Source organism: Camarhynchus parvulus, chromosome 3 (genome assembly GCF_901933205.1).
Source record: "Camarhynchus parvulus chromosome 3, STF_HiC, whole genome shotgun sequence".
Classification (NCBI taxonomy): Eukaryota; Metazoa; Chordata; class Aves; order Passeriformes; family Thraupidae; genus Camarhynchus; species Camarhynchus parvulus.
The window spans coordinates 23,422,828-23,711,185 of record NC_044573.1 but is presented as its reverse complement, the minus strand read 5'-3'; the positions used below and the strand labels follow the sequence as shown (position 1 = coordinate 23,711,185).

At 39.8% G+C, this 288,358-nt stretch overlaps 1 protein-coding gene across 5 annotated transcripts; it reads right to left on the bottom strand.

Annotated features, from left to right (window-relative positions):
• Positions 1-88,062: 88,062 nt before the first annotated feature.
• On the bottom strand, positions 88,063-235,909 carry EML4 (EMAP like 4). Of its 5 annotated transcripts, none has more exons than XM_030944913.1 (24): positions 235,551-235,909; positions 157,235-157,417; positions 146,559-146,688; positions 141,399-141,572; positions 139,153-139,281; positions 136,002-136,027; positions 135,516-135,548; positions 124,546-124,669; positions 119,008-119,157; positions 117,507-117,576; positions 116,188-116,298; positions 113,753-113,848; positions 111,452-111,586; positions 111,094-111,229; positions 109,127-109,278; positions 107,490-107,615; positions 107,244-107,375; positions 106,574-106,641; positions 102,565-102,653; positions 101,295-101,392; positions 97,199-97,286; positions 95,841-95,939; positions 91,362-91,492; positions 88,063-90,891 (listed from the first exon to the last, which is right to left on the bottom strand). In XM_030944913.1, exons 1-24 carry the CDS (start codon positions 235,573-235,575, stop codon positions 90,427-90,429), a joined length of 2,970 nt encoding a protein of 989 aa, XP_030800773.1. In that variant the 5' UTR covers positions 235,576-235,909; the 3' UTR covers positions 88,063-90,426. The 5 variants fall into 5 exon arrangements, with proteins under 5 accessions (XP_030800773.1, XP_030800771.1, XP_030800774.1 ...); XM_030944911.1 differs by lacking the exon at positions 235,551-235,909 and adding an exon at positions 175,473-176,215; XM_030944914.1 differs by lacking the exons at positions 141,399-141,572; positions 235,551-235,909 and adding an exon at positions 175,473-176,218.
• Positions 235,910-288,358: the final 52,449 nt, after the last annotated feature.

The following is a 288,358-nucleotide window of genomic DNA, read 5'->3' as shown; positions in this document are numbered from 1 at the left end:
AGGCAGTCAGTGTGCCTCAACCCGACCTGCCAGACAGACCTGCGGCAGGTTGGAGAAAGAATTTTATAGACAAGAAACAATAAACAACCTTGATGCCGAGAACAGAAGAATCCTGACTCCTTCTTCAACTGCCAGGCTGGGAAAAAGAGATTTGCACCTATCTCAGTCACTCTTACCAGCAGAGATTCTGAGATTTACCAAGAGTGATTTGTTTATTAGACTCTGCTGATGGTTGTTTGGACTGATTGACTAATTAGGTCAAAGCTGTGTCATGACTGGAAAGGGTCACAAGTTTTTCTTTAGTATTAGTAGTAGTATCTCTTTAGTATAGTTTTACTATATAGTATTAGTGTAATATAGTATAGCTCAATAAAGCAATTGTTCAGCCTTCTGAAACCATGGAATCAGAGCACATTACTGTCACCGTTAGGTCGGACGTGACACACACAGAGATCAGGGTCCAAGAAAAAAGTTTTTTATTCTGAGTGTTCTCTGGCTTATATACTCTTAACAGAGCGTGATCATAAGTCATTAACTACATCAAAATAACTTATTATATTCATTGGTGCAAAGCAATTAGCGTCAATATAATTGGCAAAATTTTACAGAAATTGTAAAAGGCACATATAGACATCTACTTATGCACGCAGTCTAGCTTACAAAAATTTTCCTATATCTTTTCTAATAGGTTTCCATGCTGATGGCCTTGTCTTCTTCCTTGCTATGGATACACTCGAAAATCATCAATTATTATTTCTTCTATTAACTCAGCTTTGCTTGCAAGTCAGCTGCCAAGCCCCTCCATACATTATTCCCTATGTTGGGGTTGCCTTGCATCAATACCTACCCACCTGAAGAAGAAACAGCATCATTAGACACACCATAAATTGTGTTATGTGTGCCGCAGGTGGTGTGAACATCTCCGTTTATGAGGTGCTGAACTTAGAATTTTAAGATGAAAGATTTGATTAGGAGTTATTTGCTTATTTAAAATTGTATTAAGTAGAAAAAAAAAGTAATTTTCCAGGGACTTTATTTGTCATGTTGTCATATTATTCTTTCATTTAATAATTTAAATGTTTAGTAAAATAATAGCCTGTGTCAAAAGTTTAAGCCTGACAACAATAGATGGTAACCTCAAGTCTGCCTTGGTAATGAATCAGAATGGCTTCTATGCATATAAATAAGAATAATGTCTGCATGTGTTGCAAACACTGATTAAACCCATAATTAAAGCTAGCTGGAAAAGCTGAGATGGACTAATTTTAATCTTGAGATAGCATGAACACATCATAATAATAAAATGGGGGGAAAAAAGGACAAGGAAGAGAGCAGGACAAAGAAAATCACCTTCTCCTTCCTCCTTTTGTTAACACCAAAGGAAAGAGAGGGTCTCCTAGTCTATAAAGGCTGCTTCCAAACTGCATAAAGATATATTTAGGAAAAATCCTTACTGTGAGAATGAAGACAGAACAGATTGAAACAGATTTTCTTAGGTGAACACTGCTAGACTTGAGAGCCACCCCTAAGGCGTGTTCAGCCTGTCTGTCCTTCTGCAGGGCTTCACAGCCATCACAGTTGTAGGCAGCAAGGACAAGCTGAGGAGCTGATCTCTGCAGGTCCTCTCAGGAAATAGCAAGGGAGAGTTTTGGCCTCCCCTCTTATGACAGAAGAAATTTCAGCAGTCTGACTTCTAACTCATCTGCAGATCCTGGCAGGAATCACTGCCTGTCATGGGGTAAAGGGAATTTTTTCATCCTACCTTCTGCTTTTTCATCTTGACTCCCCTAAGACCAGATGACCCATTTTTGATAAGTAAAAAGCTGAAAATCTGCAGTACAACGTAACGGAAATGGAGGGAGAAGTACTAAGGCAAGGAATTACAAGTCATTCAGTCAGAGCATTCTCTGAATGTGAGCCAAGACCTGTCTTTGCACCTAAAACCTGAGCATCCCAACTTCAGCCCCACAAGATTCTAAGGCTGAGCAGAAGTCAGTGCCTACTCACAGTATTTCTTAGAAATCCAGTGACCTTCAAGGGAATGGATTGAAAGAAGCAACCCCACACTCAGCAACTGCTTCTATGAACTTTATATGTGGGCTGAAAAAAGATAAAACCTGCAACCTTCCCAGTGAGACAAAAGCTTCTGTGGAGGAGGCAAGTTTAGTGTTGCTTAAGGAGCACAGCAACTCTGCTTTCAGCCTGGTTTCAGTGTGTCTGAGGAGAAGTGTCTGATCTGAGCCCAGCAGTGCCTTTCAGGGAGAGAGGAAGTGTGGCTTCTGGCTCTTGCTTAGATTAGATTTCTGTTGTTACAAGGAGGAAATTTGCTGCTAATGATTTGATAGCAATCCCTGCTGTAATTGAGTCTTTGTGAAAGTAAGGAGCTAATGACATGCCTAGCTCAGGCAGAGTGTGGCACCACTCCTCACATCTGTGCGCCAGCCTGCACAGGGTGAGGAGCAGCTTCATGCCAAGGGCAGCCACTTCACCACTGCCACCCAGCCCCTGTGCCTGGCCAAACACTCACATCTCATGGCAGAGCAGTTCCCACCAAAACCCACCCCACTCTATCCACCTGCCCAGGGGAAAGCCAATAGCCCTGACTGTGCTGAGCCAAGGACATTCTCCTTCCAGAAGCTGGTAGAAGAACCTTCAGCCACTAGTTCTCGTAGTTTGGATAGTCATTGGTAAAATATTTCCTGCAGAAGACTAACATCAAGGAGAACAGAAGTAGGAAGCAGCTTTATTTCCTTGGGAACACATAAAAATGACTAGAAAAATACTCCATTGTGTTATCTCATTTTATGAGGCCACAAATTTCAGTAAACACAGAGACACTTGAGTGATACCATTGATCTCCAAGTGTCTTGGCACACAGGGATATCTTTTTTTTTCCCCAGAGATGAAAATTCTGCATCATTTGCCTTTGCACACAACAAGATGAAGCTTGAAGTGACTTTCCACACTGTAGCATGCAGATATTTGTCATTTCATTTTTACCTCTTTAACAAGAAAAATAATGCAATCTGAAACATGTGGGAGCTATCATGAGTAGAGTAATAGTAGTTCTTTGCCAATCACAATTATTATCTTGGAGAAAAAGGATGACTGAATAGGACTCTGAAGGACAATGCACGGTTTAAGCTAAGATGTTTTTTAACCCTATATAAAGCCTCTCATAAAGAATCCTTCCTAGTATTTTTACTCCAACATTAAGCACATCAAACCAGCTTTTCCTTAATAGTGCTCACCTGTAAAAGCACACAAGAATTTGGTCTACTGATGAGTATCTGTTGCTGTGTTCTTCTGAATTTGAACCTAGAGCTTGGAGCACACACCAAAGCTTTATAAACTTATGCAAAAATCACAGAATATTCTTACATCTTTTAAAATTGTGAATATTTTGTTAATCCCACCTTCTCATATTTTAGACATCTAGGTCATCTTTTTATTATTAATCTAACCTGGATCTAGGTTATTTTATTCACATCTCAGATTCTTTAATACATGGTTTAGCTGAGACTTTTAACCTAACAAGTAGATGTGTTACAAGGCTAGTAGTGGGAGTCACTACAGTTGGGTGATCTCAAAAAAGGTGCTATGTTCAGTTGTGTATGTTTATAGCATTTCATCTTAAAACATCCCTTATTTAAGAACTTCCATTTCTTGTCTTCCTTAGTTCCTCATTAGTTCCTTCCATACTCCTTAAATGAATATGAGATAAATATGTTCATCCCATAAAATGTGAGCCAAGCCCTGAGGCTGGCTCCTGGTCAGTGGAACTGCTGTAAAGTGATGTTGAAGCCAATGCTATGCTGGCTGAAAGCAGCAGTCTTCACCAGGCTACGGAGATCAGCTTTTACTACCCATGATTTAATAACTGCTGGTTTTGCCATCGTTCACCACTGAAAACCAAGAGACAATGAAGTGATTTCTGCAATAGATTGGACATTTATGAAATATGAAAATTGTCATAGAATGTAATGACTGACAAAGGCCCTTGTCCTAGAATGATTAAAGCACCACACCAGCCAATTCCCATGCTGAGATCAGAATCAGAGCCAACATGAATGTGTTAAGCATGCTTCTAAAAGCTATTTTAGGAAGAAATACTGTGTATGCAGAACACTTAGTTGTATCTTGGTACTTTTTTTTTGCTTGTTTGCTTATTTTTAGTTGTTTGGGGAAGTTGGGTGTTTGAAGCTTTTTAGTAGTAGAAATTATCATGCAGATTTATTCTTTTTGCCAAGGTTCAAATTTTTAAAACAATTTTTTTTTTTTAAAGACAAACTAATAAAACTTCAGTATGAAGTCATTGTGCTCGTTCCTGGGTCAAAAATGTCTGTCTGACATCTTCAGATTATGAGTGTCCAGAGATGTATGGTGCTACACAATGGTTTAACTATTTGACCTCAAGTTCATAAAAAATTTTCCAAACACATTTTAAACTCTCTTTATAAAGAGATTCCAGGATTAAATAATCCAATAACACTTTGCTAAGATAGAGAAATTACATGTCACATTACTGGTAGAACTTGAACTCCCCAAGGTTGCACAAATTTCTCTGAAATATGGCATAGCAAAATTCATGAGGACATGTCACTTTATCAACGCTTACTTAGAATTGTTTGCCCAACATAACAATGCCCTTGATACCTATGAATAATGTGAATATTCCTCACCCACAATAATAAGATCTTTGTCTAATAATGTATAATGAGCTGTCATCAGCTTGTTAATATTATAATGCTGTTATGTGAAGTGCAGACTTAAAGGTGATAGCAAAAATGTCCAATTACATTTTTTTGGGGCCAAACTCCAGGGAAACAGAACTTCAAAAAGACTAGTATAGCATTAGTATTTCTGGGAGACATCTGCCAGCTTCAGCAAAACCCAAGATTTACAAATCTCAGAGAGGTCTTATGAAGACCTTCAATTCATTTATGAGGAGACAGATGTCTCCTCATATATGTGCACATGTTGTCCTGGCAAAGGCACATCCATCTGCCCTTTCCAGCTCCCTGTCCATCCAGCTCCCATATGCTCTACCCTTTTTCCTATTTTCAGACTAGTTTCCTTGCTAGATTACTCTCTACAGATTTTGTTTCAATTGTGATCTAGCCCCTTTCCTTTCATTTTCCATGCATCTCTTTTCCTTTCCCTGAATTACTTCTTATTTTTCCGTTTGAATTTTATTGCTCAAGAGTCAGAAAAACTGTCTTCTGAAATTCTTCTTGAGGTCTCCTGGATCTCAGCCCTCTTTTTCAAACTGTTCTTTCCTTTTCAGTTTCTATCCTGTCCTTTCTCTTTGCTTTTCTCCCCTCTTTTCTCTGTCATCCTCTGACATTGGTTATCGTCACATATTTCCTAATGGGAAAGAGTTTTGGTACATTACCACTGGACATCTGTTGATTTTCCAGGAAACACATTTAAATCCTGTGCAGGAAAGGTTAGAAAAAGGAAAAATTTCTGTTTCAGAAAGGCTGTTTCTCAAGCTTGTCCTGCAGACCTGGACACTTTTGAGAGGAGCATTGACTCATAAGAAGAGTGGCAGAGGATCTGGTCAGCCTGATGGACAAACACACAAATTCCTGTACCACCGCAGCTGAAAGACCACAAATAATTCATTCGTAAGTTCCCTTTTTTATCTACCTGTCTCTGTTCAGTTCAGCAGCTGGCATCTTTATCAGGAAGTAGTTCCATAATACCATGGAAAGAAGGTGCTTCTCACCCTTACATTCCTCCTTTCCCTTTTTCCTGTGGTGGCACCTGCCAGATTGGTGGGTAACCCCAATCTGACACACAGACACATACCCTTTCCCTCTCCGAACAAATCTAAGATTTTATAATCTCACTCTGTGTGATAACTCTGTCTTGCAGCTCAGCAAGATCCATCCCAATTATTCACTGCTGGATTTCCCTTTACCAGGAGAAAGGTATAAATTAAACGATAGGAGTGTTATAGATGGTTCTCACCAAAAGTAGAAAAATTTAAACAGCCTCTACAGTCTCTTTATGGAGGTGGAGGTTGTCAGCAATTTCAAAATGATGTCTGGTATAGATGTAAAGAGACTATAAAAATGCAAACAGAAGAAAAATAATATTTTATCTAGACAGATGTTACAATGACTATGAATTATTAGATTACTCTTGGAGGGTGTTTTTGGTATTCAACATAATTTTCACTGTGAGTCTTGCCCCACCCACTCAAGTAGTAAACTGTCACCAGAGAAGTAACTTGTTTAATTTCTACAAAAAGAGGACTTTTAAAGATTGTCCATCATGGACAATTGTCCCTTGTAAGAGGCCATACATTTTTTCAAACTTTTTTTCTTGTAACCTCCAGTGTCCCATTTTGTCTCATGATTAGCCTATTCTATTCGGAGATCTTCTAGGTTATCCTGTGCTTTTCCAGGTAATAGCCATGAAGGGGAGTATCCCTTCCATGGAAGCACTTGGCATCAGTCATTGCTTTTGAGAACCAGATATTTCTCCTGAGGTTACCTTCCAGGTCTCCTTAAAAACTATAACAAAAATATCTGCTTGTATGTAGAAAGATTTTTAAACGGTATCTGCACTTAAAGCATCAAGTGTTCCCTTCAGCAGTTTTCCTCCTCTTATCTAAATCAAATACTTATCACTAAAGATTAAAGAATAAGGCTCTGACTGTTTTACAAAATTGCCATTGTTCATATTCACTGCCATGGAAGATGAAAATTCCTGCAGAAAACAAATTTTTAAACACCTATAATTTTTCACCTGTTATTATATTTTTTACAGTGTTAACAGACTTCAGGAAATACTTGTACTTTCACTCTGGGCAAATAACAATAATTTAAAAACTCTATCCATTTCATGCTTTTATTCTACTAACACAGAATAGAATAAAAAACTGTTAGCAGTAGGGTTTTAGAAACAAGTTATAGAATTCAATTGGAAATTCAAACCCAGAAAGAGGTATCTGTGGGTAATTAAATATTAAAAAAATATAACTCCATACTCTGCTGGAATAGGTCTGTTTCAGCTTCAGGTCCTTGTGGAAGACATTTACACTTCATGTTCACCCAAAAAAATGTGTGCATTGGATAGTTTTCTGTTAAGTTTTCAATCATCAAGTTTCCCTTGCAGCAAAACATTGTTGAAACACTGTCCCTGTCATGGCATTTCACAACACCAAACCAAATGATTTATGAGTATCCAACAGTGATCTGATGCTTCTAATTTGTCAATCAAATATGCAAGCTGTGACAAAAATCAGACATCTCTTGAAAACTAGAAACACACCTGGAGAAGCTCAGTCATATTTAGCTACTTTGCATAACCAGTGATGCACCTACAAAAATTGTAAGGAGAGTAGAAAGATCTTTTCCTGACAGCCTATAAATTTATCTGAAGTCCTTCTACATGGCTTCTGGAAGTCCCTGCTCCATGGAAACTTCACAAAACTGGGGCTCTTCATTCCCAGCCTCAGGCTGAGAAGTTTAACACTGGTACCCCTTTACAAAGCAAAAACATTGTTACCTTCTTCAGTCAGGAAATCTATGCGCTGATTTTCTCTTACATATCTAGAAAATTCTTTTTCCTCTCCATCCTGTTTTCAGAAAGAGCAAGGAAGATGGTAAAACTGATTCTTTGCCTCCATCCTCTGTTTTTCAGTCCTTTTCCTGTCCTCCATGTGACTTTGTGCCAGTATAGTATCAATATGGCGCATGGCTTAAGCCAGACTTTATTGATTTTTCAATAATTTCTTTCTCTTAATGAGAGAAATTTAGCCATTGTTGACCATAAGTCAAGCCTTATTATTATGTGGCAATGTTTGCTCAGTGTCCCCTAACAGCTACCAGCAGTAATAACACATATTCTTGGGGGAATCATGACACTTTGCTATTAAAGAAAATGCCATTTTTCTGAAGTACTCTTATTTACAAGGTAATTTCCTTTCAGCATGTTGTCTGTACTACTGCAAAAGACCAAGGAAGGCTCAAAATCCACACAACTCCCCTTTCATTCACAACTCCAAAAATTAGGAGAAGAAAAACCAAAGAAAGTCCACATGGAAGGCAATGTCTTTAAAGGTCCACCCTGGAGCAATCATAGTTTAAACTAGAAAAAAAGTTCTGAAGAAGCACCAGGAACAGAAAAAGAATGACTGGCATGATGGCCTTCCCCACTTCCTGAAAAGTGTGGCTCCTTGATAATTCTGACTAGGTCCTCTCCTCACAGCCATCTCTGCACTGGGCATGGAACTCTCTTTGTGCTAGTGCAAATTTATTGTGTGAAGGGCTGCCTGTATTCAAAATGCCTGTGTCTGAAGATTCCATCTCTGTATCTTCTCAAGAGTTTATTTTCCAGAGGTGTTTCAATGGCAGAGGGTACTTTGTCTGAAAGTTAGAAGCTAGAATTTCATAAGCAAATTTGATTTTCTACTTCCAAATGAATGTGGAATTAAGACCTCTGCACTTGATGCCCAGTAGGAAATCATGAAGAACCCATTAGAAAGATGGGTTTCTAATATGCAATCCTCATGACCATTCACAGTTTTCATGGGATTTTTATCTCACACAGGGCGGTAATTTCACAAAACACTTAGTGATACCTCGCCACACTGCTGAGATAAACTGTTGCAAGTGGTACTAAAATTATAGTTCTATAATTTACAGTGGGAAAGGAGAACAGATACTAAAGCAGTTTTACAGTGTCTGAAGGCAAAATTGTGGCTTATTTCTGGTATTCTGAGTAGCAGACTCAGCATAATCACAGTCTTGCTTAAACCCCAAAACTAAGTGGACTTTCCCTTGGCACTTCCCAAGTCATGGGCTCACTAATACGCAGAAATATGCATAAAGCACTACGCAATCCAATTTCCTTTCAGACCAGCTTGTTGTAGAGATACAAATGCATACAAAGAATTTTCACCACTTCAGAATCAAGTTGACTTTAAGCCAGGTTGACTAATGTTTTGTAAGAAAAAATACTTAGGTTCCTAATTATTTTATGTCATAGACTTAAACTTTTGTACCCTAAGCTTGCATTATTATCATGAGTCTTATGGTAGTGCATTCTTTAAAGATGCAATATATCTAAAATTCTCAAATTTTATTTCAGAGAAACAGAAATTCTAGTGCTTATATAAATACTACAATGGCTAAGAAAAGAGCCTTTTAAAGAAAAACTATCCCTTTTTTTTTTCAGTTTTATGATTTGGAAGATGACAAGTCAGAGTCATGATTTCTGAAGAGCAGCAACTCATCCATTGCAATAAGTTACAGGGAAGACCACTAAAACTTTCAGATAAGCAAAGAATTCCTTCAGTACCTGGATTCCAAGTCTAATAGCAGTAATTCCACATTTCTTTTGTTTGTTTTTAAAAAACAGAAACACACCAGCTACCTAACAATGGCTTGTGCAGGGATTTAAGTTTTTTGAGGAATAACTGGAACAGGAAAAGACAAAGTTGCAAGGACACATTGGTTCAAACACTAAGCAGAAGGCAGGCTCCTCTTGAAAGGTAAGCACCAGAAGGTTTCTTGACACCTTCTGTGGGCACACACACACATGCTGCTGATAATATCTCTGTAAATCTGTCATCAGATCTTGCACTTTCTGCTCCAAGATCTTGCCTTAAGTTTATATATGTTCAGAAGGCTGCTACCACCTCCAGTCCTTCCTACTGCTTGGGCCAGAATCTCTAGCCCTGAGGGATCATCCTGTACTTGCTTCTTCCCCATGCCAAGGAACTTCACACCTGCCCTCTTCTGTTCTCTGGACCTTTTCTATGTTAGTTCAAGAGCCTTTACATATTCTCCTTTATAGCAGCACTCACAGCAGCTTTCCACTTACTGCTTTTTTTCCCATTGCTGAGTCTCTTCCCCTCAGCCCAGCTTCTTAGAGCTTTTCAACACTTTCTCCCCAAAAAATTTACTAGGGCATGTATGTACTCTTTTGGGACATATAAGCTTAAAATAATTGTAGTATCCCTAGCACCCTACTTGCAGCAATATAGAGCCCTCCACATAGAATAATTGCCTATATATTAACTGACTTCCCAGGCATCTGATCATCCTGGGCAGTGTTGTCCCTGCGGTACAACATGTCCTGGAGGCAGCCCAATGTGCGCGGGGCCACCAAACCCACACTGGGGCTGGGGTAAGCAAAGGAGGCATAGCAGCAGCCACAGTGCAGGCAGATCTTCAGGACTTGATCATAATTTCACTGCCCAATAATCAGATAATTGTAAAACACTGCAGTCATCACATCCTACATTGGTTCTCATGGCTAATGAGCCAAGGAGTGCAGCTGAGGTCAGCCTGCAAGCCTGAGCCAAACCCAGCCATTGCTCAATCCTTGCCATACGGGAGCCAAAAACTGGAGTCTTTCACCAGTGCAAATTGCAGACACTTGTACTTTCTGGATATTCCCCCTCTCTCCACACATAACTCCAGACAGCACTGCATGGATTCTGAACTGCTTTTCCTATTTTTAACAGTGTGAAGCACTTGACTGGGAACTCTCCATGCTCTAATAGGTGTTTGATCAAAAATTTAACTACTTCCTATCATTTAATTGTAAAATGAACACTTCCCACTCCCACAAATGATATTTCCATGGAAACTGTTCAGTACTCTTGCTACAAAATGAAAGGGGGCTTACTAATGGGTCTTTTTATTTTTTTCTGAATTAAAAAGAGTATAACTCAGAAAAACACATTTGGAGAATGAGGCGTACAAACCAATCCATAGTACTACAATTTAGTAGCCTAAATTCTTGGTTCCACAGAGATTAATTTGAGAAGAGGTAGCTGAGGTGGATTTTTTAAAAAATTGTTCATACAGTCTGATAAAAGATATCTATTATGGGATGATATACTTGTGATTTCAGAGATAATTGCAGGTTGTGCCAACTTGGAACATTTTGAATACAGTTGAAGGCACCTGAAAAACCAAGTACTTTATTTCAAAATCATGAATATAATCCTTATTGTAGGAAAAGCTACCCTGGACCCACCTCACAGGATCTATCAGCAAGAGGGAAGCATCCAAGATAGCATCCTAGCCTTCTGATTTAGATAGTAAACTGTTATGCTTGACACTTCCAGGAACTGGTGGAAATTAGGCAGCAGATAGACCCTTTTCAGTTTTCCCTGAGGCAAGAGATATGGCATTTGGTCTCTGAGGAATTAGGAAAATTCTAAAGCAAAGTCTCTCTCTACTGTCTGGTAACATGTAAAGAATTGTTGTGGTGTTGCTCAGGGTAGTTCAGAGCCGAGAAGCCTGACATGTCTCCTCTGTCCACTGATTTCTACTATGTAAGGGAGACCTTATTAATCACCTGAAAGCACCTCTCTCTCTCTCAGATCCACACAAGGTGGTTTCAGCTGTGGGTAATGCTTCACACCTGAAGGTCACCTGCAGTGGAAGGTGATAGGTAAGCATATGCTTATCCTTAAACTAGTCTAAGGTTTATTTTCTTCAATGAAAGACATGTTTTCTTTAGTTGGAATGCCATGAAAGGGCAGAAGTTATACAGCGCCCATGATCACCTTGAAATCTACATAGATGTCTAGTCAGTAGGTCCTGGATGATGAGTGAAGAAAACCATGTGTAAAACCAGTTTTGTTGATAGAATTTCACATCCAAAGGAGAGAGAGCAAGGCCTCACTCAGAAGTTAAATAAGGATTTAAACCAGAACTTTATCTATGCCACTGAATGCAGACATGACAAGTTTACTTACTTTTCTCTTACTGAATGCAAAAGTCTCCCACTTCCTTTGCATTTTTGCTGCTAATTAGCAAGCTTAGAGAAGAGAGCGCATATTCAAAGGAGTCAAAAGTGGGCAACTTTCTGATGATATAAAAAGATGCCATGGCAGTTGTTAAAGAAATCCCAACACAACTCAGCTAATTATATCTAGAGGTCTCAATTTGTTACTTTTGATCTAGGATTATATAGCTTGTTTTCCTCTTGTTAATTGACTAGTTCAGAATTTTCTGAACATTATATCATCTTTGATGTTCCTGCCCTTATTCCCTTTCATCTATTGGCAGAACTCCATTTAACATACTAGAAATAGTTGATGACATCTGAAGTCCCAATATTTGTGAGTGTCAAAGTCTTCTTTGACAATGGCTATCAGTCACAGCAGCTTCTGCTGAGACTTAAGGCTTCCTCACTTGGTCTTTATGTATTTCAGAAAATGCTGGGGATAAGGTATCTCATGTTTTCTTGATCTTGATATCTGAATTTTACCAGGTAGCAAATAGCTTACAGTGAAAAAACAACCCATAGTGTGCTGTCAGGATGAGTCTAAGGTTGTTAATACAGTGGTCAGTACAAATCACTGGTGTCACTCAAATTGGATGATGTGGAAAGAGCACCTTAAGATGCCTTTGTTCTTATCTTCCAGTATGTTATCATCACCTTTTCCAAGGCCTTTCCTCTTAGTTTCTCTCCTGCATGATGACGCGAGTATTTCCCATGCAACTCAGTTTTGGGTTAATTTGTATTCTGAGAATCTTGAGGTTTATAGCACCTGTATACTTTGCTGCATATGAGAAAGTGTTGCTTGACTACTGTCAAACAGAGTCAAAAAGTATTCCAAAATTTCAGGCAAGAGTTTTTTTTACTTTCTTGCAATGATTTCATTTTATGGGACAGTTATTTCAGCTTACCCTGCTGATTTAGAAATGAGGAGAGTTAGCAGCACTTTGCCAATATCCCAGACTTTATTAATACACTTGCTAGATGAGGAGTTCAAATAGCTTTCCTTTGTGCTCTGACTTTTACAGCTTTCATGCCCGAAGAAAAATCCACACCTGTCTGAAAAAGCTATTTCTGTAACCCCGTTCAACCCACATAGAAGAACTGGGATTTATAGCCCAGCAAGGAGAGCATTAAAGTTGGCCTCCCCTGCTGCTCAGATATTCACTTCTACTTCAATAAAGCTCTGCTCCTCTGGCCATACAATCCCTCCCCTGGCAGGATGTAAAGACAGAACTTGTATTCACCATCTCTAGGTATTGCCAGTCACTTGTTAAATTAAAAATTGTTGGACAGTAAGTATGTCCTAAATGCACTCCTTTTGCCTTGTCCATTCCCATGCTTCTCCCTCCGTGGTGGCAGTGAAGAAAGGATTAAACACTCAGGTGGGTCTGGTGCTGAAAATGAGCCTTTATCTGCACCAGACATGGTTTGATAGGCCACCTGCCAGCTATGGCACCACAGGGGTTCCTTTCCGTGACCACTTATTACAAAACAAAAAACCACTACTGCCAGTGCATAGAAAATAATATTGAGAGACAGGTACAAGGATTTGATGGATGCCCCATTAATTTAGGACCTCTAATTATTCTAGGAGTCTTTTGGGGAATCAGACTGCAAGACCCACGCTTTTTTGTGTTATTTCTCTTGTTATCTAAATGTAAAATGTAATAACTTAGAGACTGACTGAAAGCCATTTCATAATGAACAAAAGAAAGAAAAGTTTGTAATTCTATTTTACCTTATCTGGACAACAAAATTCAATTCTTAGTTTCAGAATTTGTGTATACTTTTGTCACTATCATAGTTCAGAAAAATCCTCTTTGCCCAGGATTCTTCTCCTGGGAAGCTGAGAGGCCTCAGGGAAAAAAGGAAAACATTATCTCATTTGCTTCTCCTGTGTTTTGCTGCTTTGGAATGTGGTTTGGGGATTGTTTATCCAACAGGTGGTTGTTTGATTGGTTTCACGTGAATTATTTTAACTTAATGAAGAATCACAGTCAGGCTGTGTTGGACTCTGGAGAGAGAGTCATGAGATTCATTATCATTCTTTGTAGCCTTCTGTAAGTATCCTTTCTCTATTCTTTAGTACAGTTTAGTATAGTATTCTTTAATATAATATAATATAATAAAATAATAAATTAGCCTTCTAAGAACATGGAGTCAGATTCATTCCTTCCTGCCACAGGGGACCCCAGCAAATACCACATAGTATCATTGACCCATACATCTCAGCTTGGTTCTTTTCAGTCCTGAAGGACATTAAAAACTGCCCTCCTCACACTCCCTGCACCGATTCCACTATAGACTGCAAATACAGTATTAAAATAAGCAAAGGATTAATGCTTTCAGAGCATATTAGGGTCTGGATGCTCTGGCTAATTTCAGTGGCAATGCCAAAGGTAATTGTGAGAAACCAGGGAACAAAGGGTCAACTCCTCCTGAGCCAGCAGAAGCAGCCCCTGTGCCATTCCTTTAAGATCAGGACAAAACCAAACAATTTTTTGTTTGAATCTCTGACTCTGTTAATCCTTTTTACTCCTGCAGAATGACTGTTTTGTTCAGTCCTTTATTGCCCTTCCCTTTAGTAATTATCCTGTTACTTGCCTTGCTCTTTTCAACTTAACATCCTTATCTTCTTTGTATTGGATTTGGATAAGGCATTAGGCAGATGTCATCCAAACCTGGAGATAAAAATATATTTAGGTATTACCCAGTGTTGCTTACACTTTGTTCACTGTTAGGAATTTCCTTTTCTTTTGACACTGTAATCATAATTAGCAACTCCATAAATGTTGCCTACAGCCTCTGACATCTCAAAAGATTTCAAGATTAACAACAAGGCCTGTAATACATGCACAAATATAGTCCTCACATGTAGAACAGAAGCTGAAAATGAGGATAGAGACACTGCACACACAGGCAGAGCCTCCTGGCTTTGGAGTCCATTAGGAGAAGTGCTTTTGGCAGCAGCAATTGCTATCAGCGGTCTTACCCCTAAGTATTTTGTGATATACAGACCATGTTTGGCTCTTAAAATGGCACCATGGATCTTCTTCAAAAAGCCAGTCTCTGATGACATTCCAGTGAGACCTTTTTTACTTAAAGCCTTGCTGTAATGAATTTTAAAGCATACAAATGAGGAGTTACCCTGTTTTGTCGAATGCCAGAATGATGTGAATCAGCTCTGCTGGCAGTTACTTCCTTCTGAAGACTGCGTCAATTTACATCTTCAAAAAGAGCAACTGATAATGACCAATGTGTATAAATTGTTTCCTGTATTTTATTGATCAGTGTGTATGAATAGTGACCTCTCACTGTTTCCCAGTTCCAATGACTAATAGCTTGAGAGTGTTTAAATATTCAACGTAGCTGGAAAATCTGTTTTCCACAAGCAAGGGAATCCCATTGTTTTAGCCTTGCATGGTTATTGTATTATGAATTATTGAAGAAGCTGAATTGCAAGGTTAAGGCTCCAACTTTCACAGAGATCTGACAAAAGCTGGCTAAAAATTAATGGGAAAAAACCCCCAAACAACCAAAATTTGGCTGTTTGTTTCATTAACATTCAATAATTATTATCCTCATAACCAAATTACAGCATGAAAGCAGGCACCCCATGTACTGATGCCATCAATATTTCCAATAGTCTGTTTAGTTTTCTTGGCACAAAATCTAGGAACAAAAGCATTTCTGAATATAAAGGGCAGAGGCATGGGCATGGGTGGATTGCTAAAGCAAGGTTTCATAAGGACACCAAAAGCACTTCAGAGAAAGTCAGCTTTTCTAACACAAACACTGAAATCAACTTAGTTAGAAATAGAGACTTCCAAACATTTCCTGATTAATTTATAGCTGTTGACTAGATGCTTGAGTGTGTTTTCCCCAGTCTCAAACACAAGTCTGTGCTCAGAATTGTTCCACTGTAAACAAGGATGTGTTTACAATACCTTTTAGGAAATGGGTCCCATGTTTATCTGAAGATAAACATATTTATCTGAAGAAACTTTTTCTTCAAGGAGATGTCTGACTCTGAAATACCAAAACACAACGGTAAGGTGCCATCTCTGTTGCATCATGTGTAAGTGTTAAGAGGAGACCACTGGTGCTTTGAGCTTAGCAGTTGTTTATTTCCAGCACTAAAATGGCCAAAAATCCTCTCCTTCCTACACCATAGACCAAGGAGTTTCAAACTTTGAATCAGTGCTAAGAAAGCAAACACTTTTTGTTTAACTACCATGAAGCAAAGCAGACCGGGCTTAATTTCACTGTAAACAAATTTTGTTCACCAGAATCATGTTTCCTTTCTTCCAGCCAAGCTTCATTACTCACTAGAACAAGAAAACAGCATTGACATACCAGCCAGTTCTTTAAAATAGAGACACATTAAAAACATATTAAAGAAACCTAACACTCACAGGCAAGTCATCTTCTTTAAGGAACAAAAAGTCAAGTATCTAAAGTATCTTGTTTGTCCTGTTAGTGCTGAATTTTAATAGTAAGATGAGTTGTAAACTACAAAGTACCATACACACCAAACCAGGTTCCAGGTATAAGGCACCACAGCCATCACAAGGAAATTTTGTAGTTCAGAGCGTGAAAGGTACAGGAAGCTCCTTTCTGGAAGAAACCATGGGGGCTCAGATTACATAGGTGTGCTTTTTTCTATGGAATTTTTTGGTTTTGTCTTTTGGTGCACAAATGAAGCGTTCACATAAATAATAGTTGCCATCGTCACCTCATGCTAGGTCCTGAAGTCTCAACTTGCTTTTGGATTCAGCTTAAGGGTCTCCCAGTCCTCTTCAGAGTGTTGAGACCAAAGATTCACCCACAAAAATTAAATTATATTGCTCTGATCATTTACAAACCAACTTTGCTTCTTTCTACAAATATAAACTTCTATGTAAAAATGCAAAGACTCTTCCCATGATGTTCTCCACGTCAGAAAATTCTTGTATTACTCACTGTTGGATATGGAGATTTCAAATGAATACAACTCTTGCTAAAATTCAGCAACCTATGGAGGAATTAGACTAGACTATGACACACAAACTGCATGGAAATTTTAAACATGCAAATAATTAAATAACTTTTTTTTTAACTTAATAAAGAATAATGTTTTTGTAGAAGACCCTTTCTGCCCATGGAGGATTTAAAAGCAGCATTGTGATTGCTGATGACTAAACCAGATTGCCCTTTCTGGTTTTGTGGAATAATCAGAAGGAATACATAGAGAAATTAATACAATCTCAAACAGAATAATTCATCCACCAGTTCTGCCTTGTGGGCCAGTTTGTGCAGTTACTTTTCTGTCTTGGAGCAGGGCTTGTTTGCTTTGCACAATGACCATGTATCTCATGGAACATCCTGCTCTGCTTGGCTTTCCCACTCCCACAGAATCACAAGATGGGTCAGGCTAGAAGGGACCACATTGTGCCATCTGGTCCAACCCTCCTGCACAAGCCGGGTCATCCCAGGGCCCATGGCACAGGATTGCATCCAGATGGCGCTTATCTCCAGTGAGGGAGTCTCCACCACCTCTCTGGACAACCTGTTCCAGTGTTTTGTCATCTTCACAGTAAAGAAGTTCTTCCTCATGTCCAGGTGGAATTTCCTGTACATCAGTTTCTGCCTGTTGCCTCTTGTCCTATTGCTTGTTATCACCCCCCATCTGAAGTTCCCCTTCTGATGACAGACATGATGATGTTCCCTCTCAGTCATCTCTTCTTGAGGCTGAACAGGCCCAGCTCCCTCAGCCTTTCCTCCTAAGAGAGATGCTCCAGCTGGACCTGCTCCATGTCTCCCTGTGCTGAGGAGCCCAGAACTGGACAGAACACCCCACATGGGCCTCCCCAGGGCTGAGTTCCCTGAATTTGATTGTCCCTATACATTTGGGGGTGGAGGGAAGCAGATGGGCTGCGTGTACAGAGCACCTCTGTATTAATCCCCAGACTACTTCAGAGACTGAATGTACAACATCAGAGGAACAACCTGGGGCCATGAGCATTGGGAATGAGCATTACTGAATGTGAGTCTATCCATTTCAGTTAATATACTCGACTCATACAAATAATTTGCTGTGATGCTATGAGAAACAGCAAGTAGCTTAAGCAGGGAACAGTTCTGTTTGAATAACAACTGTGTTCTTTTCATCTTAATCTCTTGAAAAAAATTATGAAGTAGGCCCTGCAGGCAAACCATGGATGATAGGATGCCATTAAGCTAATTCTTTGCATTAATGTTTAAAAAGCCAATAAATCTGTTGTTTTGTTAGCTCTATGAACTGTTTTGCAGATCACAGCTGCTGGATACTGAGATTAATTAATATATTATTATGTGTCCTCACAGTTTCAAACTATTAACCTTCAGTAGCATTTTACAGTTAATCTCATCTGAAAAGGAATATTGCACAAAAAATTCTGAGGACTTTTTTTCTGTCTTCATTTATCAGACACTGAATTAGAAAATATCTATGTTTAAAAGAAATTTTAGTGGAGTGACAAACTTTTCTTCATTTAAATTCTTCATATGTTTATAGATGACCATGTTCTGGCTAGCTTAATTTTATCAAGAGAGATATTTTTGGAAATACAGCAACTGTAAAACATAGACTAAGCATCCAGATATACTGCCTAAATACTGGCACACCCTGATTTTTTTCCACATGTTGGTCCCTGGAATGAGAATACAGTAAGGTCACAGAGAGCCCCACACAGAAACAGACACAGATATTCAGCTTCTTTTGCTTTGTGGATCACCACAGTGTCATAAACAGCAAACAAGTAACCTAAGTATTGTCCCCACCCATCAGAGGAAGAGGGAAGACCAAAGAAAATAATTTACCACTTTTGTGGGCTTACTGGTCTCCTCTTGTCCAGCATTTTTACTCAAATAGGTATTATGGGAAGGAAAGGCTTCAGGAACTCCAGCTTGGTGCAATTTTCATTTGTTTTGATAAAGGGAACGAGCTATTTTAATATTTCTAGTGACCATTTTCCTATGAGTTCTGCTAACAGAGTCTTAGAGTCTATAAAAATACCCTGGGTGTGCTTGCTGTAGGTCTTGGGTGTTCCCCACCTGAGAGCCAGGAGACTGAGTGCTGCTAGAAACAGGAACAAATCCCATCCAGCACTGCACTGTGGGGGCCTCCCTTGTTATATTCTACTGCCAGGCTGGCATTTTCTTCTGTGTCTTCTTTCTGTGCCCTGCTGTGGCTTCACCTTTGTATCAGGCCCTGTAAAATTATCAGGGAAAGCCTTGCTTTCTCCCTTTCTGTCTACCATGATCATAAGTATACCCATTACATTACCTGTAATGTGATTTGGACAGGAGAACTGAAGAGTGTTCTTTTAAAGTGCTTAAGGCAGATAGTCTGCTCAGAGCTTGCTCCTGGCTTAATTTCTCAAAGTTAAAAAACACCTGTTCCTTACTATAATCAGACAGAAATTTCACTTACATAGGAAAAAGGATTCTCCAAGACAGCCTGCATTCCTTTTATAGCTTCCTTCCAGCTGTGCATGGGATTCTTCACAACCCCTCCTTTTTCCCCATGTGCTCCCTGCAAGCATAGTCCCTTCCTTCAGTCAGGTATTTCTTTTCTGTATGTGATCACTTCCTGTGAACTCCATGAAACTCTTTAGAGTCTCCTCATGCTTTATAGTGTCTTTCTCAAACCAGTAGAATTACAAGTTCAAAAAAACATTACAAATATATCCTTCTTTTGAAATGCTGCGTTGAAATGCCAGCACATAATTTCTAAATGTGTGACTACTGCAATAAACGTGGTGTATTTTTCGGTTTTGTTTCCTTCTTGTTTGTTTTTGTATAAAATACAAATCTTGCTTGACTTTCAGTGCCTTGGAAGGGCAATAGACATAGCTATCAGGACATAGCTATCAAATATGGGCCGGTACAGATCCATTTGTGGCTTTCTTGCTATTCAAGACTGTGCCCTTTTTTCCCTGGAAGCTGTTTTCAGCTGAAAATCCATTGTGCAGAACAAATAATAGTTGAGGCAAACATTTTTATTGCCTGATAACCTTCCCTAGCACCCTTCAAGAACTAAAAGAGAAGATCTTCATAAAAACCTGGATGTAAGTTATGTGACAACCATGGAGGAAAGGGCATAAAGAGGTGATTTAGCTACAGCCTCTTCTCCCTTGGGATTGCCAGGCCTTGATGAAGAGACACAAGTACTGTCTCTGAGCTGCAGAGCAAGAGAAGACAAAGTATGTTGTCCACAATCTCCTAAGTCAGTGATGAAAACATAAACAGACATAAACATTTAGGAATGCTTTCCTTGAGAAAGAGCCAGAGGACCGCATGCTGTTGTCTCTAGGGGCTCTCCTGTGTTTGCCTCCATACCTTAGAACTACACCTTTATCTTCTGCTTGGACCTCAGTGTTTCCTGCAAGTTTATTTTATTTAAAAATATTTTCTATTGTTTAGTGCTTTATAGATGGGTGTGAGGGATCCTCAGTGTCTATCCTTCTTTACCTATGAATGCAGTGGCAAATTTAATGCATGTGAATCACTGGGACAGTTTTGAAAAGTAGAAAAATTAATATCTCTTTATTAGGAGCTGTATTTCCTTTGATCTATTAGCAAAGAGAAAAATATGTCTCTAAACTGATTGTGATAGAGAAACAGCTCCCACACTGTATCCAAACTGGCTTAGAAACAAATTTATAAAAAGCTGATGACACTTCACCTGAACACTGAATACCCCATGTGTTAAAAGTCCCACTACATAATGCAAGAGAAATACATATAGTGTCAGCACAATTCTGAGGACTCTGTTAAAGATTTAAGAGTTTGTCTCTGCAGGAGCTGAGAGAGCACAAAAGTTATTGACCAAGAAATTACATCAGAATGCACTTAAAGAAGAAGATAGATTGGTCTGCAGTCTCCTTTTTACTGACTGGAGAAAGCTGATGGCACCTTTAACTGCTGTAGTATGAATAATATAAATACAGTAAAGAAATATATTTACCTTGCTTAATAAGTTCCAGAGATAATTCCAGGGCCTCTTTCTTCACATAGCCAGTTACCATCTCAAAGTTGTCGTAACACTTTTTAATGGAGTTCCTTTAATTTATGTGGATAAGGTGACAGAGCAGGATGCACTGAACTCAAGAATCTGGTAATTGAGCACAACTTCTTGTTTGTAATCACTTGGGCCATCAATATCCTTTGTGCCCAGCCAGAATAGAGAGGAGGTAGCTGTCTGCTCACACAGGCTTGGGTACTTCCATTTGCCACTTGGAGTCCCTGGAATAGTTCCGTTTTCACAGCACCATCTGCACTGAAACATTTCTAGGAACGGATGGCATTTTGGGACTACTTGGCATCCCTTTGTCCTCCCCCGTTCAAAAAGCTAATGCTATTTTAGGAGGAGAAGCACAGTTACTGAAGGCTTTCCCATCCTGCTACACAAAAGCATCTCTCTTCATCCTTTTGAGCTGTAAATAAGTTAAATCAAGCATTCCTGGGTGCTGGTCAACTGCATGGCTTGAACTCGTAGAAGAGGAGCTTTCAGAGACCCTGACAGCTCTTTCAGTCTTCCTGGAATGTGGAAGGCTGCTCGAATTCAGAAGGTCAGGGGCAGAGCTTTCTGTCCTGCAGTTTTTATTGAAGTATTCTGCTTCTGTTAAAGTGTGGAAAATGCATCCTAAGGACATGGTCCTCAGCAGTACATCAGCACTTCTCTTTCTTTTCTGCCATAAAAGCATCCTCAGAAGGTGTACAACATCCTTTTCCACAATTACCAGAGAGTTGGAAGCAGCTTGGAGAAGCAAAATGGCCTGGGCCAATATGTCCCCATGCCCTTATTGTATCAGGCAACATCCAGCTGGGGAATAGAATCCTTGACTCCATGACTGCAGAAGGCTGAACAAATGCTTTGTTAAGCTATACTGTATTATACTGCATACTACACTAATACTGCACTATACTAATACTAAGCTAAAGAAAAACCCATGGCCCTTTCAGGCAGTCATGACACAGCTTTGACCTAACTGGTCAATCAATCCAAACACCATCACCAGTGTCCAATTAAGAAATCCCCCTTTGGTAAACAATCTCCATAACACATTCCATCCACATGTGCCAAACAACAGACACAGCAAGTAGAGATAAGGCTTGTTTTTCTCTTTCTCTGAGTTTTCTCACAGCCTTCTCCAGGATTTTTCCTGGGAAAGTTGTGCCTGCTGCTGTCTGTGAAGGGAGCTGCAGCCACAATTCTTAAGCTGGGAGCCCCCTGGGCACTGTCAGCAAGGTGGTGGGCAGCTCTTTGCCCTGGATGGAAGCATCTTGGTGGCTTCCTAACCTGGTCTGAGGTGCTGCTGATCACAGGCTGACCAGAATAACACATGAAATTGTGTTTCTTCTATCTGGCCAGCTGGTTATTTGTTTTAATTTTTGGTGTACCTGTTCATGTGCCATTTTTAAAATGCAAAATACCTATGTATAAGCTTTTCATAACAAGGCACCTGTGTGCCATTGGTTTATAAACAATTTGAAGCTGTGTAAAGAGAGAAGAAATAAAAGCCTTTCTACATGACTGTGGATTGTAATGCCCTTATATTTTGCTTTAAATCAGGAAAACACATGCTGAAGAGGTATGCATAAATTATAGGTGAAATCTACACACCTTGGTTTAATCAGCATCTCTTTTATTCCCTTGATGGATATCATAGTGTTGACACTTCTATCTGCATAATGTACAAAGGAGAATGCGAAATATTTCAACACAGGGAAATTAATAAGATTTCTAGATGGGAGTATGAAGTCTATTGAACAGGCTGCTAATGTAGTTGGATTTATTTCAGAGATATTCATTATCACTGGGCAGACAATACTAAACTACATTTAAACTGATTCTTATTTCACAAGCAGTAAAATATTGTGAAAAGATAATAAAATGCCATCATTTAGACTAATACTTCAGATAAGTCCCACAAAGGCTATGAGTATTTGTAAAACATTTTCTTTTGGAAAGATATTAATTTTAAGTTAAATTAATTTACTTGAGTGCCTGAAAGGCAGACAGATGAGGCAATCAGGAGGAGATCCAAGATGAGCAATTGCTATTCACACAAAGAGCCCACAAATCATGACTGCTAAGGTACAGGTTTGGATGAAGTGGAAGAGGGAAGGAACACCTGTGAAGCACACAGGAGCTCACCGCACTCTCAAAGGATTGGAGGAGATGAGTGGCAGGTTTTTCCTATCTTCTCATCCATTCTTTTACTATATTCCTGTCTGTCACACAATCACAGTTCAGCAGTAAAAAAAGGCAATAACACATGAATTTGCCAAGCACTTGCACCCAATGAGGCCTATGGTTTGAATTTATTTTTTATATTCTGCTCACCCTCCATCATTCTAAATACCCGATGTGTGTTTTGGTGTCTCCTGACATAAATGTAATTAAAAAATGAACAAGAAGCTACTGTGGCTTAGAGAAGTTCTGCATTTGATCTGAAGCTGAACCAATAGTATAACAGGTGGACTTGGGCTGTTTCTGACAGGAAAGAAGAAAACCAGCTGTCAAAGGCACAAGAAAATTTCTCAAAGCTTCAGAAAACAGTGACTGAAATCTATCCTGATTAGCACTAGAATACATTATTAAATGCAGCGTTGATTTTGATTGCACATCCCTTCTTAAAGATGTTTCTTTCAGAATACCAGCTTCAGAATTTAAATAGATTCCATTTTATCACTTCTCCACAGAAGTGGAAAAAACTCCAAAAATTTTTTACAGCATCTGAAAAATCATTATGACCACTATTCAAACAAAGTGGTTGCTTTTGCTTTATCTGTCTGAAATCAGGGAATTTACTTGCATTGTCTTAGTGGGTTGTTGATTTCTGTAATGATCAAACCATCTGGGTTTTGCAATATCTTTCTGAAAGCTCTGCCTTCTGAAGACAACTTGTTTAAAAATTTCATTTCTCTTCTAGGAGAATAATCTTGCATTTGCCTTTATATTAACTTCAAGGCAGTCTATTCAAAATGTTGAACCTGAGAGGACATAAATCTAACTTCACTTTTTCAATATTTATTGTCACTTTTCTAACAGGCAACAGAACAATCAAGGGCAGGTTTCCTTAACAAACTTGGTAATAAAGGCTATGGCTGACTTGAGAGCTACAGGGAATGTAACACAGCAGGACACAGATGTCCTCAGATTTACTACTTTATTTATGTATTTGAAGTTCCAACAAACAATTAGGTGGGCATTTTTTCATTCAGTGCTGACAAATAGGCAGGGAGTGCCTGAGATCCTCAAGGCAGAATGCTTCACTTCGGATGAGACACTTCGTGAGCAACAGGACTCAATGCCAGGACAGGGAATCCTGGTGGGTGAGGATTTCAGGGGTGGCCCTCCTGCACAGGTGTGGGACAGGAGAGCAGAAGCCATGGAATGCTGCAGGGAGAGGAATCCCTTCAGCAGCCTGAGGACCTGCCACCCTGAGGGAGCAGGCAGTGAGCACATTATGGGATGGCAAAGACAAGGCTGAATTGTCACCAATTCTGTGCATGCTAATGCAAAAGGGCAGGCACTTAACACAATTAATATTAGCAGGTAGGTACAGAGCAGGGCAGAACAGTTAAAGGGCACAGCAGAGAATGGATAATTTGACTCTATTAAAGCCAATGGGGCATGCTTAAATGTACCCTAAAGCCAAAGAAATCTCTGAATCATTACCCTTGAGAAGTCACAGAGAGCTGGTAGATGGCAAGCACTGTGCTTTCCTTAGCATAGAAAGAGCCCAGGGAATCATGTATCAGCTTGCTTCACACCCTGGAAGATGCCGGAGCAAATGTTAAATGATCAATTTGTAAGTACATGAAGGGTGGAAAGGTGGTTAGTAGTCACAGCAGTTCTCATGTATCCCAAAATTGTTTAAAGAGGTATAGAGGTTAACTATTCTCCAAGGTTGTAAAGAGTGAAACAAAAAAATAATTGTCTTGTTTCACAGCAGGAAAAGGTTAGAGGCTAGACTGGAGCTTAAAGCAACTTCCTACTTTGTCACAAGGACAGCAAAGTTCTACAGGAATGCCTATGAAGGTTATGAAAATTAAGCTGGAGGTTTTCAATAACATACACAGTAAATATTTGCTAAACAACACTTCAATGTAACCTCAGAGCAAGAAGGCAAAAGTGCAAAAAAATATATTCCAGGTCTCTGTTTGTCAAACTCTGTGTTTCATGTTTTGAGGGCTTTTTCTTCACAGTTTTCAAAACATCTATATTTTTCTTATAGATTTTCTCATATTGTTTTCAAAGGCAGTCCCAGATATCTATCATAACTCCTGCCAGCTCAGAATTTTATGAGGACCTTCAATGTATTCCAGGACTTGAAGGCCTAAGGTCATCATCCATAAAATTTTATGAGAATAACACTTCTCACTTTAAATAAATAAATAAGGGGTGGGTACAGTTCCCCTTTATAACTTTGTGATCCTAAAATAGAGAAAACCTTTGCAATGTGACCAAATTGCAATCTGACCCAGAAAAAAAGAGAGCAAGAATTGCTTTTTTGTAACACTGATATTCAAAAGCTTAATGAATTATCTTTAAATTTAGGACTGATCATAAGACAAAGAATGATAGATATTTTCTTCTAGTATCAAAAGCAACTTGAATTAAAAATGCTGTTGAAATTTATTTCGTTGGGTTTTAGAATATCTTGTTCTTATTTCGCATTAAGGAATTTTGCATGATTTACATCAGAAAGAATACATGTAACAAACTAACAGGAATTTCTCAACCGTGCAACTCAAGTCTTTGGCTCCTGATTTTTGTTTTACTGAAAGACAAGAATAAATGCAAAAACTTTTAATTAGGCTTCATCTTCCATGCCTTCCTGGACTACCTTTTGTCACTTTGAAGAGACCTACATAAGAACATGTAGCTTAACTCCAGCCTATTGCTAAAACAAGCAATCATTTCTGTAAACCCATTACACCCATTAATAAACCCAGAATAGCTGTAAATCAGGCCAGAATGCATTGTATTGATTTACAACAGCATGACTGGAAAAGTCTGTGATCCATGATTATGACAGAGCTTGGGTAAGTTTTAGGTGTTTCCTCACACCTTGGCAGTCTTGTTTCATATCTCACACATGACAGGAGAATGCTGTCATCACGCTGCTGCCGCAGTTGTATTACTACATGCTAGATTTTAGCGTCAGATATGTCTTTTCTCCATTCAGTAAATTGAAAAATCTTTAAAAATCTAAAGCAATTTCACATTTTCATTCTTTCTCCTATACTAATTTTAATTATTTTTTCACAGTGATAAGTGCTCATGATGGGGTTTTTTCCTTTTTTCCCATTTAAATTGTGAGCACTTGAGTTTCAGTCTTTCATTACCTAACCCAGATTTACAAAACAACCTCAGTCTCTCACTCCACTGACCTTGTTTTGCATCTACACCTACACATTAAATTTTATTCATCTAAGTCAAGATTCCCTAAACATCATTTGGCTAATCTCTTATCTAGGCATGTATCCTTATCACAAATACAGATTATGAAGACTCTGACTTTGTACATAACTGATGTAACAAAACATTTGGGTTCATAACCATCCTCTGCACTGCACACCTAACATCCAGTGTTTTGCAGGACTATGACCCAGTGAGTTACACAAACTATAAGGTTTGTGTTTGCAATTAACTGTTGCCACTGAGAAATAACCCATGCATGTATTAAAACATCAAAAGTAGATGGGTAGAAATATTTTGAAAGAATAAGGCTCATTTCTGCTTATATTTGTAAAGTGTGCCGTGTCAGAACCCATGGGACTTACCATTTGTAAAATTGTTTTGGTCCTAAATCAACTCTTAATCTGGAGAACTTGAACTATGGAGCAGGTTCCAACTTAAAATCCATCTCACAGTGTGTGTTAGGTCCACAGAAGCACAGTAAATACAATTTTTCATATGCATAGAATCTGTAATTCATGTGGTGCTTTTTACACAGCTTGATTATCACTTGCTGAGGTATTCCTATAAAAATGTCAATCTGAAAAATAAACTTAATGGTGCACAGCAAAAGGGAATGGTCAGACTGCATTATTTTCCCTTTTAATCTCAACAGACTATGTGACAATGTTGTTTTAAACCTGGTATTGTGGGAGAGATTGTTCTTATTCTACATGTGGGTGAATTAAAGGGCTGTTCTCTTACAGTTATACAATATGGGAAAAGATTAATTAAGATCTTTTATTTTGAACCATAGCAGTACTTCAGAAATAATAACATTGTATTAATTCTGTGAGTACGGTAAAATTCTATCATCATCTTTTTAATTTCAAACATTAGGTTTTCCCTTCAGACGAGGAATACAGACAAGGTATCTTGGCCGCATGTTCTGCACTCAATTTACTCCATGCTCTCTTCCTCCTAATCTTCTTTTTAAGAGTATTATCTTCATCAGCTCTTCATCAAATGAAATAGAAAGAGTATTTGACTTCAGTAAAGGAAGTGATGAAAACAGATGCTTTTACCTCTTAAAAACAGTATTTTTAGGTGTTCTAACCATTTTGGAAAAGTAGGGCTCCTACAGCAAAATACTAGTACCTGAGAAGTGCCATGCAGAATGAGGGGAAGCGTGCTGCTGAAATCTTATTTAATTCTCCAGCTTTCATGACACCACAGTGCCATAGCAGGACCACTGACCTAATCAATTACTGCATGTAGCTGTCTCACAGGAACAGCTGCACAAATAGATTGAACACTGCAGAGATCACAGGTGCTGGGGTTTAAAGTCAATCATCTGTGCAAGCACAAATATTTGAGGCCAGCATCTCACATAACACCCTCTCAGACGCGTGGAAACAGGCTTAGCACAGCCACTTTAGACATTTCTTACACTCACAACCTACACCTTCCAAAAGTCTTATCTGCAGAGCCAAAGTGTAATGCTAACAAATCTCTCTAAAAATCAATTTAGGCTACAGCCCAATACTGGAAGAATTATTTGTGTAGGAAAGCAACAACTGAAAAAACAGGAAGCAACCTCATATTGAATACCTTCTCCTTGCTCTCCATTTTTTTAACCATCAAAGTACCCTGTATTTCTGTAATGAAACTGTAAAAAACCAACATGGCTGGTAAATACTACGTAATACGAGATTTCTACTATGTGACACAGAAAAGCAAACAAGATCTTTTACATTTATCATCAGTGAACATCTTGTGTTAAATGATGAAACTAATTAAGGAATTATTACTCCTTACTCTAAGTGGAAAAGCAGAAAAACCCCATCTCTCAGAAGAAGGAAGAGCTGCAAAGCGGTCATAAGACATTTGCTCCTCAAACCCTCAGTTCAGAGGAAGAAGTCAGCCTGGGTCTCCAACCCTGCATATTTTATGCTATATTCCACAAAAGTTGTAGTCTTTTGCATTGAAAAGCATTATGATGGAATGTATAAAACAAGAGAGAATAACATTTGAAACAGCCAGTGCTGATTGTGACAGGACACATCGATACCTGCAAAGCAATTGATACACACCAAGGATCAAACCATCATCCCACCATCTGTCATAACACAGACAAGAGGGGAAATTTCTGCAAGAAAACAATGAAATAAAGAAAAGAACACCAAATGCCAGCATGTTTGCCTGACCTCACTGCAGACATATAGAGAGGGTGAAGGAACACAGACTAAGCCCTAAGCAACTCACTCTAAAATCTAGTGAAATTGATGGGTTTTTACCTGTGCCTACAGAAGCAGGCAGTGAAATCTTGGGTGCTAGTCCTTCTGAACACACCCCAATGTATTCCCTGTGACCTTCACAAGTAAATTGAGTTGTACTAAAATTTTGGAATTTGATGAACTCTTCCCAAAGACCTGAACTGCATTTACTCATAATTTATAAAACACAGTTGAAATACAGGGGATGTGTCATATAATTTCACAAGACTGCCTAATCTGGGACTAAACTGGAGCCAGGTTTTAACACTGCTGAAGTCCAAGACTATAATCTTATACCCTTCAGAATAGGCTTCATTTGCCTGGCTGTACACAACAGGAGGCTGCTAGAAAAGCCACAGCACATCCTGAGAGGAGGAAACTAAACTGGGATCATTCATGGTTCTGCTTCAAGGCCAAAGTGCAGCCAGGCTCTCCAGAGGCATGACAGGTATCTGAGGAAAATGTGCTGCAAGACAGTCACCAGGGTTGCTCTGATTGAATCTGAGTCCACATGGGTCTGACCTTAGGTTTAGCTTTCTTATGAATAATTAGCTAATAAGTACCATAAATGAAGGCAGTAGGGCAAAGGTTGTAAAAGACAAGTCCTAAAAGCATTGCACTGAGAGAAAATGGAGAGTTTTAGAAAGTAAGTCAAATATTGTGTTCTCATGCAGTCTCTTTTCATTAAACCTGTTGTGATTCATCAGCATCACAACCCTGAATTTAAACTTCATTTTTATTAGGAATAAGGATGACTTGTTCTCTCCCCCACAACCACCAGTGTTTGTTGATTGTTAGAGGAGAAAACAAAACAATTTTGTCATCTCTGTCCTGAGGCTGAGCCCAAATGTTCAGCAGCTGTCTCCCCCCTCCTCCCTCTTATCTGCTGAATTGGAGCAAGTGCTTCAGCAGTTACACTGCAAGACAGATACGTGTGGAAAAAAGGATTCCTTGAGCAAATCATGGGGTTTTTCATTACTCCGTCTCTTGCCAGCACAAGGTAGGATCTATGACTGGACTGGAAGGCCTAACAGGGGACAGGAACAAAGTGACAGCTGCCTAACCCACTTTGCAGCAAAAGTTATTTGTAATAGTGATGTGAATCACCAAAAGGCAATGAGGTAGAGACTGAGCTAGATTAGGTAAGTGGAATGACATTACTGAAGGTGGATTTAGCTGGTCCATCTGAGAGCACTCAGCTCATCACATATAACCCAGAGCAACCTGCAGGTTGCCCCAGATTTTAATGTCAGTACACTTGGATACCTTTTCAAATACCCGTGAAATAGAGCTCAGGGAAGCTTTTTCTTCCAAAGTTCCCCAGCAACTCCCAACCCTCAAAGCAGAGGAGATGAGGTGTTGGTGGAGGGGTTCTTCATATCCTATAGGAATCATTCTTGGGCAAAAGTGATTGGGATAGGACAATAAAGCCAAATCTCTTGTCATTTTTCAATTTTACTGCAACAACAAAATTGCCAAACCACATGAGAGGATGAAGGCTTACATGCTTTCAGGAAGAGTGAAGTAAAACCACAGTAAATGCTTCTCTGACAGTAAATTGTTGAAAATATTGAGTCATCATACCGGATGAGGAGCTGTACTTTTCCTTTAGTGCTGCTTGAATTCACATTCTCCCTGGATTGTTGTGGCAGTCTATTTGTACTGCAAATTAAAAAACATCCAGTATCTACAGGATTAGAAGTCACAAGATTAGAAGGGAGGAATTGCTATGTACCTAAAAGCAAAGAGCTCTAGTTAATATGGCAGGTAAGCTTTGACCAGTTTCTCTGTGACCTGCCTGTATAGTTAGAGATTTTAAGAAACTAGAAAAACCCCACCTTAAGCCTGAAAATATCTAGATTAAGATTTTTCTTACTGATATTCACTGAAATCTGAATTTCTCTTTGCTATGAGCAGTGAAAGGTTACACCAGATGAGCTGGTGGATCTTCCTGCTCAAATTGATGATCACTCATCAACTGAGATGTGGTAGCTCTCCAAACATTAGTGTCACTTAACCTCAGAGAGTAACACCTGAGCTCATCATGAAGATGCTGTTCAGTCTCAGTGCAGCAGGACTCACACAGAGTTTGGAACAGGTACCCCAAGAGAAATCCAAGGGCACTGCAGGTTGCACCTGCTCCTTTCCACTGACTTTAGCATGAACTTAGACAACCAGCTCAGACACAGAGCTCTCTGACAGAGAGATCTAAATTTAGAGCAGTGAAACCCTCCTGATGTGCACTCCTAACCCACTGCACGCTGGGAGTAATTTGATGTAATGAGTTAAATAACATTACTTGGTATTTTACATGTCAGGCATACAAATGAACAATTGCCACATCTCAGCTGACACACAGTGACTATTTTACTTGCTAACTGTGAGAGTGAGCTGGTAATTAAACAATATCCTCCAGCCCCTTGGTTACACAGGAGGATTAAGGGAGACAAAATCCTTGGACCTCAGTTTGGGTTTTGTGGGGTTTTTAGCACCCTAACATTGTCATAGATTTGGCAGGAGAAAATATGATACATTGGTCATAAAGTAAACAACATTTCACAACATCTTGTTATCTCTTCTGGTTTTTCCCCCCAAACACATCTGAGCAGCTCAAGCTATCCAGAGTCTCAGAACTTCTTAATTTCTGTCCTATGGGTGCGTGGGAGTCAAGACCAGATCAGACTGATGGTGATTATGGCTGAGCAGATGAGGTTTGGATTCCCAGCCAAGAGCAAGGTATCATATGCCTGTCTGTTTCCATCTCTCTGTTTCTCTGTGGATTTTTCACATGGCATTTTGCAGCTGTCTTCTTGTATCAGCTTTAAGTATTCTGTTATTCGTATTGCACCCTTGTACGTACTGTTGTCAAAGTATTTTCTTGACATCAATTTTTTCTGAGCTATACAATGACAAATGGTATCCAGAGCCTTCCTTTACCTGGCATTCTAACAGCTGGACTTACTTGGTGCTGTCTACAACCATCCTTCAGGGCTCAGCAGAGAATGTTGAGTAAAACTACCATGCAAAAAACATGCACTTCCCAGTCTTAAAAGCCATTCCAAAATAATCTAATTGATTTTCCTTATGAATCCTCACTTCTCCTTTCAATTATTTTTTACCCTTCTGTACTCATCTATTTAATCCAATCCAAAACCTGTGTAACTAAGCAGATAAAGGTATAGCATCTTCACACATAGACACATATATATCTACATACACATATTGGTCCTCCATGTGCCCAAGGTGATTTTTAATATGTCCTCACATAAAAGCACATAAATGGCCAGTTTGGGTCTGAACACCAGTTGTTATAAATGAACAAGGTGACTGATAGAATTTTCTTTATTAGTTTTTGCTGGACCAGAACTACAGATGGTGGAGACTGAAGCAAGCCTGGCATAAAATGAAAAAATTGCTCTTATGCCACAGGAGCTATGTGAGTTTTAAGTCTGAAGTCTCCATAACACTTTTTTCGTCAGTACCTGAAGAGCCTTCAAGGGTTGTTCATGCTGAGAGAGACAGTCATAACTTCTCAGGAGTCATAAATCCAAAGTGGGCTTGATCATTCAAGATTCACAGCAAGGTACTATTCCTAGAAATATTTAACCCCTCTGGAGCTTGCCTGCTCCTTGCAGGATTTGCATGGAGATAATGAGTTCACAGACTGGTTAAATGGGCAGAGCCCTGCTGGGATCATTGGAACTGGGTCTGGAATCACTGCTGCTGGTGGTTACTGGTGCCAGTATAAAGGACCTTAACAAGCTGTCAGGAAATGTTTGCAGTCAGCAGTCATGAGGTCTTTGCAGGAGCTCACATTGCCTGTGCACTCTGGTGGGAGCAGCCTGAGGCATTCTCCTTGGGAAGGAGGGCACATCCCAGGTATGGATGGGGACTGGGATAATGAGCCAGCAGCCCTCAGCTGTGGCACTGTGCTCTTGAGCAGCTCCAAGGCAGCTGCTGTTCCCTACCAGTGCAAGGACACTGTGAGTGCACCTAGCAGGGATGTGAGGGAGGTCATGACCTGTTCCTCCCCAGGAAATCCATCCAAGAGATGAGCAAAACATGTCAGGCATCTTCAGAAAAGTGAAAACTTGCCTCACACAGCAAGGGAAAAAACCAAACCCTCTCCATTTGTTGGAGTCAGCAGCTGTCTAAAGAGCCCCAGGGTGAATTTCCCAGCGTAGCCATTATGCAAAGTGCTCACTTCTGAGCATCAGATGAAAAGTTCGGCAACTTTCATCCAAAAATCTGCTTCCCCAGGGCACATCCCACGTCTTCTGACATGTAAGCAAAATGGGCTTCTTTTACCAGCTCTCTGTGTGTGTTCATCACTTTGTGCAGCTCTGCTGTCCTCCCACCACCCCTCATGCTCCCTCTCAGGGAAAGCTGTCTGTCACAGTAAAAGCGCAAAAGGGATGTGGCAAAACCACAATTTCCCAGGTTCATGAACATCGTCTTCTGCTGCAGGACACATAAAAAGGAACAAAGTAATATGACTGCCAAAGCTTTAGGTACTGTAAATGATCAACATGGAGATATTTACTTTGTCATTTTCACCAAGATGCCATCAAGATTCCATCTTGATTCAGACTGAAATAGGAAATTTTAAGGACTGAAACTCCAAGAACAAATAAACCCCATCATTTTGAGATAACAGATCCCAACTTTAGTTTCTCTCAAAGAACACTTCTTTTATAACATCCCGGCAGTGAAACATTTAGAGAAATGTACTTTAAAGGTACTCAAGGGCACTACTAGATCATCCTTCTCTTGCTGAAACAGCCAGAAATAAATTTTCAAATGTCATGTATCAGAAAAAGTGTAGTTAACAGGGCAAAAGACATAACTTGTTTTGAAGATGCTGCTGCTGAATTCAAAAATCCTCTGACCTGTGCTCAAAACTGTGTATGACATTTCAGCTTAGTACTGAGAAGCCAAATAAAAGAGGTAGTGTTTGGAATAATAGGAAGTTTTGAAAATGCTCCTCCAGGGGCTTCAAGGAAATAAGCTTTTTTGTCCTGTACTTAGCTGTCAAGACAAATTACAGTGGAACAATCTCAGTACTAATGGTACTCCTACTGCACAAATCTTGGTTAAGAAGTCCGTGACCTGCAATTTGGGCCTATCAGGGACTGCATTTAAATTTTATTTTATTAAACTATTTTAAAGTTCTCTAAGAATGCAAAAATTTTTTGTAGTCATGCATCACATGATTTGAAGCTGTGGGCAGATAATGATTACTGAATGATAATCTTAGCACTTGAGTTTTCCTGAAGCTGGATGGTTAAATATTTTAGTGTTGTAACTGAGTAATGCCAGGTTAGGTTTATGTCTCTATTTGAGTCACAAGCAAAGATATGAAGGTATATAGATATATATGTAGTATCTTAATATATTGATTACTGCTACTCACTTTTTGATGTTCTTGGTCCACACATGAGCAGCGTTGTGCTGAAACCTTAGGTGAAATTTCTTTTCTTTTCTTGATGCAGTTGCAGCAGAAGTGTGGCAAAAAAAGGTGCATTTGAGCATGATTAAAATCATAATAATCGGTGACACTTGGTAGAAGATGAGAGATCTTTGCAAGTATAATGGAAGCATTTAAATTCAAATATTAGGTAAATACTTGCTGAGAACAAAACATAGCAATCAGCATAGATAATGTCACACTTAATAGTTTCTAAGAGTTTGTGCAATAAAATTGCTTTCTAGATTGAAAACCCACTACCTGTATGCTAGAGCCAAAAAAGAGCATCTGAGGGCAAGGACCTCATTACTGAGGTCCTGAGACAAGAGAAATCAATAAATAGTGCTATTATATTTATAAAAATAAGGTAATTCAATATCCAGAAAAAAATTGCAAGGAGTGAATATGCTGCTTGCAGAAAAGGTAATAAATAAAATCATGGTAAAGCAACTTAACAGCAATATCTCTACAACAATCAGCATGGAGAGCACCCCACATCTGGAGGTAGCAAATAAGGGCAGTAGTAAGTGTAGCTGGGGTAAATAGTTTTAACACCAGAGAGCCATGCTAAAGCCATTTGAGACTTTCAAGGTTTATGTTAAGACAGATTGTTAAAAAAAAATCGTTTTACTGCATTTTCAGCTTAGTAGAAGGCTTACAAAGATTTCCAATCAGTTTCTGTAATTTAAAAAACACTCCACAATAACACAGTCTTCCTGTCCAGATTATGCTGTGACTGTGGAAAAGCAATTGTTCATGCACGTTTTCTGTTTGATAGCACTTGTAGAATCACAGGAATCATTCAGGTCAGAAAAGGCATTTAACTTCATCAAGTCCAAGTGTTAACCCAGCAACACCATGTCCACCACTAAACCATGTCCCTAAGTGCTGCATTTACATATTTTTTAAATACCCACGTGGATGGTAAATTTGTCATAGAGTTAAAAACATTATTCTTGCATAATTTTTTTTCATATACAATAATTGTCTTTTTCAGCAGGTTTGCAGAAGTTATGTGGGTAAAGCTGTAAATATGCATTTCTACAACATGAAAATTTACCATCTATTGACTGACCTCTAGTGGAAATAAGGGAAATTTTGGAAAAAAATTTTAATTGTTGTTGGATAGTATGATGATTATGGGATTTGGGGGTGCTAAAATTTTATTTTGTTTGTATTATATGTTTGCCTGTATAAAATAATAAACAAGTCTGGATACATATAACTTTTCCTCTCAATTTCTACCCAAATACAGAATAGGAGGAGGAAAGCTGCTGCAGATTCAGAAACCAGGTCTTTAGTTTGATTTAAACCAGGTAGTTCTAAAGTGGCAATGTATGAAATGCACCAACACAGACCCTGGAAAACAATGCTCTGCAACAGGAGACAGACCCTGCTACTTTCTCTGCATTGATCAAAACCACTTGATCATTATAAACAACCACAAATTCTTACAACATTTTCATCTTTATGCATCAGTTTTTCCATCCACAGATGACACCTGGTCCACTGCAATTCCATTCTTGGACAGATGTTGGTTCCTCCCAAAATCAGTGTTAAGGCATCACCCAACTGTAGTGATATGTGGGTTTTTTCATATTTTATTTTCTTCCCTAATTTCACCTCTCCTGTAAGAATTCCTGGCTGGTATTTAAAGAAATAAGGGCTAAATGCATACATGTACATCAGACACCAATTTCATTCCCCTATTTGTAGGATCTGGAAGTATTGAGAACTTGATCAATAGAGAGAATGCTGAGCATATTTCTTCATTACTTATTCATCATGCCTGTGTTTCTTTGCCTGATTGCTAATGAAATTCCCTTTCCTCTCCCCTGACTCAGTTGAATTCCAGATACAGCTTTGCAATTAAGCCTTTGGTTCTGTAGCATATGGTTGTTGATATTTTTGAATGAGGAGAGCACAGTAGCATCTGGAGGGCTCTGATTAAAAAATACATTAAATATAAAGTAAGCCAAAACTCATTTTGTAAAGACACCTCGATCAATCAAAAATCCCTGCTGGAGAAGAGATTAATGCATTATGTGTGGGGCAGCAGCACCTGAAAATGTTGGGCTTGCTGTCTGCTCAGCTCAGCCAGACTTGTTCCTTTATTTGCCATCTTTCTGAAACTTGGAGAAGAAGCCTTGCATTGCTGTGTGATGGGATTAGAGGAAATGTGAGTAGTCTGTGCACTTGAATCCTCTAGGAATAACAGGACAAGTCTGCAGCATGTAAGCATTTGACTTACAAATGAGGAGATATTTTGACTTCATACACGTGGATTCCTCCAGTACCATTAAAAATACATAACAACTTTCAGTTCAGCTGTATTTCTTGGTCTGGGCTTACCTTTCTAGGGAGTACCCTGAGCTATTCCCCATCCTTACACTCCCCATATGCCTCTCAAACATCCTCCATCCTAAACTGAGCCAGAAGTCTCTTCTCCTCCTATGGCTTTTATTTACTGGGGAGGCCCTCTCTGATTCCCATTAGTCCAAGTCAGCCTCACCATCCTGACATCATAACTTGCATTTCCACTTCTGTTCCCCAGCTCCCACTAATACATTTACACAAAAATTTCCTTGACTGATTGATTTTACCAGGCTTTAGAAATACATACATGAAGGGTGGAAAACAAAGATAGCTTCTACATTGGAGCTGGATGGGATACACTTTATCACTTAATGTTCTTCACATATTTCTTTCCAACCTTTTTGATTACATTTCCTTTGTAAATGAAGTCGACAAAGTTGTTTTGGTTGATATGTGATAATAGAAGGAGAATGAAATGGCTTTGTTTTGTTGAGTTTATTAAAGAGATTTTATACCATTCCTGGAGCTATGATCACATTTCTGATAATTTCTTCTTTTTTTTTTTTTTTTAAATACTGGACATTCTTCCCATTAGCAATAGGGTGAAACTGTAAAAACTAGAACATCCCCATTTTCAGTATAGCTTTTTACAATTAAAAGAGAAAAAAGAAAGTACTGCTTTAATCCTGACTGGAGTACTGTTTTATACAATGCAATTCCACACCAATTGTTATTCACAAAATAAAGGAAGATTCTGAGGATGAATATTCATTTAATTACTTTACCTTTTTAGCTCTGATTTAAAACTTGACCCAAAATTAGACTTGCCACAGGGTTTTATCTCAACTTTTTTTGGTCTTTTTGCCCTGCTCTCATGATAGTTTTTCCTCTCTCTATAAGAGGAGAGGAGAGGAGAGGAGAGGAGAGGAGAGGAGAGGAGAGGAGAGGAGAGGAGAGGAGAGGAGAGGAGAGGAGAGGAGAGGAGAGGAGAGGAGAGGGAGAGGAGAGGAGGAGGAGAGGAGAGGGAGAGGAGAGGAGAGGAGAGGAGAGGAGAGGAGAGAGGAGAGGAGAGGAGAGGAGAGGAGAGGGAGAGGAGAGGAGAGGAGAGGAGAGGGAGAGGAGAGGAGAGGAGAGGAGAGGAGAGGAGAGGAGAGGAGAGGAGAGGTTCTTCCATTGAAATGAGTAGCACTGTTTTTAATGAAAGAGGAGATTTGTGAGATTTTAGTTTTCCACTAAAGCCTTTTCACATACAGTTTTTTTTTTTAAGTTCCTAATCTGAGCTTTATATAGACAGTTTAATCACTCCTGATAGAAAACCTGGTCTCCAATCCTATTTGGCTGAAAACCCAAAGCTTTACTGGCTGCAAGATTAGCTCTCCAGAGACCATCCTTTCTTATGCTTATATATCTGTCTTGAAAGCTGTTCAACAGATTGTAGGCAATTTTAAGCTTCAGATTAACTACATTTTTTAAAAAAATGAAAATGTGTCATGGTCTTTTTAGAGCCATTCAGGTTTAGAAATGTGAACTCTGTTATTTTCTACAGACAGAAAGTATTAGACTACTCTGGACCTACATATAAAGAAGGTTTTGGGAGAAAAAAAAATAGGGATTTTTTTTTCTTTCAACCTTGCAAATGTGGTTCCCAAAAGGTCTTTGATAAACACGTACCTCAGGAATGTTTTAAATAGTGATGTCACAAATAGAGTGTGTTCCTTCATTTGTTTACTTTGCATTTGTAACCATTAGATGCAGATTAAAGCAGGGATAATGCCAGACACAGTTTCAGATCTAATGGAAATTCTAAATTCTATAAAAAATGAGAATTTCTAAGTTTAAAACCCAGTAAAAGGGGTACCTCCCATCCTTCCCCAATAAAGCATGTACACAGTTAAATTATAAACCTCATTGTGTCAGAATTTCTAAGTTCAAAGAGAATCTAACATTAAACTGATAAGAAAAATACCAAATGTTATAATGATAAAATGACATTATGAGTTATATTAAATATAATGCATATTTCATATAATATGAAGGGTATAATAAATGATAACGAAGGACTGAATAGAGACTGTCTGCTATGAAGGGGCCCACTACAACCACAAGGATTGCTGGATTCATTGTCCTCCTTCGATTTTCTGCTGTACATGTTGCACCTTCCTCACGTGCTCAAAGCTAGCTCTGATGAGAAGTGAGGTGTTAAACCAGACAAATTCCTGGCCTGAGCCAATCTGGCCATCCTCTCACAGGTTTCTCCCTGGGAATCATCACACTGCCTACAACAGCTCAATTTTATCATCCAAGTGATATTATATATTCATATTTCATATTTCATGACCCCTGAGGTGTTCTCAGGGGACAGGGAGATAAGACAGAAAGAGGGCCCATGGAGTCTCTTGGATGGGATATAGCCCTGTTCAACCAAACCAGCTGTTAAAATTGAGTTTACCTCCTGGACTGCTCATTGCAAAATTTCTTTTGAACATCACCCGTTTTCTTTTGCTCCTGTCCTCTCTGTACACCACTTAGTCTCTGTTTGGGAGGTGGTGCCTCATCTTCCCTCTCATCTTATCCACAAGCTCATGAGGAACAAGGGAGCCACCGATGTGTCCCAGACAAGCTGGCTAGAATTTTCTGCTGGTCACCATCTTCTGAGCTGGGTCATATTAAAGGTCCATTACACCTCTGGATTTGCATACATGCTGCTACATTCACGTGCATAAAAAAATAAATAGGTTTTATAGCAGCCTTTTAAATAGAGGAGGAGATTCTTAAAAAAAACCCAACCTTTTCTGAAGGTGCTTAAAATATTCTGAACAGAAGTATGACAGAATAAAAAAATATAAAAACATATATAGATATAGCTCATTGTATTTTGCCTTTTAGAATGAATATTTTTACCCTTTACGGCAACAGAGAAATTTTTGGCACCTGGCTCTTCCCATGTCACATGTATATGTCTGGAATTGTTTCACTGTACAAGAGGGGCTCATTAATTTCAAAGACTGTGATTGCACTTTGTGTCTATCACAGGCTGAGCTGTGCAGGAATCCAACGGATTCAGTGAGTCTCTTCCTCAAGAAGAATCAGACACTCCCAGAGAGTGAAAAACTTTGTCACCTGGCTCCTGCTCACACGCTCATCCTCTGCATGTGTCCCAGCCATGGATATAGTGCAGGTTGTGCGACAACAAGGTCTAGAAAAGAAAAGGAAGAACAGAATTGGCTTTCTTTTCTCTCCAAGTACAAACATGAGAATGTGCATCAGCCAGCTGCTGCATGATCTGTCTCAGATCTCAGGAGACACACCAAGAGCACAGTTATCAACACAGCAACTGGGTAGCTAAAGAGCAGCTCAAAACTGATTCATCAGCCACAGGGTCTCAATATTTCCAAATCTGCCTTGAATAAATACAAGACTTCTTTTCAGTTTGTGACAATTAAAATCTATATTTTCAAACAGAACAGATTTCCAGGCTCTGTTAAAAGCAAGAAGTGAAAAGCACAGACCAGCTGAAAAACACTTGGTTTGACTCAAAGCCTTATCCTGTGTCTGTTATATGCCAGGAGTATTTACAAGAGCAGTGTTAATTCATGAGTAAGGCCAGAAAAAAAATGGACATGGTCCCTTTCAATTAAATCTATTTATATTAGCCTATAACAGGAAGGGAAATTCTGATACTAATCTATAAGCTCCCAGTAATCTGCTATTACATTAAGTATGATTAATTCAGTTATCTCTTCTTTAATAATTCATCCAACTACATTAATCAACTTTTCATTAATAGAAAAGGCAATCAGGATTTTTTTATCAAGAAAAAAGTCATCTAGACTAGAAGCATAATTATCTTTACTAAGAAATTCTTTTGTTTGACAAAATATTTGGCTAGTTCAATCAAAATGCAAATTATACCCCCATGGAGAAAAAAAAAAAGACAGTACTTAACAGCTAAATGTTCCAGGATTGCACAGACCTTGCTGGTAACGATTTATTTTGGAAGATCTCACTCTCAAAGTTCAATCTCATGCGTCATGGATTAAATTGCTGTGTATTTTTCACAACAGCATCTTAAGTCTGGGAGGAAGTCTTCCCAAAAATTCTGTGCTTGGCTTGCTGAAAGCATAGTTCTCATATTTTTGCTGCGCCCACTATCTATGCCTGTATATCTTATACCTACCAAACACTAATTCTCTTGGAATTCCTCTGTCTGGTCATGGCCACAGCACAAAAAATGCTGTATAAATGTTTAAATATTAGCAGCCTCCTCACCCAGAAGCTGCCAGTTGTTTTCCACAAGGGGGTGAAGGCAGTGAAGGTACCCCTCACATTTCTTGGTGATGCTAGGACACCACCTTGCAGCTGCACCTCACCTCTCTACTTGGGTTATTCACTGCATGAGGCTTTGATTTTGTCTTCAGGCTGGTGTTTATGTGCCCAGTGTAATGGCACAACTCAACCCTGTACATCTCACAGCCCATGTCATTTCTTGTCATGCAGGTTCCTGTACATGAGCGCATCACAGCAGCATCTGTGTTGCATCTGTCAGCATTTCCTGAGTTTCCCCAGCTATCTCATGGTGTCTCCTGCAGAAATCAGTTCCACATGATTAATTTCAACATAGTTGTCTTTTTTTTTCTGTATACTTCTTACCAAAATAAATAAAGAGATCAGGGAAAAATACATATTTCCATGAAAGTTAGATACCCTCCTTCATTTTCTCTCCAAGCCCTTCAGGCTTTCAAATGCTTAGGAGGTGAGATTACACTTGACAGCACAGCAAGGTCTTTCTGCATTCTGGGCTTTTTAATTTAAAAACTGAACTTTGGCATCTTAAAGCAGTACAGATTTTTTTTCCCACAATCTATATGGATAGTTCAAAAGAGAGGGAACATATTAGAAAGAAAATTTGCCTGCCACATTTACAATAATAATTAGGCTAACTGCTGAGCCAAGAATCAAAGAGTAAAATTTCATTCCTCAAGCCCCTTGTTCCTTTTCCTGTGGCATTTGTAGAGCAAAGCTCTGGAGAGGAAGGGAAAGGAAAGGATTTTCTTCTGGGCATCCACAAGCTGACAAGCCAGAGCAGCACAGCTTCCAGCTTGATCTTAAACCCTGCTGGGAGCTATGAACTTGTTACTGCTCTGGCTCTTCTGTGAAGCCTGATCTGATGGGAATTCTCAAAGCACATCTGCTGGCTTGGGCCCTGCAAGGAAGAGGAGCAGAGTAGTCTGTTTTTATAGGCTGACTTCATTGCCAGCTTCTGCATCTGCTTGCCTCTCCATTTCTCTTCCTTCATCCTTGCCATCTCCTTCTTCTCCCTCCTGATTTACCACCTCAAGTACCAGCCCCAGCATGCCTGTGCTGAGCCACACCTGTAACTGCTTTACTACATTTCTTAGTGTCTTTGGAAAGAGTTCAACTTCAACAGATTATTTAAATTTGCCTTTTGACAGAGCCTAATCTTGGGCACCATTAAAAAGTGAGAGAATTTTCCTTCAGCAGGAACCTGTCTCCCTGCACCTGTTTAGGTGTTTTCTTAAGCATTCATTGGAAAAGGAGCTGAACTCCAGTCCTTCCTCCACAGGCCACAAGTTACCAGTCTGCAATGACTCCTCCTAAGTCAGTCCATGCTACAGGAACTATGTAAGTGAAGTTTATGATGCTCCATCTCAAAAATACAAACAATCTAGTACTTATTTCAGTCTGGACTATAGGATATGAATCTACTCAGGCAGAATTCCAGTTAGAAAGTCACTGGTGACCAATTTCTGAGCTATGCAGTTGGGAAACACTTTGCAATTAATTCAGCCTCTATTGAATTACATTATGACCCTTTGAAATCAAGAAATCTGAGACAGAAGGAGGCAGAGATGCTCTTTTATGCAAAGAAATTTTAGTTTGTATAAGGACTCTAGATGATATAGGAACACTGGCTTTATTGTTCATCACATGCTTGGGGACATACATTTTCACTGATCACACACCAAATGTCACCATGATCAGGAAAAAATAATCACACCTAAAACAGCAGTGTGCAAGGCAACATCACTGACACGAGGTGAGACTCAGCAACTACAGCCATCAAAACCAGTGTGTGGATGTGAGCTGACGCACTGGATGGTGGGAGGGGACCCGTGGACTAAGCCCAGTGCAGTCTGCAAATATTTAAGCATACCTAGGGAATGAAAATGCAACCTACATTTAGGCGCTCATGTAAAACATTTTAAAAATTTACAGTTTGATGATGTATAACATTCACTTTGGCAATTTAGCAAAACTGTTGGGGCTTTAGGGATAAAGACAGATCTTTGCAGTCAATACAGGATGCATTATCCTACCACACACCATTTTCTCCTCCTGATTTGCTGCTCTTTTATTAGAGCAAAACACCCATCTTTGCATTAGCTATTGTTTATAGACCTGTAAGGGACAGGAAATGACCTCTTCTATAAATATCCTGTTACTAATAACTCTCGATTTAGTTTTAAGATTTGCTTCCCTGGCAGATATAGCTCAATTCAGTTTAAAAAAGAGGGAAGTTGAAAATCAGCCCTAAATAAGGAGTGACAGAGCAGAGTTGTAGGAAATATGGACTGAACATGATCCTGGAAAAGACATTGGCAAATGAAACAGGTTTGCCGAGGCTCCTCACTGAAATATCACCTTTATTAAGGATTATTTGTGACAAAATTGTGTTTGCTGAAACTCTCCTTTGCAACATAAATCCAGGAAGACAAGTTAGTCAGACACAGAAATTTGTAGTACATTCAATTCTGGAATTGAATGTATTCAATACTTTCTGTATTCTGAATTTACTTTATTCTCCCATACGTAAATCTTGGCTCATGCAAATTAACAAATAGAAGATTTTTCATTTGATTGATATGATAAACAGGTGATTTCTTATGTTAAGCAGTTGTGGTTTTACCCACCCCCCCCTTTTTTTTTCCTTTTTTTAAGAAACAAACTCTAGTTTTAATTCTTTCCACAACAGAAAGGGGATTTTTGAGAAACTTTGCTTGAAGATTATAAGAATCTAGGAAGTATTTCTGTCTGTGCTGGAAAGAAGAGCTACATGTATCAGTGCTTCTTCCTTCTGTGGTTGGACATAGGATAAAGTAATATTTATCTAGCCTTTTGGACACAACTTTTTTATAACTTATAACTTTTTATAACTTATTCCTAATGCTTTACATCACCACACCTTCTTCAGTGCTGCTCCATCTCACTGGCCCAAGAGGGGTTTAAGAGGACTCCAGCAGGGATGAGAAGCAAAAGGAAAAAATCTGTCCCAGATGATGTTAAAGGCAAAATTCCTTCTCTCTTCCAGAGGGAGCCAAGATCTCACTGGCATTATTTTGCCAAGCTCCCCTGAGTTGTTCAGCGGAATTCATCTGTTTTGAGTTGGTCTAAACCAACACACAGGTTGGTCTAAAGTCTCACAGTCCTGAGGAAAACAAAGAGTACCACCTCAAGGCATAATATGTAACCATAAATCAGGCCCCAGTTTTCCCCTGATTTCTGCAAATTTAATTCAGGCTGCTTGATATTAACTGTGCTGGGAAACCCAGCAACACAGGTCTGCTCTGCATTTGGGTTGATTGAACTAATATTGCATTTTGCTACCTTGAAAAGCAGAAGGACTCCAAAGAAAAGCATGTTGGCAATTCAAAGCAAACATTTAAAAGGCACACCAGGATTTCCAGCAAGACATATTAATAATTCTTTTTCCACCATAAGAGGATAGTTATTGGTAGAACTTTTAAGTTAAGCAAAGATTTTTTTTAAATGGACACTTCTCCTGTTTTGTTTAGAGTTTTGTAACAGACAAAGTGCTGTTATACCTCAGAGTTATGAACCCATATAAAATGGTTAGCGTGAAACAGTCTCTGTCTACCTTTGAAAAATTGCTGGTGATGCTGTGATGTTTCCTGATCACAAGTCAGAGGACATTCAGGGTTATTTTTTATTTTAAGGTGACATTGTTAAATAAAATGTGCCACCAGCTATCTCAAAAACTGCATGCTGATGGCAGAAACAGGTCAGATTATTTGCTGGCAGTAATGGTCATTGAGTTCTATCTCCCTGTAATCCAGTCTTTCAACAGCTTTGACTTGTGCATGTCTGATTGTTTAATGTAACACTTGGCAAACCTAATTTAAAACCACAGACTTCTTATAAACCCAGTATTGTTCAGATGTTACTGAATAAGCAGATGATCAAATCTTGTATTTAACACTGTATTCTGTATGAAAGAATGTTATTGTAAAAATCAGAAGGAAAAAAATCTGTAATTTCATTTGCATTAAAAATTAAAACATTAATGCTGCAATGTTGCCACCATTTCTCATAGTAGTTTCATTTATGAATTGCATTTGTGTTTTCTTCTATGCAGCTCCCTTGGATAAACCACACCACAGATTCTTGCTTATCCTATTTAAACATTGGTTTTACTCTGGTAGATGCAACTTTAGTCATTGTAACTTTTGGACCAAGTGAATGCTTGGAGATAGTAATGCCCATGTTCATCTCTCAGTCTCGCCATATTTTGGGCAAAACCATTTGGGTAATACTCCTTTAACATATTTGTGATGGAAAAAAAAAACAAAGAAGAGATCCTTCCAGTAATCCAAGTTCAGAGGGTAAAAAATCACTCCAAATTCCTAAATCAAAGTTGTTTGCAGTGCTGCATTTCCTGTGCGCTCTGCAGCATCCCAAGCTTCAGAATGGATGCACGTCAGGCCTCCCGAGGGCAGCCAAAGGGCCACTGCCTGGGCAGTTAGAAATCAAGGTCAGGCTTTCATTCCAACTTCATTTAGCAGGCTTTTGGTCACTCAGATTACTGTTTTTTCCTCATTTTTACTAAGAAATTTACACTACTTATATGTAAGTGTAGCTTCTATTTTTTTATGTTAATTGTGAAATAAACGCAGAAAATACGAAAACTTCACTCATGGCACTTTTCTGAGGACAAAGGTAGTCTTAGAACATCTATGTTTATGTAGATTATAATCCAGTCCTTTTTCCCTTCAAATTTTGCAAAGATGTAGCCTCTTGAAAGCAATTTTCTATTGCTAGACTGTTCTGAATTAAAGTTCCCCCCAAAACTTAACAACTTATTTTCATACTGCTTTCACACTTTCTGATTCATTAAAATACAAATTCAATCCTCAAAATAGAAACCAGAGCTTTCCAAAGAAAATGTGTGAAGAGCCTTAAATTATGAATGTAAAAAACATACATTCATAGTGCCACTGGCATGATTCATTTTCTGTTCCCAAATGCTTTCTTTAATCCAGAACTTTCGAGTTGAGAAAGTTCTGTTGGTATGAAACAAAATCTCTCCAAAACAGTGTATTCCATGACTAAAACTATGAAACAACAGATTTATGGAGAGCATGGGTCAAAATACACACCTTTGTTTATTCAGTGTATCTTCTTCAATATTTATATGAACATGGAAAACAGGAATGGACACGGCCCATTCCTGTGATGTGACCTGCTGGGAGGTTCAGACCACACCTGGGCAGTGCATGGTGACACTGTCAGTGCCTCAGGCTCACCCACAGCATCCTGAGAGGGCTCCTGCAGGCTGGTTTGTGGTGCAGCCATCCCTCCTCCCCACAGCACAGCTGCAAACTGCTCCAGCTCACAGAGAACAGGTCATGGTCTGCTCCAGGCAAGGCCTAAGGCTGGTGTCCTTGCCCTTGTTTACTTTCCTAAAACACCAAACATAATAATAATAATAAAGCACCATTTATCCTGAACATTCCAAAACCATGGAGTCATCAGTTATGAAGAATGAATATTTTTTTAAATAAAGGTATCTCTTTTACTTTGTTTTAAGCAGCCTTGCAGAACCCAGCATAAAAAGAAAACATACACAGAATGCAGCTATTTCTCTGAGGACACAGTTAAGTGCAAATAAATTATCTTTGTGTTTGTGCATGTGTTTGCAAGCACACTGAGAGTCAACTTTTCAGTATGAACTTTCAGTTCTGTCTGTTGTAAATTAAAAGATCAACAAGACCTTGTAGCCATATTTTATAAACTGTATTACTAATGTCAATAAGAAATACTTAAGAACAAGCTCAGCTAACTGCATCTATCTCAACATGAAACTCAGTTTTACAATTCAGTGAAAAAGAAAAGAACCAGACTGCCACAATAATAAATTCTTCTTATAACCCCTACCATCTTCCCGCGGATCCATAACATTTTCCTACATATACTTTATGGCAGTAGCTAGTAGTCTCTTTTACCATGTAAATCTAGACTCATGGCAGGCATTAAGATTTCTTTCCAGGGAGCTGATGCATTGTTTCCTTCCAGGGCCAGCATGTTGCTGAATTAACTTGTCCCCAGGAGATGCTGCTTCGTGCTCTGAGCTGAACCACAGATCCTCGAGCGCTGGCGCTACCAAATCTGAAACAAGAATTCTGTGGGAGAGAGAGAAAGGCACCATGCCTTAGCAAAGAGCTTTGGCAGACAGATTCTGAGCCCAACCACACAAGTGACAACGAGTGTGCTGCCCCTCGCAATCAGAACAAGCCACGGAGCAGTTTCCCAAAGCACCACTGCAGCTGGAGTAGCAGCTCCCAGACAGTGCCTGGGAAGGGGCACTGTGGTGGGAGAGGGGCATCACCACCCCACACCACTCTTGCTCTGGCACATCCACCACAGGCTAGGGAGGGAGGGAGGGAGGGACCTCAGGGAGCTCAGTGCAAGGTTGAAGGCAGCTCCCACAGGCTGACATGATGATTGATGCCTGTGCTGGCCACAACGGATTCACACTTAATTTACACCTGTGTAAACAACTGGAGATGCAGCCCGAAGGATCTGATCCTACTGGAGAGTAACTTTGGCAGGTTTGCACTGATGTCAGTGGGAGCGTGCAGCAGTCAGGTCCTGCCTGTTCTAATAAGTGTCTCTAAGTCCCTGGAAAACTTGTTTTAAAAATAATTTTAAAAAAGCAAGCTGTCTATCATTTATTGACACTGTGAGATTCTCTTAGCTACTCACACAGTGGCTAAAGCTATATTTCAGCTTGGAGAGAGTGTTTTTCCAAAATCCTTGCCATTTTATTCAGCATTGTATTAATAGATAATCTACAGGAGTCTGTTGTAATCTCACTGTTTTTAAAACAAATCCAAGGACCCAAACTTCAACAGCATGTGTTGTGATTTACACCCCCTCCAAGGTATGACCTGTGCTTCAGACCCCTCTCCTTGGTCCCTCTGGGCAAACAGAGCTGAGGTCTCAGCCCTGCCCCACCCCCCTGGCTGAATTCACACCTATCATCCACCTTCAGTCTCCTACCACTGGCAATGGCAAAGCAACTGGAAAATTTTGTGCCTCTGACTTTCAAACATTCACCTCTGTGTTTTCCCTTGAAGCTGTGGTACTGCTTTTGTGCTGCTTCTGCCTTGGCCCTGGTCTGTCAGATCAATGCATTCATTAAGAAAAGCTTCACTGCCCAGATGATGAACAGACATCATAAAATTGTTATATTTGACAATCTTTATTACAGGCTTTATATGGTGGCTACATTTCTGCCACAAAAATTACTCAGAAGACTTTCCCTGATGTATAACCTTTCCAACAAGAGGAGGAATGTAATTAAAGTCTATTTTCTAGAAGTCTGCTTTGTTCAAAGACGAATCCAGACCTCATTCCTCACATTCCCTTAGTTTTATGGTAATTGTGAATAAAGTGAAGGGAGCTGCAAATATCTTTACAATTGTTTTATATTACTTGGATAGATAATTATTTGGTTGTGCCAACAAATGCATACTCAGCCTTCAACCAGTGAAAGAAATTATAGGCATTTCTAGACATAATTGTGTGCAGATGAAAGAGCAATAATAAATTCTGAGACCCAAACTGAGATCCCTTTGAAAAATCAAGAATTTAAATCTTCTCACACCCCAAAAATTGAGATTAAATTTTAGGATAAAAGGCTTTAGATTTTCATTTTCAGTGTGATTCAAGGAAATTTTGAGGCTGAGAATTGGTGGGGAGGGAAAAAATTCCCCTTTCTAGCAAACAACCCTTAGGACTGTATCTTAGCCCCTTGGAAACACCATAATTTGCCCTTGGCATAGTACAAAGAATATTGTTCTTCTTCCCAAGAGCAGGTGGAATACTTTCTGTCTACCTCCCAGTAATCATTGAGGTATTTTGGAATGAGAATTCAGCACACTGTTAAACACAAGTATTCTCATCTTAGTTTTCTGTACTTTCCAATAATTATCTCTCAGGAATTCAGGGGAGGGTGAAGGAGGTAAAAAATTCACAGTCTCTGATGCATGAAATGCCCCCACATAGTTAAAGTATTTCCCCAGGTGCTCCTAGTTTACAGATTTGGAAATATCCCCTACGGACACCACAGAGGCAGCACAACAGGAAAATCCTCAGTGCTGTTCATCCCTGAGCCAGGGTGGCACTGAGTGACATCTCCCTGCTTTATTTGGGAAAAACTGCTCCTCCAAGTACGAGGGACTTAAAACCACGATTCAGTCACTAAAAAATATGTGACCCAGATGTCTCTATCACTGCAGCAAAATGCACCAAATGTCTTGAAATGTTAGTGGAAAAGGGCACACCCTTCCTTTTTCTATTTGAATGATCATCATCCTATCCACATGCTCATCTACAGTATAAGCCATCAATAAAAGGCACTTTTTAGGGAGTTCCTTACAAATTTTTTTTCATATCATGTTCCTAATGAGAGAGAAAATAATCTCCTGCATTGTTATGACACATCCTTTGTCTGGAAAGACAACTAAATGAAGCAGCAGAAAACAAAACTTGGCTTAAAATAATTTCAGTGACCAAATCAAACCTTAGGCAAAAAACTCTTCTGTGTAATGACATATGGATTTTCCCTCTAGTGATATTGATACTTCAATGTGCTAGGTGCTGGATGAACAGAAAAATTCATACTAAAATCCTATTTCTTGACCTGTTACCCTAAGAAAAAACGTGTAATGCAAAACTTTCATTATACTCAAAATGCAGTCTCCTAGGTGGAGAGAAGGATGAAAAAACTCCAGCCCATGGCTTATGACATTCCCTGAGCAGCGCTGGGTAATGAGTTATTCTGTGTGACTCAGCAGGGTGGGAAAAGCCAGGGCTCACCGCAAGGCAGGGCTGCTGCATTATCTCCTCTCACCTGTCACAGTCACCACCTGGAGATTTGACATCCCCAAACCCATTAACGCACAATCCTCCCCCATGGCCCTTCTAGCAGCCACGGAGCACCTGTTTCCCTGCCAGCTCAGGTAAAGTGCAGATTTTCTGCGTCATTTAGTCACTTCTTGTCCCCCAAGGCCAGTGGTACACGTGTTTTGGAGAGCAGCATTCCTGCTAGATACAGGGAGGATTTATGACAAAAATTGGGCTGCTGTGCTCCCAAGTGGGGGAAACAAGCCTAAGCTTGTTTCCTAGCTCACCTAAGCTACAGAGCAGCAAAGACAGCTCCTAGGCAGCAGGAGAGAGATAAGAATTACGTGTAGGAGCACCTTTTCCAGTTTATGGAGGTCTTGCAGGATGTCTTCCCATCTTCATATTTAACACATAAGTTACCACATACCTGTTGCTAATCTGAAATAAAATTACTTAACACATAATTTAAGAATATCTAATTCAGCCTAATATTTGTGGGGTGGGTTGTTTTTTTTTTGCAGTGAACATCCAAAAAAGCATGATCATCCAAACAGGAGGTTTCTCACCTATCACTGTGTGCTTTCAGTTTAAACAGGATGAGATAGCAGGAAACCACCAGAGATTGCTCAGTCCAGACAGTTCTGCTCCCTACCAAGAGTTTCACAACGTGCTACAGCTGCAGACTGGCACATGTGCGCATCCCTCACCCTGCTTCAGTCACTCCACTGAATTATGGCAAGGATGAATTTAGGCTGATATGTCTAATGAAAGAGAAAGCCCAAAGCAGTGGAAAAAATTAAGAATGTCCATTTAGGGACAGTATTGTTTTACTTATTAAATTATCTCTGTTAAAGCAGTATCACTGACATAGTAAAATGCTAGAGTTCAGGAGCCTTTCAGGATCTCCTAATTCCTAATCATTACCCTCAGCAACTGTGTATAATATATCAATTTTAGCCCATGTGGAGAATCATTACCCTTTGACTCTGAATTTGCAGAAGAGAATTTAAGAACTGCATTCTGTTTCCCACAGACTAAATATTTCCATTAAGATTGCCTAGTCTGAGTGATATTTTTTGTCACTGCATTATATAAATATTAAAATATTGGGAACTTTTAATGTTCCACAGTGCTGAAACCATTCCTTCTGGATTTACTGAGGCATCCCAGAACCTTTCAAAATCTTCCAGTCTCACAACACAGAATAGCTGGTCTTCCTGTGCATATCTTAAAACATTATTCACAGCTGTGTTTGGACACACATTTTGAGACTGCTATAGACAGGGCTGGCTGTAGCTGCCTGTGGCTGCAATGTGGGTGGGAGACTGCAGAGACATTTATCTCAAGAGGAAATTCTCCCACTTTTTTTTTCATTCCACTATTTTTCCTTAAATGTATGTAGGATGCATGAAAGGTGCTGTAGTTGAAGCATTTTAATTGCTCAAAATCCCAGCAGTACCAAGCACCTCCCCACCTGAGAGGCTCAGACACAGCCCCAGCTCCCCTGCTCAGGCTGTATTGTGGAGCTCAACCAATAGCAGTTTCCTTGTCTCCAAGTCCTTGGGTTATGGGACCTAGAGATCCTCTTAAATACTTGGGAAAAATAAAAATAACAAGAGTAACAAACTGTAAAAGGTCTAAGAGTAAACTAGTTTACTGCTAGACCTCTGTATTGCTAACTTTTGAAGACTTCATGTGGTCAGTACCAAAACCTTGGAGGATGTTCTCTACACCCTCAGGGAGACCCCTGGGACAAAACCTGTGTGGCATCCTGTACCTCTTTATAAAGCAAGTAATCCATAACCTAAGCTAGAATCCACCTCAAGAGGACAATTTCATTATATCAGTCATGGCACCTTATCAAGTCCTATCCAGCTCTACTGAATTTCACACAGCAGTGAATTTACACAAGGATTATTTAGCATTTGCTCACACTGGCATGTTTCCCAATAGTTGTAACTTAGTTGCTGGAAGCAAACAGCTGTGGGGTTTGGAGATCTTTTACAAGCACACTAAAATCACCCTTCCTCAAGAGAGATTCAGGCCATAGGTACACTCCTGGTGGCTAAATGGGAAACTCCATCTGGAACATCCCAAGATGTAACTATCACACCACTTGTAACAATGGCTGAAAAAACCTCCATAAATTAAGCACCTGCAAAGAGCAGCTTTTTGTCATATACACATCATTAGGAAATAAAATATGGAGGCTATCTGGTATCAGTTATGACTGGCCAACCAGCTGGATTTCTACCCCATCAAATTTCTTGCCTGTTTTGCTTCTATGGAGACAACTGGGAAAAAACACACTGAGGTCCTGAGGAACAGCTGGGTACTCTCCAGACAGGTCTGTTTATACATTTCAACCTTGATCTGCAGAGAAAAAGAGCACCTGAAAATTGAAATGTTAACCAGACATTCACTGTTAGGACCTTTTCTCTACTTTTTTGTTAAACAGCTCTGCAAAGCTCAAACAAAGGCAGAGGAAGCAGCCCTTTCTCTCTCTCTGCCTGCCCAGCAGCAAGTCCTTGGGGACCTGCACCACAAAGGTGTCCCCAGCTGCAGCCTGGTTCCTCCTGGATCCTCCTGACACCCTCCATCTCCCACAGCCTCTTTGCACTTAAATACCAAGTGAGGTGCTTCATATGAGTGGTAAACCTCCCTTTTCCATGAGGAAAAACTGTGAGATGTAAAATGACCTGGAACTTGCCTGAAACAAACAAACAAAAAAATCATAAATGGCTAATTGTGCTTGCACTGAAAAGGAAGCAATTAATCAATTCCAGCATGGGCAGTTATTTACAGTAGTACATTATGAAGGCAAAGCAATCTGTTAGGCTGTGCCTTCTTACTGTCTGTGGGTATTTGCCTTCAGACTCACCTGTGTGTATTCCAAAACCTTGCAGCTGGAATAATGGAAATGGCAAGTAAGCAACGAGAGAAAATGGTGCCACAGGAGCACTCTTTATGAAGGAAGCACACGGATGGAGTTGTGGTTTACCCTGCACCTAGCATGTGAGCTTTTTGTGCAAATTCTTCCTCTCACATTGTTTTCAGCCTCCCTTGAACTCAGCACATGCTGAGCAGCAGGACCTGAGCCAAAGCAGAGGCTCAGCTCCCTGCAGACACCCTGGGGTCCCCAGCCCCTCACCCATCAGGCTGCATGAGATAATCACCATGAAGGGGTTTAAAGCCCAGGGCAGATGTGATTTTCCACTGTCAGGCATAACTGTGTTCAGAAAGTATTTTAGGTTTTGCATAAATGTGGGCTGGTGACAAGGTTCCAAAGAAATGAAAGGTTATGAAATTCACATCATTTTTGCAAGTGACTTTTGTGAGTCATTACTATTAAGTAAGCAAAAAGTACTCAGTGTGTGTCCAACTAACTTTCAATAGCTATGGAAAATTGTTTATCACAATTAAGGTTATCTGTGAACTTCTTCCTTCTGACAGAAGTAAACCATGCAGAGTTCAGACTTCCCAGAATTCAGATCAGCACAGAAGCTCCTTGCCAAATCCACATCTGAGACAATGCAAGATGATCTGTTCCAAAGCATCCAGCTGTGTGAAAATGCAAGGTACAATACAATATGAAGGCAGTTTTTGATTTAAAGACAAAAAATGTGGGCTATGTACAATTCTAACTGCCCTTTACATTGATTTTATGCTCTTGTAGCCTCTCTCTTTCAAAAGGTAAATGTCTTTAAAACACAAAAAATGCACTTGTAAGAGCAATGAGTTTTTAAAGGGTAACATGGCATTAACCTAATCTTTCCTGTTTAATCAGCAGACAGAGCAAATGGGATATAACATGACTGTCCACATCCTCTGTGGCTTGAGCTCAGAGAGAAAGCTGATATGGAACACATTGATGGAGGGGGAAAAAGGGAAACAGGAGTTTCTATGCACAAAGCACAGCTCTGTTATCAGGATGATTAAAGCCATTTACTGTAAAACAACAGCCTTCCAGATCCTCCCAACATCCTGAACTCATTCTGCTGTTCTGGGGTAATTAGATGGGTTTCAAATGTTGTAAAATGTAAGCCTGCTTGTGGAAAAATGTTCTGCTAATCAAGCTGCCTCACTATATCTGGTACAAGTTTTCATTTCTGTTCTAACATCTGTAACATAAGGGAGCCAATGGAGTTTTGCAAAAACATAACTAGAAACCTCTGCAACTCCAACTTGCCACAGGTTAAACCAAAATATCTGAGGAGAGAAAATTCTATAAGAAACACAAAGATAGGATGGCTGTCAGGGATGTAAGGAAAATAAGAGATTTTTTTGTTTGAATTCTCACTTTAGGGAGTGAGAACATGCCTCTGTGTGTGTGTGTATGTGTGCACACATATCTGGGGTCAAGTCTTCAAGAACAGTTTTGAGGGGGGAGCACAAATCTCCTGTAGCCCTGAAAAGAGTTCTGACATTTAAAAAAAACTTTGGAAAAGAGGAGATAGCAGAGCTTGCAGCAGCACTGTCTTAGATTCTCTATTTATTTTGTTTTTCTTTACAAATCAGAGTTTCCAAGTAAAATTTTCTGGTGGCCATCCAGTTTCCCTTACCAACTTTCTTTTCCAGGTTTTCCTTGTCCTTTGAGGCACCAAATTGCTGGCCAATGGCTATTGATTACGGTCTCATTTTGCCTATTCCATCACTAATTTCACTGTCCCAAGCCTCTTTGCAAACACAGTCTGTGTCTCCCTGTGGCAGGGTAAGGAGAGGAGACCTCCCCTCCCCAGCTCTCCTGGTGAGCTGTGCTCTCACACCCCATGGCAGGGCCATACATCATGGAAACTGCTCACCAGGGGAGAAGATTTAGGAACTAGAATACATCTTTTGAAGTAGGCAAGACTTGATTAGCAGGGCTTACAGGCAGAAACCTTGCCAGAGGGATTTTAACAACACAATACAGATGAACCTACCTCTGTGTACACAAGTTTCAAGGAAGCGTGGATTTCTCTAAACCCAGCTGAGGGATCAATCTTTTCCCTGGTAATTACACAGGATTTTCTCCAAGCCAGTAGCATGATATAACCTGCCAGGATTAAGTGGCAGCCACCTGCTCCCTAACCAAGCCTGGGTGTAGTGAGCTTCCAGGCAAGATTGAATTACCTGGATCACTAGAGCCCAAAGAAACTGCAGCTCAGAGCCTGCAGTGAACTGCACAGTGCAGCAGCTCTCTCCCCACACCCAGCCACTGACTGATAAGGGCAGCATCCCATCACAGACAGCTCAAGGAAGACAGCAGTCCAAGTGCCCCTGGAAGCTTTGAGCCCAGTTAAAATGGATATTTTATGAGTGGACATGACAGTTCAAATATCCACACTTCATCCCAGAGATTGAAAAGTAGAATCAGTCACTGTGACCGTTTCTCTCCAGACTGAGCAAATAACAGCTGCACTGTGGTAATTCCTTCCTCTTCAGAATGTTTCTAACAAATAAAATGACACAAGGGAAAAAGTGGATGCAGAGACATCAAGAGACTATTCAAACAACATTTTTCACACTCTAAATCATACATACCAATAGAAGATATTTAGTAAATTTAGATCACAGTCTCAGGTTTCTGATTTACATACAATTTGGTTTCAAAGTAAATTCAGTCCATATTAATAATAATTGACAATAATCTTAGGCTCCAGTGCCTTTTCCTACCATTATAAAGGCAAATCCTGACTGCGTCTGAACATCAGAATTGTTTGGAATAGATGTGCCAGACCTTTACTGTTTTCTTTTGGTAATACTAAAAATGCTGTTTCTCATAAAAAAAAAACTGAGCCAAATTCTGCAAACTTCCAGTTTTGGTACATCTACTGGGAACTTACATGAAATCCTTGTTTGCTATAATTTCAGGAAGTTACCAGCCAGATTTTCCAGGCTGAAGGCTTGGTATGCTTATCTCTCTCTGCCTCCCTTGTTCTTATACCTTTCCCTAAGTATTAGCTGCCATTTGCATCAAAGGCTACTGGATTAGATGGACCTTTCCAGGACACATCTACTCCAGGGTTTGAGTAATTGAAGGAAACCTGAAACATTCATTATTCATTCAGAAGTACAGAATTTTAAACATAAATTCTGTTCATGTGGAAAGCTCACTTTTTTTCCCTTGTCTTTCATTCAGAAGATTACTTACCTTGATGCTTTCACTAGAACAAGTGTTTTGAACATTTCTGCATCAATTCTTGTAAATCTTTGACTTGAGACTACTTACTTTAGACTAAGTTTGAATATATTTATCAGTAGATTAAAAGCAGCAATCTTAGTAATCATATAGAAGTGGGCCAGAAAAGAACATCGTAGAGGAGTGTAACAATTTTTTTTCCAAAGGAAAGAGGGGACTGGGGGCACTGAGCTACAGCTCCATATAGCAGTGTCAACAATACTGATATTGGCAACAATTTCCCTGTATGTTGCATTGTGGGGGGAAATGTCATAGGCTGAACTAATGAACGGTTCCTGCTGATTTAGACAGAGGGGTTTGTTAGACTCTTGGCAAAAGCAAGATTAACTTACACTAATATTTGGTCATTAACAGAAGTTCAGTGGATGCACAGTTTGGAGTTTCAGCAGGTACACACAGGTAGTATTTCACTGAGAGGGAACTCAAGCACAAGGAACAGTCAGAGGGAAAGTGACATCATGAAACAGCTCACAGCAATGCTTGCTGAATTTTTGATGCCAAGACACTCTCTCTGCAACTTTACTATGGCTCATCTGGATAATTTCCCCTTTGTGATCAAAACCAGTTCAAAGTGAAGAGAGGCAGCCAAATCCAGGCAGCACACAGTGGATCTGCACCAAGAGCATCAACAGGTCCATGCCATTTATAAGTGACACAAATGACCCTGTCTTGTTTATACAAGAAAAACCTGCCAGTTAAAAAATCTATTTATATTTGAATGAAATGACTTCTTCCTTATCTACAATTATCTACATTTACAAGAGATGAGCAGTGATCAGAACACTTTCTGTCTGCATGAGATTCGTGAAAATTCTCCACTGTTTTGTAGATGCTCTTGTAACTTCAAATGGTTAATGGAAAAGACATTAGGTTACTTTGACCTTTTGTCAGACTGATTTGGAACATCCATAAGTCTTTTTATTTGATTAAAAAGATGCCTTCCTTTTTTTCTTTTTCTCCTTTATCTGGTACATTGGGGTTCTGGAATGAGGAGCATAACAGTCTTTTATTTGTTCTATCACATATCTCAGCTCTCTGTTCTTATATTACTTTAATTCACGCATCAGCACAAAATGTTTGATTAAAATAGACACAGGTGGGTGTGTGGTATAAATTGCACTTGAAACAGCAATCTGAAATGGGGTTAAGGAAAATTATGTCCTTATGATTAATTGCAGTACTTTTTAATTTGATGTGAGGTACATGTTAATGACTGCTTTTAAAATATTCCTGTTGCTTCTTCTTTATTTATCTGTCCACAAAGGCATTTGATTAACTTCTGTGAGTGGGGCTTTATATAAGCATGCTTTACAAAACAGAGGAATAGGATTACAATAAATTTCTTAAAGTGGTAGATTCTGGCATTGTCAATCCAGAAAAAGAATGAAATTGAGTATATCAGCCTTTACTTTTTCTGCCCTTTAATTTTTCTGATATTGGCACAGAAGCCCCATCCTGCAGATATGGGACTTTAAATTACGGGAGGAGAGGGTTCAGTCCATACTGTACACAAAAATATTCAAGCAAGCCATTAACAAGATCTTCCATCACCTCTTTCCATCCCCTGACACTTTAAAACTCTTCATTCTACTGACTGATTTGGTCACTCTCATCAATTCAAAGGCTGCCACAACCTACCAGGGATGTCACTGGAAGCAAAGATCTGCTACCCCCATTGCTCCCACATGCACAAAGAAGGCAAAACACAATAAACACAATATATTTTAACTCTTAAGAAAAACAAAAGTCATATGAATAATAGGTAGACAAATGAAGTTGACCCAAGTGGTTCATACAAGTCTGAAGCCTGTTTGAGCTCAGTTCAATATCATATGGCTGTATTATAAAGTTTCTGTCATTATCTGCCCTTTTGAGCAACACCACTGTCTTTCAGGGAGTCCTTTGTTCAGCATCTCCTGCTACACAGAATTCACACACTTCACCACCCTTCTTGTAAACATCTCATGGAGAGAAGTACAAGGACCTATATCCACAGTTTTAAAATAAATAAAAGCACTTGACCATAATCAAACATATCATGGTGTGTATCTCCTCTACATTTACCACTCATCAGTTTTCAGGAAAATTTCTTTAGTAAAAATTTGCCATAACAATCCTCAGCTCTTGTGATCTCCATGTTGCAGTCGTTTGCTAAAATCTGCCCTTTGCCAGCATTTTAAGCCACAACCTTCTGTTCATTATTAAATCACTCTAAAAAATATTACCAGCAAAAATTAATGTTTAGGAAACAGGAGAAATAGCTGCAAGACTCCATATGTTATCAGTCTTAATTTTATTCCCTCCAAGTCTCATAATCCTGCTTCCATTTGTTCCAATAGTTTACTTACCACCTCCCTGAGGGTACCTCAGACAAGTCACTCCTCATCTCTTGACCACAAATGTGACATTACTTAAAGCACAGGTTGGACAATGATATCAGCCCCTGTGTTTTCCTCTCCCTTTCTTTGTTGGAGCATGGGACTAATGCCACCCACTCTCTTGCACTTGATATTCAGAGAATTAAACACTTAACAAATACAAGCTGTTTTTTGGTTTTTTAAATAACCATAAGTGTCTCTCAATAGATCACAATGAATTTGAAGTAATTTGACTGTGTAAGGTAAGTTAATTTAAATATTTGTTTAGCACGTTTCATGGTGAAACAGCTTTTTACCAACAAGCTTGAGAGTAAAGGATGACAGCTGGGCTGATGGCAGAGTAACCTCTTATCCTATGGGATTATTTCCAGGGCTGTTGACAAAAAAGTTAGAAAACATTCCCACATTGAATATTTATTCCAGGATTCTAAATCAGAATACTTACTCCTGAAAATAATGCTTTTTGCTCAGATTAGGCAAGATTAATTCAATTTGCAGGGTCAGCTTTCTAAGGCATAATCAGCAAAGGGCTACAGCAACATGACTTCAAGGACCAGATGGCAAACTAGAGAAAAATATGGAATACCAGGATTATTTAACAGCAAAAATTATGCATAAGCATTTATATAATGCCTTTATATAATTTATATACATGCCTTTTGAATAAAAAACATTTACTCTACAGCTGGCAAGTAAAAGGAGAGGGTGGTTCACTAAGAGCAGCTGTGAATGAAGAGCAAGTTGAGCCAGAGCCACTCATCAGAGAAGGCACAAGAAAAGGTGAAGTTGTCCAAGAGAAGAGTAGATCAAGAAGCACCAGTGGCTAAAAGAAAAACTGGTGAGGAACAGGAGGGAAATTAGTAAAGCTTGGATCTTTGTGGAGGCAGGAGAAGAGGAACAGGAAAATACTGGTATGGTCAAGCTGTAGGGTTGGAAATTGGCTTTACCAGCAGAACAAACTCCAGTTACCAATGTAATGCACCCAAATGGAACAGCACAGTGGGGGTGGTTTGTGGGTGGTTTTCCCCTCTCCCCCCTCATAAAATGTCTTTCAGAAAATCCACAATAATAAAAATTTAAACTTCTTTCTCATCCTTTGCCAGCAGCTGTCTTTACAAGTCTTATATGATTTGGTGGCCAGACACTAGCAAAATTAATTTCTATTTGCTACCAGTTCAACACTCAGCTGCTTTATCTGCAGATCCCTAGAAAATTTGATTTGCCCAGTCAAAGTACTTTGAGTCATATGCTGAGAAGGCAAGTAGAAACAGCCAATTCTTTACAAATCAGGTCTTTGTGACTTCACCAGTGTTTGCAGAGCACCTGCAGAAAAATAATTACATTCCTTCAGAGATCCTGGTGAAACAAGTCCCATATCTCTGGGAGTCAGGCCTTGGTTTAAGTGCACTCCTGGAGCAAAGATTGGAAAACATGTGGAAACCAAGATTTTGCAGTTCTGTTTGCACAAGAGCACATCACAGTGTTTATGGAGAATAGCAAATTTTATGTTGACACTTTGGATCCTCAGCTCCACGCGTCAGGGACAGCACCTCCTCTCTCTGTGGGTGTAGCAATCAACAAGCAAGGTAGCTGCCATCCAAATTGGCTTTGAGAGCACTAACGTAAGTAAATATTCCCTTTTATTGAGAAGCCTGGAAAATACAGCCACAAAACAATAAAATGCAATTACTGGGAGAACAAGGGAGAAATTGCCTGCCTGCAATCACTTATAATACACTTCAGAAATATTCTAATTTTTATTTCATTTTGGAATGCCACTTAAAAACAAGAGTTATCAGCTCAGACAAAGGCTTCAGCATGCCCTGGTGGTCCTTGTCCAAGGCTGGTGGCCTCAGGGGTGCTGGCTGCACCCTGTTCTTACAAAACACAAAGATAAATGAGCCCAGTGGTGAAAATGAAGGCCAATGACAAACCTGGGGAGGTTCTAAAATTTAGATCTCCATGAGCTGCCTAAATTGGTCTAGGAACTCTTCCAGCTTTGAATATGACCAGAAATCAGGATATAAAACACATGGGCTGTGTTTTGCAGCATAGATCTGCAGGAGGCTGAGTGCAGAATTTTACCCTGGATGTAATATCTGAGTCCCCTTTTCCACATTTTCCTGAGTGCCACCAGAGATTTGTGTTCCCTGTCAGGGCCACACACCTCCTTACAGCACACACAGTTTCTGACAGCTTGATTCATGACCTGGAATGGTTTCACTCCCACTGTGGAAAGCAAGAGAAGGGCTTCTCTGGCTCAGCGCGTCCTCTATGCCCCCCTCTTAAACCATGATTGGCTGTTTCAGCTCTGATTGAGACACTTTCTGCCAAATCTGGACTTTAGATAACCTGATTTTATGCCACAAAATCTCTCCAGCCAAATGGATTCTGTATTTCAGTCAAACATTTAGGGTATATTATGTAGGCTATTAAAAAAAAAATTAGGTCTGTTTTGTGAATGTATGGAGTAGTATTTTTTGTTTTCTTTTAATGCCAATGCTAATAATTGTTAAATACAACTTTAATGTAGAGTTTAATTTTAAAGGTATACACTAAATATTTCATTTAAATACTTCAAAGTATTATTTTTAACTCTAAGGGAGTTTAGAATGATGCAAATTACTGGCAGCTTACTGATACAGAACAAGTAACTACCTAAGTTTGCTGTTTAAATTTAGTCACCAGGATCATAACTGGCTAGGCTAAGCCCTAGCTACAGTTCTCATGTGATCAATGAGGCATGCATGTCCCTGCAGCTCAGTGAGCTGCCTACACTTAAACCTGATTGAAGCTTAAGTAGATCAGAAAGATGGTCAGGCTGTGACGTGTTCGCTAAGGCCAAATCTCCACAGGAGGAACAGAATCCCTCAAATATCAGTAATTTCTTTTCAAATTACTTGGTTAGTCAGTCAAAACCAAAGGAAGAGTATGTTCTAATTAAGCAATCAAAAAATGCTCTCAGATCTATCATCTGGTAACTTGGATAAAATTACATCCTTATGTTTCTTTAGGATGGTTTAATGCCTTTAATCCTTGATTATGTAACAGTGCTTTAATCTAAGATAAATTACAAAAGAGCAACGAGGGCCTCAAGGGTTTTGATTTTCAGATTCAGTTTGGCCTAAAGGCACCTTATGCTCTTCGAATACCCCAGCAGAAAGCTTTAGATCCCAGCAGAAGCCATGGCTGTTTTGGGGATTGTGTCAGGTCCAGAAGAGATGCTGGGGTTTAACTGTTACGTTCTGCACAGTTATGGTTTAATCAGCCTTTGGTGTGCATGCATGAGTGCTGCAGCACCTGAGCACCATTCAGTGTCTTTGTGCTCATCTGTGAGACCATTTTTAATCCTTTCCTCTGTCTGTGGTGTCTGCTGCCCCTTCAAAATAGATTCCTTCTACTTATTTACACAACCAAACAAAGCAGCTTTTGTCAACTGTTAATTATTCATACTTCAAACACCAAATATCCCAGCTGTAGGTACTCTAACTCCTACAGCTGACATAAATAATACTTAAAAACCCAAAATCTGTACCTCTAGAGATAGACAGAAAATATAGCTGTAGAATACACTCAGTTCTTCTTTCAAAAAGTTAGTTAGATAAGGACATTGCTGTCATATTACAGGTATAAAGACAATGATACACTTCAGATATGTTTTATTTTCTTGATATTTTTTATAGCAGAGGGGAGCAATGACTTATTCAAAGTCACAAAAATAACAATATTTGGTAAGGTTAGTGCTCTACCTAGCAGTGAGGTTTCAGCCCAAGAAAATAAAAAAATTAAAAGCCAAAGAGCACAGGTACCTAGCAGACACCAGAAATGCAAGATTTGGTTGGGGATGTACTTCCCTCAAACTGGGCAAGACAACCTCAGAAATAAAGAAAACTGCTCCTTGCAATTCAGTTTGCCTCAGCTGAGAGAGCAGAAAAAAATGACAAGGAAGTGTCGCACACAGCAGTGTTTTTTGTCACTGCTCCTATTCAAAACAAAATGGGGACCATCGCACCACTGCTTTGTAATGAGACCTCCAATCAATCATTATTATGAGGACAAATGCAAGGTGCTATTCACCTGAGCTGAACGTAAATTAGAGACTTCACTATAATAAATCCTGGCTAAAATATTAAACTCAATGAAATTACATTCATTAATTCAAAAAATAGATTTTTTGACATGTGAAAAGCTCTATACTGTTATGTGAGAGCAACTGAAGTCTTTGGGGATGTTTAATGGAGAAGAATAGAATTTCTTTGTGGAAAGAAGTGAGGAAAGGCTGCCAAATATTTTAGAGAATATTCTTCTCTTGATACACTTAAAAATATGAATAAAAACTTTTATATTCATAATTTTACTGGAAGGTCTTAAATAAAAATAGATTTTGTGAAGTTCTATCTCCTCATAAAGAGGGGAGAGGTATTTATTGAAAAAGTTGAAATGTTGACTCCCAGAGGATATTAACGCTGTTCCCAGTAAAGACCACAGCCCATTGGGAGGTCACCTTTAGCATGGGTTCTTCTACACAATCTCCTCCCATCTGAGGAGGGGAAAAGAGATTTCCTCCTGCTTCCCATCAACTTCTGGCCTTGCAACCACTCAAGAAACATCACACTAGATGTAAAACTGGTAAACAGTTTCCCTCTCCTTTTCTTAGTCTCCAGTTTCCCCCTGCAGCCCCAGGATTTGTGTCAGGTGGGAGTGCCAGCAGATTATTTCAATAAACTTCTGGAGGTTATGGCCCTGCTTGCAGAACAGCACCTGCCTGCCAGCTGCTGAGGTTACACATGGCAGCGTGTCCAGCCTTGACTTCCACTCCTGAAACTCACCTGTGTTTTCCAGAAGGAGGCACAGATGCAGTGTTATATGGATGGAAATCCGTGGCTTGCTGCTCCTAAGCACGAGCCACTGGGCTGCTGAGTCAGGTCCAAGCTTACTGGTACACTCTTGAATTCTGCACCAGCCACTGCTGAGCTTGAGGAGACAGAGGATGTGCCTCCCACCTACCTTGCTCTGGCCATTTTCTGCCACCTGAAGAAAAAAATGGAAAAAAAAGTGTGTGGATTCATTCCAGCCTTAATGCTTAGTGTCTGAGTGTGCCCACAGGGCTGTTACTTGCCAAATTTCTTTGGACAGGTTTTTTTTACTGACCTGATCACCTGACCTGATTGCAGAGAGCCCAGAAGAATTTTGGTAAAATATGAGAAATGAGAAGAGCAGTATGAGCAGCTGATAGAAGTCAAGGCAGAGGCAATAATGACATTTGTCATTAGTTGCCATTTAGAAGGCTGTTATGAAAAGAGATGTAAGTGCTTTGCTCTCTGTAAGAACAAAAACTTGTTACAGAGGTAGGAAATTGAGTATTAGGAGATAATTCTAATAATTATCCCCTAATTATCTAATAACAGGTGGAGAAACACAGGCACAGGTTACCAAAAAGTCATTTGCACTGGGACATGAAGCACAGCACAGCTGAGCACAGAGCAGAGAAAGAGAGTGGCTGTAACAATCACATGCTACCACTTCTTGTTTTTTCATAAAAAGGCACAGTCAAGCAGCTGAATGTAACACCTATATTAAAAACATTCAAAGTTAAGGCCACTGCACCCAGTTTGGCAGGTTTTAAGTACTGCATGCCCAATATTTGTGGTGGTGTTCGCAGGGGTCTTAGGATGAGGGAAGAGACGAGGAACTGACTCCATGTTTCAGAAGGCTGATTTATTAATTTTGATATATATTATATCAAAACTATACTAAAAGAATAGAAGAAAGGATTTCACCAAAAAGCTAGCTAAGAATAGAAAAGGAATGATAACAAAAGCTTGTGACTGACCGAGACAGTCTGGACAGCCGGACTGTGATTGGCCATTAAGTAGAAACAACCACATAAGACCAATCACAGATTCACCTGTTGCATTCCACAGCAGCAGATAACCATTGTTTACACTTTTTTCCTGAGGCCTCTCAGCATCTTGGGAAAAAAAAATCCTAAGGAAAGGATTTTTCATAAAACATGTCTGTGACAAATATTTACTACAGAGAGTGGAGCCTCTAAACAACATTGTGCTGCCCCCTTAAAGTCCACCACAAAACCTTCTCTTCCCTGTGACCCTGCACATCTCCAGGGCTCAGGAAGGTCTGTCCACCAGCAGCTCCCAGGTGCCTCACCATAGCCATCTGTAGCACACATCTCATGGAACAGATGATTTACCAGAAACCCAGAGCTGTGGGTTTCTGTGGATTTTCATTTCCTATTTCATAACACTGCTAGTTATCCACACTGGAATGCATGATGAATACATCTATACAAGCCTAGTGGAAAAAACATACTGGGCATTATCCATTTTGTATTTTTCAAAGGCTCAGAAAGTTGGCCAAATCAGAACCAATTTCCACTGAAACTCTCTAAAGTCCTTCCCAATGAAAGCTGTAACCATGGCCAAATGTCAGTTCTCAAATGAGCTATTCAAATATTAATTTTCAAGTGTTTTCAAGAAGGGAAAAAATATTGAGTATTTTTTTTCTTATTTTTACATTTACAAACAGAACACAGGCATCACATAGACATTTATTAAACTACGAAAAAGGGTTGCCTTTCTCAAGCAACATTTTAGCTTCAGAAGAGAAAGGTTGTGCCAGATTGAAAAGAGGAAATTTTGATGTCTACCTCCGTCATGCAGTGTCTGTTTTTGCAAGATCACTGCAGTAAGTTCATAATCAATTATATTAATATGGATTCCTTGCCAGATTGAGGACACTGCCACATCATACCCTGACCAGGGCACCTCTCTGAGTGGGGGAAGCAGCAGCACTGACATCCCACGTGCTCAGCCCACACCTGCCCTCACACCTACTCAGCTCAAAGGGTTTTATCACTCAAAGCAATAAACTGCCAAGTCACATAAAAAAATCAGTGTTAAATCATTCAGAAGAGAAAGTAAGCCAGCAAGTACATCATGACTCATTCTCATCTATATGTTTGTTTTTACAGACTCCCAAAAGCCTACCAATGCTTTGCTGCTTATAGGAGTGTAATAAACTACCCTCAAAAGGTATGCTCACACCAAAATATAAATAATATTTTTCACTGGTATGCTGAACAAAATTTTATTAAGGCAGCAAAATGAACTTTTCACTTCATAATTTTATTTTTAAAAAATTACAAGTATTTGGTATGTTTATGTGGACTTTGTTGCAGTGAGGTACAAGTGTCATGTTATCCATTTAAACTAAGCTCAGGCTTTAGATCAAAAGAGAAAACACAGCTGACTAAATTTTACTCAGAAAACGTTTATAACTATCTCAGAGTACATTTTCTTTAATATTCTGGTTCACCTCTAGCTTTCACCTGTTGTTTGCAGCATCTGGTATCATTAGCCTGTGGGAGGAACAAGATTAACATCTGATATTCTGGGGGAGGAAAGGGAAAATGATCATATTTTTGTACCTTCTTTAAAAATGCCCTGTTATTATTTGCTATTTTTACAGCCTTCATTAGAACATACAGCGAGGGAACTTCCAATCCAACTTGTTTCATTGTTTAGTGTTTTATACCCAAGAGCAAATCCAATAGAGGAAGGGAGACAGAACTCCCAGCAGAGAACTTGGAGTGAGCCCTTCCTTGGTGGCAAGGCTCCCAGCTGTCCTGCTGCACTGCTGGGAGCAGCTGCTTCTCTGGGATGCTGGCATCTCCAGGAGCCACAGGCACACCATGAGCCTGGCTTTGCCAGCCCTCTGCTCACACTGGAATACCATGGCCTGGAGGGTGAATCTTCAGCCTCAGAAAGCAATCTGGAGAAGATGAAAACACCATGCAAGCAAATATAGCTAATTCTATTCTCCTCTCCTAATTTTTTTTGCATTATGAGTAGACAATACATTAGTGGTCAGACTCCATTGTCATCTTGTGACCGAGTTTGAAGTGTCCCTGGCAAAAGCCCTTATATCTGTCTTTTACTTGGTTTCCACCCTGACATGACATTTCCAAATTAGTCAATCCTAAAAACCAGGGAAAGCTGATGTTCTATCTCAAATACAACTATAGTCAGGAAAGTCCAACACAGCTAGCTATTTAATCATGGGATTATGGCCAATCCTTAAGATATATTTGTGTAGCTTGGGCTGGAAAAGACTGGAGCTGGCATCTGGCATAGCTCACAGGAGATGCTCTCCAAACCTGCCACTGCAAACATGCAAACTTCCAAACCTGCACTGGCATCTCAGCGGGTCTGTGGTCTCTAAAAGAGCTGACAAACTTGCTGCAGATGGAAGGAGCAGCTGCTGAAAAGCACCTTATAAAAGATAGATTTTTTTTAAAATTAATTCACTCCTTGCAACAAAGGAAAGCAGAAGCTAGGGAAGCTAGGAAATAATGTCTGCACCTAACTGAACCTCCTACCAGGAGAAAGTGCCCCTTAAAGAAAGCATATCCTCCTCAAAAGCCTTCATACCATCCCCTTTCCCCATTCTGCTCAGCAATCTGACACCCTGGATAGGAAATCCTTTAAGCTTGGAGAGACAATTCTCCTTACCTGAGCCTCCAACACCTGCAATACATATTTCCAGCACGTTAGAAATACCTCTAGCCTAGGAATTGCTGGACTACCTAGTGCTCAGTTCAGAGTTTTAAAGTAGTCTGTACTGTAAAACAACATTTGATCTGTGTTGCTCCTCTTCCAAAACCTCAGTAGATTTAGCTGACTGTTATCCTGTTTCAAGGTATTGCTCTCCTCTATCATTTTCACAGCAGACCAAAGTCCAGGGTTCACACTGGTCGCAAAAAGGAGAGCTCTAGGACTGAATTCCCATCTCCTAATAATGATTCCTCTTTTGAACAAAAGTCTCTGCTGTTTACTGAGGCATCTGACAAAATTCAGTCCTGCATCAAGATTATTTTTGGCTGCTGCAGAAAGTGTCAAAATAAATCCAGAATCCATTTTAATGCTAATTTATTTAAACTAATTGGATAGACATGCATATTAATTGTATTTTCAAATTCCTTTCAGATATTTTTGGGGAACAGTTAAAGTGAGAGGGAAAACATCTGTTCCAGGTGAATGACATACATAAAAGCCATCAGCTGGAATATAATACCAAGGGTGGACGAGCCACTAACATTTCTCCACAATCAGTGTCTTAAGCATCTTAACAGGCTGAACCTAAAAATCATAGGAGAGCCTTTGTTTCTGAGCAGTTATGCTAATCAGGTGTAAATATACATAATTAGATATGGAAGATACACTGAGCTAACAGAAAACCAAATGGATTAAAGATCTGAAATTCTAATATTGTACATAAAAAAAAAAAGGCCAAGTTCAACTTCCAGCTCTCTTGGTGCACTGTTCCAGTGCTATTACTCCAGATTTACATAGCAAAGACCTGAACCTCAGTATAGGCTGAGAATTAAATGAAATCCCAGCAAAGAATGCATGCTGTATCTGTATCTTACTTTTATGAATGCTACCATTTTTTCCTCACCAGGTCTAGAATTATTACAGTTCAGTCAAAAACTTGATGTAATTTGTAAGATAATTAAATACAGAGCCAATTAATATTTTTCAGAAGCATATATGATAGAAAACAAAAGGAAGAAAGACAAGTATATTACTTAAAAAGCAGCTACTTTTGAAAACTGTTCTAGTTAGCCAGGATGACAAGATAGTTAAATGACTTTTTAAATTAAAAAATTTTGTTACCCACATAAAGATTAATTCAACCCACGCACAGGTGACGTGTTCACATCATGCTTAAAAAATTAAAGGATGCCTGAGCATCTCTTGCACACTGAAAGTCACATGATCCTTTCAAAGGGCTTCTTTATACCCCCAGTGCTTTCCTAGGAGTGAAATCCTGTTAAAAGGAGAGCATGCACAGTAAACACTTCAAGTCTTATCAGCAAGCAAAGCACTTTCTTTGATTTATTCCATAAAGCTTTGCTTTCTATTCCAGCTTTCACTGTTTCTGTTAGGTCAGATCTAAAGGCCCATGATAGATAGAGGAATATATGTGGAGTTAATTACAGGCCCTGGAGAGCAGCCAAGAAGATACACAGCTATGAAACATTTACTCACATTCTGTAGGTCATGTGAACAATGCTAATGGGATTCCCAGTTTCAGCACTGCATGGAAATGAAAGTGGGGAGCCTCCTCCCGCAGGAATAGAAAAAATCTAAGCTGAAAATGGAAATTCAGACAATAGGGAAGGCAGTTTTAGGACTTACTAACAGGGAACCATACTGTGATGAAGTGAACACACAGTTTTTTCTAATGATATGAAAAAAGCAGATTTTTTAGATCCTGCATAGGAGTTTTCAGCATTAAAATATAGGGACAAACATGCTGTTAGCAGGTGAGCCTTCCCTCTCCAGCCTCCAGGCTTTCAGAGGAATGCTGGAGCAGTAAATAGCAAACATCAAGCAGATTTGATCTGATCTTCCTTTCTGATTCCCTTTGTGCTGATTTGATACTTAAAACGGAGCAGCCAGGACCCAGAAGGTCCTGCTTTGGACTGCCTGGGATGGAATCCTACTTGGAGAAATCCCTCATTCTGTACAATCAAGCTGTGGACAGCAGAGGTGTTTGGCCATGCTTCCCAAAGCCTCCTGCAGGACAGACTGACACATGAGCAGACATGAGGAGGCACAGTTCCCCCAAAAGAGGGAGAGGGGATAAATTGTGTGATCTGGAGTGACCCCGTGCTCACTGGGGATATTTCTGGGATGCAAACCAAAAATGAAGTGAGTGGGATCAACCAAGAGATTTTTGTTAGGATTGTGCTCCTGACCCGGAGGGCACAATTAATTCCTCATAAGTTAAATTCAACAGGGTGATGTGCTCCAGGAGTGCACACATTGCGCTAGTGGGCAGCAAGTCAACAGGATCAGATTAGAGCTATTCAAAAATAAATTTCCCCTCGGCATTTGCTGCAGACATCAGACTCCCCAGCACTGTTTTGCCACACAGATCTCTCTATGCAGAGCATTTCTTGTTAACATCAGCATCAGAGGAATAATTAGCTCATCCAAATCAATCTGAAAAGGAATCAGGTGAGAGGCGAAAAGATGTATTCTACCTTGTGTTGTCTATTCACAGACATATTTTTATTCCTAATTCACCTTCTTTTGACTTTTCCATGTGCAACATCCCAGCTACAAATACACCTCTCTCAAAATAAACCTCCTTTCCATATCTGCTGCTGTCCCAGCCAGCCCCACCATTGCTGCTGGGAGAGGCGGGGCTGTCAGCCTCTCTAGGTGTACAACTTCATCCCAGGAAATCCTTTCTAACTCACGTCCTCATCAAGGTGCTGTCAAAGGCATGGGAGTGCTGCAGAATTCCCTACCAAGGCTCCTAAGGATGAAATCACCTACCCACACGTTCACACACCTCCTTATGCTCAGCAACTGTTTTACCAAAAAACAATCAGCATATAACCAACACAGACAACTCAAAGGCTTCTCAGCAGTCTGAAAACATTCAGGTTGGCTGAGACAACCACAATTCACATTCCTCACAGCAACTAAGAGAGAAATTCTGTATCAAAAAGAAAAGTCACATCCACAGCACCAACCAGCATATGATTCCTTAATTCTTTATGGAGGTGTCGGAAAAATATTTAAGTGCCACAAAATATTAAGTTGCTATAAAAGTTCACATTTGCAGGGTATGATTGGATCCACTTCACCTAACTCAAGCAGACTGATGCTTTCTCTAATCCTTCAAAGAAAAAGAGGTATCAGGAAGTGATGCACTACTTACCCACCACGTAGAATATGCTCTCCTCTGCTCAGCAAAATTCTGATGCACAGGATCACAGTTTAAACATTCCCCTTTCCAGGTGTTTTTGCTCTATCACTGTTTTCCAGGAAATTGTTATTCCTGCTCAAATTGCTCAAATTGTCATAATTTACTCTCTGCTCATTTTGTTCATGCTTTAGCTTCTACACAATATTTTTTTTAAAATATAAAAATAAGGAGAGCCTTTATTTTTTTCTCTTCTTGAAGTCCCATCAATGGCCTCTGAATATTGGTGTTATCTTTGTTGGTATTTTCCTCAAGCCTCTTTAGGAATCAGCAGCTTTTGGAGATATGCTCTCTTTAATCTGTAGGCTACATTTTGCTTGTCTTTTAAAAGTTTTGAGTCCTAGGAGCCATTATTGTGCAATCCAAGAGCATAATTTCATTTTGTGAGCCAGAAAAAAATTAAAAAATAAGAAAAAGCCAAAGTATTTAATATAAAAATAAATTCTTCTCACTGTGGTTTAACTGGGGAAGGGAGGCAGGGAGAGAAGAGAATAATGTTTAAGCTGTGAATACTTGTGGCTGACAACCCTTTCATCCATCCCACATGCCAACACAGCCCCATTACAGTATTTGGAAACATCTGAGGCTTTGTACATGCAAACCAGAAAGCCCTTTCTAACTGCAAATAACTCTGAAGGTGACCAGGTATCTTTTCAACCCCCCCAAAAGCCTGACTGGAGGTGTCTGGAAGCCTCTTCCCTTTTCCAACACCATGGGCTGCAGAGCAGCAGTGCATTTGTCATCAGCTGCTGCAAGAATTCTGGATAAGATGAATTCTCCTGCATAAAAACTAACAGCAGCTGGCAAGTGCCTCCTGAGGAGGTTCACAGCTCCATGTACCAAATATCAAAGTGACATAAAAGCAGGAATGTGCTTTGGTTCAGATAATGAATAATGCACAATCTCTTCACATGCATTAGAGAACAGTAACACCACTGCCTTCAGCAAAGTCACTGCTGCTTTCATATGTGAAAAATCTGAATCTGGCCTCTGATCTTGAAAGGTCTGCATACTTCTTCTGTCATTCCTCCAGCAGTACTTTAAATCTGTCTTGCTGACATCCCCTAGCCACAATGCACATCCATGCCATATCCCACTGTCCAATCAGACTTGTGCACACGTGGGAGGCAACTACATCCCTAATGCAGGCCTCCAGGAGAAATGCAGACTATTAAAAGCATTCCTTCCAATGTTGAACAGGATTCTGCCAAAATCCTTGAGCATAGCAGGTCAGCAGCCTGCACAGTGGTTTCTGTGGTGCAGCGAGGCACCGGCTCCGGCTCTGCCTGCACCACGAGGGGAGCCAGGCTGGCAGCTGCTCAGGGGCACAGGCTGCAGGGCTCATCTCTTGGTACAAGACAAACCCAGTCAGATCTGCTGCCACCAACAGACTATCCAAACGTGACTGTGGCCCTAGGAAAGCACTGAGGGGGTGTGCACTGTTCAGATTCAGAAGCGAAGGAGAAGAAATTGTCTAGGCTTGTTTCTCCTCTCGTTTAAGGCCAAAGTTTTAAAGGTGAAAAAATGCAAAGCTGCATCCCAGCATGACTTTGCAAACTGAGACAAGGTGAGTTTTCCTTCAAAGAGTTGGACGGATTGCTTTCCTGTCTCTGGTTACTACTCTCCTCTCCTTTTGCTCACAAAGCTGATGCAAAAATATCCCTAAAACAACACAAGGGCCAAACAACAAATAAAGCTTTCCATCACATTGCACTGACATTATCAAGCCGTGGGTGGATTCACTGACACAGTAGTGGAAGTAAGAATTCAGCATGCATTGGTTCCATTCTTTAGAGATGCAGTGCTGCTGGCACCCATACAGAAACGCCTACAAGTCTTGAGAGAATATGATAGTTGACCTAAAATATTTGTATTCGCTAGGTTATTTAAACAGTTTTCAAAATATTTCTCAGAGTGAGCCTTATTTCAGTTTGATCTCTGGCTCCGTGCTCAAGAAACATCTTGCACTTAATTGAGAATTTGCTGGGAATCTAGATTTTATCCCAGCACTGAATGCTTGGCCAAGGAGATCCAGGGTCTCTGCCAGCAGAAATATACACTGGAAGACAGACTGTGTGTTTTACCAGTGCTCCACCACATGTTGGACTGATTTGAAACCACCAACTGCAGTTGTATTCCTCCACAAAAACAGTTCAATAGGGCACATTTCATCATGAAGCACCTCAGAAGGATTGGAATTTATATGGAAAATTCTGTCATGTAATCTTTACAGAGAGGGAAGCAACAGCTCCCAAAAAGACTGGAGAAAAGCCCTCAGCCTGTACACAAGTGTGTATGGATAGCCATTTGCTCTCATTTGGCTGTATCTTTTTTTGCACACATGCCTCCAGATGGAAACACAGACGTCTTGATCTTTCTCTCTTATCCCTTAGAAAATAAGACAACCAAAAAAATTGTCCCTTTTTGCCATTAAAACAACCAAAGATGTGCTGTGGAACAAAAACATAATTATTTGCAAGCATTTGAAGGGGAACAAACAATAACGGCATTCCAAAATATCAGAGCTGCCTTACAGGACAAAACAAGGGCTGGGCTAAAATTCAGGGAAAAAGAAAACAATCCAGGAAATTGGCTGTTGGAAGAAAACTGTTAAACAGATGATATGCCCAGATAGCCAAGGAAAATGGCACCAATCACTTGGGGTGATAAGAACTGGTCTACACAGAGAACAAGAAAAGGTATTTGGGGAGGGAGCCTTTAATACTGGGGACAGAACCCAAACCACAAAGGTCACAGACTAGCATTAAGTCAGTGTTTGCCAGCAAGAAACATGCAGACACATAGAGGCACAAACATTTCATATGAAACACATCTGGTGTTTTGACAAAGCCTGGCATTTGGAGGTATTTAAAGCCCGCTCGTCTCTCCCAGGTAAATGCCCAGAGCACGCAGCTGGGCCAGGCTCTCTCCCTTCTCCTGCTGTCCTGAGCTCCTGCAGAGGTGGAAGCCCTGCAGGTGCCCTGGAGCTCTCTCCTGGCAAACAGCACATCCCCAAATCTAATACCTAAATTAGATCAGAAAAACCTGTGCCCTTCCCCTCCCCTGCCAGCCTCATTTTCTAGGATAACAGGGAGTTCAGGTCAGCTTTCCCAGAAAATGCCTTCAGCTGCCTCCCTGCTGGCACACCCTCAGCCTCTGGCTCCCAAGGGGACAGGGGCCTGCAGCAGCCTCAGACATGCTTTGAGCTCTGCTGGGCACACAGAATTCCCCCCACACCTCAGCTTTACCAACAGCTCTCTCTCTTCTCAGCACCAGAGAGGCTGAATTCTCATCCTGCACCAGCTGCAGAGTCTCTGCCAGCTGGAGGATGAAGGAGGCTGTAGCAGATGAGCCTTTTTTCCTGAATCCATCCTTTGCATTCACAGTCCCATAGGAAGTCTGGATTGTCAGACTTCCATTGCAAGAGCAGCAATCCCAGGGCTGGGTTTGTGTCCCAAGCCATGGGTCACCCTTCCTCAGAAGAGCCCAGAAACAGCACTGACAGATCAGTGGCTGATTTTCCAAGTCATTTATTTTTCTTAACAGCATTGACAACTTGAGTTTTTCTAAGACTATCAATTTCTTCTGGATGAGGAGAAATCATCATATAAATATACATATGTATACAAATTCAATACTCACACATACAAATATACATATTCATCCAGAATACAGCTTGGATGAACTGCAGTGCAACTCCAAGGTTTCTGGGTCATTCTTTACTGCTAGAAACTGGGTTCCAGCCCTGCACCCCCCAATTCCATTTCCTCCCCTAGGGATGCACTCTGCAAACATGCCCCCATCATGACCCAGCTCCAGAACCCTATCCTCCCCTCGGATAAAGAGTTGGTCCTACACCCACTCAGGCAATATTTGACCCAGAAACCACCTGTCTATTAAATCTTCACACACTCCATGAATTCAGTCCATTAAAATAAATTTTAAAAACTTTACCAGTGCAAACCAATGAAAACTATGAACAGTGCAGTTTTCACTGTCCTGGCCTCCATGATACAAAATGTACCAAGAACAAGTGTGGCAGAACAGCTGCTCCTTTAGGAGGTGTTCCACAATTCCCTCTCCACTCTCTACTGACAAGGCTGTGGATTATGCACCTCCATGCCACTTCCTCAGAGGGCACCATATTATTAACCCCACCAAACACCACACTGATTTCTCAATAGCAAGGGCAGAGACTGGCACTGTTAGAAGTGCATGGATCTCATTTCCACCCTGCCCTCTCATCCAGTGGACATTAGAGAGGCTTTACAATCTGGTTAAAATTCCCCTGCTTTCACAACACGGGTGCCTATCCTGGAAACTTGCTGATGAATTAAATCTCTTTTTGTTGTTGTGATTGCTAAAATGTTTACCAAACTCCAAAACTAAAGCAAACTAATTTAGATTATAGCAGAGTGCCACCTAGTGCTAAGCAGGTTTGATTTCAAAAGGCCTGCTCTTATCTATAAGAAAATACTGAAGTAATTAATTCTTCAGTTGTACTGGCAGGGTAAGAATGATATATTAGATCATAATGAATTATAAGAGAGTCTGTACTAATTATGTTCTTTGCAAAGTTGACAAGGCTCTGCCACTAGCAACTCTCTGCAGTTCTAGGTGAGTGCATTTTCTCAGTCACATGTGCCCTCCATTGATTGACTTTCTGTCCCACCAAGAGACAATCTAAACCCCCTGGCTGAAGTGAGCACATCACACAAGCCAGGAATATTTTCTGTATTACAGATGAAAGGCATTTACTGACCACACCAAACACCAACCAAAATATTTCTATGTCCCACAACTCCCTGAGGAGACATGAGGTGAAAACTCTGCCTGTGGGCTCTCAAAATGGTGAAGGACATGAACAGAAATGAGGGAGACCAAGGTTTTCACTCCTTAAATGCATTTACTGGTGTTCCAAAGGGATGTATTAGGCTGGCAGATTGTGAGAGCAGGAAGAAATTTCCTGATAGCTCCAACAGAGATTAGGCATTTCCTACTGTTAAGCTAGAGAAAGTATTTCCCTGGCTAGGATGATGTTCCCATGCTGTAGATTTTCTTCTCTGAGACCAACAAAGGAAAAATTACGTGGGCTTTTTTTTTTTTTTTTTTAAATTTCCTAACACACCCAACAACAGGTGTTTTGTAAAATGAGATTTCCCAGAAAACGATACCCAGAGTACAGAAACTTCAGTCCCTTCTCTGGTGAGTGCTACATGTGGTAATGAACAACTGGCTCAGACAGACGTGGGGTGGAGCTCAGATATTCCCAGGAAAACACAGTCTGAGGTAAAGTCTATTTGCTGCTCAGTTCTGTCTTCTTCCTTGGGCGTATTTGAGAAAAAGTTGAGATTAACTGACATTTATTACCAAAACCACAGCCTATATTTAGGCTAATAGAAATGGGCAGAATGGAGCAAGAAATAATTCAACGAATTATTCTGAATTACCATTCCAGTTCTTGTCTCACCCTGTTCAATGCTTTCTGACTCCAGCAAAGTCACAAAACACCACTGTCACTGTTGGCCTTTGGAGCCCATCATAATTTACAAGTATGGACCGTGGCATAAAAGTTATCAAATCTTTCTGTTTTACAGGACAAACAAGACTTCATGGCTGCTGAGTAAATATTTCTAAATATGAAAAATACACCCTTGCAGAACATGAGTTCATGGGGTTTTTTTTGTTTTTTTTTTTTTAAATTGGTTTTGTTGTTAAAAGCAGTTGAGTTTGAGAGGAATGAAACACAGCAGTGTAGCGATTTGAACCCTTTCTCTGCTGTGCAACTAGTGTAGGAACAAACAGAACTGCTTTCCTTGTGTGACAACCAGAAGCCATCTGCTCTGACCCAAAAGCCTCAAAATATGATAAGTGCCACTGCCCTGAGGCAATTCCCATTTTTAACCTGTGGAAGAACTTGGTGCAAGCCCAGCAGAACATTGGAAGGGTGTGGGGATACCCTGAGGCCAGTGGCCTTGGGAAGACTTGCTCATAATCACACTTTTGATGCTGGAAGCTGGTCTCACTGCTCCCTTTCCCACCACACAAAGCTCAGGACAGGAGGCTCCAGCCAGCAAAACTCTTGTGCACTTGCCCACCCTTTCATACTGCAGTCTGTGTGACAGAGCTCCTACCCCATGGATAAATGGAAGTACCCTACCTTTTACATCTTAAAAATCAGAAGTCCTTGTCACTGTCATGTTTTCTGAAAAATCCCTTCACCAGGATTTCTCCTCCCGGGAAGCTGAGAAGCCTCAGAAAAGAATGAAAACAATAATTATCTGATTGCTTCTCCTGTGTTTGCTGCTTTGGAATGTGGTCTGGAGATCTTTTACCAACAGGTGCATGTTTGATTGGCTTCCTGTGAATTGTTTTTACTTAATGACCAATCACCATCAGCTGTGTCAGACTGAGGAGTCAGTCACAAGTTTTTCATTCTCATTCTTGTCAAGCCTTCTGTCCATATCCTTTCTCTTTCTTTAGTACAGTTTTAGTATAGCATATATAATATAATATAATATAATATAATATAATATAATATAATATAATATAATATAATATAATATAATATAATATAATATAATATAATATAATATAATATAATATATCATAATAAATCAGCCTTCTGAGAACATTCCTCATCTCTCACCTTGTCCTGGGGACCCTCACAAACACCATAAGTCCCCTCACTCAAAACCTAAAACAATAATTAAGACAAAAAATGAACTGTGGCTGATTCTAATATATATACATATATAAATAAAAGGCAAGGATGCACTCCCCCAGCTTTTCAGGATTATCCCAGCCTGTATCTGTCACTAACCTCAGCAGTCCATAATCTCCAGCACGCTGCAAGAAATGAAACCTCCACAGCTGGTTCAGCTCTCTGGCCCTGCAAACCTTGCTTGAGGCTGAGAGAGGATTAACTCCATCCTCATTAAAGTAATGCTCAAAAAGCTCCCTTTCCTCTTACAGGGTGCCCAGACAGAGGCAAAGTGAAGTGCTGCTGTTCCCACATTCCTTGTTTTTCTGGGAATGAACCCACATCAGCCCAAGTGCAACAGGTGCCACGTGCTCTTTTCACCGTGTGAGATTCCATCCCATGTGTTGATGTGCCACAGAGAAATGTGTGCATATTCCCAAGTGTGCAAAGATCACCACAAAACCTATTTTGATATGTTTCAAAGTACATCAGATAACATTTACCTATATATATAGGGTCTGGCAAGGCAGCATACTTGTGGAATTTTCTTCACTCGGGGTCACCCAATGCGGTGGTGTTCACAGGGGTCTTAGGATGAGGGAAGAGACTCTTGACTCTGTGTTTCAGAAGACTGATTCATTATTTTATGATATATATTATACTAAAAGAAAATATATAGTACTTAATATTATATATTAAAACTATACTAAAAAATAGAAGAAAAAATGTCATCAAAAAGCCAGCAAAGAATAGAAAAGAATGATAACAAAAGCTCATGACTCTCAGAGTCCGAGCCAGCTGACTGTGATTAGCCATTAATTAAAAACAGCCAACATAAACCAATTAAAAATGCACCTGTTGCATTCCACAGCAACAGATAATTATTGTTTTTCTTTTCCTCTGAAGCTTCTCAAGAGAAAAATCCTAGCAAAGGGATTTTTCAGAAAGTACCGTAGTGACACACACCTGTTGCACAGAAGTGAGATGCCCTCATGCTGCGCACAGGGAAACACACAAGGGTGAAGCCCTTTTTTCCTGCTGAGGGAAGCTGCCCACGGGGAGCAGCACTCTGGCATCTCCAGCCTCCATCCAAGCTGCCTCCCCCAGCACAGCACTGCCCATGGGCTCTCCGGAGGCGCCATTTCACAAGGTCTGACTCCTTGTGTGAGCTGTGACTCGGGTTTAACACAAGCTCAGCTGCCTGCCCAGGGCTCTGGTTTAAGAAACCACTCTCCATCAGGAAGCTTCTGTTCTAACCAAGGGCCTTTTAAAACCAATTCAGCAAACATCAAGGAGTCCCATATCACAAAACTGCCCAGACTGGCCCAAATTCCCTGCCTGCTACCCACCGATGGGATCCTCCTCCATGGGATATTGCATTTGAGCTGCTCCGAGCGAAACACAGCGCTCAGCTGTAAAATATTTTCTTTTTGGCAGCTCCCAATCTTGTTCCAAAGGCACATGTGAAATACATTCCTGGGTAATCTTGGAGTGAAGTGGGCCAGATGGTAGCAGTCAGATGTGACCCAATTCTTCTTAAGCTCTCATATTTTCATAAATGTGTGCTTAAACCCCTCTCCCACCACATAGATGTATTTCAGACCTTTTTTTGAGGCAGCTGCAGGCACACACAGAGCTGTCACCTTCTGGCAGCCTGTGCCTTGGGGGTGAAGGAGCTGTGCACATCTGTAATGGAACAAACCATCCCATTCCAGTTTTCATCCCGCTTCCCATGGATCAAGGGGATATCAGGCAGCCTCCTGCTTGAAGGAGGGTGGGGGAGCGGAAATACTTTCTTCAGACTTTACTGAAAGGAAACAGATAAAAGAGGGATGGGGGTGGAAACTGGTTCCATTTGTTATATGAGCTGGAGGGGAGGGAATGGCTGTCCAAATGGCTGAGGGAAAGGCTGTAGAGCATTTTAGCTGAAGGCTTAGGCTTGTTTTTCTCAGCAAGACTTTAAAATGCGTGATTTTTGTCCAATTAAACTTGCGTGCAGGCCCTCCCCTCCTTCCGGAGGGTTTCCTTTTGCTTCTTATTTTATTTTTGCTTATCTAGCACAGGCATCTGAGTCATATCCCTGGTGTCTAAATGTTTCGACACTGACTGCAGTGTGGCAGAGCTCAGGGTGAGCCATGTGGCTCTCACTAAAACGCACTGTCACAGGAGGATCACCTCCGAGGGCTGGGCAAGGGAAAGCCCTGCCAGCCCAGATGGCAGCTGCCAAACAGGGCTAGGATGGTCCTGGCTCTGCTCTCTGCAGGACTCCTCACTCATCCTAACAGCAGTTTTAGGAAGGCAGGTCTGATTTTACATGTGCATGCAGACAGACCCCTCCATAAACCTTTTTCCCACAAAATTAGAGTTTTTCAGGGCTCTTCTCTCTGACAAGAAGCTTGTTAGTACTCAGTCATTACTCCCTCACATAGCCACGGTCTCTACAGAAAAATAAATCAGTTAATTCACTATCAAGTCTGTCTTTCTCAGCCGAGGAGAAGCAGAGTGAAAGCTGTCTGTTAAAGTGGCTTTTCTGCCCATCAGAAGACTTCTGCAAAGGAACAGATACAAGCCTCCCTCCTTTAGCCTTAGCTAAACATTTTATAGATGCAGTGCATTAAGAAGAAAACAATCTATGTTCAGCAGGTATCTACAGCTTGCCCTGGCAAGGAGGCCAGTGGAAGGTCTGTGCCTGGATTTTGTATTTGATAGGAAATGGGATGTCAGCCAAGAGAGCCCATGCACACCTCCCCTGTGCCCTGCAGCCTGGCACCAGCATGGTCCTCCCTCCTGGGACACCCCTGCACAGCCAGCAGCACCTGCCTGGCTGGACAGCCACAGCCACAGGCACATCTCACTGAATTTACAAGGTGTAGCCTTTCTCCTTCAGCGGAAAAGCTGAATGGAGGCAACTTGTTGAGCAGAAGCATATTGCACAGAGGAAATTCCCAAAATGACACAAACATTTCATCCCACACAGTGGAGGATCAGTCTGAGCAGCTGAATTTAGGTTCCAAGGCAGAGCTCAGGCTCCATGGTGGTGGCTGGGAGCAGCTGCTCCCTGTGGCAGGGCTCACACTGCACACACAGAAGCCAACTCTGGCAGTGAGAAGCACGGCCTGCATCTCACCAGTGCAATGGGTTTGCATTGCCTGCAAGGAACAGCAACTGGAGCTGTGGGGTTTGGAGGAAAGAAAGCTCAGTGAGCACCTTATCACTCTCTATAATCACTCTCTCCTGCCCTAAAGGAGGTTGTAGTGAGGTGAGGTTTGGACTCTTCTCCCAGGCAACCAGTGACAGGACAAGAGAAGCAGGCCTTGAGTTGTGCCAGGGAAGGTTTAGATTGGATATTAGGAAAAATTCCTTCACTGAAAGAACTGTCAGGCATTGGAACAGGCTGCCCAGAGAGGTGGTGGAGTCACCATCCCTAGAGGTATTTAAAAGATGCCTAGATGAGGCACTCAGAGACATGGTTTAGTGGTGGACTTGCAGTGCTGTGATAATGGTTGGACTCAATGATCTTAGAGATCTTCTCCAACCTAAATGATTCCATAGTTCTAGGATTTAATACATTGCTGAAGGTAGTTTTTGAAATTTCTCTTGTCCTTTGCAGTTTCTTGGCAAAGCTGGTTGCAATGCAGAGATTGAGCTGGAGAGAAGTGCTCGCTCAGAAGCCAGTGTGGCAACAAGACCTTGCCAGTGCTAGCAGGATACCCATGGCATTCCTTCCCAGAAAATGAGCAGCTTAAACCTGAGAGACCAGCTACATCAAAATACAACTTGCTAATTTAGAAAAAATCCAATAACAAAAACCCAAGCCAATACCACCACCACCACAAACAGCATTGCCAAAACTCCCTCTCTAAATGTTCTTGAAAGGCAAAATCCTATTTTCACACAGTCACTGTTTACTCTGGTGAAAAAGAGAAACACCTTTTTGGCCACTGTCCAAAGCAGAGATCCTGATAACTGATACCATTCACCATGGAGTCAAAGTTTTGGCAGAGAGATTATATAATCAGTTTGTACCTGCAGCAAATTAAAATGCCAGATGTTCTGCAAGTGAATGAGAAATAAAATATACAAAATTACATGCAGAACACCATGTGTTTTTGGAAAATGTTTCCCAAGTTAAAACGTAACTGTGCAGCACTGCTTGGTTTCAGTGTTAGTGGAAGCCTACAGAGCCAACTTAGGTAATCATGGGTGTGACAAAGGCAATGTAAATTAATCCAAGTATTTCACCAAGAATGGGGAAAATCTGATTTAAAAATTTTCTGAAATGATTTTGTATAAATTTCTGCAAAGCTGTAACGTTTTCCAAGCTATCCATTAGCTCCAACATGAGGCAGAAAATTGTCTTAGTGCATTTCCTCCTGCCATCAGTGGGTACAGGTGCTTCCTAGATCTAAGCTGGGAGGTGTGAACTTCTTTCCACCCAGGGAGATTTTCACCTTCTGGTAAGACAGCAGCACAGCCAGCCATCAGCACAGCTCCAGTTTGTACCAAGCTGGTGCTCAGAGATGAATGAGGGACACTGGAACACAGCTGGAAAACCAGGACTGGCCACACACAGAATGTCCAGGATCTCGCGGGTGAAGGCAACCTGCATAGCCTGTATCACAGATGGGATGTTCAGGGGAACACTGGATGCACAAGTTGAAAAGCTTGAGTATGTGTTTCCTTTAAGGGCAGTGGTCAAATTAACCACTATTAGTTTCTGTATGTTAAAGAAAGTGCTATTGCAGAGCCACAGGATACGTGAGGGAGGGGAGATATTTGAAACCTTGGACAGAAAAGGAAAATAATGAAATCCAAGCCTCCCACAGGGTGCAGGGAATGGTGAGGGTATAATTTCTGAGAAACAGAGGGCTCGTATCCACAGAGTGACCCCACAAGTTTTTTTAATATAATATATTCCTGGATAGATATAAGGAAAACCCTTTAGGAAAGTCTGCCTTGTAACAGGTTTTGACAAAACATTGCCCTGCATTCTTCCTATTGTCTCTTCTCTTCTAGAAGAAAACCTTTTGAAAGGTCATATTCTTGTAGTTTAGAGAATGAGAATCACAAACCCACCATCTAGTCTGCAATGCACTGTACTGCTGAGCACACTTCTTTGCCATGAGGAGTAGAACATGCAAATCTCTCCCCTTTTACAGCTTTCTCCCTCCTTTCAGTTTTCAAATTATTATGCTTTTAAAGAAACATGAAATTATTTCCTAGAACATATTCACTAGAACCAACCCCACTCCCTATGCCAGTGTTTGGAAACCACTGGTCTGTTATGATTAAGAAAACCAGTGGCGCATTCCCCTCTTCCTTTGTGTCCGTCCTATTTCCTTCCTGTAATCAACTCTTGGAGTCACCTTTCCACTTCAAACTTAGGTTTGTGCCCACGGCTATTTTTTAATGCTAGATTAGAATTTGCCTGGTGTGAAATTTCCATATTCATGATAAGAAGGGGAGGCTCTTTTTCCAAATGAATGTCAAGAAAAAGCTGCAAGTTCCCATGCAGCACTACAGGTCAGGGGGTAAACACTGTAATTATATTAATTTATATATATATATATATATATATACATGGGCAGTGGTTGGTGCATGTGAATCAAAGAGAAGCAAGCATCAGCATTACTCAGCCAAAGGAAGTACTTAAGGGGAACAAGTCTAATCATCTCACCTAAATACTTGCAGCAGAAAGGGTGTGCCTGTACTGCACTGGGCTTTTAGTTGGCACCACAGTTTTGATGGGCTTTTTCTCACAACCACATCCAGTAACTGTGGAGCCTCACTCCTGCAATGTTTCATCTCCTGCTCCATCACCTGTAGCTGTCTGATTCTGGATCACAGGACAGAACAATGGTGTGCTTTACTGCTGTTAAAATGGGGCTCTGCCCTGAAAATCACTCTGAGCAGAAACTCCTTGAGAACTACTGGGAACAAACTTCATGAAGGGCCCTTGAAAATGTGGAGGAACAAGGCAAAACAAATCAGGATAAGGGTGACAAAAGGGTCGCATGTTGGGCTGATCAAAACCTTGCTTATTACTTTGCACACATGATACTCATTCCCTCTGTTCCATGGACATTCCGTTCAATTTTACATATTTTACAGCAACGTGGCACATCAGATATGCAGCAGGACCATGTGCACAGAGCACAGCACCCCCAGGCCAAGCTCTTTGCACACACAGCCCGATGCAGATGCATCCAGCCTGAAACTCATAAGCTGATTCCCATGATTTCCAGAGAGACAAGTTTTCAATTCAGCAAAAAGCTGGACTGTCAGCTAAGCCATTTATGGCAGCTCTCCCCATCTGCAGCCCTTCCCCCTGTGCACAAACCCTCTTTCTGCTCGTTGCTGCAGAGTTATGATCTGTTCCCACAGGGTGATTCTGGGGAGACAGAGCTTGCAGCGGGAGATATTATAATTGGCAATAATTCAGGACCCAAAAATGGGACACAGGCCATAGTTCCCCTTGATCTTTCCTTACAGCACAGCTAAGCCAGAGCTTCTATCACGCTATCTGTGATATTAAAATCTCTGATATTGGTCAGGCTCCAAAGTGATGGGGGGAACTTAAGAATAAACTTTCCAGTCAAATCTGCGTCAGTCTTTGTGTCAAAGTGTTCCTTCACTCATTTCCAGTCAAACAGATTTAAATCTGTGGAAGAATGAAGGCAAAAAAATAAAATCAAAGCAGTAAATGAGAAGGCTGCATACCAAATGCTCTCCTTTCCCTTTCTGAGAAATTTATGGATTGCAATAGCCTGCATACTGTGGCTAAACTGCAAATACTCCAGGAGAAAGCCATCCAAGGAAGTGAAACTGCTGCAGGAACACCACCTGGGTTGGCAATGATGATGGCAAAGCTCACCAAAACACATGACCTTGTCAGCATTCCATGGAGTGGTGGGTTGAAGAGTTTGCACAGCTACCTCCTGCCGCTCCCAAAGGGGTACAGAGGAGTCCATGGACACAGCCAGCCCTTGGGGCCTCCATAAGGATACACAGCAGCCCATGGACACAGCCATCCCCTGGAGCCTCCAAGGCTTCAGCTGTCCAGGTGACATTTCCCTGTGCAGCATCAGCACAGGGAAACATCACTTGGACAGCTGAAGCCTTAGCCAAAAGCTTCTAAGACACGAGTCCTGAGCAAGCTGAAACTGTTCCCCTCTTTGCTGTTAGGGAGAACAACTCTGATTTAATTGCTGGAAATAACCTGGAAGGTTGTCCTATTCTTAAGAGAGAAAAAACATTCTGAAATGTTATGTTTAATTGAATGAAAATCCATCAGAGCAAGAGGTTACTCAGAGAAAGGTGTTTCAGAGGTACAACCCTAGGAAGGCCACTGAGAGAGCAATTTGGAAGATATCTATTCAAGCAGTTTGTGGTTTTGGTTTTGTCTTTTTCCCTAGAGAATTATTGAGTCTAATACAAAATACTCCAACATAAGCAGAATTTCTGTGAACACCCCCACAAAATATAATGTAAGCATATCCATATGGTCCTGGCAAAGGGTGGAATGGACATCTGTCCTGAAAAATCCCTCATAGGTATGCTTTTTTGAAAGTTTAAAATGCTCCACATCTGTTTCCTTCCCAGCTGGCAGAAAACCCATGGAACTGCAGATCTCCTGATTTGTGAATCAATCTAAAAATGCATTACAACTTTTGACATAAGAAACCCAGCTTTGCACGCTCAATTGACATTTCATTTTCCCTTTGCCAGACTTGGGGTAAATGGGATCCTTTAAGAAGCCCTGTCTATACAACAGCCATTTCACATTAAACAGTCACGAAAAATTTCTGTTTAGCATTAGCACCGGAGGACACCTGTGTCTGGACAAGATGTTGCCTCTCCCTCTGCTCTCAATTCTGCATTGTCTGGCTCTTCAAGTAAAAATTCCAATCAACACAATGCTGAAAACAAGGTTTTCCACAGAAATTCTGCCCCAGGGTAGCAGCAGAGAAAAGAGAGTGCCCACCCATAAAGGAGTGCTGCTCATATCCACTCTGGAGCAGAGGAAATGTAGCAAGAGCAGCTTTGGCATACAGGGAGTGGGCTGCTCTGTGCACACACATCACAGCTCTGTTTGCTCCCTCTGCTTTTGCTGTCAGATGGAAAACTTTTTGCCTGCTCTGCTAAAGCCAAAAGCTTTGGTTATAATTTTGTTTGTTTCTGGGGGTTCTTGGCTTGTTTTCCTGAGCTATGAGGTGAGCCCCCAAGCCTTCCAGATATAGCAACAACACAGAGGTTTGTTCCAAGCTCCTTTTACTTAGGAAATACACAGTTTTTGAAGTTCCCAGCTCTATTGTCAGTGTCCTCCCAACACCAGATACTCATGGTCAGAGTACAAAATTCCAGGGATTTTTATACTTACATCCTAGATAGCATTTGAAGCTGTATCTGTTGTCTGATGCACACAGTTTATGACCTTCCTCTTCTGTGATTTTCCTGTATCCAGCTATAAGTGCATAGCAGTGTGTGAGCAGACTTAAAAAGGAAAAAAATTATTGCCAGTGCAAGGACTGATCTCTGATAGAGCTGTGGAGGGGGATAAAAAGGGGGGACATACAAAGAGATGCTAAGTAGATTGACAAGAGTGCATTTAAAGGAAGCAGAGAGAACTCTAAAGCAGCCCTGAAAGCAAATGTCTCCTCTTGCTTGCAGCCTGGGAGGGCAGTGACATAGGCAGGGTGAGGAGCCTTGTGTTGTGTGACAGAGGATTCAGAGCAAGGTCAACTGGCAACACAAGCAATGCCCAACAGAAACATGGCACTGCTGGAACATCCACAGAGGGAACAGAGCACACCAAGAGCTCTCTGGAGCACTGGGCTCACCAGACAAAAACATTTTCCAGAGATAGGAACCTAAAGGCACTTCTCAAAAGATAAAGCTGGGACAAGGTAACTGACTATGATTCAGACAGCCTACAGGAACTTAGAGAAAGATGTTTTTATTTTTTACAAGGAACCAACAAGTGTGGTGGCTACCTGAGAGCAAAAATAATGTGACCCACAGAGAGCTACACAGCAAAGGCTGCTGACAAGGGACAGCTCTGCTGGAGATCACTTGGTTGGTGAGAGCTGGGAAGTGTCCAGAGGTCCCCTTCTGAAAAGGATACTGGGCTGTAAAAATCATGAGGACATCCCTTAAAGATGTAGGCTCTTTCTGGATTTGGGTTCCCTAGAAGAACTTTTTGGAAGAAAGCTGTTTTCTAGAATCATTTGTTAAAAGTAAACCCCAGCAAAAATCTCCATAAACTTCCTTTCTCAAACCCACCTTTTAACCAGCCAGTACATCCAACAGAAGTGATATAAGTTTTTTATAGACTTTAGCACACAGATAAAAACTAGAAGAGGGAAATTTGGGGTGTGTGTTGGGGAACCAGCATAGGAAACAGCTCTGGTAAAACCAGTTCCACCACTGCCCCTCCTCTCCCAATCCTCTTGCCTTACCATTCTATTGGGAAGGCTTCTGTGCTCCTAAACCTTCTTAATTTAACTGTGAAGTCACCCACATCTCCCTTTCATGCCAGAAAAAAAACCCCAAAAAGGCCTAGAGCACCCATATCCATTATCCATTTGATGCTTGCATACGTGTATCTGCACACAAAGCCACCCCATGCGTGTTAAATACATTAAAATGTGTACACTGGCCAGGGTTCTAAAGGGTATAATCCTACTGTAAGCAGTTTTTCATTCTCAGTTGATTAAAGTATTAGTACATAAAACATCTGTCAGAAATAAAGATTAGGCAATGGGCTTGGACTTGTTCAGGAGGAAAGCAAACATGCAGCACAAATATCACTCAAGTAAAATCCACCTCATGTAATAGTAACCCTTCCACTGCCAGGAGCCCACATTTTATTACCATGAGGCTGTGGAAATGAAAATTTTTTGGTTGGTTGGTTGGTTGGTTTGGCCATGCCTAAATTTCACAAGGACATTCTACTTACTTCATCCTGATTCAGCTGAAATACTGCACTGAAGGAAATATTCACATCTTACGCAATGAAGAACAAAGTAGAAAATCCAGCATATTGTTCAGTGCAGACTAATCAATATAACAATCAAAATCAAATTTTTGTTCATTTTCATAGACAAAATCAGAACCATTGCTCTCTAGGGATGATTAAAAAAAGTAAGAAGTTAGACCTTGACATGCATCATATGCAAAAACTAGTACTTGTTATTTATATAACAAATTATATATATATATATATATATATATATATATATAGAGAATTCCAGCCAGATCAAACCAAAGAAACCCATCATTCACCACTACCCAGCCTGTTCCTCACCTATCCTGAAGCCTCCATGGAGAAGTAAAACCCCATATGGATATGTGGTTATATTCACAAAACCCAGTATCACTTTATCTGATTCACCCATTTGGATGCAGATTGCAAGAATCTATAATAAACATAGCACTCTTTAACTTTCCAGTGTTTTACTACAAAATCATACAAACATTTTAATACAGACTTCAAGTTTTCCATCACGTAGTTATAGTTTTATGCCTTCAGGGCTGCTTCCACCCTGAACTTCGTCTCCACAGCACAAACACCATCACTGCAGCTTCCTGAACTGACAGCTGCTGTTGTCCCAGGTGAGCAGTGGGCACTTGGAAGCCCTGTCCCACCTGCATCACTAAGGAGGACTTGAAGACCAGCTTACCTGCTCCACAGGAAGACTCCTGCCTTACTGAGAATCCCAGGAGAGGAGGCAGCAAAAGCCTTGAGCTGGAGAAAAAGGGAGCAGAGAGTAGAAAAGCACAGCACTCCACAGCTGCAGGTGTGCTGGGAACAGCACAGCATGACCTTGGGACATCTGCATGTTGCTCATGGCAGAACATTCTCCTGGTGTAAGCATTCTCCTGACAATTTGGTGGAAGAGTCAAGGTTTCCAGTCCCACTCAGGGTGGCAATGGTGGTGTTTGCTTTTCCTTTAAGTGAGGATAAACATGAGGTATTTGTCTTTCTTGCAGGTTTCTTCCTTCTGTACCTCACCCTCGCCTTTTGTGAAGGGCAGAAACCAGATGCAAGAAATGGAATGATTCAAAGCCTTTGAAAAGATGGAATCTCACACACAGAATATGTTCAGCATACTGCGACCTTCTGCACCTGCAGCTGGACAGAGACTATGAGGAGTGGGGAAACATTGGGGTATTTAATACATTACAGCCAAAATAAATCTGTACTTCTCTCCTGACTTCCAGAAGAAAGCTTCTGGGCAGAACCCTGGAAGGAAGACTGCACTTTGCAGCAGGACAAAAATCTGTCTGTAACACTCTACCACTCATCAATTACCTACAGAAGGATAATGCCAGCTGTTCATGAAAAAGGGAAAGGTCACAGAACTTATGAGACATAAACAAGAGCAATATTCAGATCTGACAATAGCACACATGATACTGAGTTAACTTATTTTTAGACAGCCTGGGAGGTTATCAAAAAAGCACATGTTGAGAAAGTTCTTTCAAAATCACAGACCCAGACACTGCGACTGTGATGACAGCATCCACTTTATGTACAGAAGGAACCAGAACAGATATGAAGAAAGACACTGCAATATTTTATTTTGATTATTTTATTTTTTTTAATCTTCAAAGTCTTCTGCCTCAAGACAGGAATGCATGATAGATAGAAATGGCTCAAACATCTTCACATGAAACACTCTTAATCATAATTCATTCACAATTATTTTTCTAAAACATCTACAGTTACATAATCCCATTTCCATCCATTATCACAGATTTAATTATTTGTTAAACAGTAGTTGCCAGCAATTGAAAGCTGTAAGGCTTTTTGCATATTAGTAGAGTCTTCTGAACTACACAAGAATATCACAACTCTAACTCTCACTTACATGGCAACCCCAGGTGACAGATGTTCCAAAGAGAAATGTGTTGCTTATGTGGAGTTCATAAAAATGACAGAGAGCTCTCTGTGCCTCCTTAGCTCTACTATCCCTTCTCCTTTACTAAGATTATTTTCTAAACCTACAGCATATTCCTCATTTGTAACCAGGAACTTTGATGAGCTGATGAACTTTACCTTCCACTGCTGCTATTTGGCAGATTTGCAAGTCAGGCATACTAGAGCTCTCCAGTAAAACTCTATGTACAGAGCACAGTTTAAACAGATAGGTTGCTTGGAATCCATATCTCCCTCCATCTGAAGGCCACTACTTTGAGGTTCTCTGGAACTGTTGTAAACAAGAGGATATTTTTTTTCTATATATATATATGTGTGTATATATATATTTATATATTTTATATATAAATGTTCTAAATGTCCTTTGGGAGTCCATTTGTTTTTATCTTTCCAAATGATGACTAAATACCTGATCTGTAGCATTTCTCCTGAGAAGATACTAGAAAGGGAATGACAGTTTTGATGCACTTTGGAATGGCACAATCACGTAAACGTTTGCACAATTAAGACTTATGAACTCATCCAAAGTTTCTAAACATGATATTCTAACTAAGAACTAAAATACCAGCACAATGCAGCAAGTTAAAAAAAGAAAATTCTATGTAATCAAAATATAAACAAGTACATAGGAAATGGATATCTGCCAGTAAATCTATATCTTTTTTAAAGTAGGAAATGTATGCACTTAAGAAAAAAATGTAGCTATCTGACAAACCTTGTAAAAAAAAGTACTTTCCAAATGCATAACAAATGCCAAGATATCCCGTAACTGGCCAGGTATAGCCACATGAGAGCTGCATGGCTTACAGCAACCTGGGGAGGGGTGGGGTGGAAATAAAATCACAAAAACAATAGATCAGCAAGTCTAGGGAAAACAAAAAAAATCACATCATCATCATCTAAATTACTGTATGCTTATACCACAACTGCTAAAGGAGCCAGGGGAAAAAACAGAAAGTAGAGATTGCAGTTTAATGATTTTAAAGAAATACCTCTAAAAATTCAGAAGAAAAATGTATCAACATACTAATTCTAAGCACCAATTTAATAATTTAAGTTAACTGTATTTATATTTTTCATACTAAGGATGGAGCAAGTTCTGATTGAAGGCTTAAAGTTTAACTCTGGAGCCCATCTGACTTCTGTATTCTTGTCATGCTTCTTCTGCTGTTCACATCAAAGTCACTGTAAAAGATTCTCTCAAGTTTCCAACTCTCTAGGCAAGCAATTCTTTGAAGAGACAATTACGTCCTATAGTTTAAGTCAACTTTCAGGTCATGAAAAGTGAAACATGCCAGTATGTGGTTAGTCTGCTAGTTAAGAGTCTGTGAAAATGGAACAGTCGACGCCGTTCCTCACAGGATTTGCCTTAGAACTAGCAGCACCCAGGGCAGACCAACTTTGAACACATCCAGACTCCACGAGGAATTAGTAGTGTTAGAAAATTGCATATGTGTTAGATCAAGAAGGCATTGCCATACATGTGGCATTGTTACATTATTTTTCCTCTATTTTTCTCAAGGAAAAACAAAGGAAAACAGCCCTACCAAGAGCTTTTTGGTTGGTTTTTTCATTCTGGTTGTCTTTGCAACTGGAAAAAGCAGCACAGTGCTTCCCAGCTGGAATGGCTCAGCGCTTCCCATCAGCTCAGTTCTTCTAGAAAGCACTTCCACGTAGTTAAGGTGGCCTACTTCAGCTAATTCTCAGAGCTAACCTTTTTTCCAGTATGTATTTCACGCCACTTCCTGACAGCAATTTCAGAACTGAAATGGATCTATAGTAATGTCCACTACTAACTGCGACCAGATCTTGCTACAGACCATCAAGCCAGGCCCTTGGGATGGTTCCACACATTGAACTGAAGCTCAGACTAAAAATCTCACTGAAACTCAAAATCTGGAGTGGTCATGAATCTCAGCTACTCTTCCCTATTTGAACCCTCACCCTTGCAATGAAAGCACGCACACCACGGGGAAACAAGAACCACCTGAGGCGGGAGCACTAGGACAGCGGTGAGTTATCCTGCTGCTCCTCCGTGACCGTGGACTCGCTGTGCTCCTCGCTCAGCTCGTTGGAGGGCTCCTCGTAGCTGGGCTCAGCGGGGTCCAGGCTGCTGCCCTCGCTGTGCTCCTCGCTGTGCTCCTCACTCTGCTCCACACACTGCTCCAGGTTGCTCTCCAAGGAAGCTGGAGAGCTGCCAGTTACACTTTCATTCTGGTTCATTTCGTTAAAAGGCTGGGGCAGATGTGCAGGAGGCTGCACAGCGTTCTCACTGGCAGGGATGGGCACTTTGGTGGCACCGATATCCAGGACAATGTCATTTGGTGGCAGAGTTACCTTCTCCACCAGTTTCCACTGAATAATACTCGTGTCTTTCCCTCCAGTTGAAATCAAGTGACCGTCGCTATGGGTGAAGCTGACGTTTGTCACATGACTACTGTGAGCGCTGTATTTGTGACTTGGGGCCTATTGAAAACAAGCAGAAAGATAAATCACATGTTGGCTGGAAGAGCACATGATACGGAAATTTAAAACCACTAATATTTTTGTTTAGCCCTTCCAGAGAGATCTTAGTTCACAAAAGAGCAAGGAATTATATTTATATTAGATTTCCTACAATACTTCCTCTCTTCTTTGCAACTTGGAACAGAGTTAGATCTTTATAGAAAAATTAATGGACCTCACTCTAAGGCCAGCAAACACAAAGCATCAAGCCTTGTCTCCAAAATTTAAGGACAACTATTGACACTTTTCCTTTAGGTATATTGTTTCCTATTTATACTGTCTTACACTTTCTATTTTATATATAAAATTAATGGGGGTTCTTGGATATAAAAGAAGTATTTGCCTGCCAGGCTCCAAAACTACTATGCTGGAAGCAAGGAAGGCTTCAGGCAATGTAAACAAGCACATGGACTAGACTGGTCTAGACTTACCTTTGGCTTGGAACAGGGATACTGAAAGAGATGGACCTTACAAAAGTCATCAGCCACTGCTATCACTTTTCGGTTATGGGATCTGACAAGGGCATTTATGTCTGTCCCATCAGATCCTTCAGGCCAAACTCCTAGGAAAGAGCACAGCAGATATTCAGCAATGGTGGTTTTGGAAACAAATCAACAGACAATTCATGAACAAAAATAAAATCTATGAAGCTGTGAGAAAAGGCAAGATGAACAAAAGGTAAGACAGAAATTCAACTGGAAAATGGGATGTGCATTGCATTAAATGTCATTAATATTTTGCTAGTCTAATGCTTCTCTCCCACCTGTTGTCCCAAACCCTCAGTTTCAGCCAGGATAACACCTTGGGCTTAACATTTGTTTCCTGTTCAAAACCTCAGTCTTGTTTAAACCTTATCTTTAAATTAAGTTTGCTGCTAAACTGGTAACTCTTAATACTGTCATTCATGCACAGACATTTTAAAAGCAACAGTGATGCTGAAGCACAAGGCAAACCCAGGTACTGCACACTGTGGTCCTCTGGTTTCTTCTCTGGTTTCATTTGTTTGCCTTCTTGTACTTTAAATCTTAGTATTTGTGTAATTCAAAGAAGACAACTGATAGATGATACTCAGCACAGACACCCAGCCTGTGCAAGTTTCATAGATTTAAGTGCTGTCAAGTGCTTAAGTACAATTCAATATGGTTTTAAGTCAAAAGAATGACACAGATATGTCTAGACAAAAGAATAACAACATTTCCTAGATGAAAAACACTGATCAAATTTGGGATGGGGGAGACTCTAAACAAAATTATTTTAACAAAACATAAAAACATTACAGATTCCCATAATAAAACAGACAATTCACATCAGCATGAAAAGCTGAACAAAAGGTAAGCAAGGAATTATAAAACAGGCCAAAGGTACCATGTTTTTAAAATCAGATTTGGGTTTCTGATTAGGTCTAGGAGTTTGTTGGAATTTTCCCCCCTCAAATTTCACCACCCACCCCAAAACCTCTGTGCCCAATTGACCAAGAGGGCTGTTGATTATCAGATATGAAAATATCTTCTTCCTCCCTTACTGTTGCTGACTTCAATTAAAAAAAAAAAGGATGTGCTGTCCACTGTTTTATACAGCACAAAAAGCCAACTCAGAATTGCCTTATCTTCTTGCTTTTAAGCAAAATGGCAAAGAGCATTCAACTTTAAATCTGTTTTTTCCCATTCCTCAGTGGGTGGAGTAAGAACTTTATTTTCTCTGAAGAATAACAAAGGAAGCTTGTTAAACTTGTTACAATGCCAATAAGCTACATTGTAGGTAATTTACTAAATAATGACATGAAGTGCTAAGGAAAGTATTCAGAAACATTTTAGTTTTCTCACATCAATGAAATAAAAGTGAAAAAATAAATACTATTTAAGAATTTTCAAGCAGTTCAACATGAATGAATTTTACCTTTCCTCATTCATTCTATGTATGAAATACTGTTATCATGTGGGAATAATAAATGCCTGAAGTTTCAGCTACCACCTTAGGCAGGCTTTGACAAAGAACTATGCAATTTCCTCTTCTTTTTAATTTCCTCTTCTTTTTCATTTAAGGTTAAAAGGACTAATATTCAAGATTGAAGCTTTTATTAAACATCTTTTATATTTGCCAAGTCCTTTAGCAGCTCCAAAGGTAAGGCTGCTTTGTCATAAGACAGCAGGATTTTCTTTCAACGCAACAGGCAAGCACGAAAAAAATCCAAGACATTAATATGACTGAGTCTGGAATTCTTAAGATAACTGCAAAAATTCTTAATAACTGTAAAAATAACAAAACCCCCAAAGTAATAGGACTTTATTATAAGGCACAACAGCAGCCAGAACAGAATTTTAACAAATTCTGCTTGACAGCAGTAAGCCTCTCAAAAGAATCTGTTCAGGCAAAACTGTGGGAAATGTGCAGCAAAGCCCGGAGTGACTTCAAGCATTCGGGGTGCAGAGTGATGACACTGCTGAGCCAACAGTAACAGCACTGCCAAAAGGAATGATGCTGTTCTCATCCACACCACACATTTCCATCCTCCCCCTCCTGCTGACAACTGTGTGATGCCTGATCCTATGGCACATTACCCACAGAGCTGAACTGTAAAACACATACCCCCAAAGACCAAATCCCACAAACTTAACCCTCTCTCTCCTGAGCATCAATGAGCAGTCTCCACCTTGCTTGGATCCCTGAGCCTGCTGACCCTTGGGTCAAAGCCAGATTAGGAAGTATCTGATAGGTTGGCTTAGCTGCACTGTCTGATTTAATGGGAAAATACTTGCCTTTGTTTGAGGTCAAACCCTAACTTTAAGATTCTGCAAAGGGTATCAGACTAGCAGACAGTATAAAATTAGAGCATGATGAGTCTTGGCTAAATATATTCTGTTGTGCTCTGGAATACCACCACATTATCTGCTTTATCTATTTCATGCCCAGGTCCTCTGGCACACTGAAGATTTTGAGAGTAGTTGAAACTAATTAAACTTAATTCAGAGTGGTTGAAGTTTGTATTAATCCAAAAGCAAATGCAGCCAGGATCAGGAGACTTATCCACTTCCAAAAGCAATAAGTAAAATGGTTTCTCAAAGCAGTGGTTATGGGAACTGCTCATGCCCAGCCTGGCCCCAGCCACTAATAACAACTTCAATATAACAGCTGTGAAAAAGACAAAGCCAGTGGTCTAGATGTGAGATCAAACTCTTTCTGCAATCCCACATCTCACCTCCTTATGTCAGGAGTAAAGGACACTTCTGGGAAAGCCCTGGCATTCAGAGAGCTGCTGCCCTAATTCTGTCTGCTCTACTACCAAACGTAGTGGTAAAAGTTCAGTAGTAACACAGTCTGCTACCTCCATGTTTCTGGTAGATTTAAGCACTCTGCAAAAAAACGTAAAATGTTTCAGCTCCAAGCCTATTCCATAAGGAAAATGCAGTCCTTGCAAAGGATTTCACTTTCTGTGGCCTCTCCGGAATCTTCTGATACCCTGTTTTAAAAAAGGTTTTTGTGCTGCACTATTACTGCAGTCAGTAGCAAAGTGAATGAGGAAATGACTGCTGTGGTCCAATTCCTTGTTTGCCTGGGCTTACACGATCAGAGAATCAGGAGATGTTTCTACTTCACCCAGACCGACTGAATAAAAACACCTGCAAATACACAGGTGTATACTACAAATACAAAATGGAAGTCTGGTTCACAGTTCTCAGCCTAATGGAAGTCAATATTTTCATCCAACTAGCAATAAGCAACAATATTTAGCTCCAGAAAGAGCATGCTCCTTTTTATTTCTACTACATACCAAGCTGCAAAGAAATCAGAAATATTTATGCAGCCTATCAATTAGTCAGCTTCCTTCTCTGACCTCTTTTCTTTTCTATCTCAGATCTTTGGTATCCAAAAAGAAAATACTGCCTGGTTATTAAGCACCAAAAGCCCCCCACCCAACCAATATGCCACACAAGTGTGTCAGTGTTAGCCCTCACACCAACCTCAATCCCTTGAGGCTGCCTGCTTGTTGAGCACATGACAGCCCTCAAATACACATGAGATGTGTCAGAAGCTACAGAAAGGACTCACACTTCACTGTTTTTCTTCTATCCTGCATGTAACCTGGTATTCAAAGTTGACTTCCTAGTAGCTGTGAAGAGAAGATTTGTAGATCTAATCCTCACCTCTAAAGAATTTGCTGATTTATTTGCTTTTGTTATTTCAACCAGAACAGAAGGAGGTGCCCGATCTCAGTGGTGGAAGAGAGATATTCCCAACCCTGGTCCCAGAACATCACCGGGAGGCTGAACCTTACTTTTACACCCCTCACAGAGAAGTTCCTCATTTATGGCCAACAGACCTACCTACAGAAAAAGCAACTTGAACTGTTTTGCCACAGTCTGAAATGGTACTATTAAAAGCAGATCTGTCAGCTTTTTAAAATCGTTTTTGTATATTTTAAAAATAAACTAGTAGGTAGAAATCTGTTTATGCTTTAAAGCATTTTTATTCTTTACAAACAGAGTATATTACTCACCTTTGACTACAGGTATCAAAGTGCTGTCATAATTTTAATTTATGAACTATAACCTACACTTGTAACACTCTTGTTCCTGTCCCAAAACGAGGTAAACAAAGGAGAATGCACATGTGCCATATGAGCACTTTAAAATATAAGCCTGTTGTTTCAATGCCTCCATAATTGGTGGCCTAAAATGACAGTGGGAGTCAACCCCCAACTTCAAGAACTAAATAGAAATCAATTATACATTGTCTATAGAACACTTGGTGCACTTTAGCACAGACAAATACTGTGGTCAGTCACTTTGGGGTGTGATCTCAGCACCATCCCTTAATAATCATTGACAGTGTACTTTCAATGAGAAATTGAAGCAAACAAAACCACAAAAGCACAGTGTTAGTAGCTTAAAAGCAAGTTAAACAGTGCTTACCAAACACTTGGAAGCCTAGCACACAAGTGTACGTTGTCCAATCTATATCCTTACAGTCAGAACGATTCCTGATTAGCTTACAGCCACTTGGAATGTCCCCTGTAAAAAAAAGGGAATGATGAGTTATGCAATGCAAAATTTTATTTCCATAGGTGCTCTTTGAAGAGACGCTAATGCAGTAAATAAATGCGCCTTAAATCCAATCTGGAATTAAATTACAGAGGCAAAGACAGACCAGCACCTTTATAAAATTCCAGATACTTGAAGCTTTACTTGGTTTTTATGAGTCACATTTACTTCTCATTTCCCTCTCCTGATAGCATAACCTCAAAACCACTTCCCTGCAACTTGAGTACCCTGCTACTAACTCTACAAAATGCTTTAATGTAGTCTGTAATAGAATAATTTCTTCTTCCTACTAGCTCCACTGATATGCTAGAATTCAGTAAATCATTCAGAAAGCTGCGTTTTTGAAACAGAGAGCAACTACTGCCAGAGAAGCCTCAGACTGTGACAACTTTTAACTAGAAAAGGAAAGATTGTCTTGCAATACACCAAGCCAGTAACAAGGGGTCACAGTCCTTTTCTTCCCTATACAGGAAATTGTAAGTACCAACACTTCCTTTTGATAGGCTGCACTATCAACATTTGAAACCTAACTTGTGACAGGCAGAAAAAATATATTAAGGTGACAAACATTTAAACTGTTGGCAATTCTTGCCTGTAAAGGGAAAAAACCAACAATCCTCTTGGACTCAGTTAAAGCCATAGGAAGACAGGAATAAAAAACCCAATTAAAAAAAATTAATATGCATTACTGAAGTTGAACTTCTGGCATAACCACTATGTGTTACATTTATGTTTTCACATATTAAAAAAAGACAAACACAAAAACATTATCACCACTAACTCATTAAAGTAGCATTACTGCTTTTCTTAGTTTTCATCACCACCAGCCAGGATAATGTTTCAAACAAGAAATCCCAGCAGAGAACTGTGGCACTGGCCCACTGATTTTATTCCCCCAAAATAACTGGTATTGTTGACACTAATTAGACAACTGTATATATTATTTTCAATCTACAGAACTTTTGGCCAACATCAAGTCGTAGAGCCACTTGTTCTGTAAATTCTACACTGTTAAACTGATTTATGACCTTGTAAAGAAGTAAGCTATATTTGGCATTGCCATTAGGTAACACACAGCTCTGAATAACATCAAGATATCAGGTTACACAAGTTCAAATCAGTCCCTTTGTCAGTAAGCATTTCATACAGTCCTGATCAAACACACTTTTCTAAATACTCTGACAGCTAATACGTATTTCTGGTTCCAGTGTATTTAATTTCATACTTACAGTATAGTATTTCATAGTCTCCTGAGTTTGACATTATATACTTGTTGTCCGGGGACCAGTCAAGGTGTGTAATATAGCTGGAATGTCCCTGAAGAAGAATGCAGTAACACCAATGTGAAACATTTGATTTTAATTGAAAGTGAAGCAGAAGTTGCACCCACAGATGGGAGAGCTAACAGCAAAAAAAAAAAAAAAGTAACATCACCTTCCCACATGCCCCAGGTCGGCTGCAGTTCACTTGTGTGCCTTTAAAGGCTCCTTAGTCCCATTGCCACACTCCCTAACAGCTAAACAAACACAGGCTGGGCATCGTGCCTCTCCAGCTCTCCCTTGTAAAGCCTGGCCCTCTTGGACTCCAGAATGATTTACTCCTAGAAGGCATGATGCTGAAATATGGATGAGCCCCAATTTATACTGGAATTAGGAACATACACATTGCTACTAATTGTGAAAAGCAAGTAACTTGCACAGGATCAGTTTTAGATCCTAACAAAAAAGTGACAGATAGGATTTTTTTATTTCTCTATCCATTTAAAATAACTTCCATTAAATGCACACTCATGCAAATAACCCTTGCTTATCCTAAAAATTTAGGATATCTTGGTTAACAACCACCATTGCAGAAGTGCAGGATCATGGACTGGTGTTACGAGAATACACTTCTAAGCTTGTTGAAAGGCTCTGCTGTGCTTTTTGCATTGCACCATGTTAGCATCAGCTTTTAGAGGTGTCTGCTCTACAGGCACTGGGTCATCTTTATTAAGAATCAAAACCCTTTGGTCTAGTTGCTTAGTTATCACCATTAGGAGCACACTGAGGGTTAAGCACTTGGCCTTGGTTTTAAGGAATAAGAGAGATGCAGCTGGACAGAGTATTTTTTCTGTGCACAAACTTCTTTTGAGGTAACAGAGTAATAATAACAGTAATAATAAAGCTATGAAAGGCTTCTACAGAAGCCACAGATTTATATAAGGTAGGAATCATGGACAACAAATTAATAAAAGTGACATCCATGTCACTCTTCCTCTTCCACCCTTCCATTTCTTCTTACTGTTCCTCTTCCCCTTGTAAGACCATCTATTTTCTCCCTCTCAGAGTCATTCTGCAAGGAAACAAACTGCCACATTCTTGACTGACAGACATCAATCCGTGTCCCTCCCTCAGGGGCATTATGAACAAGATGTCCCCTAAGCCCCCCAGAGGGTCTCTTGGCACAGCCTGCAGCAGCCACACCAGGGCCATGCAGAAGCTCTGCACTGGCTGCTGTACCACCCACCACGCCAGCTTCTTCCACAGAGGACTCTAAGAAACCCTGATTGCTTCCAGAATTACATGTAGAAATACACCCGTGTCCCATCTCCCTGTTCCCAGTCTCTCTGTGAGAGACTGCAAAAACATTTAGGAGAAAAGTTGGCCTTTATGATTTGTTTACTTATGCAGTAGTCTCTGCCTCAAGCAGAGGAACTGTGTATTGACATAACTGCTTTACAGTCATGGGAAAGACATATGATACTGACATGCAAACCTGGTACTAAAAAAAAGTGCACAATCGGCTGGGATTTTTTTCTCCCTCCCTTCTTTTCCAAATCTTCCAATTTGCAATCAAACTCCAACACGGAAAAGAGTTGGTCAGTCATTTACTAAATCCTGACAGACATTTGGCAGCTGTTAAAATTCCTGGGGTGGTGGGGGAGGGAACAAAGCAATTGGCCAGGGGGCTCCAGGCTGCAAAATCCCTTCAGGCAAGTGATCACCAAATGATGAACTGGAGCACAACATTGTTATCATATTTGCAATAGGAGGATCCCATTTTCCATTAAAATCTTTCTTTTGTAGCTGGCCACCAATAAGGCAACATTTTACTCTCTCCTTTTCTGTACCTTTATATACAATGAATGATTCAGATTACTACCAGCTATGAAAACTATCTGACTAAATGGAAACTCCTTCCTCCATTGGCAGTGTTTATCTGTTTCAGACTTCAGTGGTACAAGGTTCAAAATGCCCACAGCCTCTAGGACAGGCACACTAATCACTTCAGTGTACCAAATACTTCAGAGTGGCTGTCTGAAGCCACTCTGTGGCTTTCACCCCACAGCTCCGTGAGTAAATGCCCAGCACTGACTCCTGTTTTGCTAAGGTGTCTCTGATGTAAGGCAAACAGAGACAGCAGCAGCTACCCGGGAACTGCTGACATGCTGGAAGCTCAGCCCCAGCCCACACCTTCACACTGCTGACTGCATAGCTGGAGCCCTCAAAAAACAGCTGCACTAGTCAAAATGGTTGCTTTGGCTCATCTGAAGTTCTGATCACAGCCAACACTATCCCTTGCTGTGGAAAGAGACCCACAGGTCTAGAGACTGGCCTTTCTAGCAGCAGCAGAATGCCTGGCTGTGACTGAGAGGGGATTTAAACCTAACAGCAGGCATACAGCCTTTATGAACCAGCTAATTCTGGTTCAATAGATAAAATCCCTCTGAAAGAATCCAAATAATGCATTCAAGCTGGAAGAAACAACCAGAAGTTAACTACCAGGAGGACTGAGTCATACTATTTGGAGGTCACCCGTGAGGCTACCGAATGACAGAATGCCAGAAGGATGCAGTGCCAGGAGAGTGCTCCGGCTCCTGAGCATGCCTGGGTGTCTCCCTGCTTAGCATCAAGCTGGTATGGGCCTGGCAGGGAGCACAGGGGAGGCGCAGGGCAAGTGAAATTGGATCTGCAGCCTCGCAGTGAGCTCTGGCCGGCAGCTCCACATCGCTGCCTTCTGCACCGGCTGGGAGGGGCAGGGAGCTCAGCCCCGACACAAACCGTGCTGCTGACTCTGTATTCTACATGCAGTCACTCACACTGAAAGGAAAAGCAGAACAGAAATCTGCTTTGAAGCTTTGACACTTCTGCCTGGGTGTAACAATGCTCAATTCTCCCACACCAATTTCTACAAATCTCTTTTCTGCCAAGGCAGCTGGATAGAGGGACATCCAGATGTTGGATTAAATTGCAATATGCTCTCTCCACATACATAATGCATAGAAATAAATGATCTTAAATATCTTCAAAAAGCTCACAAAGGCCTTGAAATACGTAGAAAACTAAATATTATGTATGTTAGGATTAGCCATCTCTGATTTTATACTCTATGGTTAAAAAATAAGTGTTGAGGTGAGACGCTGTACTAAGGTGCAGACATCCATTGCCAGCCCCACTGGGGCCCTGCTCTGAGCTCCCTGTGGGCTCTGCAGGGATGGGGCAAAGCCAGTGCTGCTGCCTGCCTGGCAGCCCTGTGTCCCCACAACAGCTGCACACAGGCTGCTCTGACCCCAATGCTCTAGTGTGTGTCACATTTCAAAGGTGAAATTATTCCTATGACATAATTTGCATATCTCAAGAAGTTTCACTTGTTCTTAATGTAAATATTTTCACTAACCTTGAAAGATAGCTGAACTTAAGGCCAGAATATTATATAACTAAGCACTTATAGAAAAATAGTCTGTCTTTTTAGCACTGGGACAACCTCATCCTATGTAACAATAATAACAGACTCCACAACCCATGGAGATCTATTTACCCTAAATTTAGATCTATTTACCCTGGGGCAGATCCCGCAAGAACAAATTTTGTAGTAACAATTGCAACTGAAAACAATGTATATTTGCAGCTCCCAAGACTACACACCCTAATGGAATTACACCAGCCTAATATTATGTTGGTTCAAGAAGTACTTTACCAATAGGAGGAAAATATCCCCAAACAAATGTAATATTTTCCTTGAAGAAGTTTCAGCATATAGGTGCAAGGCACTTCTCCATTTTACTGATAATTTCCCATTTCAGAGAAACAAGGCAATAATCTGAAAAATTAGTCTTATGAGATGCAAAAGTGATCACTGAACACTAAGAGATGCAGTAGCCATGACAGACTGAAGCTTAAAATCAACCAAATGTTGAAAAAACCCTATAAAACATATAACCAAAAGGGAAAAACATGAATCTGGAAAGAGTTTCACTGCTTAACACCTAAATGTATGTATAACATCAAAACACATTTTACAAGATGTTATAATCATGTAAATGATTATTCATGCTCCAAAACTTACAGTGCATTTTCCATATCTGCTATACTTTCTTCCATTTTCTGTTACTACATAGAGGTAAATAAAGTTGTCGTGGGATCCAACTGCAAGTAAGGTGCCATCTGCAACACAGAATATTTGATATAAGTAAATAGAATGTTTGTTTTGTGAATTTTAATTATTTCAGGTTTATTGCTAAGACAATAGTCTAAATTAAACTACTCCTTATGAATTGTACTGAAGGACTCATAACAGTTTACACTATGTTTCTTTTCAGCTGTATCTGTTTACTTTGTGGCTACGTTTTTTGGACAAGTTCTTTTACTTCTGCTTTTTTTAAAGAATAAGTGTTCAATGGACAGGATATAAACCCTCAGACTGCACCGGATTTCTGAAAGCTGTTGACAGCAGGCAGACTTGAGTTTTATGCACCATAAAAATGCAGAAGAGTATTTAGTCTACAGATAGCTTAACTTTGGAGGTGAGGACTGCAAATAAATCAACACTAAACATACAAAGATCTGGAATTTTCAAACATTATAAGCATTTTTCTATTCTATCTTGTCTCCTTTTAAAAAATATATGTGGACAAGAGCTGCCAAAAATCACAATCAAACACCTCTAAGTGTCAATGAACATCAGTGATTTAAAATAAATTGCTGTGCTTGGCACATGTGGCAGCATCAGAGGAACATTTTCCTCGCTGACACTGCATGTGAGCCAAAAGCAAACAAAAAAAAATTACAAGCGTGTTCTTCCATCCTGTTTTAACAGAGAGGAGTCAGCCTCTGACTATTTGTCATATCTTGTCTGAAGAGGAGACTCAACACTGGTTTGGACTCCATGTAATCCCAGAGCAAACACTTCACAAACAGCTCTGACTTCCAGACAGACACAAACTTAGTTTTATGGGTTTGCATTAACGAACTTGAAAACTAACTAAAAAGGATATTAAAATATCACTGAAATATTAAGCTTTTTACAGACTTTTCTGTTAACCTGTCAACTATTTGAGAACTTTTTTGGGGGGGACCAAAGCTACCATTTACTATGACAGCAGAGTTCAACATGAAGAAAAGGCTGAGAAAGGTGATGGTGATGTTTGCAGTCACAAAATTCCAGGATTTAGTACACACAAACAAATTCGTAAGCAAATCCTCAGTTACACATTAAGCATTTGAAACAATTTTTTCAAAGCTGTGCCTTTTCTAATGCCTGGGGACTAGTTTAACACCATTCAACAGAACATCCATCTGGTTTATCAGAATTATTCTGACTGTCCAAGTCTGCCTACCTACTGAGTAGCGCATCACTGAAAGCTGCTCGTTGCCATCAGTGTGTATTGAAACCAGATCCCTCGTTTCTGCATCCAAAACAAACCACCTAGAGAGAGGAGAATTCCAGTAAGTATCACTTCCACTAAACAAAAAAAAACAAGTAAAAGAGCCATAATTGCTGCCTGCCTTCATCATCTTATGCTAGCCCCTCTAGGGCAGCATAGAGAACATCTGTTTTTAATGGAACACTTTTCTGGTTCACAAAGCAAGACAAGTTTCAGTGAACAATATATGAAAGATTCTAAGTACCATTCAATTTTTCCCCCCTTTCCTGAACACTGTAATAATCACCAAAACGTCTACTGGACAATAAACATGCTACCAAACAGAAAATATGACGGCATCTTATCATCATTATGCCTTAAGCTGAATTTCATTCTACTTCCCTATTTTGGAGATAAGTTTTGAGATAAAAACTGATCTTTCAATTCTTATATAAAGCAAAGTTAAAAAAAAATAGAAGTAGTAGATGTAAGTGGAAAACATTTCTGTACCATTGTGAACACAAATTCTATTCTAGCTTGGTATCTTTCTCTCATTCCTTTTCATTTCTATGAATAATTTTATTAAACTAAGAAGGAATAACCAGCCATTCACTAGAATTTGATGGTTCATAAACTAGCACATTATTTTATATTTCTTGCTTGGATGATTTATAGCTAAGGTAATTAACTGCATTTTTTATTCTTTAACAATAACTTTTAACCTGCAGTTTATTATTTATGAGGCACATCTGAGATGCTTACAAAAACTCACTGGCACACAGACCAAAATGGCCACTGACAATAAGATGTGCAAGAAGGGCAGAAATTGAGCATTTTGCAACAGGTCTGATGCCCACCCAACTCCTAAATACACTGAACAATGCAACACACAGACAATGACCATTTAAAAAAATATGTATTCATACCCACAGATCATGAAGCAGAAGGTGTCAATATGGCTTAATACATTGGAGCTGTACTCAGAATTTAATTTCTTTGCTCCAAACTTCTGCCCTCACAGCCATGAACATATGCCACAAGCAGGTTTCTATCCCTAATGGCAAGTTCAAACACTGTGGAAATGAGCAAGGGAATTCCACCCTCTGTCTCAAAGTGAACTCAGTGGAACATTGCTAAACCTGGGACCATTTATTCCACAGCAAAGTTGTAAAATGAACCCCAGGAACATCAAACATTGCTTTCTATGGGTGGGGATGAGATTCCAGCTTGCGCTCATCCAGGGTCCAACAGATGGGCAACTGGAAAGCAGCCTGGTCCCAATGGCTTAAGACAGCTTGTGGTTAGAGAGCCACATGAAAGAAATTAAACAAAATACACATAGAAAAACCCCCACCCCACATGGCTTGGACTGCTGAATAACCTGTGTGCAAGACAGACAGAACCAGTGGAAACCAGGTAATGTTTACCTGATTTGCCTCTATTGCCTGATTTATTTCCTTGTGGCTCTGTCTTACACTAACCTTGCCCTTCAGCCTTCAGTTTTCTTACCAACATTAACATTTTTGTTAGATTCTTGTTAGTCTTTTTTTCCACAGCGCCTTTGATTACTCATATGCTCAGTACTCAAGATATTCTACATGATTAGTCACAGAAAGATCTAATTCCCTGCAAATAGTACCACTGGAAGCATGGCAAAAGGATCTGAGAAGTGCCTAAAAAAAACTTTCTTAGTTTTCCAGCTGTGCCTTTTTAGCAAGCAGGAGGATCCACAGAAGGAATTAGTACTGCCAAACAACTGATGATCAGGTCCACAGCAGGTATTTATGGAAGTGGTAACAAAACCTGCAGTAGACCCTGTGCAGACAGCCCAAAAGGGGAAATGATACTGGAATATTTATCATGGAAAGTGATATGTGAAAAACCCAGCAAAAGCATGATGTTTGACCTGATAAGAAACACACCACTGTAAAACAACAGACAAGAATAGAGAAAAAGGGCCAAAAGTCAGTTTTCTTTTGATGTCTCAACTTTAACCAACAAATCCAACTTTCTTAGTGTTCCATTCCTTTTCCCTGCCTTACTCACCTCTGTGCTGAAAGCTGAGCAGCACTAGAACAGACACATGCAAGGTTTGGGTTTACTGACTTCTAAACAGATTAGTCTCGTTTAATATTTACTTTAAGATTTTTAGGCTATTAATCAAATTATTAAAATATTTGTTATGGTTTTGAGATTATTTTTTCTTTTGTTAATCGAGATACATGATACAGCCCTCATTCCTTGGGAAATAACTCCCTTGGACCAGATTTTCTGGCACAGAAAGCACTGCATGATGCTGCTGCATAGGCAGTAATTTTAAAACTGTTTTGTTTATCTTGACTCAACTCCATTTATTTCTCATCCACTTATACACTTACCAGGTCTCATTTCAACTCAGTTGCATTTGTATATTTCAAACCCATCATTGAACTATACAATTTCAGAACACACTAAAATGTAATGGTGAAAATATAACTGCTTAAAAACTCTTCTTACTGAAGGTAAAAAAAATAACCCAAAAAACTCCAAGGCCACCATCATAAACTTCTTGAACGCAGTATAAACTCATTGCTTCAAGTAAATTAAAAATAAAAATTTAAACTGAATGTGCCAAACTTAAAACATAACACTAAATGCTCCAGGAGAGGGAAAAAAAAAAAGTCAACCAAAAGCGAGCAACAGACTGGATGCTTTGGCCATGTAACATGCCTTGACTGTGCTTTAATAGGAGTTCAAAAACATCTAAAAACTCTGAAGAAACAGACTGACATTGTTTCCCTTTTACTCATTTAAAGTACTCTTAGGCCTGTATATTCTGCTGTGTTTAATGAAGACAGAAACATTCATTCAATTTAATGTTTATAATTTAAGATGGAAAGGTTCAATGTGGTAATCAAATATACAAGAGCTCAGCAAGGTTTTTACTAGAAGGTAAACTTGGTTTTGTAGCCTGATATTATACCTAATGAATTTAGGGCAAACTGCATCTTCATCTTGAAGGAAACTCCCTAAAAATATTTAGCATTTCATTATTCCAGGAAATTTTAAGGGTGTTGCACATGCTTAGCAGTTTCTAAAAACCAAACTTCAAATGGCTTTTAGGCATGAGGTTAGGGAAAAAAATTCTAGTTGGCAAATTAAACATATAAAAATATTTGCAATTTTCTTACATGCACCAGGCATGATTTTATCATCAAGTTATCAACCATGAGGTATAACTGAAAAACAGAACAAAAATGCTAGTAGATTTAATATGCGTTCCTCTCACCTTTCTAATGCTATGAACAACCTGTTTTTTTTTTTTTAATTGGTATTCCCTTCCTGGGAGATGATGCCAAGCCAGAGTCCGACTATGAAAGAAAGTAACTTTTTTCTCCCACTGTAAGAAGCCCAAGTCAAAAAGACTCAGTTTGTCCTTTGCCTTTGCTTGCAAAGGCACAATCACTTCAGGAAGAACAGGAAAAGTTCTGATACTGAAGTGATACTCTTCAGTGCAGCAGTGTGCCATGCTGAACTCTGTCTTACACAAAAATCAAAATACCAGTCTGTTCACTTGCCTATCCACCTCAGTTTAAAAGGTTGCAAGTATGTTTGATTTGGGAAGGACAAAGATCTGTACTGTACCTGTCTTAAAAAGAAATGTAACGTGCACATAACATTGAAATATATGATACTTGGAACAGACAATAAGGGGTGCTCATAGAAATCCCTGCAAAAAACTAGTTTTAAAAAATGATAAATCAAGATCTGGACTTTCATTTAACACTTCATGTTAAAAAGACCAAACCAGCCTAACAACAACCAGACAATTCTTCTTTGTCTAAGACATATAAGAGGCTCTGCCCTCTTCTGCCATGCTTTATAGGCTCCATAACCTCAAGCAAAAAGAATAAAAAGCAAATGAACTCCAATTATAAGGTGCACTGTACAAAGTGTCTCCTTTGCACTTTCTGTCATCATAGCTCAGCTGGAAGGCGTTTACCTGCCCGAGTGGGTTCCTATGGCAACCACTGCTCCGCTGGGATGGAAATCCGCACAGTGCCCGGGTTCCTGCACGGGAGGCACAGACATGTTACTGCCCTGCTGCATCACCAGGGCCCAGCACCTCTCCTTAGACCAAAGCTGTCCTAAAGGTCTCAGCTGAGCTGACACAGGAAAAACCAATCACTTAGCAGCATGCTAACTCTCAGCTTTTCTCTCAGAGTAACAGTGACATGCACTGCAAGAACACCTTGTGAGTAAAAGGCCAACATTTCTGTTTAAAAAACATTTCTGATTTTGCTTGGATATTAGCAGAGAACTAGCCAAACTACAAAATGAATGACAGTAAGGAAAGGACACCTAAAGCCAAACCTTCACAACAATACCCTCTTCAGATTGTTTGAATAACAGGGGAAAAAAATAAACTGTAACAAGAATAAAGGACTAAGACTTATTCAATTGGCTTGTCAAAATGACATCAAGCAATAGTAACCAGATTACATCTTACATAATGTCTGATGAACCTTGCCAAATTTATCAAAGCTTCAGATAGCTGTTTTTAAAAGCATAACTGTAGGATTTTTGCTTGCAATCAGGTGGGACGAGGTTTCAGAGATTAAATGTTTTTCCCTATTTTCTAGCTTTATATTTAAATTAAAGAGTTGACATACATCTAGCAGCCTGGTCCATTCCAGTGTGTGGTCCACAGAGTTCCACATACAAACTTGCCTATCTTGGGCACATGTTAAAAATAAGTCTTTGAAAGGATGAGATGCCAGTCCCCAGAGTTCATCTGTATGTCCCTAGAAAGAAACCACATGTGATTTAACAATTAATAAAATTAAGATTCTTAAAATAACACACCAGAAAATCTTCACATTTTTGGGTTACATTTAAAAAAACCACGTTATGCTCACCTGTACTTCTACTACGAAACCATCGTTAAACGTTCCCCGCAAAACAAAGTTTCGTGAAGTACCCACTAAAAACTGATCAGCTTTTCCTTCTGCTACTGCTCTGATTGTTCCATACTGGTCAGGAACCTGGGAAAAGAAACATCTGTCAAACCACATCAGGCATCCTGACAGATCACAAATAGAGCACAGTGACAGTATCAGAACTGGAGTTCTCTCAGTAAAAAGGAACAATCCAATTATTATAACTTCGATCAGGGCTTGACCTGAAACCTCCCCCATCTATTTGTTCAGTGCAGGCATACAACATCTTATTCCAAGACAATCACAGTTATATCATTTTAATAACTTCAGTAGAAAAAAATTACAAATTAAATTACACAGCTTTTAAGTGTCAAATTCACTAAACAAATGGACTCCACAGCCTTACAACTCATCTTATAAGGAAAGGCATAATACACAGTTACTATTTACTTTCCAAAACAGGTTTTGAAAACCAAGAAAAATCTTGTAGCACACAGTAAATGCTTCCTGATTTTCTTAATGTTTCCTGATGAGCCTAAAGTAAATATTCATATGCCTTATGTTAGCAATGATTCTTAATTTTAATGACTGTTTATTGCAGGCTTGAATTCTAAGACACTGCTTTTTTTTTTTTTTACAGTGTGCAATTGTTTGTTTTCTAAATTATTTCATATGAGAAAATACATTAAGTGATAACATAACAAGATATAAAAATCAATCTGTCAGGACTCTGGTAACGTAAAAATTAGCTTTAACATAACATTATTAACAAAATGAAAACAGACACTGTTGAATATGAATAGAGTGTGTTACTTAAGCCTAGGAATTGTATATGATAGTGGTTACCTTCACTGCCATGTTTTCTAATGGCAGTAGTAGATGCAAGGCAGTAACAAATCCTAGACTGAACTGAAGTATTAAGAAAAAAATGCTACTAAAAATGCAAAATAGGTAAGTGGAGTAAAACAGAGTTTAAAGAACTGTTTAAGGAGAACACATTATTTCAAGATAAGGGAAAACCCAAGTTTTTATAATCCAAAATGCATGACCTTTTCCAAGTCATGCTCACTGACCTAGCACTGCCATATTGCCAAATCACAAAGAACAGACATATTCACTGAGCACCCGGTTTAGGATAAATTTAAAAGAAGTTCCTCATCATAGCTTATTAATCATCAATTATTACAGAATTCCAATATGTATTCTGCCCCTTGTTTATCTTATGTCAAATGTTCTACTAAAACCCTCAAATGCTGGTGACATTGTCTTTCTCCAGAGAGGCAAACTTTTAAAAACACAGGTAATACTAAAGAATATCCTCAAACATACTCTCAAACAGGATGAATTAAAAAAACCCCAAACAACTAAGGAAGGGTTTTGAAGAAAGAAAACCCTTAACATTTCTGTTCAATTTAAACACAGGAGAACCGAAGCCTCATATACGCTCATTTATAGGCTAAAATTTAAACACTTTTATAATAAAACATTGTCATCCACTGAAAAAACAGCAACCAGAAGGCTGCATCCTAACTTCCCCTACTAAGAGTGGGGAAGGGTCTATCTTGCTAGCCAATACCTTCTTCAAGGCAATTTCCTTGTCACTCTTGCTTTCTTACCTCAATTTCCCTTTCAGGATTCAAATCATGATCCCACAGGATGATCTTTCGGTCTTTCCCACCTCCAGTTAGCAGCATTCCATTCCTCATTTGACACAGTGTGAACACACTGCCATCATGAGCTTTGATTTGTTTGCTTATCTGATATACTCCTATTAGCACAAAAAAGAAAATAAGAAAGAACACTACTCATTTTTTTACCTGCGGTTTACGAGAAGCTCTGCCTTTAGGCAGAAGAATAAAGGAAGTGTATAATAATAATTACATTTGGACTGTCAGGCTCTTAGTATTGCAAACACAAGGTGGTAGTGTTTTCTTACAGGATAAAAAGATAAAACAAAGGGCCCTCCTTTCTCAAGAAAAACTCTTTTAGATTGACTGTCCTACAAAATGTGAAGGCAAAACCAAAACCAACAACTGGTAGAATGCTTTCATTTCTCTGCTTTCCAAAGGAACACAGTTTTTCCAGATGCAAGAGAAACTGTCTTTTAGAGTCAAAAAATATTTAGCAAGTCATTATTAGAAAATAAGTAAAGCTACTTTATTTAAAGAAACTAGAAGACTTGTTGTCTATAGTCTTTTGGGAATAAAAGGCCAATTATTTATAGCAAAGTTTCCAGGATGCATGAACCTAATATCTAAAGCTGGATATGTGCTGCCACACATAAAAATAGTACAACCAGCATTTGGCATCTATCAAGACAGCAGTCTACCCAAAGGAAAATACTTGGAAGCATGAAAGAGATGAGAAAATTAAACAACAAGGGTAGCAAAAGAAGCCTTTTGCATCCTCATTGGGTCTTCACATCAAAAGAACTGCTGTTGGAAAATTAAAAAAAACTAAACAAAAGATTCTGGTGGTGCATATTTTCAAATAGCAATCACAGAAAAAGTGGAGCAGCACCCAGCTATGAGCTGAACTTTGCTGACTCTGCCTCAAGTCAGTTCAAATCAATGTGCTCTCACTGTGAAAGGGAGTATGAGATCAAGTCCTGTGACCAATCTAATGTGATAAACCAACTAAAAACCCCACCGTCAGTTAAGCCAACATAAATAAATATTCTATCTGATAATGCTTAGGGTTATAGTGAAAAAAGGTTATTTTTGCACAAGAAATTAAAAATTAAATATCAGATATTATGTTGAATAACTTTTCCACTGCAGTTAACTTGAAAGATGAAAAAAAGATTTACCTACAAAATCAGACTTACTGTTAAAAATGTACTTTTTACATGAATGTTTTCCTGGCATACCAATTTAAACCAGAGTGTTTGAAATAGCTGCCAAGTAAAATGAATTATCATTGAATTTATGAGGGCTCAACTGTGCCAGGTCTGCATATGTTGGGTAACAAATAATTTTCCTTTCTTTTGCACAAAAGCTTTTGCTCTAAAGAGTTAGTTCAATTTCAAATTTCAAAGTTTTTTTTTTTAAAGTATATCAAGACTTGAGGGTCTGCTAAACCAGAAACTGTTATTCATGTAACTGCTACAACAAAGCATTTTAATTGTACTTCACATACTAGTCCTATTAATGTCAGCTCCACCATTTAATGGAATTCCTATGAGACTAAGCATGGTGCAACACAAGCCTTAAGAGGCAAAGGCAGCCTGCAGAATCCCTAAACTGATCCTACAGCCTTTTTCAAATCACCAGATCAAAGGAAAGCTGATTAACCACATTTTTTAAAAATGCAAAACATTTAGATAAAGTAGTTTTCATTCATTTCATGCACAGTGTCATTAATTATAGAGAAATTCCAGACTGCTCTTAAGTCAGCAAATTCATAGGACTTGTAGGATTTTAGTACCACCTGTTACTGACAGGAAGTGTATGCTCTATTTCTCTATTCCTATTTCTCTATTCCTTCCCCAGGCCTATTTCTCTATTCCTTCCCTAATGCCAACCTTTATGTTTGTCTTCTACAGACTATGCAAAATCTGTGATTAACCCCAAACATCTCCTACCTTTAGCTCCTTTTCCTGGAGTAGCTTCTACAGTAGTTTTGCCCCATATAAGTATTATCCCACCTGAGTCTCCAGTGAGCACATCACCATTTCCCAAGAAAGCCAAACATTGAACAAATTTGGGTTTCTCATATTTCTGAAACAAAATAAGTAAGAGAACGGGATAATTGCTCGTACTCGTTACATAATTAGAATAATGCACCCACATTCTTACACCCTGCATACACACAAGCAGAATTTAGCTTTTTTTTGTATGTTTACCTCTCTGATCAGACAGTACACGGTAACAACGAAGCAAATGTACAGAAAATGTGATTTCCAATGATTTAAAACTGTCCTGATATCAAGATATTTTTACCCCAAATATCCCTTGCTTCCTTGATAACGAATTGCCACTCCAGGTCCAGAAAAATATATGAGATTTGCCACATGTTATTATGGTATTTGCATCAGTGGGATGGAATTCCACAGCAAGAACAACTTCATTTGTAGTCTGAAATAATAACAGAAATAATATTTATTCAGATAGGACATTGACTTCTAGAAACACATGCAAACCCCCAAGTTTCAGAACAGAGATATGTAAAACTAGAGAGCTCATTGTATGCTTGAAAGTTTTTTTTAAGTGTTCTGTGCTAAGTCAGCTGTCTGAATGACTGCACATATAATTTTATATATATTGATTTTTCACATACATAACAGATCTTTATTAAACTTCAGTTACACAAGTTAGGATTTTACAATCCCTTTTAAATCACAAAAAGCTTCTGCTCTCTCGAATAGCTAAGACTTCTGCCAAGGACAATGAATAATGCATAAAAGACACTTGTTTGGATTGAAAACCCTGCTTAGTTTTTGACTATTTGCTATTCTGGATAAAAAAGCTGTGACAGAGGCAAGTAAGACAACAATAATATTGTAGGATTATATCCATCATTCTCTTTCTGAAATTCTGTAAAGATTCTTTTGGGTTCTTTGCTTCCTTTCCTCCTCACAAAGAAGAAAAAGAGAAGTCTGCATAACTCAAAACTTTGAAACATAGAGTCCCACCTTTGTATTTTTACTGGCTGCATGTACTTTTACTGAATTACTAATATCTTAAAGTATTTCATATTTTACCAATAGATTTTATAAACATAACAAACTGACTGGTCATTTACTTAACTTCTAATATATATTCAACCAAACTGTCTTTGAAGATAGTTCCAATCTCCTGCAGGCAGTGACAACAGAACAAGAAAGTAAATGCATTTATTTCTACAGGATTTCAAAACAGGCTGCCCAGAGAGGTTGTGGAATCTCCTTCTCTGGAGGTACTGAACACCTGCGTGGGCAGCATCCTGTGCAACCTGCTCTAGGTGAACCTGCTTTGGCTTGGGGCTTGGGCAGGTGATCTCCAGCAGTGCCCTCCAACCCCAGCTGCTCTGCGATCTATACATAAGCATGCTGTTAAGCCACGTCTTTGAGAGCAATTTTTCTGACTTCACAACTTTTGGCTTACTTTAAAGAACAATTTTTGATGTTCATAGCCATATTTATTAAATTATGTTTCTCACAGAGTTTTCACAGGAGCAAATCTGCTGTGTCAAAAAAATCATTTGGAAATTAAGGCCTGAAAACTTTAATGGAGTTCAGCTAAGAAACAGCTTTTGTTTCGCATCCCAGCTCAAGGGATGCAACTCTGCTCACACCATCTTCTGTGGAAGGTGCTTAAGATACTGTAAGACCAACCCCTAGATGTGAATAAGTTCTGAAGGGCAAGCTGTCCCTGCCAAATAATTTTTAGCCAATTCTGAAACACCAAGGAACTCCCCTGAGTGAAAAAACAGTCAAAACATAACGTCAGTGAACGGGAAATACAAGGCATATGCCAAATAGTTTCACATAAATATCAAAAAGGAAATGAAAATACTGTTAAAGAATTAAATTAAAACTTGTAGTATACAGTTAGTATTGGTCAACATAATCTAGAGAAAATAGGTCAAACCAACATGATTTTGTTACCTGAAATGGCAAGTTTGTAATGATATAGACATATATGCTTGTCAAGCATGATTTCTAAAAACAGACAAATAGTTCCACATGCATGAAATATTTGCTTGCTTGGAAACACAAGGATTGGGTATTCCCAGGGAAATCAACTTTATCTGAGCACTGAGTGCAGCATCTCTGAAAACATCTCACTGCTCTGAAATTTGGAAAGTTTCAAAAAGAAAAGTGGACATGACTGCAATCCATGAAAGTACTTAGGACTTCAAATGAGAAGAGACACACACTGACAATCAATAATCGGAATTTGATTCAGACAAAATTGAAATGTGGAATGTTTAGAAGTAGTTTATTTTTTTAACCACTACAGACTGAATCGTCAGTTTAGTTTCTTTAAGTTCCCAGGATTTTTTTTTTTTAATTAAGAAACCATTAGACAATTGCTTCATTTGCATTGGCTTTTAAGGATGAGTAAAATGCAATTCCAAACCCTTCAATATTCAAACCATTTCCAATAAACAAGTAAGAATACATTTCTGTGGAACCCTTAAACAAGCCATCAGTATTACACAGTTGCAGTTTCCAAGTAAGATCAAAAGCTTTTCTCACAAACTTGTATTTATAGGAATAAAACCACTTGTATTTCAGAATGTTCATGTGCAAAAATTACCTTTATCTCTGCTATTTTTGATTTCCTCTGCCAATCCCACACAGTAAGCATATGCTCATTAGAGTCATCAATTACACACAAATGAGTACCAGAATCCTAAAGGAAAAATAAAAAAAAAAAAGTAGTACAGACAAAGTACTGACAAACAGGGCAGGGTAGAGGTATTTAAAAAAATCCACAAAAGTAGAAATATAAATTAACAAAGTCCTTTTAAAGTAATTACAACCTCAATATATATAGGGAATTATCCTTTTTTTCTTTCTTAGAAACAGACATAAATTTTTGTATAATCTCATAAAAAATGATCATCCTTCAAATAACACTCTAGGAAAGCTTTAGAAGCATCTTACCAAGTCTTTACTCTGGTTTTGTTTGTTTTTATGCTAGGTTTTTTGTTTGTGCTTTTTTTTCTTGTTTGCAATTTCATGCTGACAGCAAAGAGATTTCTTTTGCTATTCTTATAAATATTTTGTTTTTCCTCTGGTCTCAGAGGACAGACACACAGCTCCACTTGTGGTTTTTCTCCCTAAATGCCACCATCACATACACACAACTACATTATCAGATTCTGTAAGCATAGTTTTTTCCTTATGGGTCATAAAACACCAGCAGTTTCATCATGTAGTTGGTAAAACTGCGGCCAAGGTAAGACTTTCTGAATAAAACAGTGTTTACAGAGGAGGTAGAGCAGCATCTTCAGTATTAAATAACTGAAACCACTTACTTTGAATAACTTTACAACAAAATGGTAAATATATGGCTACACGTAATTAAAGGAACAGAGAAAAAAAAAATCTCAAAACCATACTTATTCCCAGCAATGCATACTTGCACAAACCAGCTGTTTCAAGGACATTTGTAGAAAGACTTGGAGAAGACTTAAATTATCATGAAGTTGATTCTTGAACTTCATTCTCTAACAAATTATGAAAATAGAAGTGGCTAAAGCTATTATTCCCAAGCACTATTCTGAGCAGTAATATGCAAATATACATGTGAATTATTAGGTGGGAAGGAACCTTGAAGACAGCATTGGCACTGTACGCAGCTCTTGGGGGGGTTAATAAATCCTGCAGTAAAAAACCAGTTCTAGATATTGCACACAAACTGTTTCAGTCTAGTGAGCAATCATGTGAGACTGTAATAAGAAATCTAATTCAGTTTCAAGTGCAAAACAGAATCAATAAAAACTAAAACCCAGTCCCCAAAAAATTCCCTGCTTTTAAAATGATGGAATGCACTCTTATTCACACTGAAAAAGATCTCTCTCCAAGTATGTAAATTTCATTGGTTTGTTGGAGTGACAGGAGTGCCAGGACTCCTTTCACATTATGTACTGAAACACAGAATGTACTATATCTAACACAGCAACATTTCAATGCTATGAAATTTCTTTCAATTGCTTTCTTTATTCCAATTGCTAAGTGAAACTGCAGCAAGAGAGTGCAGGAATTTCTTTTCAACAGGTCACCCAGAGACACTGCTGAGTTTCCATTCTGGGAGGTTCCCAGAAGCCAGCTGGACCACAGCCTGAGCAGCCTGCTCTGACAGAACCTGCTGTAAGCAGGACAGTGCATGAGGTGATCTCCAGACATCCCTTCCCACTTCAGCTGTCCTATAAATCTCTTCCTCTATTAGCAAAATACTGCAGACATTGTTTTTCTGCAATTTCTGTTTTTTACTGATATGAATTCCTCATCATGGAATGCAAGAATCCAGCCTGGGTTTTCAGGAGGTCTGATATGTCTCAGTCTTTTGGCAAAAATGCAGTGGCAGCTTAAAGATTAAAATATGCCCATATTTTACAAAAAAAAACCAAAACCAAACCCAACTAATTTCCAAATTTGAAATGAGAACTTTCTGAATGCCAAGCAGCGCATCTCCATGTGCTACTAATTTTTCCTGATAAATTCTATGGGTCCAGTAACAAAGACCTCTATTTATTTGCTGTGTAAAAGAAGAGGCAAAAAGTGAACAAGCTATTCCTTGGGAAAAAATAGTACAAGATAATGTGAGGGTTTTTTTTTTTAATTTCCTGTTGGTGGACAAAAACCTACTCCAGCTGTGAAAGCAAAAAGTTAACCCTCCTATCAGAACTCACTAAATTTTGTCTTCACAAACCTCACAAACAAATTTGTTTTTAACATCAAAATAAAAAGAACCAAGCTCCTCACAAACAAAACCAAACCACCAAACCCAGCGTGGACTTCAATTTCTACTTTTTTGCCTGCTATTTATTTATCGTGCTGTTTGGTTTTACATGTGCCATTTCCTGTTTTCCCAGCTGTCAGCTGCTTTCAGAAAGTATACAGAAACTTTAGTGACACACTTTTAATATCAAAAGAGATCAGCTACACAACAACATGGAGAATTTTCAGAGGTTTTCTCCCCATTTCCATAGGACCTGCTGTGGAATGGCATGGCGCCCATCTTACCGCTTTGGAGAAATCCAAGCAGCCCACTCCGCGCTCAAAGGTGCCGAGGCCGATCACCTGCAGCGTGGCCAGGCTCACCGAGTCCCACACTCTGACATGGGGCTGCAGGGACTGCGTGGGAAGCACAGACAGGTCACAGCAGGGAAACACAGGGTGCTGCCTGCACTACAGACTGCAGGGTAAAGGCACAGTGACCTGTGCTGGTCATGCTGCTGGGCACTACCCTCAAAGCCTAAAGGGGACGGGCAAGGCAATGCTGTTCCTTCTGTCTGGGCTACCAGCGTGGCAGCGGAGCCGTCGAGGCAGAAGAGTGGCATTTGGTAGTTGTTGGAAATGCTTTAACCAATTCAAGGAAGTGAATAAATAATGGAAGAGTCATCTTGCATTTGAGACCCCAGACTAGTGATATTATGCAACAACTGAAAATAATAATCAAATCTGGGCTTATATATATAAATTAGGAAATAAAGAAAAGAAACAAATCCTGGTGCACTGAGCCTTTTAACTACCACCAACCACTCAATCAAAATGTCCATGGTTATATTTCATGCAACCAGTATCCAACACTAGCTTAGAAACAATCACAAATTAACTTGGCTTAAGGACAGCATTCACCACTGAAAGTGACAAACCTTTGTACTGATGGAAAAACAAACCAACCAGCTCTAAGAAGATTCAGAAAATGCTCAGTGGAAATCATATATACAAAACCCCCCACATAAAAAAATTAGGTTGAACATCTGAAAAAGAGTTATATTTAACAGGCTTCTACACTTCATAGCATCTGTCCTTTTTCCCCTCTCTGTCTATAACTTCATGAAAATAATACAATTATTCAAATTCTGACAGAATTATGCTAAGAGGTGTAGAGCAGCATTTAAATATATTTGCTCATAAATTAGCAAGTTTATAGGAAAGTTTGGCATACCTTCCATGAATTCTCAAAGTTGGTTTCCTCCTCCATGAAGCCTTAAGACTATACTGACCCACAGAACTGGGGATTTGCTCTCCCTTGGGAGAACACATATTGAAAGTAATACAACAGAAATGATGTGGCCTTATAAATCAATTACAAGCTTCATGTTTGCTTGCAGATATGGGACTTTAGAGCTTCTGCTCTTTTTAATGTATGGTTGAGTGTTTCATTGTCACTGTCTTTTGCTAGAGATACAGACTGTTACCTGAGAAAACTCAAAATACCTCAGTAAATGCAGTGCTTAATATAAACTGCAGACAGAAGGTGATGATTAAAAAACCCCAAACCACTTTTTCCTGATTTTCAAAACAAGATACTACTGCTCAACAGCTCTATTACTTACCCTTCCATCTTTATCCACTCCAGCTAACTGTCCTGTTGCAATTCTAATTTTGTCTGGATGAACTGCAAGACTAAGACAGACAGAAATATGACTTGCTTTTGCTGTCATACGTCTTCAAAACGGAGAGGTGTTTTGTAATTTTTTTTATTTGCTTCTCAACAAAAGCCCATGAAGACAATTATGATCCTAAATCCCCCTTCTAAGGAGACAACTTGAACGTTTCTCATCAGATATTTCATTCCACACTGTACTGACTGCTTGGTGACACACGACCAGGAGTGCCAGAAGAGCCACCTCCACATGTGCCCTGACACATCTCAGGTTTGCACCACGCTGGGAGGCCACAATCTACAGGGTCTGTAGTGAACCTCCTACACATAATTATGTGCCATAGTTATAAACACTATAATGTATTTTATGCCTAAACCTAGATATGTCATGAACCCGGGGGAAAAAAGGCATAAAAGTTGGCTGAGGGCTTGCCTGTGCCTCCAGGAGTCAGGGATTACCACCACTTGAAATGCGTTACTGATGTAATTGTACTAATGCAGTGTGGTGCACCACTAGTGGAAGTAAAAATGTGTCCTTGCTTATCACATTTTGCTTTGAAGCTCATGTGCAAAAACAGATTTTAGAGAATACATCCTCTCAGTCCTTGGGATTTTTTGATCTACATTCTTAATTGATTTCTCTGTGAAACTGCAATGGTGAAGAAAGCCACTGAAAGATTAAAGGGGGCCAGCGCCGGAAGATGTCATAATGGCAGACATCAAAAAAATTTACAATTCAGTTCAAGTTTCTGAATGAAAGCGAAGAACACAAACTGGCAGCATTCCTTCCTCAGTAATCAATTACACAGACAAGAGAAAAGAGCTTTAGATGTCAAATTTTCTCCAATCAAGTATGCACAGTAGAGAGTTTATGTTCACCATTACATTTTATGCACTACTCTTCAGACTGATCTAGCAAATTCTGTAACTGCCTGACACAAAGACAATGGCTTCAATTTTCCTTCTCTAGTTTTTTTTTTTTTTTTTTGCAAGCATCTTTCTGATTTTCCTGACTTTCTTTATACTTGGATCATGCATCTTTTACAAAATGAGAGTATGACTGCTCATTTTTTGACACAGTTTTCTAGTTCTCCTTTAAAGATTGCACTTTTGTCATACTGCCTGTAAGCAACTGATTTGGAGTCAGGCTAACAACAATTTTTAATTTCTGGGACAACTATTTGGAATAATTTATGCAAAGATCCTTTCTGGCACTCTTAGATTGTATACATATCCCCCTGTTTTACATTTAAACCAGACATCCTAGCATGGACTGCTCCAACACCATTTGTTTGTGCTGTGTTTATTACAGTGAAATCTACTGGGACTGATTAAACAGGAAATAACTACAACTACAGTGACATTAATTAGCTTGTACATATAGCAGGAGAGGAAAAGAAATATTTCTATATTATTGCCCACACACTTAGATGCAAATGTTGTGTACTAACCATTTAACACAGTCTGTGTGACCCAAGTAGTGCCGCTGGGTTCTCTCCTCGTAGTTAAACAGTACCACCACTGAGGCTATGAAATACACAATTTCTCCGGTAGGAAGGAGGTAAACATTGGCTCGACAGTCTCTTCCACGATACCCATACCTATATTTTTGTTAGTTAAGGATTTCATAATCACTGAATACCAGAAAAACCCAACCATTTTTTTTTTCCCTTGAAGGATTCTTGGAGAGCTCTCATGTCAGCAAATGCTCTTTAAGGTTTTCCCTCTGGAACTACAACACAATTTCACTAATATGGTTTAAAAAGAAAACAAAAAACTCCCATACAACTGCACTTCAGGAACCCAAATCCCTCAAGAAATTATGATCACTGATATTAAAAATAAAATATGGTAGAAGTAAAGCAAAAGCAGTATTGTAAAAATTTTCATGTGAAATTTCATTAGGTAACAGCAGTCTTGGGGCCGGCTGCTTGTTCTCTGCCCCCGAGGTGAGTTGGGTGGTCCAGGGAGCGACCCCAGGCTCTGAAGAATGAGACTGGACTCTTTGCTGTTCGGTCTTCAGGTTGTTTATTAAGTCTTATCTACAAAATTTTCTTCCTGGCAGACAGAGGTCTGACCAGCAAGGCAGCCACGATGCTCTCCGACCGCCCCCAAGACTGCGCCGTCTCTTATACCACAAATTACGTATATCATATTTACCTTTACCTTCTAATACCTATCACCCATGTTGGACAGTGCACCCCTTCCCCAAACCAATCCCTGAGTGCCAACACCACAGCAGAAGATGGAGAACAAGAAGAAGAAGGAAGAAGGATGAGACACGCCCTGTTCCCTCCATCTTGTCCCCATTACCTTTATACAAAAATTTTTAAAACTTATATTTTCACCCTGTGTACACCTTATAAAAACACCCTTTAAACCTGTGACACCTTCCAGCCCTCATACCAAACTGGCAATTCATTTGCAGGATCGAAATCCAGCCACCAAGTGTTCTGGGCATCATGCCAAGATCTCCGAGCCCCCTGACGGGGTTTCGGCTCTCGACGTGGTCTCAGGGGGACTCCTCACATCCGAAGTGATGTGCAGAGTTCCCACACAGCAGGACTTGCTATTCTAATTTAACATTTTTTTATAGGAACAGAGCTGTGTATCAGCAGGCTGGGCAGTAGATTGTTGCTTTCATTTGGCCTGTTAAAACAATTCCTAATGCCCTGCAGAAAAAGACAAGCTTCTGCACAGCAGCTGCCAAGTTCAGGAAAGATTTCTTTACACTGTTTTAAGAGTATTTTTTAAACAAACCAAACTTAAAAGGAATTTACACAGTAAAAAATATTCTATCCAAATCTATCTAAAATATATAAAAGGTATGTTTTCTGTAGGAACATGCACAGGTCCTAATGACATTCAGAAGTTTTACACACTGTGAACGAGCCTTGGTTGGCACTGATCAAACGTTATTACAACTCGCTATTTCTTTGGAACAGGTGCAGTTCTCCTCCTCTAGACTATTAATGTGGCTGCCTGCCTATATTTCAGTTCCCTGGGTCACCAGGAACAATTAACATCATAACTCAGACTTTAACATCTAACTATGTAGCCCCAAAAATATTATTTTCCTGTTATGTCGTGCACTTTAGAGAGCTTTCCACTTCAGTGCCAATTAATACACCTGCAACAGCAAGAAAAAGATGGGAAACACATTAAGCAACTTTAGCTAAAGGAGGTCCTGGTTAGTAAGGTAAATAAAAGGAAGTGAAAGGCCCACGTGGAGAAAGCTGGATGGATGAAGATGGCCCTTGCTCATAAATGAAGGCAGGTGCAGTAGTTCAGGTTTGGGAATATCTAAACTGGTATCTCCTGATCTCTATTCTCCATAAAATGGGCCACCTTCGTATCAAAAATAGTGCTGCACCCCTAAAAATGCCCCACTGACTACCCCACTACCCTTCCTCTTCTGCAGTGCCACCAGACCAGAGGAACACTTGTAAAACAAAACACATGCTGTAGCTAAACAATAGTTCAAAGAGGGACACTGCATTCAGTTGTCAATTAAACCCCTTTGGATTGTGGAAAACAAAACAGATCCATATCTTGCTGCCTTCCCTTAGCAGGGAAGAACACAAAGGCTCCTCTGAAGCAGAGATTATTCACTGGCTTGCTAAGCAAACAATATCCAGAGCAATGCTGGTACAACACAATGCTGAGGGTAGAAAGAAAGGATGCCTCTGCTTCTCCTCAATTACTATTTACTTCTTCACTCAATTCCTCTTTCTTCTTTTAAACTCTGATGGAACGAAAAGAAACTTCCAGAATGGCCTTTTACAAAAAATAATAAACTTAAACTGAACTTTCAAAAGCAATCGGCTACAAACCAATGAAAATATTTTTTCTATCCTGAAGCATTAAGAATGCTATTTTAAATACCTTCTCAGAGGAGAGACGCAGATTTTGCTCATCTGCTGTACACAATGGGGAATGTATTGATAAGGATTTAGTAAGATTGATGTATTTGAACATTCATCCTAGGAAAGTATTAATGATTTACACAAACATGTCTTTCCAAAGCATAAGTCTTCCATGCTTAGCCAAGCTAGAGCTAAATAGTTTGGCAGCCACCACTGAATTCTGACATTCATGAAACTGTGAGAAAAAAAAAAAATACATTTTCTAAGTACCTTCCTTTCTTTTACCCCTCCTACAAAATAAAGCACCAAAGAGTGGCTGCATTTTCTAGAAGCATTTCTTTTTACAAATACCTAAATGAACCAACTGTTTTGTAGGACAATTTTTTTTTTGCTTTCCTCATTCTCCATTCCAGACTATCTTGAGTGAAAAAAGGAGGGGTTGTTGCTCCACAGCATTTCTTTCCTACTTCACACATGCAGAACAAAGCAGCATATACAGTGCAACAAAATTAATGCAATAATTGACTGTAACTCTTCAGAAAAAGGGGTGACACAACTTCGATGCTTGATTTCCACTGAGTTTCAATGTTAATATTTCAGTGAAACTGATGATTAAATCATGGAAATTACGAGATAGTTGCCTTGATATTGTGATTATTTCTCATCAATTACAAGGACTGTTTTGTCACAACATTTGATATGTTTAAAAACTTTAAGTTTTGGGGGTTTTTTGTTTGTTTGTTTGTTTGAACTGGTTAAAAATAGCTACTGCCCTCAAAGAAAAGTGATCTACCGTACACCAGATTTCAGCAGTATATTTACAACTGATTTCAATTATTCTTAGAAAGAAGAGCACTACTGCTAAAAATAATCTCATAAAACGGAGTCTGAAATACCCTCCTGAAATTGAGCTCCTATACACCGGGAGAAAGAATCTACAAAGTCACTGCTAAAAGCTGCACTGACTGTGACCTCTGAAGCTACTAAATAAGCCAATTTTGCTATTCCTAGGAATGTCAGATATGCTTTAACCAGTTCTGAAGTGCATGAGCAAAGATTGCAGTACAAAGCAGGGATACTCAAACTAAATTATTCAACTTAAATGATATCACTCAGGAACTAGACAGTCAAAAGCTCAGACTCCCCCATGAGCTGCTTTACCTTGCCAAGCAGCTTAGGCATTTCTTCAAATGACAATAATCTGCAAGGCAGACAAAAGCTCTATTTCCCTAGTTGAATCAGGGTACAGGGTATCAGGAGTTGAATAAACCTAATGGAACCATTTAAAAAGGAGAACCCCCCTCCCAACCAACCAATAAACCAAAAAAAATCCACCCCAATAATCTGCCTGTTGTTCCTTGCAGCTGGTCATAGTTGACCAGAATTTTCCAAAAGAGTAGTAACAAAGAAAAACCTAATAATAAAAATCATCCAGAAGGCAGGAGAATTATAAGAATTCAAAACAAAACCTATGAATGGAACTATTATTCAACACTCAGTTGAGCTTTCAGGTGATATCAGTAAAATACTGACATTAGTAAAATACTCAGTAAATCATTGTCCCCATGCCTTTTTAATAAGGTGTACAGGGTTCAGTTTGCCACCATATTTGCAAGATACAGCTACCTTGCAGATTTGTTCCCCTTGCTAAACCTAAGCATAAAGGAGAAAGTGTGCTGCTGCTGCAGTTTGCAAATGAAGAGCAATTTTTCAAGTTCAAATTAATAGAGACCAATATTTTGTCCTCATAAATTTTACTGCCTTTTCCTCATTCTCTTCACCTTTCCATCTAAAAGATACCCTGCACTCATAAATATACTGGTCTGATTTGGGATGACATTTCCCTTAACAGATTCCAAAACATATGGACAGTCTCTTTCAACTAGATTTATTTCACTTTCATTAGACCTCAGCAGCCAACTGGTTGAACCTGAACTTAAGGTTCTTGGACATTAAATGTGTCCACACTGGGATTTGCACCTACTTAACTGAGGGTGTGATTTCATGATCAGTTTTCATCAGTCCAAACTGCTCACTGATGCTGGAAAAGTCAAGCTGATGTTCCTCCAGCATGCCAGTTCCAGTCCTTGCATATTTGTGAGGCAAGTCAAACTAATGTACTGGTCCTGCTTGAAAATTAGCTTCACAAAAAGAGACTACATTTCAGCCAGATCACTGACTGACCCAATTCACTCCACAGTCATGAGTACCAGCATCAGCAACCAAGAGCTGTGATGGTTGGAAAATTGGGTACCACAGTTTTACAAAGCATAAATAAAGGCTCTGTTTTCCTTCCAGTCAGACTTTAATCCGAAACTTTCTTTCAACATTGCTAAAAAAATCCTCCTGCTTTCAGCAACCTCAGAGCATCAAACTTCAGATTATTACAACAACTCAAGTGCTGCCTAGACATGTTATTTTACTAAAGTACTAAGAAACTTACTAACACAATAACAGCTTACTGGAAAAATCTGCAGAGATGGGGGAGAGACAGGAAGACCCAAACATGTGCAAAAGCACATCTCTTAAAATGAACTTAATGTCTGATCTAGTAAGCTTGGAGAATTTTCATCAGCCACACACCTACTCAGTTCCTCAAATGACAAATTTAGTGCATTTAATACAAAAATAGGTTCCAAGACATTAACTGTTTCACTTTGGAGTTGAAATACAGAAGCAGTGCAAAGGGTGGCTGCTTCTCCAATCCTCACTCCATATGAAAGGACACAAACTCGACATCTTCCATAGTTGAAAACTAACTATTCCTGAAGCAAAGCCTACATTAACATAGTGAGAGGTAGTGGAGGACATTTTTCAAATTATGTAACTTTCCAAAGATGCTTTCTTTTGCACTAAATATAAGTCAGTTAATAAATTAGAATTAGTGTCAACAGCAAAAAACAAAGAAAAAGTAGAGTATTTCTGTACCTATGTAGCCTGCCATTTAAAGTTGTACTATACAGGAGCCACAAACCATTTCCATTGTTATGTTAATTTGAACATTTCCCCTCACCTTTTAGTTTTTACTTCTTAACAGAGAAGAGACAAGACTGGATTCTAAAAGGGACAAATGCAAGACAAGACAAAAAGGGAACAGTGAGTAGTTATTGATATTAAGGATACACCCACTCCAGTTTTAACTTTTCAGGAGGCAGCTCTGTCCTAATATCATCATAGCTTTCTACATCAGAAGGAATGAACATTGTGATTGGTCGGCCTCGCATGAACATCTTGATATATTCTCCCTCTGTTGAAACAAAAAGGCACATTAATCATGTGGCAAGTTTACACAAAAGAATAAACAGTAATAAACACAGTAATAAGCACAGAGATGCAAATCACACTGGTTATAGAACAATTATTTTTGAAATGTGAGCTTGGTAAAGGCCCAGATTTTATTTTCTTTTAATGGAACATTAAATGCACACAGAACAAGCATTAGTTGAATTTTTGATAGAACAGACTGAGCATGTAGCATTTTAGACATGCAAGTTAAGTTATAAAGGCACAATTCAAAATTCAAATTTGAAACTGAATAAATAATTAGCCACTGCATTACAGGATGAGGTATTTCAGGTTGAAAAGGACTTGGGAGGTGTCTAAGTTCAACTTCTGCCTGGTCATTAGGCCAAACTAGGTTCTTCAGGCTTTTGTCTATTGCAAATGTAAAAAACTCCTAGGATGGAGATGGCACAGCCTCTCTCCTAGCACCTGACAGCACCTCAGGGGCCTTTCCCATAGAGATTGCTTCCTGCAGCCCCTCTGTCCGCACACTGTGTTCCTGCCAGAGACTCTTCTTTTCCACAGGTGCAGGACTTGGAATTTGTCTCTGCTTCATTAATGAGGTTCCCCCAAGCCCATCTCCCCAGCACAGCCACTGGGCCCCCAGTCTGCTGTCGTTGCAAACCTGAGAGTGCCCTGTGTCACCTATCTCAGGCCATTGCTAGAGACAATGAGCAGGGCAGGGCCAGACCAGAATCCTGCAGACTCCCTGTGTCACCTACTGGCCATCAGGCACAGCATGACCCATTAACCACAACCCTCCCAGGTCAGCTCCCCAACTGGTTCTTTCTCCCACCCAGCCATCCACCTTTCCAAATCCTAGCGGCCAAGCTAAGGCACGAGGACACCACAGGAAAAAGTGTCAAGATTTTTGCAGATGAATATAATCAAGAATTATATACCATCACAAACTAACACAGCAACCTGTGTTATTAAGCTTTGTATCCTGAAGAATAAAAGGAAAAAAACAACAGCTCAGAATGACTCCAGCTAACACTGCTCACAGCTGTGACAAGACACATGTACTTCATCTCTGTGGGAATCTGAGCACTTTGTAAGCCTTTAGGAGTTCCTTTTCAAGGAATGTGAGCTTCCCTACCACCAGGGAAAATTACAGTTCCATTTCAAAAAGCACTGATGATAAAGAGCCAAATATTCCAGTAACTTTGCATCAATGAAGTAGTAACTTTTTATTGCTCTTCAACTTCATTAGTAATTAATATCCATTTATGGCATAAATATTAACTAAAGTAATATAATATTCTGCTGTGAATTTGGAACACTGACACTTTTTTACGAGTGCGGGTTTGAAAATCATAGCAGAGACAGGGAACTCAGAGTTCAAACCAAAATTTGAATAGTTGAGTAGAAGTGGACTAGAAGTGGAGTTGAGTAGAAGAATAACTGTAAATTAGCAATATGGTATTAAGAAATCTCTAATCACATTTGACACAACAAACATTAAGATCTAAAATTAAGATTTTTTTAACAATTACTTTAGTACTTCTTTAAGAAACAAACATGAAACAGACTTCCCTACAATCCTCAAGGAATGCTTGGAAATATTTCCCCAATAAAGCATAAGATTAATACTCAGACTGCATGATTGTGCAATCTGTGTCTGGCATTCCCTAAAACATCTGAAATTGAAATTATGAGAAACTCAGACTTATTTCCACAGAATCATAGCTTAACAGATCAAGTCAAACTCGGAGATCTAAAAAGTCAAAAGAAACCAGGTCAATAATTATAATAATTGAAAAATTTAAAACTAACACATACATAAAGGTTTTCTTTCTTATTTAGCATATTAATACAATGAAAGTTGAGCCACAGAAGTCCAGTACGAAAGGAGCAAATATTAAAAAGATGAAAAACAGTTGTCTCACTTCTTTCCAAGAAAAAACATGGGTGCTTTGAACAAGAACCCCATGAGTCTCTCCACTGAGAACAGCAGAAAACCTGTCTCAGATACGGTAAAAAGGAACAAAGAAAATCACTCCCTGGTGGCTAAATTAGACACAACAGTTATTTTACCACATGTGCATTGCTTAATTGCATTGCTAAGAAAAGCTAAAGATTGGAGCTGTCACTAGTTTGACATAAATGTTTAGATAATTACTCCAAACTAGTACCATGTCTCATTTATCCACCAATATATTTTTATAGTATATACATTCAGAGATAAAATAACTCTGGCCAAACCCAAGAGTAATGTATTAACAATGACCTTTCTATTAAAATCTGGCACCAACAGTCTTATAAATTAAAGCCAGAGGGTATTTACAAAAGACCGCTCATTGCTAATCCATAAATTCTTGATTTAACACTGAGCTTGACACTTCTGGTTTCACAAGATCAGTGCAAAATGACACCACAAATTTAGGATCAAATTTCTCATTGTTGCTTAGAACAGTGGAGACAACCTGCAATTGAAATTCTTATGGATGGAGGCAGTTGCACCTGTTGGACTCTGCAGATGAGAGGCATGAAGAGTCCAAGAGGAATTCAGTCAAGCCTCTGGCAGAAGAGGCTCTCCTGGAGCTTAGGGAAAAGAATATCTACGGGGCATTGAGATACAAATTAGTTCTCTGAAGTTTCCCATTAAAGAAAGAACATTTTTTTAGCTTTTTAACTAGCTGTGTTTACTCAAGATTACCTTTGAAGATACACATTTAAAACACTTGTTAGAAGGACACAGGCTAGGTAAAGCTTGATTAAGCCTCTCCCTAAAGAGGGAGAAGGATTAGAAAAAGAGACAGCCCATTGAAAGATGTTTTTGTCTAAGACTGTAAATTTCCTTTTCTTAGAATAACCTGTAGGGCAGATATTAATGTAAAAATCTTTTGAAATACTAGAGAGGATGACAGCTACCAGCACCATTCTCAAACAGCAGTTAATTGCCCGAGGCCAAATTCTTGTATTTGCAAGTTAAGAAAATCAGTGATTTAACTCTTTCATACTATACTTGCTCAACTGAATGATCAAGAGCATTAGACTATGATCCTTTCCTGCAGCCTCACTATTTTCCAGTACAAAGCAGCATGTCTAGACTTTTATTTCCTTCTAGGGAAAAAAGAGCCTGTCATCTTATGATAGATATGTATGTAAGGGATGACAAGGGAGAAAACAAAACGTCTGAAGAGAGTGGGTAAAAAACTCACTAAACCCCAACCAACAAAAAATCCTTGACAATTCTGGTATCTACCAGCCTGAAAACATTGGGTATGAAAGTAAAAATATTTTGTTCCATATAAAGAGATGTTCAGATCCCACCATCCCCTGAGCAGAAGCATCTGGGGAAGGGGGTGCTGGGGGATGAGTGTGGAAAGGGCCAGGAGGGCACATCATGAAGAACCCTTGGCACTTGCCAAGTTAATTAATCTGCAACTGCAGACATCCTATAAATCCTTTCAAATATGGATCAAACCCACTGAAAAGCACAGCTGAGGCTCTGCAGGTAGCACACCCAGGTGCCATGGATTACCCACAGCACACAAAAAGGAACAGCTCAAGCCCAGAATTGCTACAAAAGGTAGCACCAAGCGGCTGCAGCGCCCTGGCTCCAGGGGCCAGCTCTTCACCAGGAACAGCTGTAGCTGCTTTTTGTGCAGCTTTGAGCTCAAATTCACAGCCCTTGCCAAACTCTGCTTGGCTCCACGGTATTTCACCTCTGGAGCTTCAACAATCCCTTTACACAAGTGCCAGGGAACACAGGATCAGCACTCCCAATTTATGCTCCCAGGACTGGCTCAGGCATAGCAGCCCTCTGGGTATGCTGGACCTAAGCAGACTCCAAGCAGGTCTTGGATCTCCGTGGGTTCCCCAGAGGTTTGGGGAAATCATTAACTCGGCCCCAAAGACAAAGAAACACTTAATTTGACTAAAATATGGCCCCAGTCAGCTGAAGTGACACAAAACACTGCTCTCACAAGGAGAGACACCAAAAGCGAAGCCAGGACATGGTGAGGGCACATGGTAATTTTAAAAACTGCTCAAGCATGTGGCTTTGAAAATTAATGCAAACTAATGAGCTGGAGGAACATCATGGCTTGGCTCAGCTCAGCCTACTCCAGCCTGACAGATACCCAACATGCTCTTCCAGTGCCCTGTCTCGGCTTGCATTGATGTTTTTTACTCTGCAGAGTACTGCAGCACCTGCTCTGGGAGCAGAGCTCTGGCTGTCACTGAGAGACACAAACACACTGCTGATTTCAGAACAGCATCCAAAAACCTCCTCCTACTAGTTGGGAACTTCTCAATTTCCAGGTGACAATAACATAATGCGAGGTTGTTTTCTTTCTCTGTGTGTGTGACAGCGTGGCTGCTCATTTCAGCACAGGTCTGCCCATCTGCTGTCAGAAAGTGAATTGGGTGAGCATGAAAAGAGCAATCCTCAAAGCCTTCATATTCTGAAAAAATAAAAACATCCAGCTATTTAACTCTCTTTTTGTACAATAAGGGTTTAGTCTGTCTCCACAGCACAACAACATTTACCCTCTATGGTTATGGGTGCATGCAGTACTACAGAGGAGAATCTACCAGGGTTTTGATGCATTAACACTTTCCACAAGGCCTCTATCTCCATTAGAATTACTTTTGATACAACCTGGGACTGCATTTGTGTTATCAAAATAAGTGAGTGGTTCAAACTTTGTACAATTAAGTGGCATGTTATAGCCCTTTCCCCTACCATTTAATTCTGGCTGTTTATAGCTAGAACATTACTAACAACTCCTGCATGAATAATTTAATTTTTTTTTAATACTACTTCAGCCTCAGGAACATCTAGGTCCTACTGTATTAAAATCTCAGCTTCCAACTCTATCAGTCTGGCCTCCCAGCTTTGTGCCATCAATGAAATTCCACTTTCCTGTGTTAAGTGTTAAGTTCATTAGTGTAAACACTAAACCAAATAGGTCCCAGCAGACTGGAGGTAGATGTTAGCAACCACAGTATCTACAGCAAGTTCTTCGGAAGTTTACAGCCTGACAGAGAAGAAAGGAATAAATATGTTGGTGAAACAAGGTGCTGCTAGTGAGAGGGGGCTCCAGAAGCCTGGCTGACCTGCAAAGAAATGAGTGCATCTTCTCTGACTGCAAGCCAGCATAGATACCTTTTATGCAAGGAACCTCTTGACAAGGCATGGTAATCCAGGACTGACTAGAACTAGGGGCAAGTAAAATTTGTAGAACAGTGAACTGACTGAAAGTTTTCTGCAAAGCTCCCTTGTACCAAGAGCAGATTCCCATTAGCATGAATAAGCTTTTAATCAGGCCTTATAAAAAAATAGTTGAAGAAATAAGAAAAAGCAGCTCAGTAACATTAAAATTCAACTCCTAACAATTTCTATTCATTCACCTTTGGAAGAAAGTTTAAAACCCAGCAAATCAGGGAAAGCAAGCTGGAAGGTAAGGCCAATGAAAAACCCTGCAAGTGATAACAGAGAGCAAAGATATTGCAATTCAAACCATCTGAAAGACTGAAATTAGTGCTTCCATGAAGCCAGCACAGAAAGACTCGTGCAATGGCACTTAAGAAATGTATTACTTTCCCTGAATCATAATCTTAGGGGAATATGAAAGGCTTGCAAAGGAAAATAATAAAAATAATAGGAAAAGAGGAGAAAAAAAAGATCAAAGAAGTCTTTGTAGATTAACTCAGAAATATGTAGGGCAAAAAGCAATTCAGAAGACATGAAAGCTCAGATACTTCAGAAATTTGAAGACAGCAAGACTACAAAATCCTCCCGTGTTTTCCAAAAAACATGCTGCAAAAGAAACCAAAAAACCAAGTAGTTTTGTAGAAGCATGTGAGAAACCTTCGCCCTCAATTAATGATTTCTTCAACAAGACTGGACATAATATTAGAGAATGTATTTTATATTACACTATTCCTCATTAGACAAGACACTGAGGTAGCCCCACAAGTCTGTTCTGTAATTAACTGCTCTTCAGCCAGCAAGAGTGTACATAATGGCATGTCTATGAGCATACAGTAGATTATACACATACATAAGTTTAGAACTAAAGGAATTATTACAGTAATTTTGCAAATTATTACTGACTATTTTTCAGTAGGTCCCACCCCATCTAGTTTGAAAGTTCAACATGGGCCGGGGCATTAAAACCCCAGCTCAGTTCTTTTTACGTGTAGCAGCACCCTAAAGTGATTTACAGGCAAATGAAAAACCCCAAAAGACTCCAGCTAGCTTGGCCATGCAGAACACTCTAATAATATACAATAAACTACCACATTCAGTGTACATTTATTAATCTGTCTTCACCTTCTAGTTGCTTGACCAGTGAAGCTATGTTTTTTAAAACTACAAATAGCTTCTTTCCCACAAGCCTTCTGCTCTCAGGCCTGTGTCCAAGAACTCTGCAGGACCACTAACCTGAGGGACAAGAGCTCAGAAGCCTGTTTCTAATTTAAACCAGGGCTAACAGCACAGAGATGAATAACCAAATTCAGCCACCAAGCCCAGACTGTTACACTTAACCTTACAGTGGAATTCCTATGTGCCTGCAGCTCTGCCATCTCTCACCCCAAGCTATCATGTGCCAATGCCTGCTGATCCTGACAGACAGACATGCACTGTTGTTACAGAGCCCTGGTGCAGTGCCAGCCAAACAGTCAAATACAATAGATGAGAGACTTGCCCTGATTTGGACTGATTTTACAGCTTTGCCTTGAAATTTCTAAACAGATCTTTGGTTATTAATTTTACATAAACTGATAAGTGAACTTTGGTTTTTCATTTATTGGGTGACATTATGAATCTAAGTATTATCAACAGTTACCATTAGCACTGAAACAATTGAAGTTGATTATTAAACTCTAGCTTTTTATTAAAAAAAAACCAAACAAAAACAACGACTGAACAAGGAATACTGGACCCAAACAAGCTCAATAAGACACTATCTAAATGCTTCCTGCTTCAATTATAGAATCCTGACTTCACCAAAAATCAGTGATAAAAACTCCCAAGCACGCAATTTGGTTTGGTGACAGTATTGATGGTTTTTAATAATATGCACTGTGGCTGAACAAGAGCAAGAAGCCCAATAATGATAGATGGGGGTCTCCATTTGCTCTCAGGTACAGGAGCACCTTCAACAACCATCTGATACAAAATCACTGTCTGATGAGAAAGCAGTCTGAGGTAGCCACTGAATTTTGCACTCTCTGCAGACAGCACACACTGTCAGCAGAGCACATTTTTTCCATTGTGTGCTCCACACTTGCTCTGTCCATGAAGCTAAAACTATAACACAGTTAAACTAACAGAAGAAAAAGTACTGGAAACTAAAAAAGCATAATTTAAAAAAAAAGGCAACCAAAAAACTTAGGAATGCAGTGCGTGTTTTTCATTAATTCTTTCACATATGGTTTTTATTGCCATCCAAAAAGTTTAAGTGTCTCTTATTACTTTATAATAAGTGAACAAGTGATTCATATATGGAGCTGCTATCACTGAAAACCAAACTCAAACATACAATCTCAGGGAAATAAATTACCTTTTATCTCAAAATAAGCCAGGTCTTTAACTTCTGGGTATAAAAATATGAATGCCTTATGATTAATACTTTAAAAATGTTTCTGCTGAAGTGAGAAGCAAGATGGCTTTAATAGGGAATTATAAACACCTGCTGGTAAAGAATTTAAAAGAGTAACTCTAGTTAGGGTCTCTTTAAGGCTGTAGTAAGCACCTGTTCATTTCACCCGTAGCTTTATTGGATTTTCACAGAATTTCAATACTGGATTTCACTGTAAAAAGGCTGGTGGTTTACAAGGACAAACAAACAAACTGACCCTATGACCTGCTGCAGCACATAACCAGAAGCATAAAGCTGAGGACTAACCTTACTTGATGATATGCAATAAAACCCAAGCAGGAGAGATAAAGGCACTGAGGGAACAAAACTGGGTACTGAGAAGGTACGAGATGACACTGCAACGCTTGTGACTTTGGCATGGAGATAAACTGAAAAAAACCAAGTGGCTGCCCACAAGGCAGCTGCAGGCTGTGGCTGCCCATGCTGCTGCTGCTCCTGGCAGGAGAAGAGAATTGCCTAGACCCTGCTGACATTCACATGCAGCACTCTCTGGGGGACTCCACACCAAACCAAAGCCAATTCTGACACCACAGCTAATGCCTTTCACTGCTGAAGCTCAGCTATGACTCTCACTTGCTCCTCAAGTCTATCACTTTAATGGCTAATACCAACACCAACAGAAACCACAATGAATCCACAGAGTATCAGAAGACAGATATAATTGCACTATCTTTTGCTGCTAGAAAAATTATATTCTGAGAGCTAAGCACGCAAAAATGTGCTCAGCTGTATTTTGTGGTACTATACCATAGCAACATTTTCAAAGCTGGTTTTTTATTAGCTAAATCAAAACAGGAAACAAAGTGATTCCAGGATGTTCAAAGCAACACAAAATTGTCGTCTTCCATCCCATTATCCTATGCAAACACCTTCTGCTATGAAAATCTGCAATTTCACAGTGATTCCAAACTTATTTTATGTGTGTATAAAGACACTGATGTATTTTTACTGTAGATATGCTTTGAAGCCTAGCAGTTTGCACACCAGCAGTCTTCCCAAGAGCCTCCTTCACAGAATTTCTAGGTCTAGGAAGCACATGGATGCAATCCTTATGGGAGATGAGTGCTGGGAGCATACACAGTGTTTTACACACAGCTCAGTGAAATGAGCAGCTCAGGGGAGCTGCTGTAACTTAATTAACACCATGCTAGAGACTGCTCACCCCTAGAGGCAAAGGCTGGCAAGCCACAAAGGAGCATTAAAGCAGCTGTAAATTTTTGTGCCCTTGCCTTCCAGAACAGGAAGTTTCTGTACAAACACCAAGAGCAAAGGCAACTCTTCATCCCATCCTATCCAAGACAACACCGTCCAAGTCCACAGGTTTACCTCAGAAACATGATGCTAACTGTGCAACTCTTCAGCTTCCTGACCAGTTGGGTCAAGGCGCCAACTGGTCATTGTTTTACTTATGTGGCAACTGCCAAGTACAAAACAGGCTAAAGTCATCTGCCCTGATAGAGAAGTGACCAAGTACTGCTAAGCTGATACTGGGAAGGATGGGTGAACCTGCTGCAACAGCAACCTACACAGGCTTTTTTCTGTGGCAGCAAGCACAACATAAAAGCTAAGAGTCTCACACACACAGACACACTCTAAAACCTGTCAAAAACACATTCAATTGTTCATATTTAAAAAACAACAACAACAAAAAACCTAAACAACTTTGAATCCTCCAACTGTATCTGCACCCATGATAGAGACAGAACTATGTTTTGCCACTCGATGTATTTAAAATGGAGCAAATGCATTTTCTGTGACAAGACTTTCCCTCCACCTGCCATATGTGTGGGGCCCTGTTATCTGCACCATGTTTCTCTTTGATTCCAGTTAGGCTCAGGACACACTATGGCATGACACACCTGGAAGAGACCCATGCATCACATCCTCAGCACAGTAACACAGAAGATAGGGAGCACATTGAGGCCACTGAAGTTACAGATACTAGAATGAGAGAACTTCAGGATAGTCCATTTTGGGCAGAACAAGCCAAGTTGTAGAAGCACGTTGTAAGAAAGTAATTAGTATTTTAGATATACATAACTTGGTTTTGTGAAAAGCTGTTTTTTACTAGGAAAGGCATTTTTATTATAATAGTTTTAGTTAAAAACTTGCAAAGCTAAATTGCAGCTGGTCTGGCAAATACTGATTAGCTTTCCTTGTACAGTAGCCAGTGCTGCACATATGCACTGTTCTACAGCTGGTGTTAGGCACCATGGCATAATGAAACATTTCTTCTTTGTTCTTGATACTTATTCATTCCCTTTCACACATCCTGTCTCTGAAGATGCTTTTGGTAAGAATCAGCTCAGAATACTTTTATGCAAGTAATTTCTCTGTGAACTAGAAAAAGGTAAAGCAATTGGATCCAAGTTGCTTTTTGCTTTCATTCCAGCAATTTGTTTATTAACTTTCAAAAAATTGGAAGGCTTTTTTTTTTTTGAAGGAGACCAAAAGCAATCAAAGTGTGAATAATGTAAACTTGCTGACAGCACAGAATCTGAAGACTACAGATTTTTTAATTAGCAGCAAAAAAGCACAAGACAAAACCCCTGTACATAGATCTGTTGTATACAGCATGCGCATGGGTTACATGCCTTAGTTTTGAAAGTGCATGCTTTAGTACAGTTTGCAGGACATTCAAAGCAGAGTAGTTTTGCAACACCAGAAGTGGACTTCTTTTGTTGTCACATCCCATGATGTTCCTTTTCCTGACTGAACAAGCCAGCAGCAGCAGGTAGCCACAGAATGCAAGACTCATTGGTGCAAAGACATACACTTCAGAAGAGACTAATTTTTCATTCCAGCAGACTATTAAACCCTTCAGTCTCTGTTTTTGTCTAATCAGCATTTATATGTTGTAATTTTGGCAAGACAGAAAGCTGAGATAAAACAAATCTTTTAGTTGGCAGTTCTTAATACTCTGATATCTTAGGTAACAATGCAAGACTTCTATTTGAACACATATTCCTCTCCAATTAAATTATGTGTGCCATAATTTATTTTAACTATTCCCAAATAGTGCCCATACAGATTGCAATATGCATATGCATATAAATTTCCATGAGAAGAGAGTGGAAATATTAAGAGAATGATTAAGAGACTGATGCTCTTTGATGGTGAAAAGCCAAATAAAAGATTTGTGAGAGTGCTAAATTAGAAGAAAGCAACCAAAGGGCACAGCTTAATTCTTACCTTGGCTGTTTTTTTCACGAGTTGACATTTTTGCTAGTTATGGGACAGAAATAAAATATCTTAAAACTATTTCTAAAGTCTCACTCACACCTGCTTGGATGAAGACTGGCACATAGGTCAAAATTTTAGATTTTTATTTTTATAACCTCTCTCTATGCACATATGCATAGAGAAAATAATTTTTAGAAAACTGTTTGTTTCACAAAAATAAATCAAATCCTCCCACCACCCACCTACCAAAAACTTCTGTACTTACTATCAGATCCAATCTGATGAGGTATTTCTCCATAATTTTAAAGATTCATATATGTGTCTGGAATAACTTTTTGCCAAATGAATTCTTGGAGTTGATTAATGCCATTTTACCTTGAAACCCTTGTTTCATAAGCATATGTCCCAATGTGTTCATTTACAGAAAATACTATTCAGTCAAAAGCAAATATTTTCAACTTCATCCAGTATTTAAAAATAAATGTTTTTATTTACCTTGGCTGACAATGACATCTTTGTGCCTGTGGAAAAATTCAAAATATTATCATTAATAATATGCAAAATGCTTATCAAGTCAATATCATCCATTTTTACCCATTACTGCATTTGGCAATCTCATCAGGTAACTGTAGCATACGATGCTCAATAGTTAATCTTGATCATTGTAGTGCATTTTTATTCATATATTATTCTATGCAGCTCACTGTACCTTTCAAGTAACTTAGTCTTTGGCCCTGTGGGAAGGGCTTCTAAGAATTACTCTGAAAATTACAAAATAAAAAAAGCTTTTAAAAATAAATTATAGAGGGCATGTTCCTTTTGCACAGAAAATTCCATTGTGAGAATGAGAACTTGTAATAACCAAATGTTTTAAGCTGCCAAATATCCTCAGGCCTGCATGCAAAGCATTTAACACCTGTCAAAATAAGCTGTCAGCACACAACAGCACAATTTTTTCTAGGAATTAACTCTATTGGACGCATGGATTAAATGTAAGCAAGTTGCAGTTTTACTTAAATCAGGTCTCTGCAGCATTACTGGATGGGCAACATAAAGTCTTCAACGCAGCGTAGTTGAGACATCTCTCCTTACCAGAACCAGAAATTAGTTACTGATAAAAAAACTCAGTAATTTTTTTTATTTTGTGAAGAGGGAAGAAATACTAATTTCCAGCATCAAACCCACTTCTTAATAGAATAACACTCCTTGATAGGAGAATGAGTTGCATAAAACACCCTCTTGAATTCATTTGAAATTCAGCAGAAAGGTATGAGTGGCATCCAGTATTTTTAGCTGGATGGAGGTCAAATTTTTGTAACAGTGACAAAGGGTCAGGCATATGCATGAGGAAAGTAATCTCTGGCTGTTGGTGGAATCACCCTTTGCCACACTGCCAAATGAAAAATTTAAAGTCGATTCCCAGTCTTGCCTGAAAACAACTGAATGATGGGCTGCTGTGGGAACCCTCTTCCTTCTTAGGGCCTTATCAGTCTGATTTACAGCCCTGTGCTGCCTTACAGACCGAGCTGTGTAAACAAAGTTCATATCCTGGGCTGATAGTGCAAAGCATATGTAAAACATTGCTGTCCTGGGGCCCACATCAGGGGCTGAGTTCTGTTCCCTTGCACAAGACCTCCGTAGCTTCAAGCAGATGAGGCCAACGTTTCTAATTGGGAACAATAAATTAAATACAACAATACATCTTTGCTCAATACCAACTAGTTCTTATGGAGATGTGGCACACAATGTGAGTAAGAAATGATTATTAATGTGTGTCCTTGTATGCAAACAGTGCCTCTGTTACAAACCTCAGCTTAAGAACAAGGGACACAACAATACAACACCTAGAGTTCAAGGAGGTCATGGTCTCCAATTCATGTTTCAGGCTTTGTTTTTGCCAAATATAGTTAAGATACAACAGCTTCAAGTTATGAACAGACAGCTTTCTCTATCAATAATTAAAACTCATCTTTTCTTCTCCATGCTTTTGTTAGATACCTGACTTTTATTCTACATTAGAGACTGTAGAAGGGTAACATTTGAGATCTCTCAGAAATAAGCCAAATCACAGAAAAATGAAATAAAATACCTCTATTTTAACCATGTCTGAACCAATATATAAAGTAGCAATAAAAGTAAAATTTATTTTTTAATTTTAGCAAATTTGAAATATGTATTACACTGCAAAAGGTATTTCAGCAGCATAGCAAAAACCCCAGCAAAAAAAACAAGACAGAAGGTTTTGTCATTCCAAAATATTATCTAGCAGTGCCATGCTATAATCTAAATTGCCAAAGGGCTTTTAAATTCCAGCAGTGAAAACCAATTATAAAAGGAAAGGAAATACTTGCAAAATATGCAACACATAATCCCCTCACACATAGCACTCCACTGCTCTGCAAAACTCTTCAGGCTAAGCATAAAGCTTTTAATAAATGTGCCGCTATCCACACCCAAGATTAGTTTGTTTTGTTCTTCCCATTCCCAGGGAAGAAGGAATGCACTTGCACGACTCTCAACTAGGTATTTGACAGTCTTAGATGCAAGCTAAGGAGAGCACTACAGACATAATCATAAAAAACTGGCAATAAAGCACTTCAGACCTCTGAAAGGTCTGAAGAGCTTTATTTCAGAATGGGATGGGTTTTCAGGTAGTTCTGCCTTGGACCAGTTAAGGGCTATCAGCACGAAGATTAATGAGCAGATCTAGGGATCTGCAGACAACACCTAGCTGGAAGAATTTGCCAGCACACTGGGGGGATACTGGCAAATAGGAGAAGGATCAGTCAAAAAATCAACACAACTATTTCAGCAAAATTTCAACAACATCAAAAAAAGAAATTAAGTGTGTGAATACAAAGTGGGAAACCCAAATGGCAGAGAGTACTGAGGACAAAAGTGGGTCACAATAGGGGTCAACAGCGTGGGGTTACAGCAAAAAGCAAACTCTTGTCCCTGTGCTGACAGGAGTAGGAGTGACTACTCTGTGCTGTTCACCCCCAGAGGCACTGACTGGACACCCCAAACCAAGAAAACCTGCTGCTGAGGAAGGGCATGAGAGAAATGGCTGGCTACAGCACATCACCTGCTGAAGGTGACACTGAAAAAAGATCAGCATTAGTTAAAAACTTGCAAAGCTAAATTGCAGCTGGTCTGGCAAATACTGATTAGCTTTCCTGTCATCTAGAATGTGCAACCAGGAACCTCCTAAACAGTTAAATGGAGAGACCTACTGAAATCACAGAAGTATACTCCTACTATGACAGTCTACAGAAACATATCCTATGTGAAACCCAGAAACTGACTCCAAGGAAATGCATTTGCATTTTCAAATCAGCTTTAATTAGGAAAAAAAAAAAAACAGCTAGAATTTTCACATCACTGACATTAAGCCATAAAATGTCATAATTCTACTAATCCAAACAGGCAATATTAAAACATATTTACACAAGAATTACTTTATAATAATCTTAAAATTCCATGAGCACCCAGAGCACCAAACTGGTACATTATGCAAGTACTCATAGTAAAAACAAAGATGCAAAAGGTCCTAGAATATACACCAGTAAGTTCACTAGAATTGTGTGATTTCATAATATTTTGACTCTCAAGTTCTCTTGCTTTTATGTACCAAACCAATACATACTTGTCTGCATTCTTTGCCACTTTTGATATTAACTTAGACGTTGATGCTACTCTCATCAGCTTGTTACGACTGTCATCTGAACTCTCCCAAGCACTGTGAGCTTTTTCAACAGTCAAGGATTTCTTTATGCTAAAAGAAACAAAAAAAAGTTTTACAATTACAAGATAATAGTGTAACAATAACTGGAACTCGTATGCAAATGGACAGATCAAGCAGCAGGAGACAAAAGCAGAGCTAGATCTTCCTTCAAGCTGCAGCATGAAACAGGGAAAAAAGATTAGTCAAAAAGTTCTAACTGGATGAATGAACACAATTGAGCAAGACAATTGCCACATGTTTTATCTATTCTCTTCCATTTCCAAATGCTCTTACATAAAGACTTGAACAAAATAACTCTATATTCATTACTACATCACTAACAAATTACAGTAGTGGAAAAAATGAGGCTAAGTATATAAGCCTTGAAGAATAAACTATATTTAAAAAATCAATTAAGTAGATAACAATGTATTTTTTTTCCCTGATTAACTGTTCACCAGCTTAAGCACATTGATTTGGAGGCAGAACAGTTCTATCAGATTAAAGTTTCATATAGAAGCTTTGCAGTTAGCACATACTAAATCACATTAATGGCTTTAATCTTTTTGAAACAAATGTCTGCAAACCTCTTGCATGAGTAAGACAAGCTAGGTTTGCTCTGATACTACAGACAATTAAATCCATGAATGCGGATGTAATTTTCCAGCAATCTTATTGCAGCCAATTTACACTAATGGGAACTTGCAAATTTTGCAGTCACTAGTTCAATAATTTCACATGCACCTTAATCACAGAATACATGCTCAAAAAGTTACTTAGCCCAAATTATCCTTCACCCAGCTGATTGAGAGTTTGCACATGTCCTGCTAATAGTATCACACTTCATCTTGTCAGAAATGCTTTTTGCAGGAGTTAAGTCCTGAAATGCAACCTTAGTAATGGCAAGCTCCTCATACAGCACCTCAAGAGGCTCAAAGGTCCTGTGACAAACAAGTTAATCAAATAAAGTTAAACCCTTAGGAGACTGAAAAAGACATTTATTTTTTCCCCACACTGCAAAAGATTAGTAAGCAAGACTTCAGACATCTTTACAGGGAGATACCAGGCAAGAGAACAACAAGCTGCAAGTTCAGCTTCAGACAACTCACAGGTTTGTGCAAGACATGGAGACAGAGCCTTTATGGAGTGTTATAACATGCACCAGTCAAGTGGAAGTTTAAATATTTATAAGAGCTGTGAATTCAAGCGATGCAAGACAACAATCTTGTGAACCAAACGGGTAAATTTCAGAATAATAAATTTAATTTACATTTTGTTTCAGTTTTTAAGTGCCAGAGAGTAAAAAAAAAAAAGTAGACCTTCCAAAACAGTAAGGTGACAATGAATAAAAAAACCAAAACAAAACATAAGGAAACCATGCCAAGTGATCTGCATAGCTTTGAAACTCAGAAGCTATAATCCAAATCTTAAAAGCCATTTTCTTGACTTCAAAATGCAATCTATTATCTCTAAAATGTTCCTTTTTTTCCCCCCTGTGCCTAATTCCCACAAAAATTAGTGGGAACTTAAAAGGCAATCCTAAATAAATTTCTGCATTTACTCAAGTCAAGTAGTTCTATGATCTGGGTATAAAACCAGAACTTCACTCATGTAAAGAATGAAAGTAAGCCATCCTGCAACCTAGCAGGAGGTTAAAAGGGAAGAGCCGTGAATTAAAAAAATACACCAACCAAAACAGAACTGCAGTCACTTTATGGAGTAATTTGAGAGTAAAAAATTCTGAACTAAGGGTTGCAATGATACTTGTATTTAAAAAATACTGATATGAGACATAATAATGGCCGTGTGGAAAATACACTCCATAATTCAGCTATGTCAGACAAAATCTATGAAGTGTATTTGAGAAGAATCAAGTCAGAGTGATCATTAAATATTTTACAATCATGGCTGATTAGAGGTAATCTACTGCACTAGGATTTTAATCTGAGAATAAAAAACCTCTAATCTTAAAAATAGATTCAAAGAAAAACATTCATTTTTATGTATTTGTTCTGCTGCAATGCATATTGAATGCATCTCTTCTAGCAGAAAAAGTATCAAACTTAGCTTGATCATGAGATTAGAACTATTTCACATGACTTGTTGTCAAATATGAACTCAGTATCATTACAGTAATGTCTAGTTCTGTACTGTGGTACTGTGAAAACCTTTTCGCTGGAGCAGAACTCTTGCTTTCTGGAGTTTGCCTGTGTGTTTGGAGAGTCTGTGAGGAGGGCTGGGGAGAAGGTGATGCTTGAGTTTGTGCACTTTGATCATTAGAATGAGAGTCCTCTTTTTTTTCTTTTTGTCCTGGAGGTTTTTCCTTCTTTTTTTCTGTACCGCTGTAAAAGAAAGTGTAATATAGGGAGGGAAAAAAGAGAACAAGTGAAAAAATTAGCAAGGTGGGAGAAAATGTCCTCTGTGAAAAGATGGGAGAGGCATTTAACAACTTACTATAAACAGCCACCAAAATAACACCTTGATTATTTACTCAATCTCTTCATGTCAGCTTTTTGCTGAAATAAGGTTTATTCACTAGTTCCAACAATAAAAAACAGTCAGGGAGACATGGAAGATAATTTACATATTTCAGCTGTACTACATTAACTATGAGTCTAAAATTAATACAACTTTGATTTGAGTGTGTCCTTCATTCATGGGTTCCCCTACAGCATTCAAAGCTGACACAAACTGATGCTCCACAAATCTGCTGTTCCTCAGGGCAAAACCATCCTCTGCTTCAGAGCTCACTGACCACCTTGTTGTGCTGCCAGCCAAGGTTCAGTGCAAGCCAAGGCAAGACTGTGACTTGTGCTGTCTCTCCTTAGTGTAAGCCCACCATGAAACTGTATTTGTGGACACACATGCTACTATCTTTGAGCTGCCACCAAAGCCCCGGAACGCTGGTGCTGGTCCCTGGGCTTTGGTGGCTGCACCAGAGTTCAAAGAAAACCATCCCTGAAAATTCCTGGCTGTTTGGATCTGTAGTTGACTAATATCAGATTGTCTTGCCACTTCTTTAATGTCTTCAGCCACGACAGCCAAGACCACATCTTTATTTACAGAGTGCTGTATTTATTAGTTTAATACTTGAAACAGATTTAAATACATATCATTACCAACCTTAAATCTATTAAGAACCAAACCAAATGTTTGCTGGGTAAACAGAAAGATTAATTAAAAGGCTCTTCTATGAAGTCACATACTCTGTAATATACTGAATCACACAAACAATATCGAGACCTGGAAGAGAACAGTACTCTCAAGTGCATGGCCTATTTCTTTTTTAAGGTAAAAAAATTATATCTTACAGGATAGATTTTTTCAGTGAATAAATAAAGCAAGATACAAACAACAGCTAAAAAGGTAATAGAAAGACTTATCTTGGGGTCAAAGTAACCTGCAAAGTAAAAAAGAAAGAGTATCTTTCTGAATATCAGAATCCAGTTTTTTTTCCATCACAACAATTTCCCCCCCACCTTGAATTCTTGCATTACCATAATTATTTGTACTTCCATTTACCCTTTCCCAAAACACAAAGAAAACAGTAAAGCATCATTCAAAATAAATAAAAAATGGGCACCCAATTTTAACATATTCTTAAGAACTTTTTTTTTTTTCTTCTTTTGTTATTTCAGTTAAATTGTATCATCTACCACTGAGACAAAGCACCCAAGGCTTACAGGAGTTCAACTTTTCCAACTGCTTTCAGAGAAGAGATGCATTGAAAAACAGGTCAAAACATGAATATGAAACCCAGCCAAATCTGTAAGGATCACTCAGGATTTCTACTGTAAAACATACTATCTAGTTTTAAATGTCAATATAATCCATCAGAGTGACATTTTCTTTTCAAAAAAAACCAGATTAAAACAAAACAAAGGCTTTCACATTGCTTGAGGGCGTATATGTGATCACAGAGAACAAAGCTTGGAGAACTGTGGCGTTTTGATTAATAATTTATAGCCAAAAATCCTTAATTAACTGGTAGCATAGAAATTTATTATAATTTTTTAATAAGAATACTTAGCTTGTATTGCTGGATGCAAAGCACACTACACTTAATCATTCTGCATTCTGTTGCTAGAAATTCAGTACAGTGAATAAATTCTCGGAATCTCTTTTCACTGAAGCAAACAGAAGTCCTCTCTATTCCTACTATGACAGGTACACTCCACTTTTTGTAATGTCCTATTGAACAGTGACACATCTGCAATTCTGCAATTCACCTCTGCACTCCCCCAGCAGGCTCAGGTGAATGCCACCTGCTGAGAGCAGCATATAATCTAATTTATAAACTCAGTCTCATATTTTCTGTGTTCCTACCCAAACTCATTGGATCTGTCTCCTAGAAACCACAGATTTGGCATGGGAATGTCTTCACTGAGCTTGTCACTGTGCATTATCCATTTCTTTGCCATGAGGTTCACTCCTTAACTTTTTTGTTGGGCCATGAGAATCACTGGACCACTCTGGTTTCACTCTAGACTGTAGCACAAGGTACATTTGGATTCCAACAAAGTGCTTTTATCTACCATCAGGTTGCAAGAAGGCTTCTTTTGTGACTGGCAATTTCATTTGGAAGGAAATAATGTAGAAATGTGGCAGTCTGAGCACTGAATATCTTTGCTCTGAATTTATTTGGTTTGCTCACTTCTGCTAAAATCTTCAGCTTAATTGTATTATGACTGGCTAGTACAGAGCGGCTCTCCCACTAATACCTCTTCTAGTAGGTCTTGTGTAACCTGCTGAAATCAAATCAAAACCAGTGTCTTTTCCTGTGGGTTTCTAAAGACTAGTTGTTCTGGGAAGCAGTCATTTAATGCATCCAAAAATTCTTTCCAAAACACAATTTGATGAGGCATTTCTTCAGTCTACGAGTAAGTAGCTGACAGCTATTACTATCTGTCCTGATTTTTCAGCTTCTCTAAAATTTCACTTAGTACAGCATTTCATCCTTTGGATCACAACACACTGGCATCTACTGTGGATGGTAGTCACTCTGAAACATCAAGACTATTGTTATCAGATACTGTTTTCAGAAGCATGTTTAGTCTTAAGGAAAATGATCAAACAGGTCTCTGACAGTCATTGGTTGGTTTTTGTCTCCAGTCCAAACTACAGGGTTGAAATTTTCTCAACACATCCATGACTCCATCTCTGTTAATGGGATATCACCCACCTGCTGTTCAGGGAACATTCCTGGGCTCTGATTTTAGTGATTGCAGGTATTTTAGCATGCCATTGCTGAAATGAGACATCCTACTGCTGTGGAGCTACTGAGGCAGGTGATTACATTACGTCTCAATGTTCAGGTTCATAGGACAAGATTAAACAGTCCAGGAAATGAAACTGCTCATTCAGAGAAGAAATTCACACACTAAACTTCAACACCAGTTACAGTTTGGACATGGGTAGGCCTTTGGGTATTTTGGCTAGATGTATGGCTGCATACAGTTAGAACATGAAAAGTCCTAGGCAGGCTATGGGGTCTGTATAGAACCTAAAGGTTAATTCTCTATCAACAGATGACCTTGTCCACCTGCCGCACTAGTTCAAGCTTCAGCCTGAAGAAAGGCCTGGATAAGGTGGGGTGAAACATTCCAGTCTCCTTTGGCCTCGCTCCTTTTCAACACAACAAGTGTTAGAAATAAACATAGTTACTCTGCCTTTGTAAGCAGATGGAACTACTATTGACATTTACTTGCTTTTCCTTTCCCCTTTCTTGAGCTGGTAATTTTACAAAAGGGCAAATTTGTTTCTTGCAAATGCCAAACAAATTTAAGTAATAAAGACATGACAAAGGAACTCCTGGAAACAGAAACTTCCTAAGCCTTTCTAAAACATGTCTTGATGAAGGGAGTCATGTGTCTTCAGCTGCACTGGAACCACCAACACCTCCCCTGGATAGTTATTGAGGGGCCCGGGGAGAGCTGCCCTCTGCAAATGAAGGTTTTCTCTTTTGGCCTATCCAGGTCTCCTTTTAAAGACCTTAACTCAGATGAAAGGGACGCCGGCCACTCCACTTTACTCTTCTTATGTAGTCGAGGGTTGAGCAGCCAATGAATCAAGCAGGTGATTCAGCACAAACGCAAGCTGAACACCACAGGAACTGGACTGGCTCTCATCAAAGTGCCAAGAGCCACAGGGCTAAGATTAATGGAAAAGTGCTAACTAAGAAATACCTTCCTGCAGGAATGTCTTTTGTCCCTGTGCCTGTCGCACCAGCAGATAGAGACATACGCTGATCCCTGTCTGATTTATTGTTGAAAAGTAAATGTAAGAATTCAATCAGAAGAAAGTTATGCAATGCTACTCAGTGGAGAAGAGCAAAGAGTGGGGCACTACCCTAGCTTTCCAAATTCCTAAGGGCACTAGAGCTTCTTCTGGTTTGTTCTCATATAGTTTATATTTGCTTGCAGCATTTTTACTCTCTGAAGTATATAATTTCCCTGTCTTACTGCACAGCACAATATTTACATCCACACTTGAAGATAAACCAGCTACTGGAGCTACCAGAGTACTCTACGGAGGCCAAGAATTTGTTCACATAACTTACCACAGTTACACATTAGAGTATTCTCTGCCCCGTGGCTATATCTGGCAGCTTGCTCTTCACAACAAACAAGAATAGGTACAAAACCTACTGCTGAAGAAGCCATGCAATCACTGTCTAACAGACCCACAGAAAAAATCAGTTAAGCAAACATTTCATTTACTGTGTGAAGCTGAAAGTATTACATGGAGGAAAACCACTAGCTCATTTAACTTCCAAATTACTCAAGCAATGTAATTTCTTCACATTTGACATCTGATGCATATATTTTTCATAAGGACTAAGTAGCCATATTTTGGGTTAGAATTTCTACCCAAAAATATAAACCTTTATCTTACACAATTTACTACTGTCTCATAGTTATTTTGCTACTGTCTACTATTTACACTCCAGACAATGAAGTCAGTTTTGCCCTTTAATTTCCTTGAGGGAAGGAAGGAGGGGAGTACAAAAAAACAACAAAAAAGCGCATATGCATACCAGAAGGAAAAATTTTCCATTTGTACTGGAAATATATTTTCCTATTCCCTTAGTGAGAATTCATTTTGGACACTACACACCACAGAAATACTCTCCATTTTTGAATTCTTTTTACAACTGTTCTGTACACAGCCCAACAACATGGTAAATCTCCAAAGTTTATTTGTGCCTTACTGGACTTCAGGCAGCTCTGCTAAGTGTTGTGCAGAGACAAAAATCAAACTCTTGCTCTGTTTAGTTTTGGGATTTTTTTAATATATAAAAATCTGAATTTTAATAACAATTTGGATACCTTTTAGCAGCAGATGAAAGTGTTTCTTTTCTGGCAACAGAAACAGATGAACTGTGGCTTGTTTTCCTGTTTCCTGTACTCCCGTTAGTAATACGTGACATCGAGATAGCTTCTCGGAGGCTTGGCTGACCTAGAAAGAAAGCAATATTAAAGAACGCAAGGTTTTATAGCTATATCCAAAGGTCCACATGAACAACAAAAAGCTCTCAGTTGTGGACCTGGTACCACACAGCAGCAGCCTGAGCATTCAGGACAAACATCCGGTGACATATATCCATGAAACCTTAACCTAAGCCGCTGGAACTGGGAAACCTGGGACACTAAGGCAGGCAAGAATATGCTGTGATAGAGGTCAGTTCCTCTACTGCTATGATGTCATGAAAGAATTATTACGTTATTTAAGGGTTCTGATTCTAAAGACTAAAAAATAAAAATAAAAAATTAAGATTTTCAGTTTCATTTCAGCTGCCCCTTCCATCTTAATATACCTTTCAGTATATATCCTATGGTATAGCTATTAAGTTTCTGATACTGCTCACTCTGTAGAACATCTGCCACATCTAGTGAGGATTACAGACTCTTTCCAGGGACAAATGAAGAATGTATATGAGAAGAAGGCTGTTGTCTGTCAGATGCCCACTTCACTCATTGCAGGAGCTTAAAACTATGCAGTGAATGTGGGAGGGGATTGCAAGGAAGACAAGGGGGATCAAAGGCTCTTCTATTTTCAGAGCTGAACACTAGCCTGGCAATTAGCTCCCAGACCTGACTCTTCCACAGAATGCCAGTGAAATACAAGGCATTTTACTTAAACCTGATGTTTCATCCTTTACCACTAACTGTCTCTCTCTTTTTGTGTGCCTGTTTTATTTCCAAGGTATTACTTGGAGCAGAATTTCACCCCTTCCTCCTTTAAAGTGCTAGACTTGTACTTTTCCCTTCTGGGAAAGGGGAGAAAGGGAGAAAGGGAGAAAGATTCCCGTGGTAATCTCATATTAAGCATCCAAAAATCAGTGGTCACTTTTGAACCCCTCTTATGTCACATGCCCACTTCACAGACAGCAAATTTCTATTGCATCTCATAAGGTTGTCACTCTGACTTCAGCACTAAACACAATGAACGACTGACAGAAAAATAACAGGTCTCTGTTCGTGGCAGGCTTACAATAGTGTGAGATAGATAAGGCATGAGGCCACATATTGAAGATAAAAGCGAGGAGTAAAACAGCACCTGGGGACAATCAACAGTTCTGTGCACAGAGGACAAGCTCACACAGATGCCTCATTTGAACACTACCAGCCATGTGTCACAGCACAGCTCTTTCAAGCAGGTTGAGAAGCAAATTGATTCTTATTTTAAGCTACCAGATTATATACAAGAGATACCCATCAAGGGAATATTAGATTTCAGAACTATTTGGATGAATGCAGAAATGGGCTGGTCTACACAAACCAAACAGTGCTTCAAACGCACCAAGCAGCATGTGATCACATCTGAAATTCAGATCAGGAAAGCCAAAAGGAGCATGTGGAATATCTCAGGCAGAAATGAGAATAAAAGAAGTCTGAAGAAAGTAAAGACACACTTAAAATCCAAAAACACTTCAAAGATCATTGTTCTTCCTAAATTCTGTATAAGTCAATTTGGTATGATTCCTTCCACGTGGTACTTTTTACAGACTGTTTTATTTGCAAGATAAACATTTGGAATACAAAATTTGTTTTAGAATTTGTTTTAATATACTGCATAAAGCCTCTGAAGCTCAAGAGATCTTTTTACCCCATGCAATTCAGATTCAAGAACAAAAGCACATGAGCTTAGAAAGCACATTTACTGTAGAAGCCTATAAATTAGCTTCTTTTATTTTCAGTGACAAAGTAAGTCATCTTCTTTGTGGAGATGCATAATATCAAGGCCTGTGATTCACTCTTGAACTTTATATGACCTTAACATCTCTGTCTGCCCATTGTAATAGATTAATGTCTCTCCAACCAGCTCTAGCACGGCTTTCCAGAAACGTGAATCAGGAGAATCAGCAGTAATTCCCAGCATGGTGGGTAAGGCACTCAGTGGGATGTGTAAAGGACAACACTGCTACAGACAGGGCACAGGAACTTACTGAGATGGGAACACACTCTCAGAGTGCAAGGAGCACACTGCTATTTTTTTTTATGGGCTACATCTAGAATAATTCCCCCTACTAGTATGGAAAGTGTTAGTTCCTGCTTATGTCCAGGGATAAAACTGATTACAAATAAAACATTACAGCAATATGTACTCATGACAGGAATATGCACTGCTCCATGCAATGATGAACACAATAACAATAAAAAAAGAGATCCAGACTGCAGTTTTGGGATTGTTTTCCAGTAAGGTGAGTATTGATGGGAAATTGGCAAACTACTTCTAAATGTCAACATGTGACATGCAAAATCACACTTGAGATTAAGATTTTTGAATTGAAGTAAAAACCATTTTTTCCAAAATGACTAACAATTAAACATAACCCAGATTAAAAACTGCAGTGATGATTTTTTTTCAAGTGTCAGAAATATATCAGGCTTTCTTATACTCCAGAACAAAAATCTTGGTCAGTGTGCCACACTCAATGTGCAATAAAATGTAAAAAAGCAGCAAAAATCCCCTCAACAAACAAAAATCCCCAAACCCCACTTTCAACACCCCTAAGAAACAAGACCCCTTCCAAATTCTCTATATACTGCATGTTAATTAGATAATAAAAAACTTTAGAGTGCATACTTTTAAAGGGAAGAAAAAATTCAATTAATCATCAGCATTTATAAGTAAAGAAAATGCATTTATATCTTAAATCATGAAAAGGAAAGATGAGTTTTAAGTCCTGTGCACATCCCAGGCAGTGAAACCTGGCTACTGACAGAGACACACAAGGGGGATCCTCCCAGCTGGGTCAGAAGTCCAAGGAAGCTGACCCACCAGTCCAAACCACACATCTCTTTTAATGGCTTTCAACCAGGGCAGCTCTGCAGTCAAAAGATATCAAAAATTAACACCACTATAACCTTCTCCACTGCAGAGATAATCCCTCATAGTACCAAGTGCTTTTGCTTCAGAGACCTGGAAATAATGAAGTGGCCCAGGAGAACACAAATTCCAGATCAATACTGAAACAACTGAGTTCTCCCAGCACTGGGCTGCACACCTCTGCCAGTATCATGTCATTCACCACCTGCTAGCATAAGCAGTCTGAAATATTTCAGACTGAACAGCACTTAGCTTTATCTGCTAGTTTGGAACAAAAGCCAGATGTAAACTGAAAGCAGAAGGAAAGGCAGGGTATGGTGACCAGGATTAAAGCCAAATTGTCAGAGATCAAAGTAGTAAAGATGTCTTTTATGGAACAGATTCATCTCTGTTCTGATAATTTTCATAGAATAGTATCTGTAGAGTTCAAAAGAAACATTTTATTAACATCTGTCAAGTATACAAATGTGTGAATGAAAGATAAGTAGGATTAGAAAAAACAGACCACAATAAACCAAAAATCTATTTCCAATTCTTTATCAGTCTTGATTAGCTAACTGGGGAAAAAATGAAGCCAAGCTGAGAGTTTTAAGTTTAAAAATGTGTGTCCTGTGATAACATGATAGCTCTTTCCTCCAAACATACTTACAAGGTGCTGGAGCTGAGAATCAATTAGTAATTCACTTTTCTTCCGAAACCCAAAACTTAGGATATTTTATACTAAAATGTAGTTGATTCTGTTATCAAATATATTTGCTGAAACAATTTCCTCAATATCTTTGTATTTGCTAATATTCTGACAGGGAAACTGCCTTTCTTACAAGGAAAAATCAAACACTTTTTTCGATTCTTCAGGTAATTTCAATTTAAAATAAGTAGCTGCAGCTACATTTAAGTTACTTCTCTGGGCACTTAATTCAAGTGGATTTAAAAGAAAAAGCTCAAGAAATGACACCTTACAAAAAAAAAATAAAAGATTTTTTGAAGGAAGATTTTTCTTTTTTTTTCCTCCATTACGGCATACACTATCAAATCCTTCAACAATCTTAAACATTTGACTTTCAGCAAAACGTGACAAAGACTTCTAGATTATAAATATATTACATGCCATGGGGTTTCCTACCTGGAAGGACAGAAAACCAATTTAGTATTCTTACTAGACAAGTGTACAGTATGTGTAAATCTCCAGAGAGCCCACAGAGTGAGCTGTGGAAAACCAGACAGAAATAGTTGTAAGTATAGCAGAACATAAGATTTTATCTGCACTTCCTTCCTAATAGAACAACATCAAAATCAATAGAAATTATGACAAACCTTAGACTTGGTTCAAGGTGTTAGAATGAATTGTATAAAAGCAGCTAATTCTAATAATGGCTCTGCTTTTAAAGTATGTCAAGTACCTCAGCCCATGGAAGATGCTGGCAAAGAAACAGCCTGGGAGCCCCAAAACTCTTTTCAAAGAGAGTACTGAATTCTGAAGGGTAGGGAAATATTTTCTTCAGCATTCTGTTTCATTCAACTACTTCACTTACATAGAAAGAGTCAAATTTTGATTAAAACTTCTTAAGTTGAAAAAGTGTCCTTCTCTTCTCTCACATGAAGAGAAGTCAGAGTGAGACATTAGGTCTCAAATAAGGAATAGAATAAATCAGGATCAACAGTTCTGTTCTCTAACTATGGGTTTGCTTCTTCTTGCTTAATAATCAAATTTTAAGACAACTAAGTTTCAAAAAACTTTATTACAGTAATTACAACTAGCTAAAAAATAAACATTCTTTTTATATTTTTTAATGGAAGCCCAATTTTGCAGATTTCAACAGACAGCTATTAAACATACATTATTCGTCATTTCCTATTAAAAGGAAAAGAACTATCCAAATAGAGGCACGTTAATAAGCAACAGTTTGAGAGTGCATAGCTAATGCATAAACAACTTGAGCTCCAAGGGCATCTCTCCTAGTAGGTAGATAAACTAACTTAGATGTTAACAGTAATTAAATATTTATTTTTAGATTTTTATAAATAGTGACTTAACCCATATATTTCGAACTTTAAATGATCCTCATAGGGATATAAAACTAATTTTTCAGCCACGTCTCTGTTCTTCGGGCAGGCATTTTAAAACATGCTACAGGAAACTGAAAGACTTGTTCAGCCAATCGTTTATTCAAATCATACAGCCCTTTTCCTTCTCCCCCCTATCTTATTTTGCTATACTTTCCCAGAGGCACCATCTACATGCTCAACCAATTGCCAAATGGGCTAATTCTAAGTCGAGGAAATAAAATTTTAACTATGGTAATTTGAAACAATTTGACAAGACTCTGGCAAACAAGTGATGGAAAAGCTACTCAAGTGTTATAAATAAGGAGTTTTCATTTGAAAAAGTTAGTGACAACACTAAACTCTTCCAACATTACAATTCTTAGTCTGAGAAGCATCATGGAGAACAGCAGAGTACCACTGAAGGAAATTTGCTCACACTGTTCTAAAAGAAGTATGCAGATACACAAAACTTACCCAAAACTGTAAGAAGTATATGGAAAAAGAATAAGGATACTTATCATCACAACTGAAAATATTCCTCTACAATGAACAAGATTATTAGGTTACAGAACTTTAAAAAAAAACTGTGAACTTTGTTCTTCACTTCTCCATCTTAACCTTGGTTTAGCTGGTTAGTGACCCTTAGTTCATTAATGCCCTCTAGATCCAAATTTTTTAAATAAAGAAAAATATAGGAAGAACATCAGGAAAGGTAAGTGTAACAGAAGAAAATAAAACATTCAGTAAGTCAGAGCAGAAGATAGGAAAAATTGTAAGAAATGCAGAAAGAACAGATGGCACTAAAACCAATCCCTGGGAAATGCATTAAGACCTCAAGAGTATCATTATTTGTTATGTGAGCATGGAGCCTGCAGACTTCAATAGGACTTTCCCCATGAGTAAAATGACCCACATACAAGCTTGCCAGGCTGGTTTTAATATTGTGGATAAGAACCTATATCCTACCACTACCATAAAGCATTTTCCTATGTATACTTCTATTTTCTGTTTCTTTAACATTTACTGATTAGACAACATAGACATGTAATGAGTTATTAGAACAACTCTGTTTATTGAATAGTATAAAGACTAAAAAAACCTCAAATCTGTCTTATGCTTTCATTAATGAAGCTTGCTGAACACCTGAAAAGTCAATTTTTGTTAGCATAAAACCAAATTACTTAATGTTAGTGAAATGAAGCCATTATCGAGATAAGGTAAAAATTACATCTGAAGTACTCTGGTTACATGAGTGCAATGAGATACATATACTATTTCATGCAAGAGAAGGGAGCAGGAAAAGAAGGAAAATTCAATGGGCTCCTCTTATAAAAGCCCACTGCACAAAGGAAAGAAAAAAATAAGTAAAAAAACCCTACCAACTGCATTTCCAGTACATACCTGATTTTCCAGGTCCCCAAGACCACTGCTTAAGTAAAATAAAATGCCTCTCAGTTTGCCACTCTTCACTGTCATGGGAAACCCTCTCTGCAAACTGCCATCCACTATTTCAATTTCACTTTGTGAGCAGAATTTGCATATGAGTTATTTAACATCAATTCCTGTCCAAGCAATAGGAAATATTCCTCCAAAGGTTGAACCTTTGTCAAGTCTCCTCATTATTTCTGAGTCCAGAAAAAGGACATGAACTCTTTGTTTCTCTACAGGCAGACATCAGATGTACTTTTTCAGGCTCATATTCCAGTGAAATGATTAGTCTGAGATATTTCACTAGTGCCATAGTGTGCCACAAACTTGTCTGCACACCCAGAGCCTGAGGGATGAATTCTCCTGTTACACACATTTTGACACCCTGGAAGATTTTAATATGTTTACCAGGCACCAGCTGGGAGCCAATCTATCTTGCTGGCAGTCACAAGTACCAGACTGCTTTCTGCTTTCCTTTTCTTCAGTGTCCAGGTAATCTTTGTTTTTGGAACTTTCTGTAAATGCTAACAGCATCAATCATGCATCAACAGCAGAGGCATGTGGCAACAAGAGTGCAGAGCTGCCAAATGCAAATAATTTCCCACCAAAGAAATTCTTCTTACCAAGCCATTTATTTGAAAAGAAAAGAAAGAGAGAAAGAAACTAAATGAAGCCCATAAACTCACCCCCACACTATGATCCTACCAAACCCTGTAGCTGCTGGGGACAGGATCCCTTACCAAGCCTTTTCTCATTTCTAGCCCTCAACACTATCTTTGGACCTGGTAATTTCTCCTTTGTGTAGTTATTCTTAGCTGTGTGCAGAGATGCAGAAGCACTATCACAATCTTTTTATATTGAAAAGATTTGCTCATTTTAGAATAACTTTGCATTGGGAAGTTATGTGCAAACACTCCCAGCCTGCTTTCCACTGTGAAATACAGACAAGTGCTAATCCTGCTGAAATCCCTACTACAGGTACTTTCCTTACACAGTCTCTCCACTACATGCTTTACTAGGAGACACTAAGGTGCCTAAAAAATTTTGTCCTTTATCTTATCTTCTACAGTTCAAAAATCATTGAATGAAGAGCCTTTTGTTTCTGAGACAGAGCTTTACACAAGATCCTAGGTAGCAGCATCCTCCTTACTGAGAGCCCTTGAATTAGAAATAAAAATCTACCCTGACCACATGAATTTTTTCACTGGAGACTGGACTAAGCTCAAAATAAGCATGCAAGAAAAATGTAGGGGAAAAAAGAAAAACAAAGATTTAAAGGATAATGCAAAAACTTTATCTTCAGCTAGTGTTTCAATCTGTCAATCTAAAATAACGGAAATTAGGAACAGAATTAGATCACCAGATGTGCCATGCAGACAAACTAGACAAAGGATGAAGAGACCATTTTTTTCACTAAGTCAAGCCATCAACTTCAGAATAAAAAAAAATCAGTGAAAAATGATCAGGATGGATTTGTCCCTTTCAGTGTGATTCACTGTCTGCTCACAACACTTATTTTTAGCCTATGAAAAATGTATCTTCAAAGACACTGCTGAGGTGGCAACAAGAAAAAAAATAGAGAAGTTTTAAAAAATTCATTTCAGCAATAAGTAGAAGAGCCACCCTTCAAACTAGGTTAGTAATCACCTTGTAATAAAATTCCTTTCTTTGATGGAAAGACTCAGGATGGCGTTTTCTGGTACCATTATTCTTGTTGAGTTCAGTTTGTTTTAGAAGTATTTATCTCACTGTGTTGCCATACTTCAGATTAAACACATCTCTCCCCACGTATTCAGAAGGACATACACACATCTATTCTCTTTACTCATTATTTATGTCAGTATGTATTTAAGGGCTGCTGCAGAGAAAAATACTTCTGTGATTGAAAGCCTCAGCATTTATTTTGAAAGACAATTTACCTATAATATTTTACATGAAAGTGCAATTATTGTAATGCAGAAATCCAGATTCTTGACAGGATCACAAACACCAAAATGAGTTTTGGAGGAATACAGTTACCTTTGCAGCAATCGTGACTTGACTTGTAAGAGTCTGTTATATGCATGCATAAAACTTTAAAGAAAACCTAACAATAACTTCTTTGAGTATTATTTTTTAATGGCAATTCAGATCATCTTCTAATCCTACTTATTCAAAGAAATTATGAATTTATCTCTGTTAAAACATTTCAAGAATTTTTTGGCCATTGAAAAAATTTAAAATACAGACAACAAAAATAGAACCTAGGGTGCTGCAAAAAGCAATGTATGAACTTGTTTTAATCCCAAGTTTATGCTTCAAGTCTAATTTTAGTCTCTTAAAATTCCAGTCTCTGTATGTAAGCATTTTCTTCTGTGAATTCTATATACAGCTGATTTCATGATTAACAGTGAAGTTAATGTGTTGTCTGGTGGTATTGGGTAACTGAACACAATGGGAACACATCCATCACCAATTAAATACGGTGCCAATTAGTCATAATTCATTTAAGTTCAGTGAATTAGATCATACATGGACATATCTGTCCCTGTTCCCATCTCTTTCTTTACAGTTCCATGCTGCTGCCATTCATTTGTAGAGATATGACCAAATCCAAGACATTCCACCCTTCCTCTGCTCTGCCTGCCCCAAATAATTAGTTTATTTCTCACCAAACAAATGGACCTAGAGAATTGAATATGGTCCCAAGACCCCCAGAAAGGAGACAGCCCCAAGGCATTTTGCAGAACACAGAAGACTGCCTTGCCTGTACACAAAGTTTGCTGGGTGTTAGACAGCTCCAAGCCAAAGGTTTTTAGCCACGTTTGTGCACATCCCAGCTCCTCTGCATTTAAATAGGAAGAATAAGGCACTATGGTGCACACAGTTTTTCACTTGGACATTTTCTCATAATGGACAGTAGACAGCAGAGTGATTTAGTAAAAATATCTACTGAAGCTATATTTAAAAAGAGTTGGAAAAAGTAGCTTCAATCTTGATGAGACCAGACATGTACATTGGGTAGATAAAAGCTGCATTTATAAGCAGAGATGACAACAGTCTACCATTCAGCAAGCAAGACAGAATGGCAGGATTCAGAGCCCAAGCCAATTAAGCATCATTACTTCCTTCCATCTGGCAGAGAGACTGAAAAAACACTTAATTAAGGAATTTGATCCCTCTGTCACATCTCAAATAATTCAAACTTTCAGCATTTTCAGCTTATATGAAGCGGTCACCCAAACAAGCATAGGCTACATTGTATCATTTCAGTGTTACACTGGCACTGCTGTAATTAGTGCAGTGCAGGACTCACACAGGGATTGATCCCAGAGATCTCTATGCTGCATGGTATGATGTGGTCACATGCAATTATGGTGAATTAAAATGTGATTTATTCAAAACATGATCTAATCTTTTATATAATCAGAGACCTGATATATGCCAGAAACATACACAGCCATAATTCTCTTCAAATGCACAACTTTAAGTTGGAGCAAGTTCAAAACTCAATTCAAACACTTCTTCAGAATACAAAATGAAATGTCCATGGGGGACGGGGGTGAAGCATATAAAACTTAGTGCAAAAAGTATCTAGTTTCTTTACTTTTAAACAATCCTACGTATATCAGTGCTACAATATGAAAGTTATTAGTGACTAACCAAAAGAGATATTGCTGCTATATGGTCATTTCTTACATGAGATCTACTGGTGTTAAGTTATTTCTGTACTGGAACAAAAAATAACTACATTCAGAAAGCCTTCTTATTTGGTAGCAATGTATTTTGGCTTTTGTTGTGGTCAATCATTTAGGAGCAAGAGAAAATGTAGTCTCTAATATGCCCTTTCAGGTGAGTAATTTCCAGGCAAAGTCAAAACTGAGACTCAAAACTGTCCATAAGCCCCAGAACCTCCAGTGGCAGGTTAACGTTCCACCATTGAAATTAAAACAGGAACCTTTTGGCAAGAAGTAAGGAAAATTTTCAGGGGTATCAAGATCACAAAAATGTTAGCAAGCAACAGAATTAATAAGCATATTTCAGATATCTCTTCGCTGTATATATTTAAGCCACTATTATAAACCTAACCCCTCCAGCTCAAAATAGATCGGCCTTCCCAAATGAGACAGAAAAGGGAAAAAACAAGTGACCAATGGAGAACATTCTGACATGATAACAGAGCCTGGCTCTAGGAAGTGTTTACCAAATTTGGCTTTACCTTTGCTCGGTGCTGATTTTCTCACAGAAGCTACATGGTCTTCAGAGATAGCAAGACGCCTCAGCACATCAGCCAAGGCTGCTTTTAGCACGGTGATTTCATCCTCTTGCTGCTGCACTCTCAGCTCCAGGGCTGAAAGACGGTCCTGGACATCGGAGGTGCTGGCAGCCGAGATGCTGTCATCTGTGCAGGGGAAAAGCAGAGCAGAAAGAGGCACTGAATTGCTTTGTTCTGAATTAAAGGCCACAGAAAGCATGTACAGCACCAGTATGTCTGTCCCATCATTCTGAAATCTGAAGACACTCTAACAACATGTTCAGGCAAATAAGGAATGGATATTACAGCAAACATCAAATTAGTGCTTCAAGACAGAAATCATTACTAATCATTAGCTAAGACAGAAGGCTTAAAGAGTGTGGACCTATTAAAACCACAAGAGAGAATGTGCTTCCTGTGAAAAACATGCTCACAAATAGAAGGAATACTGAAATTAACCTTATTTAAACAACAAACTAAATTAACCAAAAAGGTATAAAACTGTGGTAAAATTCTGCAATGTATTCTTGTGGAACCGTTGAAGAATTTTAACTATGACTCTTAATATTAAAGCAAGCTTCAAAGCTAAAAAAAAAATTCCACTGTTGAACATACAAGTACTGTTAACAATGACCTAATTACATCAAGTGGCAATCTCAATTTAAATGGTCTAGATCAGACTTCTTAATTTCAATTCCTCCTCTTTAACTTTTTTCACATCACCACCCTGGATGTGCCAAAAAACATACAACCTTATAACACTTGGCCTGAAGCGAAGAGAAAATAAACGCACTACGAAAAGGTTCCAAAAATCTGTTTGGCCACACAGAGATAGATTAGCATTGAAGGCCTAACCCAGCCAAATCTATTCTTCAGTGGTAAAAAGGAAATTACAGCTTCTGCTTACTCTTTGCCTTTGACAGTTCTTTGCATTATTTCTGCCAAGCCAAAATAACACATAACAGATTTCTGTATTGGCTGTTCTAATAAATCATAGGCCAATCACTTAAAAGAAAAAAAAATCTGTAAAATAATATGTTACTCAATCACAAGGTACTGAATTCCTTACCCATCCTGTCTAAGTCTTCCTAAAAACTCAGTAAGGAACTTCTAATATCGCTTAATAAAAAATCATCTGCATTCTACAGTCCACTTAAGTTCATATTCTACAAAACAAATACAGCAAATTTAAATCTAAAGGTAAATAGCTGGTATTATTACTGTGATTCTATTCAATCTAAACTTTAGTTTTCACTTATCTTAGGAAGACATATCAAGGAGAAAAAATTATTATAAGACACAATCCAAATACTCTGATTTTCCCTAAAAAAAAGCCTTAATCTTTGAAATACTTGCATAGGGGCACATTCAAAATACATGTAAACAAAATAAATACTGAGCCAAATTTCTCCAATGAATTCATGATGGAACAGATTAAGGAGTTTAATGCCAACTTCCACTCAGTTAAAACATGATACTCACTACTGAACAACCAAGAATTGAATCAACCAAAATAAAGCATCATAATTAATACTTTCACAATACAAACAGAATTCCTACAATTAATTAGTAAAAAACCTTAAAAACCCTTTAGTAATGAAATGTATCCAAAATTATTATTGAACTGAAAAGAACACTTAAGGTTACAATAATAATCCAGCCCCCTAAATCATAGTTTTGCATATATTTTTAGTTCACTATTTGGTTAATGCAAAAGCAGAAGTGCACACTTCATGGTTAGTACTATATTCATTCTGGCTGATGAAAAGAACTGCAGGGGAATTAATTAATTAATTAATAAGGTACATAATCAAATCAAGACCCAGAGACAACAGATTAGGACTCAACAAAAATACCTTTAATCCCACCATCAATAACTGTACCTCCCTATACACAGAAAATTGATTTTAATAACTCCACAGCCCAGCACATCTAATGCTCTCTCAGCAGGACTTTACAAACCCAGACCTGTGACACCTAGTCCAGGCTGGGAAGGACTGTGTAAGATTCTTTTATTAAAACCTTCATGTTCAAAACATAACCCTGCATCAGTTTTAATGAGCTGGGAAAAGTTCCTACGTGCATCCACACCTATGTGGCATACAAAAAGGAACCAAGGTAAATGTACATTAATCCATGAAGAAAAGCTTTTACTTCAGGAAAGCAAATGGACTTAAAATACCATATAATTCATATTTCTACTATCCTGCAAGTATTAGCTGCAGTGGACCAGAGAGAATGAACACTCCAGAGAATAATTATTTGCAAAATACTATAAACTTTTTAACTTCTCTTACACTGAGTAGCAGTCCAAACAGAAAAAAGCAGTTTGACATTTCCTTAAAAAAAGAAGAGGGGGGAAAAAAAGGGGGGGGGGGAAACACCTCCCAACTTAATTTTTTTGCTTTTTTTTGTTGGCCAAAGTCTTCAATTAATAGATATTATCCATTATAATGGATAAATTATGGATACGCTCCCAGGCTGCATAAATATACAGCAGATCACTATAAAACACTTGTAAAAGGAATGAGTAGCTATGTCAAATCATCACTTTAGAAGCCAAATATTACTGTGCTCTCTGTGTAGAGTCCAAACAAGAGTAATTACCAAACCAGGAAAGGCTCCACTGCTGATCAGTCTCTCTGATGAGCACAGAAGCAAATGCTCTGCACATCCTTGGACATCTTTATTTCCCATGAACTACTAACATTGACCAGATTGTTGCTGATGAATCCCAGCACCCCAAAATTGGGGTGCTGCAGCCACATTAGCTGGCTGCTGCAGCTCCCAAAGGCACAGTCATGTCAGTAATCAGAACTTGGAAGAACAACTGCCCTGTGAGGGTGAGCTGCAATGCTCTGACCTCCTCAACACCTCTGATGAGATGGCAGAGGAGCGGACCAATGCTCTCCTCAGGGAGCTGAAGCCTTGGCACAGCACAGACAGGCAGAAGGACCCTCAGACTCAACTTCAACCCAACAGCTTCTCAGAAATTGAAATGGGGCATGAGGAGCAGGCCAAGAAGGTTGAGCCATCCAGCTGATTCCAAACCAGGCAAAGCAATGTGTCCTGTTGTACAACGGGAGGCTCCAAACACCAGTGGCTGCTTTGCATTGCACAGAGGGCACAGGAGACACTGAAAGAAGCTGGAGGGCAAGGAAGCCACTGGGAAATCAAGACTAATTTGGTTGATCAAAGAATACAGTAGCACACTTGGAAGACACTTCATTGTTCTTTATCATTCTACAGAAGTAGCATCTGTTTCAAGTGATGACAACCATATATCACCCTGGCAACTGTTAGAGAATTAAAACTAATAATTCCCAATCCAAATATCTCACCCATTACAGCAAATATTCAACTGAATTCCAACATGCCCTTCTTGGCAGTGTCTTGAAAAGTAACTCAGCAGGGATTATCTTAAAAGAAGATGCCCTGAAAGTAAACAAAGCTGGAATCCATGAGATCATTCTGACAAATCTGTACAATTACACCTTTTCTTCACAGAAGTTTTCAAAATATCCTCCAGATTACTCTTTCATTTAAAAAATATTTTATAATCTAAAGAACTACTTCAAAAGAAGTTCAAGCAAAAAAAACCAAAACCCTTCCTTCAAGGACATGCCCTCCTCCCTCAGAGAGGAAACAGCTCTTATGCAAGAACAAAGTCAGTCAATGGGAAGGAAAATTCCATCTCCTCCCTTCCTCTTCTCCCACTCCTGAACATCTATCCTTTCCCTTGTGCTGACAGAGACATGCATCTATCCAGGCCTTCCACAAGCTGCTCTTCTTTTATTAAACCAGAGGGAAATTTATTTTAAAAGGGAAAACAGTTAGGTAAACAGAGCAAGTAATTTGTAAGCACAGTCAACTATTGATTCATTAATTTGATTTATTTTAAAAATACCTTTTTAGTTATCTGGTTATTCTTATTATAACCAAACATCACCATTTCTGATGTGCTGGTCATGTTTTCTAAGCTGTTGGTGATTTATGCCTTTAAGGGACATGCTGGGAACAAGATCCAGTGTGTAAAGAAAGCACCATCTACAGCGCTCACTGGTAGTAGTGGGGAGACATCCACATAGATGTGAATCCAAGGTATTTCAGTCTTAAAAACTGGTTTAAGGTAAGAGTACTGGCACTCAATGACAGCAAAAACATTCTAGGTCTAATCATACAGTACTACAACTTTCAAAAGAAGATGTTCTGTTATTTTTCATAGTTCAACAGTCTGACTTTTTATTTTTAGCTATTTATCAATTCTTCCCTTGCTTTTGGGGCAAGAAGGGATATCCATGGGATTCTTGTATTTGGTACTCACGAGACACAGGGATGACTCTAGAAATGGGGGTTCATTTCTGACGGTCAATGAACAGCACGGAACAGACAGGTGACTCTGTGGGACTCCCCACAGCCACAGGCACCAAACCCCTCCTAGCAGATCCATCAAGGCAGCAATTCAAACTGCCCCTCAGCCTGGGCCAGGAGCTCCAAAAGGAGTATCCAGGACACAGTGATGGTACTTAACAAACCTTCCAAACCACATATCACTCCTCATATTTCATCTAGCAGGCATGTGAGGGTACCAGCAATTGAACAGCATCACCCTTCATCATTTGCTGCCTAGGAGAATGTTTAACTGGCTACATTTGAAAAAAAAAAATATCCTACTACTGAACCATCTATTCTAGGCACCCTCAACTAATCCAGAGCATCCATTATTGCCCCTCTGAGTCAATTCCTCCCAGCTTTGACTAAATCTAAGTATGGAATTCATTTTAGACATAAGCAGCATTTCAGAAAAACAAATTCTACAAACTCCAGCCCATGGAAATTTCAACCACGGGGTGGAAAATCCTATGTTTTATCCAATAAAGCCACATAAACCACAGGTAATTTTAAACCCCTGGCTGTTAAGGCACCCACAGCATTTTCTGTATTTTGCTCAAAGTGGTAAGAGTCTTTTACTAGGGAAAAGGAGCAGAAATAACTGGGACTGGTATAAAGATCTGGCTGACAATTTCAGGAGGTAACTGTCCCCAGGGAACCTTTTCTCATAAGAACCATGATCTGCTCACGTGTGAGAGAAAGTATGTATTTGTATAACTTCCAATTTTTGTTCTAAAGAGCCCTGAAAATTTTGACTCTGGTTGAGGCTTATATTTCCAGAGAGATACCAGACAAATTTATTTTTCCTACACATTACGAGAAAGAAAATTCTCTGCAGTTTTCTGCAGATCATCTGTCTTAAGAGTAGCTTATAAAAGGTGTGAAGATCAAGAATTATGTTCCATATCTGTAATTCAGAATTTTCAACAACAACAACAAAAAGGTAGAATTAAAGCTCCATGCTTTTGCTCACAGTATCTCCTCCAAATGCCAGCACATGCACAAATTATCTCGGTTTTGTAAAGGATGTGAGTCATGGAAAGAATCCAAGAATAGTAATTAAGGCACACACCGTGAGCACAGAAGATTCAAAGAGCTCCCCCACAACCCAATTGATACTGCATTATCCTAGAACCTAGAGCTAATGGCATGGAAGTGGAGTGGGAAGTTCTCCCCAGCTCTCCCTTCCTGCAAGTGCAAGACTCTGGCCTTTAACTCTGTCAATTACCTCACATATCTTTGGCTTCCTTTGCTAGTTTTTCATTCTTTTCCCTAATCTTCCAGTTTTCCTACACCAAATTAAAACCAATGCACTGCTTGATCTCACACTTGTTACTGGTGACAAAAGTGTAAATTCTTCATTTTCTTTTTAGAGTAACAATGCAGATGTTCTGAGATAGGTACAGGTAAGTCACTGACTGTAGACAATGCAGTATATTAACATTTCCAACACTAGCTAAACCTTAAATTTGTCTCCTTCAAAGACATTTCTTCAGGTTTTCAGGAAGAATACATTGTCACATTCCACTCATTTGCTCAGGATTGATGCTGCACGAGGACCATCACATCAACCAGACTGTCTTCCTTGCACAGCTCATGAGATTTTTTTTAATGTTTCATACACCCATCTAATTTTATCCCTTATAAGTAGTTAATAATAATAATAAAAAAGATATATTACTCTACACTAGCCATTCCACAAACCATTCTGATCACAAGTCCACAGCAAGCAGTATTTTACTTGTCTGTAGATGCTCCATGAGAGTATTTTGCTGAAGCCCATGAATATTCTGCAATGCAACAGTTGCTACTGGCCTTTGGTATTGTGGACTGCTTTAGGGTCAGTTTGAAGCATGCTCATGTCTGTGAGCCTGCATCATTACATTATAAAGAACATGATCCATGTTTTCAAGCAACTTTATTTGAAAGAATTATTCTGACATGTAAGATGATTTACCACTTCACATCTAACAATTAGTAGCTCTACTTGTATATGCTAGACAGATTTGTGCACATAGGCTTTTGTATATTTTTATTTTTCTGACATGAAAAAGCAAGGAAGGAGAAAGATAAAAAGATGACACAAAAACATCCTGACAAAAAATAACCCAATAATAACCACAAATTACAGAAAATAAAAATATTTTTGTAATAAGCTTGTGTATCTGCTGCTGCAAACACTCAGTTTTAATACAGATAATCTAGAAATATATCAGTATGAGATTCACAGGGCACAGCCCCACCCACACCGTATTTGATCAACACGAGTGTTCTGCTTGCCTAAGTTTCCAGTAACTGTATAACTTACCAGGCACAAAAATTTTATATTTCATACTTGCTGATACTAGCTTTGATAGGCAGACTGCAAAAACAGAACAAACACAGATGTTTCTCATATTTGACACAGATGTCCTTTTGATTACTTGAAGAGGGAGATAATTATGCAGGCACTGCCTCATATCTTTCCCCAGCTTCCTATCAGCTCCACCTCCATTGAGATACATCTCAAGAATAAGACCATTCATGGGCTTTTCCCCACCCACTGCTTAAAAAGCCTTGTGGTTTTTAAGTACTTTTCTTCCCCTAACATTGCTTGCCTCCTGATGCTACTGATATTGCTCTTCAATGCTTGGCCTTGAACCCACAAGACAAACCCTTCCCCTTCCAAAATATTGCTTCTGCTATAAATCAGTGACCTCCACACCCCACAGACAGAATCCACAGTGGCTATGGGCACCCACTTGGGATCCCCCATATAAATGGCCCAGAAGCTATCCCAGCCACCCCAAGCTCTTACAATATTTGGTGCTGCCCCATCTTCATGTCACAGTAAGGAGAGGGGCAGGGGGCATCTTTTCTAACACAGAGGCTTGGAAATTCACACAGAAACCAGAGACAGCTGCAATAAACTGCTCCTGCAAGTTACACATGCATTAACACTTTAGCACACATAGATCAGTAGTCCTTCACTGGAAATGTTTCATATTGTGCAAGAAGTGTTAGAACACTTCCATTCTAAAATGCTAATTTAAAAGTGACAAATTAAGCGAGCAAGAAATGATGTAGGTTAATTCCCATCCTCCCTAATGCCCAAACTGATCTAGCTAAAATTTTCTAAGAAAACAACTTTTCATATGCTGAAGAGGGAACACATTTTAAAAGACTTCCTCTTCACCAAGGGCTCAGCCACCACTCAGCTCCCTGCACCAAAAGCAAATGGTACCAAGCTACTGTATGGAGAAACTCAACAGGCTTTAGCTCTGTCCGACAAAGCCAGCCACTGCCTGGGGCTCCAGGGTGGCCACAGCAGGACACCAAGAATAGGAGAGCATCTCTCCTGCACTCCCAAAGCCCCACTGCAGAGGAGCCTCCATGCTGTGCCTAACCCAAAACCCCAGACCTCAGTGAGGAAAAGTGCTTGGCTCTCACAGGCAAACCCACCAGGAGCAGTCAGGCTTTGACATGTACAGGGCAGTCCTTCTTATGCACTTTGACAAACAAGCTTTTCTAATTTTAAATTAGGTGACTATTTAATTAGAATATTAGGTAATTAGCAGATGCTTTTGACCTTAATCTCTTTTTAACGACACTCTTCATCTGTTAAATGAAATGAAATTCATCATCCCACACTGCCTAAAGGTTAATTAACACTTGTGGGCTGTACCCTAAGTGCTGTAGCAAGGTCAGTGTTTAAATGCATACAATTTCTCAAGAAGCAAGATTCAGAGCCTTCCCATAAAAATAAGAGAGAGATACACAAAGAAAATAAAGTTAACTCAAAATACCAACCAACTGCTTTTATAGGAAGAATCACCTTTTCAGAGTTCTAACTTGGAAGAGACTGTGACCTCCTCCATCTTACTACCCGTATGATTTCAATACAGTTTTGAAGGACAACCCTAATTCTGACTTTTAAGTTCAGTCTGACTTCCCACTTGGAACACTCTTCTTTAACCTTATGTCCTTAATGCACAAATCTACAAAAAGAGGGCAGTATTAATTGTCACTGATCTGCCCAACACAATGAATGATGATAACCACAGTCATGCTCAGACAAAAGTACTGCTATCCAAAACATCACAAAGCCCAGCAAACGAACAGAGATCACAGAGAAACATGTAACCATCTGAAACATTGGCTTTCCTGGAGTACTGTGCAAACTCATTTGCACAGACAGGTACCAGCAGTTATGTGGCAGGCAAGCAAGTTGGTGTGGAGGCTTGTAAACAGAAAGAGGGAGAGGAAGGAGAGAAAAAGAGAAAAAAAAGAGCACTCTCAGTAATTTCAGATTCTCCATCACTCTCTGCACCTCTCCCTCCACGCAGTACCACTTTTTTTTAACTGCTCTTGTCAGAGTGATGGTGGTAATTCATGCTCAAAGAAATGTCTATATATTTAGAAATACTTCTTTCAGAATTTAAGCCCCAATTCATACAGCTTACCCCTGATTATCCAAGCTCTATTTCCAAAACATAAACTTTTCTAGTAACACGTGAATAAATCCAAGTTTGCGAAACATTCAATCTTTAGACTGCAACAACACAGGCGAAGTCCAACATTCCCCATTACTGGCAGCACATCTCCTCTGCTACAAAGAATCTGAATTCAGTAGTACCAACATACTTTCAATCTGACACTTATGGCAACCTTCCAATATCTTAAACATTTATTGTTTATTTGGCCAACTGAATTAACCGGGTTTTTGTTTGTGGCATGCTTTTAACAAGTACGTTTTTGCCCTAGAGGAAAGAAGTTTCTACTCTAAGATTGCTATAATCTCATCAATTCTAGAGTACCATTTCAGCAGCAAAACAGAAAAGCACTGAAATCATTAAGTGAGATAACATCAGGCAAAGCAAAATAGCCTCCTCTTTTATGGATACATTTTATCTTGTACCATGCAATGTTTACTTACAAAATTATACTAATCTCAAATCCTGGCACACAAATTAATAATCTCTAGTTTCTGTTATCTAGAAATCAAGTTAGACATTATCCCTGTAAATAAGTGTTGGAACGTTTCTTAAATTTTTGTACTAGCTGCTTCATTGTGCTGTGCATTTCCTTCCCCCAGGACTCATAAATATCTAATTTGTAACATCAAAAATACCACACTACAAACCATTTCTTTGATCTCATTCTGTGCTATTCTAAGCCAATCTATCGTAAGTGCCACTATGCAAAACTCCATCAAGAAAAATAGAAACCTGGCCTGTAGTAATAATTTCCTTTCCCAAAGAAATACGGACCTCCTTCTCCCAAAACACTCATCTACCCTGCAGGGAAAGCCTTCCCTTTCAGCACTGCTGGAAAAAGCAGGATCTGAGCATTTTTGTGCTGAGCAGAAACGTGCCTACCCCAGAGCAGGGGGAGGCACCAGCACTGGCGTACACAGCGCTATTTCCCAGCTCTTATCGCACCAAGTCACAGGACACAGAGATTCAGATAAAGGGAAAACCTGTTTTGAAACAGACTCACCAACTCACTGCCTTATCTTAGTTTTCTGGTATTTCAGGTATAGGAATTCCTTCCACTTACTCACAGCCCTATGTGGCTGCTGCTTTATTACCCCTCCATACCAGAGCCCATTCAGTAAAACACCAACTGTGAACTTCACTCCAAGCTAAACTGACCTTGAAGAGCTACTGTCCCTCTGTATCTTCTTATCCAAAACCAAAGAATGACAATCTGCTCCCTCCCTTGAAAAAAAAAAATAGCCTCTAAGAGACAAGCCTTCTGGTGGGAGTATTCATTCCAGTACTCCAGGTGGGAGTATTCATTCTGCCACAGCAGGGCAGGAGCAGCTGGTTGTGCTTGCACAGCCCTCATGCTTCATCCATCCCCCTGGGCAGCATCTCCTGCAGAAGGCACCCTTATCCCAGCTCTGCAATACCAATGTTACCCTCCCTGCTGCACAGGATACCATCTCACAGCCATTCTGCCTCTCCTCTGTCATGTAAGCAAGAACAGACACAAGGTTTGGTTTTGGTATGTTTAAAAATCCACTTTTTCTTAGGAATGTGAGACTAAAGCTCTCTAATCATGAACTTGATCCAACACAGCACTTGCAACAGCAGCAATCAAAATCCTGCTTTTGTTTACCTCCACTAAGAAGCTTCCACAGCTTCTGCAACTGCTTGCAGCTGTGGTACTAGAGAAACATCTCTAGAACAGCTCATATTTACTCCAGGTGGAACCAAGTCCACTCCAGTTTGGTTTGGTTGAGGTTTTTTTGCATAGAAAAGAACTAACCCATCTCCATAAAGACCAGTCATACTCTAGACACAGCTAAGCTACCTGCTTGATTTCAAGGATAGAGCACATGGCTCCCACACAGCCAGCCTGGAAGGTGGTATCTACAACTACTCATCACACATTAGTCACAGCCTCCAATTTGGTTACTTCACAGGAGGAACTAGTGAGAAATAAATGGAATATCTGCCCACTGTGTGTCGGAGAAAACACAAGCCAGAGAGCAGAAAGAAGTATCTATGCTGGTGAAAGTCAACAGCCACCCTCAAAAAGGGGGACTGAGTATAAATACAATCAAACTGACAGGTTCTTTAGCTAAGGTCTTTTGTTTTGTTGTGTTAGCAGTTAAACAGCCCTGATGAAGTAACAGCTGTAAACAAGGTGTGGGTGGAAAGCATTGCTCACACCTTTCCAGCTGCTGTGGCTGCTGCTTGACTGTCCTGCAACACACTGCTTCTCAAGAGCTGTAGTAACACCAATATTAACATTTGTTATTTTGCAAAGACAGTCTTTTAGACAATTCAGACTGCAGACCTGTCACCAAGTGTTGCCGCACTCTCCTTAGCAAGGACACTATCAACAAGTTCCCACAAATGCCCTATGAGGTAATTGTGAAATGAAACAGATTTAATTCATGACAGGGAAGAACTCTTGAACAGCATGGCAGACATTTCTATGTGTCACTGCACATATATTTTATAAAGATGCAGTTAGGTTGCTTCTGCAGAAATGAATACATAAAACTGAAGCCAGTTTCAAACATAATTTCAGTTGCTAATCCTGGGACTATTACACCTAAAATGGAAAACTCCCCAGAAAAGGGAGGAATTAAGTCTCACCTTTATTTAGGCCAAACCACGGAGCAGATTTCAGAACTGAAGCAAAGCAAGCACAAACACTGGCTAACAGTGTTACATGATGCTACTACTTCCCAGAGAAAAATCAATCACTGAACAGAACACTTTGGTTGGCATAGGCGGGCTAAGACCTTCTAAAATTTCACCTTGAAGGTATTTTATGTAGAAGTCCTACTCAAAATGGAACTATCACAGTCACTGTTGATAACTCACATGCACGTGTGCATGGAATTTGCTTAGCAGGAAAAATGCCTTTCTGTAAGGATGCTTTTTCCTTCCTTCTCAAAGGACCCTGCAGGGAAGCACACTTCTGTGTGGAATGTTTGCCAAATTTTGAACACTCAAAAGGGATGTATCTATCAAAGTTGCTTAAATACATCACATTTTGTATCATAAACAGATTACTTATCTGATATTCCTAGAGATGGGGTCTCTGAAGCATAAAAAATCTTCAGGTTTCTTTTCCTACTATTTGCTACAAAGTAACAGTTTTTAGGTAAAGAAACATAGCCCTGTAAATAGCAATAGTGACTGATCATGGATATTCCCAGTATTACAAATATTGCAAGTGCTGCAAATACTTGACAGGAAAACAAGATTTGAATATGGTTGGGACTAAGTGACAGCAGTGTCACAAATTACAAGTACATTGCATTTTTGCCCATTTACTTCCTTCTTCCTCAGAATAAAGGCATTAATCAATCAAGAACTGATAACAATCAAAGCCACCTCAGAAAGAGGAATTTTTATTTGCTATAAGACACAATTTAAGAAAAAAAAAATCAGGTTTTTCAGCAAAAGTACATGAGCACCAACACAACCAGAGAGCCTCTGCCACATCAGCTGTCAGTCCCTTGCAGATCCATGCCAAAGCTCTTCTCTGGTTATCACTGGGTAACACTTCCAGCTTTTTGTAACACATCAGGAGCAGCAATGCTAGGTTAGGCCTGCCTGAACCCACAGAAATAAAGTTTACAGATTTTTTAGTAATACACTCCAACTCATAGTGAAAAGTACTCTGGAAAAAGCTACATATTGTAGGTCTCCAGTGTTTGCAATTCAGTTTCATTCTCCTTTTTAAACCCTGGAGATTTGTATTTGTTTGATAACTGTGCGGGGAACAATCTAAAGCCAAAAAGATAATAGTTACTCTGAAAGCAGCTATTATCTTAAACCACTGAATTATCTAGTTCATTCCACTAATGCTTATGTTTTAGGACTGATTAATTCCACATACACTTACTAAGCATTAGCTATGCTAATTCAGCTATTTATACATAAAAAAGAACCATCCAGGAGGATACTATTTCCACATAATACTGCCAACCAAAATAACAGGATCCTTCATGCATGAAAAATATTCCTCCCACCACAACAGAATACACAAACAGGAACAAAATTATTTTATTACTTTTCAGCATCTTTTAACCTTTCCCATAATCTTATTTGACAACTTTTATTTTAATTTTAACAAAATATGCTTTTTTTGGGCTGCAGTGTGAGGTATGGCCAAATAAATCAGCAGGGAGCGAGCCCAAGAGAGAGTTAACAGCATCTCAGCTTCCATGCTGTGACTACACAAGCACACTGCTCTTACTCAAGACTAAATGCCAGCTTGTTTAACCTACTAATCCACATTTACTAACCTACTGTGTCAACATGCTCCAAGTCTCTGCCTTCACTTAGCCCTCTGCAACTCCCGTGCAAGCCCACACTCTTAAGTAGGTGTGACCATTCTTGCAGCCTGCAAGCTGCACAGGACAAAGTTCTCATGCCAGAGCTCTGTGACACGCAACATGTACATCTGGGGGAGCTGGGGCACACTTCCCAGAAAGGTGGAGAGGACAAGTGACCCTGCCACAGCAGGACCAGGAGCACAGCTCTGTCCCCACTGAACAAAATTCTAACAAAACATTATAGTAGAGAGTGATATTTTTAAAAGTTTGAACTGCATCCTTTAAAAAAAAAAAAGTTTGTCAATATTTTTTTTTTCTTCTCAGCAATTTTTCATGTCATTGCATGCCTAAAGATTTCCTTGACTGCAAAAATGCATAGAATATTGTGAAGATAGGCAAATAGAAGATTTCTTCAGTGAAAGCCATTAGATGTTTTCTTCAGTTTAATGTTGTTCATAAATAATCATTCAAGACTCTGAAGCTGAAAGCAACCAGAAACACTGGAAGACATGGAGTTTGTTTCCATACATTAAGATCAAATCTAAAGCCAAAACAACAAATTGTTCTAATTTTAATATTGATTCAGTCTGTAGTACTACTGTGTTGGGCATGGTTTCACTTGCTCTTAAGCCAGTCAAACCGTGGGCTGCTGCTAAAAGGGATGATCTTCCTTGAAGGATCAGGCTGCTTTTTCTGCCCCAGTATCTGCTTCAGGACATAATTCTTGGTGGTTACCTGATAGAAAACTTTTTCCATCCCCAGTTAGTTTTCAGTTGGATCAGCTCACTGGCCAGCTCCTGCCAAACCCCTGCCCAGCAGCCCTCAGGGCCACTCTGCCACCACACACACAGCATAACCCCAGCACAGAAACTGCACACCATCAGTGCAAACCACTCAGGGTGACACCTGCAGCTCTGATTTTTCCACCTCTATTATCTAAGAAAAGCAATCTCAAAAAATACCTTAATGCTCAAGACATTGTGGCATTTATTTACCAAATACGTCAAATCACGCAAAAACCTGAAGGGTCAACTCAAATCAGGTTCTCATGGAAGTGAACACTCCCTTTGATGCATTTCATAGGAATCAGAAATTAGACTGTGGATATTCCCATGGTTTTAAATGCTTCTGAAGAGCTTCACAGGCAAACAAGGGCAAACCCCAACAAATTCATGCATTTTTAGAACATACAAAGAACAAAAAAGATGCTGGAAGAGTAGAGCAAAGCAAGAAGACATGTCTAAATCCTGTTTTTATGATGCACAAGGGCATCTTCTCACCATGCAATAAAGAGCTGTGACTAATGGCTGTCATGTCTGGTTATTCCTTCTTCCCTGCTCACAGGGCAGGAGCTGCATGTCCAGCACTTCTCCTGTATTTCTTTTCAAGTTCTGCTCTCAAAGCTGCTCTGGCTCTGTGCAGAAGGAGCAGGCTGAAGAAGCCTGCTGCAAGAGGGAAGTTCCCAATGCCACCTCTTTCCTGCTAAACTTACTTCTGTGTGCCAAGCAGGGGTGTGATGTAGGGCTCATAAAGATACTTCTTTGATCAGGGCATTACTCAAAATTTGAGAGCAAAGACTTGGTGCTGAGAAAGTGCTTGCAGTCAGAACCTTTCTAGCTGACCTTTAATGACAAGTTTGCTGCGTCAACTCCACCTCTGACATTTCACCAATTCCGATACTTCAGCAACTTCCAAGTGTGACCTGCAGTTACTTCAACTTGCAATTACTTTCTGCAACTGCTAAAAAACACTAACCATTACCCTGCACAAGTCACTATTATCCCCTCAACCACCTTCTGATGACTAATACATGTTCCCAGAACTGCTGGGAGCCAGCTAGAGATCTTAACTGGCAAAACAGAAAAAAAAGTTACCCAAAAATGATAGTATAGTTTTAAAAGGTAACTATGAAGTTAAAGAAATGAGACCTCTACTGAGGCAAGATACTGGGCTTCTAAATAGGGTGAGATAAAAACCCCTCCTGACCTCTACAGTATTTGAAATTTTATGTTGCGTACACATAGCCCTGCATGCACTAGAAAGAAAAAGGCTCTTGCAACACCCCAATACTTACAGCACAGTCCCTTATGTCAGACACTAATTCAAATGAAATACTTTTGCATCAGCACCTGTGCAGGGAAGCAAGGCAGCAGGAACAGCAGTATGTGCCAGCCACTGTCACTGCCTGCCAGCGAGGCAGGTGGCAAAGCCACTGCCAGTCGAGGTGCCCTCCACAGCACAGTGACAGCCCCTTGCCAGAGGCACCCAGCCCAAGGCAGACTCAGTGTCACCCTGGAGAAACCCTGCAGAGCCACAGACAGAACCCCACCTTTGCCATCAATGTCTCCAGCAACTGGCCAACCCCACTGTGAAAAAACCCTAAGCACATTCTCTACTAGTCTTAACATTATAGACAAATGCATACAAATCAATTGCTTGGAAGCAAACAAACTTAAAAATACTAGGATGTTGGAGTTTGTTTGGTTTTTTCCCCATATATAAATACCAATTTCAATGTCAAGTGCCAGTGGAGGTGAATATTTAATCTAGAAGCATGCCAACTGAAGATTTGTTTGCAGGTAAATATTCCCCTGGGTCAAAGCGAAAATTTCTATCCTGGTCTGTATTGTCTGAGATAAATTCCAGCCCATATCCAATCTGATAGCTATCCTCTTCCTAAGGATATGTCTTTGCCTTAGCTTTAATTATAAAAGAGTAATTAGAAAAAATAAAATAAAATCTTTCCTACTGACACTAGACAAGCTTTTAAAAAAATTTGATTAAGCTGCCTATCAGCACTTGTACCCTATATATTAAAAGGAAATGCTAGTTCTTTACTGCTGAATTAGGAATTAATTTTCAGCTTTGGCAAGAAATTGGCAATGAGAGGTATGTACAATGACACCTGTGCACAAAAGAAAATCACAATTAAAGGCAGTAAAGCTCCTATGGAAAAGCATATCACTATAGGATATTTATTAAAAAAAATTATATGCAAAACTCTCACCTGAAATACCCTACTGTTAGTATAAAGCCTTAAGCTCCATTAAATAAAGCAAGAATGAGCACGTCCAGCCCAACAAAAAGAAGAAAAAAAGATACTTTCTACAACTTAATCTCAGGCATTTCCATACTTGTTAACAGTGTAAATTTGCTAAAAGCCCTCAAGGCTGAAGTTAGAAATTTCACAGGAACAAAGCACTTGTTGATTCTCCATCATACCAGTTTCTTATCACTCTAACTTCACACACAACCCAAAATACAGTCATTGGAAAGCCTGATATAAAGGCATATTAGGTTTAACCATACAAGTGGGAATCAAGTTTTAAATCAACAAAACACACTACCCTGCTAAGAATATCCAAAGCCACGTTTTCTTTTAATTCAAAATGCCAACTCTTATCCAGCAAAATGTTCAGTCTTTTATCAAGATTTTAGAAAAAATAATTTCCTAAGACACAGAAAAAAATTAAAATAGAACACGTGCATTCAGAAAAGAATGCATTTCTTGCATCTTATTTTGTTGGATTTCTATACAAAACTCAAAGGTAAGCAAATCCATAATGTCCCACTCACTTTGGAACTTCAAGATACGCCTCAAGCTAAAGTTTGAGACACTGTTACATTTTGTACAGACAATCACAGAAACCCCAGTTAAAAGCCATTAAAGTCGGTGCAAATGTTGGTCACGTAAACGTCTACATACTGCTAACAAAGCCCCAAGCTATAGCCATAAAATACACTGTTCTTTTGAATTTTGTTCTGAAGACAAACAGCTAAACATTAGCTTTTCTTCTCTACAGTAAAAATCCTTGCAAGCCTGCAAAAAAAATCACACAAAGCACTTAAAATGCTAACATTTCCAATTTACCCTCCCCTCTTTCTTGAGGGTTGCAACATCTTGAATTCTAAACCAAATGCTTTGAATTCTGAAGCAGATGAAGTACAGGGCACATTGCTCACTTTAACAAAGTACACTATAGCAAGGTCATTCCTTTCTTCCATTAAATGCCCATAGAAATCTATGCATTAAGCACTTGTTTGTTTTTAAGAAAACTTTTCTGTGGACCATCGTATTTTCGGCCGTAAGTTTCACGTGCAAAATGCTGCGTTTGTATCCAGATCGCAGGGCATGAATCAGCAAACAAAGAAGGGGCGCTCGCTGATGGGTTTCACTCGCGGTGAAACAGACAAGAGGTGTACAAGAGGAACACGCTTTATCTCTGATAGGATTTCTTGGTTAGGGCTATTTGGTCGGCTGGTCTTTCTAAGACCATATAGTTTTGGTAGCTACAGTCAGAACGCTACAATTAGTTACCTAATTCGCACTCAAGAGAGGCTGTGTTGAGAGCAGCTGTTAAAAGAAAGGAGATATGCACCGAAATATTTCATTTTTACTATGCCACCGGTAAAAACAAAGGGGGAAGAGGAAGAAGCCCTTAGTTCTGAAGGGCAAGTACAAGTTCCTCAGGCAGAGAAAGCCGCAGCAGGCTAAGCGAGCTTTTACTGCCGCCTGCCTGCCTGAGGCCCCGCCAGTCCCGCCGGGGCTTCTCCGGCTCTTCCCTCGGAGAGCGGCAAAGCGAGCGCTCCAAAGGGAAGGCTGGACACGCCAGAGCCGCCCGCCCTTCCACGGGGGCTGCCGAGGGACCCTCGCACCAAACTCTTCCCTGTCTCAGACCCGGCCCGAAGGGACCCGCGCTGCTCCGCGCCTCCTGTCCAGCCGGCATCAGCTTCATCTTTATCGCCTCCTCCGCTACCCGCACACTTCCCGATTTTATTTACTTGTCCTTCTTTTGTCAATTTTCTGGCGGTGCGGATGCCGCAGGGCAGCGCGCCCCTCAGCGCCGGGGCAGGCACACCTTGCGGGCTGCCGAGGGAGCGCGGAGCCACTCTCACACCTCGCAGGGCAGAACCTACCCAGGGCTCACAGGCTTCCCTTCCTCCCTTGCAGTGATGGGGAACGCGGAGCGGAGAGCTCAGGGGATCGCCCCGAGCGAGCCCTCCCGGCGCAGCGCGGTACTTTACCCGTGCAGAAGGCGGCGAGCGCCGAGGGGTCGCAGGCTGCGGCCAGGCAGGACAAGCCTTCCTCCATCCCCCCGGCCGCCAGCGCCGCCGAGCCGGCCCCGCCGCGCCTCAGCGAGAGCTCCCGCGCCCCGGCCCGACCGGCGGGCGCCCAGCACACGGTTCCGGGCCACCGAGCCCTGCCGGCCCTGCCGCCCGTTCCCCTGGCCCGGAGCGAGAGCGGGAGGCGGGGGCGGGACGGGCCGGGCCCGGGGAGGGGCCGCCCGCAGGCGCGCTCGCTGCGGCACCGGCCGGGGGCCGCGGCCCCCCGGGGCCTGCTCGGCCGGGAAGCGGAGCCCGCCGAGCTGCTCCCGAACGGGAAAGCGGAGCTGCTCGCACACGGGCACGGTCCTGCGCCCTGCCCACCGGGAACCGCAGCAATCGGAACGGACAGCCCGGCCCCGGGGCCACCGCGCCGCGTGGGGCTCACGGCCGGGGCACAGCGCCGCACGAACCATCAGCAGCCCACAGCATCCGTCTGTCCGTCCGCGCTCGGGCATAAAGAACCAGCAGCCCTGACTAACGACAGTACCCTCCCTCGACAGATGCAGATAAACCATTATTGTTTCAAAGCGTGTCTGTCTGTCAGAAGCGGCACGCATCCATCTATCGTCAGCCACAGCGCGACGCGAGGAGTGACAGGAGCAGTGACACGGGAGTTCACACGGGGGGGAAGAAGGGGGCAGCAGTTCGCTCAGTATTATATTGGAATATTTTTCACATGACATCGTTTCGAGACGAAAAAGCAATGACATCACTGGCAATATACTCATATCCATTATATGAAAACTAAGCAAAATATCATGGCTTAAAAGCAGCAGCTTTGCAAAGCTATCATTCTGTTCAGCAGAAGGGAACTCGTATTACAAATGCATTACAATCTATTTAATGTGATCATGATTTTGTCTGTCTTGCAAGACGAAGCACAGCCAGATGAGAACTAATGAATGCAACATGTGTTCATTCTTTTGGTAGCTGTGTCTGAAGCCAATTGGCAGAACGACTACAGCAAGATAAATGTCAAAACAAAACTATTTGTGAATATTGTACTGCATGTATTTTGACTCTTCTATCATACTTGAAATAGTTTATTATTTTCGAGATTTGCAAGCATATTAAATAACTCTGGATTAAAGTTTAGATTTCCAGACAGCAGTGGGTTAGTAAAAAAAAAAGGGGGAGGGGAAGTCTGTGTCCCCATTCAAAAAACAAGGAAGGGCAGTACTTTTTTTCCACCATCAGAAATGGTTGATGATAAGGTTAATAGGTTCATAAGGACACATCTAATTAGGACATCACACAATTGGTTTTGTGTGTTTTCCCCAGGATTAACAATCTACATAACTACAGTAGTGTATTTCTTTTCCATCAGCTCCTGATCGACTGGAGGAATCGACCTCTGCAGTGATCTAAAAAAAGAGATGGCAGTCAGCTGAACGCAGCTCTGCAGCATGAAGTCAGCCAGACAACTACTGTGATTAATACAAGGGGAAAGGACTAGGAAACTGCCTGGTGGAAGATGATAAAGCCTAAAAGGCAAGGGCACACAATTAAGGACCCTAATGAAACCATGAGCCTCAATACACAGTTGTGGCACTGGGACTGACCAAGAACCCACGTTCCCAACTTGTCCCAACCCCTACGTTGCATCAAGTCATTAAACAATCTTAACTGCGAGACAAAACACTGAGTCTTATCTTGGGTGGGTTGGGCAGACCGAGTAATTTAACACACACACTTTGGTATCCTTTCAAATTCAACATGCTTCCCAATACAGCTATGAAGCCTTGCAAGAAATGACAGGCAGAATGCCCCATGAGGCCAAACAGACACTGTAGTACTGGTTACATCAGTGCCAAGAGCAGAAAAGAGGCTTGATTGCAATCTGAACTGGCCATTAGTGCCCTGAACAATGACACGTTACATACCACTGGCAAAAAAGCATCCACTGTAGGTTCACACCAATACACTTCTTTTAGAATATATAAATTTTGAAGTAAAGCACATCATATTAAAAGAGTTAAGCTCTCTTATGTAAAATGAGTACAAAACACTGTTATTTCTGGGTATCTTAAACAGAGCTTAGTGTCTACTCTGTCAAAAGCATACAGGATGAGGCAGAAGGAACCAAAGCAAATGTCAGAGCACTGTTGGAATGATCCTCAGAACTCTAACTTTTGAAACAAGATTTCAGAAGGCCCAGTGTATACCTGGGCCTTCTGAAGATGGCAGAAGGACTCTCAACCCACCCATCTCCTATTCCCTGCTCAGCTAAAGACTTGATCAAAACTCCTCAAGTTGCCTTTAAATTTCTCATCATAACTTTGCCTCCTCATTAGGATTTTTCACTCTTCTATCTCTGGCCCTTCTATCATACCTGTCCTTCTAAGCCACCTATCTTCAACAGATATCTCTACACTTTTCAAGCCTAAGCACCATCTCAGGTCCCTCTTCCCTGCTGTTACTTAACATGAATGGTGGGTGATGAGGAAGTGCTCTTTTTAAGTATTTTAGATAGGCATAAGTAATGAAAAAATACTTAAAATATGGCACATACTAAAATAAAACACATACACAATCTAAGTCTTTGCTCAGGAAAAAACTCTCAGATTATTAGCAGTGCAGAGTGCATTGTTACACCATGAAAAAAAACTAACAAACACTCTTCCATCTAGCAAAAAAAAATAGCCTGTTAAAGACCACAAATGGAGCTCTGCACACTGTACAAGTACAGATTAGTTCATTGCTTGTTTATCCCCAACATACACATATTTAGGAACACCACACATCTGGTGTTGTTCAGAACAGTGAATGTCTCAAAGACTGCAGCAGCACCAGTTTATGACTGTACAAATTTTAGACATACTTCAGATTTTCAGGAATCAAAAAACACTCGAATGTGCCTTCTCTAAAAAGGAGGGAGCAAATGGCTTCTCCAGCTTTTGAAAACAGCCATAGGAAGACAGGAAATATTCAGTCACCACTTCCATATGAAAAGGAGAACAAAGCAGGTCCCCGTCAGTCCGTACGCAAAAAATTACCTTCCAGTCATCCAGAGCTAACTGAGGAAACCAGAGGTGCCCCCACCAAAGTCACCATGTCTCCAGCTGCAGAACAGACACTTGTACCCAGGACATTTTTAGTACTTAAAGAAAAAAAGAAAAAGAGAGAGGAAGATTATCTATTGAGCTTCCTTGGCAAATGATACTGCTCCTAAGAAAGCACCTGCCATATGAATTTTGGAAATCGGCTTTCACAGAAATAGGGTTTCTTAATTTCCCTCAGATTTAGGAGATTTCAGATCCAAGAGCTGCTGCATGAAGCAATCACAGTGTTATATTCCATCCAGAAGATTACTGGAAACTCTCCCTATCTACCTTTTATTCACAAAACCTGTAATTGCACACAAACATCACAAAGTGCTAACTGTAGTGACAATAGTTTAATGCCTGTCTTGCTGCTGAACTGCAAGAGGGCAGCAGTAGTTAATTTTGTTTCCTCATCTATATTAAATCTATCATGTTTCCACTAGCAAATGATCCTCCAATTATTTTCCTTTCTTTCTGAAAAGAAACTGCAGCAATGTTTCAGCTGGCAATTAACCTCACTGTCAAACAGTATCACCCTTCAGCAGCTGCCTTCATTTGCTTTACCCCACAGAAAAGAGAGAATAAAAGTAATTTTTTAAAGTAATTTTTTTAATAACCACCCAATTCCCAACTTTATTGCTTTGTCTTTAGAAGGAAAAAGTGTCTTTCAGTTTGTTTTTAAACCCATGTTATATCTGCTATCACCTAGCAAGCACAACAGACCAAAACCCTCTCATCAGGTGAGACAAAGTAATTAAACAGTTTTACAAGACACACTTAGATTAAGGATGCTCATTGCATCAAGCCTGTTTCCAGCAGTACTTGTGAGGTGTTCAGAGGCTGGTGAGCGAGCTAAAAAGGACAAGGATGATCTAGTAGGATCCAGTGCTTCCACTAACACCTGTGGGATGTGGCAGCTGCTGCTCGCTCCTCTTCACTCCAGGCACTGTAATAAACCCTAATAAGGTTCCATTCTCTGAAGCATTAATTCCCAGAGTGATGAAAAGCAGGACCTTTGACTAGGATTAAGGTCACTTAGAATTGGCATACAGCAGCATTACTGCTAAAATAAGCATCCCTGCCCTTCTCCTGCATCCTTCCCCTTCTCATCCTGTTCCTGCCAACACAGCTCATGGGGCTGCACAAGGAAGCACACCAGGAGACTGAACAGCATGAAACTTAACACATCAACATCAAAACAGGGAAACTCACCAGGCCAGTCATATGGTGTATGGCACAATGAGCCATGCTGCTGCAGCAGCAGGGAGGTGGCAGCACCCTCTGGAAAGAGTGGTGGGAATAGTGTCTGTCAACAGCAGCTCTGCCCGTGGATGACTTAAGGAGATTGTGAAACAGCTACATTTGTAAGTCACATTTCATTGCCAGAAACCCGAGCAAAGTAAGAACTGATACAGAAGAGAGTGAAGTCCCCAAGCAAGCAGTGCGAGGGCAGGATGCAGCAGAGAGCACGCAGCAGCGCCTGAGCCCTTCCCTTATCACCCCCTCCCAGACTAAACTGAGCTCCTTCATCCTATGGCATTTTTCTCAAATGAGCATGCAGAAAACACAAGAAACAAGAGGTGTACATTGGATCTGAAAAATTGTCTTGAGGCTGTCCTCCACAACTAAACCATACCCAGCTTTAAACTAAACTATACTAAACCTAGGTCAACCAGCCTAGGAAAGTGATCTAATATTTGTTGTCCAAAACCACATTGCTTAATTTGAAAAAGAAAACCTACAACAATACAGAGGCCTCCAAATGCAAATGCATATTTTAAGAATAACCACAGGAATGCCTATTTTTGTCAGGGGGTTTGCTACTGCAGCAGCTGTACCAACACAAACGGAGGTGGCAGCAGGCTGATGTGGAGGGTAGGAAGGGTGGCAATGTGTAAGGCTGGTATTTCCCTGAGCACAACACCAAACCACAGCTGTAGCATGCCTTCCGCTGCCTGCCTGGGGCACTTGCACAGCAGAGTGCTTGCAGCTGCCTTCCTGCCTATCCAGTAGACAAGGTGAAAAAGTGTTAAATCTAAAATGCAGGCACAAAAAGGTTTTTCTCCTGAAAATTCGTGTTAGGCGTAAGTTCCAGACCACATAACCTAGGTGGTGGCCCATGAAAATGTGCAACCCTGTCCATGAGGAAACAAAGTCTGAAGAGTGGCATCCTTGTTAGATACAGTCTGCATCTTTGTGGAGATAATCACAGTTTCATCTCTGGTCAAGAGCGGAGCTTCAAATGCACAAGATTTGCATAAGTGGTATTTTTAAAAGTACAGGTAAATTGTACAAGATTGTTCAGTATGACTCATTTCCATTCTCTGAAAGTGATCAGCAAAAGTTTGATTAATAATGACAACTAACTGGTGGTCTTAGTTATATCAAAGCTATGGTTATGGATGAGCTATGGTGAAATGACTGCTGTTTAATTATTTAGCTTATGCCAACAGAAAGATAAATATTACTTCTGCCACGCAGAACTGGGGAAACAGCAGTGCAGAAACCATCTACAAAGTGTTTTCCAATAAAGCACTTACAAAATAAAATATCTACTCCTAGAAATATGACACTGCTTAAGAGTTGTGTATCCTTTGAGAAAATGATTAAATGCCATTCCTGCATGTCAAAACATCTCCAGATGCTGGCTGTTTCCATTAACATGTTGCTGCAATAGTGACTATTTTTACTGCTTTTAAAAGTAGTAAAAAATAAACTAGGAGTTAAAAAACCAAGAAGTTTCTCGCTTACTATCCACTCTGAAGTGCTGAGGAGGTAGAAAAGCCTTTATGAAAAACCTCCACCAAAAAGCACAGTCCTTCCCACAAAACTAGCTCTGGTTAAGGACATCCAGCACAGGACCTGTGGATGCACAGAGGGCTTGCACTGTGGGTGACCAGCTCAGCTGTGCACTGGGTGACATGTGACTGCACTGCCACCACCCCAGCCCATCCCAAAGGGTGGCTCGGACATATGGCAAGCCATGGAGATGAGGGACAAACCTCACAGGTGCCTGTCTGGCGTCATCTACACCAACAGGAACAGCTTTTGGCTCCAGACTTCTGCATAGCCAGTATAACCAAAATCTTCCACCCGAGGGCTGGGGTGATCGTCCCCATTTGTGATCACGCAGCAGAAACACAGCATCTCTCATTTAAATGTTACCTAGTACATGCAATTGTGATGTAGGTGTCAGACCTTAAGCTATTACTCCACTTCAGAGTCTGACCTTATCAAAAGATCATTTACAGCCACACAGTTTTGACATATTATATATAGCAGCTGTACAGTCCATAAATTAATTACCCTTCTGATGGCACAGACTACCAAACAAAGTGGTTTAAAGGGAATCTGTAGAAACAGCTTTATATCCATGTCATTCCTTTAAATTTAGTTGACAACAAGATTTTTGTACTCTTAAGGAAAATGGGTCACACTAATACACATCATGTTTTATTTATAAATGTAGGATTGAACTATTGTGAAATCCCCAGGCAGGGTTTACGACCTATGCTAAAACACACAAGATACACATTTGTGGTTTTTTCAAAATGGCAAGTGTGGAAATTCCTGTTTACTTCTCTTGCTTTACACTTGAGTAGTGTTCTTAGTATCCTAAAACTTGGTGAATGTAAAACGGGAAGAACAAGCCATACTATTTCCACAAATTGCTTGATAAAAAATTGTCTTTAGAAGGAATCACATTCTGTGATCCACATACAGAAGTCAAAAGAGACCTTTCAACTAAGTTAAAAATAAAATCTGCCAGACTAGAAGTCATGCTTACTGGAAAGCCTGAGTAACACCACGGACATTAACATATGGACATTCTTCCTTCCTGTAGGAATCGCAGTATTACAAAAAACCTGGCACAACTGACACCTTTGCCAGCCTCTCTCTCTGGAGAGTAACCAAAGGACAGAAAGAGACAAGAGTAATGGCACCCCACCATTTTAACTGGTAGCTCTTTCACAGGAGTTGAGACCAAGGTCAGCTCTTGACTACAGAAGTGTGTTGGTATTGCCAGAAAATAAACCATCAGTAGGTCAGAAAAAATAATTTCTTCCTCTGGATCACCAATCTTGTTATGACAGCTAAAGGTCAAAGCAAGGAGCAAACAGGCTAATTTCAAAGAGGGAGAAAAAGAGAGAGGGAACTGTGATGTGCAGTAGAGGTCTAAGGGAAGTGACAGACTAAACAGCTGTGTCAAGACAAGGACACACCATTCCACAGGGGAAAAACATCACACAACAAAAAATGGAGAAGGTCCTTGATGGCTTTAAGAAACACAGTTGTATTTTTCAAGAATCCAGCTTACCAAAGATTCGGAGACTGACTAAAGGTCAGAAGCAGCAGGAGTTTGACAGTATCCTATTACCTAAGAGGCATTTCCACACACTGTGGAACCACCAGCCCCAAGAGCTGGGGATGGTTATGGCAACACATGATCAAGCTCACTATGTCCTTACTTCACCACCAGAAACTCCTGTACTCCAGATCTGCCTAGCTACCATCAAGCAATAAGAGCTGGAAAACAAGAGAACACTCTAGAACACACTGAAATCACACATTTAAAAGGCATTTAATTGAGCCTCAAATGCAGAGTTTACCCATCTGTTCCTTGAGAAGGACAAAGTTCATGAGCTAAGTGAATAGAATACATGGGGTGATAGGGCTACAATGAAAAGCAACTTCTTTGCTAACAAAAGACACAATGGTATTGAGTGCTCTAAGCTCCCAGCATTCTAGGATAAGGAATAAACTCTATATATTTGCATACAAAGTAAACTAAACTAATTTAAAAAACCCCTATTTTCATGCCCTGCCTTTTTTTTTTTTTTTAATACAGACTACAGAAGCATCTGTATATTTTTAATATGCAACAGCATGAAGGTCACAGTATTCATCTAACTAGCTGATAACATGCAGGTCTACACAATGAATCACAGAATGGTCTGGGTTGGAAGGGACTTTAAAGTTCATTTAGTTCCAACCCCCTGCCACGGGCAGGGATACCTTCCACTAGAGCAGGTTCTTCAGAGCTCCATCCAACCCGGCCTAGGACACTTCCAGGGATGGGATATCCACAGCTTCTCTGGGCAACCTGTTCAAGTGCCTCACCACTCTCACACCAAAATATTTCTTTCTAATACTGAATCTATAACTACTCTCAATTTGAATCCATTCCCCCTTGTTCTGTCACTACTGGCTCTTGTAAAAAGTCCCTCTCCATTGTTCCTATCACCCTAAAAATTTCTCAATTCTATGCTGAACAATCCCAAATCACCTAGCCTTTCCTCATAGGGGAGTAATGAGCACAAGATTTTTAGGCAGAAACCTGACAAACACCTTTACACATAGTTTCTTTTAATCCAAGTTTCAGGGATTGTGTGTGTTTCTTTTTTAACACTAAGTTCTGAATATACAGCTTCCATTTGAAATAAATATAAGCTATGAAATGGACTACAAATACTTTCATATCAGCTTGCACCATGTTTAAAGCACTCCACAAAACCAAATGGAGAATTACAGAACTTTTAAATGCACATGATTACACAGATCATAAATTATGGACATAATAAAGTATCATTACATTGATGTAATCAGTGTAATGATGCATCTATGCATCATTGTAATGCATCTATGCAACAATGTAATGACCATCTATGATGCTCTCTAGTATTCCAAATTTTTAAAGTAACACCTGGCCTCAAGACAGTCTTGAGATATAAAAGATGTCCAAACCTTAGTAAAATGATCCAAATTACTTAACAGAAATCACACACAACAGAAGTTACATCTGACCATTGAATTATTCAGTCCAATATACAAGTTCCCAAAAAACCACACATTCCTCTTTTTTTCCTATCCTCAGGCCAAAAGAATTTATAGAATGTTCAAGAAGTTTTAGTCAAAACAAGATAAGAAGATAAACAGTAACAGTGATTTATCTATAAGTCTGTAATTACCACAGAAGCTTACAGGACACTGAGCACCAGACAATGTTACAATTTCAGTGTTTTATTTAGTAGCAATGTTTTGCCTGTTACCTCTATAAACAGGAAGACTCAGCTATTTCCTTCAACTGCTAGTGACTTGGTATCTTAACAGAGCCCACAGGAAAATCTGCTTGAAAGTAACAAACCTGTAATGACATTTTATTCTATTTCTCCATGGCCTGTATCTACAGCATGAATGTGTGTTGGTTTGTTGAGTTGTTTGTTTTTGAGGGTTTTTCCAACATAAATGAAGGCTTCTGCAGGAAAGCATGCACAACCAAATGATATTGGAAGATATCAGATCAAAAGGAATGGTATTAGATAGCAATGAGAAGATTGGCTTAAATACCAAGAAAACTCCAGTCCCCATTTCTGAAGTCTTCACTAAATGTTGCATGTTCCTTTAGGCATCATTTGAGGATGCATCCCACTGGCAATGTAACAGATTTGAAGCACATTCTTCCCCATCAAATACAGTTTTTCACTATTCTGTCAAATGGCTCAATATTCTGCCACCCCCACGAAAATAAAGTGCAAAATTTTACTACAGCAACCAGGAATTAATGAATTGTTGCAAGTCACTTGTGCAGCTTTCCTACACTTGCATAGCTCAGACATGTAACAAATTTACATAGACACATTTGTATAGCAGAACGAACCCTCAAAACCACCTTGTATTAATGTCTGTCACCCTGCAAGGTAGCTTACAAGGAGGAAGTTCCTTCCAGCTCCTCTAAAACAAAGTTAAGAGAGAGCAGCTGAGGACTGCAAATGAGTATACTTCACACCTTTCAAGATTTTTCTTAACAGAAGATTTATACCTGAGTGCTTTTCTTTGCTAAGCTCTTGACAGAATTCAAATCACTCGTTTTGTCTCACCACAGGAGAATTACTTGATTTAATGAGTAACTCATTTGATGGGTAATCAGGCAGCTGATTTTATCTGCTTCATTGCTATCGAGAGGTCAGCACTACCTTCCATTAAGGCAAATTACAGGTTTTCAAGCATACCTGCAATCAGATGAAATCAAGTTTGTTCTTGCAGCATCCTCAAAGCCCACAGAGGATATGTGCATTGGAGGGACGTGGGGAGAAGTGGAAAGAGGAGAATTAAATTAACCAATAATTTGGAGGAAGCATCTTACTGTTTTCACTGATGAAATCAGATCTATGGCATTAAAAAGGACATGAGAGTACATGGCTTATTCGCATTGTCTCCTTCCTGTTCTCATTTATAAACCAATTGTTATTCTTAGGCAGGATAGAAAGGAACATTGGAAGGAATGTACCAGCAAACAGTAAGCTGAGTTTGTAATCCAGCCTTAATCACCCACCTGAAGAGCCACACAAAGTGGTCTGCAATTATGCTACAACTGAGACCACTGAGCAAGGGCATCACATGTAAACATCAACATATGATAAGCATTTAGTCTACTTAAAGAAATCACTTTTTCAAAATAAAAATAGCCTTAATCTATAGCCACAGTAATGTTTAAATGTTAAACAGTTGTTTATTTCCGTGAAGCTCTCCAGGCTACAAGAACACAACTCAAAGCAATGCCTTGTGTTCTCTGTACCCCATACACACCTATGAGGTGTGGAGCACCTTGATGCAGGTGGGGACAGCAGAGTGGCTTTCCAGCACAGGTCCACTCTCCTGCAGACAGGATGGAGTCAGGCAGTGGCTGTGGGAATGGAGCCAGCCATTCCTGAAAACAGGCCAGAGAACACTTGCAGATAACTGCTTGCAAGGTACCACTCTCCACTAAAAGGATTAAGCGTGGAAATAGCACATACTTGGCACAAACCTCTGAGTCAGGAGTTTGGTCTAGATCATTAGCAAATTAGCAGTTTAAACTGGATTCACTGTTGGAAGATTTGATTTGGTAAGAAAGTTTTAGATCCTACTGCACAATTTAGCAGGGAGAAGCCTGGCTGGTGGCCGTGCTCTGAACACAGACCACCTCATAAGCAAGGTGAGGGACAGGCTAAAAACCTGGAAGAGGCTCCAGCTGGCTGAAAAGGGAACCAGGACTCACCTCCAGACTATTACACTCCATGTATTATGCTCTAATACAATCTAACATAACATGGCAAATTCCAACAAGTTATTACAGTAGGTATTCTCATAGAGACAAGAGACTTTAGAAAAAGAACATTTTATCAAAAACACACCCTAATAGCATTTGGATGACTTGGGCTCTATTAAATATTAAATGATGCTTTCACTGCTTCATATAAGGTATCATGTTCCCAGTGACTAAGTATCAGAGCCACTTTTGTAAAAAGAATGGCTATTAATATAGTTACTCCATCAGTTAAAAAAATTGCTTTTGCAAATGATTCGAGTACTTTGATTTCCCGTACTGTTTTTCTAGGAAAAAAAAAAGTTTAATAAATTCACAGAGATGACAAAACTAGTAGTATGCTGACTTAATTGAATTACACACAAAAAATCTGCTTTAGAGTACTGTACAGGATTTGCTTTTGAAATGATCTGTTGTTAAAACAGAAGGCGTAGGGGAGGAATCTCAGCCTCCTATTGAGAGGTGGTGGTGCTGGGAGTTTGTTCTACAACTGCAAAAGTGTACTTCAATATTTGGTGTAGCTGGAGGAGAGTGAAGGTCCCAGAGGTGAGTCTACTGGGCAGAGCCACTGGGTAGCAGGATCTGTTCACAAAGATGCAGTTTGGACAGGACAGCCAGGCAGTGTCAGGTTAAATTAACTGTCTTTGTTTAAACTGTGTGCTGAAGCCAACCTCAGAACCCAGCTTACTGGGAAAAGGGCAACGTTTTTGACCTTGTGTCAGTTAGTTCAGGATCACTCCCCCTACATGTCTGATTTTCATGCTTTTTCCTTTTTCAACTTTGAGGGCTGCTGAATTTCCAGTTTTGCTAAACAAACACACAAAGTCTCTTCCTTATACTTCACAGCTTCATCAAATATGGCACTAAAGAAAACCAAACTGTTAAAACATTCCCATGAAATCGTATCCATTAGCAGTAGAACTGATGGAAAAAAAAACCCAAAACCAAAACACCCCAAAGCAAAAAACCCACAAATGCATCTGGAGCTGTACAAAGCCTCCTCTACCAGGAGGTTAAACTTCTGGATATGCAGCTCTTGGTAATGTTCACTTCACTTTGGCTTACTTGAGAATTCATGACAAAAATGAACAAAAGCCTCTTATTTTTATGGGCCATAACAATTGTTCCAAAGCATGCTGATCCTATCTTCTACAAACAAAGTCAGGATTTAATTGCACTGGAGCATTAAGCAGAAAGCCTTTAAAACTATTTTCTGTTTAACCTATCTGAATTACAAGTGGCTGTATCAGAAAGGACTGAAGCATGTGCCACTCTGAAAAATAACCTGCAGTGATACACATGGGCTTGTGGGGTACCAAAATCACTTCAAAACACATAAGCGATAAAAAAGAATTATGAGTTTGCCTTTCTAACCTTCACAAAGATTAACACAATTTTAGGTTCATAAAAAAATAACCACATAACTTGCTCTAGGCATTGCTGACATTGCTGGATTATTCCCAGCACATTTAGGAGGGGCTGCACAATGACACCAAATCCGCACATCTGAATTATCAATGCAAAATTCCTAAAGTTCCAGTTTAAGCCAGACAAGACTGTGTATTTTTTGCTTCTATTCATTCTTCTACATTTAAGCCGAAGTTTTGTGCCCATTACATTTTTGTAACTCCTTTATAGATTATGAAAACAAAGAACTAAAGCTTATCAATGAAAACAAACTCAGGGAGTTTTTTTCCAAAGTAAGAGTCCATTTTCCAATCCACTGGAAAATCCAGCAAGGCAGCAATTTATTAGCCATGCTGAACAAATCAGAGATCCACAACAGGATTCCAGACACACAAAGTGAAAACCAACACACAAGCCACATGAACACAGACCACCCTGCCAACCCTTCTACTGATGGGATGGATTTCCTTACCTCAACCAGTATTTCATCTCCCAAAGCTCACACTGACCATGGCCCCCACAGGGCACCCTTGGTTCACTGACTTTCCTGCCAGACAAGAGCTGCTTCCAGCTCTGTGCCAGGCATGAATGACACACCAGCCCCATGTGGTGTCTCCAAAGCAAGGACAATCTCCTGGGGAAACCATGGAAGGAAAAGCCACTATTTCCTTGCCCAAAGGGTCTATTTCCAAATTCCTCCAGGGATTGCCTTTAAATAATGACATTAAAACTGCTTACTCCGCTTTGGCAACGTGCACAAAGGTGCCAATTCCACAGGTTTGGGAATAGAGGAGGTGTTATATCAGCACGTTTGACACTAAGGATCAGGCAGGAAATAAAATTTAGGGGATGTTAGCAAACAGGGGAGAACAGATGGCCAACAAAATACCTTTTTTTCCTTTAAATATTTCCTTTTATCCTGTTTTTGCTTTTCTTGCCTATTTAAACCATGAATTGTTGATGACAGGAACTGTTTTGAGGCTCTTACTATGCTAAAAGAGGTGCTTACATGAAAGAACATTTTTTTACTTTTTAATCTAGTAAATTTCTCCTAGTATTTCTGCCTAGAAACAAATAATCTTAGTCCAGGATTTTTCTCAACATAGACAGATCCAGTCCCACCTGGATATCAAAAAGACTGAAAAAAAGATTTAAAATTTACACTTCATTTCACTCTCCAAAACGACCTTGAAAAAGGGAAACCTACCCCTGGAACGGCAAAGATTAAAAACATTTATTTCAAATCCTTATTTCTTGTTTTTCTCTCTCTTCTTTAGTCTAAAAACAGAGCTGAAAGATCTGGCAAGTGATCCTTCTTTTGTCAAGTGGCAAATAATAGAACTCAACAAGATTTGCACTTCTCCAAATACAGGATAAAGGCTCCCTTTCTTGACAAAAAAGGACCTGATTACAAAAGTTCCTAGATCTCAGCATGTATTCATCTTAAAAACAACCTGCTTGTGGGGTTAAGCAGGCTTCCTAGTGATAAACAAGATCCATCTGCACAAAGGACCAAAAAGTGGCCTTGAAGATTGATTTGTCTGTATGGAAACCTGCACCCACGACCCACAGAGCCAGGCACTGACCCCAGCCCTCAGAGCTCCTCACTGAGGGTCATAAAGGACAAAGCATCACCAAGATAGGAGGTGATTTCTGCAAAATTCAACTGAGTTACAACATGGGCCACACCTGTTCAGTGACATAAAGAAAAGGAACTACTGCGTCAAGTGAGACATCAAAACTATATTTATTAATGAGTTGGTTTGGAGTTCAAAACTTTTGAGATTCTTTCTCTGGCATGGGGACATTACATTAACATTAAAAACATGCTCACCTGTTAAGGAAGCAGCAGCAACAATATACCTGGGGCTACTTGAATACTAAAGTCTACAGACAACATTAGGCAGAAATCTCAACAGTTGACAGTACTGAACATTCTTCACACAGAAAAGAATCTGAACAGTCTTACTGCACATGCTGCAAAGATAAATTGTGGAGCATTAAAAGAAGTTGTTAGACAGGATGCGTCCCACTTCCTCTTCCTTGTCATTGAAAACTAAACAACATAAATCACAACCAGTTATTTCAAATGTAATCAAGCCCTGCCAGGCATCAGTACTTGCTAATGCTTTCCCCCTGCCCATTTTTCCTCACCATTAACTCACCAGAATAAAAAAACCAAACAAACAAAAAACAACAAAAGAAAAAAAAACACCAAAAAAACCAAACCAAAACAAAAACAAAAAAAAAAGAACAAAAACAACAAACCAACTCCAAAAATCCCCCACCCTCTGCACACCCTTGCCTACAGACCCATAACCAGCAGACCTGATGACATCTTCCCCTTCTGGAGCTGAAGTAAAGCTAAACAAACAAACAAACAAACCCCAACCAAAGAAACAAAAATTAGAGGGCTAAGAAAAAGGGAAAAAGGAGGGAAAAAAGCAAGAGCAAAGGGGGGAAAAAAGAAAGCAAACACAGAGAACAAAGCCATAAAACCCCAGCAAGCACAGAAGAGGGTCTGGGCAATGAAATGAAAGGAGCAAGCTCAACAGTACAACAATATCCATAGCAGATCCAGACATACAATTAACATTTAACCATTCAAAGCTTACACAGTTTCACATCACCATTAACATCTATCACTACTCTTTTAGAGGGAGGAACCATGCGCAGCTTGCACAGTTTCACATCACCATTAGCATCTCCATCCCACTTTCACAGGGAGGAACCAGGAACACTTGCCTATACAGCACAAGCATCTTCAAGCAGAAGCATTCCTGTGCACATGGAATTAGAAAACAACCTGAGCCAATAATTGGTGTCATCAGACACTTTATACCAGTCTTTCCATTCCTAAACCTTCTCATATGTTAAAATTGCAATTAAAGGTAAAGGGATCACATCTGGAAAAAGAATCATACAACAACTTGTTTTTAGACAGCCACATTCCTCGTATGGCAGTTAAAAACCTGCCAGAATTTCCCCTATAAACATGTTTCCAGCAATTTCAGCTCTCCCACGCAGTCTTTAGTCCTAAAGTAACAGTCTCCTGCAGAAAAGGTTGTTTTTCATAAACACACACATACAAATAATTTGGCCACACATTTCTCTTGCATGATGCATTGTTTTCCACATACTAGCACCAGTGTCCTACCACAGCTGACAATTCAGAGACTCACAAGGAAAAGCATTAGCCTTGCAAGAAAACAAGTCTTTGCCACATTATGAAACACAAGAAGTAGGGTAAGAGAAACACAACCTTTGAGAGGTGGCCAATACTCACACACAAAGGCCAGAATTGCTAGGTAGAGTAGTGGATGAGGGAAAAGAAAGAAAGGAAGAGAAATACTGAAACATAAGATTTCTGACAATTATCACTTTGGAGAGCAGCTGGGATCCTACAGAGATTTACACCTGTGGTCCAGAGATTTCTCTCTCATAAAATGTAAAGGGAAGAGTGAACTCCTGAGAAACTGACTTATTTTATTTTTTGAAAAACCCAAACAAACATGAATGAGAGCAGTGGCACGGACATAAGAGCTGAAGGACTCCTTGGGTCAGTAGGGATGCTGTCCCAGGCATCTCCTGCTGTCAGACAGGAGACATCACCAGCAGCTCAAGCAATCACAACCCAACCCTGACCATTCCTGACCACCTCCCAGAGACACAGTCAAAGAACCTGGCAGAGAGTATTCAGTTTCTTTTCCAAGCTAAGGAACAAATCTGTTGAGGAACCCAGACTACCCTGGATGAATAAAAACCTGATACATGACGCTAAAAATAAGCAGGAAATCTTTTTCTTTCCATAACTAAACAAAAGCTTAAGAAAGAAAAGCATGTTTTAGAGGTGACAGGGTGCCAACAGAAGAGTAAAACCAACTGGGAGCCTGCTGGAGCCAAACTATGCAGAAGAAATCCTGGGGCATCGCTGCTCCCAAGCACTGCAGCTTCAAAGGAGGGGAGAAATCCCTCAGTGTGTAGTAGGTGTCTAAGAGATCATTTAGGGAAAAAACAACCTGGAACAAAAACCAAAGAAAATGTTTTGCCTTCCATTTCTATAAAGACAACAAAATGACACACTGAAAATGAGGAAAGGGTAATGGTTATTGCCACATACAGTGTGGAGACAAAAAATAAAGAAAGAAGGGGATCTGGATAATCTCCATTCCACAATACTGAAATAACTGGCATTCACAACAGCGAAAGATATGCCAAAAACCACCACAAGAGGGAGGAGGAAAGGAAATCATTAGGGAGAGAGGGAAGATCAACCTTGGTGCTACAAGTGCAAAAGCATGACCTTGATAAGACAAGATCTGAACAAAAGAAATCAGAAAAATGCAATTGAGCAGTGAAATGAAGACAAGGCAAATTATATTTTAACTGAGTAATTTATTTCTCAAAAAAGGAACCAAAGAGTTTACAGCAGTGAACTTAATCCAGAATTAAAGCAAGAACTGATGTGATAACAGTAGTATTTAAGGTATAGGCATATCATATTTTAGAGATGAATGAAGCACTAGTTTAAAGACAGGCAACAGAGAGATAAGACATCCAAACAAAGAGAAGATGTTTGTTCCTTAGGTTTTGTGACATCAGGGCTATGTGTAAGTTATTTATGTAACCATACAAAAAAGCAGGTATATAATAATGACTTCTGGGAGACCAGAGTTTGGAGAATTAGCTGTTCCCAAAGGCATCTCTCAGGAACTGGAAAGTCCTTTGGGCTGGCTGGAGCAACTCTAGTGCAATGAAATTTAAATATATGAAGTGAAAGGCAACTCTGAATAATAACTTCTGCTATGATCCAATAACAGGAGATGAGGGGGAGAAGGGAGCCATCAGACCATCAACTGCTGCTTGAGACTGATGCTTTGCAGTGCCTCTACACACACACACAATAAATGCCTATTTTCAACAGAAAACCAGAATGATCAATTATATAAGGTGTTGAGAAATCACTACTTGTAGTTTTATACATATAGTTGCAGCTACCAAATCAAAAGCAAAACAAAACCAAACCACCTGCCTTTCCCAAAATCAACTTACCTGAAACACATGCAGACATGACAACTGAGAAAACAGAGCACAGGAAAAAAAATCTGTTTTAGAAGGGAAGCTAAAGCACTTGGGATCCTCTAGCTTAGCAATTAAGAGCTGAAAGCAGCAGAGCTCTGTAGGGATGTTTATGTAAGGCAGGATGGATCTCAGGAAAAGGAAGGGGCGAGGGGGGAAGCACAGGCTGGTGCAAGGACTCCCACTGTCCCAGAGCTTCAGGTATTACTCCATCTGGACTGGCAAGCTGAACTTCAACAAACTTGACAACAAACTTCAGCAGGCTCTGCCCAGCACCTCATTTATATATTCACTACTGCTCAAGTGAATTTTTCCTGGGTGGGACTTGTGCAGCTCAGGTATGGTGTGTTCCTCCACTCAGCCAGGCATTTACATTTAGTACATTTCCTGCTGTAACAGAGAGGTAGAAAAAACGTCTCTGAACTTTTCTGCTGCCTCCCTAGGGCACACTATGCTTTACTCACACGTTGTCATTTTATAAAGGCTTTAGATGTGTTAGAACACATGGGGAATGGGATCAACAGGCCCATCTAGATTTAAACTTTTCTTTTTTACACGACTGCTTGGGGAAATTGTCCCCTTCAGCACTCCATTCCCCTTCAGCTGTACTTTAATAGTCCATTACAAGAGAAGAAACACATCTCAATATTTACTTTGTGTTGAACTATCAGATAAATGCTGGGTCTATTTCTGTTCTATTCACATTCTCCCACAATTTCCATTACAAGGTATGCACTGAGCATTTTGACAAGAAGTTCACCACTGCTAAAAATCTCAGTGCTAAAAGAAAAAAACTGAAATGTTTATTTAGGTTTGCCTTTCAAACTCAAATAAATTTTCAAAATTAAACTGAAATTCTCTCCAGCTTACTCCACTGAAAAACAGGCTCACACAATCTAAGAGCTCACAGACACAAACTCTAATGTTGGAAAGCAAACTTCAATTACATTTTACAGACAATATCCTTTGGTTTAACTCTCCTGGAATACCAACAAAATGTACACATCTTTTGTACTTCTTTGATTAGGAATGCCTCATGATGCCTTTTGTTCTCTTCCCAAGTTTGCAAGGCATCCAGCACACAGGACTACCTGCACTGGGTCTAACACAGAATGCAGTAGCATTTAAAATTTATTTTTAATCATTAAATTGTTAGGATATAAATATATGCTGTTACTTGCTTTAATATTCTGGGTAAAGCAGGCATTAAAACCTAAATAGGATATTTCTATGATGCTTCAACAGAAATCATATGCATGCCCAAAATAATTTGTTTTCAGCAAATTTACATATGACTTTGCATGTGTCATACCTCAAGTCTCTCCTTTTACTTGAAAGCAGGACACTATTCTGGCAAACCAGTCATCTTTGCCAAACTACCCCCCTTCCTGCAGCCTTTCTTGGCTTTTTTTTAAAACAAGTTCAGCTTGCCATATCCTATAATGTTTTGGAGTAATTACCTTTGAAAAAAGTTGCTTTCTCCACCTGCCAAACATGCCTCATTGAAAAAGCAGCAGCCTACTCCCAAATCTATAGCAGCAAGATGAGCTATGAAAGGAGGAAAGGGCTCTTGATTTGAACAACTGATTATGACTTTTATCCCTGCTACATGGCAAGTCCACAGCCAAATTTAAAAAAAACCAAAAAAAAAACCCATAAAAACCAAAAAAAAAAAAAAAAAAAAAAAAAAAAAAAAAAAAAAACAAAAAAACCACACCACAAGAAAACAAACAAACAAACAAACAAACAAACAAACCCAAACTGCAACGGTAAAAGTTATATTAAGCTTTCTTCTACTTTTTTTTTTAAATTTTCTTATTCTTTCCTATGTATGAATAATGTGGTCTAAACCTCACAGAAAAGTTCTGGCAAGACTGGTATATAAGATAGCGTGTGCATACAAGAACCTGAAAGTACAGTGCTAGAGTTAATATCCTGTTCTAGTTCAGTTTATGTTCAAGTGTTGCTGTTTGCAGGTCACCTGCGTCTATGCCACATTTCTACTCTTAAAAACCTCATAAAGTAAGCAATCACACAAAGAAAAGTAGCTGTGTAGGACACACAGCTTAAAAAACCTCAAGACTTTCTGACTGCAGGAATTAGTTTTTATTTTTTCCTTGCCTTTTAATAGCAGCACTAGAAATGTTTCACAGAACTTTACTTGCAGAGCAGTGGTGCTAGTTTGCTGGTTTTTTATATAGGAAAAGCATAAACAAGGACAATATACAACCCAATCAAAACTCTTCAGAGTAGTATTTTTCTCTAACCTGCTTTATAAAAAAGCAGTTAGATCTGCTAACAAGAACTTTGTCCTTCACCTTCTTTTCTTCAAAGGAACATGTGGTTATTTTGGACAGCATGTCAGAATGTTCTATCTGCTATAAACCAGCTCTACAAATACAGAATTAACTTATCTTGGTGTATGTAGACAAAAGCAAATGTGATAATTACACAAACCCCAGCCTGCCAAAAAAAACTTGTCCTGAACAAAGCTGTTAGTTTCACATAGGAGTAGGAAGAGAAATTCACTTGATGCTCTGAAAGCTTTCACAGAAAATCAATATAATAAATTGTTTTCTTTAGATGCAAGGGGCTAAATACGGGGTTTATATAACCACCACTGTTCAAGTATGGTGACATCTAAAACTGAATCTAAGCGAGCATTCTCACCATTTCTTCCACCAACATAACAGAGCATCCTTTAACTGATGGATTTGGCAGACAGAATTAAAGAAATTGAGTTTCAAAAAGCACCACCTCAAATCCAGAAACCTCAATGAGGACCCTGTGCCTTCCAGCTTGGACCCTGAGGGATGCACAGCTCCTTGGCTCCCGGCAAGCACAGCCAAAAAGAAAGCTCAGCCAGAGCTCCCATGTGCCACCAAGGAAAGCCAAGTAACAGCAGGAATCCCCCACTCCACGGACTTGGGAGAGACAGTATTGACAAGAGTCAGCACCCTGTTAGTGAGGCTGCTGAGCATCTCCTTTTCAGCCTCATTAGTGTCATCCTTTAAACTAAATTATTCTCTCCAAGGTTTCCTGGAGCCAGGCCCATAAACCGATGACCCAAGAGCCCATTAGGATTATTTCCTTTTCACAAATTACTTATTAAACAGATATTCGATCAGTCAGGACTGGGGGAAAAAAAAAACCCAACAAGATTTTCTTCTTTCCTTTTATTCACCTTCCCCCTTCTTAAATATGTAAGCCCTCAATAAATGAGAGCAGTTTTCTTGCTTTTCTGTATTTGGCACATACTAGTCTTGACTACATTAAACAGAGTGCTTCCTCATGAACAAAGCATCAATTCTCTCCTCCTCAAGCTTGTGCAAGTGCTATCCACACAACCTGAGGAGACAGATGTTTAAATTCAAAAATCATTCCCTGGAAGGCACAGAAAAAGGAGCTTTTTCAAGAGTATCATCAGTGTCTGAACAGCAACCCAAAGCATTATGCTAGCTTTGCCTATCTTTCATGACCCCGTGGAGCATTTCAGTATAACACTCGTTCTGAGCAACTTCCACTAAGGGCTGTGGTGATAGCACAGCGATTCCTCAGAAAAATCCTCCCAGAAAATAATTCTAACAGCTATAATATATTAAGACATAACAATTATTCTAGGAGTTCCTCCATTCTCCTCCCTAGAAATCAAGGCTAAAACTCCAAAAGGAGCAGGACCTCTCATTTTTTTAGCCTCAACTCAAACACTATTACTAAAATTGAAGCAGATTTAACTGCTGGCACTACAACAACATGGTGAACCAAATGGCACCTTGTGTTTGTTGGTGGTGTTTCCTTGTTCCCTGTGCACTGCTCAGACAACATCTCTGCTCCCTACCATGGCTTCCTCCAAGCTGGAGGCAACCCTAATGCTGCTTCTCCTCAAATTTTACAAAAATGATTTAACACCAACACAAAAGCATTCTTAATTGTTACTGAAGTAAGCTGGCAAAAAAGTCATGCATATAAATATTTATCCTTTTAAATAAATATATACATTTACATGTATATATAGATATATAATAAACATGCACATTTTATATGTGTATTATATATATTTTATAAGTACTATTATAAAGAACAAAGTAAGGTCTCACTTTAAAATATTCTCTTCCTGTTCCTGCCTCACCCTGTGGGTTTTTGTAAGTTGAAGATTTTCAAGTGAAAGGTTGCATCCGCGGGATGCAACAGTCAAGAACATAAAAGCATTTGTAAAAGGGAGGCATATTATTCTTATTAAAGCACAGAACCTATAGCTAAGTAATAAATGAATCCTTCCCAAATTTTTAAAAATGTATTATGCAAGTAAAGGAGAAATTACATTTTCCATAAACCCTATAGCAAAGAAATAGACATCTACTACATGAATTCATAAAAACTGGGCATTAGTTTCCTTCACCCTTCAAAAGCCTGATACCAGAGATATATTAAATAAAAGATTTTTAAAAGTGGGGAAAAAATGGTGCTTGCTACCCCTTCACTCATCAGACAGGTCAGCTTAGCACGGCCAAGGCTATCCTCCCTCTCTCCCACTCTCACCTTCCAGCTGAAAAATATGGTAAGATTACATTCTTCCTACAAATACTGAATTCAATCCACAGCCAGTTCTTTTTAAGTTTACTCAAGAACATTTTGCATCTTGACACATGGAATGTCAGCAAAGATCCCTGAACACATATATTGATCAGAAGAGATCTTCCTGTTGAGCACTTCTGGATGTGACAAACTCCAGCCACTTCAGAACTGTCCACTAAGCCTTTAATAAAAGCCCAGGTTTGTACTGACACAGCCACAAACTGTGAGGATCTCTAAAGTGCTTTTCAAGTCCCATAAACACAGACTGACATGCTATTAACAAAAATGTCAAGAATTCCCAATATAGGCTATATACAAAGCATTTCCTTAGTATTGTTCTTTGTGTGCCTGAGCACCAAGCCCCAATGCATCACAACAAGTAGCAGAACAATGTGTCACACTCTCAATGCCACAGAGTACATTTTTCTCCTTGTACACACATTGTAAAATGACCCACTTCTTTTGAGAACAGTGAAAAGGTGACTACTTAAATTATTAGATGGCCAACGTTGCCCTATCAGCCCAAATACACACCAGCATCATTTTAATCTAGACACTGGTAACAATTTCTGGAAATGCTCACTTTGTAGAAGCAGCTGACATATGTTCACACAGATTCTCCAAATGTATACACACACATACACACACACACACATATGCTCTCAAGAAACCTGCCCTCCCCACCAGAGGAGCTGACAAGATGCTCCTAGAAATATCGTCATTTTACACATTGAAATGTACGTGCTGAAGTACATGCTTCTTTCCCTGGGAAAACAGAGAAGAGTTGTTCTAATTAACTCAGTACCTTAGAAATCCACTCACTAGCAGCAAAACAGAATAAAATTAGCTCTTCACCCACGATCAGGCAGTGAAAAAAAGCTTTATTTAAAAGCCAGGTATATTGTTCCAACTAAGTGCAAGCCAATGACTTCAAGTGACATTTACTTTGGCAACATCACACAAATCAAGATCACCCATTTTGCCTTCAAAAAGGGATTTTGGATCGACCACATTAATGGGACATTGTTCATTCCAAGTATGCCAGTTCACACAAATCTGGTTTTCAATAGAAAAAGTCACAGACTAGAACTATTTCAATGCTCCTTGGAAGAAAATGAGCTTTCTGTGAAAGTTGGCAGCATCCCTTGCCTTTTCTTCAGTTAAGAGAACAAAGTCGATGTAGGAGAGGTGGAACTCACCATGCAAGGAATACCCTGAGAGCACAGAACAAGCTGTGTTTTGCAGGGATCTGTAATTGCATGGACACAAGCACCTTTTTTAACCAAGGCACAATGAAGTGGGCAAATTGCAAACAAAAGGCAAGGGCGGCTGAAGGCTGTTCAAAGACATAATAAAACAGAACTGAGAGGCTCTCAATTGCCTCAGCCCAGAGATAAAACGGGGGAAGGTTGTACACAGACTGCACAGAAAATTGCTGCTAAAGAGGAAAAACAACAAATAGCACAACTGCCCAGGAGAGCAGAGCAACCTGGGCAAGGGAGGCAGCATCCTACCTTTCCATCACCCCCAGAACCAGAGCCCACACCACACTGGCTCTCTCACATCCTCCTGCCTTTCACGCCCAACATGCTTTGGGCTGCACTTCTCCATTTCTGAGGAGCTGTTCCACAGCCCATCACAACTCTGAATCTCAGGATTAGAAACATTTCAAAGGCAGTTGGGTTAAATCTTCCTATCCTCCCCTATTTAAAAATCAGCCCTAATCATTGCTTACACACACTAAGCTTCGGTAATCTTCATGCAAACGTATTTGAGTGTTAATTCCTGGAGCAGGTAATAGGGATGGATGTTCTTTCTGTAACTAGAGAATTTTCCTTCAGCTAATTGAAAACAGGCATATTTTGAGAAATGCCTTCTACTGCCAATAGTCTAGCAGGGAGGCAATGCAAGAATGATTTATGAGCTGTGAATATCACGTAAATCTGTCTTCAAGTAAAAGGTTCATCTCTGCATAGAATAACTTTACGTATTTCCTAACAAAGCACAAAAATCTCACTGCACGTCCCAGCCCTTTCTCAGAGGTTATCACACACCAAATGAATGGGCATCATTTAGATCTAAATGCAGCCAGAAGACCAAGCCTCAATTAAAACATTCTTAAATTAGATTATTTCATGTTTTTTCCAAGTCTTTTACCATCCCATTTTCACATTACTTTAGCATTCACAACTTGCTTTGTGGCCCGAGGGGAAGGCAACAGTTAGTCAATCCTGGAAGCTGAAAGACCTTTTTCATCTGCAACAGCTGTTGTATACCTCTTACCTTCTCCAGCAAGCTTTTTAAAATTCATTTCAACTTGAAGTCTGTGTACTACAGAGACAAGACAAAAATCTGTTCTAGGAAATTTTCAATACATGTCAAACACTTAAACAACTATCCCAATTCTTGATGGAATTACTTTCCCCAACTACTTCTGAGGCACTCACAGTTTTCTTCTATCTATCATTGGAGTGGTTTTGGCTTGTTAATTTTAGATTTTTTAATTTGTGATTTTTTTAACTAATGTGTTAATGAGTATGGTGGGTTTTAGTGTTGGTTAATTACCAATGTATTTTTTTTTTATATCACTTGCCTAAATTTCCTCCCATTCCAAACCATAACAATCATTAAGGAGAAACTGCTCTTGAGCATCTGGATCTCTCAGGTATCTTGTGTGTATCATAACTTCACTTCAAGTATGCTGGAGCTATTCTCTCTGCAGATACTTAGTCTGCTAGTCAGACCACATTGAACCCAGATTATCTTTATTTGTACTGCAGCAGGCAAGTCTGCCTATATCAATGGCTGAAAATACATTCAACAAGGAAACGTATTTTTTCCCCTAATTAAAAGCCATACTAAATACAATTTAGTCTCTCAAGGTACAGAATATACCTGAATCCTTCACCAGCACCTCCAAGAGACTTAGGAAAGGAGTGGTGCTGATTAGCTCTGGAAGTCCTGTCAGAAAGCAGGCACAGAAGAGCAAGAAACATAACAATATTAATTAGCAAGTTAGAAGGGAGGAAAATAAGTCTATTTTGTAAATGACGAGTCTTGCATGCCCATTTTAACTCATGAACAGTGGGCTGTGATGATGAATGTGGTATTGTACTCAACATGGTAGAAGATTACAAACTGCTTTCAGTGAGGGTCTTTGGGAGCTGTCCCATAATTTGGCAGTAAATCAGGCAGGACAAAAATGAGGCACGGCTAAATGCAGCAACAAACGGACTGGAGAGGCTCCACACACCACTACTATCATTTCTTCACAAGTCATTTGTAAAATGACTGCTTCATTTACTTCTGCTGTAAACAAAGATTTGACCCCTGGCATCGCATCTGACTGGAGAGCAGTATTAACAAAGCTCTGAATGCTCTCCAAGATCATGACTCTTGATTTCAGCCCTCCACACTCAGAAAACATTCAAACATGATGCTTAAAGCACTTTGGAGCTTGACAAAAATTAGAATTTGCATCCAAGGGTCAAATTTCAGAAATCTCAATATGAAACTTTGGTGTTTGATAATTAAAAGCCACGTGTGTATGCACGCACATAAATATGGATGGCTGCAGGCAGGAATAGACGGATCTGCTTCTGAAACACTGATCCTTCAGGATTGAATTTCAAAACACTGTGGGGTTTTGTTTCCCCCAAAGCAGTTAAAACAGCTAATTTGTAATTAAATGCTTTCTTGCAGTTTGATAATGGTGAGAAGTTGCACTCGCCAGAGACTCGGTCCTGAGCAGAGATCAGGACACGCAGCCGGTACAGCACAGGGACCAGCTCAGCACATTAACAGCAATATACACGTCAAAACTCTAATTGCTGTCCAAAACCTATTAATTTTGAAGGGGTTCTTACAAATCCATAATTACACAAAGGCAAATCCTCATCATAAAGCAGTGAAAACTACATTCACACAGTCCTAGAGGGAGCACTTTCAGCAGCTTGGCTCATTAGAAATGTATTCTTGCATTAAACACCAATATCAAAGACAAATGTTAATGCAATACCTCAGAGCCACACTGAAAACTGCATTACAGCAATGAAGAATTAACTGGATCCACTATCCCCTCTCAATGGAAGGATCCACTATTTAACTGGATCCACTATCCCTTCTCAATGGAAGGCAACTGGAGCTCAGTGATGGCGTTCTGCATTGCTTTTCGGATATCAAGCATATCTAGCTCATTATAAAATCCTATTCTCCAAACCCCACACCACCTGTATCATCCAACACTCGAGAATATTGTGCATCAACCTTACCACAGTGATCAGGAAGAGAATCCATTTATTCTGCTACCATCCAGTTGTCTTAGCACAGAAGGGCTGGAAACCTCAACAGTACTTGCTGCTGCTTTTCCTTCTAACTTGGCATTCCTTTAGCACAGCTCCAGTGCAAAAGGAAGAAAGCAAACCACCTCAGATGTTTTGCTGGAAAAGGAATATGTCTATGAACAAAGGTTAAAACTAAAAACTTGAAACTGCTTAGCAGAGGTGGGGCTGCTGAAGCCTTAGTTGCGTCACCAAGATTTTACTTTGGCAAACACAGTTTCCTGAATTCAAACAAATCAAAGACAGAACTATCTTTTGTTCCAGCAATAAGCAATTATTGCACAGACATGCTTTCAAGGTCACTAGCGGGAAGAGCAAACTACACCAGGATGTGTCAGTCATAAGTAATGCTTTAAAAAAGTTAGCACCAAGCACTATATATTTAAAGCCTTCCACACTTAGCAGGAAACAAAGTGCTTACTTCCTTCCAACTGACCACAAATAAACATGAACAAAAATACCCTTAAAAAAGGCAATTAACATTTCATTGGTTCATATTCTTCTCTATTACATATAATTTTTAACATTCATTACAACCAAAATTAGTTTTTATTACTTTGGCAAAATAAAATTAAATGTCTTGCTTTAACGACTTTGGTAAAAGAAAATGTTGCCTTCAAAACCATTTTAAGAAGAGAAAAATATTAAACAGGGACTTTGCTTTCTTCGGAACTCTACTGCAAAAGATGTTTTGCATTTGCTAACGTATAAACTATATAACTTATATCAATATTCTCAAAAACACAACAGCCCTTGGATTACAAGTATTGTCGTATTTATGTTAATAAAAACATTTACTTTTAAAAAATGTAATGTCAAAGTTTTCAACCGTTCCTAAAAATGTCACTTATTCTTTTCAGGAGGGCAATAAATGGATTCAGATTACCATTGACAAAAATAGGCATAAAGAAAAAAAAACACAAAGAAAAGCTGGTTTTGAGACCAGACATGGTACACAAAGAGTATAAAGAAAATAAATACAAGCTTTAGAAGAGATACAAAGCACTCTTCTTTAGGATGATAAAACAACTTCGTTGAGAATGAGGAGGAAGATCATCCCACATTTGTGTGGCAGAGAGGTTTTACACCCTTTTTGAAAGAGGCTGCTGATGCCTGAAGTTAGATAAAAGACACTGGACTAGACAGACAACAGCATGTTCTCACACCGAAGGTCACCGGGTGTATGGAAACTATTACTATGGGCTTTACCATGTAATGGTCAAAAACAGCACCTCCTTTTAACTCACCTGCCTTTGCATCCTTCACTTAGAACAAACTGAACACTGTCAACCCAAGACTAAGTGAAAATGAAGAAAATTATGTGATTCCTGGGGGTATTTTGCCTTTGACCAATGTAGGAGTTGTCACGTCTAATGCTTTGATAGATGTAATTGTATTTCAGAATGTACAATCATACATCAGCACACTAAAGCTGATGTATGATTGTACATTCTGAAATACAATTACATCTGTATTAACTAGAATAACATCTATATTAACTATATTATAATTAACTATACACCAATTACCCAAACATTGCAAGAGCATGTTTTGTAAAACACTGCTCACCTGTGATTGCTGTATTTTAAAATGCTTTCAAAGCACATACCATGGGATAATCATTACTGAATACTGCACTGAGTGCACCAAGCAGAAGAAAACTTGATCTGTTGGATTTACTGCCTTTGGTGAACACATTCTCTCTCAATGCACACACACACATGAACAATGATTAACTCCCATAATTCAGCACAAACAGTAATAAAAGACAGCTTTCTTCCCCCAAGCAGGAAAGTCCAAGCTAAAGCGCCTCCCTTTCGCAAGCCTCAGAACCATCTATTGAGATAACACTTTGACACGGGGCCTCCTCTTGCCCCAAGTACTTTACATCCATAACATTTAGACTTTGAAGTGTGGGGCTTCTACTTGAACACATCTGCAGAAGCAATTCACACATCAAGGATTTACACATAGCCCTCTAGGTAAAAAAACATAACTAATCCACTATAAATGCAACAGGCATGTAAAGTGCTTTGCAGATGTGCTTGGTAACACACACTGAAGGAGAGAAGAATACTTGTTAAGTGCATTATAAAGTTTAAGACCCCTCTGAAAAAGTATTTTATTGTATTTGATGCTTACCAATAGGATTTAACCTGACCATCAAAAACTTTGAAGAAAGGTTTCTTTCATAAGCGTGAGTTATGGAGCTCCCTGTGCCACAGGAGGGAGACAGGACCAGCAGCCACCATCCACACGGGATCAGATGGAAATCTCAAGGAGTAACAAGGAGATCCAACATGCCAACCTGATTTCAACTGACTTGCATTTCTCTTTAAAAAAAAAAGTACTAAATCAACAGTTGTATTTGACAGCGTCAGGACTGACTCTCTTACACCAGACTGTGCTCAGCCCTCAGATTTTCATTTGCATACTTGAGATGGAAATTCTTGTGCTACAGGGCAGATCTCAGCTCCTCAAAAGTCTCTTCCCTGGTGACAGCAGTGGCTGCAAAGGAGGTGGAATTGGGCAGATGAAGGCATTGCGGCTCCAACAGCCACCAGTGCATGGAAGCACTTGAACTGCTAAGGGAGTTCAGTTTCCAGCCAGAGCAATTCCTTTTAAATTCTGTTTATATTCACAGAGATAACAGCCCACATCATCTCCATTGATGCTACAGCCTCATAGCAGCTTCTCAAACACTGGAGAGAAATATTCTATGTTCATAAGACAAGCAGTTCCTAATGACTTTCCCAAGCACAAGTCAAACAAGATAAAAACCAAAGCATTTGATTTGGGGGTTTTGTTTGTCTGTTTGTTGCAGAGGGGAAGATTGGTTGTTTTTGTTTCTTTCTTTAAAAAGAAGTAAATGAATGCTTATTCCACCACCCCTGACAGACATTGAAATCAGAAGCTGTCCATGTGGTAGGGCTGTACTTCAGAAAAAATTTCAATCTGACGAGAGTACTGGTGAATCAATCCTACAGCAAGTATCAGAAAAGGGGAAAGCATTTGCTTCTCCATTCATGCTGATAACACATTCAGACATACTTTATACTGGAAGGGGGCGAGGGGGAAGAGCCACAAAAACTAAAAACCACACCTCTGAAATTGGCCAATGCCCAAACCCATGATAACTCCACACTTTGCTAAAAACAAAATGTTGTTTACTGTAACACCCCCGACTTGCTACTCATACAAATGTCAAAATCATTTGAATTCTCAGAAGAGTTCTCAGCTTCAGTGGCCTCTGAAAGAGATGTGTTATTCAATGTAAACACTGATTCTGTGAGAACAAGGATAAGGAAAAAAGAGTGGGTGGGAGTATTTCCTTTTCCTTGGATTTAGCTTCACTAAGTGTTCATTGTTCACAGGAGATGTTCTACCTTTCCATTGTCTCACATGCTTCCCCCACCCCTTTTTTTTTTTTGATACCTTGGAGACAAGCACTAAGATAAAGCATTCTAATTTCTTCCATGTACTTAAAATTTGGCTGCTCAGCTCTAGATTTAGAATCTACATGAAGGTCCTCTTATCTGTAAACTCATGTTTGTCCTGCCCCCTTGCTAAACAAGCTAAGACAGTAATTAAGCCTCTGGTAAAGTAAATCCTCCTAGTCCAGCATGCTGTCCTCTTTGTCTCCTCGTTGCTCAGTCATACTGCCTCATCAGGTTAGTCTGTATTGTCTCAAACTTGTGTAGTTTTAGCCAATTAACTAACTTTTCTTATCCTTTTTGTCCTTTCACCACGCTCACACTGACAGCAAAATGCACATTTGGAACAGAGCAACCTCATCATCCCTGACTTCTCCAGAATTCCGTGGCATATCCAACTGGTCACAACAGTTTGCTGTGTTTCAATGCACCGGCTGGAACATCACTTTATTCAACATCCTAAAGCGTGACAGTGATTCCCTCTCACTGACAGAAAAACCACCACACCACCAAACAAACAAAACAAGACACCTCCACAGAATTAGAGCACTTATCTGCACAGCCCCACATATTTTTTTCCTTTAACTATCTATTGGAGAGGGAACTATTTCACTTCCTCTTTTTGTAAAGTGACATTACAAAGTAGACCATCTGCTTCATAGACTTCTCACCCTTCTGATTTCCTTCCCATATATTTGCCTGATGTATTTTATGGCTTTCTGTATTGGTTTCCTTTGGGTTGAATTCCCCTTTTCTGAAGGGCCTCTGTTGACTGAACCTTGGTGTACTTCTCTCTCTTCCTGCTTCCCTTTTGTCTTTTTTTTGTACCCCCTCCAGACATATGTATCCTTTCTGAGACCGGATGTTACTTAAACTTTTATGACCTAAATTTAATTATTCAAGGTTCTTTGCTTCCCCAGTCAAACTGCTGATGGCACACTCCTGTCTGAAGGGGCAGGCAGGTAGGAATTAGGCTCCTTCCTCCACAAATTCACTGGGCTTGTTTGGGCAGGGCAGAGTTATCAGCTCAGGATGATCACTTCAGCAGTACTCTTTCAGCTTATATTTGGGAAAATACCTAGAAAAACCTCTCACATGTAAAAAACACAAACATCATGGCTTAGTTTCCTCTCACAAAGATTTTAAAAACATTTTCGACTCAGAGGTAATCTGCTTTTACTTTAAATAAGGGACAGAAGATAGAAGAGGAAGACAGACCTACTTAATTTTTTTTTTCGTCATCCCAGCTGGCATGTCTAAGTTTAGGTAATTACAGTTGATGTAGCAGAACTTGGCCAACCCCAATCAGCTGCCTCTGTGTTACTGCATATGAAAGGCAGGCATTCACAACTGCAGGAACCTGTTAAAGCAGGTTGGGCAGTTTAGCTCATCTTTCCAGGTAAGTACATACTGCTGAAAATCCCTGAATATCTTTTAATGCAGGACTGGATAAAACAATTCTTATACTGGCAAAAAATACTGCTCCTTCACACTCAGTGTAGCTAGAAACAGAGTAGCAGAACACAAAAAAAGGGAAAGCGTCATACCAAATTAAGACTCTAAAATTCTACGGCTAGCCAGAATTAAGTATGAGAAAATGGCATATCCACAAACAAAAACAAAACAAACAAACCCCAACAAAACCAGAAAGAACCCCGAAGATATATAGCTCTAACTGTACCTCTGATAATCTATGTTTCAGTAACTAGTTAATGCTGAGAACATTCATTTTGTAGATTAAGGTTATTTATTTATTTTTAAAAGACCCTGCGCTATACACTAAAAAATTGAGGTAAAGAGCAAAAGGCTTGTGATTAATCCCCTTGTAATATAATTTGATATAAAAATCAAACCACAAAAAAAAATTAATCAAATGTTGATTAATATTTCTTTAACTATAGACTAGTAAAGTTCATGAGAATATCAAAAGCCAATTAGATGTGGTATCACTTCTACTCTGGACATTCATATATGGATTTGGTCTTAATACAGTTTAGCAGAGTAGTAATGGTAATCTCAGGCTCCTGTGCACCTGGACATCTTTAATTATTTAGAGACAAAAACCTATTTTGCAATTTTGAATCTATTCTGTAGACTACACTCAAGTTGAAATTTTGATTCAAGTAAGGAAAACAATTGCCATCAAATACCCTCAATTCATTGTCTCAATTCCCTTTGGTAGATGTGCCAGACTTTTACAAATGCTCAGACAGAAATGTCAGCTCTCTATGCAAGTTTTGAAAGCGTACACACATCAAACAAAAACCCCAAAAACAAACAAATGGAAAAACACCACACAAAAAAAAAAAGAAAAAAATCAACTTTATTCAGAATTACTTTTGTTTTTAACATTTTAGAGGGTGAAGACTATGTGTTTCATGGCTACCCTGATTCCAAGGCAGAATAAGCCACCTGGGTAAAACTGCAACCGTGCCTCTTCTGTAGTATTAGAATCATACTCTAAAACATTTCATTCTGCTGCTTCTTTTTTTCTTCCAAGTTAAATGTAATCCTGTTTATTCAAGCACACATATTCCACAGTCCACTACCCACCACTGCTATCAACTGATGCTTTTAAAAGTAATCCTACCCTGCAACTCGTGTTTGCAGTGTATTTCCAACAGCTGGGTCACTCAAGTCAGAGTTCAGATATTTGTACACATTTCTAAATCCACTTCTGTCATCCCAAGAAATGCCAGATGAAGATCACAGCAGAAAGTACTGGACAGACAAAAGGACACTGGGACTTCACAGATACGGTTTGGAGCCAGTTGCCACCTGTTTTAGAAGTAATGAGAGAAGCACTGGAATGAGCAGTGATGCTCCACAGCAACCTTGGGGATGAATGTCTCAAAGGAAACAGCCCAAGCAAACTTGTGACTACCTGAACAAATATGAATGACACTTTCATTGCTTTCTCTTCTTAATGATGTAATTTCTTTTAATTTACACCTTAAAAAAACAACCCCAGAGTGAGAAACAGAGCAGAAAATAAACAGAAGTCTCAAACACTGAAGCTGACAGTTCCTTTATGGAAGTTACACTTTCATCTCACACCTCCAAATTAAGCTTTAAGCATTTAGGTCAATAGCTACTTAGCCTATTGGAACCACCATTCATGCTCTCTCTTCAAGTATTAACTAAAATGAGGCAACACACAAAACTCACCAAAGCAGAGAACAAAAATATTATTCTACAGCAAAAGGGAAAAGAAGAATGCATAATTATTTTTAAGCACCTCTGTGCTAGAAATACACCTTTGTTGTACAAGATATTACAAACACTACTACAGCTGTTTAGTCAACTTATGAGCAAGTACAAGCAGTAACGCATAATTGGTATTTGGCATGCATTTATTGCTGATTCTCCTAGAGTTGCAATCAAGAGATTGTCTCTAGTATACAGAATTAAAGAGACTTATGATTTCATATTAGTCCTGTTACAGTAAAAGGAAAAATATCTCAGTGAGTCTTTCCATGAAATGGGCTCGTTCTGCACCACTGTCAATATAAAAAATATTAGAAGCTGTATGTCAGCATTGATTCAAACAGCAGCAAGTGCAATCACCCATTCAATTTGGGAAAATTATAACAACACCTTTTTTACAAAGTCCCTCTTCCCTAAACAGCAAACTGCAGTGTCACAGTGACCTCTTCCCCACTGTGCACCAAATTCCTTTTTGTTTGTCCTGCCCAGTAAAAAGGTAATAAGACTGCATAATTTCCAAAGTAACCAATGAACTAAGCTTTGACTTTCCAAAACACCTATGTATGATTTCACTTCTAAAAAAATCATCCATTAAAAAAAAAAAAAAGCAAAAACAAGTATTCCACATGACACATTCATTTTCCCTTCCCTGGGAAACAAAGAAACCCAAGAATGATGTAGATGGACACATAAACAACTTTTCCAGAAAGGATTTAATTAGACCAGCACTCATGCCAAATCAATCAAATTCAGAGTACTATATTTTAGTTAAACCTAATGCTACCTCTTCTCCTCCACGCAAACAATCCAAATTCCTCCTGAATTTAGACTAATGCATAAAAATTGATGAGTTGTTTTATAAGCTGAATGATGGTATTTCTGGGTTCATACATGGCAGGAGGTGTGTGTCGCTCACAGAAGTTAAACTTGTCAATAGCCTTTAGGGAATCAGCTGAAGGATGTGTTCTTGCACAATGCATTATTTTAAGCTTGCTGAAAGCTGATGCAATACACAAAATGCACATCTTCCTTTCTTATTTTTAGCATGGGGATCCAACTGCTGCCCCATGCTACACCAAGGGAATAATAAAACAATCTTCTAGCAAGGAAGAATTCTGCACACTTACTAGACAGGATAATTACACTGCCTGTACAGTACATGCTAATTGTACTTGGCTACAGACAATTAAACAAATACACTCAGAGGCTCTCATCTGACTTTCGAGCCACATACAGTGAAATTCACATTTTATAAACATTTAACTGGAAGTAAAAATGGTGAGGCTTATCACAGTTGTCACAGCTTCATGAAACTGAACCAATTAACAACAGAAACCCTTAAGACAATAGAGATAAGGGAAGCCTGCAATTACTCATAAAAACCTAACTGGAACAGACTGCAACGCAATTTCCCAGCTCCTGGAGCAAGTGCTTGCAAGACCTCACCAAATCCCGCCAACACAGAGGAAAAAGCTGCTGTTCCCTGCCAGCTGCTTGTTTAAAGTACCTGCCTGTACCTGGGGAAATAAAAAAAATGCAGCAGCCAAGCCAGAGAAGCAGAGGGATGGAGTAGAGCAAGAGATGATGGCGGAGAAAATGCCAGTGCACCACAGAAGGAGATTTCCAGCTCTTCAATTCTGATGCTACAAAATATTACTTGCAGTCTGAACTTTATTTACAGGTAGCCACACATAGAATAGCTCAAACTTCAGTCAGCACTTTAAATCTGCAAGAGGAAAAAACACTGAAGAAAGGAGTGGGAACTTCTGTATTTCTCTTTTGCTTTGTGGTGAAAGTGACTGCAATGTCACTTGGATGAACCTTGGGGACTGAAGATGAATTGCTTTGTCTCTACTCAACTCCACTAACTCCCTCCAACAAACTCACAGACCAGGATCAGATTTTTATCACAAGTTTTTGGTGCCTATTTCTAACAGCACAAAAGGCAAATTAATGAACAGCTCAATAAAAGTGTTCCTCAAAATGATGCAGCTGAACAGTAATGACTACATCACTATGAATTACTAGAAAATAAATTATATTCTCCAAAATTAATTTGATGGCTGAATTTCAGACTCTGACAGACCAAGAAACACTTTTATAACTGCAAATCTAAGATTGTACCCAGGGGCAGAGATGAACATCAGAACTGCCTAAAAGTTAGTGCTTTTCTCCGAACTGAAGTTACTGACTTGTGTCAGAGATTGCACATGATCTCGATTAGGTCACCACAAAGACCAAGATCTCCAGTGACTGTATACAGTGAAAACAGAACACATAATTCTTCCCTGCAGCACCAGAAGGGAAAATTCCCAACTGCACACGAGCTTTTCCCTCTCAAAACCCTGCCCCAATTTTCCCCAACACCAAAATCCTCTCTCACTGAAGCAGCAGTTTAAGGTGAACTTGCAGCCCCTTCCAGCAGATACAGCTTGCTGCTCAATTCCATATTCAACTACTGCAAGCTGAGTTTCAGGCAACATGTAAAGAGAGAGAGGGGGGAAAAAAGCCCTCCCAAAAAGCACCAAAAGCCAAAAATAAACAAAACAAAAAAAAAAAACAAAAAAAAAAAAAGAAAACCCAAAGAAAAAAACAACAACCAAAAAAAAAAAAACCTGACCAAAACAACAAAGCAAAGCGAACACTGAAAAAAATCCCCCACCCACTTGCCACTGTCAACAATGAAAAAAAATTAAAGATGATAAACATCTTCCTTTAGGTTAAACTAGATTGCAAGTTTTTCCCTTTATTTGACAGCAGATTATTTTCAGAAGAGTGACTACCCCTCAAGGTATGGTGAACATAAGTATGAATTCTACTCAAAACTGAAAGTATTGTCCTTATTGTAAGCACTCCTGCTGGTATCAATCTATATATCCAGCACCTTGAGCAACTGATCATTATTTTCTGTGCTTCCAGCAAACTCGAGTGTTTAAGGATAAAAGGGCAATGCACCTCCATTTGTATTTACTCCTTTATGTATTCCTTTGCATTTGACAAGTCAGTGTCTCTAGTACCATGCACAGCTGTATAAATTCATAAATTTTTTCCACATTCATTCCAATAATTCTTAGGTTTTTATTTTGCTTACACAATTTTTTAAAAGGCTATTTTTTATATAACCTTCAAAAACATTGTATCAACACTTAGGACAAAAACAAGCATATGCAAAATTTGAAGAACAATTTTTTTCTCATTTCCAGCACACTAGTTCTGATCTCTGCTACCACCACATTCTTTTGCAGGTGATGTTCTGACCACTGCATGTGCTAATACAAGTCACTTATGGCTTACTGAAAATTCATCTTCATTCATTAAGGTGCCTCTCAGAAGATATTTTCCTTTCCACAGATTTTGTGGAATTTAAGTCATCTACCAAACACTTGTCCACTAGCAAAGTCAACATATTTGTGTATTTTTTTTACAATCAAGGCTGCTTGGCTTAATTAAAAGGCAAGCAAACACACCTTTGGTTGTGCAAACCTTCTCAAGTTCAAAACCAACAAGAAATGGAAAGAACGTGTAAGTAATAAGGGAGTGAGATGAGCAAAATTAATGCATTAATGCAGAGCTTTGGACATATATTTTAAATACAATATACTTGTTTGAACAGGTCTGTCAATGCAGTAGATTGTGGTGGGTGCTGGGTGAGCTTGACAAGGGGAAGGGGATGGAGAGGGAGGTGTCGGGGAGGAAGAGGAGGAAAAGAGGTATAAAATCTGTGCAATCAACACAACATAGGACTATCATACTAATCCCTGCTTATGACAGGAGTGTTGGACTGAATTTTTCCTGCCTTAATTTGTTGTGCAAAACTGGAAGCTCTGCCTCTGCCCACACAGCAATCTCCCCTATTTGCAACTCCATTCCTCACAATGACACAGTGGGAAAATTCTCCACAAAGGTCACAGGCATCCCTTGTTCCCATTCCCATTTTCTCCCTAGAGAGTTCATCACTCTGTGGTGTTCAGCAGTGACTTCCCAACACTCACTCAAGTTGTCTCACTGCCCTATAAAACAGGACCCCTGCCCCTGTCTCCACCAAATCCTGCCCAGAGCTGCACCTCACGGCTCAGATGAGCCCAAGTGTTTCAGGATGGCTGTACTTATAGACCTTGGGCTTATCCAAACCAACCACAAAGTCCTTTTCAGAAGAGGAACAGTTTACAAAATGAATTCTAAACAACAAACAATTCTTTGCCATCATATCCAGAAAAGAGTCTCACAAAGTGTAGAGAAAATGAAAAAATAAAAAGCTGTACATTTAACAGTTCTAAAATTTCAGTGACTTTAAAGCAAAAATGATCTAAAAATAGTTCCAATATGCTGAACCCTTGTGATATTTTGCAGTTTTACTGCCACACATTCTCCTTAAAACCTCTCTAACTGAGCTGCTTTTCCTATAAACAGCTTCCACACACAGCCAGTGCAATAAAGCTTAAACAACATAAATTAGTGCCAAAAAAATTAACTCAAACCAATTGCAATCCTCCCACTAGTTTCTTTTCAGCTCAAATCACTTTCAATGTGACACTTTCACAAATCTATACTGGTTAAAAAACCAAACAAAAAGATCCCTCTGCTGAACTGTTGTCTTTCCACAAACAATTCCCGATTCCTTCTTAAATGCAATGATGCACTTTAGAAGTCTACAGTATTAACAATTTCTGTTCCACTAACCTGTTAATTAAATCTGCATTGCTCAAATGCAAGGATTGGGTGAGAAGAAAATACGTGATTATGTTTAGGCATAGGATGAAAAAGTGGCTGGGACATCGGGCTTCAAATGCAGGGGTTGTGATCCAATGGTCCTACTGGTGGCTGATCTCAATTTTGCCCCCTCATGGACAAAATTGTACCCAGGCCAACACTGCTTCATCTGGCCAATGGGATGGAAACACCCTCATCCTATTTAAGAGTAATCAATACCCCACTCCTAATGCAGTTTAAGGGAAAAATTCACTTCACATTACCTAAATTACTTCTGGGTTGAGTCATCACCCCGGGGGATGTTTAAATGCCACACAGACATGGCACTAAGGGACATGGTCTTGTGGTGGACCTGGCTCTGCTGGATCAACGACTGGACTTGATCTCTGAGGTCTTTTTCAACAATTCTGTGAATCCATGACATCAACCTTGGGGACAACTGAAGTGTTGAGGTGTAGGGCTGCGGCTCCCCAGCTTCAGGACAAACTAGAAAACTCGTTTGACAGAAGTCTCACGACATTCAGCAAAGACAAACACAGTCTTGCAGCAGTGCAGGAAAATCCCACATGGCCATTCAGGCTGGGACGACCAGCACAAAGAAGCTGAAGATCCAGGTGAAGGAACTGGGAGGGGTCAGCAAGGGACCCTTGCATTAGCCAAGGCTGCCCACACACTGGGCTGTTTGAGCAGAATTGTAAGCAACACATTGGCAGAAATTATTATTCCCATCTGGGTGGCAGCTGGACACACGTCCAGTTTGGTATCTTCCTGTACAGAGGAGATGGGCCAGCTGGAGAGAGTCAGTGGTAAGGAGGCTGCAGCACATCATGCATGACCAGAGGCTGTGAGAAAAGTCAAAGCAGGAGCCAAATCAATTCTTCACTATCTTGAGGGAGTGCCAACTACAGGAAAAAAGTGAACCAAACTCTCTTCAGAGGTGCAAAAGGAAGGGGCAACAAAGGAAATTCCAACTCAGACACTTGCTTTAGCTTTTAAACACCCTCAACCCATTTTTTTTCCTTTGTAACCAGAGTTGTAACCTTTTTTTTCTTCTAGATATTCAAATCTCAACTGAAGCAAGACCCTGAGTAACACTATCTGCTTTTGAAGCCATCACTGCTGGGGCTGGAGGGTGTTGGACCAGATGACCTCCAGGGGTTCCAACCTACATTTTTCAGTGATTCTATGATCTATTCTAGGACAGCATGCATGGTATAGGATTACAAATGTAATACACCAGCAAGCCGAAACACACTGCCAGCCAAAATGCAAGAATAGAAGATACTACTCTACACTCTTCTGACATACTCTTGTCAGCAGATGCTCCAAAATGCTGTGTCAAAACTTATGGGAAAAGGGGAAAAAGGGGAAAAAAATCCAGAAATGCAAACACACAGTTACTTTGACATATCTGTACATAAAGACTTCTATCTTAAATATGGCAGATCATACCTTTCTGTGGCTCACCTGTGAGCAACAAAGGTAGAACACATGCTGTGGGCACTCATCTGGCCTGAAGGGGAAAAAACAGCTGGGACAAAAGGTAAGGGTCTTGGAAATTTTTAGAGATTCTAGTTGCTGTTTTACTGCCGCTAGGACCTATTCTGAAGTCACAATTCAATGACTGCTTTATTGCTGTGTTTGAACAAATCCTGATGTCACTTGTTGCATACATATGTATCACTCATTTTGTCTCAGTCAGAGGTACTTCACTGCAGGACATCTTGAGGAAAACTAGGAGAAGAAATTTGTTTGTTTAAATAGAAGCATCTGACAGCCAGTCGAAGTAACAATGAACAGTCTGTAACAAACAGCCTGGGGAAAACAGATTTTCTGTAACACAGCTGATACAACAAACCTTCCTCCAATATAAATGTGGCACTGGTGTCTGGCAGAGCCAGGAGGGCTGTGTTTGGGAATTGAGACCACTGCACATGTTGGGTCAGAAATTCAGCTGATGTTGATCAACAGAGCCCCATCAAGGAGAGGGGATCTAGCCTGCTGTGCTTCAGTTGCATATGTTGAAAAAACTTAAGTGGAGTCTGATGTGATAACTTTGATTTATGTTGATGGACACTCCTCCCAAGAGAGTCTGTCAAGAACATGGCAAGGGATTACTTGTTTTAATATCTGATCATTTAAGCCAGAAGTTGACAGAATTTGCCCCCTCTCTGAAGAATGTGAAACCAGTCTACTCTACACACACAGCACACAGAAGAAAAAATTACTTTTTTCCTAATGAATATAATGAAGATACTGTGTGTCTAAAGTTCAAGTTAGCCTTAGAAGTCTAACTGAAATTCACTGTGAAGGCTGGAACCTGGCCATAATTTAGGTGGAACAAGAGGAAGTGAAGAAAAGTGTAGCTGCCAGTAGAACTCAACAACAAGACAAAAGCCAGCAATAAGCTGTCTCTTACATACACACTGATCCTCCTGCTTCCTGTAGTCACAAAAACATTTCTAATCTACTCACTGAAAAGTCTATTTTCAGTTGGAAAACTAAACTAATATCTTGAAGAATTTAATTTTCACTGATGGCCTGTGGGGAAGAATGAAGGGAGACAAAAAGAAAAAAGGCCCATCCAGCACAACACTTCCAAAAAAAATTCACTCACTCCATATTGGTTAAAGTTGTGGGCATTTTCAAACAAGCCCACAAGCAAATAATGAAGATTGAGGTGAATGGACTTGGGTGAAAATAACTTCAGAAGTTAAAATACTGAAGAATTTATGCACTAATGTATAATAAAAAATAGAGGATGAGACATCCTGCAGACACTCCACCATTACTAAGAATACATCTCTGACATTTGGAAAACAGCCTGTATTGTAAGTTTCTGCATGAACTGTACAAGCAGTTACTGAACTGAGTGCAATTTTTACAATCATACATGTGAAAAGAAGGAAAGAAAAAAAAATCCTAAAGAGAATGGAAAAAAAGGGAGAAATTATTTCAGTAGAAGATTCCCTGTTTTGCTGGCCCAAACATTAAGTCTTCCGGAGACTTCTGATGAAAAGAGTACATTAAAACGTGTTAGAATGCACTAAAAACATAGCAAAGATGTTAAATGCTGAACTCCTCACCACACTTGCCCAGTTGCAAATTAACATTTTGAGCATGCATTATATTGTTGCAAAGCAAAGCAACCCACGCTGATAGCTTAAGCTACGTGCAAATACACATTCCCTGCAAGAGTTTTTGTTAGCTCCCTGATTGCAAAGAAATACAACACAAAAATAACAAAAATAACTCAATTAACGTGTCTGCAAATCAGCCAACAAGCAAAGAATAAGCCCTGCAGGAACAGATGCAAGGGGAGGAAACAAAAACCTAAAAACCCATTGTGAGGGCATGTGTGGCAGAATGTGATCAGTAACTAAAGATGCCAACACTTAGCAGTTTCTAAATTCCTGTCTGCTGGCTTGTCAAGTGTCACTTACAAAAATGCAGCCCAAGCAAATGAGACTCCATGTCTCGAGATAGTGTAGCATCAGAAATATAGGATTTAAATAGATATATCTGGGTAATTCATTTATAAAATAGAGAAAAAGTGAATAACCACTCACACATTTGAACAAAGTATGCAGTTGCATCTAATATGAGTACTAGAGTTCATTAAATTAATTAGGAAGGTTATACAAATAAGAAGTTTAGACATGTCTACTAAAAATACCAAGAAAACAATTGTACAGTTGCACTTTCTCAACCCACAGCCATCTCCATGTCACTTGAGATTTGCTTACTTAGACAATTAAAGTAAGCAGATTAGGCCATCAAAAAGACCTGGAGAAACCATTATCTATCCAGACACAGAAACATAAACTTGAAACATTTACTTTTAAGCATTTTAACCATGGAACACCTGTACAGGGAATTTTAAAACACTTACAACTCCTAGTTAGTGGTTTTACTGGGGAGCATAGATGTCTTGCAGAACCAAGAACATACCTACCACACTAAAAACTTCAAATATACCCATACAGAAAGAACAAAGTGATCAAAAGGTGACTTTCAGACCAAAAAGTATCAATTTATAAAGATATCCATGCCAAAAGCCATAACATGGTTGTTTGAGTAATGCTGAGGAACTCTTTCCCTATGAAGAAATCAACTGTATCACTGAGCTTTAACACTCATCATTCCTCTAGATTTTTATGCAATGCATCACCTTCTCTTTCAACACATTTTGGTTATTGCAATCACCTGTGCTCCTAAGGCATCCTCTCCCCCACACATCTGCTTTTAATTAAATATTGAAGTGTTTATTTCAAGATATAATGGTGTCTCCTATCTTGTGCCAGCCCACATTTCACCTGAGGAAACACCATTAGCTTGTGTGAAAGGACATGCTGGGGGAGGCAGGCATGCCTCCCATTTACAGCATCCCTCTCCTTCTTTCAAATCTTACATCTTCATACTTGCAGCAAATCACTTCCAGGTGGGCCTGTGCTCTTCATTCCTGATTTCTACTCAAAGGCAACTCCTGCTGGAAGACTAAATAACCAATTCAGCCATGTTTTAAACTGATTATGCACCCACCCCACACCATCTACCTTGTGCTCCACACAGAATATCAGTGCTGATGTAACTGAGGGAGCTAGACATTTCTACTCCAAAATACAGCTTCTGTCATAATTAACTCCAAGAGATCACACACACACACACCCCAGCCCAGTCTTCCATCCCTTGCAAAGGCACAGGTGGGCAGGTTTTGCCACCTTGCAATGGTTTTTCGCTGGTCACCTGGTAAAACAAGTCAAGGTCAGAAAGGCTGAATCTCACAGGCACCATAGGAAATACCAGGAAAAGGAGTCCCCAGAGAAGAGGGAGCTGCTGGAGGGTGTGGTGACAGTGTTTTCCTGAAACCCTAATGCAGAGGAATCACCACAAATTTTAAGAAATGCCAGATGGTGCCTTATTGCTGCTACATTGGCTCTTTAAAAAATAAAAAAACACATGCAAAGAACACCACACCATGCAAGCTAATTGGCCTGACATGTCAAGGCAAGTCTTCCAGGTTAAATGCTCACCAAATAGAATTAATTTTAGAATTAAAAATAATTAACAGTAGGTAGGGCCTCATTTACAAAGCAGCAATTCTGAGGGGGTTGTTATAACAGCAATTGAGCAAACAAGGCTGATATTGCAAAAGCTCCTTCACTCCTCTGTTTTCTCAAAGCAACTGCAAGGAAACAACCTTCTCTTTATACACAAGGGCTTGTGAATACATTTAAATTTACTCTGTGTGAGAAAGCCAGCTAATGGGAATTTCTAGCTGCAAAGGACAGTTTTCATCTAAAATGCTAAAGGACCAGGGCAAAGGTTTCATAGAAAACTGATAAAATCCTTTACAAGTATAGAATTTGAACCAAAAGGAGTCTAAACCACAGATAAAGATGACCACAGAAATAATTGAGCCTATGAGAAATATCACAATATCCTTCTCTAAAAGACCATAAAAATGGTACAGTCAGAAGCATGAGAAAAAGCTTACCATTAGCAATCCCAGTCCTCCATACTGCTAAATTTTGCTCCCCTTCTAATCCTGGCCTCTTTCCTAGCAGCATTTCAGAAATAGCACTGCATGGGAGGTTCTGTGCTCCAGAAACTATTTTACTCAAACTGCACTTTGCAACAAAGATGATGCTTTTTCAGAAATCAAGATGATTTCTCTTAACCTACACATACTTGTAACATCATTGAAACTGATCTGATTTTTTTAAAAAATACACACATTTGCACTTTTTGTAAGAAGCACATACCACAGAACTCACTTGGCCCACATGACAAAAAGAAAACCCCCATTTTGCAGACACAAGCAGTTAATACCTCAGCAAAGCACATGAAGAACACCTCTTTAATTATATGGCCCAGCCAAAGGCATTGGGGCAAGCTTATAAAGGCTTAAAACCACAAGGCTCCAAAGCATTTTGTATTTCACATGACTCCTGAATAATCAGTAATTTAATCAATACTTAGCCCCAAGAAGTAATAAAAGAAGGATAAAGTTTCCAGACATGGAAATAAGATTTCCAGATATTCTGATTGTTCTGATTATTCAGATATACTTTGTGATTGCCATGGCCAAAACTAAACCCCATACTTTCCCATCAACTAAATACAGTACATAGCCTTTCTTAAAGCCTTGAAATTTGATTGTGGGGAAATAAGCAAATAAAAACAAGGAGGATATAGATGAAAAAGTAACTTGAAACAAGCACTTTTTATGCCAAGCTCATAATCTGTGTTATTAACACATTGCACATGGACCCCATGTGATGTTTTGAGTGAAATTAAAGATAAAGAATATATTGACATGGGTATCCTTATTATTTCCTACAATAGAGACTTATGAAATACTGTTAAAACTGTGTGAGAAATTAGTAAATAAAGAGATGCAAGGAAAATGCTACAGATAGACACAAATAGTAAGAACTGAAACGATCATCCTGAATGAACTTGACAGTGCTCTATCATAAGGAGTAAGCAAGCAAGGACTAATAAGGACCAGAGTTGCAATTCAGGCATTCCACGTGGGGATCAAGAATGATCAAGTTGCCCAGGGCAGGAGGGTAAGAGGATTACTACAACCCACCCCCAAAGGGAGCCCCAGGTGACCTCCCACATAGCAACAATTACAGCTTCATTAACTAAAACCTAAAACTATCTTTTTTTCACCTTGCCATGAAAGTGCAGCTGCAATTACTGACACAAAATATTCAACCACTGCCATTGACAAAATGAACCAAGCTTGCGCCTATTTCTAAGGTTCTTTTTGTAACACAAGGCTGTTAAAAGAGGTCTCATGAAACAGAATAAGCTGATAAGCTTCAAGAGTATGTGTCTTCCAAAAGGAATTCCACACTGCACTACTGTCAGCAAACAGAGCCAAGGCTGCAAAACCATTTTTATTAAAATATTTTTTGCACATTTTCAGAGGTTTGTAACTTTCTCAAGTTTTTCCCTTTTTATTTGAAAGGTTTCACATTCACTTTGGGAACTCTCCCAATAAGCATCTGAATATGCTTCTGAAAATACATATTAAAAAAGAATTGTACTCTAAAATGGGATCACTTAGGATACATAATAACGTATGAAAAAGCCTGGATGGCCAGTCCAAACCTGAAAGCCCTGTTAGCTCAAGAATGCAACCAAAACGTTGGGAATGGGATTTACACACCTAGCAAGCGAAATAGAATCCTTAGAGTTGGAAATGACCTTTAAGCTCACCAAGTCTGACCACCAACCCATGTTCACCACTAAACCATGTCCTCCAGTGCCATACTGTTCTTTGAACACTTCCAGGGAAGGTGACTCCACCACTCCCCTGGGCAGCCTATTCCAATGCTTTACAACCCCTCCTGCGAAGAAATTTTTCATAATGTCCAACCTAAAAGTCTGCTGGCATAAACTGTTATTTTGCACTCTTTTTTCTGCTTGTAATATATCTCTGGATTTGCAACTATAATGAAAGAAAAAAAAGAAACAAAGAATTCTGAAGAAATGTAATATAAAGCAAATTATGAACCAGCAGCCTTCCATCTGGAATTATTCAGAGGCACATATGGTCATATTTTTAATGTAGAAAAGTTTTGTAATCTGATACTTATTTGCCTTTCCTATGATTACCTGCCCTACAACACACTAGCTTTAGAATATGAAGCTCAAAATCAAGTCTTATAAATGAAGTATTAGGTTAAAATTATTGACTCCTTAATTTCATATATTTCCATAAAATCTAAATTCTAAGGGAATATACATTTTCCATAAAATATATATTCTAAGGGAATTAGGTTGGCTTACTTTTTCATTTAGCATACAGCAACAGTAAAATAAAATTAAAACACATTTTCTCATCTGGAAGATATGCATAACTGCCTTTATAAGGACAGCAAGACAAACAATGATAATTAAATGGGATAATTAGATCAAGTTTGGGGTTGGTTTGGTTAAGAAAACAATACAATGTTCGTTTATATTTGATTTCTGAGAAGACACAATGACACAGGTGGATGTGTAACATCAGGCTTTCCCAGAAGGCTTTGAAAAGGGATTTTCTTTCTTTATTTTCACACACCCTTTTTGAGAATGGCAGGAGAAGCACAGGAAGAAGTGGAGGGAAAGCAGCAGAGAGAGAAGAAAGTGGCTGGGATTTGGAGAGTACTGGGATGTTCGACAGCACCCAGCTGTCTCCCCCAGTACTCTCCCAGCACACCAAGCTGCTCTTCCTCCCTCACAGCATCTGTCCTGCAGCTTTCACACTTCAAGGAGATATTTTCACCTCTGGGGTATGCAGTGAACCACCTCCACCCACATGCTGGCACCACAACAGGGACAGCCAGGTCTGTGCAAAGGGGCTCTGGACCACAGGCTGGCCATACTGGGCAGCAACACCACCAGGCACCTTCTTTAATTTCTTTACACAGTGCTATCTTTACAGTTTCCAAACCAAGTTCTCAGACCACTATCTGCCCACTCACTTCCCCACATCCTCCAGAGACTCAGTGACAAATGGATCCTGCCAGTAACCTCCCAGACAGCCACCAACAGTGACGACCAAAGTCACAGGCAGTGGCGCTGCTGCAGCCCCTGGGCTCCCTGGGGACAGCAAAGCCCAGCCTGCAACACTCAGCATCCCAAGGCTCCTCTGCAAGACTCGAGGGTTTCTTCAACATGACTACAAGAACAGAGTTCCTGCTGTCACCCTGGACATGGGAGAAAGCAATCACCATGAGATAAACCATCTAGCCTGGAAACTCAGATCAGGAATTAGCTGATTTTCTGCAGAAACACACTCATCATCATGTTGATGGGCACACAGCTAATCCTAAATATTTTATACAAGGAATCATTTGGCCTTCAAGTGCTCACCTCTTGTTTTCCTCACCCTACTGCCCTCAAATACAGCCAGTACTCAGTATTCACCTGAAGAGGGGTTATAAAAGCAGGCTAAAAAAGTAAGTACGAAATTCTTTGCTTCCCAAGACAGAAGAGTCACACTCAGGAGCCTGGTGTTCTCTACTGCCACAGCTGTCTCTCACTAGCCCCCTGCAGTCCCCCAGCACAGCTCCATCACCATGTGGTTTGAGCCATGGGATGGGTCCTGCTCTTCCCCCAGCACAGCAAGGTACCATGGTGATGATCTCACACACACAGAGCAAAGCACACTCCCATATCAGCAGTGCACTGTCCACCCTCCAAGCAGGGAATGCACTGAGAACACCACCAGAGCTTGACTCCATCTGGTTTGCTCTTGCTGACACCTTCAGAAATGTTTTTAAACAAACACAAACACTGACCGACTGAAGGACTACAAATTACTGCCTCAAAACTAAAACCGAGGGGTTTTTATGGTAGGTAGAAAGTAGATGAACTGCTCAACATGCAGCTTACTCAAAAGGGAGTAGAAAAGTAAAATGCAAAATGAGAGCAGAACCACACATGACAAAAAAAATTCACAATATGTAATAGAAGAGCTGCAGCACCTCTTGGTAATTATAACTACTCTCTATGACTGCTACAAGTCACTTGCTAGAGCAATAAAAGAGGCAGCACTAGAAAGCACCTAAATACAACTCTGTGCGTTCAATTACAAAACTTATCTTACAAAAGATAAGTTTCCTATAAATTACATTGACACATGTCGGTTCAAAAAAATACTCTCAGCAATAAAGCAGACACAACATACACTATGCACGTGAAACATTGTGCACAGCAAGAAATCATTAACTTTAACAGCACAAAACATAAAAATTAGCTGTAAAAGCAGCAGAGAATCTCCAGTGATCTGATGCGGCACTTCCTTCTAAGTTTCACCTTGTACATGTGTAATTGCTGCAATAAAAGTCCTGGGAAAAATGGGTTACGTCAAACAAAACAATCAAACCAATAATGATTAACAAGTAAGTGGAATGTACCTCAGAGTATAAAAAACTAATATAAATGCCTTTATGATTATCTGCTATATGTTGAAAAAGTGTAGCTCTAACAAGTTTCTAGACTTGCAGAAACATACCTACTTTCAGTGTTCTACTAGCATGGAAGATGGTCCCCCAAAGCTTTTAGTACATAGGCACACATCAAAAATTAGGAGAAGAGAAGAAGGTAATGAAGAACACCATATGGCAGCCATTATCTTACTAAATAAGAGGGATGGTTCTTGTTAGAAGAGAGCCAAGGAGCAGAATCTTGTTGGACTGAACAGCCAGTATAATGCAACAAGCAGCAGCCCCCTCCTGCTCCAGGATCCCTTGGAAGTGGCCCAGAAAGACATCAAGTTATCAGAGCATCCAGGTGATTGAGTTTTCCATTTTGAGAATACAAATGGTTCACATAGTACAAGAGCTAAGTGACTAAAACCGATTCTAACTCCTGTTTCCAAGAGACAGAAAATTGCTTCTACAACACCGAAACCACTAGAAGTCAGCATCTGAGGAGAGCACAGGTTAGAAAAAGGGTGACATGACAAAGTAGTCCATGGCAAGCATGTCATACACAACCTCAACAGCTTTCTAGCAAAAACTTGAAGCTAAATGGCATTCAGTGAAAAACAAAATAATATTCCACACGGAATAAAAGATTTAAAAAATCCCCAAACAATCACAACAAGGCATCCACAGAGGTGCTGGAGAAGGGATGGGGATTCTACAAAGTTTCAGAGTGTTGGACAATCTAGGTGCTCACAGTGAGGAGTACATGTCACAGCAGTCTAACACAACAGGAAGAAACACAAGTTGCTCTGCAGAGCACCCCTCCAGCAGCTGCAGCTTGTCAGCATCCCCATGAAACCTCTCAGGGAGTTCACCAGGGGGTTTCTCCAGTTCTCCTGCAGTCTCCAATTAGAGGCCTTCCTTCCAGGGGCAAACATTTTCCTTTCCCTCCGTGCTAAAAAACTGCTTGTTCACAGAAAGTCAAAACCATATGTGATATGTAATTATTAGCATTACCCCTATTTTGTAGAGCCCCATGGAAGTCTGTGCTGTCACACCACCCAGCTTCCCTACGCATCACTCAGGGCCACATCTACAGGGGAACCAGAAGAGAGAAGCAGAGATGGTTTCCATCTCAAGGGTCTTGCCCCAAATCCCAGTGGGATCTGGCTCTGCTCTCCAGTGTGACAGTGCCCATGGGCAGCACAGGGCTGGCTCAAGAGCTTGGAGGAGAATGTAGGACACAACATGAACTGTTCATGACAGAGAAGGGGGGATGTTAGCACACACATGAAAGCTGATGAGGCAGATGAAAATCACTATGAAATGGCTGTTTCTGCACCCCTATTTCTCAACAAAGAAAGATGCAGATCAAAGGCAGGAGCCAGTACCCAAGGCTGTTAAGCCAGTACTGCAACACAAGGGTTGGTAACATCCCAGAGTAGTTAAGCTGATGAAGAAAACTGGGGTTAAGAGCCAACAGACCAGTCTTAGATGACATCAACCCTACCCATTCTTCTTCTAAAAACACATACCCAAAGACTGTATGACCATACAGAAGAGCTGTTTGCCAAAATGCAGCTTCTTAGCTGCATTCATCTGAGGCAAGTCACTTTTTTCTAGTAAAGATTTCCCTGCTAATTAGTTTAACTTTGAAGGTATTTTGAGTTTTAACCCATACGCTCCATGCAAGACTCCGCAAATAGCAACATCACAAAGAGCAAAAAAAAAAAGCTACTTCAAAGTCAGCCTAAAGTTTTTCAAAACCAAAATACATACTGCAATGCTTAAGATAATCAAGATCCAGTAATACTGACAGGAAACCAAAAGGTGCATTAATCACACATACAAAAAGTAAGTCCAGATAGGGCTACATTACATAAGAGATAAGTTATATATAAGGTGGGGGTCAGTCTCCCAGGAAACAAGTGATATAACACACAAGAATGCATCAGGACAGGTTTGGATTTGATATTGGGAAAAGCTCCTTCACTAGAAGGGTGGCCAGACTTTGAATCCCTTAAATAAAACTGGGGGAGAGTGTAGGGGGATGTCAGTGGGTGTGTTACTATGTATACACACATGCAGACACCAGAGTCAGGAAATTCCCCAATTAGTTCTGGAAACTAAAATAAGGACTATTAAAATTGTATCTGTTTAAATTAACTTTAATTAAAGGCTGAAAGGCAGACATAAGTGATCTTATCAAGCACAAATCTGCATGAATTGACAAATACAATTTAGGCTGCAAACACTCTACGCAAGCTTTCTTGTCAATTCTCTTTCACTTTCCTGCAATTCCCTGTCATTTTATCTACAGCTTTGGAAAAAAACCATCCCTTTGTGATCTACAGAAAACAAACAGTAACGTTGCCTTTCATTCACAAAAACAGTAACGGCCAAGTTAGAGCCCTTTGGTTGGTAAAGCTGCTGTAGCTATAGGAGCAGGAAATCGACATTTCTACTGCAAATAATAACTAAGTAAATACAGATAATTAAAAGCACGCTAGCAAGAATCTCTACACAAAAACCTGTATTATTTAGCTAGGCAATAACCAAACTCATAGGCAGAGATAAAATCTTCACTCTAACAATGCTTCAAATACCTTAATCCAGTATGAAACAGCTTACACTCTTTGTTTCTGAGGTGGAGGATGACTTCAACATTTGACTACTGAAAGTCAAACAAAATGCCCTCCCAAACTCATATTTCTCTACAAGCAGAATACTATACACACATTCAAACATTCCTGTAGCAGAGCCACAAGCCTGGCAGACACACACACACAAAATGAACGATCAAATAGCTGCTCAAAACTCACATGACTTGATATAAAGAAAAACTGGTCTCCTATCTCCAGTTCAGTAAGCAGGATGCCAGATTAGGGTCCCACACAATACCACACCAGCTCATTGACAAAATACCTCAATGAAAAAGCAATATAAGATTCCTCCAAACAAATATTTCCTGCATTTGCCAATGTACACCATGACATTTAACCCATAATAAACATTCTGCAGTACACTAAGATCAAAGATTGGTAACATCCACCAACCTGATGCCCACAGCTTGAATCCCTCCAGTGTTTAAATAACTAACAAACTATTAACATCCAAAGGTTTGGCATCTGAAAATGAAAAATAGAAGTCTGTTGCAGAATTAAATTTGTCTTTAGATGATGCTTGGAGCAACCTGGTCAAATGGAAGGTGTCCTGCCCACAGGGACACCTGGAATTAGATGATCTTCAGTGTCCCTTCCAAGCCAAACCATTCTGTGATTAAACAATAACTTTGAGTCCATATTTGTCCGCATCATGAATAAAGTGGGATTGTTTCTCAGTTCTTGGGTGGGGTGGTTCTAAACTTCAGAGTTTACCAATTTGAAGATTGCCAGCTTCATCTGTTTTCTTTGCACCTAAAGCAGCTGGCAGGCAAAAGCCTGAGGTGTGATGTTAACCTCACACAGAAATTATCTCCACACTGCAACAGTTGTCCAATTGAATCCTAAAAAGGTGTATCAGTTTGTAACACCAGTACTGCCTAATATGCTGGATAGACTTTGGAAATGCACCACCAAAAACTCTACAGCACTTGGGGGCCAGCATTTGTTTCTTCCTATTTAGAGTTTGTACCAACAATTTCAATTAGTTATTCCAGCAAACATCACAGGAATAGTACCATGCTGGAGAACCATTTCTAATGAACCACTAATAAGCCAAATAAAGAGTTCAGGGGAAAAAAGAAAGTGTTTTACAAGAATCTGAACTGTTTTCTACAACATACCTAAGACCCACTTTTCTCTATGCTTAAGAGGAAGAGAGGCAATTTCTATTTTTATAGCTCCTTTGAAAATATCTCAAATCACCCAACTCTTTGTTTATAACCAACACTTCATCCCTCCAAGCATCTCTCAGAAAATACTACAGCCACAGATTATAGAAAATACAGAAAAAAATCCAGATTTGGAGAACAGCACTGCCAACAGCACTGCCATCTTTCTTCAATATGTCATATAACTTTCATGGAAAAATGCCATCATTAAATGCTTAGAAAATAGACATGCAGATGGATTTACTGCTTCATGCTTAACCTGTGAAAGAATGTTAAAAAAATTCAAATTATAAAAAAAAAAAAAAAACAAACAGAATTTGTACTGTCTATTATTGTCCCTCTTGCCTTATGGTTTTAATGCACATGTTTAGAATTCAGAAAGCAAGCACCACAGCCTCACAAACCACTGACTGCCTGCCAGGTCTCTCTGATGGCATTTGCACAACACACTCTGGGAGAGGAGGGGATAGCAGTTCAATGCAGAATTTCATAGTTAAACAAAGTTGTAATTACCTCCTTGTTAGAGCTCTTGTTTAAAGAAGCTAAGTGATACTACACAGACATGAGTATTGCAGCTGAAAGAGTTTAACTTATGGTTCTGACCTCTGGAGGTCCCTCCTTTCCACACCTCTCTTTGGAAATACTGAAAAGCACATTTTTAGAAATGCTCTTCTGAAATTCCATTCAATCAAATTGCATCCAAACCACCCCCAAACTGTACCAGTTGCAATGCAAATCTTGAGTTCTAATGAAGGAAATACCCATACAATGCACACAGAGCAGGAAATGGCATGGTGTGCTTGTGACCAAGAAAAAGAGGGATGAAAAACTCAAGCCCATCCTACTGCTGTTCCTTTCTACAGAGATGTGCACAAAGCTCATCAGAAACTTGATGCAAAAGCAATATTTTTCTGTTCTCTAAAGAAAAGTAACATATAGTAAACTGTAAGGAAACTAATAGTCCTATCATTCATCTCACGTATATTTGGCATTGTTTAATTAGTTATGAATGTGCAGGCTTGCTTACCTCAGCCAATGACTAATTTAGGCATTTTAAAACAATTTCTAGTACCCTTATGTCATGATTTCATTAAAAACCATTAAAAAAGTGGTGAAATCATTACTTCTTTGTTTAGACAGCAAATGTAAATTTCCTGTCAACAGCCATTTTCTCGCTTTTGTGTCTCAACTCAGAATAAAGAAACCCAACTCTTTTGTCTTTAAAATTATAAGGTTCTCATGAAAACACTTTTTTCATTTACTTTAACTAAACCACATTTCTAGATCTAACTAATTTACAGCATCCCTTTAGGGAGCCAAATCTGGGGCTTAGGATAATTTTTTTTCATTTATCCACCGGGTTTCAAACTCCCAGTTTTCCCAGAGGATTATGAAAGCCTGCCAATTTAGCTTGATGCCTTAAGACTGTTTACACAAATCCAAAATACAATCCAACATAAGCCAGTCTGGTTTCAGCCTCCCCCTGCCGTACTTTTTAAACTCAAAACTGGCCAGAGGAACGGGAACCAACTCCAGGCTGGAACACTGACTTTACAGCTATGCGTGGAGCTTCAGCAAAACAAGAGAACCAGGTGACAGACAACACTGAGTATTTTTCTTCTATTTAATTCATAGAAAATTCCATGCAACTGTACAAAATATATCACATCCATTTACAGCGCACAGCTGTTGTTCCTGGTCTTGTCCCTCACACTGCATTTCTATTATGCATAAGAGTCACTCACAAGCACAAGCAGCTCCAGAAAGAAGAGGTATTAAGTACAAAAAGTAAGCCTACTTCTACAATAAGACAGATTTGCATTCAAAAATATCTTGCTTAAGAAGTTGCAGGAGCATGCATTCCACATCACAAGGTTGGGCAGGAAGGCACTGAACACCACCAACCAAAGAAAGAAGGTGGATTCTGCAAACATGGTGAAAGCTGGCTGTCCTTCCCTACAAACAGCACTGTCATGCACAGCAGAGCAGCGCAGCCATTAAAGAGTCAAGAAACCAGCAGTTAAAGAACAAGACACAGCTATATTTAGTAAACAAATTAGGCTGAAACTATCGAGGATAAGCAAAAGAGGCAAACCACAGAGAGGCAAAACAATCAAAAAACTGATTAAAAAACCCTAGCTCATTCAACCCAGTAAGGAGACTCGGGGAAGAAAGCTTAAGAATACTGTAGCACTCACTGATAGTTTGTAACATAAATACTTGCACCATGGAGCAAAAAAAGCCAAACAAAAATAAGAAAGGGAGCAGGAAGGAGGAAGAAAAGAAAAAGGCAAAATGAGAAGAGAAAAAGCTTTTTGTATGTTCCAAGACTAAACAATAAACTCAGGCTTTTAATGGTGATGGTGTTGCTCTCCACATCCCACCCTTTCATCAGCACTACCCATCCACTTTCGTTGAGTAAATGATCAGTTCAGACTCCAAGCTGCTCCATGGACACAAGATTTTGCAAGCTGAATGCCCATATGTGTGCTTCCTAAAGAGCACTCAGGCTCTCAGAAAAAAACTGCACATCACCATGTGGTGTCCAGTTAACCATCCTTCAGCATTCAATTAAAGAAAAGTCCAGGAAAGTAAAATTCTGCATCAATTTAAACAAGCAGATTAAGAAAAAGAGGCAAGTAATTCCTCTTTTAAACTCCTGATGCTCGCTTGTTTACAGAGAGGAAAAGTGAGGTCAGCAGTGGTTCCACCTGAACTCCTCAGTAACTGCAGAAAAATTTCTTGAAGAGGAAGTTAATGAAGCTTATGAAAAAAAAGTTCTTTATCAGGTGATTTTCATCTCCTAAACAGAAGAATGTCCCTACTAGAAATGCTCAACACCAGCAAGATCAGAGGGAGTTGCACTGTCATCATACATGCCATGTGCTATAAAATTAATTATCCTCTACCAGCCTTCCCATTACATTATGTGTGGGTAAAACAGGAACAACATTCTTGGCCTTATGATCGCATTCATTAAGGATTAGGTTTAGCAAGGACCTAAAGAGAGACAGGAAAAATAAACCTCAGTAATTGATACAAACCACACCAAGAAGGGAAGCAGCTCTGAAGAGCAAGGAGTGACATTCAGATCACTCTGTACTTACTAACAACACAATCCATCATAATAATAATAATGTTTACAAAACAAAATACTGCTTCAAAGAACTTCTAAGAACACTGTTCTTGCCTAATTTTCCCCTCTTACGTACTTCATGATATAAAGCACAGAAGGAAAAAAATCCTTTCAGAGTAGGTTCTTTAGGCAAGAGACAATTCTGTCAGATAACTCTACTACCGTAAGAAAAGTACTCAGCTACAGAATATAAAAAATACACTGTAAGGCCAGAAATTATTCTAAGTATCCCAAGCATTAAAAGCCTTTCTGAAGGAGAAAGAAATTCTAAGAGAAGGAGTTCTAACAGGTTCCTGCGCTTGAGATACTACTCACAATGAGAGCAAATATTGCCAATTGCTCTGTGCAAAAGAGAATTGTTTTAAACACACAATCCTTTGCTTTTCAGCTGGCTAGAGAGCAAAGGGTTCCTCCTCACTGCACATGAACCAAAGAACTCTAGCAAAAGGTGAGCTGCAGCCACCAAGTTTCTAAAGCAAACAGCCTGTTCCCTCCTTGCTGCTGGAGTTTAATCTTCCCTGGCACCAGCCAAGGCCATCCCTCTCAGGCAGGGGAGAATGATGTCCTGCCAAAGTTTTTATTTTTATGAAGAGCAGCACAGTGACAATAGCACACAGCAATCCCACGAGCAGAGCCCTGTGAATTAGGCTGAGCTCACTGTTGCTATGAGCAATTGCATTGCAGCACCACGGCCACTTCTGCAGTCTAGACGGGCAACGATAAAACTCAATATTCTAGCCCAAATAAATGACAAATACCCCACACACTCATTTTTCTCGGTAGTGAGCCCAGCCAGGGATGAATCATCATGCACACACGCTTTCCAGGCTCACGGCACCAGCGACCACAAGATCCTCTCTGCCTGAGCCCTGCAGAAGCTCTGCCCCCACAGACCGGGGGCTTTGGAGAAGCCTTACTGGGTTTTAGCAAAGCCACAGGTTCAACAGACACTGCTGGCTCCCGCAGGGCTGGGGAGCAGAACATACTCATAACACTGCCTCAGAACCTGCCTGACACAGACAGCTTCTGCACGATACCCAGGAAAAGAAATGGGGCAAAATGATATGAACTTACCTCCATGTCACCCCCCAGTAAGTGGTGAGCATATAAACTGCAGTTAGTAGTAATGCACACACAGTGACAGAACAAAATGTAGATACTGCACAAAATGATAAAAAAAAAGAATCTTAATTATATCTCCAGTTCTTCCTCCAGTAACAACAACAGCAGAGCACAGAGCAAAGCATTGGTCTCCACTTAGTAATTTCAGCTCTCTTTTACTTTCTAGTTCTCTGAAAACAAAATGCACAGGCTCAAAGAATCTTTAAAAAAATTCCTAAATTATTCTGCTTGCCTGAGACTTCAAGATAAGAGTGATTTTAATTTCTCTGTGAAAATATTTTCAACCATAGAGAATCCTTCAGAAAGACTCCTTCTAACCTTCAGGGCATCCTGCACAGCTGCACAAAAGCCATGGCTTGAAATCAGAAGTTGAGACTTCTCCATTTTTTTATGAGTTATTATTCTGCCACAGATGTCAATAGTGGAGAGAGTCCTTTTGAAATGCTCTCTTCCACATTGTCATCACACACTGGTGACAAGCTTGGAAAAGGGTGTCATGATTTATTTAATATAATCCGATTAATGTTTCCATATCTTTGTTTACCACGAGTCATTGTTACAGAGTTCCATGAGCAGAAGCTTTCTCAGAAGGGAAAACAATGCAGCTGCTAAAAGCAATGGAAAACTGTCCAGCAAGAGCGCTCCCTGCTCACCAGCCCCAGGCAGCCTGTCACGGCTTCAGCCTTCCTGAGCCTCAATCGAGCAGATCTCACACCTTAGGCACGAGTGACCCAGCAAAGTCACTCTCGGAGCTGACAGCGCCACCTGGTCCCACCTGCCCCCAGCTGAAGGCTCCCACTGCTCCCCTCCCACACCTGCCATGCTTCTCCCACTCCCTAACAAGCCAATTCAGGCAGAAACACACCAAAACAGCAGGGGCAAGCAGCAAGGCAGTAAAGTAATATAATCGCTGATGATACCTAAAAATCAAAATTACTATTGGAAAAACTGTCAGTCTTCTGCAGCCCTCTGATGGGCTCACCCGGGGGCTCGCAGGCACCAGCAGGAGAGTGGAAGAGAGTCAGGGCAGCAGTGCAGAACGAACAGGAGCCAGGGATGAAGCAGGACAACACTTATTGACAGCCTTAGCTGCACTATTTCCCACATGGGCTTTTTTATTTGCTTTCTTTCTCCTTTTGCTAGAACTCTCTGCTTGACTCCTCTGGCAGAATCAGCAGTGCTTTCTCTGCCCTGATGCAGATCTGTTTTGATGAGGACCCTGAGAGGCAGGGGAACTTGGCAGCATCAGAGCCAGACGCCCATGCTGTGCTCCTGTCTCAGCCAGGGCACAAGGCAAGAGCCCAGGCGCCCAGCCCAAGCTCACAGACTTCTTGTTCCCATTCAGAAGCACATTCTTTGACTTCGAGGGATGCATCTGAAAAGCAGATGGCCAGAATCCATCGAGACCTCTGACAACCATCACATTGGTAATGCCAAATGTGAGATACAACTGTCCTACTTGAGATAATGCATGGGATTCAATAATCACTGTGATATTCTAAAGGTACTGAAGTCACAGCAAACGGGAAATAACTCGGTGCTTTATCAAAATAATCAATACTTATTTCAACTGTGCAAGTTAAATCATAACATATAGATTTATTTTTTACTGTACACAGTAATTGTATACTCGTAAGTAGAGTGCTACATAAGCACTTACTAAGCCAATAACCAAAACAATTTTCTAAATTACACATGAAATGGTTTCTTTCATCTGTTTATTCTCATAAAAATTTCAATGTGGAAGCCAAAAGAAAACAGCTGCGTAAAGTATTTTCAACTGCAAGAGACATGCAAGAAGGTATTTCTGCCTGTGCTAGAGGGCACAATCTGTAATAACATTTTGCCTTCCAGATAATGACAAGAGGCATTAAAAGGACAACTTGCTCTCTAATAAGCTTGCTTGACTGGTTGAGCATGCACATACATAGACAGCACAGTTTTGCCAACAATAATTTTAATTAATTTTTACATTTCGTTCTAAATTACATTAATTTATGGCCTTCCTAAAAGACATTTAGCGGACAGCTAATTAAATTCAAGCCATTAGATTTTAATTAGAGACGTTTAAAAAAAAAGGTCTCAGAACAATTCACACATCTTTGTGAACTCTATGTGCTCATTAGCAGCTAGAACAGCCAACAAGTGATTATAAATACAGAAGAGGACTAAGCAGCATGATGCAAACCTGGAAACAAAAAAGTCACGAAAAGTTTCATACTTCAAAGCAAAAAGATTCTGGGAATGCCCTCCCCTCAGCCCAAGTCCAGAAAACCTCTGTGCATCAGTGCTTGCCACAAAAGCAAAATCAAAGGCCAACTAGCAGTGAATATCATAATACCCATTTTAAAAGGCTGAGCTGAGCTTAATCCTCATTAAATTCACATAAAATCACAGCGCCTTCCCGAACAAACAGTGAAACAAATTAAAGGCCCAGATGGAGCCCCTCCTTAATAAGGCACATGGGATGCCCCAATGAGCCCATCATGGCTCCAGCACAAGGTGCTGGGCCACCCGACGATCCCATGCCACTGCTCACTGAGAACCTCACGCAAAAAAGCAAAGCTTTATTATTTCACAATAATTGAGTTTCTCCTACTTCCAACAAAAGCCAGTTATTTCTAAATATCGACCTCTCTCGGGACCAATACTGCAGGAGTTAAAAGCAATATCGGCGCGCTTTGATATGGTGATCAGTTCTTCTGCTGGGTTAAGAGGTTCATAAATATTAACCATGGCACATTTGCATGTGTCACCCACAGGCACAATCTTCCCTCGGAAAACTGGGAACAGAACCCGTACAATTCCTCCATGTGTCGCTTCCTGATCACCAGATCTGAAATGGCCATGGCAGTTACTTGAGCAAGGACAGTATACCTGGCCAAGAGCCAAACTACCAAAGTATACTGTTAATTATGGTGCACCAGTTTGGGTTGGAGAGATGCCCAAAATGCTGGAGTTGACATTTCAAAAACCTGAAAGGGTTAGGATCACAGTCAGAAGTATTTAAATGAGTCAATTTTTCCAGAAAAATGAGAACTATTCACTGTTACTGCAGATTTTACGGGAGTGACGTAAAAATAAATTAATCTTATTTTTAAGAGGCACAGATTTATTATTCTACAAAAGATGGAGGGAGTTTTATTACAAAACGCCTGCAATAGATGCGGCGGCAGTGAATACGATGAGAGCAGCAGGTAGGCAGCACTGCAAAGCCAATGGTCTTGCAATTTGCAGAAATAGAAACTTACATAGTTTACAATTCTTACATTTGAATGTATATTCAGTTCACACGTGTAATCAGCAACACCCGGTAGCACATGCAATCTGTCCCCCGACAAAGTAAAAAGCTAGGCTGATTTTTGCTTCAAGAAACTGGTGGGAATTTGCCGCAGCCTTCATAAAGCTGAAGGCAGCGCAGCCTATCAGTTTTCTGGCATCATTTACAGGAGCAAGCAGTAAATATTTTCGATCACGCCACGGCTCCGGCAGAGGAACCTGCCGGCAGCCAGGAGCTCGGCTTCCTCGGGCGCACGGACGATGCTCGGACACCGGGAAGGCGCCGACTGCCCCGTTAACATTCCCGTGGATGCCGCCAGCGCCCCCGAGTTTCCAGGGGTGCTGCGCTCCCCTTGGAGCCGCTCTGAGCCGGGACAGGGCAGAGCTGCCCGCGGCTCCCGGCGCGACACCGGGCCCGCTGCGCCCGGACCGACGGCGTCCCTCCCACCCCGGAGCACAAGGGAGAGCCAAAACACAAAATAACCATTTTAAAAACCCCAAACAACCTAAGCCAAACCATCAGCCCAAAGCCAAGCAACTAGTTCTGGGGAAGCGCAAGACCCACGGGGAGGGAAGAACAAAGAAGGCAAGTGCAGCCGGAGCTCTCGCAACAGATGGTTTGAAGCTGACCAGATTTCGCGCTGGCATCCCCTCCCCTCCCGCCGCGGGCGGTGTTCGCACGCACCGGCCCGGCCGGCCCCGGGCAGTCCCAGCCCGCCGCTCCGGCATCCCCGCCGGCCGCAGGTGCGCGCCCCGGGCCCCGCCGCACTCGGGCTGCCCGCACCTCGTCCCGTCCCGTCCCGCCGCCACTCACCCAAACTCCCGGCGAAACCGTCCATCTTGTGCGGAGGGAGGCTGGTGCCGGACCCCGAGGGGAAGCCGCCGTCGTGCTCGGCCGGGACAGGTTCATTCACCCGCGGAGCGGCGGCAGGCAGCGGCGGCGCCGCAGCCCGGCGCTCGCAAGCCGCCCGGGGCAGCGGCTCCGGCGGCTCCCCCGCGCTCGGCGGCGGGAGGCGGCTCCGGCGGCTCCTCCTCCTCCTGCCGCTGCTGCTCCTGCTGCTGCTGCGGGGCCGGCGCTGCCCGGCTCAGTCCCTGCGCCGCGACCCCAGCACGGCGGCGAGTGCCGAGCTGCTCCCGCCCCCGCCACCAGCGCCGCCCCAGCGCCCCGTGCTGTCGTGCTTCCGACTCCGCCCGCCCTGGCAGCCGCCGCTTCCCCTGCGGGCGGGCCGGCCCCGCAGCCCCGCCGGCGGGCGGGCAGCGCCCGGCGCCTCGGGCCCGGCTCCCGCGAGAGCTGCGGGCGCGGAGCTGCGCGGAGCGGACGGCACCGGACGGGACGGGCTGGGCTGGGCTGGGCTGCGGGTGGGGAGCGGCAGCGCCGGGGCCAGCGCAGCTTCTGCGGCGTGGGTCGGCCGGGAGCAGCACCTCGCTTTACCTTCAAAAGCTTGTGCTATCGGACGGGCTGTGGGTGGGTTAATTGGGCGACTTAATGTAACCACGCCAGCAGTCAAAATAGATCTTCTTAGGTGAATCTCAAAACATTCGTTCATACTAGTTGGGGGAAGTTTTTCCTCACTGATGTTAAGCCAGAGGAACTGTCATTTCTTTACCCTCGCATTTCTTACAGCTGAGACTGCACAAGCAGTCACTCCCGCCGCTCCCAGTCAGCCGGGTTCCTGACCGTCTCCGGTAGCTTCCAGCCATGTGCTTGATGTCGGGGAAAAAGAGAAAGTAGGACCAGAAATTCAAGTCAGCCATGCTGCATACTATCTAATCGAACAACCAGGGCGATTTCGTATGTTAAGCAACATCATCAAGTTGCATGACGCACTTTCTCCTTGGTCAGGAAAAGCTCCGTACCCATCGCAACATCCTGTTTTGCTATAAGTATTTCCCTGTAATGCACTCGAGGCGAGTGCCGCAGTTACACAGAGGCGTGGGTAATTGCCTCCCGAGCACGGCCCTGGCATTTGCAGCTGGGCCCTCTAATGACAGCCTGTGGATGTTGTTCAGCAGGACTGGGGAGAACTCGGAGCTAGAGAGCAGCACAGACCGGCTGGAGCAGCCCACATTTCCCATCACCTTCCATCCACTTAGGCAAAAGCATCGCTATCTGGCTGATCTGCAGTATTCAATAAACCCAGGAGGTTTGTGCTTGCTCACATTAGAGAAAAGCGCCTTGAAATTTTTCATCAAAACCTAATCTCCACTGGATTTTCCAGCAAATTTTACTGAGCAGCTGCCACAGCAATGAATTTGAGTGCAGCTGCCAGCCAACTACATTAATAATCCATCATCATACATTCTGTAGTCTTGTCAGAAAAGATGCCCTGTGTTCGATCTGCTATAAATGAGCCACCATTAGCTGCCAAGGTCTGGTCTTAATTACTACCAGGTGTTAGTACCTGCACTTGGAGTGTGTTGTAGGATGGCTCTATCTATATAGGCTATTTTCATGGTCTTCTAGCTATGAGAAATGGACCCTGCAGTCAGTATAGTCCAGTCAAAATTCCCTTTAAAATGCTTCACTTTACGAACAAAGGCAAGAAGAGCCAGGCACTACAACTCCAGTCCTATCTCCCCACCCCCCATTTATTGCTTGCCTCAGGGCAGGTTTCCAAGATGCTCAGAGCATTGGGAAAACACAGAGAGAAATCTCCTCAAGCTAGGAAAGGAAAAGTGCCCTGGGAATTCAGAACCTGTGCACAATTTTCTTCAGGAAAAAATGTCCCTTTCCCAGAGACAGAGCCTTATGCAAATTCTTCAGGTGGGACTTGTGTGCATCAGTTGTGCTGTTTTGTTAAACAAAAAACCCCAACCAAACAAAAAGCAAGCCCAGCTGCCTTCTTCAGCTCTTCAAAACCATCCTTCAGATACATCCATGAGTGAGGTATTGCAAATATTCTTATGTTTGTGAGTGTCATCTCTATTTTGTAGACTGGAAACTGAGGTTCAGAATTGATGATGGCATCATAGATCCTTGTCTAGATGTTTAATCCCTGCTGAAATTGGTTAGGAGCATGAAGGAATATCTTTGATTAGCTGGGTTGTGCAGAGCTTGCATAGAAGTATACAAAAAGGTTAAGGAGCTGCAAAGAAAACCAGTTCTCCGTAATCTTATACTGAACATGAGTATGGTAATGGAGTACCGTTGAAAGCCCAAGATTTGGTTCCAGTATTTTAAAAGTAAAGCTGCAGAGTTAAGGAACTGAACAAAACTGAGATATTTGGAAAGGAAATTTACTTCTATGTGACTTGATATAGGAATTTTTGAAGAGCAAACACTATGCAGAACTTAAAATATGGCAAACCCCAGCTTTTAAATTCTTATGTTAAATACTTCAGTCTAAGCCAAGTTCTGTATGCTATGTTAATTTAGGTGGGGTTTTGACTCAAGCATTTATTTATTGATTGTCTTTGTGGTGTACACAACAGATGTAATTGCAGTATAGATAATACACAGGCAGAACTTCAGAAAAATAATCTGTAGTAAATACATATATGGCTATGTGTATGTAATCTTTAACAATTTTAGTTGGCTGATGGGTGCAAGAACTTACAATTACAGAAAAAAATTATCTTATTTGTGTCTGTTTCAGACACGTACTGGCAAGTTATTTAACATAGCTGTAAACTGATTAACAGTATGACTGTTTCAGGTGCAAACCCTAAGGAAAAGGTGTTTTCTTACCTCTAGTATAGTACTAATGTTTGACTTGGTGGAGGGAGGAATTGTGTAGTGCTTTAAGGGGCTTAACCTCTCTTTGTTGACAGTGATTCAAAAATATGACCCAGAGTGTTGTTACAAAGTTTTAACAAGCTTAGTTATTGTCTCCCTCTAGTTTATGGTTTGATGCTAAAGAAAGATAATGCTATTCAAGATTGGAGTAAACTTGGAATATCCCATCTCAATTTTCAAATCAGTGAAACATCCAGTGCTTTATTGCACATATAGATAGCAAATTGAGAAAGATAAATGTGATACCACAGAGCAGGACTTTTACATCAGTTTGACAGGTTCACAGTTTGGGAGATCGAAATTCTTTTCTGCCGCTCTCCCTCCCCCTGCATTGCAGCCCAACCCCTTTGACTCCTGCCGATTCAGGAGGCAGCTGGACCAATGCTGGGACAGGCAAAGCCTGAGCTCTGCTTCTCAGAATAGCTGGTGAGCAATGAGCCAGTGCCTCAGCTGCACTAAATCAGTTGGGTGTTGCTGACTGCAGCAGGCAAGGCTGACAGACCCTAGCTGGGACCTGGACGTACACAGCGAGTCTCCCTCTTACCAGAGGGAAGTTATGGAAAGTGCAAACCCCAGAAGGAGGTCACCCTGAAATACACACATTTCAGAGATATTTACACAGCCCTTGAAGGAAATAGGCTGCTTTTCCCCTGTTGTTTCATTTCTGTGGCACATTTTCCTCGGACTGCAGGTCTGTGAACAGTACTTCTTGCAAGAATACCTTTTTGAATTGACATAGTTTGGCAGCCTTCAGCCTGGGAATTGTTTATAACCTTTGGTGGTTTAAATGTAAATTACATTTAAGCATTTTTCCACCGAGGAAACATAAAAATTATTAACAACTGAAATTAAATTACTGAGATTTTTGTACATGAAGTTGAGTCTGAACCTGAGCCATTTCATCTTAATGTTTAGGAAGAGAAATGTACTTCCCACAGGACTCATCTTCTCCCTTCTGCAGTTTTTCTGGTGCACCTCTTCAGGGTGAGTAGCAAAAGCCCAGATGGCAACAAGCAGTCAGAAAGCCTGAAGTCTGATCCAGCTCCCAGAGTCTGATCCTGCCTCTCTCCTGTTCTACCTGCAGACCTAGGAAAAGGAGAAGAGGTGATGCTATTTGTAACCAGCTGTGCCCCAAAGCTGGTGGTATAATCAGTGTAGGATTTGTCCCCATGCTCTTTTGAGATGGTGTCCTTTGCAGAGAAGTGGGTTCTTTAGGATGCCTTGTTTTGAAGATCAATTTTTTTTGCTTGCCATAAAGCATGGGATATTGTTAATTCTCCCAAGTGAGTCTCAAGTACTCAGGGGTTACTGATGTAAGGGAAAAGATTTGATGCCTGACCTAGAGGAAAATTAAATTATTTCTTCCTGATTTATAGAGGTTACTCTTCTTACCTTCATCACAGAATCTCTGGAGGTTTTCTTTCTGGGTTGGGATTTTGCCTTCCCCAAGAAACAGCCCAAGGTTCAGTGCCTCTAAATTACCCGGGGGCATGAATTAGCACCTGTAACACTGAATGGGCTGAAAGAGCCTTGTCAGGAGCTTGAGGAGAACTAAGAGAACTGCCATTAAGGCTTCTAATTATGTGTTTAACAAAAATATGACCTAGGATTTTTAAAATGAGGATGAATTAACTGCTGTGTCTATCCTCATTAATTTTGTTAAAGACACAAAGCTGCTCCTGTAGAATGCATTGAAGAAGCCAAGACTTTTCGATATTGCTGTGTACATGCTTCCTGCAATTTTTACGAAGTAGTTCTAGAGGTCTGATGTTAACACATGCCTAAGCATCTCCTGAGCCTCCCCCGATGTCCTTAAAAAGGACAGAAATTGTCCTCCAAAACAAAACTATTAGAGTTTGTCAAAGGCTTTCCAGTGGCTAAGTTCTGTTTAGGTAGATTTTGTTTTGGTAGTAGTAGAATGGATTGCAGTCTTATTTCTGTAGTGCTACTACTTCTTTGCTGATAACATAAAATCTCATAGAGGTTGACTTTTGCAACTATGTAGAGCTGATTTTTGTTTCACTTCTGCACATTAAATTTTTCTTTTTATTGCAAATAGATTTTCATCACAATGTGCAAAGTTGTTTCCAAATGTTCGGAGATATCTTCATTTAATAGCATGAATACAATTTACTGTCAGTCAAAATAGCCAAACATTTTTAAAAGATAGTAATGATTTGTGAGAGTCTCCATAATGGAGACTCAATAGAGGTAGTTTTATTTTGAGGATGTGCTAAGCATACATGTCCTGAAAAATCCATCTTACAAGTTGCTTCTTTGTGTTGATTATCTCAATATTTCAGTTCCAAGCCATTAATTACACTTTGGCAAGGACAACAACATTTCCTAGGGTGCTCATTAAAAGTGCATTTTGGTTCAGGTGTAGAACCTACAAATCTCTGTTAGCTTATGCTAAATTTCCCATCATTACATTAATGTGTTTAAAAAAATAATAGTCCCCTACAAATGTGACTACTGAGTAAGAGAAAAATAGCAGAGCTCTAGTGCTAATTCACTTACCAGCCCTGGTGGGGAATGAGCAGATTCAGTGTGATTCCTAAGCATTTAAAAATTGGCAGAACTTGAACAGAGATAGTTAAAACCCTGCATGCACAATACTTTTTTTTACTCATGAGGGGAAAGGCTTAGCATTTGAACTAGAGAGCAGCTTAAAAATGTTATTCTGCAGCTTTATATCAAGCTTGTATTAAATGAGAAAATCTGAAAAACATTTCAGAAAGCTAGCAAAATAGAATTTATCTTCCTTCATCTCTCCCAAATTGGATAAGTGGTCCGGTTTGTTGTACTGAAAAGCATACTCGAGTTGTTTTCTCAAATTAGTGAGCTCCTCATGAATTCCTACCTTGGTCCAAGTGCTATAAAAGTCTAATGTCTTACATAAGTGCTAAGTTAAGGATTTAGCTGAGGCATAAATTGGTGTATTGGCTTTGTATCAGCCATTTACATTAGGGTGCAGTTTATTCTCTGCCTCAGGAAAAAATGTGCTTCAGCTTGTACTCAGGAGCACTATGATGAGCTCTCAAACAATCCCTTTTCTGTTCTCCTTTCTTAGAAAAATTGGGAAAATGTAAGGCTAGCAAGTTAGTGATGTTAACAAGGAGTGCTAACTAGGAAGTCTTAAAACTGCTGGAAGAGGAGCTGATTTTTTGACTGAGAAGTTTATGGAGATCCCCCTTGGGGACAGAATAAATTAGTGTAACATGTGGAATTTATTTTTTTCCCCTGAGTGTTAAAACATCTCCTGTAGCTTTGCATTTTATGCAGCTCATTTTCCACAATAAGAAGCTGCTCTGCACAATAAGCTGTGTGCCTGTGTATGTGTCTGTAAATAAATACAGATTTATTTCCTACAGATCCTCCTCCCTCAGTGCGGGTCGCCCCTCGGTGCAGTTCTGGTTAAGCTATTACTGTGCCTGAACCATTTGTCAGGGGAAGGAAGTGCCTGCAGAGAAGTGATACACTGCTCTGTAGTTTCTTGCTGTGAAGTGTTGATTTTAAAACAGGCTGGCAGGCTGCAGCCTACCCCATAATAAAAAATGAACAGACATGGTTTAAGAGGTTTTGTTTGTCTTTTGTTCTGTTGTTCTGCCCAGTTTAAGGAATCTTTTATTGTCTTTCAGCTATACCATACTCAGCAATAGGTTTAGCTCTTAAGTTTGGCCTTGTCCCCTCTGGAAGCTCAGGATTCTTTCCCATTTCCATTTCTACCTTTTTAAGGTGTAACAACCATCCTCTCTCCTGGTTAAAGCATTACTCACCTGCAGGGCAGGTGAGTGATGCTTTCCTTTAGGAAGGATAATGGTAGCACCCTAATTCAGTGAGCAGCACAGTGATCATCCTCTGTTCTACAGGCTGAGAGCATCAATAAGAGTGTCAGTGTAAGACATAGGCTGGAGAGTGAAGACCAAAAACAGGTCAGCATGGGCTAAACTGAAATAAAGTGGAAAGAAACTCTACTGCCATCCAAAAAATATTAATTTTGCAATAATAGCTACCTATAGATAACTTGGATTGAGGACACGGCTTCTCTCTGCATACCAACAATGTACAACTGAGCTTTTAGTGGTTGGTATTTTCCTATCTGCAGTATCAGACATTTAATTTACTGCCCCAGGAGACGATGTATCTGTAGGAAGAAACTTCTGCCAGGCTCAGGGACACACAGCATTCAGATGGGTCATACAGAAATCATGTGTCACTTGCAAAGTCTAATGAGGCAATTGATTGTGTCTTTGTGAATTGATAATATTATTATCAGCACAATTAATCAAGAAAATATAATTCTAATCTTGGCTTCCTAATGGTCATCAAAACCATTCGTCTTAATATCTCCTGCTTTGAGAAGACCTCCAAGGTCATTCAGGCTCATAGTTGAACAGGGGCAGTGATAATTGATCTTTCTGTGGGTCACAATTGTAAAGGCTCAAAGAGGAAACTTCAAACCTGCCTTGCACTGTGGTTTCTAGTCATGGACCTCTAACAAATGTAACCAGGGGAGTGAGCTATTCTGTAGTCAAAGGTTATTACTTTATTCCCAATAAGGCTGTCTCGGGCATGCAGTGCACAGTTGCAATGAATGAGCTCATATTTACCTGTGCCTGAAGAACAGTTAATGAAGCACATTTGTTTTCATTTCCTTTACCTACCCTACATTTACTAATTCTAGTTCCTAATTAATGGAATCAGCAGTTGAACTTTGGCTTTTAAAGCACCAAATCCATGTCGTGCTGTAGACAAATTTACATTCCATTTATGCAAGTCATCCAATTAAAATTTAGTCATAGAAAGTATATAATACACCCAAATGAATACATTATTTCCCTTATTAATCTGCTTTCTTTGCTTTTCTGTAGAAGTGGAGAAGCTTTTCCTTTATCCCAAATGGGAATTCATGTTAAGAAAAAAAAAAAAAGGACAAAACCCCCCAAACCCAGCCCCCAAATAGGCAGCAAAACTAAATTAAAGGAAAATTTCTCCGGTCCAATAAGTAAATTAGCCTTTTTAAATCAAGAATTGTTAAAAAGAAAGCTCTCCCTCTAATCTTCCTTTTATGACTGCATTTAAAAATTGCAAAAATGTGGTAGGGGAAAACGTAAATTGAAATTTTCCATTCCACATGAAAACAGCAGATGGCAGCAGCACTGACTGTGCATCCAAATCTGGGGTTTGCCCTCTTCACTTGGGTGGGTAGGCTTTGAATCATTTCTTGGCCAATATCTCATCAAATTGGTCCTGAAAACATAAGAAAGTAAAACAATCTACCTTCTTTCAGGCATGCGATCTCAATGTCTGTGATCTTCCTCCTGGAAAGGCATTTCTTGGCTCAGGTCTCTCTGGACTGGCACTGAAGTATCCTTTGTCCTTTTATGTGGTTTGTAATGCTTGGGAAATGGTGCTGGAGGCAAAGGTGAGTTCCCAGAAAAACTTGGTCTTTTTGTTTTGTTTAAAATATAATATTGGCGAATTAGGACATTTGTCCTTCAAAACCGTGCTGCTTTGACAAAATCCTTTATGGGCCACAACTCCCAGGGTTTACTCTGCATACAGAGAATGTTTGAGGCTGGACACAAGATATGAGAAAACTGCTTCTTGAGCATCATGTGGTGCATAAATGGTGTCACAGGCAAAGGCAATGCTTCTCATAAGACGAAAAAAAATGCCATTCAAAAATGAAAATTGTTGAAGTTGTGAGACAGGCCTTGAAGCCAGAAGTTTCATTTAATATCCAGGTGCTCATGAATTCATCCTTTGAACAGCAACCAGTGGAGGTAGGATTTCCACAGGTAATTCAAGCATGGGCAGTGGGTTCTGCAGCTCTATATTTTCAGAGGTATAACATGTTTTAAGGAAATAAACCTTGAACTATGAAGGGCAAGTTTCCTTTAGGACTTCATAGGTGAGGAAAACAGGGACAGTACAGAGTCAAATTTGGCAAAAAGGTCTCAAGTTAACCATTCCTGTAACATTATGAATGGTGTTTCAGGCTCTGTACACTTCTTTACCACATTTCAGAACAGGCAACTCAGTCCTCTTCAGGGAAAATTTCTACATGTTTTTAAATGGTTTTTTTTTCTTCTATACTCTGCCAATCTTTCCACAATCTTCCCTTCTGCTGTGAGATAGAAGAGGTCGTTTGGCTCAGCTTGACTGCCTGTTCCTGTCCCACTTCACATCTGTGATACTCTGAAGGTTCTTTGTTTCAAATTAAAACAGTAAAATTTCTAATGGCTTCACAGTGACCTCAAAGTTCCATTGCTCTCTGTTTCTGTGTAAGCCTTTTAAAGGTTTCCTCTCTCGTTCTGTATCTCTGCATGCTTTGGTTGAAGTGTGCATGACATGGAATGACATTTTGGTTTTGACTAAAAGATGCACCAAACAGATTATATTGGCTATACATACTATTTTCCTCTGCCAAATCTAAGGCTTTAGAGATGTCACCAGCATTTTCTTCATGTGGAAAGCCATTGTGAGCAGCTCCAGCTGTTAGAGTTTTTGAAGATCAAAATCTACTTTAAGCATTCTTTCTGCAAAGCGTGTCAAACCAGAATCTTGCTGGGAGAGGACAGATGGCAACATAGGAATGGTGGAATTGACAAATCTCTCATATTTTTCTAATTTCAGTATGATTGCTACTGTGTTTTGTACTTCAGGTTATGTTCTGAAGCCGAGGAGGTTGGAACTGAACGTTCTTTTTGTCACATCCCTCCCTACATATGTCAGCCTTCCAGCAGCCTTCAGAGCAGGCAGTACCATAAAACTGGGAAAAACTGACCATAAAACTGGGAAAAACCATTTCCATGGCACACCACACCAGGAGAGTGGGTGTAACAATGGAGTCTGCCCAAATCTTTTACCAGCATGGAAAGAGGGCATGAGCATCCAGTCCTCTGGTTTGAGACTATAAAGATACCAGATAAGTGGGAAAGGCAAAAAGCATCGGGCAGTAGTAGACCTGAGTTACTAGTTGAAATGAAAATACCACTACATAGACCATAAGAGTTTCAGGTAAATGAAGCAGCAGAAGTTTGATTGCAATGGCAGGTGTTTGGAGGAGCTATTAAATTACTCTAGTTGGTTCCACATCAGTAAAAAGGGATTGATTTTGAGGACTGCAAAAACTGTATTGTAAAGCTAATAATCTAATAAGGTGACAAGAAAAATACAGGACTGCAGGAACAGGGAGGAAAAAATGTGGAGGAAAACTTATTAATTATACCTGACAACTAGAGGGATAGACCAGCCTCTCTTTAGCAGACATGGGATCAAGTTAGTAATCTTTTTCTTGACTTCTGTGCCTTATGGGTTATAGTACATAGGAGGAATTCTGCTGAAAATACGCTGTTTTCAGCAGAAAGTGAAGAGCTGCATTTGAATCATCTTTGTAGGTAGCCAAAAAAAATTACTTGAGATTACTTGAGAGCATTTTGAGTGTTACTGTCTTTCCTCAAGGTCCAGAGAGGAGTTGGAGGGCAGACACCAGTTTCATACTCTGCTCATCCCTCCCTTGCTTGCACAATTGCACCAAGAAAAATGAAAATACTGCCCTACTCCAGCAGCAGTGCTTTATGCTCTTTCCTACTCTACTATGTCTCTCTTATTTAAATGTGGGGTAGTGAAAATCCTGCTCAATAATAGGAGTCTCACAAATGAAAGAAAACTACGTGAGGCATAAGGAGACTTTCACAAAAAGAATGTAATTTCTCCTGCAGATTAATTGTCTTTTAATAAAACAACCCTGGGCTTTTTAAATACAAACTGTTATCTATAAATGTCACTGGAACCACATTATAGCTGGGGTGTGAGAGTATGGGATAAACACATGAATGTGCTTATTGAATGTAACGTGAATATGCAATATGAATAAAATTCTTTCAGTGTACTTGGAATTGGCTGCGTTTTATTTTTTCTCAGCATTCTTCCTGCATTTAGTTCCTGTATTGTCTTTACTAGTTATTTAAACAAATTGGTCTGGATTTCATCTGAAATAAGACAAGGAGTGCCATATATATATTTTAAAAGAAAATTACCTTTTTAGGATTCCTACTGCTTTCTATATGATTGCAAGTACAGTTTATCCTCTCATTTCAGCTGAAAAATTTGAATCACAACTGGAATGCATGTCTCAAGGAGAGAAACTCCACCAGCAGTGAAGCCCCTCATCAAAAATTCTTCCTAGTAGTTTTAAGAGTGTATTAAGGCTTGGATTGATTTTGTAGTGACTTTGGTTTGGTTTCTTGCCATTATTCCAGAAAACACAAAGATCAAAGAAAGAAAGACTTATTGATTGGCTTGGATCTGGTCAAAACATAGATTTGTGTCTTCTAATGTAACTAACATTTTACAGATGGCTGGGTTCATGTTAAAGCTAGGGATGCATGTAGATTGAATTATCAGAGGATTAGAACCAGCTGCATTTAGTTTGAAAATATTTTTGTGCGTATTCTGTCCAGCAAAGCACACAGAGCAGACTCTTCTTGTAAGAATTCCAGCAAATGCCTAAAAAACCCCCCATGGTGAATAATTGAGAGTCTGCCCCTGGTCTGCCCCTGGTCTGCCCCTGTAACCTGTTTACCACTGGTTACATCTTGTTCAAAGAAACCATACTGTACGTGGCTGAACTCTTGAGTTCAGGTCCATATATCTCATCCCTGACTGTGAATTAACAATAAAAAGGATTAGTTCTGAAGAATTTAGTTGAATAAAATTAGCATCTAGCCCAGTATCCAAAGGAGATCCACAAGACACTGGAAGTGACTTTCCAGTTTCCTGCCTTACATTTTGAGCACCTTCATAAAGGGATTTGGAAAAATCTGATTCTAATTTTGTAATGTTTTGCACTGACTATACACATCTCTAAATGACTACACCAGATGCAAAACAATGAAGTATCAACACCAGTGAACAGTGAATTCATCTGCTAGAAAAATATACTTAATGATTTACTTCTTCATAGTCTGAATATTAAAATTTTTTCATGATATCTCAGGACACACAGAAATGTCAAACAGAACAGCACTAAAACTGTCAAGATTTACAGTTGAACTAGATTTACACCATTTTATTCAAATTATTTAAAGCTCTTTGAAGATACTGTTAAAAGAAATCTTAAATTATAAAATTTATAATGTAAATATAATTTATTGATATATATCAAAGGTATGTATCATTAAAATACTGACATCGAGCTATGTTACTACCATTAACTAAACAAAACACAACTAGATTTTCTAGTGTTAGTACTATGTAGTTTATCCTATTCCAGGTTCTTAAGATCACCACTTTTGAAATATTATGAAAAACAAGGATGAATTCTTGTTTAGTACCCTTGAAGTCTTTTTTATTGATGCCCATTTACACTAAAATTATTCTGGATGCTCATCTGCAAGGAAAATCATGTGCTGAAAAATTCAGAATTTGTTTGCTAAGTTAAGCTCTCTTTGCATACATGTGTCTGAATTTAAAATAAATTATTAGTGATGCTTTGTAACACCAGTTAGTTTTTAAGCGTGATTCTTTCCATATTTATTGCATGGAGTAATCCCAGCTAAAAAAGTTCAGGCTTACTAGGAAGAAATGCTTCATATTTTTATTGAGTTGAGGGGATATTTCTTTGCAGAACTTTCTCCTGGAGCAGATCACTTATGGTAAAATCAGTATCCTTCTTGAATGCATGTTTTTCCCATAAACTGCAAGTCCCTTTACAGCTTATACTGATGCTTCTGAGAAATAAGGCTTTGTCTTCAATAGAGAGCCAAATCAATTACTAACTTCTCATCCATAAAGTTTATGATGTGGGCCAGGCTCCTAAAGTCGAGTGCAATTTTGCATCATGTATTATAGCTGTAGGACTTTATTAAAAATCTAGCTTTAATCTTGTGTGCCTGTATTTGTATATCCAAGGAAAATACAAAGCAAAGTCTTAAGCCTCTCTTCATCTCGTCTTGGCAGTCTTTTTGCATCACATATGAGTGTACAGATGAAATCCAGTTCATCCAGTTAAGCATCTCTGCCTGGTTTTTGCTAATTACCTTTTTAATTCTCAGCAGTAGCAAGTACAGTCTGACTTGCTGCAGCAAACTCCAGTGAAAAGCATTATTCACCTCCCAGGAGATTCCATTCTGAAGTCCTATTGTATTTTTATTTTAAAAGGAAAATATGGCTCTTAACATTTCTCAGCCATACCAGAAAAAGTTAAAAAGCATTTGGGCCCAGTGTTCAGTAAAAGCTTCCATACTTGTGCAAAGATTTGTTTCAGTTTTTGCTTGCTAGCAGTTATTAGTTTTAATCATGTGTCTCATCGACTATTACCAGGCTTCCACTCGCAGAAAGAAACCAGCTTTCAGAAGTCTTTCACAAATATGTGTGGTTTTATTCCCTTTTGGTCTATTCAGTTTGCATTCAGCTTAGGTTTTTAAGCTTTCTTTACACCTGGGGATATGGAAATTGTTTTAACTGTAGCATGAGATTCTCTTGTGATTAGATATCTTATTTTCAGGACTTTGGAAAATACTTATGATTTAGTAATCAATTTTACAGAATTAATAGTTTATAGCAGGAATAATTATATGATACATATGCAATGCATTGAGCCTTGTGTTTTTATATTTAATATTCTATCACATACATGGTCTTTCAATAAAATATATTCCAATAAAAATCTCTAACTAGAGTATACAGGGTTTTCTAGAATGCTGATGTCTCAAAAATAAATGAGTAAATAATTAGACATCCACAGAATTGCAGCAACTTTCAGAAGCTAAAACTGCTGCACAATGTTTTTATGCTGAAATTACCACACTTTCTAATTTTAAAAAATACCTTTGTCAAGAGAATAGATCTGATCTAAGATTTGGTTGTAGACCACTTAGAAAGAGAGAGCAGAAATCAGTTAAGTGAACATCAACCTGGACCAAGAGCTGATCTCTCCTTGGCCTCTCCTGGGGCACCCTCAGCAAGGAGCCCTATTCCACATCCAGATCCAATGGGGGGATTCCATCTCTTCTTCTTCAAACAATCATGACTGTGCTGCATGAGAAGTGGTCAGCAGTAAGGAAATACATCTTGGCTCACCGGTGTATTTTTAAGAGCAGATATTTCAAATTTTGTGTTCCAGCCTTTAAAAAGCAAACCAATTTGTGGAAATAATCTTCCTGATTGGTTTGGAGGTTTGGTTTGGGTTTTTTTTGCATTCTCAAAACACTGACTGTTCCTGATGGGTCACATAAGTAGGTCTAATTAACAGCTGATGTAAATTAAAATATTGAAGAAAGGAAAATTACATATGGTATTTTAGCTTAGTCTGCTAATGTAAGTATATAGTAATAATGAAGAAATTCAAATAACAACTAAAGATGTATTAAAGAACAAAGTCTAGGCCAGCTCTTCCTCTATTAACTTGCCAAGACTGGAAGATTGATTTTGTTTTGTTTTGTGTGCACTAGCCTCTTGGGACAGTATCACTTAATCATGTCTATGAACCTCCCAAAACCTGGCTGGCAAACATCTCCATCCCAAGTGACTCACAGCAGAACCTAATTGTGCAGAGAGGTGTCAGTGAACATGCAAACCACATTTCTACTGCCTCAGTTTCAGGACTAGCCAACATCTTCAATGTAATAAACAGTCATAAAAATAGATTTGCCTGATGTTGATTAACTAGAGGTTTTGTTATAAAGTAAAGCATAATGATTCAGAATTGCCATGTTCAAGAAATTTCTTCACTGCTTGTTTCACTAAGAAGGAAAATGGAGAATAGAGAAGGTCAGGTTTCACAATATAAAGGCTTACATAATTATATTATGTAATTATTATTAAATAATTTATATAATGTGATGCAATTATAGATATATAAAATGGACCCCAAAACTAACTGGGAACTGGTAATGCTTGATAGCTTGTACAGAGCTGATCAGTTCTGCCCATGGAATTCTCTAGGTTCCCCTTTGCTATTGCTGTTTTATGGTTTGGTGGCTTTTTTTTTTTGTTTGTTAAATCATGATTCAACATTTTCTGGAGTATTCACAGATTACAGGTATTTTCCTGGTAAGGTTATATTTCTGAGTTGTGAAATATAAACCTGTGGATTTCCTGATGAACTATACCTGCAGGATACCCTGGGAACCAAGGCCATAGAGACAAAATTGTCAGACATAAACTGGTAAGACCATAGTGAAAGAGAACAGGTAGGCAGCATCAGGAGTGTTACTGGGGAGCAGAAAGGTGGTCTGGAGAAGGAAGTGTGCTCACTTCTGTGGCAGCAACACTTCATCTGCTTTATGGGCAATGTTGTGCTGCAGTTGAATCAGCTCTGGAGAGAACCTTAAAGTTGGCTTGGGGAGCTCTGGAGGCTGAATTCAGCTGGGAGCCATCAACTGGTGCCACAGCTCTGAAGCCCCCACTGACTTTGTGGTCCTGCAGCAATATAGCAATATCTGTTGGAATAATTTAACAGGAGCACAGGTTTGTTTTCAAAAACTACCTGGAAATAAGAACAGCAGAGAATTTTTAAGTCTTTTGCAGAAAGACCAAATATAAGGTCAAAAATGAGAATCTGTAATATAAATACGGTAGTGAAAATGTTCCACACGGCTTGGTCCCTCCTCCCCAAGATCACTGACAACTTCTTTTGTGCAAACTTCTTTTGTGAAATGGACTTTGGATAGGACCTGGTAATAATTAGAGTTCAAAATGTCTGGCACTCTTAGGAAAACAGGTGGATGAATCCATAACTAAGCAAAAAATGAACTTATGCATATTTATTGTGGACAGCTGCAGGCAAAATCCCAATGTTTTAACCCTATACAGCCTTTGTTATGTGCCTACATTCCTTTGCTCTGACCACCTGTTATTTATCATTTGCACCCCACCAACATTGCCTTATGAGGAAGAATTATCTGTGATTGATATGGACACCATCCATGGCCTTGCCTGAGGGACTCCCAGGGAAGTCAGGGACATCTGGTGGGAGAAAGGACTACTGGCTGCCTGCAGGAGTGCAGCCCTTGAGTCTGGATCTTATTTGGAATGAATACATGTGGCTCTTCATCACCTTTTGAAAAGGACAAATTTGCATAGTAAGAGGAAGAAAAGCAAAGACACCAAATCTGGTACCACACCCTCCACCCATCAATGTGGTTTTCCAGCCTTTCTTGAACCAATTAAAACTATCAGGTGAGCATTTAATGAAATGTGGCTTAATCAGCAGTTGTTTGAGGTAAGCATATTCTGCAATAAACTAAAAAAAAAGAAGCAAGGACTGTGTCTAGCACACATGGGCAATTTTCATGAAAAATCTTGTCTTAGCATTACAGTTTTACCAAATACTTCATTATTTTCTCTGCTTTGCTGATTTATAAAGGACTAGGACTGATTCCAATAAAAGTGGGAGGCAAAACTTCTCTTACTCCATAAGCAGAAGGCTCAAACTTTAAAACATACCTTTCACTCACAATTACTGATATATGCCTCAATAACCAATATACCATTCAGAATTTGAAATAGACGTTCTAGAAGATTTGGAAAATATCCTTGTATATTTTCCATAGCTCCTTTATGCATTGTTAAATTACCACCTACTCCCACTAAATCCACTGACATCAACCACAGTCTTTTGTTGTTGCCTTCAGAAGGTTCTGCATTAGGCCCTAAAATTGCCCTTGAAAAATATAATTAAGGATTAAATCCTTATTTCTTTGATGTTAATAACAAAACTTCAATTTTATGTAAGTGTTAATGCCAATGATTGCAAAGAAATGAAATTTAATTAAATTTATATAACTATATTATTTTGTATGAAATGACTAATATTTCCCTATTATTTTCTAAAAGAGATTTTTTGTTGTTTTTCTCAGTCTGCCAAGACAATGCTGGGATGGCCATCAATTGTCAGGATAATCTGAATCTCAGTCTTAGTAAATACAGTTGGAGTTTCACATTTCAGGCAGAGTGCCGTGAATATGAGAAGAAAATAACAGAGGAAGATTTTAACACACACCTCCTAATCTGTGTTAGTTGAATTTATTTCTCTAGGTGTTTACCTCTACTGAAAAACCACTGTGACTCAGCCTATGCCCTTTCATTGTTTGAATAAATGTCTTGGTAGAACACATTTATTCACTCTCTTCAAACGTCCAAGCTTCTATTTATCATTACAGTTCTACCTGTCGTTGATAGGGTAAGTGGTATAGGGTTAAAATCATACCATGGAAGTTTAACGTTTCTTATCCTTCCTCCCCCCACCCCTTCCTTCTTTCCTTCCTTCCTTCCTTCCTGAACTCACAAATAAATACCATGTATAAATTTCCAGTATCTGTTTGTTTATATTAATATTCACAGAAATCCCTGCAGTCCTTTGGGTGTTATTATCTTGGGAGGAAGAATGCTCTTTCTGTCTTGGCTGTCAAGTCAGGTTTTTCAATCTTCTTTCAAAAGAGGAATTTATTCCTCACCAAGAACTATGAAATGTATTTCTCAACCACACAGAGTTTGGTTTTAGTGGGACAATTTTTTATTTGGGATAGGGTTGAATTAGAGCAGGACTTGCATGAAGAAGACATGTATGATCACTGAAAACTATTGCTGGTGAATTCTGCATTGAATTAAGGAATTTTGTAGTTTTATTACTCTCTGGAAAAATGACCCCTTTCATATCCTAGAGCTCTGTGTTCCCACCAGTTCACATTACCTACTTTCACACTCACCTTAGTCCTTTCTCTTCACTGCATCATGCTGAACCCTCCTCAGGACCTGCTGGGGCACATGCTTTCATCTAGGACAAGGGTGTGATAGCAGTTTAGAAACAGGCATTTCTCTGCAAATTGCCTCTTCCCTCCCCCCCATCACTCTGTTATGAAGGGCAAAGTCTTGGATTTATGTATTCATAGGAAAGCTACCACTTTTACTTTAAAAAGTGGTATAAGGTATGTCATATCCATTATGCATTAGGGGTGTCTGGGCAGAGAGTTAGTGCTGGATAATTGGTGCTCTATAAATTCACATTCTCCATTACTGTTCATATCCTCCCTTTGTAGCCAGACTACAAGTATGAAATCTCCATAAACATTTTTCACAGTCTTCTGCCTAGATGTAATAACAGCTATTTGCTTGGCCATATCTTAAATAGTTAACATTTTCCTAAAGCTCCCATTCCCAAAGTTTTCTTTTTAAATATAATGACTTCCGAATCCTCCTAAATATAGATGTTATCCTTATTCTCACATTAAGACAGGTCTATCTATGATTAAGAAGTTATAAAGAGAGAAACAGATAATGTTATCTGGCATACACAAAATGTTAGCTGGTAGGAAAAAATGTTAGCTGGCAGAAAAAAATGTTACCTGGCAGAAAAAGCTGGGGAGATAATGGGTAGATAAAAATCTCTTTTCCTCTTTTGCCATTGTAATGCCTTAATCATGTCAATGGATGCCCTGCAACAGCCACGCTGACAGCAACCTGAGCTTTATTCTAAATCGCTGCAGGAAGTGTGGCTGAACAATAGATCCCTTGTGCTTACTCCAAACTGGCAAATAGATGGCAACAACGCCATCAGATCTACCTTGCCAGTTAGCTTCAAGTAGCAGTAAAAATTACCGGGATCTGGATCCACCTCTGGTGCACACAAACCTGAGTGTATTTCAGCAGCACATAGTGCCAAACCAAAGCTATGTGTTTGTTTGCACTTCCAATGTAATTCTCATTTCCCTTATAGACTGTGAATGTATGGATTGTTCTATTTATCTGTGATGAAAATACTTTGCAAGAACTATTTCTATGCAAGCAGAGTAACCACAGTTATTATTTAAACAATGGGATCTGGAGTTTAGATCTGGATGAACCAGTCACACCATTAATTTGTGTTTTCTGATTAAATGGATAAAATTCTTGGAATTATTCCTTTCTTTTAGTGGTCTTTTAATTGTCCCTTCATTTTTTCGTAAAGTCTAATGTTTGAATTTGAGGGACTTCCTCAAAAATAAACTTCAGCCCTGCTTACTTCATGCTGGCATCCTTTGGAGTTTTCAGTGCTCCCTCCTGCGAGCCCTTGGAGAGCTGTGTAATGTGTTTAGCACAACAGAGTGTTTTCTTTTTCCTGTGCTTTGCTTGTCAACTGCACATTACCTTTGACTTTCCATGTCTCCAAGCAGATTGCAGACGTAATTTAGTGCTCTCTCCTTCTTATAGCTTTCCATTTGTTACACAGAGGAGGCAACAAATCCTTCCTTCTCCACGAGATTCTTCCCTTGTCAGTCATGTTCTTTAACGGAGTTATTTGAAGCCTAAAAGGGCTCTTGGTCTCCCTGAGAGGCAGCAGAGTTTATTTCTGGCTCAGCCACTCTTCCACACAGTCATGCTGTCAGTTGACTGCAGGTGCAGGAGGTGGATTTCTGCACAGGCAGACCCCAAGTGAAAGAGAGACACCCGAGCACCAGCTCTTGGTATCACTTCAGCAATGCCAGCCTGGCACCTGGCTCCTGGCCCAGCAATCCGTGCCTGAGACACTTTTGTCTCAGCCTACCCCTTATTCTCTGCAATTCTTCACTTACAAACCCCCACATTGTCTCTTTATGAATTTCTACAACATTCTTCTTTCAAGATGAGCGGTTTTGAAAAGAAATTTTTTACATGGATTTTTTCAGAAAGAAGATCCAAAAAGCATGTGAATATAAACAAGGCAAATTTGATTACTGTTTGGAAAGTACATCTTGGTGCAGTGTGTGGCTGTTCTTATCCAGCAGTGTCGTGCACAGACAGAGGGAAATCATATGTATTTACAGAGGGAGGAAAGTATTTGGCTGCCTCCAATGCCTTCAGCAGACTTTTAGGTATATTAGCTAAGAGTGTGCTATATTCCTTTCCAATTTTCTGTGGGCCATAACAGCCACTTCCTTGTTGTTTCATGGGTGAGTTGTACTGCAGGCAGGACATCCACATTCCTGTAGCTGCCTATGGAAGTGCTGCTGCATCAGGAGTGCCCAGGGGAGTTGGGAGGCTGGTGAGGAGCCCACATTGCTGTGACTCCTCTCTGCCCAAGTCCCAACAGTGCCAGGGCTCTCCTGAATGTCTCTGGAAGCCCACTCACTGCTCAGCTGTGTTGAGGCTGTCCCAGATCTCTGCCAGCACTGCCTCCATCATGCCCATTGCCTCTGCAGCACTTGGCTCTGGTGCCAAAATGTGCTCCTGAGGATCATGACACACACATATATGTGAGATGAGAGAGACACTTCCTACTTCTCCAACACAGAGCTTTTAGAATCTGATTTTACTTATACAAAAGTGAGTGGTTTTTTCCCTGTTTTTTTCTTCCCCCCATCCTGATGTCCATCAGAACTGAAGCACGAGCAGAGACCCTGCACAGTGCCAGGCTTGCCGGGCTGAATCTCAGGACATGGACCCTGCAGCCTCTCGACCCCACCATTTTGCAGAGACATCATTTCACTCACAAGAGACACATAAACAGAGGAAATGGACCTTATTGCTCCTCTCTGCTGTGCACACACGCTCCAGAGCAGCCAGACTGTGGCCTTCTGGTTTTCATTAGGACTAAATGTTGGAAGTGTGGTGTGCACTTTCCAAAATGGGCATATTGTGTATTTAATTTATGAAAGTAAAAAAGAGAGAAAGAAAGACTCTTTTTCGTTCTAAATGCAAGAACTGGGGTAGTATTGTGCCATATCTTCCAATGATTATTAGCCAAATGTCTGTGTAAATGCTGTTAAAAATATATTAAAAAATAAGTGTGATACTGTTTAGTTTGTAATGTGGGTGTGTACAGAGTCTTATTAACATTTCTTGATAAGAAGGACATATACCTCGTGGGAAAAAAAGCTGTAGTACATGGTTGCTATTTCAGTTCTGAAGTCTTGATATTTTTAGCACCTTCATTTTTGGAATAACTTCTACCAGAGCTGCATGAAACAGAGATACGTGCAGAGAATGCATGAGAAGACTTATTTTATTTCAACTGTGCATATGTACTGGGCTGCATAGTACAGTGTGTGTATTGGGAACTGGCTTAGAGCTGAGACTTGGCAGTGCTGGGGTGTCCACAGGACAGATAACCCAGCAGCTTGTGCTGACAGACCCTGGGCTCTGCCTACAGAGCTGTAATGAGACCTTACATGTCAAAAAAAAAAACAACTCAGGAGAAACATAGGCTGTCATAAACCCAATTCGTTCCTACTTTGTAAGGATTTAAATAAAGAGCAAATTTAAAGAGGTTAAAATCTAAATTGCAGAAATGGACTATTCCTATGTAATAATGCCTGCTCTGTGTAAGCCTTTTGCAGTGCAAAGGCAGGGAGGCAATCACTGAGAGAGCAAAAAACCAGGCAGAAAACTGATGAACAAAATCCAACTACAATTACTGGGGGAAAAGAGAACACCTCTTTTCCTTCAGCTGGATCTTCTGTTGCCCAGCATTTGTTCCTTTCTTTACATGGGCAGCATCCTGAACTACAGGCAGAGGTGCCTCTGGAGAAAAGGTTTCTTCCCTAGGAAGTGCCAGAATTTCAGCCTGTGTACAGCATGTCTCCTCAGCTCAACAGGGACTGAAGCTCAGGCCCCAGGCCTATGCATTCAAAAGTCCAAAAATCATTAGGCAGGTCTAAAAATCACAAGATAGAAAAATACCAGCTGTGCAATTCTTTCCATTTGCTTTGGATTGTTGGAAGTTTTCAATTTTGCTTCCACTTTTCTCTGTAATCCTGAGGGCAAATTAATTTTCAAATGAAACCTACAGGACTCTAGAAACCAGAATTAAAAAAAAAACAAAAACAAAAAAAAACCCCAAAACACAAACCAACAAAACACAAAACTTTCAAATTGTAAGAGTTAGAAATAATACACTCAAAACATTACAAAAATAGCTGAGAAGGATTGGTTTATTGCAAGAAGAATGGAGAAGGAGGACATCAAATTAATTCCAGAAGTTGATACTGCTGATGTGATGAGGGAAGGTAAAGGACAATATAAGTTCCTAATGCGACACGTATGTGTGCAGTCAATATATTGAAGGGATGGGAGTTGCCAAAGACTTTACAAAGCATACACAAAGACACAAAAGCATTTCTATGAGAGCAGAGCTAAGAATCTCTCTGCAAATTCTGGAACTAATCATGCAGATTGTATTTCTTTCTTCCTTAATCTCGTGGTAAAGCAGATTGGGTGTTAGCTTGGGAAAGAAAGCCTTGCTGCCACCATGAAATAGTCTTGGGCTTCCTTTAATACCTCCCTCTTCCCCTTTCATTGCAGGAGCTATAGATACAGACAATATTTTTTCTTTCTCATTCTTTCTTCCCTCTGCTTTGTTCTTAAGATCTCATGTGCATATTCAGGGATGTTGAAGGCATGTTTTGTAAATAGGGGTGAAAGTTCTTGGATGTTGAGAAGATGATATGAGTCTGTAATCTCTGCTCTGTTTTTGGACGGAGGATCAGTTGTTGTGCCCAGATGGGCTTACCTCTAGTCTGTGCTCCCATGATTTTTATCTGCTTGTCATTTTAGTGACGAAAGCAATTAAATAAATTGAAGTCAGGGCGCTGAGACCCTTTGAAAGGAAGGGACAATGCACATGCAGAGCCAGGGGGTTCTCCTGTGCCAGCTGACACCTGAGCATAACACAGACAGAGCTGCCCCAGTGATGCCAAAGCCTGAGCCACAGCACAGTGAGCTGATCTACCAGGCTTCAGAAGGATACACTGGAGCAGGAAGTGCTGGCTTTGAGGAGTAGAAGCCATATATCCTCTCCTGCAGGAATAACCAGCAATGCTTCTCAGCTGGCAGGGCTTTGCTGGGGTAACTTGGGAGGGAACTGCCCCAGGCAGGCAGCAGAACCTGCAGGTGCTGTTTTCCCCTTTATGAGCAGCCTGGGGATGGTTCTGCAGGACCCCAGATCTTCTCAGGCAAGAGGAGCTTTAGAGAGAGCAGAAAAGAAACATACTTTCACAGCAGGGAGGAAAAGAGAAAGATGAGCAATGTGGCACTAAACAAGGAAGAAAATCTGTTGGGGGAAAAAGAAAAGTTGGCAGTGGGGAAAGCCAAGTCCAAGCATTAGCCTGTGGGTTGCACAAATTATCTGTGCAATTAGGATAATAGCTTCCATGGCAGTTACTGTGGAAGAAATATGATAAGACTCCAAGAGACACAGCAAAGACTCAGCTACAGAAAAGAAAAAACAAAATTATACACAGATGAGCGATCTCATCCTCTATTCTTCAACAGACCATATACCAGATTATGTGGTGATTTCTTTTGTATCCCTTATTTTTCTTTGCCTTTCTAATAAAGAGTTTTGTCTCAACTTTTTCTTTTCCCTTTTTGTTCTGTGTGCATAAATCATTACAGCTGGCACTGCCTTGTTGACTTCATCTGCACTAAGAAACCTTGTGCAAAGTAGTACATGATATAGTGGCAACATCTGAACCATATTTCACATGAATGCTCATATATCATTGTTTGTAACGCTGCAAGTGCACAATTGTTGAACACAATTACAAATTACCCTGATGGAAGGATAGTGAGACTTATATTGTGTTGTTGCCTTCCAGTTGTTCTAACTGGAAGTTTTCTTCACTGGTGCAACTATGACTCCTTCCCTGAGCACTATACAGCATGGCCAGACATATGGATTCTATCCTTTCTGCCTTTATGGTGCAATACCAAAATATGCTACAATACCTGACATAACTCCAACTGAACCAGCTCCAGAACTGGGAACAGTTCAGCTGCATCAGCACAGTGGTATGCCCAGGCTAATTAAATAGGGCAGAGGCTGCGCTGATACAGCTACATTGTTCCTGAAACTAAGATATTATCTCAGCCAAGAGCTGCACTGTGCAATACAGATACACTCTCTTAAGCCTGGTGAGAGATATATGGATATGTTCTTTTTAAGAGTCAGAGACAAGCGCCCATGTAATAACTTTCACCTTACCTACCTGTTTTAAATATTGGCACAATCTCAAAAGATTTTTATCTTTCTTCCCAGGTTTTCCCCTACATTTCAACAGCTGCTGAAGAAAAACAAAAACCCAGAACCAAAAGTGACTCAAGGAGGGAGTTCAGAAAAATTCTCAGCCAGTTCTTGTAAAATTATTGAACAGAAATTGTTCAAACTTTCCCACTAATATGAGACATGCTCCCTTGTTCATTAGTGTCAAAAACTTGGCCATCTTCTCAAAGCTGACCCATTTGTTTCAACATATGCACTGATATGACCATTTGTTCCAACACATGCAACTTAGTCGTTTTACTCTTAGTCTCTTAAAGATCTCACTGTTCTTATCTCTGCTGGCCCTAATTTTTTTCTGCTCCTCTTTTCAAGGTTTTACAATACGTTGTGAGATGAATTTCTCATGCATAGTTTTATAATAAATTTCCTTTTTTCTTGCACTTGTTGTTTTTAAAATGTCAAGATTTCTTCTACATAGTCTGTGCTGCTGATGCTACTGGAGGCTTCTTTTCCCTTTCATGATCATGGCTTGATAGCTGTTTTCTGCCTTCCACCCTATGAAAAACTGGCTTATCCTCTTCCATGTACTAGATGCAAATCGTTGAGACTCCCAGCGCTTTTCACATTGAACTGAAGCAAGTGATGCTTTCTGAATGTTTGTTCAAGACCCCTTCAGTTTCTCCATTAGTCTCACATAGCTGGAGCTTTCAGTGGACCCAGAAATGGCTCAGCAGACTCCAAAGAACCAACAGAACTGGAGGCAGGAAAGAAAATATGACAGTCCAAAAGCTCTGTGACTGGCCAGTGTGTGACTGCCTCTAGAAGCAACGTGAGAAATTTAAAGTGAATTAAAATACCTGCAGAAACTCTTCAATTGGTAAATGGCTTGGTTCAACCATTAAATGAGACACCAGAGTGCCTATCTAAAAAGCTGATATTTCTAACAAACCCAATTAGGATCAATAGCTTTAGTCTCACAGGAGAGTTTTCAATAAGGACTGCCAAGAGATGGTAGAGAGGAAAAATCAAAAGTAAACCAAACCATTTCCTGTCCAGTCCAAATTTGTTTCTCTGTACCAAAAATCATTTCCTGTTGTTTGCACTCAGAAAAGAAAAATCCCAAGAAATTCTCTTTAGAGATTTGCTCTTTGCAACACACTAGCAGTGAAGATTTTTTTTTTAGTGTTAAAAAAAAAAGCACTTTTCAAAGGACTGAGCTTGTTCCTTGGACCTGACCTAATAATGCTCATCTTCTTTAGAGGCTTAATCATCTCCTAGAGCCAGCAAACAGCAACTCTGCACTGCCCCACACAAGTCAGTCTGGGCAGCTCCACAGGCACAGCACCAAGTATGAAATAAGAGATGTACTGAGAAAATTTATCAATAAAAGACAGTTGGAAAAACTGGCATCTGGAAATGGATAGTATACAGGCAAAACAAACAGGAAATGTATTTCAGTAAGGTAGGGTTTAATTTATTCATCTTCATCTGCAATACTTCTATAGGCAAAAATTTTGCAAGTGTGGTCTATCAACGCAACAATGTGGAGAGAAGGAAGGGAAATACATTTCTGACTCAGGTGGAGAATGTATCTTATAACCATTAGGCTGTTTCAGGGGAGCAGTTATGTAATTGACTAATCAAGGAACACCCCCAAATATGCAGTGTTACCCTGGCAGGAGCAGCCAAGGTCTCCTGGGCCATGCCTTACTTGCATGCTTCCAAATTTAAAAGTAGCACGGGGAATTGTATCTGCCTGTACTTTAACTTTCCTGAGAAAGGTTAGATAGTCACACTATGTGCATGAGAAGGTAGGAGCAGAAAGGAACCTTTTTCCATGTCAGTCACAATATCAGATACTCCTGGCACATCCTGGATGTCACGTGCACCCAGGGGAGCAGGAAGAGCCAGAGCAGTGCTGGAGATCTGCTCTCACAGCTTGCCAGCTGAGATGCCATGCAGCACCTCCCCTCAGATGATCCCACCAATACAACTCTCCGGGGGTAAGCCCTCAGGAAGTAACATGAACCAGTATTCCCAGGGGAAAAAAAGCATATGTGTAGCTTCATAAGAAGGAATTTCCTGTTGCTTGACTAGCCTCAATCCAACCAATCCAGGCAGAAAGCCATCTTTCTACCTGCATTATAGCTGAAACAGTAATTGTTGCCTTACTTCTTCCTGAATGGTCCTTTACAGAATTACTTGTGTCCTCATCATTTACTTCATTGCAAATGTAATAAAGTCAGGCATTTTCATTTCTTCTTGTAAGGAAGGCCCACAGATCTGTAAAAAATTTCATTGCCCTAGTCAGAGCATTTCCCTTTTATGTTCTTTAATTCCATTAAATATACTTCATTAACAACAATAACATACCAGGACACAAGAGAGATATCTCCCATCATGCATAATAAATCTTGTGCTCATTTCCAAGAAGTAGTTTTTCCTTCTCTTCTTTAGTTTTCTTATTGTTTGTTTTGTTTTCAAGTCTGGGTGAAGTTTTTTTTGGTTTTTTTGTTGTTTTCTGTTTTTTTTTTTTTTGTTTCACCTCTTAATTTCTTTTTTTTTAACTTAACTGGGTTTTTGGAGGGAGAGGAGGACATTTTTTTGGTGACATTTTTTCAATACAGGTCTTCATTAAGAGAAAGAAAAACAAAAAAAGGCTGCCTAAAACCAGCTTTGCAGCTATCTTTGACCTGGTTTGTGTAGCCACTGCCAAAAGTAACTTCTGCTGTGCAGCTCAGCAATCACCCAAGTGCTGCAGCACGTTTAAATTGATCTGCAGATGATGGGTAGGAATAAGTGAACTAGACATAAACACAGAGGGTGAGTGAAAGAACAGGCAAAAGAGAGATGTCCTCAAATAGATTATACAGGTCAAGTCATGCAAATGCTTTTATTACTGCTGATTAATTCTGTCAGCTGTTATGTTAATGTGCTGCATGGCATGAGCAGGCACCAAGCAAAAGTACAAAGAAGCTGAGACTATTTTCTAAATAAGGATGTGGCCCAGACTGCTTGAAATTGCATGTGTCTGTGCCTGGCAGAGTGATGATGGATGATAACAGGATGAGAATGAAATCTCTATTGCTGTGCTTTGGCAGTGCAGATACATCTCTCTCCAGACTCAAGGAATGAGAGGCAGGTTGTTTGTTTTTTATTTATTGCCAACCCCAAGCCTTTAGAAATCTTGAGACCATCTGACACTGTGTATTTTTTATAATAATAATAACAATGGATTCTGGTTTTGGTTGCCCTTTATTTTCTGGACTGACAGCACTTCTTTTTCAGTAATCCTACTTCCATATGGGCTAGAACTACACTTGATAAAACATAAAGCCAAAACTTTGTGCTGAGAACTGGGATCTTGGGAAAATTACAAGCTGCACGAGTTTCTGATAACATTATGCATTATGTAACTTATCTGTAAGGTCAGACCTCAGGATGGGAACCACAGGGATGCGTGCAAGCTGGGACAGGCTTCACTTCACAGATTCAGCACGCAGGAAAAGAGCACCTGAAAGGCTTTGGGAGGTACTTGCAACACAAGCCTGGCATTTCAGCCAAGGAGGCATTTAAGAGAAGGTGAGGACTGTCAGAGGCATAGGCAGAGCAGTGCATGGGCTGCTGGAGGCAGCTTCCAGCTCCCCAGTGAAAAAATCTCCTACAGACAGTGGTGTGAAACCTTGCCAGAACAGCCTCCTCCCCAGCACACTGGGAAAGCAGCAGCGTTGTTCCCTGGGAACTGCACCCCTCCCTAGGATCCAGGCTGGGAATGAGACTTTGTCCTTCTGGCCCTGTGGCACCTGCCCTGGGCTGTCACTCACAGCCATCCTCAAACACATCCTCCACTCCTCTCCTCTCCTGGAAAACAAGGCGTGTGCATTGCTGCAGTGACAGGAGCTCTTCCACTGCTGTAAAGGAAAGGAGTTTTATTCTTAAGGAAGCACTTTTCTTCACCACGGCTCTGGCACAGCTCAAGCCAGCACAGCCCACCTGGCTTTCCTGCCATGTGGGATTCCCCTGCAGCTGTACAGAAAAATTCCCCACTTCACACGTGTGACGGGGACTTGAAGTGCTGCCGGCACAGCCCTGAAGGAGTTGAGCCTGGTGAAAGTGATGGTGTGCTGAGGAAGGGACAGCCCCTTAGGGCTAGGACAGTGTCAGGTGTGGGTTTCCCTAGGGCCAGGAAGAGGTGGAGCTCTCTCTGCCTCTGCTTTGAAGGAGGCACACAGGAAACTCCCCGCTGTGCTGGACCACTGTGCACAGCTGTCCCCCAGGAGCCCTAGAGAAAGTCCTGAGGGTAACTGCAGGGGAGAGCCATGAGATGTGGCTTTGCTGTGGGCTCCTGAGCCAGGAAACCCCCTTGTCATTCCAGCATTGCCCCTGTCCTGTGTCCATGGGTTGTCCCCTCATGCTGCAGCAAGGCCACAGCTCCAGCAGCCCAAGGCTAGGGACACATGCGTGGCAATAGCCCAGCTGGGAAACTATCCTGAGGAGTGAGGAGTGGCTGAGATAAGAAAGGCTGAAAGTGGCTTCAGACTGTGCCTTGAAGAAGGGTTTGTGTTCCTCAAAGCTTATTTACTTCTTCCAAGGACACCAAGCAGTCTAGCAAAATTACTTGTTTTCCAATAAAAGCCTTGCCGTCCTCATAGCCGCAGTGACACCCATCTGCTACTGAGAGACACTCTTGCAATGACTATTGTGACATTATTTGGGTGTCTGTCACTAAGAGCACCTTGTTGCCACAGCAGACTTCTCTCTTGCTTTTAGTAGTAGTTGACATGGGCACATGGGTTTGTGAGGGAAACTCAACACTGACTAATGCCTTGCTACCTTTTCCATTGCCATTTGTCACAGACATTTCTTTTGTGAAAGTCCTTTCTTAGGATTTTTCCTGCTGAAGCTGAGAAGTTTCAGCAACAAGATGTAAACAATGGTTTTCTGCTCCTGTGGAATGCAACAGGTCTGTCTGGATTGGCCCATCTTGGATGTTTATAATTAATGGCCAATCAAGGACCAAGCTATCTCAGACAGAGTCTGAGAGAGCTGCTTTTGTTATCATTCATTCTTTTATTTTCTATTCTTAGCTTAGCATTCTGAGGAAACCTTTCCTTCTATTTCTTTTTAGTATAGTTATAGTATATATATATATCATAAAATAGTAAATCAAGCCTTCTGAACATGGAGCCAACATTCTCGTCTCTTCCCTCAACCAAGAACCCTTGTGACCACTGTCACAGCCATTTGCTCTGTAAAAGCTGCCCCATGCCAAACAGGCTGCATTTCAGCCCCAAGCAAATATGTTTGGTCAAGTGGTACAGCCAGGTGAATATCAGGTCACTGGTTTTCATCGATGCTGGTGCTGTTTAATAGGCAATCCTTTTTTTAAATTGTGGCTATTAGTTTTCTCCTTTTTTTGTCTGCTTAAATATGGATGTGGTTGAGGATCAAAGAAGAATCGCATTATTTGATATAGGTAAACTTAGAGATCTTTATATTTTGTTTTAATAAAAATATGTAAAAATAATTTTATATACTAATTTCCATGCAGGGATAAAAAAGGAAAGAATGAGTATACAGCTGGATTTTGCAAAAAGCTCCCTTCTTTCTGAATTTTTCTGATATATTATACATTGCTGCTAAGTGTGCACGTAAAAGCATGTCTTAGATGTGGGTAGTTTTGGTGCCTGACATTGGTAGATAAGTTTATTCTTTGTAAATTTGTGAAAGGATATTCTGATAGTTTTATTTTCTCTTTTTCTTTCTCAGAAAGGGGGCTGGAGAGGCTGGATTTGAGTGGCAGGAAGTGAAAAGCAGGCTTGAGTGGAGAAGGATGAAGACTGAGCAGCTGAGAATATGACCAGAAGGCTGAATGCTGACAAAAATGGGAAGTAACCCCATGCTCTAGCAGATGTTTGAAAAAGTAATTTAGCAGCTTTCAGTGCAGCTAGAAGTGATGTTAGTTTTTCTAAGTTGTTCAACAGGCTGGAGCTGTTCAATAGGCTGTGGGGGAAGGCAACTCCAAATTGCTGGAGCAGAAGCATGTAGCACTGATAGGACACAGCACAAAAGAACAGGAGTGAAGAATTACAGGGTGAGAGATTGCATTGCGTAATGGAGTTGCTGGGTGTTATCAGGAGACTGAGTCGATGAATTACACAGAGGGTGGTCTTCACCTCCACCTCATCTCTTCTGTGTCTGTGATGTTTCCCCAAACCCAGCTTCACAAACTTTCAGCCTTTTGGTGCCCAATGAAGTGTCAGTGAGTAGGCTGAGGATGGAGCACATCCCTTCAGAAGCTGGGGAAAGACAAGCTGGAATATTTTCCCCATGCTGTCCTGTTTTTTGGTTCTCTCATCTCTTCCAGAAGAGGGGTAGCCATCAAACTTGCTGTGAATACCAAGGATCTTGGCACTGCCAAATCCTACATCAGCAGCAAGTGATCTTTCTGACCACTTGACTTCTCTTGGGTTTGGCAGAAGACAGAAATACCTCAAAGCAAAAGGAAGATGAAAGACATTTTGCTTCTGACAACAAAACCCATCTCATTGCCAATCAATTTTGCAACTAAAAATAGGCTCTGAATATGTGATAGTATGAAAACTCATTTCAACAGATTCCATGCCCTCTCTGGATACTTGACCCCTTTCTTCTGGAAGACTATTTCTGTTTTTCTTATGCCCCCTTTGTAGCCCCATTTTCAAGAGAAAGTGGCTTAGATAATCTCAGATCTCACATGTTTAGGAGAAAAGCTTTGAAATCTGATCTACCAAAAGAAAACATACCCTAACTCTTAGAATTCATTTCAGAATATGGACTTCTCAGCCTGCCAGTGAAAGAGTAACAGAAGCAGAAGGGAAAATGCATGCTTTAAACTGACAAGCTGTATATTTTACTTCTAATGTAAAAAGACAAATTGCTACATGAGTGAGCATGCACCAGAATGTGATTAAATCTAAATCCAGAGCACTCACCTTCTTCACAGCAGGGGCTTGCACTGAGCTCTACTCTGAGTGTTTCTGTCTGTTCGTGGAAAAAATAATCGGTACCTTGTCAAAAAGCCAGACCAGACAAAACATGCAAAACCTTTTACCCAGATATCTATTTGTGTCAATCCTCCACAATACAAAATTTGAATTTGTAATGAAACAGCCTCAAAAGCATCCAGAAAATATTTGGGGCCACACTCAGCTCTTTCAGTCATCTTCAGAAGCATCAAGCATAGTGTTGCAGTACAGTTTTGTTAGCTTGCAAACGTGTACAAGGGCTCAGACACTTTATCTTCTCAAGGAAAGGCTCTTTCAAGCTGATCAAAATAAGATTTGTTATCTCATGCAAAGGGAAATAAGACTTTGGAATTACTACTGAAAATTGTGAAAGAGAATTCTGAAAGAGAATCTGCAAAACGCAATGAATTCATGCAAGGGTTTGTTTTTGGTGTATAGTCATGTAAGAAAGTACAATTTGGCTTCCAAAAAAAGGCTTCCAATTTCTGCTGTGAGCAACAAAATACTAATACAGATAAACAAAGTAAATGAAGCTGTTAAAAAATTAACACTAATGTAAACAACAGCAGAATCAGGCACCAAAAAAGAGATCTAGTAACTTGCCTCTGCAGATGAAGATGTAAAAGAACAACATCATTAATAAAAAAGTTTTTAGAACACTTCCAGTACTTATCACAGAGGCTCCATTTGTGGAATTGGCCATTAGCAGGATGACCCCATAACCTGCTAAAACTAAGATTATTTCAGTGAAAAATTGCAGTTTGGTTTGCAAAGTACTTCAGAGCAGCACCAGATGATTCACAGGCAAAATTTTCTTTGACATCTACAGCAGCTTGACTGAGTAAAAACTGAAGTGATAGTCAAAGACTGAAAGCCCAGTGAGCAGATCTCGTTTCTCGTTCTGTATGATGACACTCGTCTTTCTTGATTCCTCACCCTTAAATTGGTGGAGCTCCACGTGAATTTTTGAACGGGAGCTTTCAGGGAAAATCCCGGGTGCTGCAAGAATAAGTAGGCGCATGTTTCCCCCTGAGTCAGCCCTCAGTCTTATCTCCAGAAAGTCTGGAGGCATATCTCATGGCCCCATCTTTCATTCTGTGGTGTCCCAAAGCCTGGCCACCTGTGAGCAGAGGGACCATGATCTGGGTCATCAGCCATGCTGGTGGGCACCTTTTCCATGTCAGTGTCCCCTGTGCCAGCAAGGGGTGAGGCTCTGGCCCCCTGCCAGGTTCAGACATTTCCCTGCCTGAACAGGGTGGCAGCGCTGGTACCCTGGTGGAAACTCTGATTCACCCGCTGTGGTTTTGCTTGTGGAAAGTTTCAGATCAAGCTGTAAATTACAGTTCAGTGATCATTGTATTTGAATTTAGGGCCTTACTCTCGAAAGGGCAGCTCTGGTGCTTCTTCACCTACCACAGGTTGTGGCTGAAATGGGTTTTTAATTTAATTGCAAGGCAAGAATTTCCTTGTTTTCCTGCATCCTACAAATTTCCTTAGTATTAGCAGAAGCAAAGGTTTGGCCAAAGTTGAAAGAAATAATGTGAGATTCCATCACCAGTGAGTTTTGATGTCTTGAAACGGTTTCTTTCCTTTTACATCTCCACTTGCATGTATTTCAGAAACAGAATTTGAGAAATCATTCTTGCTTACAGATTGCTCCAAATCAAGAATCTAAATATTTCACATTTGTGAGTGCAATTCTGATTTTCTACAGTTATAATGCTTTGGAGAACAGATCTTTACCAAGATTTAAAGGGTAGCATAAGATGTGTTGGGGAAAAAGAGAACTAGCAGAACAGGATGCTCTTTCTCCATGCCTGGAACAAGTAGAAGGGCTGGCAAGCAGCTTTTGGGCTACTTTGTTTTCAGAAGAATCAAAGTGATAAGTCAAAAATATGGACTGGGCCATATTTCAGATGTTAAGACCTAAGGTGGAGTAAGCAGACCATGCTTGAATCCAGGTTGTTACTTAACATCTTAACACTTGAAAAATATCTATATCTATAGTCTATATCTGTATCTATATATCTATAACTTTATGTATTTGTATGTTTTATTTTTGATGGAATCAACTTCTTCCTCTCATTTTTGCCTATTGTTTGTTTAACCTACCTCTATTACATAAGATATAAGAAGGGCATAGTTTGTAGAGAAGGAAAGGTAAACAAAATATGTTTAGAAGATGTTCAGTGCACACAAGGCCAGAGTTTATTTGTTTCTTCCTGTAGCAGCAGCAGCAAGACTAATAAAATTTATTTCTTCTGCTTACAGACCTTGTCTCAACTGCTGCATAATTCTGCTCTCTAAACGCCACATTCTGTGCTCTGTTAACATCATGGCCTTTTGATGCTGTAATCAGCAAAAATAAGTGATAAGCATCAAGATAAGCTATCTCAAAAGTAGGAAAAATACATGTATTCTTCAGATCACACACAGTTTTTCTCAGGCTGGTCTTGGCATATGTATGTGTTTTTGAAGTACTTAATGCCAGACAGAATCTGGATAAATCTGATTTTTGTCAAGGTGCCACAGAAGAATCAGTTGGGTGAGAAGCTGAAATCAGTACCACCCAGAAAGAGGCAGTTTCCCATCTCACAGATTCCTACCGAGGCAGGTCAAGTTCTCTCCTGCACATCTCTGCACTGGCACACAAGTCACCTCCTGCCAAGGACAACCAACCCCATTAATAGTCCTGGAAGATAAAAAGGGTTTCTCATTAGTCTACAAGTGCTACAGCATTGTCTGAGATGATGGGGTTTGCTGGTCTGATGCTTAAAAGTAAATTGGGCTCTGATCTACCCATTTATGTTTCGTTATTAGCCTGGATCAGGTGTCTGGTAAAGTTTGGCTGAATGGGCCATTCCACATCATTCAGTGTCTTAGCTCATGCTTGGGTGTTGAATGTGACACAGTTACAGTGCTGCCAGGCTGGTAAACCAGCTGGAAAACCGGCTGGATGGTGTTAGGGGTGACTGTGAACCAAAGCTGGGATAACTGTGGAAGGTGATGGCTGCTGATGCCCACCTTCCCTCTTCCTGACTCGAAAGAAAAGGCTGACCAAGACCTTTGGAGGACATTGTCTGCTGCTATCCTTCTTTCCTTGCAGAGAGGAAATTCACTTGATACTTGCCATAACTGCAGCTACAAATCTGCTTCATAAATATGTTGTCACTGAAAAGGGCTTTTTAAAAAAGTAGCAGTAATCAATTTGCCGTGTTAAAGTTTGACAGACTTTTGTGGTCAATGTGTTCTTATGGGAGCTGATGTTTCCAGGATGTTGTTACTGGAATGCTGCAGCTATGCTTTTAACTCTTAGAGGACTGGAATCTCTTTACTTTGCTGTTCCTCAACCAGCAGCTTTCACATGGGATGTCATAACCAAGGTGCTGGAGAGCCCTCTGGCTTAAAGGTGCAGCAGAGCTCTTAAGCTTGGGGCTGAAGTGCTGCATTGGGTCATGATAATGTCTAATAACCCCTTGTGGAATCATATTTTAGCTGCCCAAAGTTTCTCCAACAATAAATAGCAATTCAAGAAAGTGAAGATTTCAATCTTTCAACATCTGCCTTTTAAAAGTTTGGAAGGTTGCTATGCACAAATGTGTTTGTGCATCCTGCAAATAGCACAGGTTGGGGTTCAAACCACAAACATAAATACCATACTGTACCATAAATGAACTAGTCATTAGTCACTCAGTTCATTTTTCTTTTTCCTAGAAGTCATCCAGCTGTCCAACAGACCTTGGATCTCACTGAGTTTTCAGATCACTGAACCAAAAGTACTGGCATTTCTTAGTGCAAAAATGAATGTAATACTTTCTGCCCATTCTTGGGACCTGGGATGGAATCTTGGGAAGAGCAAGCTCCAGTTGAAACACATTTCTCTAAGGGAATGTGCTTGGTCCTGTTTTTGATAAGTTTCAAATCATTACAGATATACCGAAACGGAATGATTCCTCACCAAACTGAGACATTCTTATCATTTAATTACATCTTGAATTCTTCCTTAGAAACCTCAGGCAGGAATTGAAAAATTAAAGGAAAAGTCATAGAAAAGTTTGTAATTTAAAGCAAAGCTAAGCACTCACTTGTACTCGTGCCTTGTAATATTCCTTCCCCTTAAGCAACACCAGTGTTCTAGAATTATTTTTCCCATTCTCAAGTTAGCAAAAAAAAAATCCTTGTTAGGAGGAATATTCATTTAGGGCTTGTCAACAGATCATATATTTAAAAAGTGAGCTTGAATTTAATTAAAGAGTGAATTCTGAAATTGATTAATTAAATTGAATTAAACTGTGAACAGTTCTGTGAATAGCGTTAAACACACCTTTGTGGCTGCCACTACTGAATCTCTTTGGAAGAGAAAAAGCATCTATGTGAGATTTTAATTTAGTTTAACCAATCCATTTTAAAGAAAAATAAGAATTAACTTTCCTGGGTGTCCTCATTTGTACATTTTTCCTTCCTTATTGTTTACTGTCTTTACTTGAAGCATACTCTCCTGTTGTGGGACAGCTCTCATGCTGTTCAGATCCAGCCCCTTCCAACAGGGAGAAAGTCTGTTCTGCAGTTACATATAAACATTGCAAAATGTGAACATTGCTGGAATTTTTGGTTTTGTTTTTTTATTTTTGCATTTGCAAAGCTTAACATTGAAAGCCATTCCATCTGCCTATTGTTGCATTCAGCATGGGGAAGAGTGGCAAATTCCCTGAGCAGCCCGTGAAAAATGGAGGTTAAGCTCTCAAGACCACTTCAGCCTTCCCAAAATGATTTTCAATAATCTGTGAGACATCACAGAAGAATGAAAGGGAATTTCAAAATATCCTTACTTTAAACAAAAACATACTTTGGCAATGCTACATGAAATGAAAACTGACATGTGTGACCATCATATTGACATGTTCATCACACCCTCAACAGATTGCAAATATCCATGCAGACTCAGTGCCAAAAGCTGGAGCAGACAACCAGATGTGGGAGCAGACAGTGGCTGAGTCTGCTCACCCAGCAGGGATGGGAGAAGCTTCTTTGTTGGGGCTACAATCCATCAGTTCCTCTCTGGACAACCCCAGCAACAGAGCTGGGGTAGTCCTTCTCCTTGTGGGATGTTTTGGGGGAGCGGTTTTCTTCTGTAGGCTGATGGAAAGCCCACTAGGGAGAGTGTTGTAGCAGAAGCACAAAGAATTTTAGGATGGGGAGTGGCGTTACAAAATATCAATTCCTTGCAATTATTCAATGTCATACAAACATATGAAGCTGAGTTTGTGTTTACTGGATGCAAGTGTTCCAGCACATTCCGTGATCAGATGTCTGTATGTCAGGGAACTGGGCTTCTATTGAGATTTTGCATTACACCAATTTGATATAGACTTCTATTAGAGCCACTTATGACTTGTTTTAATTAATGGCTATTTGTGCCAATAAATTTCCTTGCTAAGTTAATGCCAGGAAGCAACAGTTAGTACAGTCCTGAGCAGCTTTAAATGTGATCTGTACATACATATATATATGTATGTGTATATATATATATATATATGTATGTATATGCAATGTCTGCATGCAGATGCCAAGACACAGCTCTGGACAAGCACAGAAATAATAGCCATGATTACTTGCAAACACACTGCAAGCAAACACGCTTAGAAACTTCAGAGAAGGGGTTTTAAAATCTGTATTACAAAGGTCCCATTACTGCACAATGTTTTCTGAATGTAGTGGGAAATGTAAATGTTGGGAAATCAGTGCAGCCATGCAGATCACCAGGTATCCATGACCCACAATGAATGTGCCATTAGTCATTGGCCGCACTTGTTCAGCTCTGAGTAATGATGAAATGATACAAGAAATATTTCAATCACCCTGTTACAGTAAAATAGAGCTAATGCCAAAACAAAGGGATTGACAAGAATGTAGTGGCACAGCCAGCTTAATTTTTGGGCAGCTAATGGTGGGTAAGGATGTAATTTAGCTCTGCAAACAATGCATGGCCCAAACTGAAATTCTGGGAAAGCTGCACCCTCAGCCAAGGAGCCAGACTCCTCCACCTACCCCCTTCCTTAAGGCCCACAATTCTGTCAAGACAGTTTATACAATAGTTGAACAGTGGAAGGTCACTGACTTTCTTTGTAAATCACCTGAGAGGAAATAGGATGGGTTTGGAAAGGAAAAGGGAATGCAAACAAGCCAGAGAGAAAGAAACAAAAGAACTCAGAATGATGACTCTGAGGGGAAAGGGAACATTCTGAGTAACAACAATTTTGTGATTGTCAAGAGACTTGTAAATATTGTTCTGTAAATATTAGTAAACACTGAAATAAGGCTTCAGTCCTGAAGCACACAGTGCACATATGAACATACTGTGTTTAATGAATCAGAAATACCTATCTTAACACACACTTAAGGAAGAGGAAGTTTGACCCAAACAGTAAAAGCTAAGTTGAAAAATGGCAAACTGAAATGTGAATTGAAGACTCACCCCAGAGCCAGTGAAGAGTGTCATAGGGGACTGTGACACATGGGTTTAGAGAAATGAGTGACATTCCAGTTCTGCTTCAGAAAGCTGTACCACTCCCCCCAGCTCCCTGCTGAATGAGGTATGTGCTCTCCTTCATCTCACTGTCTCTCTGCTTACACTGAAAACTCTTTCAAGAATGTATCTCTCCATGTCATTTATATTACTTCATTTAGCTGCTGCTTGGAATAATTTGGTTTTGATTACTCTGAAAGTTGCATAAGAACAGAAAATATCCCAATAGAAACAGGAGAGAGCTTTTTGGGCCAGAGCTGCTGCTGTGCTTTGACCTTTTCCAAGCACAGAAGTGCTTTGCTTAGTCTCAGACCAAAAGCTGTCTTGCCCACATTAATGCATGCTGCCAATGTAAAATGGGATTTATTTGCCCAATAGGCAGCAAGCTGAATCAAGAGCCACCACAGGGACAGTGATGCTAAAATATTTAATTGTAAACATAACATTGTTCTGTAGTGGATCTCCACACTGACAGCCTGGGGTTGGAGCTGACCTGGAGTGCAGGGAGCTGCCACACATCCTGTGTCTCCCTCCCCACTGGGTGACACATCACTGCTTATCTGGGACCAAAGAGCGAGTGCTGGCTCCTTGGAGGAGTTGGGTTTTGCAACTCAGCCACTTCCAGAGCCACCTCATCACCCCCAGGAACCGCTGTCATCGGTAAATGAACCCCACCAGAAGCTGAAGTTTGATTCTCGGTAATTCATGGGTGAATATGAGGTTGCCTCAGCCCTGCAGACAGCGTGGGACTGAGGTCCAGACACAGGCAGCAAAAGTCACTCCTTCAGAAAACTGCAGGCTTTCTTCTTGCTGTGAATTCACAGGCTCAGCCCTGCTATGCAGGAACCCGACATAATGGAGGTACTTTCTTGCACTGTATAATAAAAGAGACAGCTGAGGGTGAAGATTTAACAGTGATGTCCTGCTGCACTGTGGTGCCCTTACTGCACTCTGCTCTCTGCCTAATGGCTCTTGGACACAAGCAAGGCTTGAAGGGTTATGGAAGAGCATGTTAATGAGGAAATGCTACTCTCTCATATTATTCTGCACATGGAGGTGAGGGTTGATTTTTAAAGTTAAAATAGGTTGCTCACCTCATGATTCTCAAAGGCAGTTGATGACAGAAACACACTTCTCCTCTCTGCACCCAAATTGTCTTATCTACATCATTTGTGTTTTAAAAAATCTGACCCCAGGCCCTACTGTGCTATTTAGACTTTGCAAAAGGCAAAAATAGAGACAAGAGCTATTTCTGCCTTTCACAAAGCAATTCTAGTATTTCTTAGCTTGAATCCGGAGACACATTCCCTTCTCTCCCTCTCTCCTCCCTCTCTCTGCACAGGATCCGCACCATTAACTCCGTGGTTTCAAACTGCATTTTTCTCCCTCTGAGATTATTCTTATCCATTGTACAAAAAAATCCCTTTAACTGCTCCCCAGTCTTTCAGGCTCATCTCAGAGGGCATATTTGCATAAATATCACTGTGGTGGTACAGGAATCCTTTCAAAGGAATCGAATTCCAAAAGCCAGGTGCTTAGTTTCAAAATTTAAAAAAGATTTTGCATTTCCATGCAAATATGACAACTATATAATTCACAAAGCATCATTTTCAATATAGCACACAGTTAAGATAATGTGCCTTTATAATTTTTTTCCACCCTTTGTATTACAGAATGCTGTATTAAATTGATTAAAAATGGAAATACAGAGGCATGGGCCTTTGCATATGTATGGTTGCATGGTCTGCTCTAATATTCTTTCAAGTGAGTGTAATATCATCTTTCAAAAAATTGCAACTAAGATGTAAAATGTCAAGCATTGAACATAAAGACTTTGTTAAACATTATGACAAATGTATCGGGAAAAATAATAAAAGTAAAATCAATTCAGACCTATAAATTTGTAAGAAATACACATTTTTGCTTTGCAAAATAAAAAATGTATTCTCCCCCTCTTCAGATTTATATCCTACTTTATACTATATCCTATAGTTTCTCCATAATTTATAAGTGATAAAAGGTACTGTCTGCATTGCCCATAATACATTATATCATCACCTATTTTACAAGAGGGAATATTCTAACACTTTCTTGGGTCATCTTTTTCTGAGCAGAGCATAATAAAGATTATGAGATGAGCTGTTTTCATTGCAGAATAAAGTCAGGTTGGGAAGTAGATTAGATCAGAATGCTCTTTCTTTTTTTCCTGCTAAGACCTCCCTTGGAACCCCCCCTTCTAAAAAACTCCAGAAAAAGGAAAATTAAGTTATTTATAGACCTTTTTAAACAGAAATTCTTGTTATGACATGACAATATCCAAACTTATGTCCATTTTAAAAATGTAAAACTGAAATAAAACATCTGTTTTTACTTAATGACACTGAATTTTGGCATTTAATATATACAGATTTTGACTTTTGAATTCACATGTTTTTTTAGAAAAACAGACCCTCCCTCTTTCTCCCTCCACCTTGAAACCTCAAATCTGGAAAATATTTAAATCAGCATGCAAACATTCTGTTTTTTCCCCACTTCCCTCCCAACCCCACTTTCCTGCTGTTTTCTAACCATTTCCAGTTGTAGGGAAGATGTGATGGTCAAACAGAATGGAAAAATAAGTCATTATATACAATAAAGCCCAAAGAACATACAGGTGTTTGCACTTGTGTGTCTGTGAGAAAGATCATCTCTTCATGTGTTCTTGAGAGATACAGACTTTGAAATAAAATGCCTCAAGCCATGTATTCATCTCTCTTGTGTGTCTTGGTCCAAATGCATCACTGGGATGATTCTCTTTATGCTTAGAGCTGCACTGAGGAAGCATTTCTGCTGTCTGAGGGGAACCTGTGGTGTGGTAACTACATCTGTGAAATAGGAACCATCCACTTTAAATAGGAATAGCAATACTTCCCTTCCTTTCCTACAGTGCTTTTGAGATTCATGGAGGAAACAGAGCTGTAGAATAAGATTGCATGGCATGTTTGCTTTGCAATTACTGATGCCCACAGTACAGAGGTTTTTAGCACACACAGTAAAGTGAAAAGAAAGAATGAGTGAAAAAATATGGGTTCTTTTCTAAGTTAGGCTCTTTCTGAAGAATTGCCATAGCTGCTCCTCATATGTGCCTTGTTAACCTGTTTCCCTGTATCTGAAAATTAGATGACTCAATTTGAAACTCTGTCGGTTTGGGATGACCCAAAGTCCCCAGGAACAAGCAATGGTCAATTGGAAAATAACTGAGGCTTGGCATGTTTCACTTTCTCTCTCCTGAGTATTTTTTGCTTTCCTTAAAAGAAAACACACCTGGCTGTTGTGTGTGTGTGTGTACAAAGACATGAACAACCTCTGGATCTTTCTAACACCACTGAATTACACAGGCAGAGGTCACGGGGGATGGTAAGAGCCAGAGCTGCTCTTCATGCCATGTCTACTTCTGGAATGGTCTGACAGGTCTTCTAAAATAAGAATCTGGTCAAAAAGCATGACCAGAGTACAGTAAAAAGTAACTTTTCCATGATCATCTCATTCCATAAATGACTAAATACAGATTTATGAGTAATTGCTTGTAATTATTCATTGTTCTCTGCTTGTCTTCTTACTCTCTCTAGACCAAGACTCCTCTTGCCAGTTTCCTATGCTGGTGTCAGAGATCAGAAGGCCTGCTTTGTGGTGGATCTGGAAAGACACTCACCCCATGATCCCTAGAGAATCCTATTTTGGCTAACCCTATAACTGGGAGGATTGGTAGGTCCACGGGGGACACAGTGCCATCTGCAGTACTTGAAGGAAATTCCTGCCATCTGTCTTTTGGACAAAGAAACTGATAGTGCCTTCTTCCAGGAGAGAGATCACTCTTGTTAGGAACAGAACAGTAAAAGTAGATGTGCTGCACTGAATATTTCCTACAGCACAAAGGGTGAGTTTCTTACTTAGCTTCCTGATCAATACCAAGGGAGTCTTTGTACTATGTATAACTCATTTCAGAACAGCAGAATGCCACATGTCCCCCTTTGGAGGAGCATTTTAGCACTAATACTCCTGGGCTCTTTGTTAGTCTTGAGCTATTTGTGGGTATATTCATCACATATTTTGCTTTGAATGCAAAATTATCCCTCTGTGTTGCATAATCTGATAGTACTGAACTTTTCTTGACTAAGCTGGCAGGGCCAGGGGAGGATGAGCAGAGATAGCAGAGACTGTAGCTTTCCTTCCTCAAGTGGGATTGTTCTTTTTCTTTTGTTACAGCTGAGATAATCTGGATTTCTCTTCCAACAGGCACAGACAATCCGGTACCTGGAGACTGGTGGACTGCAGAGGGGAATTAATCACATTTTGATTCCTTTTCATGGATCCATGAGGCTTGTAGAGAGGAAAATACGTGGCATGGCTTGCTGTGATAGCCTAAGCTCTTTCCCAGTAGGTTCTATTTCTTGGGTCTACTATTGTGTAGACCTCATGGTTAGTTTCAGTTGGAGTATTTGGAAGTTAATTGGTTTTTATTCAAAGCAATTTTATTGTGCTGTGACAACCATTCATAAGCTGTTTAAGATGGATTGGTATATTTACGGATATTCTGTTCCAGGGAAGTTTGTGGTTTGCAGTTCAATTCAATGAGTCAAGGCTTCAATCCACTACTGCAAAACTTTTCATAACAGTATGGACTGCAAAAGCCCCACAAGGAAAACATCCACCTAATCTAATGGCAGCTGAATACATAACACTGTGGAAATGGCCAGTTTTTCTGCAAATTAATGGCAAACAGTAGTGATTTTCACTGGCTGTAACTTTCCTTTGAAAGTTAAAATGTTGCCTGTCAAAAGTGTCAACTATGTTGCCATTAAATATTCTGAAATGTAATTATTTCCCCAAAAAAGGCAGTTCAGATCTAACCATCTTTCAACCCCTGTCCACTGGCGTCAATGGCGCTCCGCAGAGAGAGAGACTAAGATTAGGATTTTGCCCCAAATCATCTACTTTAAAAGATCTACCTACAATGATCTACCTTAAAATGTCACTTGCTGCTGCTGGTCGCAGTCAGTAAAGGCTGCCACTGAACTAGCTCTATATTTAATTTGACTTGCTACAGTAGACAAGGACAAATTATTCCAGAAAGAGTGGCTGAAACATGCTCCTGGGGTTTTCATGGTTGCATGGTGTAATCCAGCCCTCGGCAAATCCGTTGCCCCACCAGTACTTTTCCAGTTGGCAATTCTTATATAGATTTGTTCCAGCTCCAAAACAGAGGTGAACTAAGGCTGGAAAGAGTATTTTGCACATATATCTCTAAACCTGAAAAGGTAATTCTGCTGGACAAATAGCCTGATGTAGAAAAAGGTACAATGTTTTTCTGTAATGTTCTAGGTGATGGTGAATACAGTAACTGCTCTGTAGAAATTAATTTTCTTTTAAGGCCCATTAGAATTGAGACAAATTGGGAAAAAAAAAAAACTTCTTTCTAATTTTAGATTGCAAAATATGGAATCAGATATTTAACACCTCCAAAACTGTGCTGCAGACAGATACATTTGTGGAAATGCAGACAGGTGCATGGTATAGGGGCCATGGCATATCTCTTTGATTAACCAACAATTGTGCGTGCCAATCTTCACAGCATTTGAGTGTCTGCTTTGCAAGAGCCAGAAGTAGGTATTGAGGGTGTGGAGAGCCTGTACTCTCTATTCATAAGGCTTTCTAAGGTTGAGGACTAGGAAATCTTGTAAAGCCAAGGCTTGGAATCTCAGGTATGCCTTTTTGTGCCTCTGAAGATTTTGAAAATACCAGCTCCCAAGCTGTGCAAGCAGCTGGGTTTTTCTTAGATTCCCTCATTATGAATGAGGGAACTTTGTGTGTGTATTAATTAAAATTCGTGAACTGACATCAAATATTCATGCTATTTTTAATAAATTTTAATAAAAATAAAATTAATAAATTTTAATAAAAATAAAACCTCATGGTGTAATTCTAGATAATTTAAAATACTTTTTAAGGCTTGTAGCAAGCAGCTGCTGCTTGTCTGTAGCATCTCTGTTGCAATGAAAAGACTAAAAATTGAATTGTCATTAAAATAAAGTCAAGGTAATCAAGATGTTAAATGTTGAATACCTTTCAATATACCAACTTTTAAGCCATGGAGTACCATTCTAGCAAACATGCATAAATTTGCTTTGTTCTCATTATTCTCTGTGTGTCCATGCCAAAATAGAACTGCTCCTTGTGGGTAAAGTTAGGCAATCCTATAGGGGCTTGTAGGACTCTGTAAAATCAGTGTCTTAATTTTGAGGTGTTTTGTTTCATTTCAGTGACAGCTAAGTGGATAAATTGTAAGAACTTTGTTAATTTTCTTGACTGATAAGCAAAAGCCTAGATATTTCACTGTTCTTTATTACTAGTAGTTACAATAATTTTTGGGAGAGGCAGATGGTCTAAGAAGCATGAAGATTTGCATGTGGTGGTGGGACCCTGGGATGGAAACAGCAGCAGCTACAACTGTGCTAGAAATGTGTTTAGAAATATTCAGGTGTTTATTAACATTTCCTAAATTCCTGATACTGGAGTGTATCTGTTCTATTACCAAGATATTGATCCTGAATCTGTGATCACAGGTTAACCCTGGCCATTAGTCACTCTACCAACCATTTCAATACTGATTTGGTTTAAACTGCGTGAGCTGAGTAGTTGTTCCATATGATGTGATGCACTTGTTCTTGATCAACCAATGACGAGGTATTGTTTGCACTTCATTAAAGCGAGATTTTTGATCCTTTACACTGTGTAGTACTTGTCATATAAAGTTTAAATTAATTGTATCTGGTAATTCTTAAATTTATTATCAAAACCTGATCACTCCCAAGTAGAAGAAAAAAGTAGAAGATACCAGAATGAACTTTCTCCATGTATGGCTCCATTTTCTATTTTGTGCAAGTGAAAAGTGCTCAGCAGTAAACAGAGCAGCAGAGGAACAAAAGGGGGAACAAAAAAACCATGGTAGGTTTTCTCAGGAATAAAAACAAAAGTTCTCACAGATTACTACTAAGATTTCACAAGTGAACATTGACTTAAAATATCTGTGCACTTATTCTTTCAGCCCCCTTTGAACTCATTATTGGTGCTTTCATGAATACATGGCATACCAGAGAATAAAATCTCTTTTGAGACCAATTTGTGGAGTTTCATAAATGTTAGCGATTAAGATCTTTGCTGTTCCTGTGTTAATCTAAAAAATTTTACATCAGCAATACTTGAATAGAACCAAAACAGGAAATTAATAAAACCTCATGAAAATCTTTTCAGGGTATGTTACTTAAGCTGTGAATCAGATGAGGAACTTGTCTAAACAGATTAATTTCAACAGTACATAGCTTGTACTAAGTCATAATGATGTACACATACCTTACCCCAGCCAAAGTACTTTTGTTCTTTGAAAAGCTCTATTAGAGGTTAAAATCTGTAGAGACAAGTTGGTGAGCAGCCCCTGAGCCCCCAGGATACTGCAAACACCACTGAGTTCTGTTACCAAAATTTGGGTGCCACATGTGGCCACACTGGCTGGAGAAATGTGTAGCCTCTCCTCAAAACATCCCATCTGAAAGGAGAGAGTGCTTGCTTGCTGCCTTTTTTTTTTTTTTTTAATGGAGATTTGGATGATTCAAACTCCAGACATTTGAAGAAAATAAAAATGTTTGAATGCCTTATGAATGAGTCACAATGCAATTTTAGATCTGTCTTTTGGCATGACAATGTATCCATTGTAGAGAAAGGATTTCCTGATCGCAAAAATGCTACTGAACCATTGGCTTATAAGAGCACACTTTTTTTGCAAAATCTTTGCCATTAAAAAGTATCTTTTTAAGCTTTCCATTTGAGACACAGTTTGGGGTATTTTTTGTCAAGCACTCTCAGTAGTATTTACTCTGCATTTTCACTGTTGTAAATTCAGACTGCTTGGAAAGGAGAAAGAAGCAGCAACTAACACAGAGGGCGGGCAGAAAGATCTGGAATTTGCTACCTGGGAACCATTACTCTAACTTTCTTGAGTTTCTGACTTAAAACAGCCTGTATTTCTTTTCCACTAATCTTATTTTTTTGATGATCTTGCCCGGCTTTAAAAAAAAATGAAATAAATGTAGAATGCTTACCTATGAACAAATTAAATGAGAATGTAGTGAAAGAAAACAAAGGTAATAAAAAAAATAATAAATAAGTAAACAGAAGAAAATTTCTTGAAATCTGGTTTGTTTACATTTGAACAAATAGAAAAACATCAGACATCTTGCTTTCCCTTCTAAAATTGCCAAGAGGTTGCACAGTGTGTCATGCATCAATTTTGCACTGTATTTTTACACTTAAAACATATATATTTGCAATGCATGCACGTATTTTAATTTAATTTTTAATGCAATTTTAATTCTGAATATTCAGAAGTTTGGTATGTTCAAAACATTAGCACTGGATAGTTTTAAAAATGTCATCCTTTTTGTCTGTTGTTCATTCTCAAGCTAGAGAAGGATATGGGAAAAAGCAAAGTGATTCTGCCACTCTGGGAAACACTGTCGATATTTTTGCTTGGTAACAGGCTGGCCAGTCTTCTCTCAAGATAGGTTTTCCTTTTTTTATTGATATGTTTATGCTACTTAATGGCATTTTTTGCATTTTGCCCTTATACATTTAACATCAAATAATGGCTTTACTTACTGGTGACATGGGAAATCAGTCTTGTGAAGTCAAGACCTGGGCTTCAGGGAAATCTGAGTTGCAAGTGCATTCATAATTGTCAACAGAAATTTGCTACCTCATTTCAAGAGTTGAGATGGCTGAACATTGCTTCCTGAGTAAGAAAATACTGAGCAGTATGTGAACCTTAACAGGTCTTTACAGAACTCTACTTGCTACCTGTCTACGTGCTGTATCTAAGTGTTTCCTAGTTTGGACTAATTTCCAGATTCTAGACTATGGGAGAAATAGTTTTGAGTGCTCCATGGATCATTGCATATTTTTGGTTCAGGGACTACCTTCATACATTACCTTTTCAAATAAATAGGAGACAGCAATCAAGTCAAGATTTGTTTATTTTTAGCTCACACTTTCAGTCGTAAAAGTCACTCATACTTCTAGTTGTTCCACAACCACAGAAATTTTAATAAGGCAAATGTTGTCATTTCATGCAAAATTAATTGGTGAAGCAAGAAAGAAGGATAGGAATTTGCTCCTGACACACATTCAGTATATATCACATTCATCCATGAAAATATTTCAAGTATGATGTTACCTTTGTTTCATACATCAAAGAAAGAATATTCAAGGCAAAGCCATGACATGTAAAGTTTTCTTTAAATGAGTGGAAATATGATATAAAAGCATTTCATATTTTCCTCCCCAAATAACTGTAGTTCTGATTATCTTAAGGGTATAAAGCACCCATAGCAATTCTTCAAAAAAGGAAAAGGAATGTGGCTTTTATCCAGGCTCAGTAATAATCTAAAGTTAAAACAAGCTTGTATTTGCCTGATTTTGTCCCAATGGTACTGGTAAGCATGGACTGGCTCATGGGTGCTGCTGGACAGACTGCTGGCACTGAGCACATCCCAGCCTCAGGAAGGTTTGCTTGAGGACCTGATCTTAATCTGGATCTTCTTTGGCTACAAAGCCATGATCTCACTCGTATATCAAGGTGAGGGCAATTAAACTGATGTCAGCAACAAATAATTCCAGCCCCAGGAAGAACAGGTATGTAGAATGCCAGGCATATGTTGTGGACCCAATGCAGAATCTCTGAACCATGAGAACAGCTGATTCACCACCCTGCCTGCTCCCTTAGCAAGAAACTGAAGTCACCAAGCAAAAGGATATTGACAGAACCAGAAAAGCCTTCAGAAAAGCTGACATGGTTTCTACTCCCAGGTGACAGAAACAGGACAACAGGAAACACACTCAAATTGAACTAGGGCAAGTTTATATTGGATATTGGGAAAAAATTCTCCACCAAAAGAGTAGTGAGGCATTGGAAAAGGCTACTCAGGGGAGAAGATGAGTGGCCATCCCTGGAGTTATTTAAATGACATGTAGATGTTGCACCTAGGGTCATAGTTTAGTGCTGGGTTAAGGGTTAGACTCGATGGTCTTAAAGATCTTTTCCAACCTTAACAATTCTATGATTCTATGTCCACCCTCAGCAGATGCTGGCAGCTGTGCCCCAGTGGGCAGGTTTTCCATGTAGTCCATTACATCTGGCAACCCTAACTGACCTGAGAAAGATCTGTTTAAAGTTTTCAAATTTTTCTGTGGTTCTCATACTCTAGTGTTTTATCACAGACTTATCAGTAGGGAAGCTTGATCATAGACAATTTGTTTTAGCCATATGTGGATGGATGGATTCTAGAGAAACAAGGCAGCTAATGAAGATTTGAGAATAGTTTCCAGCTCTTGAGTGTGCAGCTATGAGACACTCCTTAGCTGTGGGGACACTGGTGTGAAATATGATGCAGTTTTAAGTTTCCTGTATTTCTGAGGTGAAATGCCAAGTGTGAAAGATACCCTGTTTGCTCAGCTTAACGAGCAGACAAGAGGGAGCCTGTGGGTTTGTGGCTGCTGCCCCACAGGGCACCACGGAGACCTGACAGCTCACGTACCCCTCTCTCTGCTGAGCAGCCCTGCACACACCCCGAGGCTGCCCCAGCAGTGGATGGGTTAATGCCTGTTGTTCAGGTGTAACATTAACCAACAACCTGCACAGAGTTTTGTGCCTGTGGAAGTCAGAACAACAGAATTAACTGCAGGGCAAATGCAAGGAACAGCTTGTGTTTCCTGGCAGTATTTATGTTGGCAATGCTTTTGGAAGCCAGCGTGTTTCAGCCAGTGTTTACCCTTCTGCATATAAAAGAAATAGACACTACATTTGTTTTCAATGAAGGGGGAATATGATATTTCAAGCTCTGTTTTTTTAAACAGCATTTTCCTTGTTTATTTTTTCTTTCCCATTTGTTTTATCCATATCCCTTTACTGCATTTTTCCTGAACTTTTCTTTCCCTTATTCTTTTGCACTGCATACTTTCACTAAAGCTTCATTTACTTTTGAGGAGCATTTTAGTTTGCTCTTCTTACCTTGATCATAGTATTTTACTGTTGTCAATCCTTATAATTTTTTCACTAAGTAAGTTATATCTTTTGTTCACATAATGACTATCTGCCTCAAGTTTATTTTTTATTTAATTATATATGATTAGATAACTATGGAACTGAATAGAGGGATATTGGAAATAAGAGTGAAGTGTTACAATGTGAAATTAATGGGCTTTTCATGCACATTTCTTTTTCTTACTATTTCCTATTTACAGCTATTTTTTATTCTAACCACAAAACTGTGGTTATCATTTCTTTTTAAGCTGATTGATAAATCCTGAAGGAGCAGTTAAAAGATACTGCAGATGTTGCCAGTTGGTATTTCAAATTCATAAATGCAATGAAAACAATTCCTCAATTTTTAGCATTTTTATCCTTTTATTGATGAACAGAAGGCTCCTGAAATACACAGGCTATTTGGAGTATTTAAAATAGTTGATTTTATGATGCCGTGTTGACAAACCTGAGGCTGACATTCATGTTTGTCATTGGGGTCCAAGCTTCTTCCTTTCTAAACAGCAATGTTAGCCTGGTATGTTCAGACTGGCTCCTGAGATGGATCTATGAGCACTTTCCACCCTCTAAAAGTAGTTTACCTCCTGTATCAATCTCACATTTCTGAGCTCACCAGCATATATTAGAGTATTTCAGTGATGATAAGTAGAAATACTGCTAATGAACATGCTGCAATGAATGCTTGTAATTTCTTAGCAATTATTACAAAATAATAGGCTTCTGGGCCTTCCAATTTTTCCTGTGATATGGGCTCTATTCTATGTCCCTTGGGGTTTCATTAATCAAGACATTCAGTTCTGCATATTATAGAAGCCACTCAAAGACTTTTTTTTTCACAGGAGAGAAAATATACTTTCAGTGTGTTGTCATTTGAACAAACAATTTTAAATTATTTATAGCCAAGTTCTTCAGACTTACTAATACATTTTATGTAAGATGCTATGGAAAACAAACATACAGGAGGCCTTGTTGAACCATGTTATCACTGTTTTTCTGTAAAATGGCTACAAACCCAAAACAGCATTAGGAAGGTATAAAATTCTGAATTTTGCAGGTGTGCTGTTCACCACTGAGCTGTGTCACAGGGTTAAGCTTTCAGTTGTGGCAAGTGGGCTTTCACCTTCTCACCAGGACTGTTGGCTACAGCACTGTGTCCCCATGAGCTATTCATGGGGTCCGTTCCTTGATCCAGCTTTTTTCTCCCATGTCAGTTGGGTTAGTCCCAAGTGATGCTCATTGGTTTAGTAATTTTTCTTCACAAATATTTTCTTTCTCTTTACTGTTATTCACCAGTGTTATGACAGAAAAAGACCTGGTGTTGTCTGAACATCCCCTGTTCTTTGTGTGTCAGAAAGTTTATTAGCACTGGTGAGTCAGGGGAATGATTGTTTTAGTACTGGCACAATCACTGCAGTTTATTTTGGAAATAAATTGCTGGGAAGATGCTGTAAGGAAAATGTTTGCTGATGCTGCACATAGCTCCTAAAGAACCTGACCTTGTAGTTCCTGCAAAACCTGACCTTTCCCTATGTTTTATATCATCCTTATAAAGTCAGCTTGCATTATCTAGTGGCAAATTCCAAACTCAAGAAATCATACATAAAAGGAAAATAAATTTGGGTGTTTGCTCTAGTCTCTGTCAGAGGTCTGCACAATATTTCCCATGAAGCAGATACTTTATAGGAGACTGAAGTGCATGCTTTCTTCCAAGAGCTCTGTCCAGCTACCACTGAGTGTGGCACAAAGACTGCCTGGGCAGCCCTGGGATCTGCATTGTCCACCCTGACAGGGAAACAAAACACTGGGCAGAGAGAGGGGAAGGGTAGATGAAGCCACATGGAAATTTTTAAAGCAAATTATTGAGCAATGTGGGGTGAGCTAAAGTACTGATTAATGCCTCAGAATGAAATACTTCTAAGTATTGCATCTTTTTCTTGACCTTGAGGGAGCACAGAATGCTCTTAAGCCTGATTTCAGCCTTTATTAATCAAGGGAAAAGAAACTGTGTTCCTTGGACTGTATCCTCTGCTGTGATGTACTTAGGCTAAATTATGCATCAAGTTTACAATGAGTATTTTGACAGTCCAAACAGATACATTAGTCATTCTGCATTAACTCAGTTTCTAGGGGAGTGGGAAAGTGCACTATCTGTTCTTATGGTATTAGAAAATATGCCTACACAGAGTTCACATGATACAAGAAGAATCATTAACTTCCTTTTCCAAGGCACTGTTTCAAAACACTGGATGGATTTGATGTAGAAAAATCACTGCAAGGTTTGCAAAGATATGATCCAGGTGGGTCACCTGAAACTTTGCATTATTAAATCCACAACGTGGTGACTATTACTCCTCTGAATGTTTGTTCCCAGATTATAGGGTGATGTTTACTTTAGCCAAATACATTTACTAAACTTGAGAAAAGGGATTTGTGAACTAATTCCCACAGTCACCTGTAAGGATCACATGTCATGGCACAGAGCATGAGGTTCTGTGCTGCCCTGATGTGTTGGCTCAGTTCCCAGGCTGTTGCAGAGGATCCATGACCATCTCTTCTCCATTCTTCTGAGTGCAAAATGGAGAGATATTACAACCATGTGAATAGCCTGTGGAATCTATCACTACAGTCAAGGGGTATGACTGAGGTGGGATTTAACTATACCCAGTAAGGATGGATTTTGCCTTGGACTGATTCATGTTTGCCCTTGTAACAGTTCACAGGAAAGACACTGGCACTGTTTTAAAGTAGACTCCAAATATCTACAAAGTTGCTTATTAAAGATACTTATGCTTATGATGCCAGGCAGCCAAGGTGGCTGCAATGCTGCTAACCTCAGATTTGCTGTAAAATTGTAATGTAGATGACTTCATCAGGAGCACCACATCAGGTGTGTATCCTCACTGAAGTGATAAAAACATTGCACTGTAGAATGTGACTTTATGAATGCATATTATAAATATGCTGTCTCTGCATGGTGGAGTGCTGCTGAGGGAGTCACTGATATGCTGCTTTACTCTAAAAATCTATGCAAAGCCACAGGTATCTGAAACAGACTTGAGTTGCAAGATTGAGCTAATACCAAAATGGCTCATGTTTGCAAAAATCAAACTTTTTTTTTTCCTCTGCCTGAAATGAAACCTAGAAACCTGTTTCATGCCTCAGCTCACAGTACTCTAGTTAAACTGTCACTGTGAAGCATATTTTCCAGATCTGAGAACTGGGAACTGTAAAACATACAAGACGATGACTTTATATAACTGTGGTGTGTTTCCTCACAGAATATGGCTGTTCATCTTTATCAGCCATGTTGCTAAAGATCTCATTTACATTGGTCCAATTTGAAAAAGAAAAGCCCCTAACTCAAGAATTTGTTCTGATGACCCTTTACAAAACCCAGGTAAGAAAGACTAAGATTTAAATCATCCATGAGCTTTGACAGATTGGGCTGCACAATTCTATTTTTCATTTGGCTTCTTTAGGGATCATGTTGCACTCTGGAGCTTTGAACATGGTCAGGATTTTGCACTGTAATGGATTCACCAGGGTACAGAACCAGCTTTAGTAATGCATTTTCTATCCACCAATCTGAGCTAAATATTCTAAAATCCTATTGATATTAGGGAACTCTGTGAAATATTTTGCCATTTTGTGATAATCAGCAGCAAATCCAAGCCTGCCTTCTTTAGTCATCACACACACACTGCACTCCAATAGTATTTCCCACAGGCTGCAGTCCAACCTTCCCCTGATGCCTGGGGATGCAGTTCTTTGCGTGACATCCACTGAGGCTGGACCCCAATGGGCAGATGTCTCAAGTTTTTATAAAATTACTTAACAGACAAACCAACACAAAACTCAATAAATTACTCTCCTTTTCCTCAATTCTAATCCAGCATTCTGTGTATATCTAATAATAATAAACCATAAACAAGAACAGTGTTACCTTTCTAATTATGAAGAAAAATGTGTATCTAAGTGTTGTGTCCAGGAATAATACAGGATTTTCCCTGTTTTCATATGGTGACTGATCTGTATTTCTGCTCCCATAAGCTAAAGGCTGAACCCAGCAACACTATGAATGGGAGAGACAAGATTGATCCCAGTTTCTTCACTGTCCCTTATCAGTGAAGGCACAATGACCCAAGCTGTAAAAATGGGAGACAGAGGAACGAGATAAGTACAGTTTACTTAGTCTCCCTTCACTGTGTTAAGAAAATCCACACAAAATAAAGTGAAATCTAGGCAGAGCTCCTG

Bases quoted from the DNA above. Each gene is read 5' to 3' on its own strand.
- EML4 (XM_030944911.1), bottom strand. From the start codon at position 175,539: ATGGAGGAAGGCTTGTCCTGCCTGGCCGCAGCCTGCGACCCCTCGGCG. The intron at 101,393-102,564 runs GTAGGCAGACTT...TCTGTGTTGCAG, and splicing joins AGTGATGCGCTACTCAGTAG to ATGGCACCTTACTTGCAGTT. The intron at 97,287-101,294 runs GTAAGTTTTGGA...ATTCTTCTTCAG, and splicing joins GCAGATATGGAAAATGCACT to GGACATTCCAGCTATATTAC.